The 288,358-nt window shown below is 42.6% G+C and overlaps 1 protein-coding gene across 8 annotated transcripts; it reads left to right on the forward strand.

Annotated features, from left to right (window-relative positions):
- Positions 1-3,408: 3,408 nt before the first annotated feature.
- LOC118641699 (synuclein alpha interacting protein) lies at positions 3,409-153,056 on the forward strand. Of its 8 annotated transcripts, XM_036279152.1 has the most exons (13): positions 83,267-83,475; positions 84,877-84,980; positions 95,845-95,985; positions 98,923-98,995; positions 117,938-118,806; positions 120,452-120,631; positions 125,942-126,055; positions 134,174-134,299; positions 138,460-138,629; positions 141,021-141,113; positions 141,966-143,031; positions 144,308-144,378; positions 152,362-152,892. In XM_036279152.1, the coding sequence occupies exons 2-13, from the start codon at positions 84,924-84,926 to the stop codon at positions 152,444-152,446; spliced, it is 3,045 nt and encodes a 1,014-aa protein (XP_036135045.1). In that variant the 5' UTR covers positions 83,267-83,475; positions 84,877-84,923; the 3' UTR covers positions 152,447-152,892. The 8 variants fall into 8 exon arrangements, with proteins under 8 accessions (XP_036135051.1, XP_036135045.1, XP_036135052.1 ...); XM_036279153.1 differs by lacking the exons at positions 83,267-83,475; positions 95,845-95,985 and having other exon boundaries at positions 84,879-84,980; positions 152,362-152,919; XM_036279158.1 differs by lacking the exons at positions 83,267-83,475; positions 95,845-95,985; positions 117,938-118,806; positions 120,452-120,631 and adding an exon at positions 3,409-3,568.
- The last annotated feature ends 135,302 nt before the right edge of the window (positions 153,057-288,358 follow it).

Consider the following 288,358-nt stretch of genomic DNA (forward strand, 5'->3'; position numbering starts at 1 on the left):
GAACTATACAGTTCCCAACCAGAAATCAGAATGTCAATGAGAATTAACAATCCCAAACTTTAATATTGAGTGAGATATTTTCTTAAGCAAAAATCTATACTTAAAGAATAGGATAAAAAGCTCTATCTGAACACAGGCAGTTTTATAGCAGGTTTATCTAATTTTTGTAGCACAATAAAGATAGATTGTGGAAACTTGGTAAGCACATAGAGGCAGATGTTTAATTGTAATAATTGAACCAACAGTTCCACGGCAGCTCTTTGGCAGATGATATACAGTGAAATCCATGTACTAATTATTTTCAGTAGTTAACTCTTGAGTTTTAAAGTGTGCTCAGTGTTGAAAATCTAAATATAAGTACTATGAACGCCCTTGGCGTCTCGATGGGAACTTGCAGTTGAATAGTAGGGGATAAGAAATGGAGGGGAAGCAGAAGTGTGGCCAGGGCTCTAAGAGGTGCACACTCCTGATGTGGTAGACATGAGCGGGGGATATTCTGAAAGGGGGTAAACGGTCCAGCAGCTGTGGCTGCTAAACCATTCCGCTGTTACTAACTAAGCTATAGAGGCAGTTGCTTGATTAGAAAAGTGATTATCTCAGACTGGTTGGTAGTAAGAAGCCCCTGGACTAGTCAGAGCAGGATTTTTGGCTTACTGAAAAGCCAGGAAGCTGGCTGTCTTGCCATCCAATCTAAAATCTAGCAGCTCTGTTTCAACCCAAGTACTGGAATATCAATTTGTAGTTTATGATTTGGCAGGAGTTTGCACAGGAGAAGTAAACCAACAAAGTGTCCAAGCAAAAGCAAACTCCCAGCCTGTGTAGAAGAGTGGATATATGCATTTAAATCACAGTGTAAAAATACTCATAGAAACCATGATTAAATATGTAATCAAAAACATATTAGAAACAGAATAAACCATAAAAAAAGAACTATAGAAAAATGAGAGAATATCTGAAATGACATCTCAGAGATTGCTTTTTAATTCCATGGCATGCCATTCTTTTGGTTATACAAAAACTGACAACTTTCTTTTCAGGGACAACCCATTTTCTGTACATGCAATATAATTGGGTCCCTTCTTGTTGAACCATTTAAATTAAGTTAACACCTGGCTCATTGTTACAGCTTGTAGATGTTTGGGGCAGTTGGAAGAAGATACCCATTTATAGTTCTTCAATAAGTTACTCCTTCAATAAATTAAAATTTGATTTTTAAAAAGCAGGCTATCAAAATATTTAAGAAGATGACAATGAAAGTATGTTGCCTATACAACATGCTACGGGTGACACCAATTCTATGCATATCTATTGGATGGAAGCAAGATGTGCTTTTCTCAGAGTTTACGTTAGGCAAAAAAAAAAAAAAAGGCATTTTTATTTTAACCAGATGTGAACAAATTAAACCCAATATTTTCAAGTATTTTTAGTGCCATATGATGTCATCTGATTTTATATTTTCTACTGAGGGATAATGTGTATTTTTAAAATTGTGAAGCCACTTTCCATGTATGTACTTAAAATCTTATATATGATAAATTACAATAAACAAATTACAACACTGCAGAACATGCTCTTGGCTGTTTATTCAAAAAAGCAAAGAGAGAAATTCAGTTTCTCAATAGGAAATGGAATTAAAAGCATGTGAATGTGCCTGGCCAGTGTGGATCTGCAGTTGAGCATCGATCCATGCACCAAGAGGTCGCCGGATCATTCCTAGTCAGGGCACATGCCCAGGTTGTGGGTCAAATCCCCAGTGGGGGGCATGTAGGAGGCTGCCAGTCAATGTTCCCTCTCATCTATGTTTCTCTCTCTCTCTCTCTCTCTCTCTCTCTCTCTCTCTCTCTCTCTCTCACTTCCTCTCTAAAATCAATAAAGAAACAAAAAAAGTTTTTTAAAAGCATGTGAATGTCTTCTGCTGGCCTCCTAGGTAGTCCTTATTTCAGTGACTGTAGGTAACACGCACTGGCTCCCCATTTTCTTGTCCAAATAGGTCCAGGACAAGGATAGCCCTGCCACGCCCTCCTAATAGTACAGCTGCCTCTTTCCTGAAATACAAAAGAGCAGCCAGTGGACTCCAGAGGCCCTGCGTGCAATAGTACACTACTCATCCAGGGAACCCCAGACTTTAAACCACCAGGTCCCTCCTTTTTTATGGGTAACAGTTTCAGTGACAGGCTCCCACATGACACTCATCCCCATTTCACTAATCCAGACAGTGCTGAGGTTTTCAGGGTCCTGGTGCCACCCTGTCCTCTGGAATGGGCTAGGAAAGGAGGTGTCCCTAAACAGAAGGACCAGAACTTGCTTCCTCACATTTTTCTCGGGGTCAGCCTCAGGCAAGCTGCCACACCCTGGAGCAAAGGTGTCACCCTCAATGGCTTTCCTGAGTGAACTTCCCGGAGCCATCTCTCCTGGGAAAGAGATTTCTTAAAAACCATTTAAAGCTTTCCAAAGGGCGAAAGCGAGATGGTCGTGAGCCAACGTTACCATAAATGATTCCACTCTCCCTACACTCATTTCAGAAGTAAGGAAGGAAAGAGACAGTCATCACTGCTGGCTTGCCATCGCCTCACCCAGCGCGCCCCCGCTCCCCGCCCTAATTAAGAAAGACGCTAAAAGTTAATAAAGTGGTGTCTTAAGCGTTGCTGAATTAAAAAGCCATTACTTCAGACCAAATTCTCCTCCAGCCACCACGCACACTTGAGCACAAAACCTGGGCAGGACCCCCTTGCCCTTCACTCCGTGGTGAGGTCTGGGGCAGGCTGGCAGGGCAGGGGCGGCAGGACCGGGGCTGGAGACCCCACGCCAACGCAGGATGCTCGGCCAGAGCCCGAGGCACAGCAGTTCCCCAGGACCGTGCCCACGCGCCGTCCCCCTGCCCAGTCTCTCTCCCCGGTTTCGGCTGGAGCCCTGGAGAGGTCGGAGGACCAATGAGGTGGCAGCGGTTGGCGCACGGATCCCCGTGAAGGGCGATTTCATTTCTAGGGGGAGAGGCCGCTAAGTGAGCAGGGTGGGGGCGGAGGAGGGCGAGGAAGCGGGGGAAGTAGGAGGGGAGGGGACGCCGAGCCAGGAGAAGCACAGGCAGCGGGTACCCGCGCGGAAGGTGAGGAGAAAGAGCAGGTTGGCGGCAGGCGCCGGCGGGCCGGCGGGTCGCGGGGAGGGAGCGGGAGGGAGGGGCGTGTGCGGCCGGGGGGCCGCGCGGAGGCGGGAGGGGCGCTGTCAGTCAGGCCAGCGGGGCTCCCGGCCGGGGGGCGGGCGCCGGGCGCGCGGCGGCTCCAGCAGCCTGGGCAGTGGCGGCCGCGCCCCCGTTCCCGGGGTGCGCTCAGCGTCCCTCCGCGCCGGCTCGGGGCTCGGGCGCCCCGGGACTGCCCCCGCCCGCGCGCGCTCTTTGGGGGGCCCGGGGAGCGGCGCCGGCGGCCGGCCGCATTGTGACGTAGCGGGGCCGCGGCAGCGCCTCCACCGCCCGCCCGCTCCTGCGGCGGCTGTTCCTGCTCCCGCCGCCGCCGTCCGTCCGTCTGTCCGTCAGTCCGTCCGCGCTCGGGAGCCGCCGACGCGCCGGGCGTCCCCTGTGAGTGCAGGTCCAGGGCGGGTGCCGCAGGGGGGCAGGGGCGGCGCGGGCGGCCAGCCTTTCCAAGTTTGCAGCGGGCGACTCCGGCGGGTGTCGCCCCTGCTTCCCCAGCCCTCGGGCCCCCTTTGTGCCGCGGGTCCGGGCTGCGCCGGTAGCGGCGGCGACTCTGCGGAACGGGTTTGGGGGAAGGTCTCTATAGTAACGGCGGCCGCAGCTGCTTTACTCGCGGGAAGGGGGAAATAGCCCCCGCCTCGGGTCCCCGGGATTGTTCTATTCATTGCCCGTTTCCTGTGCTCATTTTTCTCGCTGCCACCACGGACCGTATCGGAGGCAGGGATGGGCATTGCGGCTCCTGAGAACAGAGATAACGAAGGGTGAAGTAATAGCAGTAACAACAGAACCTTCAGTAGTAACAGGCGCCGAAGGGGGACCCCCGGGGTCGCTGCCGCCCAGGGGTAGCCCCTCGCTCATCAGCACCGCGGGGCCGGTCTGCCCCGTCCAGCCCGGCTCCGAACGCATCCCTCCACCACTGTCCTGCGTCCTGGGCCAGCCCGTGTCCATTTCAGCCGGGCACGGTTCTCTCTTGGCCTTCCCTTGGGATGACTTTTCATCTGCAGGTGGTAAGTGAGGTGAACTGGTATTTGGGCTGTTGTCAAATGCCATGTTTTGTTTATTTCATTTTTATGAAAAGAGGGAAAATTATGAGCCATTACTGGCAGCCATACAGTTTCCACAGGAAATACTAGCATTCTTTGAGGAACACGCTACTGCTTGCAGAGAAGAAAGTCTTTAGGAAACAAAAAGGCAACAGCATTGTTGCTCATTTTCAATGGACCGCTAGGAGAAGGGAAACCGTGGTTGTTTTTTCCTGTGGGAAATGTTGCTTTCCTTGGGAAAGTTAATTAAGGGAGCTTACTGTCGGTATCCGTTTTCGCCTGCTGGTAGCTGGGCTGCACTCCTCTTGGCTGTTACTGACAAGTGTCCATCAAAGAGCCCGGAGGAAGAGAGAACCACTGCAGGACAGTCTCACCACACACCACGTGTTGTGGAGCCCGGCCAGGGTGCAGTTTGCAAAATGAAATAAGGGCTGTCTGGGGAGGTTTATGAGGATTACATGTGTGCAGAGTCTGTCAATTCTCCAAGGTGTCACTCTAAACACGTCATTTCCAAGCACCACTTTCCTTGCTGAATCTGCAGGAAGGCAAAAACCTAGTTCTCTCATTATAGAGCAGACATCCCATTTGGGAATGGGTTGAAATCTGTATTTCATTGGTAAATATTGAAATTTTAAAAGGCAAAAAGAGCAAGATGTAGGAAAGCAGTATGCTAAATGTGTTCACATCTGGGAGAGAATGTCCATTGGGTATTTCTGAAACATCTCAGTGTTAAATTACAGGCAGCATGGTTAGAGTGCAGGGAGACACCTTAAAGGTGTCCTTAAAGCTATTTGAAAAAGATGTCACATTTTGGTACCAATCACAGAAGTCTCTCTGGAAGGCCATACTAACTGAAGATTACTCATAACCCAACATGTAGGAATTCCCAGGTCTAGAATCAGAGAGAAAAAGATGTTGCTTCTCTTAAGAATCTTTGGATATCTCAGTTAGAAATAAAATATTTAAGCCCTGGCCGGTTTGGCTCAGCGGTTGGAGCGTCGGCCTGCGGTCTGGAGAGACCCGGGTTTGGTTCCCACTAAGGGCGCGTACCTCGGTTGCAGTTTGTCCCCAGCCCTGGTCGGTTGTGTGAGTGGCAGCCACTCGATGTGTCCCTTCACATCGATGTTTCTCTCTCTCTCTCTCTGTTCCTCTTTCTCCCTCCCACTCTACCTGAACAAAAAATGGAAAAATGTCCTCGGGTGAGGATAAAAAAAAAAAGAAATAAAATATTTAAAAAGGATATACTTTTGAATATAAACTTCATTTTTACCATAGCAAGATTTCATGCAAAAAGATAAGATAGTAGATTTGAAATGATGATGCCTTTGTTTTGTCGTTTACCATGTGTTGATGTCCAAAAGGTAGTGAGAAAAGCAAATGAATTTCTCTGTCTACTGTGTCACAGCTTAGCTAATTCCAGGCGGTTGTTCTGGTGCAGGTGTGCAGTGGAAATACAGAACAGAGGCCAAGAAACGCGTGTGCTGTTGTTTTGGAAGGAATCGTAGCAGTACTTACTGCTCTTAAGAGGAGGGAAACCCACACAAACATCTAACACAAACAAATGTCTTTGATATTATCAGAGAAAGCCTAGAGCTGTGTTTTCTTGCCAGATTTAAAGCATTTCTTGTCAAAAGAGGAAATCTCTCAAGGAGCAGGTGCATCATTATAAGAAACACAAGGGAATTTCACTTTTAAATGCAAAATCTAATTGAACAGCAAGGAGAAAGTCAATGACATTCTTAGAGTAGAAGCCTTGTTTTTGGCAGTCTGTCAGATCAGGGTTGTGAACCACATAGGAGAAATATGTGTCTTGGGAGAAAAATAATATCCTGGTGAAAATCAAACAGTTGCTTCTGTGAAACTTTTACCCTTATATATTTGTTTCTTTGTGCCCCTTTTCATTGGTACGCAGGTTCACGTGCAAGAATTGTCTGAAAATGAATCAATAATAACGGTTTAGTATAATATTTGCTATGTATGACTTTGCACTTTATAGGTTAGATAACTAGATTTTATAGTTTATGATTTACATTCTTATTAGATCTTTTTTAAGCTTTAAAATAAATGATAAAAGTATGCATTGAAATGATGAATGTTAATTGATAATGGTTGACGACTGGGCCCTGAAAAAGTACTAGTTGATTCCTAAATAGTCATTGTGGATTCATTTTATGCCTCGGTGAGATATAAAAATATAAAATGCACAGTGTCCTCAGAAGGAACTTACAAAGAGGGAAATAGGACACATTAACATTTAAATAATGGTACAAAACATGAAGAAGATTATCTTATGATGGAGTGCCCAAGACACTAAATAGTAATTGAAAGAAATTCCTAGGAGAAAGTGACAAAATTAGCTTAGATGTTTTTTCAGTTATCCTTTGCTGCATAACAAATTACCCAAAAGTTCTTGCTTAAAATCACAACTATGGCCAATGATTCTGTGGTCAGCAGTTTCGGGCTGGCTTCAGCTAGGTGATTCTTCCGCTGCTCTTGGTTGGATTCCCTCAGGCATCTTCAGTCAGCTAGTGGGTTCACTGGTGACAGGATGATCCCGAATGGCCTCACCTATGTCTGGCAGTTACTATGTGTTGGCCAGGTTAACAGGTGACTGGGACATGTGCCTCCCATTCTCTAGCCTACTAGCCTGGGCTTCTTTACATGGCAATCAAGTGGTGGTCTAAGGGCACCAAGAGAGCAAACCCCAATTTAAAAGTGATTTTTAAGCCTCTGTATCACACTTGCTACTCTCCTATTGACCAGGTCAAGTCACATGGTCACCCCAGATTTAAGGGGTGTCCAAAGACCCCACTTACAATGAGAGAAAGCTGCAAAAAATTGTAGCCTCCCCGCCCCCCGCATCTACTATGTGTTTGAGAACACTTGTTCCAGCAATGTTTTCTGAGGAATAGTGTACTGTGAGACAGAGATGGGCGGAGCCTGCTTGTAGATCGCCCAGAACTGAGGTTAGGGAATTGCTCTGTAATCATTATCCTGTCATCTGTGTTCTGTAAACTGTGGGGAGAAGAGGCATGACATGGGGATAATAACACTTTAGCCATATCCTTCTGCTGGTGGCACTGGGATCGTCTGGAGACAGTTGACTGGTGGCAGCGTCAGCAGACCATTGTTGGGAGGTGAAAAGGCTCTGACAGAGTTGGAGGCAGAGAGAATGGGAAGGAAGGGATCTATCCAGGAGATCCCATATTTAGGAATAGGTGACTGATAATAGGAGGTTAGTGAAAGCCTAGAGTCAAAATCATTCTGAGACTTAAAAAAGCTTGAGTGACTGAAAGAATGGTTGTGCTGTTGTGAGAAAGAGAAATCAGTAAGTGATTTATTTGGGGGTGGAGGGGAGGAGAAAAATTCAGTTCCAGAAAGGTCAATTAAAAGAGATAAATTGAATGTGAAAGTACTTTGTAAGCTGCAGAGTATGCTATGAATGTTAGCTATTGCTTAGTGTTTAAATCACAGTGGATGGTATATAGTCAGATTCCTCTCGTTGTAAAGCAGCAGAAGATAAAATGAATCATGGAGGATATCCTAAGAGTCAGAGGAAGTCAGATAAGAACCATTCTCAGGATGGAAACGGAACCACTCTTGGGCAGCTGGGGAATAGGAACTGATGTTCTTTTTCCTGAGGCACAGCTGGAGGTCTGCCCTTGGAGTACTCTGCCCTTGGACTTAACACAGAAGGAAAGAAAACGCTTTTGGCATAGTGTCAGTGGCATGCACACTGCTGAGCCCGAGGCATTGATTGACAGCCTCACTGAGACAGCACACAATAGGGAATAGGCAGTAGGTAGGTGCTTCCGCAAAGGACATGGGAACACTGCTGTCAGAAGTGAGAATGGACAAAAGGTGACAAAACCGCCCTGGCTGGTTTGGCTCAGCGGTTAGAGTGTCGGCCTGCAGTCCAGAGAGACCTGGGTTTGGTTCCCGCTAAGGGCGTGTACCTCGGTTGTAGTTTGTCCCCGGCCCTGGTTGGTCGTGTGGGTGGCAGCCACTCGATGTGTCCCTTTCCCATCGATGTTTCTCTCTCTCTCTTCCTCTCTCTCCCTCCTACTCTGTCTGAACAAAAAATGGAGAAATGTCCTTGGGTGAGGACAAAAAAAAAAGACAAAACCTGCACCCACCTACCAGGGATGGACACTTGAAGATTTATTTGGGCCTTGCTACTGGGAAGCAGACAGGGCAGGAGGTAACAATTTAAACATATTTATTTAGAGGAGTAGGTGCATTAATAAAGGTTAAACCCATGCGAGGGGTGGGTTTTTCTCGTAGAGGGAGAGTAAAGAAAGAACAGAGGGCCCAGCACAATGTGTCGTCCAGGCCTCTCCATAAATGTCAGTAGATATTTTATTGGACGAGAGAGAAATGCAAAACATGTTCTGCTTTTTCACCTAAGGGCTCAGTTGAAGTGCTGCTTCACTGGCTTTGTTTTATAGAAGGCCAGTCATTCAGGTGGTGTCTTTAACGTCAAGTACAGCTGTTGGGCCAGACAGAAACACCTGGGCTCTCTAACATGGTACAATTAGTCTGAACAGCATACACAGCTGTTCTTTATGGAAGGGCTTTGGATGGACCAGCTCAAACCAAACATAGAGTTTTATAATTTCTATTGTTTGAGTCAAAGAACCCTGAAGATACTCAGTAACTGTTAACTTAATGAGTGAATGTGCCGTCGCTGGTGCAGTAACGTTTTCTAAGGCAGTCTGGCTTGGCTTTTCATTATTCACGGTAGAATTTGCTATAAAGTCCCTAAATGCCTTGTGCAGATTTAAATATTTTAAGATACTATTATCACAGTAATGTAGATTTTTATAATCCACCACTCACAAAAGTACCTTTTTTGAAACTCAGTTGTCTTCACTTTTTGTATTTGTCAGGACTCTTGGCAGCAAGTCGCAGAAACCCAGTCTGTACTTGCTCAAGTAGGAAGGGCCGTATCCTGGCTCCTGTATTGAAAAAGTTCAGGAAGGATCCACTTCTGAGTTTCCTCTCGGTGTCTTGGTGGTAAAGTGATCAGCAGCAGCTTCGGGCTTAAACCGTGCAGGGAAAGGGAATAATTCAGGATTAACTTTAATTAGACCACTTTGATCCTGTGCCCATGTCTGAACCAGTTTTAAGGCCAGAGATTGGGGCCTTTGGGAATGGGAGGGTGTCTGTGTGAGGAGTGGGGGGCGGGGGTGGAGGAGGTGCAAGGGAGTGTGGTCAACAACCCTCTTAAACCAAATGACCTGAGTGCATGGAAGGCATGGTTTCTTAAAAAAGGAAATATTGAAAACGAAGAGTGGATTCTGTGCAAGCAGAAACAGCAGGTTCTATGTTATCTTTATTCCCTGGAGGATAGTTCATCCTCTCACTGGGCTGCCAGGCCATAGACCTGGGAATGGTCCTGATCTCACCCCCACCCCTCCCTCCATCTGATCAATCTGCTGATCTCTCAGTCTTCCTCTTGCTCTTCCTCCTTTAGTTTAGACCTGCCCTGTCTCACTCTTTACAAGTCATCTCTAAAATGCTACCTCTGGCCGGTTTGGCTCAGCAGTTAGAGCATCCGCCTGCAGACCGGAGAGTCCCGGGTTTGGTGTCCGCTAAGGGCACGTGCCTCGGTTGCAGCTTAGTTTGTCCCCACCTCGGTTGGGGTTGTGTGGGTGGCAACCAATTGATGTGTCTCTCTCACATCAATGTTTCTCTCTCTCTCTTCCCCCCTCTCTGCCTCCCGCTCGATCTGAAGATAAATGCAAAAAATGTCCTCGGGTGAGGATACAAAAATAAAAATAAATAAAATAAAATGCTACCTCCAATGTCTCCACTTCCAGGCCATCCTCCTCACCACTGCCTGAGTGGAGTGGTCTTTCTAAAGAACAGATACAAATGAATCTTGAATCCATGGTCAAAAGGTACAGACTTCCATTTATGAATAAATAAGTCATTGAATGTGACATACAGCATGGCAACTATAGTTAATAATACTGTGTCACATATTAGAAAGTTGCTAAGAAAGTGTATCATGGACGTTCTCATCACAAGAAACACATTCAAACTATGTATGGTAATAGATTGACCTAGAGAGAACCTCATAGGTAAATAGAACCATTCAAAACCTCAGAGCCCTGGGTAGGGGGATGCCCAGGCTCCTGACCATGAGTTCCAAGGACGCCCATGATGTATGCCCTGCCTCCTTCCGTGGACTCAGCAGATGGAGAGGAGGGAGGATGTCCAGCAAAGGCTTCTTCTGGCTGCCCACACTATCCCCATGCTATACTGACCTGTATAACATCAGGATCCCCAAATGCTCCATTTTCCCTTTCATTTTCATGTGTTTGCATGTGCTGTTGTCTCTGTGGAGTATTGTTTCTCATTTTCTGACCTAATGAACATCTACTCCTCCTTCCAAACTCAGCTCAAGTGTTGCTTTTGCAAGAAGCCTTTGCTGAGCACTGCTCCTCCCCAGCCCGGCGCCAGACTGGATGGACCCTGTGCGCAGTGGAGGCGGTCCTTGTCTGTCTCTCCCGCTGCCCTGCGCTCTCGTCTCCCAGGGCCCGTGCCCCTCACACCGTATATGCGCAGTCACTTCTAAGTGAATGAATGAGAAAATGTGTACTGAGTTATTCATCTTTAGGTTTTTAAGGTGATTTCTTTTTAGGTTTATTCTGTTTCTTTAAACTTGATTCTCACATATGCGTTTCAGTATTAGACTGGTGGTGGGTTCTCTTTGAAGATGCTGCTCAGACACTCTCAACAGTGTTCACAGCTGTGTGTGCTCCTTTCCTGGGTCACTGAGAGACACCCGAGGAAAGAAACTGAAAACTATTAGTGGCCCAGAGTCAACCTCCAGGCTAGACCCTGCAGCTCAGAAATCAGGCGAGGAATACTTTTTCTTCCTACCAGAAAGAAGATATTTGATAGTTAATATTTATGAGGGGCTTACTCTGTTTTGGGTGCTTAGCAGATGCCTTACAATTATTTTCTTATTTAATTTTCACAGCAGCCTCAGGAAAGCGGTATTATCACTATCATTCTTCTTCTCCATGCGAGGAGACTGTGATTTAGAGTTGAAGTAGCTCACCTCCTTCCGTTGCCTCCACGCTTCCCCTTGGCAGAGATTGTGGAGCCACGAGGCACTGACCCAGGTTGGTAAGGGGGGTCAGTCTTTGATGGAGCGCTGTCATTTCATTCATTGTGATGTCTTTGTTCCTGTCCTGGAATGAAGTGACCACCTCCTAAATATAAAACATTCCAGCTGCCTCCCTTGGCCATCGATTATGTCAAAAAGACTATGAAAAAGATGCATGTAAAGACGTAAGAGTTGCAGTACTGTCGTTGGAATTAAGACGAATTTCTGCTTTGGAAAGTCGAGTCCTATTCCTTTGATTCTGCTGTTGCCAGATATAAAGGCTTCTCACGGAGGTTGTGCTGTGGTGTAGGACAGGTAGGCCTCTTGAATGGGTATAGAAAGAAAAGGTTTCATTCTGAGAATGACCCAGAAAGTTATTCTGTAGATACATAAAATGAGCCAAACACTTTGGAAGGCACAGAAGCTCGATGCTTCCTAACCTGCTTTCAGTCTGAGAGCCTTCTGGGGTTCTGATGAAAGCTATGGATTCTTTCCTTAGAGGAAAAAAAAGGTGTACACACACACACACACACACACACACACGCGCGCGCGCATACCACTTTGAATGAGTTCAGGGTATTTCTAGGATCTGTGGAAGCCCATCTGTGGATTTCCTAGGGTTCCATAGACTCCAGGTTAAAAACTCCAATCCAAAAGAAATATAGGCGTTGTTTACTATGTATCACATGTAACCTTACTGAGTGTTTACCATGTACCGGTCCTTTCTGGAAAGTACATTACAGCTAACCAACCTTCTAAGACCTGCATTGTGAGCCCATTTTAAGCTGTGGAGACTGAGGCTCAGAGAAGGAACGCAGTCTCCCCGCTGAACCCAGAACCCCGATCTGCAGCACTGCTACTTCTCGCGGCGCCATGCCAGGTCCCCTGACCAAGCTGGCGTGAGACCTGTGCCAGGGAAATCTGAGCTTTTGTTAGTCCTGACTTCCCTCAGCCACGACGTCCTTGTCTAAAGTCAGTCAAGGGTCTGCTTCTGCCCAAAGAGCTCCCTGGAAGGCTTCCAGCTCTGTCCTCCCTCACCTGTCGCAACTCATCACACACAGACAGTGTCACTCGAGCCATCCAGCACTTCCTGGCCGTTCCTAGGTGGGTTCCTAGCTCATTCCTGAGAGCACTGTACACATCTGGAAACTTTAACTCAACAGATCGATTCTCAGCAACAAAAATGACTGCAGAGTCTCCACGGGAACCTCTCCAGAGACATTTATGTGGGACCCGCTGTGTTTCGGGCTCCACACTCGGATCTGTGGTCGCCGCGGTGAGCACACGGGGGTGGTTCCCGAGCTCACGGTGCCTCCATCTAGCTCCCACCCTGCAGGCCGGGGGCTAACACACTAAGTCAAGTGCGATGAGTTGTATGAGAAAGGAAATATGAAGGATGTGTGAGTGTCCTTGTGCAGCATCAACATTCTAGTGACAAATGTGTCCACTTCTCTATCCCTTCTCTCGCTCCCTTGGGCTGTTTAGAGCATGTCAGGTTTCCAGAAACCTGGCTGCCAGAGGAAGGGGGACACACCAGCAGAGCCATCATCTTAGTCCCCCTTTTGCAGACGAGAAGGCAGAGTGACCAAGTGACTGGCTGCAGGTTGGGTGACGTCAGAGCTAGTTAGGTAGTTTGGTCTCAGGCAGAGTATGGCTCACTGTACACCGCCGGCTGCTTCTGATATATCTGCGATGTGATTATTGTCATTGTTTTTGGCCTTTATGTTGTGGTCTGTCTGCTGCAGATTAATTGGCAGGCAAGCCCTCTCAGGAACCAAGTGCATGCCAGCCTCTGCTCCTCCACAGACCACAAGAGGCTCCCCTGGGCATTGTCTCCTCTCTCATTCTGTCCCTTCTCCCCTCGCCCACCTGCCCCAGGCAACCTCCCAGGTGTCCTCCCTGAGTCGTGTCCTGTGACTGCTCAGACCAAAGTGGGCTGGTAGAAATAATAGGATCTGTGAAAGCGAGCCACATAGGTAATTTCAAATTTCTAAGTAGACATATTAAGAAAAGTAAAAGGAAACAGGTGACATTTTAATAATGTATTTTACTTAACCCAATTTTATCCAAAATGTTAGCATTTCCCCATATAATTTATATCATTAACTAGATTCTTTGGTGTTTTTTTCAAACTTTTTGAAATTTGGACTCTATTCTTAACTCAGACCAGTCACACTTGCTACGCTCAATAAACCATGTTAGGCTAGTGGCTTTCACAGTGGTGGACTGCAGGCTTGGGCTCTGAGGGGGACCTGGGAGTCCCAGGGGCCAACAGTGGCCCTGGCCTCCATCTCCCTCGGCTCCTAGCTTGTACCTCCCTGTTGCTTGTGCAGGAGGTGTTGTACGTGGCTGTCTGTGCTCTTGAGGGTAGGGCATGTGTCTGTCATCTTTCTGTCTGCATTGTAGAGCGCAGTGTTCAGTAGGCCCTCACCTGGCATTAAGAACATTGGAAAAGCATTAATAAGTGAGGGAGGATTCACCGGTAACCCCAGCTTCTGAAGGGATTGGCTTCTGCACTGCAAAGGAATACTCCAGCCTAGAACTGTGCTGACCTCTGAGGGTCTTGATCAGCTCTAGGTTTCACCTCTTCTGATACTGAATACTAGAGAAATGTGTCTGCATTCTAGGAGGTTAAATTGTAGTGGTCTTATTCAACAGGATGACAGAAAAGAAGGCAGACCAAATTAAACTCACCCATTGAACAAGCCCTCTACTGAGATTACATAAAAGGCCAACCGGCCTCTAGAACATTAAATATACAGGAAGGAAGGGCCTGCACCAGGGAGCTGTTGGAGTCTCCATGAGTTGCTTTCTCTGTGTCAGAGGTTTTAGATCATCACTGATGTCCCCCACCCCCAGAATGGGAGATGTATATCCCACGTAAATGTGCCTTTGCACATACAGTGTCTAAACTTTGCAAGTGCTTCTAACCAGCTAATGCCCATGTGCTTGCTTGTCTACTTGACTCCTAATGATGTCACTTAAAATAATTCCTACATCCAAGTCTCAAAGACTGGTACTCCCATCAAACCATATGCACCACATATTCAAAGAAGTTCAGAGTTTGAAAATGGAAGAAAATATGAGTGTTTGATCTATTAAGTCATATAAACATTTTTAGAAGGGGTTCTTGTCTCAGAAAAGAGTATGGTTACCTCAGACCCACTTAAAGAGTGCATTAAAACAGAAAATGGAATTAGGCCGAGCCTCCATTTGACCATTGTTTACCAGTTTCAACTTGGAATGCTCATTGAGCTGCTTGGGTTTTTGTTTCTCAGAGAGCATACAGGGGGAAGTAACTGGTGCTGTCACACACTCTGTAGGAGGACGATGAATGAAGTCTAGAAAATGTTTTGAACAATTCCTCCAAAAACTCTTTGGAACAGTCCGAGGGCAAGGTAGCTTGCCAATATTTTTGCAAAGTCTAAAAAGTTAGAAAAGTCATAGCAGACATCATACGGTAGATCACTAAACACTATCCATGTATAAGCAGCGTGTAGATCTTTTCTTCAGTAAGTCAAGGACGGTGCAAGACAGACAAAGCTTTGCATCTGTTGGCTCCAGTTTGGAGAATGCTGTTTTCATTTTTGAGTCTCTTAAAAAAGAACTTGTGCTTCTCTGTAACTGTAATATACTTCTTCCAACATGACGGCTCTGCGGTGCTGTGTTGGTGTAATTGAAAACCTATAAAAAGGCTGAGAGCTACTTTTGAATTGGCTCAGTGAACTTGGACTGGATTTGTCAAAGTGGTGAAAGGTTTAAAGGAATTTTCATAAATGAGGTCTCCAAGCTGTGTTTTAACCAGAGAATTCCAATGAACTCCAAGGCCTGTGAACTTGGAGAATAGCGCCTCAGAGGAGAGCAGTCATATCAAGATGGAAATAAATGATTCATTTTCATTCCCCGAGTTTTGCAGGCACACGAACACTCAGCCGCGGATCATCATCATTGAGCAGCACTGTTGTGCACTAAAAATACAATTTAAAAGTCTAATCTTTAATTAAGTTGAGTACTCGCAGATTAACATGGTTACAAATCTTGGGCACTGGATGTAGCACAATGTTTACTCCTGTTGCTAGGAAATAGCAGAGCTCTTAGCAAGGTACAGATTGATTGGGTAAGAGGAGGGATGCGAGCTTTTCCCAGTAACGTACTGGATCGTTTCTTCTTTGTTTGTTGCAGGACATACGTAAATGCATTTCATGCAGCAAGGGTTTCGCACATGCGGAGCTTTTGTTGGCAACACAAAGCACAGGTGTGGGCATCTAAGTAAATATTTGGAAGGTATTTGAAATAGTGACTTTTACCTACAGCTCTTGGATAAAATGAGCCTTATGAAATATTTGAGTTTTCAAGGAAATGAATGTTTCCTTGTGTTAGAAGTATCAAGAAAATAGATGATTCTTTAAAATGTAATTGTAAGGAGGCTAATAGATGGTTTTACATCCTTGCCATTCGTGGGAAACTGCCGAATTAGTATAGAGATTTGATCCAGATGGATGGTTTTCCAAAATTATTTAAACTTGCATGTAGGAAATCAACACTGCTATTCTTTTTCCCTTTGCCTCCCTTTGGCAAACCTCGCTGCGTGACACATTGTACAATAGTTTTTAAAATGCAGAGCTAATGCTTGCGCAGCGTGAAAGGCAGTCGCGATGCTAGCTCGCTTGCCTTGTCCCTGAAAAAGATGAAAGATTTCCATGTGCTATTTCAGTCAGGATCAGGCATGAAAGAGTGGCCTTTCCAAGCTCAAAAAAAGAACTGAGCAAAAACCGACAGGGACAAATTGCTATTTGATCTATTTGAGGCCAGCCCTCAGACACGGGGCTGGTATTTCCCAGCAGAGGCCCCTCCTAAGAGATGGAAAAATCAAAACACTTGATTGTCTTGAGGGGCAACATCAGGGTTGGGAAGGCTTCTGCTTATTACAGGATTTTACCCTGTGTTCGAGCTCAGAACAACCTGGGGAGAAGTCGGGGAGGGTGCTCCTGCGGGGCAGCACCCAGGATACATGCTCATGACCTTGGTAACTGGCACACTTTTTAAGAAAGAGAGTGAGGGAGAGAGAGAAACATCAATCGACTGCCTCCTGCACACCCCCTCCTGGGGACTGAGCCCGAAACTCAGGCATGTGCCCTGACCTGGCATCAGATCTTGGCCTCTTGGTGCCCAGGACCACGCCCAACCACCTGAGCCACAGGTAACTATCGCTCCTTCCTGTAGAAAGCCAGTTGTTGATTTTGGTAAGGATTGTTTTTCATTCTTCCCCAGCACTGCTCCAGGAATAGACTGTATGATCAATATTTGTTAATTGAATAAATGAATTCTTCAGCAGGTCTTGCAAGTAAATCTGTTAATAATATAAGACCCAAGGCTCACTCCACTGAATCAAATAGAGGCTAGAAGCCTGGCTCGTCTTCTCAAAAGATATCATCATGTTACCTGTGTTATTTATATTCAGAACAGGATGCTGCCAAACAAGTGGGCACAGCGCCATGTGACGGAAGGTTTCCCTGCTCAGCTGCTAGATGGACTTGAAAGAGGCCTAAGACCTGCTTTCATAGAACTTTTGATGCTAGAAAGGAATTGGAGATTTGACCATAAGGAGGTGGAAAAGTAAGATAACAAAACTGGCACACAGACTATAAGCTTCTTGGGGGCGGTAATTATTTCCTATCATTTTCACTGTCTCCCGAGACACCCAACAGCATGTTTATAAATGGTGTGGTGTGATGTTGGTGGGTGGGGGCAGAATACCATACGGGTTATGAGTGTGGACTTGAACCTCAGAACAAGGCCTAGCTCAGGCTGTTTCCATGTTTGTGACCTTGGGCAGCTTATCGAACCTCTTGATGTTTTGATTTACTTCTTTTGCTAACAGATATTTAGTGATTATCTCATGTAGATGTTTGGGATAAAGTGGGAATTGTGGATGTCGGGTCCACCCTCCTCCTTTCTCCACCTGCTCTGTGTGCTGAGATGATTGGACTGAATCAGCAGGATCCTCTGTTCTTTGGCTTCTGGTTGGGTTTAGCCAATGGGAAGCATTAGTGGGAGGTGTGGGAAGAGAGTTTGAGCTGTTGAATTCCCTCGGTTCCCTACTTACTAGGCCCCTCCTGCTACTGTAGGCCACAGCCCCTGGCATACAGCCAGCTCTGTAAGACCTTATGAATTCTGGTCATTGTGCCTTCCTCTGCATTCTTCACACTGGTAACTCTTCCCTTTAGTCTTACTAGCTCACTGTAGCATCTCTTGCCGTTTCTCCAAACCTTGCCCACACCTTTGCAAATGTCTCTTAAACTACCCTGAGATTGCATTTGGATGTGTCTCCTGTTGGGAACCCGACACAAGGGATTACCTGTCTGAGGTCGTGGTAAGAAGGACATGATTCAGGCAGAATTTAATACAGTGATTGGCTCATCGTAAGTATTCAACAAAGTTAACTGTTATTATCATGAGGTTTTCTTTTTAAACAGAGTATTAGGTTTGCCATATTAATTGTCACATTTCTTTTAAATTTTAAAAAGAGAAGAAACCTATTATCTAGCAAATGTTCAAAATGGAAAAAGTGAAACATATACTCAAGGACTAAAGTTACAGTGCTTCAGTTGCAAAACTGAAAAGTGAATTAAAGATGTTTGACCTTGTTTCTTTGCACAGGGTACACAGTCACATGTTTGCAAAAGAAACTTGCAACATTGAAGTATGTAGTAAATTAAAACATAACCTACTTGGTATAATTGGGTGTATCTAATGTTATAAACCCTATTTATGACCACTAAATAATAATTGTTTTGAATCATGGACAATTCAGCATCTTCATTTTGTTACTGGAAGGGTAAGGGCTAAGCATTTTCACCTTTATACCCTCTTGGTAGTTTCAAGGCAGATGATTCTTAGGACTGAATTTGTTGTGGGCTCTTAAGGTGTATTTGTTTGTTTATAATCAAAGCTGAATAAGATACAGTGCTATGGTGCTTGTACAGTAGATTTTCTGCATATAAGGCACTTTTCTAACTTCTGTTTTAAAGTTCTTATCCTTCAGCACACAAAATAGGTCACTGTTATATTTAGAGTCATCTCGTCTGCATCTTATAATCCACTCAGGAAACCGTCAAGCATGAACACTAACAAATTCCTGAAGAAGTGGTGGTCGGTGTGAAAAAGAAAACGTCCAACAACTTCTTTCCAGTTTCTAATACATTTTTCATAGTTGTTGAAATTTCAGACCATATCAATGTGTCCTTCAATGTCTTGGAAAGTTGTAGAAATATTTCTAACCAGAAAGAATATGAATTTCAGAAATGTCTTCTTTTTACAATTTAAGTAGTGTCAGGGGAGGAATAGCACTTTGAAAGTCCTTTTGATATCAGTCCAAATAAGGATTTATAGATGTCCCTTCTGTTCAAGGAGCTGAGTAGGCAAAACATATCCTGCCGTGAGAAGAGCTGATGCTTCTGGAAGGAATGTCATTTGAACACATGGATCTCTCTTTATTCTTTAGTGTTTTCTTTAAAGTCAACCCAGGTATGGCTCCTGTCTTCTTTTATTGTAAAGACGGTGCTTTTCATACATTGAGCACTTAAATAAAAACTTTCTTGACGATCTGTCTATCTGTCTATCTATCTATCTATCTATCTGGCATCTAGCATCTTTGAATTCTCCTTTCTGGAGGAGATACTACACCAAAGTGCCATAATGAGTTCCCAGTTGATCCTAGTGAACCCTCCTGTTGCTTCATTCCAGCCTCTACTTCTGTTTAGATTTCATCTCCTCCCTTTTTTTTTTTTCCTTGAGTGAAATACAGTGGCATTTTCACTGAGAGGAACTAGTGTATTCATAGTAATTACTATTCTAAATGATTACACTGTTTTCACCACATAGGTTGTGTCAACATGAGTTCTGATCTCATGGGAATAGAAAAAAGTCTTGGTAGAGCATGCTGAAAATATCGTATTGTATACCCAAGAACCTTCTTTGGCTGCCACCAAATAGAAGTCATCGTAGGTTCTTTAAAGCAGAGTGATTGATGATGTTTGCATTCTATAAACATGCCTTGATACCTTTTCCTGTGTAGACGCAGTCTTTCCCTTCTAGGAAGGAAAATGTTTCCCTCCAGTGGAGGAGGAAAAGTTGTATATCGATAGTACAGGCATGGATCCGGTGCAGTAGTAGGAAGGAGGAGGGAGGTATGAACTTCACCTGGACTTAAGAAGAAGGTGGTCAGATGATCAGGGGCTTCCCAGGAAAAGTGACATTGGATTTAGAGTGAATGTTCTAAACTGGGTGTGCACCAGGCAGAAAATTTAGGGGAGGGCACTGAGTTCTGACAGACTTGGAAAATTACATTTTGAGGTGACTTCGCAGTAAGATATATGGTGTGATGTCGCAGGAGATAATGTTAAAAGGGTGACTAGAGCCAAATCTTGATCCATTTCCCACTACAGAAAAAGGGAGCTCATAAATCTTTTTCAGTGAGTGATATTGATAAATAACCCTGCATAGATTCTTGTGTCATCCATTCTCAAGGCTTATGCTATCACCTGCCTTGGTGACTTCTAAATGTTCATCTCTAGCCCTGGCTAGCAAGCCTCTCTGTCTTCTGGGTGTCTGCATTTTGACATTTCATTAGCTCTCACAAAGTCTATACCCCAGAAAGTAAATTTATCACCTCTCCCTCAAAATCTTGGCTCTGTCCAAATTTCTTAGTTTAGTGAATGGCCCCAATTTTCAAGGATATCACCCATTACACTTCCTTAAGTCCCTCCTCCCCAATATCTCCCAACATTCAGATACTCAACAAATTGCCTTATTTATTTGGTTACACTGAACATTATTGTTTTCTTTCCCTTTTTAGTATTATTGCAGCAACCTATTAACCCAGCACTGCTCATTTTTTATCAATTCCCCCACTGCTACCAAGTTGATCTTGGTAAAATCGATTTCATCAGTGACTGTGCTAGTAAATTTTCAGTGGGTTTTCATTGCCTATGGATAAAATCCAAAATCCTGAGCATGACATAAAGCCTTTATGATTTCGGTCCTGTTCACCTGTCCAGCCCCCTGGGTCCCCTGGCTTAGCCTCTTCCCTTCTCCAGACTTATTAAGTGACTTAAAGTTCCCTGAAATTTCCAGTGTATTAGTGTCCTGGGAATGTTCCTGTTCCTGTTCCCAGCCTTCTTCTCATGTCACTTCACTCCTCCTGACCTCTGCCTCCACCCAAGTGAAGGTAAGGTGTTCCCACAACTGTGTGGTGATAGATTGTTTACTTTTCTCTGTCTCCACTAGACTTCAGGCTCCTCAATGCCAGGTGCCATGTCTTACCATGTCTGCCATATTCCCAGTACTTAGCTTCATGTCTGGCACTAGTTATAGCAAAAATAAGTTTTTACAAAGCAGTTGTTATACACCAGGCAAAGTGCTAATTTATTTATACATGCATTATCTCCTTTAAAGGTGAGAAAATCAAGCTATGCTTTGGAAAGGAAATGTGTCAGAAAAGTGAAGATTGGGCGAGAGAATGGAGTTCAGTCAGAACAATATTTTAGCAGAGCAAGTGGAGATTTAAGAGATCTATACTAAGGTAGAGACAGTAGAAATCAAGTGAGAATTTATTACAGTGATTTCTAGGGATACTGGATGGATGGATGGATGGATGGATGGATGGATGGATGGATAGATGGATGGAAGGAAGGAAGGAAGAAAGGAAGGAAGACTAGAAAGCGCAGCATGTGTTTTTTAAGAACTTGCTGTGGAACTCACTTGATTTAACTTACAAATCTTAATAACTTAAGTGCAACAAGTTGATTAGGATGAGAGGAGCAACTACCTAGGTGAAATGAACCTTTGGCCGGAATCTTGGGCATTGTCTGTAGAGAGTAACGGTTAAAAAGTGTGGACTCTGATATCACTAGTTTGAATTCTTGCTCAGCTATTTAGTAGCTATGGGACTTGGGATCCATTACTTAACCTTTAAAATGGAGGTGCCTTCATTGTTGGGATGTGTTAATGATTAACTGAAAAAAGAAAAGCACGTGCTACTGTAGCACAGTGGGATGTAGCAAGCACTCAGTGAACTGTGGGTTTACCTCCTTGTACAACCTCCTTCCTTGGCAGTAGTGTTTTTGTAGCTGTGTTATAGCAGAAGAAATGGTGCCCTGTTTTCTTTCTACTCAAAGTGACAATTGTGTATACTAAAAACTACTCCAAGGAAATCAGTCAGGATTAGCCTGAGGACATTGAGTTTTCCCCATACAATTCCTGAAAAAGTTAGTGAGGAAAACAGATGAATGTTAGAGGCAAACATTCACTTAGTGCACACCATACATTAAAATATGGTACCTAGTCAATTCCTGTTTGGTGGGGATTCTCAAGTTCATTGGTTTTGAATGTTCATTAAGGAGTACCTTTTACTAGTCATTATTTTAGCTATTTATGCAAACATCTTAACAGGAAGAACCCTTATAATATGCTGTTTGCCAAATGTTCAGAAGATATCATTAGTCCTTATATATTTCAAGGTAAAAGTATCATGCCCTTAAGGAGAATTTCCAAGAAATCTGAAAATTACTTGTTGGTTCAATGACTGCCTAACTGATAATGAACACTGAATGCGTAAGAACCTGCAGTATTAATCTAGTGAGGCTCTTCTGCTCCTAGCTTCTTTGACTCCCTGTTGTGTGTCCTTTTCGATGGATACAGACTCAAGACATTTGGTGTCTCCTCTCAATCCCCTGTCTTCTGTGCCTTTACCTCGTGTTATTTTCTCTGCCATAGCCCTTCCCCCAGCTTAGCATAACCTATGTTTATTTGTTTGTTTATTGTCTGTGTCCCCCACCTGCATGTAAGTTGATATGTGGATGACTTTTCTTTATTGATGTTAGAGACAGAAAGGAAGGGAGAGGGAGAGAGAGATAGTAACATCGATGAGAGAGAACATCGATTGGCCGCCTCTTGCATGTCCCTGACGGGGGATTTGGCCCACAACTTGGGCATGTGCCCTGACCAGAAATTGAACCGATGATTTCTTGGTGCATGGATTGATGCTCAACCACTGAGCCACACCAGCCAGGCGTGGATGACTTATCTTGGTTCACTACTATATTCTCCAAACTTAGAATAATGCCTGGCCCACTGCAGAAATTGAGTAAATATTTGTTGGATGAATAACTGTACATTTACAAGCCTGTGCTTAGTAGAGAGTCCTAAACAGGCTGTGCTTCCAAAAGAGTGTGTTTTTGTAAACATTGCTTGCTGAGTATAAAGTAACATTTATCTAAAAACAAAACAAAACTTGGAAACTACAAAGAAGTATCAATAGAAAAACTTGAAATCACTCTTTAACTCTAAGACAATGATTTAGCATTTGGTTGTATTATTCCCTTCATGTATTTAATATCATAATTATGTGTCAACCTAGATATATTATTTTGTAGCCTGCATTTTTTCACTTAGTATTGTATCATCAGCATCTTTCTATATTTTTATGGAAGTACTTATGCAGAGTTATAGTTCTAAATGGAATAAAAATACATTTTCCCCACCTTCTAAATAACAAAATAATGAAAAGCAGGGAAGAAAATCCACCTGTAATGAAGCAAGTCATTAGCAACCGCCTAGAGCATAAACCTTGAAGTACACCTGCCAAGTCTGCAATGTTCAGACACAGGAGAAGGAAGGAACCTCTACTTGTCTCATCATCTTGGACCTTGAACAAGACACAGATTTCCTTCTGTCAACTGCAAATAATGGTCTTTGGCACCTATTCAATGCCAACAGGAATTCCTAATTTGGGGTGTGAAGAGGGAAGCTGTATTCAATGCAAAACGGCTCCATTGTGAAAGAGAAAGGCTGTGAGAAGGGCACAGCTGTGAGGCAGCTCTGGGGCCAGGCCCCTCTCTGGCCAGACATCTCTGCTCTGCTCCTTTCCAGTCTGCTTTGTACTTAGCTCTTGTGCTCTGCCATGCTGCTGCAAGGTGTCTTCCATGTTTCAGCTCCAGCCAGGGAAATGCAGCCTTCATTAGAAAGGGAGAGTGCACTGTTAGAGCCAGAGGGGAGCTGGCTTGTATGGACAGAAGTCCCCACCCCTGGTTTCTGATTGGTTTGTCCTAATGCAAATGAGGACTCCAAATCATCAAAGTTCGACTAGTTCAAAAAGCACCACTACTCTGATTGGTCAGAATAGAGCCACTCTGGTTAGGTGGAGCCATGTAGCGCCAATTAGATGAGGAGAGCCTTCGTCCTATTGGTAGAAATAGGATTCCAGGAATTTATAAGGGCTGGCTCAGATGGCAGAAATACAGTGCAGGTTGGCAGTTTAGCACAAAGGGGCAGTTCAGTGCAGGTTTCTCCCTGAAGTACAGTTTGCTTGAGAGGCCCGTGTGTAGATAAGGCTCTATTTAAAAAAAAAAAATGAGCCCAATTAGCCACCAGGAACACTTTATAGTAGGTGTCTTCATTATCAGGGTTCACACTTCAAATTAAGAGCATTGCCATAAAAGACATCGCCAGTGTTCCCTGAATTATGTGACAAGACCTAGAGCTGTCGATAGACTGTGGGAGACGTTGGGAGTTACTCTGTAAACATCCAAGTGTTGCCACTGAAAGGCAGGCAAAATAGAACTGGAGGAGAAACCATTCATCTGTGCCATTTTAATTTTGTTCTGCCTAGCCTACTGGCGGAGGGAGCCTGGCGAAAGTGAGTGTGTAAAGGGGGGAGAGCAGGCAGCCATCGAAGGCTCTGCTGTGAGGCACACTAGAACGAGCAGTGGGAGGGGCAGGCACGGAAGAGAAAGGCTTTTTGGAAGAGCTAGACAGGGAAATGCATTACTTATTTCAAACTCTGAGAACATACTAAGACACTGACTTGTAGTTGGTGAATTGAAAGTGTGAATAATTTCCCCCTAACCTATCTGGTAGAGAGACATGGTCACTAGGGATAAAATAACCCATTAAGATTAGAAATAAGAATGAAATAGCTGAGCTTGTACAAACCTTGTATAGTTTACAGAAAGAGGTTAGCACAAAGATAGGAGCCATAAATCAAAGATTAAGCAACATGGCACAAAAGGGCATGTGTTTCTGTAATTGTAAAATGAGCTTTGCAGCAAAAGGTGAAGCCAAGCAGTTCAGATTGCTGGAGTGTCACTGTTTATTTATGAACCAAGATAAAACTCATTTTTAGATAAATGACTAAATTGAAATACTATAATGCGTACCATTCAAGTGCTGTTATGGTTTAAAAATGTGACCATAAAAATGTCACATTATTATGGAATCTATTTGTGGATTAGGTGTTTTCCAAGTACGATCTACTCAGTTTATTGAGTCCCATTAGGCTTTACTACAGCCTGCCTTGCGTGGCCAATACACAGGAGTTACTGTAAAAGTAAGATCTAGTTCTTTCTGCCTCACAGCCTAAACAATCGCTGGAATGCTTAAAACCACAACTATTATTGTCAATGATAACATTAGATGAAGTAAAAATAAGGCACTTTGTTGACAGAGGCCATACCTGATTGCCAGAAAAACAGTGAGCTCTTCAAAATTCAAGTGCATATTTAATTTGCATCTTTACACCCTACATTGTAGGTGTTCTACATTCTACATTCTTGAGCACACAAACTGTGGTTATCTCTCTGCAAAATTTAACCAAAGCAGTGCTTTTATTATACAGGGTGGAGCAAAAGCAGATTTACAGTTGTTTTTATGGAAAACAATACAATAATTAATAAATAATAATACAAGAAGAAACTATTTTGCCCTGGCCGGTTTTGCTCAGTGGTTAGAGTGTTGGCCTGCAGTCCAGAGAGACCTGGATTTGGTTACCACTAAGGGCACGTACCTCGGTTGCAGCTTGTCCCCGGCCCTGGTTGGTCGTGCGGGTAGCAGCCACTCTATGTGTTCCTTTCACGTCGATGTTTCTCTCTCTCTCTCTCTCTCTCTCTCTCTCTCTCTCTCTCTCTCTCTCTCTCACTCTCTCTCCCTCCCACTCTATCTGAACAAAAATATGTCCTTAGGTGAGGATTAAAAAAAAAAAAGAATAAACTATTTCACATACAACTGTAAGCCTACTTTTGTCCCACCCTGTATAACTCATTAAAAAACAGTGCAAGGGTAAGAGCCAAGATAGCAGCAATTTAGGTGGAAGCTACATTCACCTCCTCACAGGATCAAACTGGAATTACAGTTGAATTACAGAAAAATCATCCTGAATAACCAACTGAAAACAAGCTGGAGAGAAACCCTATAGCCAAGGACTTAACGGAAAAAGCCACATAGAGTCTGGTGAGAAGTGCATAGTTGTGAGAGGGCTGGTTGGGCTCCTATGGGTGGTAGCTGAAGTTCTGGAGGGTTATCTTAGCTGCATGGGGGATTCCCTCTAAGAATTTTGGGGTCTAAACCCCAAGCTGGGCTCCCCAGCCTAGAGCACCAGAACTGGGAAATGCGCCCACATAACATCTGTCTGTGAAAAGCAGTGGGATTTCTGTCCACAAGGAAGAGATGGCTAGAGATGCAGGCACCCCCTTAAAGGGCCAACATACAAAATTTCATTTGTAACCACTCATTCTGAGCTACAGCCAAGGGAGGGCAGAGCGGACTGGAGCTGCGGGAGGAGAGTCTAGGGTTGATGACTCTGGAGATAGAGCTGAGGGTCAGCCATCAGGATCCCTGCGCTGAGCCATTTCCCCATACTGCAGAAACCATCTTTCTCAGGCAGAGCATTCCATTCTGTGTAGCATCAGCCTCAGGTGGGGGTGGGGGGAGGGGAAGCAGTAGCCCCACCCTATGGAATGCCTCTCTCCCCACCCTGTGGAGCTTAAGCCCTGTTGAAGAGTACAACTTGAGGCTCTATTCGTGATTAAGCCTAACAGAGCCTGCAGGTAGAGACAGATCTCAGGGTGCTTTGTGACTTTTGCTGATTTGCCCTTGGCCCGGTGCTGGTAAAAGCTGACCCTGATGTACAGCTTGTCCTTTCTGCATGCACCCAGGCACAAGCTGTGGATCGCTGATAGCTCCAAACAGGTTACCCAGGGCCAGTCACAGGCAGCATCTGACATAGGCCTGCACCAGAATTCCTCCAAAAAGGCTCAGAACCAATACACTCAGTGGCTAGCTTCAGACAACAACAGAGCAGGATCCAATAAGCTTCGGAAGCTGATATCCACAGAGAAATCTCAGCAGGTGAGATGAATTCTGCTTCATGTGATCAGCACCTGCACAGCAGCTTGCACATTGTGTTGGTGGTTGAGTTTCACAATGAGCCAGCCTGAAGGTGGATCCCATGCACAAATGGGCCAATAGAAATCAAGACTTAATTATAATAAGTGGGTCCACAAAACATGCACAAGTGACATTCCTAGAGCACCCAGATGAGGTGCACAGAGAGACTGCGCCACTGGGTCCCACAGGACACTTACTCATAAGGCCACCCTACCAAGACTGGCAGGCATATCATATCTGTCTAATAAATAGAAACAAACACAAAGAGGCAGCCAAAATTGGGAGACAAAGAAACGGGTCCCAAAGGAAAGAACAAGAAGATTCTCCAGAAGAGCTAAATGAAGTGGAGGTAAGCAATTTATCAGATACAGAGTTCAGAGTGATGATTATATGGATGCTCAACAGCATGAAAAAAAGGACATAGAAACCATAAAAAAGAACCAGTCACCAGTCAGAAGTAAAGAATGCCATGTCTGAAATAAAGAATTCACTGGCAGGAATAAATAGTAGGTTGGATAAACAGATTACCAAATCAGCAATTTGGAAGACAAAGTAGGAAAAAACACCTAATCAGGGCAGCAAAAAGAGAAAAGAATTTTTTAAAATGAGATATTTTAAGGGACCTTTGAAACAATATAAAGTGTAACAACATCCACATCATAGGGGTAACAGAAGGAGAAGAGAAAGAACAAGGAATTGAGAACCTATTTGAAGAAATAATGACTGAAAATTTTCCTAACCAATGAATGAAAAAGACACACAAGTCCAGGAAGCTCAGAGAGTTCCAAATAAGATAGACCCAAAGAGGCCCACACCAAGACACATCATAATTAAAATGGCAAAGTTTAAAGACAAAGAGAGAATCTTAAAGGCTGCAAGAGAAAGGCAGTTATTTACCTACAAGTGAGTACCCATAAGACTGTCAGCTGATTTCTTTCAGGCTAGAAGGGATTGGCATGAAGTATTCAAAGTGACGAAAAGCAAGTACCTATTTTAACCAGCAAAGCTATCATTTAATATTGAAGTAGAAATAAAGAGCTTCCCAGACTAGAAAAAGCTAAAGGACTTTGTTACCACCAAACTAGTATTACAAGAAATGTTAAAGGGCTTGCTTGAAGAAGGAGGCGGAGGAGGAGAAGGAGAAGGAGAAGGAGAAGAGGAGGAGGAACATAGTTATAGGAATGAAATGGCAATGCCTGGCCAGTGTGGCTTAGTTGTTTGGAGTGTCTTCCTGCACACCTAAAGGTCTTGGGTTTGATTCCCAGTCAGGACATATACTCAGGTTGCTAGTTCAGTCTCTGGTCAGGGTGCAAAAGGGGGGCAACTGATCAATGTTTCTCCCATTGATGTTTCTCTCTCTCCCCCTCTCCTCTGTCTCTAAAATCAATAAAATAAATAAGTACTTTTTAAAATGTCAATAAATATATACCCAGCAGTAATCACTTTAAATGTAAGTGGCTTAAATGTTCCACTCAAAAGATATATGGTAGTTGAATGGATAAAAAAATAAGACCTATATATATGTTGTCTTCAAGAGACCCAACTCAGAATGAAAGATATGCACAGACTAAAAGTTCAGGATTAGAAAAAGTATTTCATGTGAATGGAAAGGAAAGATAGCTTGGGTAGCAATACTTATATCTGACAAAATAGACTTTAAAACCAGGCTACAGTAGGAGAAAAAGAAGGACACTACATAGTGATAAAGGGAACAAGAAGATATAACCCTTGTAAACATTTATGCTAAGCAAATCTTGATGGACATAAAGGGAGAGATTGAGAGCAATATAGCCATAGTAGCGATTTGAACAACCCATTGACATCAATGGATAGATATTCTAGACAGAAAACCCACAAGAAGATGGTGACTTTAAATGAAACACTAGATCAAATTAATTTAATTGATATCTTCAAATATACATTCTTTAGAAGTGCACATGGAATGCTTTCTAGGAAAAACCACATGTTAGGACACAGTACTAGTCTCTATACATTTAACACATTTTTGACTGCTCACGAGTTAACAACAAAGAGAGGAAATTATAGGTCAATATCTCTGATGACTGTAGATGCTAAAATGCTCAACACCGTAGTAGCAAACTGAATCCAGCAATACATTAAAACAATAATACACCATGATCAAGTGGGATTTATTCTAGGAATGCTGCAAGGTTGATATAATATCTGCAAATCAATAAATATGATATATCACATAAACAAAGTGAATAATAAAAACCATAGGCTCATACTAATAGATGCAGAAAAAGCATTTGATAAAATCCAGCACCCATTTATGATAAAAACTCTTAGCAAAGTGGGAATGGAGGGAATATACCTAAATGTAATAAATACCACTTGTGACAAACCCACAGCCAACATCATACTCAATGGGCAAAAACTACAAGCATTTTCCTTAAGATCAGAATTAAGACAGTGATGTCTGCTTTCATCACTCTTATTCAACATAGTACTGGAAGTCATAGCCACAGCAATGAGACAAGAAGGAAATATAAAAGGCATCCAAATTAGAAAGGAAGAAGTAAAACTGTCATTATTTGCAGATGACATGCTACTGCATATAGAGCATCCTAAAGATTCTACCAGAAAACTACTAGAACTGATAAGTGAATTCAGTAAAGTAGCAGGATACAAAATAAATATCCAGAAATCAGTTACATTTTTATACACCAATAATGAACTATCAGAAAGGGAAACTAAGAGAACAATCCTATTCATAGTTGCTTCAAAAATAATAAAATAGTTTGGCTGGTGTGACTCAGTGGTTGAATGTCGACCCATGCACCAAGAGGTCACCAGTTTTATTCTCAGTCAGGACACATGCCCAGGTTGTGGGCCCGATCCCCAATGCAGGGCATGCAGGAGGTGGCCACTCGACGTTCTCTCTCATTGCTGTTTCTGTCTCTCTCTCCTGCTCCCTTTCTCTCTAAAATCAATACAGGAAAATAATGATAATAATAAAATACTTAGAAATAAATTTAACCATGGATGTAAAAGACCTGTGCTTGGAAAATTGCAAGACACTGAAGAAAGAATCTGGAGAAGATACAAATAAGTGGAAGCACATACTTTGTTTATGGATAGGAAGAATTAACATCATTAAAATGTCCATACTACCCAAAGCAATCTACAGATTCAACACAGTTCCTATCAAGGTACTAATGGCAGCCCTGGCTGGTTTGGCTCAGCAGTTAGAGCATCAGCCTGCAGTCCCGAGAGACCCGGGTTCAGTTCCTGCTAAGGGCATGTACCTCAGTTGCAGTTTGTCCCCGGCCCTGGTAGGGTCATGCGGGTGGCAACTACTCGATGTGTCCCTTTCATGTCGATGTTTCTCTCTCTCTCTTCCTCCCACTCTATCTGAACAAAATATCAAAAAATGTCCTTGGGTGAGGATTAAAAAAACAAAAAAACAAAAACACTAATGGCATATTTCACAGAACTAGAACAAATATTCTGAAAATTAATGGAATCACAAAAGACCCCAAATAGAAACAGCACTCTTGAGAAAGAAGAACAAAATTGAAGAAATCATGCTACCTAAGATAAAAATATACTACAAGGCTATAGTAATCAAACAGCTTGGTACTAGTTTAAAAACAGACTTATAGATCGGTAGAACCGAACAGAAAACCCAGAAATAAACCCACACCTTTATAATTAATTAATATTTGACAAAGGAGGCAAAAATATACAATATGCTAAAGATAATCTATTCAATAAAGTGTGTTGAGGAAATTGGACAGATACACGCAAAAAATTGAAACTAGACCAACTTCTTATACCACACACAAGAATAAACTTAAATGAAAGGTTTAAATGTTAGACTCAAAACCATAAAAACCCTAGAGGAAAACATAGTAAAATCTCAGGTATTTCTCATAGCAATATTTTTTCTGATATATCTCCTCAGGCAAGGGAAGCAAAAGAAAACAAACAAATAGGACTACCTCAAACTAAAAGGTTGTTTTGCATAGCAAAAGAAACCATCAACAAAATGAAAAGACAACCTACTAAGTGGGAGAACATATTTGCCAATACATCTGATAAGGGGTTAATATCAAATTTGTAAAGAACTTATCAAACTCAACACCAAAAAAACAAACTATACAATTAAATTGGACAAAGGACCTGAATAGACACTTCTCTAAAGAGGACGTACAGATGGCCAATAAACATGTGAAATTATGCTCAACATCACTAATCATCAGAGAAATTCAAATTAAAACCACAATGAGTTATCACCTCACACCTGTCAGAATGGCTGTCATCAAATCAACAAACAAGTGTTGGTGAGGATGTGGACAAAGGGGAACCCTTGTGCACTGTTGGTGGGAATGCAGGTTGGTATAGCCAGTGTGGAAAGCAGTACGGAGATACCTCAAAAAATTAAAAATGGAACTGCCTTATGATCCATTGGTTCCTCTTTTGGGAATTCAAAGAAATCCAAAACATTAATTTGAAAGAATACATGCATCCCTATGTTCACTGCAGTGTTATTTACAATAGCCGAGATTTGGAAGTAGCCCAAGTGTCCATCAGTAGATAAATGGATAAACAATTATGGTACATTTACACAGTGGAATAGTACTTAGATGTAAAAAAGAAGAAAATTTTACCCTTTGCAACATCATGGATGGACCTGGGGAACATGATGCTAAGTGAAATGAGCCAGTCAGAGAAAGACAGGTGCACCATGTGATTTTACTCATATGCGGAATCTAATGAACAAACTGAACTGCCAGACAAAATAGAGACAGACTCATAGAGAGCAGGCTGAGAGTTCTTGGGGTGGGCTAGAGGTGGGGTGAGGGATTGAGCAGAAATGAAAAATAAGAGAACTCATTTACATGGACAACAGTGTGGTGATTGCAAGGCATAGGGGTATGGGTGGAGGTGGAGGAGGGTAGAAGGGGGATAAATGGTGATGCAAAACAAGCCAGCCAGGAAAAAACAAACAACAACAACAAAAAAAACAATGTAAGACTGCACAACAGCCGTCCTGTATTTTGTGTGTGCCTTGCAGGTTATGAATGGAAATCTATCCATGTTAGTAAGTCCCACTTTACATTTTATCATAGGCCACAGTGGGCTGATATATTTAGAGACGGATGATGATAGTTCAGAAATAATGGGGCAGTGGAATGTATACTATGGAGGAGGCAGTGGCCACAAGAGAAAGTAGATCCATATGGAAACTGCCTTTGTAAAGAAGGGAGAAATTAATCAAGAGGATGGGTCAGGTAGCAGTGTGAGAGGATGCCTAGCAGGCTAGCATTCCCCAATGAGGTTTAAGAAGGGAACTCAAGGAAAATGAAAACAGAATGGCAAACTAATTACAACCAACACAAACTCACCATGTGCAGGCATTGTCTGAGGTCCCGGTTCAATTCCAGGTCAGGGCACATGCCCGGGTTGCGGGTTCCATCCCCAGTATGGGGCATGCAGGAGGCAGCTGATTGATGTTTCTATCTCTCCCTTCCTCTCTCTCTAAAAATAAATTAATAAAAACATTAAAAATAATAATACATACATATTTCCAAGAATTTTCTGTTTCCTTTTTATTGACAATGAAGACTAGGTATAATCTTACTTGAAATAGAAACAAACCTAATGTTCAGCAATCATCTTTAGTGGAATGTAGTTGTTAAGGGGGAAAACAGTTTTTAGCGAAGTTTGAGTTGAACAATTGCCAAGGGCCCAAAAGCCAGGCTTCTTCATTTGCCATATCTGAGGTATTGTCTCTACAGTGTCAAAATAACTGCTTAGTTCGATTAACCATTCAATTCCTTGATCAAATAGGCAAAACTAATCACTTGGCTAAATTTACCTGTTTTTATTTTTTTCTCTCATCTTCCTCAATCAAAAATAAGAATTTGTAATTGTAGAGAAAGCAGATACCCTGGAGGAAGTTTGTTAGAGAGTTTTGTTGGGGGCAACACCTGTGGAAGGAGAGGAAGGAAGCAGGTACAGGCAGGAGAAGTTAGGCTCGCTGCGGTCTCCCCAAGGCCTCGGCTGACCTATCGAGAGCTCTGACGTTAGGGATGCTCTTCAGCAGTGCACCGAGTTGGGGCAAGGGGGCCTGGCCTGTGAAAGGCCCTGCCAGCTAGTACTGGGTACAGTCAGCATCTGGAGGCCCTCGAGCCAAGGGCAATCCCAGAGAAAGCCGACAGCTGACGACTTTCCTTCCCCGCAGCGGGGGGAGTAAGTCCTTCGCTCTTGAAAGGGAATCTGGGCAACACACAGTAGTACCTGCTATAGTAACTGACTAACATGTTCTGAAATTTTAAGGGAAAAAAAATGGGAATAATAAAAATCTGCATTTTATTGCGGATATGTAACTTATACTACATGGAGTTGTCGCAGTGGTCTCATTTGTACAAATAAGACTAAAAGAAGTTTTGTTACTTGAACAAGCCTTTTTTTGTAAAGAAAAGAGGAAGAGGTCATATATTTAGTTATGTACTGGTTATCAAGAGAATAGATGTATATATATAATAGATAAAGTGAGTCAACTAATAATAAATAAAGTGAGCCACTTTTTGTTTAATGCACTCGGTTAGTCTTAATGTTAGGAATTTAACATATTATTTAGACTTTGTAACTCCTCCATTGTGAGGAAGGTACTGCTGTCCTGATTCTACTGATAAACAGACTTAGAGAGGTTAGGTGACTTGTCCAAGATCACACAGCTACTTGGTGTAGTCATGACTCTAAGCCAAGTCTGCCCAAATCAAAGGTCTTTTTCTTGGTCCTGTACTGTATTGTTGGTTCTAATCCTTGAACCTCAGCCAGAAGTTTTCTGTTTCAATAGAAAACGTTTCACCCTAGTTTTAATGATGTTTCCTTATCCAGCTTTTCGTCCTTAAAAAACTCGGAAATTTGTCTTTAAATTGAATATGTATTGCATTTGACCCTCACTGCAATTTCTATAGGTAAAAGGCAAGTCTTTTTATCCCCACGTTAGCAGGATTGCAGTGCTGATGACAGTGACCCAGTATCCTATGAAAGCAGGTCCATTCTGGGATGAATTCTGCCCCCATTTAACAAATGATTTAGCAGATAACAGAAACTCATGATGCTAAAATGTGGGGGAAGTCAACGGTGAAGCTGATTCCAAACCCCATGCTTGATTACCCCTTCGGTGGGATTAACATGCGGGAAGAAAAAATGTATGTATATATGTGTGTATTAAGTACAGAAACAAACTAGCCTTTGAATGACCCTCCATTATAATCATTTTATTTATTATGAGCAGATTGAGCAGATTCTGGAACCAGTAGAAAGAAATCATTTGCCTGGCTATTAGGGAAAACATAAGTATATACACTTGAAGTCTGTGACATCTGAAACGAATGTATACCTCATTTAGAATAGAATAACTTCCTGTGGACTTCTCACTTGATTGAAATGCCTGCTCTCGACTGTGTTCTGTATTCTGAGGGAAGATGGTTGACCGATCCCCACAGCTGTTGACAGCACAACTGAAGTAGACAAGGTTCTCTTGTTCCTTTGCTTATTTTAATAGGGTACTGCTTGTGTCACATAATCCAGGAGAATTTTAAGGTATTTCTCAGATTTTCATATATAATATTTTATCTTCTATAGTAAAATAAATAAATAAATAAGGAGAGTCATTGTAGTATTTGTAGTCACATATATTCTTTGATATAATGAAGTCAGTGACGAATCATCTCAATCTGAAGTATTTTATGCCTTTTCTCAAGCAACTATTACTATTTGAATAAATGCATATGTCTTTGGTTTTAGCTCAATATTCATTTAATGGAGGATTTTGAGAACAGTTGGGTGGAGCAGATATTTCTGCATGATTGATTCAGTGTCCCATATATATTGTATAACTGCATTATAAATTATTTGGAACTTTAGTATTAAAAACAGATGACAGTATGTTTGCTTTTTGAAATGTAGAAGTAAGGATATCTTTATATAAACATATAAAGATTTTAATACATCATGAACACATATACACACATGTGTGTTCATTAGCAAGTCAGTCAGCTTAAAAATATACATTCATGATTTATCAGTATTAATTTAATTGTCTATAAGCTGGATTATACTATTTGTGTTATAGTCAAGACCAACTAAGAATTTGTTATTTTTATTGTTCTGGGTATTAAAGTGGTCACAGGACGAGAGTGGTACCATTTCATACCTACACCTACATATATTAAGTTATATAACTGATAGTATAACGGTTTCTGAATGAGAACCAAATTAAAGATGCCTCAGAGCTCTCTTTTTTTGCCTACAGTGAAGTCAGAAATCAAGTACTAATATCATATCTTGAGAATTCATAAATGTGCAACGATTTCATCAAGAGTTGCCGGTTTCAGCGTTATTTTAGATCCCCGTATTTGAATGAGGTTTTGTGTGTTATTTGAGTCTTTGGCCCAAGTCTTCAAGGGAAGGCTCATCTCCTAAAACCTCTTTATGGGCTAAACATGAGCGTGTACAGCGGGGTTCACACGCACCTCTGCTTCGAGGGCAGGGCCTGCAGCCGCAGCACGGAGGCAGGGTGCTCTGGGGAGCAGCGGGGACTGGTGTTACCCCGTGGGGAGTGGTGGACGCTGGCGAATGGAAAGGGTAGGCCGGGTCGGAAGCAAACAGCTGGGTTTGTGATCATCTGGGAAGGTAGTGCCACTTTCTCCACATCTGATTTTCCAGAGAAGACAAAAATATGGATGTTTCCGTAAAATTCCTTATTTTTAGAACACCAAGTGGGCCAAATGAATCCCTTCTGTGCGCTCCATGTGGCCCGGGCCTCCGGCGTTCGCATTCCCAGCTAAGCCATGGGAAGCTGGGGTCCGGGTTCTCTTCCACTTTCCATACTTGGGTTGTCAGTATAGTTTGAGTAGGAAACTAATGATCTTAATGGGATCTTCAAAATAAAATCAAAGCCAACCTTGGGTAAGTTTAGATTTCCTTCTTCACGTGTGAAAAATACAGTGACCCTCCAGTTTTCTAGTTTCAACCATGTATATGTACTTTTGGCCAAAAGGGGGTAGGGGAGTTGGAATCCTCTTTCCTTTGGAATATTATGTTTTATTATTGATTGGTCTAAAATTGGATACCGAATTTCCTCTTTCCCACTTATAGCTCACTATGAGATTTCCTGTCTTGATTCAAGCCTTTGTGGCCAGTTTTTATCTGATCATCTGTCTGTCTGATATCCTTGATATGTTTTTATAACATTTTTAACAGAAAGTGTAAGTGCTATTTATGGAACGCAAGCCGGTTGGCGGTGAAGGGTCTCTTGTGATTTCTCAAGTTGTTTTCACGTTTGACTGATCCTGGCTTCTAGAACAGAAGTCTGGGAACTAACAATGAATGTTAGACCACTGAACATAGGTTTCTTTCCTTTCCAAGTCTGTCTTCAGGGGCAGAGAGAAAAGATGAATGAGAATGGAAAATAGATGCTTGTAGCTGAGCAGGAGGTTAATTATATTAATTTCAGATTCAACCCAGCTTGAAGACAATATAATAATCTATAAAAAATGGAATGCCAACAAGGAGCCAAACTACTATTACCTTTTTTCTTTTTAAGAGCACAATATGTTATAGCAATCAGGAGCTCATAAATTGCCCTTTCAGGCAGTTTAGGAAAAGACATGGTATAAAGCCTGCTTAGAATTGGAAACTGTGGGGAGATTCTTTTCCCGGTTGCACCTGAGGTATTTTTTTCCATGTGTTGAGTTCTCAGTGGAGAACATGGGAATTCTGCTGTGCTGCTCAAACATGTGATGGATGAGGAGGGGTCAGGATGCAATTGGGTTATTTTAAATACCGGGGAGCCAAATGTAAATAGTACTCTATAGTCCTGTTCCCTTATTGTATATGTGACTACAGAGAACCATCTTGTTTCTCTTCATTTATTCTAAGATACCTGGTATTAAGAATTAAGTGGGGATGAGGATGGGGATAAATAGAAGGGAGCGATGAAACATTCCAGTTTCCCCAACACCAGTCTCTCCCTACCCTCACCAGCTTCGGTTCCTCTCTCATCACAAATACTAAGAATTGCCAGGTAAAAGACCAACGAGAACTGTTGACACCTTGAAACAAAGGAGGATTTTTCAAAATAGTCACAGCAGCCATGAAAATAATTTAGAACGCTGATCTGCCCTTACTGTATTCAACTTAGTCAAAAATTGTGCAAAATATCCTTACTGTTGAGTATTATTTTGTCCTATAAATATACACAATAATGTCAATGACTCCTTTTATTAAATTATGTGAACACTTATGTTTCATTACTGCAAAGAAGCACATGACCCTACAATTCCGTGGAAATTTTAAGGTAAATTTTACTACCTCTTCACCTGGGTCTAGACAAATTTATTAGGTACTTGCTGATGGTGAGTAATACCTGTTTATTAAGCTGATTTTCAGGCTGCTTACATGAGAGCTTTCATAAATTAGCTTTAGTACCTTAGGATTTAAGCTTAAACAGAGATTAGGCATTCATAAATTGAATCAAGTGATCATGGACTAAGAGGGAAGAAAAATGTATTTTAATGCATTTTTGGCTGCCACCCCTCCCTCAGTTTTAACCCCAGGAGTCTACTTTACCATAAGGAAGCACATATTTAAAGTTAGAATCTGTAGTGCCAGAAATTTCCACTTCATGGCTTGGCTAACCAGTGAGGATAATCAGCACCTTGTCTCTCTTAAAACTGGCAGGGCACATTTTTAAAGCGTCGAAAGAGAAGCATACAGAGTTTACAGGTTGAGAAGTCTCAGTTCCCTGGCCTTGTGAAGACTTTGAAACCAACGTTTTCAGGTGTCAGGGTAATGCACTGCAGTCAGTTAAGAGAAGAGCTACTGTAGTCATCGATATTTTCTAACTGATACATAAGAATCGGAAGTGCATGCTCTGAAACATGAACATCGACATTATAGCAGTGTTCATTTTGTATCGTTTTATGGTGCCTTTGCTAAAGGAAAAAACCTCTTTCTCAGTTCGATAAGCCTATCAGCTGTTCAGTATATTAAAAAGGCAAGCCACCCTGGCCAGTGTGGCTCAGTTGGTTGGGCGTCATCCCAGGCACCAAGAAGTTGCTGGTTCGATTCCTGGTTGGGCACATGCCCAGGATTATGGGCTTAATCTCTGGTAGGGGGCAAACAGGAGGCAGCCGATTAATGTTTCACTTTCATATCAATGTTTCTCTCTCTCCCTCACCCTTCATCTCACTCTAAAAATCAATAAACTATTTTTTAAAATTTCTTTTATTGATTTTTAGAGAGAGAGGAAGTGAGAGAGAGAAACATCAATGAGAGAGAACATTGACTGGCCGCCTCCTGCATGCCCCTCACTGGGGATTGGGCCCACAACCTGGGCATGTATCCTGACCGGTTATCGAACTGGCAACCTCTTGGTGCATGGGTTGACGCTCAACCACTGAGCCACACTGGCTGGACTAAATTATTTTTTTTAAAAGGAAATAGCTAAGGTTTACTTTTTCTTAAAAAAAGGTGAGCCATTTAAAGACTCAGATTTAATCTTTTGGAAATAAACCCAACCCCAGGTTTTAAATTAACTGCCTAAATTCAGACAACTGCAGTGAACGTCCAGTTTATTTTGTCCTTTTATTTGGAAAATAATAGGATTGTTTATGCCTTATGTCACTTTTTAAAACTGTGGTCCCTCCAGTACCTCCTCAGACCAGTAAGAATCTTCATTTCTTCGGGTCTGTAGGAAACTCCATCGTCCTTGGACAGGCTCCACAATTTGAAATCCATCCTTAGTATCTTGGAAATGCTCAACAGGAGGAGATACTTTGGGGTACTGTGGGAATAGCCAGCACTTAGTAAACAATACCCCATCCTGAATTTAGCTGCCTCCAAAGTCCTGTGTTTCTCATAAATTCACTTCTTGACTATGTCATATGATCAAAAGTTAAAGGCATGTAAAATACACTTTAAGACAGTTTCTCTAGTGAACTTAAATAAAAAATAAGTTTTTTTGCCTTCAAGCCACCTCTCTCTAGGAGAGCGTCATTAACAGTTCTATGGATGGTACACATGGCATGCTTGGCGCTTTATCTGTGACTGCCCATTAGCTGCGTGTCCTCACACTGGTCAGGCTGTAGATCACCAGCCATCAATATTAATACACCCAACATTATAACTTTTTTGGTGTTTCCTTTCTTCTACCTCTCTTCCCCTCAGTGGTGGGTGATCCACTGTTCTCTTGTCACCCAAGTACTTAGGTCAAAGGGTAGAGAAGATTGACAGGTTGATTTGGGGAAGGGAAGACCGGAACCAGCACTGATCTGTTCCCTCCCGGTGGGAGTCACGGCTCCCAGTCAGTGCACAGGTCCTCAGGTAACGTCCACAGGGGTGACAACTGTAGGCTTTCAGGGGCCTTAGGCAAGCAAAGATCCGAGATCTCTTTACCATGATTCAGATGGTCGGATATAGATTTTGATGCTGAAGAAAAGGCAGAATCATTTCCATACACATGCAGCTAATTGCATCACTAATTGCTGTCAGTCTTTATTGGATCCTTATGGAGTGGCCAGTTAAGTGCGAGTTCTCTCAGATGTTGCCTTGTGTAGTCCTTATGACAGTCCTAGGGGAACACTGGTGGTCGTTATCCGCAATTGACAGATGAAGAAACGAGCTCAAGGAATGTGCCCATGGTTATCCTTCAGGTAATTGGTGATAAAAGGCCTCAACCTTGGCTCCAAAGCTCCTGCCCTTAACTTGGCCACGTGTCCTTTGGTCTAACTCAGCAGTATGTGCAGTGCACTCCACAGTGTTGGCTTCCACATCATGTCCCTGGTTTTCATGGTGGCAGTGTGCTAGGCAGGCATTGCTCTTTTCCCAAAGGCAGAATGTTTGAGGTCTATTGCGCTTAGATGGTGTATAAGAGACTTTTGCAGCTGGTATGTGAAACTTGATCTCCATATTTGCCTTAAGTAAGAAACACAATTGGATGTCTTTTTCTTTCTTTCTTTCCTCTTAAACTTGTGATTACACTTGTATTGGAAGAGATATAATGACAGATGGTATCTTAAAATAGTTTTCACTAATCTGTTCGTGAGTTAAGATTATAGAAGTCCTTAATACCAACCAGACTTTTCAGTGACACAATAAAAATGGAAGATTTTAATGTTGAAAACTACTTAGGCGCTTAACTCTCAATCTAAATTGACCAAGTGTTGTTTTCTGCTTGCTTCTTGGTTGTGTATAGCTAAATATTTGCACAGGGAACTCAACTCTTGCCGGTGAAGTAGTTTTCTCACATTCTCCCTTCTCACCACCTTCTAACAGTCATCATTGTCTGAAATCTTTCATTTGAGTACAAACTCCTCATTAGAGTAGGAACACATTTTAAAAATTCAGCAATTTGGCCCTGGCCGGTTTGGCTCAGCGGTTAGAGCGTCCGCCTGCGGTCCGGAGAGACCTGGGTTCGGTTCCCGCTAAAGGCATGTACCTCGGTTGCAGTTTGTCCCCGGCCCTGGTTGGTCGTGTGGGTGGCAGCCACTCGATGTGTCCCTTTCACATCGATGTTTCTCTCTCTCTCTCTTCCTCTCTCTCTCTCCCACTCTGTCTGTACAAAAAATGGAAAAATGTCCTCGAATGAGGATTAAAAAAAAAAAAAAAAAAATTCAGCAATTTGAACTGGAAGCTGTTGAAATTAATGCAAATTTTAATTACAGAATATTTAAAGAACAATGATATGGCCTTGATATGTAAGAATTTATTTCAACTGAAGTGATAAAATGTTAGTGAATATATCTTGCTTTAATGAATCACTAAGATTTAAAAATAAATAAATAAATAAATAAACTCTGCATAGATATTCTATCTATTGATTGATTGATTGATTTTTATCCTCACCTGAGGGACATTTTTTTGTGTTTGTTGTTGTTGTTGTTGTTGTTGTTCAGATAGAGTGGGAGGGAGAGAGAGGAAGAGAGAGAGAGAGAGAAACATCGACGTGAAAGGACACATCAAGTGGTTGCCACCCACACGACCCAACCAGGACTGGGAACAAACTGCAACCAAGGTACGTGCCCTTTAGTGGGAACGGAACCCGGGTCTCTCTGGACCACAGACCGACGCTCTAACCGCTGAGCCAAACTGGCCAGGGCTACATAGATATTCTTAAGGATGGCATGCTGTTGTTTGTTTTCTCTTAGGTAGGTATTGAGGGTTTGGGAGAGGCCAGGCATGCCTTGTCCTCTGTGGCAGGGTTTCTTTCTGAACCTTGTCCTACTGACATTTTGGGCCAGATAATTTGCTGTTGTGGGGCTGTCCCTGTGCATTGTAGGATGTTTAGCAACACAAGAGTAGCAACCTCTTCCCAGCTGTGGCAGTCTCAGAGGGGCTGGGGCTGGGGAGGGGCCAGAAGAAACTAACCAAGAACATGTATGCATATATGTATACCCCATGGACACAGACAGTGTCCACAGTAGTGTGGTGAAGGCCTGGGGTGGGGCAGGAACCAGGTGGAGGGGGACAGAAGGGAAAAAATGGGGGACATCTGTATTACTGTCAACAAGGAAAAAAAAGAAATGTCCAGACATTGCCCATTATCTCCTAGGGGCAAAAGCACTCGAGGGTGAGAACCACAGCTCTCTGGTTCTCCAGATGCGAAACCATGGTTAGAGAGGGATGGAAACATTAGCTCTGCTGATGGTGAAGCTCAGGTGGGGAATGTGACTAAGGTCTAAGGCCAACACGGGTTCGTTTTTTCTTTTCTTTTCAGGCACATCTGCCCAGGTGTTATCCCACCAGGTCTTCCATAACCACTCTTCAAAAATAGCATAACCCTGTGCCTGTCACTCTCACCCTGCTCTGCTCACCTTCCCAGCCCCCTTCCCAGCCTGAAGGCAGGTATTTCACTGTGTACTGTTCCCCATCAAAACGCAAGCTAAGTGAGAGCAGGAACTTTGTGTAGTAGTCAACACTATAAACCCAGAGCACAGATCAATACCTGGCACATAATTTGTAATTCATGAATAATTGTTGACTAAAGGAGTCAATTGGTTAGAGACACTTGCTATAAAGAGGTAAAGAGTGAGGATATTAAAGATCACAAATAGAGCTTAAAATAAATTGTTGAATGAAGAAGCACAGCTTCAAGTATGATCATTCTACCTAATGGTTTTAGAATTAATGATTCTATAATTGAGATTTAGGTTTTTCCCTCAGCTAATGTGATTAGTTGTACTGGAGTCTATTTTTCATGTCAAACAAACAATGGCTTCAGATAAGAAAAATCTTTGAGCTGTAAAAAGATGAGGGAAAGCCCAGATGATGCATGAAGGGAGAAAACAATAGGAAAATACCAACACATCATATAAGAGCAATATGAAAGTGTGTCAGTAAGCACAAGGTCATCATTAGCTGGTTTGACTGGAAGGTTTGGCAGGACAAGCACCATAATCCTTTGGATGCTTGTTTTGTAGTTTCAGAACTTACAACTGAAGTTTGGACTCTTAAGCAAATAATTTATTCACTAAGGGTTTACAATTTTTATTTTTATTTTCAGAAATTTACTTGTTTTGTATCTGTTTTATCAGCTCCCCAAATTTAATCAATTTCAAATGTTTTTAAGTAATATCACACTTCTGAATTGAAGTAGTCGTCTTTAATAGGAAATGTACATTTCATTATAAAGATGGAACACAGAATCCTTGGCTTAGTTATAAAGCCCAGAAATGAATGGGCTAATATACTGTAAGCTTAGCAGATATACATTACACCAAATGCATTTTGGTCTTGAAAAAGTATGGACATATTCCCTGGCCAGTTTGGCTCAGTGGTTAGAGCATCGGCCTGTGGTCCAGAGAGACCCGGCTTCAGTCCCCGCTAAGGGCACGTGCCTCGGTTGCAGTTTGTCCCTGGCCCTGGATGGGTCGTGCAGGTGGCAACCACTGAATGTGTCCTTTTCACATTGATATTTCTTTCTCTCTCTTCCTCTCTCTCCCTCCCACTCTATCTGAACAAAAAATGGAAAAGTGTCCTCGCGTGAAAATTAAAAAAAAAAAAAAGAAAAGAGAAAGTATGGACATATGTAGTGGCAAGGTAAGAAAGCAGTCCTTGCGGGCTGTGTACTGAACACATCAAAATTTTAAATGACAGGAATTACCAACCTGGCCATGGGCAGTTGCAGAAGTCACAGATGTCATCAATAAAAAGGGCCATGACAATTTACCTTCCAAAAAATGTTCGTGTCAAATTCATTGTTGCTGGTTGATTAGAGTGCCCTCCTGTGTTTCTTAATTATAATTCCTGTATAGCTATCTCAAAGAGCATTATGTTTCTGATTTTCAAACGTGGGGTCAATATAATTAATAAGGATACCGGGTTTGTTTTTGTTTGTTGTTTTTTTTCCTCCTTTCTTCAAACCTGCTCCCTGAGATATACATAAAATATATCTGAAAAGTGCAAAGCAGACCCAGGCTGTGGGTTGGCACCTGTTTGTTATAGATTTTTTACAAAATGGAAGAACCAAAGTGCACATCCTGTCATTCCTTTATCTGCTGTGGCTTGGAGGGCAGATGACTCACACGGCACGGTGGTGATAGATCCTTGACTGAGACCTAGCTCCCGTGGTCTATGCTCAGTGTTATTCGGATCTCTGTTTATGGTGTAACATGACCACGTTACTCTTTGTGGATCATAGCATTGGTCAACACCTGGACTCAGGGTTCTTTTTATAGTTTTATAATGATAATGGGAGGAGTGGAGGTGACAGGGAACAAGAAAGAGAGAAAAGAGTAGAGGGCTGCCATTGCCGGAAATGCTGTCTTACTGCAGAACATTCTGGAAATATGTTCAATCAGTAGACATGTTAAGTTTCTGTTAGGTGCAAACATCATAAAAGGTGATACGGGGGATACAAAGATGAGTGTGATCTAGCCCTGGCCTCTGGGAAGATGTACCCTCTAATGATTTTCTTCCTTGAGACGATCCTGTGCAGCCCACAGCCACAGATCTTTCTGGGATGCTAGAGATTGAAGAAAACCATGCTCCTGTGACTTTTGAACACTCCACAGGATGGCTTACATTGTGTGGTTTGGCTCGCAGTGTCTTCGTCATTCTTTAGAATTCATTCTCTGAGAGACCTTTTAAAAAACCCAAACGTGTATTTCATTTATTCCATGATTTGTTCTATGTGGCTTTATTATTTTCTAAGTACATTAACATCACTAAAAGAGGTTGAAATTAGGATTCCAGTGTTAGAGATGAGGGAATAGAGCTTGCGCTCAAGTAGCTGATGAGTTTTCCAAAGTTGAAATAAAACTTCCTCTTTTCATTTGAGTAGAAGGCAATTTGATCAGTAAATTCAATTATAGCCAATCTTCTGCAAAGCATAGATTCATGGACTAATAGAGTTTTGGAGCTATAAAATTATTAGAGACACTCTGTTGGAGACCTGAATTAGTAGACAGCTAAATACACAATCTTCCTTCTAGTCATTGAATAATAGGACTTTCACAATATTTCCTAATAACTTATTGGAATTTGGGTAAATGAAAGCAGGGTTGAAATTACTTATTTGATCTGTTTTAACATGTCTAGTTCATATGAGTATAAAGCTGAGATATCAATTTTAAAACCTTTTAGTAGCCGTATACAAAGTAATAATTTTATTGACTACTGAGATATTTGAACTGTGGACTTACAATGGAACCTAATGATATGATATAATTATAGATTTAATGAAAGCAGTTGTCAATGGATTGTGTAGGGTTTTTTCAATCGTATTAACTATAGTGCCACATAATTAGAGCAGAGCTAGAGGCAAGTTTACCAGGAATGATTCCCAGATGCGAGTGAGCTCATTTTTATGATGAGATTAGAGATAACTCAATGTTTTAATGTGCTGGAGCACAAAAAAAAGCATGTCCTTCAGTAGAACCTTCAAGAAGCCAGTGTTATTTAACTTTCTTCATTTTATCTGCAAATTATTTGAAGAGGTAGACTATGAATTTTTTGTTACCCATAATATAGTATAGCTTTCTGGAAGGCCTGTGTGAAAAATGCTTTTCAAAGCTTGCTGGGGTAAAGCCGCCAGCACAGCATCTTTACCGCAAAGAACATCTGTTTACCAGCTCTGCTTTCTTTGACCACTTGTAGGAGCACTTTAGGGAATGATTTCTCTTTTTCTGTCTCTTGACAGGATTCTGTGCCTGAGGCCAGACGGCAAAGATAACAATAGCGTGTGTGCAAGTGCATGTGTGTGCATATGTGTGTGTGTGTGTGCTTGCATGCGTGTGCGCTCACACATGTGTTGACCATACTCAAATCATAAGCATAGCTGCGTACATGTATGTTCTGTTTCTGCAGATACTTTGAAAAGTTCTTGGTACTTTCACATATGTGTAGAGACTGTCAATTTGAAAAAAATTAAATATTGATTTTCCTTTGTCTCCCTTGTAATTTCTTAATTTCTAGAAATGCTTTACATTTTTTAATTGATTTAGAAAGAGAGAGGAGGGGAGAGGGAGAGAAACACTGATGTGAGAGTGAAACATGGATCGGCTGCCTCCTGCATGGATCAAGCCCACAACCTGGGCGTGTGCCCAACGGGGAATTGAACCAGCAAATTTTTTGTGCATAGGACAACACTCAACCAACTGAGCCACACCAGTCAGGGCTAGAAATGTTTTACATTTTTAACTAAAATAGTGTTTTCACGTGGCACCTTGGAACAATGAGCACCCCTGTGTGTATTTTAACAGTTCTATCTGTGTCTTACCTGTAGAATATTGTTAAAAGAAGTATCTTATGCTTTTTCACCTAAAATAGAACTGTGAGGTTCTTTAAGAAAAGAAAAGTTGAATTTGGAGAACAGTCATCCTGAAATTTGCTCTAATGCTATTTTCTATTAAAACAATAATAAAAGTATTTCCCTTCCTATTTCCCATTTTTTCTCAGCCTTTGAATATTCAGAATGATCAATTATGTTATGAGCAAACAAAGTTATATATTTTGTTTTTACCTCTTAAATTAAAATTGATTTGCAGTATATAAAAATGCTACAATTAGCCCTAGCCAGTTTGGCTCAGCGGTCAGCCTGTGGTCCAAGGAGACCCGGGTTCGGTTCCTGCTAAGGGCGCGTACCTTCATTGCAGTTTGTTCCCAGCCCTGGTTGGTTATGCAGGTGGCAGCCACTCGATGTGTCCCTTTCATGTCGATATTTCTCTCTCACTCTCTCTCTCTCCCTCCCACTCTGCCTGAACAAAAAATGGAAAAATGTCCTCGGGTGAGATTAAATAAATAAAAATATGCTACAATTATTAATTATATTTACATTTTTCTCAAATTTCCCTTCATTATTTCAGATTCTAAAGAACATATAGCTTTCATTGAAAATATTTTAATAATTGAAATACCATTAGAAAAATTTTAAATTTCCAAGTATTTTATATGTTGCTTAAAGAAATGTGAAACATAGAAACAAGATATAAAGTTTATTCCTTCACATTTGTTAAGATATCTTTGTTCATTAAAGAAAAAAAAAGGTATAGAAAACTGGCTTTCACTTTCTGGACATTGTGGTCTGGGAATTAATATTGTTCACTGGCTGATATTCTTTTTTTTTTCTTATCCTCACCCGAGGATATTTTTCCATTTTTTGTACAGATAGAGTGGGAGGGAGAGAGAGGAAGGGAGAGAGAGAGAGAAACATCGACGTGAAGGGACACATCGAGTGGCTGCCACGCGCACGACCAACCAGGGCTGGGGACAAACTGCAACCGAGGTATGTGTCCTTAGCGGGAACTGAACCTGGGTCTCTCCGGACCACAGGCCGACGCTCTAACCGCTGAGCCAAACTGGCCAGGGCCTGATATTCTTGAATAGGTAGTATGGTGACGAGAACCTCATCATCTGAGTCCTCACAGTTCAGTTACATGGTGAGCTATCCTAGGAGGATAATATTCACTGATGAAATGACTCGTTATAAGTAGCCTTCTAAAACCACATCAAGTTAATGTTTCTATTCATCAGTTTTGGGCTGATTATAAGATGCTTACAACAACTTCATGTGAAAAAAAAAAACAAAAAACCCAATGCTGAAATATAATGCACATACAATTCATATAACAAAGCAAATTGACTGCAGGAAATCTTTAATTCAAAGACATTGATGATGGAAAACTGTCTGAATCAAGTATAAAACCATTGATAAATGAGGATGCAGCAGCATTAGATCAATGAACAGTTTAAAATGAGAGAATGAAATGGATAAGGACATTAGTAGATGTTTCAGATGAGAATTATTTCAGAATCAAAGGACGGGAGAAACTCTTGGGGTAAATGATGATTTTCAGTATTTTTTGCAATAATAGCTCTAATGTTGTATGATTTTGTCAGAAAATAAAAATTGTGCACCCCCCCCAAATCAACCCTTGATTCAGTCAAAATCATAGTTGTTTCTTTTACAATTTTTAATGAACCTGTTTAAGATGATAACCCAGCATGATGTTTTTCACTACTTCTATTAAAATATGGATTGGGCCCGGCTAGTGTGGCTCAGTGGATTGAGCGTCAGTCCCATGGACTGAGGTCCCATTTTGATTCCTGGTCAGGGCACATGCCCGGGTTGCAGGCTCGATCCCCAGTAGGGGGCGAGCAGGGGGCAGCCAATGGAGGTATCTATCTCACATCGGCATTTCTCTCTCTGTCTCTAAAAAAATTGATAAAAACATATTAAAAAAATAAATAAATAAAATATGATTGGCCTTTTCCTCTTACTAACTTTTCTGTGATAATGAAAACCTCCTAAAGCACCACTCTGAATTATCCATCACCAGTAATTATGAATAGAATGTGCCTCACTTGTTCTTCCATTTATTTATTTTAATCCTCACCCAAGGATACTTTTTCTTCTTACTGATTTTTAGAGAAAGAGGAAGAGAGAGAGAGAAACATCAGTGTAAGAGAGAAACATTGGTTGGTTGCCTTCCATAAGTGCTCCAACTGGGGAACAAACCCACAACCTAAGTATGTGCCCTGACTGGGAATTGAACCTACAACCTTTTGTTGTATGGCATGATGCTCCAACCAACTGAGCCACCCAGCCAGGGATTGTTCTTCCATTTAAAACTGAAATTATAAATTTGTGTCTTCTCAGAATATTAATTGAGCACAGTAATTCTCAATTCTGGTCACATTTAAAAAATACCTAGGAGTCTTTAAAAATACTGATGCCTGTGTTCCACTCCCAGAACAATTGAAATTGGAATCTCTGAGGGGTAGAGGTTGAACTATTTTTGAAGCTTCCCATGAGAGTGCAGTGAACACTACTGATAGTACACCAAAAAGGTATTAAAGCTTCCAACAATTAGTTTTACAACCAAAGAAATGAATGTAAATATGATTTTTCTCCTACTCACATGTATTGAAAACATCTAAGGTTTTCCTTTCTATTAGACAAATTTGAAAAATGATGCTAGCATAGACAAGAAAGGGAATAATCTTAAGCAAGTCAGCTCATTTCTCTATTTCTTTTTTTCCCTTCTCTATCCTGTTATTTCTTCATATTTCTCTATGATAGAGAAAACATCATAGTACTTTTAATTCACCTGGCAGGCAGAACCTCATCACACCCCACTCTTCTGATCTCCTTTGCCATCCCATCCCATCATGCATCCTACTCTAGCCACATAATGTACCCTTTATGTCCCAAGCCTATGGTGCTTCACTGGCCGTAGTGCTTTGGATGGAGCATTGCCCTGCCTGTGGCTGCGCTGCTGGACTACTTATCACAGCCCCTTCCTGCCAGTAAACCACCCGCCAACTTCCACAGCCCTTTGCTCCCACGTCAACTGAGTTTCCTTTAGGAAGAACAACGGTGGTGTCTTCCTCCCCTCCTGGATATTATAATTTGTTCATGCTAGATAGACACTCAATATGTTCTTATTAAATTAGGAAATAGTGGAAAAGGAAATAATGGTGGGGAGAATCCCCCAGTTTCATTCAACTGTAATAAAAGTTTACTCTTGATTCATTTCAAGAATTGCATTTTCTGTCCTGGCTGGTGTGGCTTAGTTGGTTGGGCAGCATCCCATGCACCAAAAGGTTGCTGGTTCGATTCTCACTCAGGGCACACGCCCGGGGTCGGGCTCAATTCCCAGTAGGGGTTTGTAGGAGGCAGCCGATCAATGTTCGGCTCTCACATCAGTGTTTCTCTTTCTCTCTTCCTCTCCCTAAAAATCAATAAGAATATTTTTTTAAAAAAATAATTCTATTTTCTTGGTCATGTCACATTTCTACATTTGAAATAAGTTATGTGTGACAATATCTGAAGTTAGGGGTCCTTCCCAGCTGAAAAGACTTGTAGATAAGTTTGCTGATCTGAATGTTTTAGAGGAAAGAGTTATCAGAGGTAGTTAAGTTTCTTTCAAACACAGAAGATAATTTCTTCTTTTTTCTTAATTCAGTTTCCCAGAATTAGTTTGAACTAATGGAATTATTTTTTTAATTGAGATGACAGTTTCTAAATATAATTATTTTATATGTGAACAGTAAATAGCTACTGTAATTTCTTTCATGTACAAAGAATAATGCTTCATAAAGGGTTTACAAGGATCGAGGAGTTTTGCCTACATCATTGTTGATTACTAGGAAAATCTTATAAATTGCCTTTCTGTATTTTAGTTCAGACAGACCCTGACTCATAGTTCATCAGTGACCAACCTTAATTGCAAGGGTTTTGGAGCAACAACTATGTTATTTTAGGTTGTCTTTGTGCTTATGTGTGCAATGAAGTCTGGAAGTCACATAATGTGTATGATGGGGTCCTTAGGTCTCCAAATCACTGTCAGGCTGCTTTCTGACAAAGCCTGATAAAACAATGCCTCCCAGATGGGAGGATGGAATGGAAAGAAGGTACAAGATGAAATCAGTGTTGTTCACAATGAAGTAGGGAGAATAGGTTAAGGTGGTACTAAGGAATTTTTTAAGGCTTAACAAAAGCCAGACACCAAAGACCATGTAATAGCTAAGACTCAGTATTTGTTTTTGTTTACAGCGTTGAGTGTTGTTTACTTTCTCTAATCCTAAAGAACTTTGCTGGAAACATTAACTATGTGTCTAGCACATCAGTTACTATAACCCAGATCTCATTTTATTCTCTCTCTGCTCTATAGCTCTAATATTTTTCTGTTGATTCAGCATATTTACTTTGTGTTCTCTTGGATATGAAAGTGTTACTCTTTTTTAGGCCTTTGTTACACTGTCGATAAATTCTGTTTTGTGGTATCTTCTCTCTTCACTTTACATCTTCTTTTTCCCTGTTAATAGATACACTTTTTGATTCCAGAGAAAAATGAAGAATGTAAACTGATTAAAGACATAGTATTTCATCTGTAGTGGTTGTCTACTTAGCATACCAGTAAGCAGCTTTTTATGTTTTTTTGTTTAATGTCATTAGGACTCAGACAGGCCTGAACAAAGGGCAGTAATCAGCAGCATGCAACATCTCTTTGTGTCTGGACCCAGCTGTGGCTGGGATGTTTGTGCTGACCTCATTGGGAAAGTCTGGCTGCTTAGTGAATTTGGCCAACCCTAACCTGAACCAAAAGAGTTTGTATAAAATATGCCGGCTGTGTACCAGAAGACCAGATGATGGCCTTGCTCAGAAGGAAGGATTGTTAGTGATGATGACCTCTTGCTTCCCCAAAATCAAAGTACTGTGGGACCTCGCCCACTGATATCCTCTAGGAGGCAGGTCGTATCTGATTCATCTGATGGCTGTGTTGGAAGCAACAAGGCTTGTAAACAGTAGGCAAAGTGCAATTTTCAAAATCTTGGATGTTCATTGTTTGTTGATGATGTTTTTACAAATGTAGTGAATTGATAACGTCATATTTTCAGTGTAAGTCACTAATTATCAATTATCTTTTTGTCTCTGTTCCTCTCATTAGATTTCACCCAAACATTCCCAGAAAAATGAGTTCCTTGTGTATCAGTTCTGCATTGTCATCAGAGAAGATTACACCATGGCTTGCATAAAATTCTCAAAGGTCTTTATAGTTTCCAGTGATTCTTTTTAACTATATGTTTTTAATAAACCTTTTTTTAAAAAAGTCCATAGATTTAATAGCTCCTTTTAAATGATTAAGTTTCTATTGTGCTCTCATTAATAGAGTTAAAATCCATTTTTGGGGGGGCTAAGTTGTCTTCTCTGATTACTGCATTTTCTACTTCTTTTGCTGAAAGACAAATTGCAAATATGGGATCCCAGTGATTTTTTTTTTTTTTTTTTTCATTTGCAAGATTCTATGGACCATAAATGTTAGGAATCTTTCTTGATGGTCTATGTAGGGATGGAAAAATAATTCCTCAATATAAAAAGAGGTTCTTGGAAGTTTTTAAAAAATGCCTCTTAACCTCTTAAAATTTTTAGATAGCTTTAAAAAAGTATGTACTGATTTACTATTAATGTATTGCATATTAATATAAACAACATATACTATTATTTTGAGATAAGACTAAACATCATGGACCTCCTGAGTCATTCTAATGAAGGACAAAACTTGGACATTAAATACTATGTGCCCTCGTTTATCATATCTGAATCTGAAAATGAAGTATGAGATTTTTTTAAACCTTGGAAGTTTGTACAATTTGATGGTCTTGTTTCCTTGGTTTGCTAATTAACACATACACAAAATCAAAGATGATTTTTCACTTCTTTGTGATTTTCCTCAACAGCAAAACTTTTTTTGTCTATTATATGTTTGATGAAAAAGCTGTTTCTTAATTTAAGTATTTCTAATTGTTTTACAGTGGTTTCTTATTACTTTGATCAAATAAGAAATCAAATATTGTTTTAAAGTCACCCATGATCCTGTCTTAATGAAGTATCTTCATTTTCCTGAAAACTTTTAGTATGTTACCTTTCCAAATTTAGATCTCAAATACAGAAAAATATAATTTTTTTAAGAGAGAGGGTCACTGGAAATATAACAGAGATGTGTACTTTCATCTTATTAAAAAAAAAAAAAAGAAGAAGAAGAAGAAGAAGCACTAGAAACAGTATATCCATTGGGTATGCATTCTAAAACCTTCAATGGATACCTGAAACCACACATAGTGCCAAACCCTATACATACACTGTTTTTTTCCTGTACACAACTAGGATAAAGTTTAATTTATAAATCGGGCACAGTACAAGATTAACAACAGTAACTAATGATAAAATAGAATAATTAAACATTCTGTAATAAAAGTTATGTGAATGTGGTCTCTTAAAATATGTCGTTATGCTGTACTCACCCTTCTTCCTGTGATGATGTGAGATGCTACAGTGCCTAAGTGATGAGGCTAGTGATGAGGGGCGTGAAGTGAGTAACGCAGGCATCGTGATGCAACATCAGGCTGCTATATGGGTTACTCGAACACAAGTGCTGTGGTACCTCGAAGGTTGCTCTGCTAACTGAAATGGCTAAGTGACTAATTGGCAGGTAGTGTATAGAACATGGATACACTGGGCAAAGGGATGATTCATGTCCTGGTCAAGATGGAGTGGATTGGTTTGAGATATCATCATGATCCTCAGAATTGCACTCAATATAAAACTTATGCGTTGTGGATTTCTGAAATTTTGCATTAAATATTTTCCGACCTCAGGCAACTGAAACCTTGAAAGGTGAAACCTCAGATAAGCGGGAGGGCCACTGTATTGTAAAGTTCTAGGGAAACGTTGTCTGAAAAGAATAATCTCTCAGCCTTTGCTATGCTACCTGTATAAATTGTTTTTAATATAAATATTTCAGAAATTATATGTTTTATGGGAAGTCCCTGGATATTTGTCAATTCCCCACTTTCTGTAATATTTTTAATAGACTTCATTTTATAGAGTAGTTTTAGATTTGCAGTAAATTGGAAAGGAAGGTACTGAGATTTCCCAAGTACCTTTTGCCCAGACACATGCACAGCCTCCCCCACTACCAACCTCCATCAGAGGGGGAAATTTGTTATATTTGGTGAGCCACATTGACACATCATTGCCATCCAGTCCATAGTTTATATTAGGATTCATTCCCGGTGGCGTACAGTTTATGGGTTTTGACAGATGTACAATGATGTGTATCTGTCAGTACAGTATTACACAGAGTGGTTTCACTGCTCTGTACATCCTCTGTGCTCTGCCTATTCCTTCCTCACACTGGATATCTTTTTCTTGCCCACTTGTGAACCTTGTGAAAAGAATCAGGCTTTTTAAAGCTTTACAGTTACAAGCCAAGAAAAGATCATTGTGGGCAACACAACCTTGAATACAACCTTGGAGTCCTTGAAAAGAGGGTATTAGTCCATTCATTCAACAAATATTTCTTTTTATCTTCATGCAAATGAGTTATAGGTTAGTCAAAATCACTTTGCTTTACAGGGAAATATATGGTTAACCATAGTTGATATGCCATGGCTCTAACGAAACAGTTAGAACTGTAGAGTCATGGGAACTTTATCTAGAACAGTTCTGGAATCAGCACCAGCTCCCAGTTACTCATCACCAGTGGATACAGAAGCCCAGCTACATGGGCAATCCTTTACGACACATGTAGACAAAGATGACATCATCTAGACTCTATCTACTTATGGTTCTGTTTATTACCATGATCAATTTTATTGTCCTGGATGTTTCAAAATATTTTTTTCTTGTATATTGGGTTGGTAATCAACATCAGTAGAGCTGGAAGGACTCAACAATTACCCACAACACTGTAGATGAGTCTCCCAACATTGTGTTGAGAAAAAGAAGCTAGGCACAAGAGTACATACTGTGTGATTCCATTTCTATAAAATGAACAAGGCCAATCTATTGTGTTGGAATTCAGGATAGTGATTACCTAAAGTTGGAGAGGAGCTGGTTGGTGACTGAAATGGGCCAAGAGTGGGGTGGCTTCAGTTTGTGAAAATTCATTAAGCAGTACAGTTAGGATCTGTGTAGTTTTCAACCAAAAACTCAAAAGAATTGTAACAGTTATGAGCTGTTTAAGGGGAAAGACAACTGTTGTAGTTAAAGCAGGGGTAGTACTGAGAGCCCAAGATGGGGGAACAGTGGGGGAGGCTGTGTGTAAACCACTGCTGTAACCCAGCCACCACACTTATAGCTGAGGAAAGGAGGGCTCCCCAGAGCCCGTGAGTTGACCAAATTACACAGCTACTTGATGATGATATAGATAGAGAGAGAGATAGAGATAGATATAGATATATAGATATAGATATATAGATATATGCCAGAATGTACTTGAGAACCAAAGGGATGCATCTAGACCCTGTTCTTTTCAGGTTTCCCAGCTGACTCATTTGCATGACCACCGCCCTCCCCTACCCCCCACCCCCACCCCTGCCGCAGACGTTTGCACTTCCTTGTTTCACATTAATCTTTCTGTTTCTGAAAACTGGAGATTTCATTTGGTGAAGGCACAGACTGGCTTTTCCTTTCCCTTTCTTGTGGCATATTTCATTGTGTTCAAGGAAGGATGTTTTGAGAATTGAGTGCAGTTTAATATTCCTTTACAAGAGACTTTTCCAGAGAGGCCTGTGATGAGAATCAAGAGAATTCTTGCCCTGTCCTCTTCTGGGCTTGCAGACCGGAGTCCCCATCGTTTCTCTGCGGGTAAACTCATTCACATCATTTGGCTGCCAGGCTTGTCATTTGATCAGGCTCTCATCTACATGTCAATGAGGCTTAAAGCCCATGGAAAGAATTAACTGGTCTGGGCTGTTTATGCAACTTTTCAGCAAAAGCAATTGAAAGGAAAGTTGCTCTGACTGAGCTGATTGTCTTGGAGCAGATATATAGTGAAGTAATCATGTTAATATTATGTGACTCGAGTTATATGATATTTTCAATAATCAGCCTAGTAGGAGTTTAAACATGAGCAAAAACACAAACTAATCAAAAACAGTAAATGCAACATCCCTTTTAAAGCAGATCAACTGGCCTTTTATTTATTTTTATAATTTTATTCAGATTAAAGCATAGGACCAATTCAGCTTTCTTTCAGAGTTTATGAACCATGTTTTCTATTGCATTATCAAACCAACAGTATTAATTTTCAGTTGTATTTCTTTTCCTTTAGGACTAATTAAAGAAAACATATTTGTTTTTTTAGGCATCACTCCCAAATCTGAAAGTGCCAGGATATAAATTCTGGTTTTATGTTCCAAAAGGATGTTTAAGTTTTGAGATCATATGATCTTCTGTAGAAAATAAGTTTGTGTGTGTGTGTGTGGGGGGGGCGGGGGGGGCATATGTTCTTTGTTCAAGAGTTTCGCCTCTTACACATAGACAGTTCTACAGAGGTAAGAAATTCCATGCAAAACGTTTCTCGTACTTCTCTACAGGTTAGATAAATAAACCACAACAAATTCAACTTAGACTTAAAATTATGTTCAGGGGCCATAAATTTAATAGCTGTAGTCCCTCAAAAATGCGTATATTCTCTTTTCTTTGTGTTAATGACCTTCGCATATGGATGGATTCCCCTAGAAAAAACAACAACAAAAAAAAAACACTTGAAGAGAACTTGATTTTCAAGTTCTTTCAAACTGAAAGAGTAATATTAGCTCCTTCTTGATTTTTCTTCTGAGAAACATCCAGGCCACTTTGTGCCAATAATGGTACACAGCAAACCCCACCCTATATGGTGATTAGGTTATAAACTCAGTGCATGAGGCAAAAATTATGTCTCGTCAAAATGACCCTTGAATGCCCGTTAAATTGCCCATAAAATCCACTTTCCCACAAGCCCAGTGCTGCCAGTTTTCCCTCCAGCACTGGAAAAAGCTTTGTCTTTGAGCATCAGATGAGTAGGGCCGTGTTAGAGGAAAAAGTTAACAGTAAAAGGGCACCTGGCTTGGTAGGATCTCTGTGCCACGAAATGAATGGGAACCAAATCAACAGGTAGAACAGCTAATTTCCCGTGGAATCCCATGTTCCGTTTCAGGCCTCTGTACTCATTGAGGGAAATGGTGGGTCTGATTTCCTATGCTCCGTCAATTGCTTTCCATTCTTTCTCCCTGACTCTGTAGTGTTGAATTTAAGTTAAATGCACACATGTAGTGATACCACCTTGTTTAGGAAACCCCTATAGGGCTTTTCTGTGCCTAACACAACAATGGACACAGGAAATATGTTGTCAACTCCAGGGTTAAACACTTGGAAACACCTGTAATGACACATTTAAGTCATTTGTACCCTGACTCTCCTACTACAGAGCATTTGATTATGGGTTAGAATAACTGGTTTTGAAGGTGGGTGGCAAGTGTGCGTGTTTAAATATATGTAGACTGTGTTTAATACTACGCCAAAGCGTATTTTGGCAACAGAAAAATACTACAAGAGTTGGCTTCTTTTTAAAAGGTCATTACACAGTTTACACGCCTGACGTTAAGTAAGTTCTTTCTGATCAGACTGAAATAATTGGGCACATTCTACTTAAAATTTTACACACACGCACGCGTGCGAATGGGCTTCCTAACATATGGATAAGGGCTTTTCTGGTTTGATTACTTCTGGGAATTTGAGCACCTTTTTTTCCTCACACTGTTCAAGGGTTCACAGGTCGTTCCCTCCCCAGAGTCTAATGATGTTGGGATAAGCTCCATAACTAACTCTGGAGTCGTCCTCCTCCATCTCTCCCGGTTCCTGCTCGCATGCAGACACACTCTCACCACATGTCATCCATCACCACGGCCTGCTGGCTCTGCCCTCATTATACATTCCGCGTCTGGCACTGGTGTGGCCCGAGACAAACCCCCGGAGCATCAGGCCTGACGAGGCAGTTCGCTGCGCACTGACCGCTGTTTCCACTCTTGCCGTCTGGTCTCCAACTAGCTGTTTGTCTGATCTCATTAAATATAAATCAACTCATGATGCTCTCCCACTTGAAGCCATTCACTGGCTTCCCTCCACATCAGAGGGAATTCCAAACTCCTTCCCGTGGGCCGCAAGGCCCTGCCTGCTCACATCTCCCCCGCGCTGCTCTCCGACCTGGTCTCCACATCCCTGCCCATCCTCTCCGCCAGCTGGCCTGGCCGTCCCCCTTCTAGGCTCCCGCTCACCTCAGGCCTTTTCAACCTGGCAGTTCACTCTTCCCCCACATTTTATATGGCTGGATGCCCTTTGTGGTGCAGAAAAAGGCCTTTCTTGACCCACCTTAGTTCAAAGAGCCCGGCCTTTCTTCCCCCAGTCAGCCAGCCTCTTCTGTTTCCATTATTGCACTGACCCAAACCTGAAAAGAGTTTATATACTATTGATTACTTTGTTTATCGTTTTGTTAATCCATTGGATTGTGCTGTCCAGTGCAGTAGTCACTAACCACACGTGGCTATTTAAATTTCAGTGGAATAAATTAAAACGGAATAAAATGTAAAATCTAGTTCCTCAATTGTACTAGCTGCTTGCAAGCATTCAATAGCCTTTTGCAGCTAGCTGGTGGCGACGGCATCAGACAGTGTGGAGACAGACCTTTCCCATCATCACAGAAAGTTCTTTCAGATGGCACTCTGTTAGAATAGGAGCTCCCCCAGGTCAGCAAGCCGGCCTCGCCTGTTCACTGCTGAATGGCCAGTGGCCCCGGTGCTCAGTAAGTAAGAGTGAAGGAGGGAAGGAAGGGAGGGAAGACGGGAGGGGCAGGGTGGAAAAGGAGGAGAGAAGGAGGAAGAGCCCTTTATTTTTCAGGAAGAGATATCTTCATCACTTGAAAATGTGTCTCCAATCTTTCCTTACTCCGAAATTGTCTTAAGTTTGAGGATTTAAAAGGTTACAATGTATTTCTTAATATGTAAAAGAGACTTAGGAGAAATACTTAATTAGCATGATGGAATCCTCTCCAATTCCCCTCTGTCTGCTACCTCTCCTCATCTCTTTAAAGCCTCACTTGAGGGACTCCAGTCTTCAGATGAAGACAGTATGTGACTTCCAGGAGAAAAACGCAGTTTTCCTGGTCTCTGTTTAGCACGATAAACCATCTTCCTCCCTTTATCTCCAGGATGTATGCACAAGTATTTTTTTCTCTCACTAAGGCTCTAGTTCCCAAAAGCTAGACTATGGAATGTGTGTACCTACAGGTTATTTGTGTCATTTTTCTGAGTTTACCTTGTCAGAAACCGTCCTTTTATCAGCACGTCCTGACAGCGTATGACTTGCAGCCCCTCCGAAGCGAGCTGCGGGTCTGCAGCGGGCCAGGGACCGTGGCCGAGTGTTGATTTAACACAGCTCTTTCCCTCTGGCTTGCCTCAGAGCTAAGACCCTTATAAATTGTTGCTCTGAACTTTTGAACTCAGAGAAACTTCTGAATATATGTAATAAGTAAAGTAATCCAGAGCTTAGAATTTGTGTCGTCCTTGTGACAAATCACATCTATTAAGAACAAGTTTGATTCTTGGCTTTTAAATGTTTTCTTACAATTTAGTGTTCTGAAACGTATCTGAAACCTTTATTCATACTTCAGAGAGGGTCTTTAAAAAACAACTCTTTAATATACAGTTGTCTAGATAGGAAATTGTTCCATAGAGTGGATATGAAAAATATTTTCAAATAAGAATTGTTTCAAAAACAATAATTGGTCATTTTTGTTTTAAGACAGAAATTGTTGGGAGCTGAGTACCCCATAGGTTCATTTGACCCTCTCAATTACATTGGGCTGGATACCACAATATTCAGAAGGTTGGTGCATAGAACCCCTTGTTATCAGCCAACCCCTCCCCAAAAGACAGAAATAAATCACTTAAGGCCAGAATAATTTACCAAATCATGTTTTGAAGCCTAGATTCTAGAAATGTGTTGGGTTTGAACTATCAGAAACATGTCAGAACATTTACATTTTTGAGTAGGTTTCATGTCGAATATTCTATTATCCCGCATAACAACATGAGATGTTTAGCTTTTTGTAAAACAAATACAGAGCCGCTATGTCTTTTTTCCAGAAAGCTTAATGAATCAGGGACTATTTTTATTTAATAAGATCTTATGAGAGAGATATAATAGCTATTAGTGGAAAGTCATATTAATTTTATTTTTATTGGAAAACGTAAAGCATACCATGTGTTTAAAAGCTAAATGCTAAGCAGCCCAGGAATCTGTGGGCTTACAGATCAAGATCTTGGCCTGCAACATGTCTTGCTGGCCACAAATAACAATGCCTTCAGCTTCTCAAGAGGAGGATCCCATGCTGCAAGGATCCCTGTGGAATGTGCTAAGGCTGCGAGAACCTCCTGGATTTGAAGAACCTCCTTGTGCAATCAGGGTTGATTATTTGCACTTGTGTGGGGGGGAGCTCTTTTGTGCGGAAGTGCATTGTTCCAGGAGCACCTGTAACCACTTCTTCACAGTTCTTTTTGGATTTTAACATCTTGACGTCAGAATTGCTTTAGACTCATTGAGACCTAAATATTTGGTCACATAGCCAGCCATTCTACCCGAGAGGCTACCCCACAGCAAGCAAGTGCTTCAGATGTCTGTAGCTGCACCAGTTGGACGGAATGCCTGGAGCCCTTTGGAGCTGTGACTCTTTTACCTTCCTGACGGGGTGCCCAGCCAGCCCCAGAAACGACATTTCAGTTTCTTCCTCGTGGAGGCAGGTACTAAATGGGGCTGTTTTAGCAGCTGAAGTGAAAGCTGCTGGTTTCCACCAACTCCGACACCCAGCAGCAGGCGGAATGGTCTGAGGCTCTCATTTGATATTGGAATCCTTTCTCCACCAATGACTTGCTCTGTGAACTAAAAATTACTACTTAACCCATGTCTCAGTTTTCCTGTCTCGAACATGGGGATAACTGTATCAACTTTGCAGAGTTGTAAGTTTTCGAAGTTAGGCGTGGAAAGTGCCTGGCATGTTGGGCTCAGAAAGTGGTACTGTCTTGTTAGCTTCATGAAATTCATTAGCTGGAACTCTACTTGGGGAAGAGAAGTCTTTTTGTTTTTTTGGACTACGTTCAGTTAGCACTTACGTTTTATTTTGTAATGTCTCCAAGAATACTCTGTGGAAACCAAGTATGATTATATGAACCAGAGGTCCTCATTATCTGAGAATAATCAGGAGAGGAACAAAAGACTGCTTAAACACAAAAAACTCACAGACACAGACAAAAAGGATGGTGGTTACTAGAGGGAAAGGGGGTGGGGGAAGTGGTAAAGGGGGTCAAATATGGTGACAGAAATAGATCAGACTTTGGGTAGTGAACACACAATGTAATATACAGATGATATATCATAGAAATATACACTTGAAAGCTATATAATTTTATTAATCAATGTCATCGCAATAAACTTAATTAAAAAAAGTTAAGTCACTACAAACTGCAACATGTTTTCATACTAAGCAGTAAAACAAACAAAAAACTTCACTAATTTGGAATTTGTCTTGAAAATTTAAACTGAAATTACGAAAATGAGTCCATTTATGCCTGTATTTCATGAGACTTACATTAGAGCTTTAGAATGAATTGACAATCATTTCTTTGAACAAAATTATACATTCATATTATATGACATCATTTTGTGTTTGTTGTTGTGGTACATAATTATGGTCTTTTTTGCCTTCCTCCCCCAATGTCCTTGGGCTTAAATTTAGCCAAAACCTCTCTTTATCTTTTTTTTTTTTTTTAATCTTCAGATAGAGCGGGAGGGAGAGAGAGAGGAGAGAGAGAGATAACATTGAGTGGTTGCCACCCACACAACCCAACCGGGGCAGAGACAAACTGCAACTGAGGTACATGCCCTTAGCAGGAATCAAACCCGGGACTCTCTGGTCTGCAGGCCAACACTCTAACCATTGAGCAAATTATCCAGGGCCTCTCCTTATCTTTTGATAGTCAAACCATTCTCTTGTGAAACATCTGTTACACCACCCCCCTTGTTGATGTACTTCTGAAATTACTAACCACTCCAACCTTTCTAGTGACTTGATGTGTATTTCAAGCAGTTACTTGACATCACTGTATTTGCATTAATCCTGCCTCTTTTGCAAGCTTTGCAATTTCACTTCCAGTCCTCTTACATTGTATTCGTTTTGCAGTGGTTTGAAACCTCCCACAACCAGCGTGGGACTAACTTCCAAAAATGTTGATTTAATGAGTACAGAGAGATGCTACTTGTAAGCAGAGAGGGAGGTTTGGGGGCAGGGGGTGTGTGTGTGTGTGCATTTTAAAATAGCCAATTCAAGAGAACTTTTACGTTATGATGACTTTTATATCCCTGTGTGACCTTGAAACTGTGGGCAGTTGGATAACAGGGCCTCCTGGGTAGAATTATTGCCATCCTCTGATGAAGAGCTGTATCATCCCACAAACGTTCCCAGCGTGATCTTTTCCTACACGTTTGCTCATGCCGTCCCTTGGTTTTCCAGAACAGCTTTTGCATCAGTATCATTTGATCTTCTCTTCTACATAATCAGTTACTAATGACAGGCCAGACATAGAAAAGGGGGGGGAAGATCTTTCATGCTTCCTCAGCCCTGAATCAGCACAATCATCTTTTAACTGGCAATGATTTTAAAAGCATGACCCTTATACTTTTCCACTGTTAAAGGATGGAATCTGTTTGGGACTACTGAAAATGGAAGATAATACGTGTAAATGCTTTGAATTCCAGATGCGGGGTCCAGGTTTCCCATTTATCACTGGCCCTGTGCACTGAGTGATTTTGCTTATCACTGGAGATATTGTCATTGATCTAGTAGGAGAATGATAATAAGAACAAATAGCTAACATCTATTGAACACTTAGGACTTTGCCTATGATGTGACCTCATTTAATCTTCACCGTACCTTCAGAGTACCCATTTTACAGATGAGGACACGGGGTGTTCATCACTTAAATGCCTGTGAACATTGGTAGACTGAGATGAATCTGGATGTTGTTGCCTACTCAGGTACCAAGATTACCAGTTTGGATCACTACACTGGGCATGTTGGAAATTCAGGAATCTGGATGTTTTCTGACCCCAGAAATGGAGCAGATGGAAAGAATAGTGGTGGAAAAAACAGGTTTTCCTTTGTTAAGCTCGGAGATATGTAGAGGAACTACAGAATTGATTTGAAGTGAATTGTAGTGGATTAAAATGGGAGCATCTAAGGTTTATCAGTAGAAATGGAATGTTTGAAATCAGAGAACTCATGGGAATGTGTACTGGTTACCAAGTGCAGAATCCGATTAAATGGGGGAGGAGGAAACTGGAGAATGTCTACATTTCTACATTTCACTAGATAACAAGAATGACGTAAGCCGAGAATTCAGTTGGAGTTGGACAAATGAAACAGGTCCATCTAGGCTGAACTGAACATAAACCGTACTCAGTGGCCTTGGCAATGCACCCCCCCACCAAACACACACCTTGATAATGATATAATGATAGCAAACACATTCAAATAAATTAAATAGTGCACAACACCTGCTCCAACTAACTTTACCTGGGGGGAATGGAATTTGAAAAGAGCGTTCAGGGTTTGAGTCCTAGACAAAACATGTGGTCAAGAGGGAAATAATCTATTATTTAGAACATTGAGTTTCCACTCACCATGACTTCTGTTGCTTTCTCAATGACTTGGTTGCACTTAATGCTAACAGTGCAAATAGTTTTCTTGTCTGTTCTACCAGTTGGCATTGCTTCCTGGAAGGGTCTTGCTTTCAAAGTGACCATTTCTTCTCCTGAGACCCTGTGTAAGCTGGCTGTTATTGACCAGGGTTCCGGTGGTTGAGATTGGCTCCCATATGTTGGCTCACCTGGAAGAGTTAGGCCCAGGAAAAGGGAAAACAAGTGTAGCACTGGAAGTAAACGAAAGTGTTGAAATGGAGGATCCAACATGACTTAGGTACAGAGGGAAAAAGGGAGGAAAAACAGAACAAAATAAATACCATTATTTTACATAGCACCTAGAGCAGTACTATAGAAACTGGTAAGGAGTTTAAAAGCATCTCTTGATTGATTTAAAATAGTTTGAAGCTAAAAATTTTCTAAAAGACACACACCCCATATAATGTATCTGAACAAAATAAACATCTATCTTCAACTTCTTATTGTTCAGATATTTGACATAGATGTGAGACTTTTGATGTAGTATTTGTAGCACCATGTCCTTTGCCTGCATGTAAAGAACATGGGACACCTGTGTTTCGAATGTCTTGCTAATGAAGTCACCTGGACTAGGTGCTTTGGTATGAATGTATGGGCAGCAGCCAACTTGATGTCAAGTTGCTTTAATATCAAACATTAAATCTTTATTTTTTACTAATTTCATTTTATTTATTTTTATTACTATTGTTTATTTGTTTTTCAATAAATTTGAAAAGTGTAGCAGGCAGAACAACTCAGGAGACCTGTGTCCTCTTCCCAACCCTGCCTTTAGAAAGCTGTGTGGCCTTTAGCAAGTCACTGGGCCCTTCGAGATCTAAGTTTCTTAATTTGTAAAACTTGTAAGATTGTGTTCAATACTCATTATTTTTAAAAGACTTCACTTTTTTTTTAGAGAAGTTTTAGGTTCACAGCAAAACTGTGAGGAAAGGAAAGAGATTTCCTGTATTTTTCCTGCCCCCACAAATATATATAGCCTCCCCATTATCAGTCTCCCCAGCCAGGGTGGAACATTTGCTAGAGTTGATACTACATTGACACATCTCAATCATCCAAAGTTCATAGTTTACCTTGGGGTTTACTCTTGGTGGTGTATAGCTTATGGATTTCGACAAATGAATAATGACATGTACCCAACATTATAGTGTCATACATAGTATTTTCACTGCCCTGTAAATCTTCTGTGCTCTGCCTCCCACCATCACCCCACCCCCGGCCCCTGGCAATCATTGATCTTTTTATTCTCTCCATAGTTTTGTCTTTTCTAGAATGTCCTGGAGTTGGAATCATACAGTATATAGCCTTTTCAGATTGGCTTCTTTCATTTATTAATATGCATTTAAGATTCCTCCTTGTCTTTTAATGCCTTGATAGCTCATCTATTTTTAGTGCTGAATGATATTCAACTATCTGGATATATCCTAGATTATTTATCTATTCACCTACTGAAGGATACCTTCCTGCCTTCCAAGTTTTGGTAATTATGAAAAAAAAAACTGCTGTAACTATCCCAGTGCAGATTTTGCATGGACACAGTTTTCAACTCCTTTGTGTCAATACCAAAGAGTGTGATTGCTGGATTACATGATAAGAATATGTTTAGTTCTGTAAGAAACTGCCAAACTCTCTTCTTACAAAAATATGGCTGTGCCATTTTGCATTCCCTCCAGCAATGAATGAAGATTTCTGTTGCTTCACATCCTTGCCAGCATTTGGTGTTGTCAGTGTTCTGGATTTTTGCAATTCTAATAGGTGTGTAGTGGTATCTCACTATTGTTTGAATGTCTATTTCCCTGATAACGTATGGTATGGAGCAGCTTTTCATATGCTAATTTGCCGTTTTTATATCTCCTTTGGTAAGTTGTATGTTAAGATCTATGGCCCTTTTTTTTTTTTTTTTTATCCTCACCCGAGGACATTTTTGCATTTATCTTCAGATAGAGCAGGAGGGAGAGAAGGAGGAAGAGAGAGAGAGAAACATCAATGTGAGAGAGACACATTGAGTAGTTGCCACCCACACACCCTCAACCGGGGCACCAGGGACAAACTGCAACTGAGGTATGTACCCCTAGTGGGAACCAAACCCAGGACTCTCTGCTCCAAGGGCTGACACTCTAACCACTGAGCCAAACCGGCCAGGACCTGTGGTCTAATTTTAAATCAGTCATCCACTTTCTAATTGTTGAGTTTTAAGAGTTTTTTGTATAGTTTGAATGACAGTCCTTTTTCAGATAATGTCTTTCACAAATATTTTCTCCAAGCCTGTGGCTTATCTTCTTATTCACTTGATACTGTCTTTCACAGAGCAGAACTTTTTAAGTTTGATGTAGTCCAGTTTATCTATTATTTCTTTCATGAATTATGCCTTTGATGTTACAGCTGAAAAGTCATCACCATACCCAAGGTCATCTAGGTTTTCCCCTATATTTTATATTTTGCATTTTAAGTTTAGGTTTGAGTTGCACTTTGAGTTCATTTTTATGATGGGTGTTAAGGTCTTTGTCTTCATTTTTTTGCATATGGATGTCCAGTTGTTTCAAGATCATTTGTTGAGAATGCTTTCTTTGATCCATTGTATTGCCTTTGCTTCTTTGTCAAAGACAACTGACTCTATTTATGTGGGTTTATTGCCAAGTTCCCTATTCTGTTCCACTGATCTTTTTATCTATTCTTTCACCAATACCACACTGTCTTTCTTACTGTAACTTTATAGTAAGTATTGAAGCCAGGTAGTATCAGTCCTCCAACTTTGTTGTTCTCCATTCTGGGTCTTTTGTGTTTTCATTCTGGGTCTTGTGTTGGACATTCTGGGTCTTTTGTGTTTTCATGTAAATTTTAGAATCAGTTTGTCAGTATCCACAAAATTAGTTGTTGAGATTTTGTTCGGGATTGCATCGAATCTCTAGATCAAGCTGGGGAAAACCGGCATCCGGACTCAGTTGAGTTTCCCTATCCTTGAACATGGATTACCTCTCCATTTATTTAGTTCTCTAATTTCATTCATCAGAGTTTTGCAGTTTTCTTCATATAGATATTATGCATATTTTATTAGATTTATACCTAAGTATTTCATTTTGGGGAGTGTTAATACAAATGATGTTGTGTTTCCAATTTCAAATTCCACTTGTTCATTGCTGGCGTACAGGAAAGCAGTGGACTTTTGTATATTGACCTTATGTCCTGCAACCTTTCTATAATTATTAGTTCCAGGAGTTTTTTTGGTCAGATTTTTAAAGTAGATAACATGTCATTTGCAAATGAAGACAGTTTTATTTTTTCCTTCACAGTCCGCATATCTTTTATTTCCCTTTGTCTGATTGCATGAGATCCGGCTTCCAGGAGAGTGTCGAAAGGAAGGTGCGAGGCCTCATTCCTGACCTTAGTGGGAAGGCTTTGAGTTTCTCATCATGAAGTATGACATTAGCTGTAGGATCCTGTAAAGATTCGTTATTAAGTTGAAGGAGTTCCCTTCTAGTTAGTAATTTTTAAAAGTAGTTTTCAATGGCTTTCTCCAACAAAAGGAAACACAGAAGAGAATAGTAGTAAAAACAGGCACATATAAGACATTTGGATAAGGCTGGAACTTGAATATAAAGTGAATCTCAGAGGAAACTGTTTTGGATTGGTGGATTTTTTCCACTTGGAATCCTGCCTGCTTTGTCTCCCTCCTCTGAACCCCTGGTCAGCCTTGTTTGGTGTGTTCCCTGTTGTCAAATATCCACTTTTTTCTTACATTTTACAGTTCTCCATCTGGACTCTTTGGAACCATGAACCCTAAATATTTTTTGGAGTAATGACTTTGATTTTATGACAGTGCCCTTCCCCCAAAATGCAGTATATCCTATATGCATTTTAAAATACAAAATTATGATTTGTGGTAAGACTTGCTACGGCACTGGTGCAGGGAGTTCTGGATACCTTCTACGGCTAAGCTGAAGTTCGCGTCTTATAAAAGGATTCTGCTTTGGTTTACTGACTCATTCAGTGAACTTTTCCACGCATTCAACCAATTCCTGAGTGCCTTCCATATGTCAGAGTCTGTGATGAACACTCTGGATTATGGTGGACAAGACGAAGAATCTCGTGATGGGGAGGCAGATGTATGCGCAGATAATAATATTGTTATGTAAGTATATTGAATGTAATTTGCTCAGGAGTTTTGCACAGAGGAAGAGGCAGATAGATAATCTAAACTTGAAGTCAGGTGTAGCCATGCATGCTTCCTTAGTAGCAACCCCTCAGGCTGAAAGGACAAAGGAAGGGGGTCTATTATGGCCCCCAAGTTAGGGCCTTCAAGAACAATGGAGAATGATGCTAATGATGCTGCTTTATAGGAGATGATAAGTACAGGATACACTGCCTGTAACAGGGCAAGGGTGTGTGAGAGAGAGAGGGAGAGGGAAAGAGAAGGAACATGAGAGAGGGGTGGAGGGGGAGGAGGAAGAGAAGAGAGACTTACCCTTCTCCCTGACCTCTAATCTTTCACCCCAGCCTGCCTTTGGCCAGACCTACCAGGAAGTCAGTCAGCTGGCAACGGAGCTTAGGAAGTAGTTACCTGAGAAAATAGGCAAATGATTACTCCGTTCATTGGCAAATGAAAAGCCAAAGTGGGAGTTTGAGTGGTATGAGGTGGTCATGAGAGAAGGAGGTACGCAGAGATGTCAGCATAAGCCAAAACCGCAGGACGAGGAACAGCGTGGCCTGTGCACAGACTCTCCGTCAGTGTCACTCAGGTCTCCAGCGCGAGTCAGAGGTTGGTGGGCACTGCAGTCAGGCATGGCTCTGGTGGAGGAACTGGCCACCTGCCCTGCAGGCAGCTGGGAGGGCACTGAAGTGTTGTCACTTAGCAAAGTCACAAGGCCATCTTTGTGTTTTAAGTTACTTAGAGAGTTGTGTAGACTCAGCAGCTTTGAAGAAGCAAAAATTTCCTTGCCTTTAGTCTTGTCCTCCTCAAATTCATTCCAGAAAAACAAAAACAAACAACAACCACAAAACAAGGAGAAGCTACAGTAAGAAAATGGTAGGAAGGATGAAAGGAAATAATTTAGCTGACGAATGACAATGTGCAGGTGAGGGACAGGGAGGGGCCGGGGACAATACCCAGGTCTCTGACCTTAGCTGAGTGCAGAACAATGGTGTGGTCAAGTGCGGTTAAGTCTGGGTTGGGCCAGGTTGCAGTATGCAGCAGCAGATGGACATCTGCACATGTAAGGATCAGCAGTGGAGTGAGAAGTGCACCAAGACTTTTGATCTATAGGAAGAAAAAATATTAGAGCCTTAAAAAAAAAAAGAGAAAGAATGTGAGACAGGGCCAGGTGTTATTGGATTTAGTGGTAGGAGCTAATCATGTTCTAAATCATTTTCAGAGGGAAAGAAGTAGAGATGGAACTGGTGGGGTAAGAAGTAAAAGGAGACAAGAAAGCAGCAACCGTGAATGTAGATGCCCCTTTTGAGAAGTTTGCACGAGAGGGGAGAAAAGATGGGGTGGGTTTCACTTGTAGGATCGATGTAGGTTGTCGGTGGTTTGTGGTTCCATACAAAAAGCCAGAGATGGGTTCACTCTTTAAAGGACAGAGTAGGGACAGAGACCAAGGGACTCGGGGATGGACTCGGGCCTGGGGAAGGTGGGGGCACTTTCCATGACTGCTTGCCACGAAACCGAGCTTATGCTGCGGACAGTGTGTTTCGAATTGCAGCCTTCAGCCAAGGGCCCGTGTAGCGCCTTCCAGGAACAAGCATAAAGCACCTCTATGGCTGTCTTTGTGATTTTAGGAAATAAATACAAAAACTAGTGATCGTATAAGACCTTGCAACCTTCAGACTGAGTTTGCAATTTCATTTGAGTCTGGGACCACCTGGTCGCTGTGTGTATAAACAGAAACATATACATGCATATATATGTTTGTACATGTGCACAGACGCACATTTGTATACACTTCCGCGCACGCACACACACACACACACACACACACACACATACATGACTCTATGTTTCATTGTCTGTGGGGAACCTGAGGTCAGAGATGGCTCGACAAACCTTTCACAATCCACATAAGACTTAAGCCAGGTCTTCTGGCTTCGGATTGCTAGGGGCAGACATTACCACCCTCATAGTTGGGCCCAGAGAGTGCCCGTGTAGGCAGTGCCCCTTCACTTTACTTCCTGCTTCACCAGGCCGTTCAGCCTCCGACGTCTGGGGGCCTGGCACCCCTAGTATTGGGAGTGCTCAGTGGCTTCCCTGTGCACCATAAAGCCAGTCCTCTTATGGTGACAGCTCTTCCCCTCCCCTCCCCGCCTCCTGGGTTCTGACACGGAGGCTCCCGTGACTCGATCCTCCAGGCTTCCCGGTCGTAGGCTCTTCCTTACCACGTGCAGCTAGGAAGGGCACCGCTGGGCTACTCATGCCCACGGACTTTTTGTTTAAGGCCTGATTCTCCAATTCTCTCCTCTTTCTCTGCTACCCAGGTTCTGCCAGTTCTTGGATTTATCATTTCTCCCCACCCCTACCCAAGGCCCTGCCTACCCACTGCTCCTTGGAGCCACACAAACCTGGTGAGACTCCTGATCCGGTCACATACCAACTGGAACCAACTGGGCAAGTGACTCAGCCTTAGCGAAACTAGTAACGCCTCGCAGGTGACCGTGAGGATCTCCGAAGAGCAGGGACGGGAAGGGCCCAGCTCAGCACCAGGCTCAACAGGCTTAGCTCCCTGTGCCCCACCAGAGCGGCCTGGAGCTCTTCTGCAGGGTCCCAGCCCGAGCACGCTAATGTGACGAGCGGCGTTAGTGTATGGAAAAGGCAGTTACCATTTAATTGCTCGGGCCCCAGCCAGCCTGGCGTTCCTCTTCATTCACTTCTAATTTGCAGCTAGGGGTTTTTAGTCCTACCCTGGCCAGTCACAAAACCACTGCCTGAGAGAGAATTGAAAATAACTTCAGGCAGCCATTGACTACAAGATAAAAGATTTGGCGGGTCCCTCCGTTTTGTCTTATGTAAAAATGCAAACATCAGTTTGCTCCTGGCCTGGGAACAAATCAGACAATGTTAAGCAGCATCTTTTCAGTGAATTATTCCTCGTAAATGATCCAGCTTGGTTAGAAGGCGTGCCCTCCTCCATATGTGCTGTGCTGATCCTCATTAAAATAAATTAGTGCCTTGTATAGATTCAGCCTCAGAGTCAAGTTTCAGGCATCTCTTCCTAAAAGACATTTATTTATATTACATACTCAATTTAAAGGAGTAAATGCCCTTCCCTCAGGCTGCAGAGTTTGTTTATCTTTGTGCTACTGTGAGAACCGAATGCCGGAACAAAGGCGGGGTGCTTTACTTCTCCTCCTCTGACCTGAGGTCACATAAAGTAACAGCAGCCCCTAATCAAGAGGAACCCCAAGCCCTTTGCGATTCTGAATCCGCAGCACGTGGAAACCTAGATTGCCTTAGGCCACGCATTTACATCTGAACCACTTTACGTGTGCTTGGGAGTTAAAGTAAGTTCTGAATAACTTCAGCAGTTTGCGATTTGGAAAACAGCCTGGGCCATATACATTCCCCCTCAGTTCTTTTTCTGTTAAATCTGATGCCAAAGTAAATGGGAGCTGTGCAGACCCTTTGAACTTGCCAGTTCTCAAATGACCTCAGTGAGGTTGGATTGGCAGAGCCTGTGTTTAGTGTCCCAAGGAGGATATTTCCTCCTCTTTGCAGTGTGCACATGAGCACTGCCTTCCTGGGCGGAGGAGGCAGCAGTGGGCCCGGCTCTGAGAAATGGGCTTTCTGCCGCCAGGAGCTCATCAGTGCAGCCCTTGGGGATCCTTGGGGTTGCACCCAGGTTTCTTGGCTCCTCTGCTTCACAATTCAGTCAGCTTTGCTTCCGCCTGTCCCTTTCCGTTTCAGAAGAGCTGTGGAGAGCCAGAGGTCTGCAGGGTTCAGTCCCCTCTTCCCGCTGGTTAGGGCGAGTGGTTTAACTTCTCCAGGCTTCAGTGGCCTTTTCTGTGAACTGAAGATTACAAATAGCCCTACCCATATGAGTCCCTCTCTTGTCTGTTTTATTTTTGTACTCATGACCAGTTTATTTCACTATATTATTCATTACTTATTGATTTTTAATAAATAACTATTTAAATATATCTTCTAATCAATGACATAATCTGTGCGTGTATGTATCCATACACATAATATAATGTAACATAGGTGACGTGTGCATTGTACAGCATTGTGTCCTTTCGACTAGACCGTATGCCTCTCAGAGGCAGGGACAGTGGTTTCCACTCCAGTGTGTCATTCTTAGAGTCCAGTGTCATGCTGGGCACACGATAGGTTCTCAGTAGACAACCAGTTGAGCAGTCTTGCAAAGGTACCGCTATAGCCCTGCTTTGTCAGAGTGAACAAAGAAAAGTATGATTCATCAATCAAGCCAGTATTCACAAAAATTAATTTTTCCTCCCTTATATTTTAATGTATGCTATTCGTTTAGTATAAAAATAACCCTGTAGCAGGGAAAAATGACATATATTTTACACTTTTGCCCTAATGCAAAGGAATATATTACATGTTTGCTGACCTTTAAAACAGATGTTTTATGTAAGCCTTTGGGGGGAGAAGCACGTGGAGGATTTGCGAAACATATTTTTACCCTTTTAGCACTGAGAAATCAGTATTACTTGCCATAATTTGTTACTATTTGGGCATATCTGAGCAATAGCATCACATAAATAATTTCTTAGTTCATTGTCCTAAAATTAGATCTCAGATTAGCATGGGCTATTTGATGTCTGCTGTTGAGGATTGTTCTTCACTGCTCTCCAGTGAATTCACTGCGAGCAGTCATTGTGCCTCCGCTTAAACACGGTCAGGAACCCGGGGATGGGAGTGGGGCTCACAACTGCTGGAAACAGCCCCTTTCTGTTTCAAGTAAGGCGTCTTGAACTGGTGTGCAGAATGTTTAAAGATCTTTCTGGGACGCAGAAGTGTCAACACCCATCATGTGTGTTGTTATCATTGGAGGAGAAGGAAGATGACTAATTGCTATCCAGAAACATGCATGACTTGTGTATTATACACCGGAGGACACTCTTCTCAAAAGGAGTTTATTATGGCCTCTGTATGTTGAGTGTACCAATCGTAAGTCATTAGGAGAAGATCAAGAATAGTCAACAGAAAATCCACTGTCTGACAGCATGTGTGGAGAGGCCGTGACAAAGAACTGGTAGTTTGGGGATCGGTTGTACCTGGCTTTGATTCCTGTCTCCATTACTCAGTAGCTTTGAGCAGTTTATTTTTTCTCTGGTCTTCTGTTTCCTCATCAGTGAAATGAGAATCGTATTAAAGATTAGATGAGGTTAACTTTATAAAGGCAAATATCAACATAGTGTCTGCCTCAAATTGGTGTTAAATAAATGGTAGACAAAATAAGCATTATTATTGTCTTGATACTTTTTGACTGACTGCAATTGACACCAAGATAATGGATACTTCCTTTGAAAGAACAATGTGGTATGGGGGGTGTCCCTGAAACAGTTTCCTGTCTTAGTAGCCAATTAGAGGTAAAGGGCTTAGTAGGAAGTATCAGCCCCCCAGGTTCATCCCCTCCACCCCCAGTGGACTTGTGGGCCCAGCTCTTTTACCTGCAAACACTGCCATAAACCTCTTGCACATGCTCTTACTTAAAGTATTGGTGGATGCCAAATACCGATCTTATCCTTATGTAGATGAAATATCCGCTAACTTTTTATCACTCTAATCTTTTTATTCAGGTGAATGTCCTAGAAAAACAACTATCCTTTCCCCCCAAAGCCCTGATTTGGAGCATTTTCCCATTTACACGGTGTAAATCCTCTGAGCACACCCAATTTCAAGCTCCTAGCATGAAGTCACTGACCACAAGGTTGGAAAGAGATGTGCGCAATCCCTCAAGCCAGTGCAGGCTGGCTCCAGGACACCACAGGGCAGACTGACGCCTGTGTGGTGACAGCATGGGATAGGCTGATTGACAGCCACAGTTACAAGCAAATAGAGCAGAGTGAAAGTACCTTTTCCCCAGAATGGACCATTATGACATGGTTGGCCAACAGAATTCATACAAAAAGTGAGTTAATGCCAGATTCCTTAGCAACGTGTTTCAATGCCATTTATCTGTCCTTGCTGTGTGCTCTCGGGGGGTGAGGTGGGGAGTCTCCCTAATCACTTTCTTCCTCCCTTCTTTATTTCCTTCTCTACTGCCTTCACAGGTTATTTTCTATCATCTCTTTTGGAATATTCATTATCACTTGAGATCACCAGAACAGGTAAGAGTATGCCTGCTTTCCAAATAAGGAGAAAACTACTGCACTTCACAACCCTCTGTCATGTTATTGCTGTCATGGGTAATTTGTCATTTTTTGTTCTTTGGAAATCTTCATTGTTATTCAGAAACACCCACTTTTACACTTTTTTTTCCCCATGAGTGAAGAGGGGTTACTTCAGCCACTGGACACCTTTCCTTTGCTGTCTCAAACTGTATTTTATTCTCTCCCTCATGGTTGGTGAAAACCCTATGACGTTGTGTCTAGGAAATTGCATCGCAGTGCTATCTATATACTTCTGAGAACTTGTAATTAAGTGATGACACCTAGAACTCGCTCATCATAGTTAAGTCCCCAGAGATGATAAAACAGAATGCTCTTGGGAAGCTGTTCTGTTGCCAGCAGCTCATCACAGGAGAACGCGGAATTCTGTTACAGATTGTCTTTGAACTGTCAGGGTGACACCAGTTGATGATTTTGTCAACACACAGTGGGTTTAGAAAAGTGCAGTTCTTCTTCCTGAAGACCTCTTAAAGGTTATCTGGGGGCCTCATGAGAAGACCTTTGAGATAACCGATTGGCCGTTTACCATGAAGCCAACTGCAGACGCGCCTGAGATCACCTCTTGTGTCATCCTCATCCTGGTGACCTCACTTGGAAACGTGTGTTTATTTTATTCTACCAGGAAATGCATCACAGGGCATTTACAGACATCCCTTCTTCTGAGTCTCAGTCTTCTATTTGTCCGCCTCAAACACTTAGTGGTGTATGCCATGAACGTTGTTTATTCTTCTGGTTTCACGCTGGACTCAGCTGGCTGTGAAGTCATGCATTTCTCTGCAGCCCTGACGACCTCACGGCCACGTGGTTCATGTCACACTTTGCCTTGCTCTGCCTGCAGTGGCTTTGCCGAACTGCCCGCCTCTCGAGTGAGGCTCAAAACCTGCACCGTCAGAAGCAGTCCTGGAAGGTGGCTGCCGTACTTTGGGTGGCTGGTGTGGCCGTGTGCATCCCAGTTTTAATTTATACTGGAAAATCCGAACACCTGAATGCAGGGAAGGGTACACACCCCTCGTCCACTGACAGCATGTATGTGGATTGCCTGACTGCCCTTGGAAGCAAGCAGGTAGAGTTTGACTGTGGGAAAATATTTTCAGTTTTGATTGATATTCTTTCTTTAGCCATCTTAGTCTTTGTCTGTTTCTGGATGTCATGTCTCCTCTCGGAAAGAAAGAAGATGACATATGGCAACATGTGGATTGGAGACGGTGACTCAGAAATTCTTCGAGGGGCCAAGTTCAGTATTTTATTAATGTGGCTGATGGCTCCACTTTGGACTTCTCACTTTATCTACGTCTGTTTCTTAAAAGACTTGGCAGCCTGGGTCTTTTTTCCAGCTGTTCTCACAGCCCTCTCTTCAGGCTTCTCTGCTTTCCGTCCTTTCCTGCTTATGCTGGTGAATTACAGAATGAAGCCGGTGTCCTTCTGGGGCGCGTAAGAGGAAAAGCCTACGACACGGCCTGCAAATGCGCTTCTTTCTCCATATGCTTAGTGCCAAAAAAAACCCCAACTCGGTTTCAATCAATGGGAAATGAGCCCCGTCGTTGGAAGGGGTAGCTGAAGTTTCCGTGGCTTGCAGAAATAGACCCTGTTTGAAAGGGGGACTAGATGATGATTGATCCCCCCCCCCCCCAAATGACTTCTAAGGAAAACTGTGCAAGAAGATACATGAACACTAAGTTGTTAGGAGCTGAACACAAATAGTCACCACAGCATTTGTTGTTTAGGACACTATTAATATTCATGTAGAACTTAGAAAATGACTCAACAATGATCACAGTCTGGATAAGAAGTCAACATGATATGTTAATTATTCACTCTGTGTGAGATGTTGTGTTAAAATCAGCACATTTGAACTGTAGGTCACACTGTCTAGCTGGATTCCTAAAGGTACTTCACAGTAACCTTATATTTTCACCTATGTTGTTCTTGAAATGCTCTGCCACATTGGAAATGCATCACCTAAGCATGCAATGTTCAGTTTTTGTGCTTTTAATCATGTAGCTCATCCAAGATAGAAGCATAGTTTGTTCATTTTCCTCCCTTTAAGTATCTGTAGTAAATTGGGGCTAGATAAAAACACTGGACTAAAGCAGTAGTGTTTGCTAAATGACACTCTGTGTGTGTGCATAGAGGTGCCAGTATTTGGTTACTACAGACATTTAGCCCACTGTGCTTGCTTAATCACCTAAATATCAAACCATACTCCTCTGCCGAAAAAAGGGACCTTTATTTTGTAGAGACTTTATTTCCTCTTTTGGTTATTAAATTGGAACATTTTAATTGGAAGTATTGATAAAATCTTCATAAAAATCTGTTTTATGAACTTGGATTCAATGAAAATAAGCACATTATAGTTATAATTTAAAATATATGGGCAGGATTTTATTTTTTATAGTTAGTCAGTGTAGCCATTTGGACTGCTTTAGATTCAATGAGTAATTATTTTAAATACCTTATGATGCATACATGCTGTGCAAGCATTGAATTTTAAGCTAATTAGTATTCGAGTCCTGCATTTTTCCATTTTCTTTCTTTATTATTGGACATGAGATTTATTATATTGTAGCTCTGGTGAGTGGATATTCCTACATTGAGATTCTTGCTCTGAAAAGGCTGCATCCAAAATTATAAACCTGGATCTCATCAGCAGGAGAAACTTAGAACATCTTTGCTGCCATGAAGTGTTGTGAAGGAAGATTTTAAAGTAACGCAGGCCCAGATTTTGTAGGGTTTTGTGGGCCAGTGTCTGTCCCTTGCATAGCACTGGGAATTACACACACACACACACACACACACACACACACACTCACAAAGACTTAAGACCTGAGGTTTCTGGGTGGTCTTCATGGGAAATGCTTAGTTGAGTCCACTGAGGTAGTTTATTCTGAAGGGCACTAGCCATGGATCCTTGTAATGAAGTGACCATCTGTGGAGATGGGGGATGTGGGAAAGAGGTCACCATCTTTTAATTAAGTGCAGATGTAGCCAGGGCTGGGACAAGTCCTTGATTTTAGGTAGTAGTTCTCAAATGTGGTTCTGGGACCAACAGAACCAGCACCACCTGGGAACTTCTTAGAAATGTACATTCTCAGGCCCCAACCTGGACCTATAGAATCAGAAACTCTTGGTATTGGACCCCGCAATCGATTTTAATATGCCTTCTGGGTGATTCTCATGCATACTGAGCTTTGAGCACTACTGGTCTAGTGTTCTCAGAAGTTCAGTCCTCACAAGCATTGAGAGGTACGTGAACAAAGCCAAGACAACTGACACATGATAGTCTTAATGCTCCCCGTGCATGTTGCTGTTATGTCTACTCCCCTCTAAAATGCGAATCAGGATTGTCATCTGCACTCCATACATTCTCATTAATAATTGCCAAACAAATCCACTGTAGAAATCAAGCAATCTTTGCAAAATCAGGACTAAAGCATGACCACTTCAGGTGTGCCAAAAAATTTGGAACTTGGATTTGGATAGTTTCCTGTACATAACTGAGTAAGGGATCCAGTTCCCGAATTATTCCATAGTTCCTTTCCAGAAGCCAGTGCAAGACGCAGTTGGCTTAAGCCCAGGCTCAACTTCCTAGTGCTAGAAATGTTTCCTTTTTCTTCCCAGATATTTTCTTTTTCTTTGGACCTCATTAGGTCATAGTTTTGTCTTTGTGGAATTGACAAGTTTTCATCTACAACAGAGAGTAAATCATATTCTCATCGAATGAGCAACATTTCAGTTGTCTTTGAAAAACTATTTTCTCTCTTCCCCTCCCCTCCCTTAACCTCCATATGTCATTCACATTCCTGGTGGCATCAGGATGGCTGATGAAATAGGATAAAGGGAGTTCAACAGAGTGTCTTCAGAGTGCCCTTTGGCACTTTGAAGTGGGTTGGGACTGTCCTGAGGTCCTGATTTTGCTTCAGGGGTGTTTCCACTGCCATCTCAGACCGCACAGAATCTTTGGATTCGAAGGTTATCTATCTGTTCCTCCTTCCCAATGCATGATCCTCACCCCCCTCCTCAGAGCATCCCTCCAGACCTCTTTATGAACAGTTTCGTACTGGGTGTTGTGATCTCCAGAGACGCCCACTCCACCTCAGCCTATTCCAGGTGTCATCAGCAGGAGACCTTGCTGAGATCAGCATCCCTGAAATTTCCTCTAAGGTGTACCTTAAAGTCAGATTCTCCTGTTACCTGCTGGCTCTTTAGATTCTTAGGGTGAGATAAGAATGCTTCTGTCTCTCCAAGTGAGATATTTCCTTAGCTACTTGAGATGGTTTTCTAACCATGGGCTGTCTTGACCTCCTTACTCTGCCTTGGTACCTTCCAATTTACCTGTGGCATCCAGAACTGAACACAATACAACTTTTCTTGTGTATGTGTATGTTTATCAATTCTTCTCTATTGTACCTTCTTTTTACTTCTCTTGTGCAGCTGTGGTCAGTGTGATTTTTTCCTCCTTTCCAAAATAATTTAAAATATTAAACTCACTTTATATTATACACACACACTTAAAAGTACCTCTGCCTCTAGGCTTAAAAACTAAAGGTGTTTTTAAGCTCTGAGCATCTAGTATAAGTTGCATCATGCTCAGTATTTAGATTTTAGAAATAATTAAATACCCTCCCCCAATCATTTGCAAGAATTTTAAACTACAAGCTAGGGCTACAAACTACTAAAAGGACAACCTGTGTAGGGATTTGTCAGAGCAGTCCTGATCTCTAGAGTGAATTTTCTAGTACACTGTTACTTGCCTTTTTAATAAGGTACAAGGAAAATGGTCATAATCCGATTTTCTTGGAAGACGAACTTTAAGTATTAAACCAACTGGCTGTGGATTATAATGTTTCACGGATTAGTTCAGGGATATCTGTGGGCAAGGTATGTTAGAGACACAGAGATCTGTAGACATTTCTTTTATGATGATGGTCATGTCTACCATTTCTATTTAGACTCTGCCGAAGAGAGGATAGAGCAATTCGTTTGGAGTTTCAGTTGGTGAACACCAAAAGCATGACAGTTCAGGGCTGAGGATGTCTATGGAATTCTGACCTATATGGTTCAAAGACATGCCCATGTTTCAGAGAAATCTGGTGGGGAGGGTAAATCAGAAGAGCCCTGGACTTGTTATTGGGCAGTGGATTATCTGAGCTGGTGTTGCCCCTACTTGGGAGTACGTAACCTTTGCCAAAACATTTCTGACTTTTGCCATCTGTAAAATAGAATACGGTTGCAAATCACAATACATTCCCTCTGCCTCCCTTACAGAGTTATAATAAAATCAGATTACAAATATAGTGAAGGGATTTAAATGAAAACAAAATGTTTGACATAAATAAGGTGTTACCTTACCATTGCAGTTTTGGCCAACTGAAACAGGAGAAAAGCAAATTTAACATCAGAAGTCTTGGCTGTGTGTCTGTGAGGCAATTACAGAATCTCTCTGAGCCATGGGTTCCTTGTCCCTATGAAAGATATACAAATATTTGTCTCCCAGGGTCTGTGTGAAACATAAATAAGAGTATATGCACCCAGATCAAGACCCTGGTGCAGAGTTTCGCTTCATCAATGTTTCTGTGGATGTTCAAACAGGAAAATAACACCCCTTCTTCAAGAGTTGATACAGGCTCAATAATTACATTGAAGCCTCCTGTTTGATAGCAAACATTCACTTGTGTTTTCTCAAACATGCCAGAAAATTTGATATTCCAAGAAGATGTTCTCTGTTTACACTCTGGTTTTGGAAGTACGCCCCCAACCACCCTGCTTATCATCCAGCTTGGCCCTCACACTTCAAGACCCCCTTTTTTTTATAGATAGAAAAGAGCAGTAGTGTTAAATCAGTGTTACTCATCTTCCTAGAAATTCTATTTCAAAATTCTTACCTCCAGGCCTTTGCTCATGCTGTAACCATTACCAAACTCAAGGGATTCATTGTTTGGAATGTTCTATTCAAGAACCTGACGTGGTTGTCATTAGGTAGTTTTATTTACTTGCAGCAAGAAAGCTCCGTCTCCCTGTAGGGAGGCTTAGTCATTGCTTATATACACTATTTGGTTAATTATATGTTGATTTCTTCTTGGCAGGGGGCTAAACTTACCAGGTTGTGTTCTGGTGAAGCTCATCGGGTTACAGCTACGTCTGCAGAATACTGTGCTGCATTTGGACACAGCAAGAGTAGCATTTAGTAAGAACCACCCGACCTTGAGACGCTTGTCCTTTCTAACACTACTACCTGGAACATTTCCTTCTGCCCCTACAACTCCCTCACCATCCATACCCTCATCCTCCAGCTTTCGGCTTACACCTCGTGGCTGCTAGGCAGACGTTCTTCATGTCCAAGGTCTCGGTTAGGTGTCTCAGACTCCTGTGCATGTATGTGTCTAAGCCAGGCCCGCATTCTGTTGTAATGGCTTGTTTTCTTGTCTGTGCCCTCGTATAGCGTGCCCCGTAGAGGTGTGGAGAGCAGTGTGCGTTCCATCCGGCATACAGAATAGTCCGTAGGTGAAGAAGTGGATGAAATCTACACAGCGTGTGCTTTCCCCTCAATCCTCCTGTGTGCGTCTTGGCTCTCCCTTACTTGTGCCTTTCCAGGAGAAGTTTCTTGCCTCTATCATTTTTCTGCTTCAGAACTAGAAATTTAGCGACTGCCATGCTTCTGGCCACTGTTGAATCAGGGAGTGAGAGAAACTGAATCCAACATTTGGAATGAGTTGCTTCCTTGCCAGCCAAGCTACTGAGCCAACTGGGGACGACATTTCATATATTACACTTTTTCCACCCAAGCAGTCCAGTTCTTAGTGATTTTTTTTGTAAAAAAGCTCATGTTCTATTAAAGAAAGTCCAGTGTCTATGTGTAGGATTTCAAAAGGAAAATTTATCCCAATAAAAATTTGGTGCTGTGTGTATGTGTGTGTGAGTGTGATGGGGGGGGGGGGTGTTTGTGTCTGTCTGTGTGTAGGGGTCTTGGGAACTGTACTGTTTTCCCAAGTATTGGCAAATTAGAGAGCAGAGAGGGTTATAATACAAATCAATTGAAGTTACCTCATCACTGAATGTATGCTGCTCATTTATTCTGACAAGCCTTAACTTACTTTTAATTACCGGGCCTCATAGCTGACTGGTAAACGTAGCAACAGTGACTTTGGCAGCAAAGGAGAAATCTGTGTAACACGAGCCTGCGCTGACTCCCTGTGAAACGGGGTGAGGCGATTCATTCTAAGAAGAATTTCAGTAGAGCCATTTATGTGATCTGTGACTGCAGTCACAAATCAGTAAGCCCCTCCCCCCCTTTTTTTTACAAGCCAAGAGCACCAAAATGTGTATGTTAGAGGAGTGTAGTTTCTCAAAGAAATTTTGTTGGCCACTCCAAGCTTTTTCCAGTGATGCTGCCATTACCCAACAGATTCTTGGAAGTCTCTATTTGGAGTTATTCTCAGAGTCAGTTTTCCAGTCCCAACCAAAAAAATAAGTTAAAAATATCACCTGAAAATCAGACTATGAGAGGGGGAGGCTATTTTTTAAAATTGCTTGTCTGATTTTTATTATCCAGTAGGACTTGTAGTTACTTTGGACTCTTTCCCAAATTGAATCTTCCCTTAAAGGAAGCTTTTGGGCCATCACTGAGGCCACTCATGAGAAGGTGACATGGTGTTGATAGACCCATTAGGGCTATGAGCCCCTCCCACGTACTTTAACAGGCACTGGAGGGACTTCTGTTCTTGGCAGTTTATCAAAACTCAGTGAGAGTAGGAAAAACCCTGCAGACATTGCGTATCGTTGATGCTGATTATTTTGTTCTTTGTTTCCTTGAGGTGAGCATTCGTTTGGAGTTTGAGTAAAATCTCTCCCAGTAGATATGCTTTGGGCCCATCAAAAGAAGGGGGACAATCTGTTGCCAGCAGACTCTGCACAGCATACAGGCCCCACCGCCTAGCCCCGTGTCTGCACACCCCTACACACTTCCTACCCAGATATTTTCCCCTTTACTTTTCTGTTCTCACCTCCTGCCCAATCTCCACCTTCTTCTCTATCCCCTATAAATTTTTTCAACACACAGCATATCTGCCTAAGTGAATAACAACTTAAATGTTGACAACATCAGTGAAGAGAAATTAAAAGCACAACCGAGATGAAATGCAGTCATTTCGGTGGGTTGACAGCACTGAAGGTAGGCTGACCGTAGGCTGGCCACGTGAGAGGTGTGTTGGGTGGTAGGGACAGCAATGCAACAGAAAGCCTTTGGGACCCCTGAGAACCTGGGAGGAGGAACTGCAGCTGGTAGGGCCAGGGCTGAGAGGGTGGGGTGCAGCGTACATGTATAAATGACTGGGTCCTGAGATCCCAGGCCGCCCCTGGCCAACTATGATGCACAGCAATAAAAGCTCATGTAAAGGATTTTAAGCTGCACTGCCCTTTCTGGGGAGGCTGAGAAATAGTTTCTCTTAGGCGTAAACACGCTGTCATTGGCCTTGAGGAAGGTTGGTCCTCTGGCGTCCGAGCTGCTGGCCTGACCAGATGAAGGAAGGCCTTGGTCCTTTTCTGGGCTTACACTTGGCAACAGCTTCCACTCTCCCCTCTGTTCACAGCAGGGAAGTGGCACCCTGTAAGCCCACAGTGCCAATCCCAAGGCACAAACCCTTCCTTCCTCTAGTCACACAGGGAGGGAGACATAATCTCCACCTCGTAACATTTTATTGTGTTCCGCAGGGTATTTCTCGTACTGTGAGAGAGAATGAAGGCCCTGTAAAAGCACAAATTGTAACATGCTGGTAGTTAATTTGTAAGAAATTTTATTTTGTTGCTCTTGCAGTACGAGAATTTACAACAACGTAGACTACAAATGAAGTAAACATGATTTGGCAGGAGGCACCCATAAGAAAAAAAGTGGGGGGCGGGTGGTACTTATTGTTTAATACTGAATTCCTTCGGAGGATCCAACATTCAGATGCCCCGAGGACCGGGCAGGCCTGCCAGTGAGGAAGGGAGATGGGAGGTGGCAGGTGAGCAGGGGAGCAGGCCTCCTGGACAGGTCGGGGCAGCTGCAGCTCAGCTGAAGCCAACTCTTGTCATGGGGAATGCAGACCCGTGCTGCCACAGCTTCAGATACTTTTAAAGTGAAGCCAGAAATCCAGAATTTAATGTGAAATCACCCAAGGTCTACATGTTGGCAACTGATCTGATTATTTTTAAAACACTGTTAGGGCCAAACACATCACATCTGTGGGCCAGACTCGGCTCACGGGCCTGTGGTGTGTGCCCTCTTTAGCTGCACGTTCCATCAGCCCATGTCCTTGGGGAGACGGGGGGCTTGCCGGTTTCCACTGCGGGCGGGTGTGCGGGGTGGCACGGCGCTAGCGGAGCGGGGGGGAGGAAAGCGCCCCCAGCCTGGCTCAGTGTCCTCATCAGCTGCTCTAACCTGACCTCAGCCCTTCCCACCATGTCCCCGTGGGACCCACCCGAGGCTGCCAGGTGCTCAGTGGACAGGCAGATGAGGAAGGAGGAGGCAATGACCATGGGACAACTGTGGACTCACCCTCAACTGAAAAACAGCAATTAGTGTTGGGAATGTGGCTGAGACTGGTGAACCACGGGGATTTTTGCACATTGTAAATGAGGACGTGGTACTTTCAGAGTGGTACCTTGCAAGAGAGAAGCATTAAAACCAGACCAACTGGGTCATAAAATAAGGATCTTAAAGGAGATGGCTGCACATGGAGGCCCATCAGGAAGTAAAGGAGGATCCTGGCTGCCTTGGACCCTTTAGTCTGAGGCTGGACCATCCCACCCACTGAGATATTTATGAGCAGCGGCCAGGAACTGTTGTAACTCTTGTGTTCTGGACTGTAGAATAAAGAATCTCACTACCCTCTGCCTTTTAATATCATGATTTATACTCTTCACTAGGTATGTTTCATGAGAGTGGCTACACTTGAGTGTGGGTTGCTCTTTATATTGTGAGAATATCTCAAACAGGCTCTCTGATTATTTGTTAATTTGCTTGGTTAAGACATGTTCATTTGCCCTGGCCAGTTTGGCTCAGCGGTTAGAGCGTCGGCCTGCGGTCCGGAGAGACCCGGGTTTGGTTCCCGCTAAGGGCACGTACTTTGGTTGCAGTTTGTCCCCGGCCCTGGTTGGTCGTGCGGGTGGCAGCCACTCGATGTGTCCCTTCACGTCGATGTTTCTCTCTCTCTCTCCCTTCCTCTCTCTCCCTCCCACTCTATCTGTACAAAAAATGGAAAAATATCCTCGGGTGAGGATAAAAAAAAAAAAAAAAGACATGTTCATTTGCATTTTGCATTTAGTTTTGTATTTTCATATATGTGAAGATCCTCAAAGTCCCCACTTTGATGCGTGTTTCTCGGCTTCATCTTCCCGTGTCTCCATGTTTCTGGTATATTTTGTTTGCACCCCATCCTGCACTCAGCATCATCTTTGTGTTCACCAAAGCCCTGGGAATAATGTGTAATTCAACAATTCATTGTGGAGAAGAAATTGGATTGGAAGAAGGTTGGTTTGTTGACAAGCTTGAATCCACAGAGCCTGGATTGTCTCAGAATCCACCAGAATGGAAGAGAACATTATGAGTCATTTGCAAGTATAAGTGTGTGTGTTTTGCTCTGAAAGCTTTGTAAGGATTAGAGGAAAAGTGATATATTTTTTATAAGAAGCAATTTGCTTAAGAACCTATTTTTAGATGTCTATAAATAATAAAATTTTCATATATATATATACACACACACACACACACACACACACACACACACACAAACTTGCTTTCATTTTAAACCTTACTGTGATTTCTGAAGAACTTTCAATATTTATTCTAAATGGATGACTTCATTTGAACATGGTAGTAGAATTCCTAATCCTTCCTTGGACCAATTCTGCATCTGCTGTAATTGAAAAAATATAAAAATGGTCATGCTTGTGAGAAAGGAAGGAGAGGAATCACTGAAAATTCAGTGATGGGTTTGAGGTATGAGATGGCAAGTGATTTTTTCCCCCTTTATTGTAATTCTGTTTGTATAGCTTAAAATAAGAAAGCAATGTCTTCAGAGTAAGAGTTTCCGTTTACAGAATAGGTATTGCCCTGGCCAAGGTGTCTCAGTTGGTTTAGCATCATCTTGTGCTCCAGGGGGTTACTGGTTTGATTCTCAGCTAGGGCGCATGCCCAGGTTTCGGGTTCTGTCCCCAGTCTGGGTGGGTGCAGGAGGCAACCAATCAATGTTTCTTTTTCACATAGCTGTTTCTCTCTCTCTCTTTCTCTCCCTTCCTCTCTCTCTAAAATCAATTTTTAAAAGACCATATTTAAAAAATAGTTATGTTTACATGCTTGCTCTTATATTGCTGGGCTCATTTTCATTGGCCTGGATTTGTTTTCACTTCCCAGTAATGTATTCCTGACTCATCTGCAAGGTACCCCTGATTAGAGGAAAACAAATTACTCCTCACGTCTGCGTACATGAGGCAGATTCTGTAATCAGAAGGACCAGGTGTGGGAAACGCAGTCCGTTGGCCGAGCGTTGGCTCTGGGGGAGATAACTGCTCTCCGAGGCACTGTCGGGAGGTCTCTTCTTTCTGTCCTTGACGTCTGTAGGTGTCACTGCCGCCCGCATGGTGATGATGATGAGTGATGAGAAAATGGACTGGGAGGTGCTGCATCTTCCCGGCAGATGTAAAGAATTGCCACAGGCAGCCCCGGGGCAGGTGCTGACTGAGGACGTTCTGGCGCCGGCTCGGGTCACTCGGGCACCGTCAGGCGGAGCTGAGAGAAGCAAGCGCAGCGCAGTAATAACTCTGCGGATTCAGTCTGTCCCTGGAGCCTCTTGTCAAATGTGATTTGGAGGGACGAGCTGGAGGTTGTGCTACGGATTCTGAAATATCCGTGACTGTTGGTTAGTTGGTGTCTGGCTTGTACTTGTGTTGTTGCTGTGGACATGCAGTGTGCATTGCTCCGTGCAGACATCCAGGGGTGTGGCCACAGGGACATTGGAAGGTGGCTTTCCTGAGATTTCAGGGCACCCCATTCCCGAAGTCCTACTTCCGCCCAAGGCATCGTATGTGCAGGTATGGGCTGGCTCATTCCTCATGCGGACCACAGGGGATGAGTTTGACCTGAGCTAGTGCTCAAGGAAAGACAAGAAGGCGCACCTGAAGTGAAGCAAAGGGCCACAGGCTCTCACTGGGGAGCCCCCCGGGGCCTGCCGGAGCTGTGCCTAACATTGCTGGAAGGCCAGGCGCGGCCTGGAAGGAAGGACATGTGCTCAGAGGCAGCGCTAGCCGCGGTTACCTTCTTCATTTTGTTTGTTGAAACATAGGTACGATTTTTGTTCATTAAACAACTAACCTTTTTGCCTTTCTTTTCTGACTTGTCCAGGAATCTGTAAGTATTTTGACCTTGCTCAAAATGTGCAAAGAAGAATAATGGAAGCCCCTGAATACCTTGATTTGGATGAAATTGACTTCAGCGATGACATATCTGTAAGTATTACCACTTGAAAGTAATGCTTTCAGGAGATTCTGCCTTCACTTACGTGGGCTACTTTCTCTGTCATAGTCTGAGTGTCCTAAACTCTCCCAGCCACATTAGAACTTGTCAGCAGACATCCCGTGGGGCAAAGTGTGGTTTTGGGGGTTCTCCTGGATGAAGAAGTGAATCCCACTTAACTGTGTGTGAGCTTGGGTGAGATTTAACCTTACTGCGCCTCCCATTCCTAATCTCTTTATTGCCTGCACCATTATTCATTCACTGAGGACATTTATAAAGTGCCTGCAGATAGTAAGCATTTCCAAAGAGTTACTTATGCACGTAATTAACCCTATTCATGCCAGTGCCCTTTGTATGCTGGGTTGTGGCACAGCCAGCCTCCTCTGGAGTTCACATGCACAAGGACTGAGGGACTCCAAGTTAGTATCTGATGAACAATAAGAGGGATTTTTCCAATCACTGGAGGCTTCAAAGCACAGGTTGGATGCTTGTTGGAAATATAGAGTCCTGTGTTAATAAGGGCTGGACCAGCTGACTGCTGAGGCCCTGCTTAATCCTGTAATGCTGTAGGCCTTCGAACATCTCAGAACTCACGACTGCTCTGAATGGGTCCTGTACATGCGCCCAGCTTAGAGCTGGCTGTGACCTGCCCTGGGCCACACTCGGTTCTGCCACATGTTGGCCTCTCGTGCCCTCCCAGCCAAATGGGGCTGTCAAAGTATGTGGTAAGAAAGTTTCTGGCCCTGGCCAGTTTGGCTCAGCGGTTAGAGCATCGGCCTGCGGTCCAGAGAGACCTGAGTTCGGTTCCTGCCAAGGGCATGTACCTCAGTTGCAGTTTGTCCCCGGCCCTGGTTGGTCATGCGGGTGGCAGCTACTCAATGTGTCCCTTTCATGTCGATGTTTCTCTCTCTCTCTCTCCCACTCTATCTGAACAGAAAATGGGAAAATGTCCTTGGGTGAGGATAAAAAATAATAATAATATAAAAGAAAGTTTCTGAACTAGTCATATGACTTTTCTTCTCAGAACCTCCAAGGTCACAATTTCTTTTTCGTCTTTTAAGTATGTTTTTACTGCTTTTTTAAGAGAGAAGAAGGGAGAGAGAGATAGAAACGCTGATGTGAGAGAGAAGCATGGCTTGGCTGCCTCCTGCACGCCCCCCACTGGGGATTGAGCCCACTACCTGGGCATGTGCTCTGACTGGGAATCGAACTGGGACTTCTCAGTCCATGGTATAATGCTCAATCCACTGAGCCACACCAGCCGGACTCTTTTTCTTTTTAAGAGAAGTAAGCCTTTATTTCCTTGTTTCACAAATAAAGCTGGCTGAGCTGGTTGCTTTTTGGTAATTGTCAGAGACCAAATCCCGTATCTTCCTCTGACCCCTCCTTTGCTTCAACCTTGGCTGGGGCTGCAGCAGCAGTGGGAGCTGCAGTGGCGGCCACAGTGCAGATGGACCCGCTCTGTCTGACCTTACTTTTCCTCGATCTCCCATAGCATAGAGCTTTGGGTCACTGCTGGAAATGGTCTCAAAAAGTTAAGCTTACTTGAACATGCCTCGGGCAACAGCATTAGTCCTCTCCTTTACTCCTCATTTTGAAGTAAAATCTGCATCCTGAATGCAAGAACTGAGTTACTGGGATGAGTTTGGTGGATGCCTGCTTTAACCTTGGCTGTCTCTGTATCAGGGAAAGGTGACTTCAGCCTTCCCACACTTCCGCTTCCAGACAGTTGTACTCATCCTTGTGAAGACCATGGTGACGTGAGTGTCTTCCCTTCTGTCTGTCTTTTTCTCTTCCTTGAAGTTACAAGGCTTGACTTAAAAAGTGTTCAGATCATTGTTCTTTTGTAACCACTCTCATCAAGGTATTTTGAGCTGAGTGGGGAAGAGCAAAAGAGAGTGAATGATACTGTGGGGAGGTCTGGGGAGGGCAGAAGGTGTTTTAGAAAGGCAGACTTGTGTTATGATTAGGAGTTTGGGAGTATAGCTCTCTGAGGTTTGCACAAGTGCAGTTGCATTTTATTTTTTATTTTTTTTATCCTCACTTGAGGACATTTTTTTTTTTTTTTTGCATTTATCTTCAGATAGAGCGGGAGGGAGAGAGAGAAACATCGATGTGAAAGAGACACATTGAGTGGTTGACACCCAAACGACCCCAACCAGGGCCAGGGACAAACTGCAACGGAGGTACATGCCCTTAGTGGGAACCGAACCCGGGACTCTCTGGTCCGCAGGCCGATGCTCTAACCACTGAGCAAAACCGGCCAGGGCTGCAGTTGCATTTTAAAAGCATAGGCTTTGGCCCTGGCCGGTTTGGTTCAGCGGTTAGAGCATCAGCCTGCGGTCCAGAGAGACCCGGGTTTGGTTCCCGCTAAGGGCATGTGCCTCGGTTGCAGTTTGTCCCTGGCCCTGGTTGGTCGTGCGGGTGGTGGCCGCTCGATGTGTCCCTTTCATGTCAATGTTTCTCTCTCTCTCTCTCTCTTCCTCTTTCTTTCTCCCACTCTATCTGAACAAAAAATGGATGAGAATGTCCTCGGGTGAGGATAAAGAAAGAAAAAGTATAGGCTTTGAAGGCACCAGTCTGGGCCAGACTTGTTCTGACCTATGCTGGCTGGAGCACGTTAACTTCACCTCTCTGAGATACCCACCTAACTTTTAAGGGTGTGTGTGTGTGTGTGTGTGTGTGTGTGTGTGTTTGAGGATTGAGTGAAATAATATATGTGAAGCACTTAGCTTGGCACACAGTTAGTTGCTCTTAAAAATGGTAGCTTTTGTTATTATTTTAATGAATAATACAATAATATTTACATGACCAATGGTGAAGAAAGAACTCGAGGGAAAAGACCAGGCACCATGTCAAGACTTTTTTTTTTTAACACTGCAATAGAGCAGTTGTGTTTACAGAAGAATCATCTGGCAGCAGCCCATAATTTTGATGAATTAGGAATCTCCACTTAAAAGATAATAAAATATGTTAAGCAATAACTAGAGCTGTTTAGCAACTTGGGATGCAGGATTACGCAATAGCCGTGTTTCTATAACTTTGACCACTCTGAAATATAAATAAGGATATCCATCTGTAATTGTGTAACTGTACTCAGACCACCCCCCTTTAATTATGTATCTATTGTTTGGATCTTTGACCTACACTTAAACTTGTATCAGAAGGGAAAAAGTGAAGGTACAGTAATAATGGCTGCCATTCATTGAGCACTAGCTATGGGGTAAGCATTCTCTTTTTAAATTCTCACAACCACCCTCTTTCTTCACCATTGGTCACATAAATATTATTGTATTATTCATTAAAATAATAACAAAAGCTACCATTTTTAAGAGCAACTTACTGTGTGCCAAGCTAAGTGCTTCACATATATTATTTCACTCAATCCTCAAACACACACACACACACACACACACACATTTTACAGATGAGGAAGCATGAAACAAATCCCATAATGTGTCCACAGTAACCCACTAGTTAGTAATACTTTGTCTCAAGAATATATACTTTTGACTGTTTCCCCAGGATGAACATCATCTATTGCAGTGACCCTCATAAGGACGGCGTTACTCACCATCTGGTGCTACCCACCCTCCGGGGAAACATTTGGCAGTACCTGGAGACATTTTTGGTTGTCATAACTAGGGATATGCTACTGGCATTTAGTGGGTAGAGGCCACGAATGCTTCTAAACAACCTAAAATGCACAGGAAAATGCCCTAAACAAAGAATTATCTGGCCTGAACTTAGTACTGAGGATGAGCAATCCTGGCCTCTATATATCCACATGAAACTGAAGAAGCTCGAATTTGGTGGGCAACCTCTGTGCCATGGTAGATCATTTTATTATAGTCCAATCCATTCCAGTGCAATACCTTCAATGTGCTGGAATCACATTGCTCATACATAGTGATTTCACAGGGAATGTGGTAGAGATAACCTCTTAAATATTGAAACAATTGTTTTCAGCCTATTTGGGTAAGCTAGGGGCAATAAATGTGACAACTATTTTAGGGACAAAATGGAGACTATTCAGAGGCTAACATTGAAAAGCGGAGATGTGTTCAACTTGCTCATTTACTGGCATAAAGAGAAACACAGTCTCCCACAAACATGCTTTATTTTTAGGGTTTTGTAAGCCTCCCTCTCTCATAGCCCTAAGCCCCTTTCCTGGTAAAGTGGCAGGAGCGGGGAGGGTAATGTGCAATCCATTTGAAAAAGATGTTTACCAAAAAGATGCCCGAGTTTCAAACTGCTCTTCTTCCTCTCCAGCCGCAGCTCTAGACTTTTTGTTTTATGATTTCCCCCCTCTAGTCATGAGCCTGGTTCTTGTTTTAATTAAAGCACAAGCTGTATAAATGGTACAAAAAAACAACTAGAACTTTTTTGCCTTTACCTAATGAGACAAAACACAGAAGGCACTCACATTATTTTGAAGTTTCCCAGACTCGAAAATAATGCTCATCCTTTGCAAAATGCATGGTTTAAACTATACATTCTTGTAATCCTGCCATCGAAAAGGGCAGAGTGTTGTGCAATGACTGCAGATGTGTGAGGGAGAGATGACGACACACATAAACACAGAGGGTCAAAGGAGGGCCTTTCTGTCACTGCAAATGGGTTTGCAGATTTCTGTATTCCTATGGAAGCCAGAGCCCCATGTCTGAAAAGTGAGAAATGCTCTGGAATACTAATTTACTGCGGGGTTCTTAGTAGCTATGGTGTATTTTATAAAGAGAGACCACTTTGCTATTCTCAGAAGCATATGCACAGAACTGAATAAAGCAGAGGCCATACCATGGACCCGCTGAGAAGCCTGGATCATCGCCATCAAATGTGGCTGTGCTACACACTGCTCTGACCTCTTTAAGTCCATTACCTGGCTTACGCCTCACATCAACTGTGCAAAGCAGGCCCTATTTTAATTCCCTGTTTGGCCAATGAAGACAGTGAGACATAGAGATGTCGGATGACTTTCACAAGGTTATAGATAGGTACGTGGCAGGGTCAGGATTTTAATGCAGAGCTCCTGGACCACATTTATATTCCCCTTCTGAGTAACTTCATTGAGTAGAATGGACCAGTCATGTCACTCATTATTTTCCCCAAATAGGTACTGAAGCGATTGCAAATAGCTTTTTGGAATTAATGCAGTAGGTATATATTATAAATAAATAAAACAAGCTAAAGAGAACTTAGGCAAATCTCGTAATTTTACTATACCTCAACTTTCCCACCTATAAAATGGTAATAATCATTATCTACCTGTTGCCCTGGTTTTATGGAGAAAAATTGAAATTTTATATAAAAATGCATGTACAGAAACACATACCCCCGTATTTATATGCATACACACATACACATATGTATACACCCACATACATGTACATATACATGTAAATACACACATGCTTATGTACACACAAATACAATGAAGGACAATATCCTATTCCCCTGCATAGGAATTTTTGTTGCTTTTCTGTATTAGTATAACTGCAACTTTGATGAAAGTTGACTTTTTTTTTTGGTAATTGCATAACCTAGTTTTTGTGCAAGTCAAATGCGATCAAGATAAGTAAGTGTCCTACCATCCTACCATTGTACTATCCCCTTTGACCCAAACCCTTGAAACCTAGAGCAGTAAGCACAGAATTAGGTGGATTTCTTTTCCTAAGGAACCGCTGTGGTAGAGAAATACATTCTTTGGCGAACAAACCTCATTTGCAATGAGTTTTCACATTTTTCCATCCTACAGATTAGGCATCAGTTGCACTGAAATACCTGCCCACCTTTTGCTCAACTCAATCCACTGATACTTCCCAGATTTCATTTCGTTTTGATGAAGAGCATTTCACAGCACTGGGAGACCTTGAGAAAGAACATGTATTGCTTACCAAGTGGACTCAGGCAAAGGGTTGGGCAGGTAAAGAATACAGCTTTTGTCCTGATTTTAGGTGCGATAAAGATTACAAAGATATTAAAGGTATAAAGAACCTCGCTTGTCCCACCTCTCTAGCAAGGAGTGTACCTGAGTCAGATCTCATTATACTTTCTTTTGTGCTTCCTAAAAGGTGACCAACACTCTAACCTGGCATCTGGCTGCCTCAGTCCCTTCTCATCTCATCTGTCAGCCCTGCCCTTCCTAGCAGCCATCCTGCTCTTATCTATATTAAAATGTTTCTTAATGCTTCTCAGTATGACCTAGTTTCATCAACTCTTCACCTATTCTTTTTGCAATGTCCTATATGCAAGTCTGAATTACCTCTCATTCCTTCCTTCTCCAGCCTTCTCTGCCCTGGTTATCAGAAACCTCACGCCTTGTTCTAATTTCATGTGTCGTATGTCTTGTCTGCTTTTCTTAACCCCTGCCAGGAAAGGAAATAGGAGTAATCAAATCCAGACATGATGAATAATATGTTCATGTCCTATAGCTAGAGTTAGAGCCCAGGACTAGAATCCAGGTCCCTGACTCCATATCTTGAACTGGACATCCCTTCCTGAGAAGGTAAAAAGCAACTTTATGGATAGGGTGTTTTCCAAGACGAATGGGCAACGGTCAGATTTTTATATTTGTTCTTCTCTTACTCTGCTGACAGCGCTGAACGTTCTTATCTTGCCTGATAGTCATAGCACGTGTTAGACTGATGATGCAGATTAGTTACACAAACTATTTACCTCTTATGCGTCATTGATTTTACACCAATCAACAAATATTTATTAAGCATTTACAGCGCACTAAGCATGGTTCTGGGCTTGGGACAAATGACGTGGACTTGTAAATACCCTATAATAACACACGAGCAGATTATGAAATGGCAGCTTAACTTCATGGTGGGTCACATTTAATTACAATATCAAACTCTATCCTTGACTGGCAGTCTTTATATTTTGATGGTGATTGATTATTGGTTCACAATTAAAATTAGACCATCATTGAAGATGAACTTCAAGGTACATTTCTTTTCTAATTTGTAATTTCTGCGTCAGTAGTTACCACCACTTCGGCTTCATTTTTAAATGCTCATTTTTGATACTTTTTAACTGAATGATGGTAATAGTTAACACTTACTGAACACTGACTATGCATCCGATACTGCTCCCCGTGTTTTACAGTATCAGCACCTGATCTTCACAGCCACGTTCTGTTGTAGATACCGTTCCTACCTGCTTCACAGATTGAAAGACTGATATACAGAGGTCAAGTAACTAAGCTTAATTAGGCAGGAAATGAAGCCAGCATATAGTATGTGCAGTCTAGCTCTAGAATCCACCTGTAACCAGTGCATTGAAAATGACATGTGCTGGGTCCCTCGGTCACCTCTGACCGTCCCTGTTCACCCAGGTCCCTTCTCATTCATGAACACTTCTCTCAGTAGAAGGGGGTCATTCGATACTGTGATCTCACCACCTTAACCAATGCAAACTCTTTTGCCTGACTGTCTATACATGCTAGCATGGCAGTAGAGGAGTTCCTGCATACTCTCTCTATGGTCCAAAAGAGTTAACTGAGTTTTCCCAAATACCAACCACAAGCAATGTCTTAGCACAAAGAATAGATTTTGTTAATTTAAAAACGACAACAACAACAACAAAATAACACTTGGAAAATAGGATAAAAACAAGGAACAGGAGCAAAAAATCAAATGTATTTGAGAAAAGAGTATTTGTAAGAATTGTCTTCAGTGGAGCCCGGATGGCGGGAAGAACTGTGTTTAAGGCAGAGGGGGAGGGTGTAAGGAAATGCAGGCCGCCAGCGTCTGCACCGTGTGAAGGCGGTGGTTGAAATCGTGGGAGCCAGTGCGGTCACCTGTGGAACAAGCAATGTGGAAAGAGAAGAATGTTCCAAGGAAGGACTGTGCAGACATGTCTCGTGTGGCGGGGGAGAAGGCTCTTCTCCCAGGAGTCTGAGAAGTTTCATAGGTATAGGAGGACAAGTAAGGGAGCTAAAGGGGGTGAGGGGTTTAAAGACTTTAAAGAAGGAAGTGGTCAATAGTGGGAACTGGGTTGTTATAAAGAAAAAGGTTGAAAAGTGCCCTGCATTGTCTGGTGAAGACTCACTGGTGGCCATAATAAGAGGAGTGTCTGTATGTGGTGGGACAGTAAATGCAGAGGCGAGGACGTAGAGACAAAAACCAAGGCGATTCTTTTTAAAAAGATGGCTCTGAACACAAGAGCAGGGCGGTCCATGTCACCTGGAGAGGCTGCTTGTTTATTGTTATGGGCTCAGCGCAGAGAGCTGATGTCGAGAGGGGGGCTGAAGAGGAGACCCCTGCACAAGCAGAGAGCTGGCGGTGAGGGCTGGGCTGTTAGCACCGCACCATCAGAGGGAGCAGGGAAGCGGGGTCTGTTGTGGATGGTGTGGAGTCAGGTCGCCCTTCCTGAGCTGGACGGGCGAGCCATTGGAGAGGAGGTCAAAATTTTAGACAAATATTATGTTTCTGAACTTCTCATTTCAGCTGCATATCTCTGCTTTCATTACCAGCCTTTGCTGTACGCAGTTTTGTCATTTTATTGTGTGCCTGTTGAGATGTCTGCTTGAAGTTTGGAAAGCGGTGTGAAAAGTCATGAACTTCAGGATCGTTGTTTGGCTGACTGGCTTTAATGTTTCTTTTGGAAACTTCATGGGACCGTAGTTGTTTAAAAGTCTCTAGCTTGAAAAGGTGCTTGGGCTTTGAGTTCTTTCATTTTCTGTGGCTCATTACCGTTTGAGTAATGTCTGCTCATTCGCCCAACTGGCTGCAGCTTTCGGGAGTAAGGGCCAAAGCTTTTCAGGCCTGAGCAATATCTAGGGTGGTCAGAGATCCCCGTAGTCCAGTGTAGAAATCACACACTGTTGTTATGAATCCCATGTATGTTCAAACTATTTTGCATGGCAGAGTGACAACATTAACCGGTGCAGTCTGGGACGTGTCGGGTTGTCTGTGCAGTTTGCAACGCTGAGTTTCAGTGTCAGCCCTTGGCCATGGATTCGCTTGGATGAGGAAAGACCAACCAGAAGCCAAATAACGTGCTGGGACAGGCCGAGCTCTTCTCCCTTCTTTCCGGCCCCCTCTTCCTGCCTCATTAGTTCTCACGTCTTGATCTACTGAGCTTAGAAACATGAGTGGAATGAAGATGAGAGGGTAGGGCTGTGGGACACACATGGAAAACAGGTTGGAGAGAAGAGACAAAAACATCCAACACCACTTTACAGCTTGCGGTTGACTTCGCTTGCATTATCCTATATGCTCATTGTTTTATAGGTAAGGAGCCCTAGAGATCTGAAATGACTTGTTTGTCCTGAACCACAGAGTTAATAAATGTCAGAACTGAGACTTGAATCTAGATCTCCCTCCAGATTCATTGTCCTTTATACAAAAGGCTAAGGTGTCAGCCAGCACAGATAATATATTGGAAGTGTTTTTCCTTTTACGTATACCCTGATTACATCGCAAGATTTGTAAATAAGGAGTTTTCGAAGAAGATTAGTGCTATGTAAATATTAACTACTATCATTATTAATATTATTATTGCCACTAACCTCATGGGCTGCATAGGAGAATTCGTTTTATTCAGTTCGATAACCTAGTATCTTTGGTAAATCAAAGACTGCCCACACCCTCAGGAAGCAGAGAAAGCAGTTATGTAGACATGCAGATGAGACATTGTGTGATGAGCTCTGTGATGGAAATAGGCCTAAGAGAAGAAAATAATATAGAGCAGTGGTTCTTGAACCTCAGCAAACACCCACATCACCTGGATGGCTTGTAAAAACATGGATTGCTAGGCCTTGCCCTCAAGTCTCTGTAATGGGGCCAAAAATGTGAGTTTCTCACACACTCTTAGATGGGTGATGCCACTGGTCAGGAGACCGCAGTTTGAAAACTGTCATTACTTCCCTCTCGGAGGATCAGAGAAGATATTATGGAAGTGATGTCCAGGTAAAGCTTAACAAACTAAAAAGAGTTTGCCTAAGGAAATGGGGGAGATGACATTCTATGCAGAAAGGTTGAGACAGGTAAAACCGTAGGTAAGAGAGCCACGAGACATCTCGTGTGGCCACAATCAGAAGAGAAGTGGACGATGATGAGAGAGGAGTCCGAACTCACGGAGGCTCCGTGTGCCATGCTCAGGTGCATGGTGTTTGCCCTGTAGGCTGTGCAGAGCCAGTGGACGGTGTGAAAGAGAGAAGCACCTTAGTCAAGTTTGCATTTTAAAAGCCAATTAATTCTAGTGCAAGTATGGAAACATGGAGGAAATTCCCACTTACTACCTAACTATGAAATATGTCCTTTGAACATTTCTAATAATGCCCAGAGATCAATCAGATGTGTGTATATTTTAGTGTTTCGGTCAAATAGCGAATACATCCCTGTGTGCCATGCATGTAACATATAAGTCCAAGTTACTATCCTTTCCCCCAGCACTGTGGGGCCAACACTAACACATAGGAAACAGCAGCGTAAGGCAAGGCAGTATTTCACCAAGGGCAGAACAGAGTAAGGTCATGAAGGGACGAAGCAGTCAGCCAGGGTTGCATGGAGAAGGCAGACCCGAGCTGGCCTTGCAGAACAGCTCCATTCGTCTGGCCAGAGGAAGGCATGCCAGGCAAGGGGGACCCCAGAATATAGGAACAGAAGGGGAACTCAACTTTGAATGCACAGGGACATTGACGAAGCAGAGGCAGCTGGTCAACCTTTGGCAGGAGCTTTTACAACCCGATAGAGGACTTGAAAATAAGTTTGCATCAAAAGGGCCTTTTCTACAGGTAACCTCTGGAAGTTTTTTAGAAAAAGAATAAATTAGAGCAACATAGAGGCGGGAAATATAATGCATCTCAACCATGCGCAAGCCTTCTCTCCTCTCTCATCACCCGAGGATAATAGGAATCCAGGGAACAGAATGCAAAGGCTTGGACTCGGGTCAGGAGAAAAGGGAGATACACTGGGCTTTGGTTCTGATAGGGCCAAAATGACAATAGTCGTTGCCCTGGGAGCTGGCCATTGTCTTGAGAATCAGGTGGTGGCAGTCTGGCAGCTTCTTCTGAAAGGCCATCTGTCCCGTGTGCTGGGATGAAGGCCTTGGATGCCTTCCCGTTCGGCTCCAGATGGTAGCACAATACGTTCACGCAAGTGCGACTTCCTGGGTCATTTGCTTAATCCCGTGTTTGCACGTAGGAAAATGGCTTTGCGTGAGGGTTGTGTGAATTGTGTGTTTCCTCTTCATCTCTGCACGTCACGACTTGATCATCTTTGCAGCATCCCTTTAAGGACTTAGCTGAAACAAGTCTACACACTGGTTTCTTCTTGTGTTTTATAAAGAATGGTGGACCTGCCCACAGTGAATTGGAAGTCATTGCTGAATTTGCCGTTCCATCTACCCTCACAGTTACCCAAAACTTTGATTTTTCTGGCCAACACATCGTCCTTTCCTTAGATTGCTGTACTTTTTATTTCCATTACCAGGAGGAGCACATGACTTTTTCTTCAAGGTCATGTTCTCCAGAGAATTAAGATGTGTGCCTTCACAGAAGTGACGTCCTTGTGACCGGGGGTGGACAGGCAGAGCCGCCATGTGCAGCGTAGGTTGAGGCAGGGGATGGGCACCAGCTCGGCTTGTCTCTGCCTGCAGCTCAGTCCCCTCACCAACCCAGCAGCTGTGCTCTTCACATCTAAACCTCAAGTTAAAAGTCACTGCGCGCCCTGGCCGGTTTGGCTCAGCGGTTAGAGCATCGGCCTGTGGTCCTGAGAGACCCGGGTTCGGTTCCCGCTAAGGGCACGTACCTCGGTTGCAGTTTGTCCCCGGCCCTGGTCGGTTGTGCGGGTGGCGGCCACTCGATGTGTTCCTTTCACGTCAATGTTTCTCTGTCTCTCTCTCTATCTGTTCCTCTCTCTCCCTCCCACTCTACCTGAACAAAAAAAAAAAAAAAAAGGAAAAATGTCCTCCGGTGAGGATAAAAAAAAAAAAAAAAAAGTCACTGCGCACTGTGGACCTTTGAGGTCACATAGGAAGAGTTGAAGGTACAGCTAATGAATCAGGGGGTCTGACACGCTTGCCTTTGGTGGCGGAGGCGGGGCGTGGCAGTCAGGATATGTGTGGCTGGACATACAGGAAATACAGATAGCAGCGCCAGCTTCATCACATGCATCTTCCGAAGCCCGGCGAGCAACCGTATTGAATTTATCATTAACTATAGTTAGACACAATCAATCTTAAATTTCCTCTTCCTAAAATTGTGCTTTGGAAGAAAAGCAAAGAGAGAGAGGAAGAGGGAGAGAGAGAAAGAGAGAGGTTTTCTTTGCCAGAGGGTTCTTTCATGGGGCAGCACCTGACAGCCAACACAAGAGGCCCACTTTTAATTGAATTATAGACTGTGTAATTATTTAACCTGTACCAGCTGGTCTCAGGAAGCTACCAGATTCCTTAGAGACCTTGTTCTCAGCTAGAAACATAAGGTACCTTATTAGTAACAACAACAAATGCCTCTGTACCTGTGTTACCCCCAAGCCCCAGAGAGCATGATGTGGGAGGAAGAGACCTTGAAGTTCATTTTCGGTGTAAGAAGCAGCCCTCCCTCTCCCGGAGTTGTGAGTGGATTTGCTAAGGCACCTGTACTGTCTGAGGAGTGGCCAACACAAACAACACAAATGACTAAGTAAGAGTAACTTCTCTAGTTAGTCATTTGGGCTTTAATTTTTCACTTGGAAGTACTGGATATTTAATTTGTTTGTAATATGAACTTGGCAAGTTGACAATAGCTACAACTGCGCCTCCCTCTGCCTTGCTGTCCTGATACCCCGTGGGAAGCATTGGGGGGGGGTCTCCATGTAGATGCTATGTTTCATCTATCAGCATCAAGCTAACTGAAGTACCTTCTTATTGACAAATGTGTCCTAATTACACATTCTTCACTTGTAATGCCAGAATAATCCTAATGAGTTTCCTATGATCATTTTTCTTTTAGATTAAATGCTTTTTCTCAATCCCCCCAAATGTTGAGACAGTGAAGTAATTCATAATACGTTCTCATTTACATAAGAACGTGCTTCCTAAAGGTGCAGAGCAAAATCTCTCTAGGAAGCTGTATTTTATTAATTAAAATGTGATTGAAGACAGCCCCTTGATTAAAGAAAGAGTGCTTCCTTTTATTTTGCTTTAAAACGCCCTTCTCTAAAGAAAGATTGATTGGCACCAAGCATAGTTCCCATAAATCATAGCTATTGATTTCACATTTGTTTTAGCTCTTCTGATTTTATGCCCCCTTATGTCATAATTTGTTATCCTGATAGCCAGCCCCTGAGTTGGTGCCGGAACTGAACATGCAAGGTGGTTTCTGTCCATTCAGTCTAATCTATATGTGAAATGGATGAGCTTTCAGACACAGAACCATGCTCTGCTCGCTTTTTATCACATTGCCCTGGTATTTCTTTCACATAGTGATTACAGATTTTACAGCCGAGTCCGTGGCAAGTGGCAGCATTAGGGATGTGTGTAGTGCAATCGGCACTGGCACAGATGTGGCCCCTGGCTGCCCTGGGTGCCCCAGGAGGCTGGATGCTTCTCCCCCTGGCTTTTCACACCGAGAGTCACTCTTGAGCTTCAGAATGCAAATACATGGCCATCTTCTGGAAATTCTCAATGTCAGAGCCTTCTTGCATCTTCCGTTAGTAGTGGAAATGATGGGAGAGAGAGTGTCTTCTGGAGACACTGCACCTTGTTTGCTAAAGAAGGGCCACCCAGCCCTCTTCAATCTGCATCTGCTTAGATGCTTGGGATGCGCCCAGATTGCCAAGCGGCCCATTTAGGGTAAAATTAGCTGGACTTTCTGGATATACATGTTGTCCTCAAGTGTTACTTCTTGTGTTTTGATTTTTTTTTCTGGCCAATTTGAATGAATGTTCTGCTCCCACTTTAAGGTGTTATTTTACACTCTTTCTCCTCTGGCTTCCCATTTAGTACTCAGTCACATCACTCAAGACCATCCCAGAACTGTGCCGAAGATGTGATTCGCAAAACGAAGACAGATCAGGTAGGTTTTGCTGCTCCGCTCTCCTCCCTCTCTTGGCTTTCAGAGCGTGGAAACGGTTTCCCCTCGCATTGTTTGCTCCTGCTTTCTGTTTTCTTTTTCTTTTATGGCTTCTCCCCTCACCCCCACCCTGAACAAACAGATGTGAGGTCATCCTCCAAAGGCTAACGGGACAGGGAGGCCCTGATGAGGACACAGTTGTATACAAATACATGTAGGCGATCATCTCGACAGCCCAAACCACAGTAGACACAGCAATTTCCTACAAACCCGAGAAACCATTGGTGACAAAACATAATGATGCAGGCGCCAATGCAAAAATGTTGGATGCATTTGCTACCCATATGGCAAGGCCAGCTTGGGGGATGGTGCTTGTCCAAAGTCTGAAACCCTATCAGAGATGCGACATGATAGAATCTGCAATAAGGCATACTGTAACAGTTAAGATTAAAGCAAAGCTTTGGAGTTTAATAGTGTAAACTAAACAGAGAATTATGGCATATAGATGAAAACCAGCTGGTTGACCTTTTCTCCTTGCATACCCCAGCACCCCCGACAGAAAAAGTACATTCAAGCTTATTTTTCCCTCTGTAAATCAAATTAAACCTCCTCCTTTTCTCTCTGAGTTGGGCAAAAATTAAGATAAAAAAAGGATATTGATGGGAATGATACCATGGCATCAGACTCTGAAATGATGTTTATTATTTTTCTAAGTCATGACTCTAAGGCATCACCATTAACCTTGCCAAAGCTGGACCTCCTCGGGTAGTAACTAGAATCCTGAGAACCATGGGTGATGGGAGGCTTGAGATAATCCTTGAATTATGTGTATCGAGTTTAAAAATAAATAGATGCTTCTTACCTCTGCAGCTACTAGACTTCTAGGACTTTCTGTCTGAACAGACTTATACAAAGTTAATTTACTTTTCTCCTGGTCTGTTTGTTTTCTTTCGACATTTCGCTTAGATGAGACGGGGAAAATAATTAGTCTTTCTAGGTTTGTTTATGTGTGTGTGTATGTGTGTGTGTGTAAGGAATGCTTCAATGTTTGGGTCAGAAACATCATAGAACATGGTTTTAAAGTTCAAATAACAGTTTTCATTTACCTTCAAGTTTAAAAATATATTGTTTTATTTCAAACATACTCAAGTTTCTATCGGTTTTAACAAAGCCTTTGGCCATAAGGGTTATCAGGATGTGTCTTCTTACAAGACGTCACTGGGGGCCCGGCCGGTGTGGCTCACTGGTTCAGCATCCACCCATGCACCAATAGGTTGCCAGTTCGATTCCCGGTCAGGGTACATACCCAGGTTGTGGGCCAAATCCCCAGTTGGGGGCATGCAGGAGGCAGGCATCAGTGTTCTCTCTCATCGATGTTTCTACCTCTTTCTCCCTTTTCCTTCCTCTCTCTAAAATCACTAAAGAAAAAAAAAGCACAAGGTTTCACTGGGTTCTGAGTTGAACCTCTGACTGCCGTGGACAGGCCACCAGCCTCAAGAGTCGAGAGACCTGGGTTCAAGTTAGCATCCAACCATGTATCAGCTATATAATCCTGAGCCTGTGACCACCTTATCTATAAATTGAAAAGGAGACTTGTTCTGCCAGTGTTACCAGACTACCTAATTAGGTAATATATCTAAAGGTACTTTGTTGATACTATATATATATATATATATATATATATATATATATGTTTTTGTTAATTAGGGTTGGGAAGTAAATGAGAAAAAATAATGGCAAAACACTTCAGTATTGATTTATGTGTGTGCTATATATGGTGGTTAGTACTTTAGTAAGATTAGCTCAATTAATCATAAAATCCCTGGGAGCTAAGGACTAAGATGTTTAATTATATAGATGGGCAAACTGAGACTCAGAACAGAGAAGTTAAATATCTTGCCCAGAGTCACACAGCAATTAAGTTACAGAGCTGGCATTCAAACCCCAGGAAGTCTGCCCCTAGATTCTGTCTGTTCTCTTGTCTGTTCTGTATACTACCTCTCACATAGCTGGACTTAGTGGCATTCGTTTAATTTTAGGATATTATTCTTTTAAAATCAGCATTTTCCCTCATCAATTAAGTGGTGAATTGCTTTTCTCTGTTCAATAGCTGCTCTTGCTTACCCAGTGCAGTGACTTAACCTAAGCTTTTAAAAATAATTTTTCCTGGGACTTGTTAATTCCATTTTCTCCAGGTCACATGATTTCTAGCCACCTCCACAGTAGGTGATGTTAGACATTTCTTTTCTGGTTGAGAAAGAGGCCAGTTTCAAGTTCAGAAGCTTTAAACCATCACCCAGAGCAAAGACCCAGTGTTCAAGGTAATCAGCAATAATTAGACCTGACAGGAAAGCGATATACAAGGGGAGAACTCTCAATGTGATCATATGTACAACTCCAGTTTGATAGACGATTTTGAGGCTGGTCAACCTCTTTCTAGTAGAGAATGGTCCTAGGAAAAGAAACACATGAAACTATCCATCTCTCTGTAGCATTGTGTAGAATGACCTGTGGGCTTGTTTGAAAGAAATTTCAACATAGTGAAGTTTTCACAGCCAGTTTTAGAAAGAACTGGGGCATTCTTGATGAGTTCTATGGGCATCGAAATGTAGGAGCACCACCTCCTGCAGCCCTCCAGGCTTTCTTGTGTCAGACACTGAGGAGGAGCCTGCTCCAGGTAGGGGTGCTTGAAATTCCCATCTTTATGGTGGTTTTCCCAGCAGATGGCAGCAGAAAGCTCATTGGCTTCTCAGAAGAGTTCACATCTTTCTTCTGGGTGGGGCACCTTCTGGGGAAACTTTTCCCCAAACCTCCTGTCACTTAGACTCCGCCCAATTAAAAAATGTTCCTTTCCCTTTCTAAAGTTTGTTAAGTAACCTGTTTATAGGTTATCAAATGTTAACGTCCATTCCTGTGTTAACAGGTTCTGACAAGATGTTCTTGGATCCATTTGTTCTTTTATCGATTCATTCAGCAAATACCTGTTGTACAGTCTCTGTCCTCAGCACTGAGGACACAATAACAACAAGACACAGACAAGGCCCCCGTTCTCAAGGCGCTTACATTCTAAGGGGCGACAGGCAAAAGGCAAGCAAACGAATCACTAAACCAGGTCATTCAGAGCGTGATAGAGATGACTGAAGCCACGTGAGAGAGTCACTTGCAGGAGTTGGGGAGGGAGGGAGCTTGGGGGTCAGGCAGTATTAGAAGGACACAGCCACATGAAAACCAGTGAACAATGCTGAAGGTAGAAGAACTAGCAGGTGCAAAGTCCCTGAGGCAGCGATGGGCTTCACATGGGTGAGGAAGGAAAATCCAGGGTAGCTGCAGCACGGTGATCAAAGTGAGGATGAGGTCAGGGTCAGGCTCTGTACAGCTCGGTGCATCACGTACGCGGAGTTCAGATTTATGCCAAGTGCTGTGAAAGCACCGTCATCCGGAGTCCAGTTTTTCTAAAATCCTATTAACCTGGAAAGAGGCCTCAGCATGTAGGATCATAACTCTCGAGAGAAGAAGGGACCCTAAGAATCAGCTAGTCTGAGAGAGAGAGCAAGTGAGACAAATGGGTGAAATATTGACAATTGATGAATGTAGATAAAAGGTATACAGTGTTCTTTGTACTGTTTTTATTTTTTCAACTCTTCTATAAATTTATCTACAAATGAAAATTTCAATTATTTACAAATAAAAAGTACTTTGAAAGGCAAAAAATAAATTAAAAATTCATAGAGTCCATCAGATCTTTAAAGGCGATCCTGGCCTCTTGAGGCTGCCCATCCATACAGTTTAATATTTTTACTGCAGGTAATAATTTATTGGGGTGACATTGGTTAATAAAATTATGTAGATTTCAAGTGTACAGTTCTGTAATACATCATCTGGATATTTCATTGTGTGTTTACCACCCAAAGATAAAGGGAGTCAAATATATGGTGACAGGAAGTTAATATTTTAGTTCAGCCCAAATCAGTGTCTCTCAGATTTTCATCCCTTAATGCTGGTTCTTGCTGTGGAATGCTGGGTAAGGACAGTCCCCCCTGGGCGAAGATGCCTGAGTGCTTGGAGAGGGCAGTCATTCTCAGCTCTGCCTTCTCCAGGTGGAAAGGTTTTCGTTGCATCCTGTGCGTTCCTCTTGCACTCTCCCGGACAGTCCCGGAGTATCGGCCTCCCCTTAAAGGTGGAGCGCCCAGAACCTGTGGCGTCTTCACGTGTGGTCCAATCACAGCCTGCCAGCCCTGCATTCGGCCCTGGACTTGCCACCCACCTCTTCTGCCTTCCCAGGTGGGCTGCAAGGGCCAGGTGCGTGCCTGTCCTTCCCATCTGCTTCTCAAGTGTTCTGAGAGAAGCGGGGTGTCAGCTGAGCCCTGTGGGTGGCCCTTGCAAGCTCCTCTGTGAGACCTGTACCCCAGGACTCAGTCCACTTCACCCCTGGACCTTGGGCCAGATCCACGGTGGGGTTTGAGAAAGGCAAGCGGCGGAGTGTTGTGGGAGGCCTGGCGGTGTCTGCACCTTTCGGTAGCTCACCGGTGCCCACGAGTCTGCCCTGGAAGGGCCCGTCCTCTAACCAAAGGCTTCGACTCCTATAGAAATCGGTATTTTCCCTTGACAGCAATATTTTAAGTTCTCCATCGACTACACTACCCCATCACTAGATTTCAAATTGTGTGTGAAATGGAGTTTTGAAAAGTGAAGGCAGTGGAGATACCATGAGACGGTGGGAGGGAGGGGAGGAGCTTGAGAACACGTTCTGCCTGTCCTTGGAGCTGCCCTGGTGCTTTCGAGTCTCACTTGTTTCTGGGTGTAGTAAACCAGGCATTACACCAGGTCCTCTACAAAGAGTTTATTTGTCCTCAAAGTAATTCTCTGAGGGAGGACCATTATTATGCCCATTTTGTTGACGTGGAAACTAAGGCTCAGAGAGGGTAACTAATTTGGCCCTAGTTCTAGAGCTAGCACATGCAGTTAAAACCCCCGTCTGCTGCCTCCAGAGCCACTCTCAAGTTGAGCCAATTGAAGAATTCTAGTCTAAGGAACCTGGTATGGCTAGTGTTGTGGGGCAAGGATTAGCAGCACGTGAAAAAAGTGTACACCCCTAAAAGAAAGTTACTTGTGAAATGTTTGCATGTGTTCTCTGCCTAATCGCTGCTACTCACTTGGGAAAAGGACAACACGAGACAGTGGGTGTTAATCTGCCGTGCGGCTTTCCCCAATGAGCACTGAACCGCGTTATGTTGACATATGGTACTCAAATCAAGCAGATTCAATTACATTGACTTTGACTTTTCAGAATTAATTAGACACTCAAGTGCACATTCGCTTCCATTCATGTTGCTTTAAATGTCTCATGATTCTTCAAACTATGTATCTGCTGAGTTCACCGTATCATTTTCTTATGAGAGAAGGAAGATGAATGTCCGTGGCTTTGCATCTGAGAACTTAGATGCACTGAGTTGGGTTATGTAACAGTAACAAATGGCCTTGGGGTTTGTTTGAGAAAAGATTCAGAAAGAAGATACCTGCATTATACATCACTTCCTGACAGTGAGTCAAGGCACACAATACTTTTTAAACTTGGTATCTGGTAAAAGTCATTTTGGATGTACATTTAAAAGCATTACAAACTCACAGTGTTGGTCGTCCCTGTGCATGTAAGTTTAGCGACAAACCCTTAACTTTTGAAAAGGTAGAGTATTCTAAAATCTCCAAGGATTTCAGCCAGCACTAAAAACAATAAGTTGACATGAAATGTATCCTTTCAGTGCTGCTGTGACGCAGCTGATGATTCTAAGTATATAAACCTCCTGCTTTCCATTTTATTAAGGTTTAATGCCAAAAGCATGAAAGGGGAGGTTGGCATGACAGCTTAAATGGAAAATCCTGCTGATCAATCCATTTCACGTGATGTAATATAAAATAGACTCCAAAGACGAGGGAAACACATTTCCTCAGATCTCAATCAAGAAAACGAACACTGCAGCCTAATGCAGTGAAGAATCTAACGTTCATGACAAAACTCTCATACGATGAAACACCTAGATGAGGATGTTCGTCAAATAAAGCAATTTTCATTTTTCTTGAATGAAATTATTGTTACACAAGTAATATAATTCATTATAAGAAATGGAAAGTAAACACTGCAGTTAACCCTGCCACCAAAACCAAATTACTGTATTTCTTTCCAGTATCTTTTTTTCTGGACGCATATTTCAGGGGGCTGGTTGTAATTCTAATTGAAGGGCAGTTTTATCTGTTGCCTTTTCCTGTTGTTGAGAATGTGCGTGGCCATGATTTTGAATGAACCACAGAACTGACTCCTGAGGGAAGAGATGCCCTTTCTGGTCACCGGGAGAGACCATAGCTGCCTTTCAATCATTAATATTCTGTTTGTGTTTCTGCGGGAAAGAGTAGACATCCTTATGGAGAAAGAGGGGAGCAAGGGGTGATGGGAAAGTTAAAGTTAAACTCCGGTAACATCAAAAGGAACGCAAGGGGCTGGAGGTAGCAGAGCTTACGTACGTTGCATCTTTGCCCCTTTCCCGCTTTGCTTGAACATGTCTTCTCTTTATGTGACCATCCTTGTGAGCACCACAGCTCCCTGGTTTTCTAAAAGGCGAACAGCACTGCGAAATTAGAAAGTCAGCAATGAACCAGACAGTGTTAGAGGGAGAGGAAATTTAGGGGAAGGGACTCACCATCTCCTCTCCCATGTTATGGTTTATTTTTATTGGACTCTAAGAGGCATGTATCCCACCCTGAAAACAGACAGAGTCTCCTCTTGGTAGAGGGGAGTTCGAGGAAACCTGCAGTGCAGAAGGATGAGAAACCCAGGTACCGAGACAAACATTTAGACAGGGAGGGAAAGAACCCGAAGCACAGAGGACAGGGAAAAGTGTCTTTTACCTGCTGGGGCCTCGAAGTGACTTACTTCTCAGAAGTCTCAGGCCTGTCCTTCAGGAGAAGTGGTTTCCCATCCCATCTGCCCAGGCTAAGTGTGAGTGGGTGGTGGGGTGGGGAGGGGTGGTCTCTAGTGGGGAGCTTTCTGGCATCTCTGACAGCACCTCCCTTGTTGCTGAGAGCATCTCCTTTTCCTTTTGTTTCCCACTGTTAAATGGGCTCTGTCTTCCCATTTTAATAACCCCAGTTTGGCCTACCCATGTCCTTCGCTCTGACTCTTAAGAAAGAAAAAGTCACAAAAGAAACCGAAGCAATAGAAACCGAATCCTAGAATCTCGTAGGGGAAGAGAACGCAGAGGAAGTCGAGAGCCTTGACTCACAGAGCCAGACCCTGCTATGGCAGTGGATCCTGCGCCCCCGTCGCGCCTGCGCCAGCGCCTGGGAGCTTGCCGGCGGCAGTGCGGACTCTCGGAAGCCTGACTGAGGCCACCTTGCCGCTGTCTGTTGTGCATGGTCAGGCACGGCAGTCTTTCCTAAAATGCCCATCTGGTCATGTCCCTCGAGGCTCAGAACCAGGCAAGGTTTCCCAAGACAGACGGCGGGAAACCCTCTTAAGTAGCCTTCAAGGCCCTGAGTGATCTCCTGGATCAACGAGCCTCCTCCAGTGCCACCCTGCCTGCCGCTCACATCGAGGAGCCTCTCCCGTTCTCCAGCTGCGCCGTGTGCTCGCACGGGGGGCCCCTCGTTTCTCCTCTCACCTCCACGTTCACCTCCGTGGGGCCCCTTTACTCCCTGCGCCACCCCTGCCCACTGGGAATATAATGCAGACATGTATGTAATTTAGGACTTTTCTAGTAGCCACCTTATAAAAGAAAAACCGAGGTTAATTTAATGATATCTATTATCCAACCAAAACTATTATCATTTCAACGTGTACCACTAGCCACAGTGCTTAAAGGCACAGGTGTCTGATGGCTTCTGTTGTGGGCAGTGCCAGCCTAGATTTTATCAGTACCCCCACCCAACCTAAGTGACTTCCTAGCTCTCTATACTTTTCCCATTTAAATATCTGTTTTAAAAATTATTAATAATGTTGATTTACTATCAGTGTTCTCTGGTAGGCAAGATAAAATCTCTTTGGGGTACTTTTGTTCATTGTAGTATCTCTAGTGCCTGGTACTGCTGCTAAATACAGGGGTGGGCAAAAGTAGGTTTACAGTTATGAAACCGAGTATATTCATCTCTTATTACTTCTCAGTGGTTGTGTTATGTCTTTTTCCATACGCACAACTGTAAACCTTTTGCAGTATGGCTGGCTGGAGGACTGTATGAAGAGGAGAAAGGAAGCCTTGCTCCTTTGGGCTTTGTGTTATAATTGAGGTACAGGGCACACCTCCTTTTCATTTGGTGTGACACCTGGAGCCTTCAGCTGTCTCCCCTTGTCGCTACAGCATCAGCGTGTGTTTCTCTCTACTCGGTCATTGCCCTCAACATACGGACACTCTCTGATTATCCCCTATCTTAAAAACCAAGCTAACAGTACCCCTTCCAACAGCCCCCACGCTGGTTCTCTGCTGCTGCCTCTCCTCTGTCCCCTGGCCTACAGCCAACCTGCTTTAAAAAGACGAGGGAACCTCATCTCGAGTCTTCCACCGCCCGATCCCCATGGGTGTCTGCAGCAGGACTCCACCTCCCGGCATCAGTCGCAGCTCCCAAGCTGTCCAGTCCGTTGGCATTGACATCCTCCTCTTTCTCGGCTCTACGCCTTTCGGAAACATTCTCCTCTCTCGGTTTTGTGCCACCACCTCTCTCCTCCTCATTCTCCTACTTCTCTAGCATTTTCTTAGTCTCCTTTGCAATTCCTTCTCTACTTGACCTTTACTACCGAAGTGGGATGCACATATTCAACAGGGCTCTGATACCTCGTCGGTACATCCCACTTAGTCCTACAGTCCAATACCAACGCACTCCGCTCGCCTCAGCGCTCTGAGCCTCCTGTTTCCTGGCCACTCAGGATCGTTGGTCTCGTCTCTCAACATGGCCCCCTCTTCCTCCCGCTCAGTGAAGGCACTCGATTTACTTAAATTCCTACTCAGTGGCTGATGCCAGCATTCTCCCTCCAATCAACTTCAGTCTGTGCGCCAGGTCCTGAGTTGTCTGTGCTCATCATAACCCCCCCACCGCCCACTTTCTTCATCTGAACAGCCACAGCTGGCCCAGGCCACCTTTCTGTTTCCTCTGGGTTAACGGCCATGAACTAGTCTCCCTTCTTCATTTACCACCAGCCCTTGCCCAGCCCCGATTTCCCACAGAGTAGGCAGGAGGATATATTTTATAATGTAAAGCAGATCATTTTACTTCTCTGTGAAATCCCCCCAGGCATACCACATTACAGTTAAAATAGAAAGCAGGCTCTTTGTTGTGGTCAATAAAACGCCCAAATGAGCAGGCCCCTGACAACCTCCCCCAACTTCATCTTCAATCTCCTTCGGCCTGGCTCACTCTGCTCTAGATAGAAGAACTTGGAACCAGCTCGGTTCTCTCTTGCTTTAGCCATTTGAAAATGTGCTTCCTTTCACCCAGAGCATCACAGAATTATCTTTCCTCTTGTATTGTTCCCAGGCTCCTCACATAATCAGCTTCTCAGTCCGTTGATCCCAGCTTAAATGTCGCCTCCATAATGAGACTTCTTGCCTGTCCTCTGATCCAATACCCTGCAGTGTCAGAGCTCTGTGCGTTTCATTTCTTGTTCCTCTGTATTCTTGCTTTGCAGTTTTGGTTTTGCCTTTAGGGCAGGGATTGTCTACTTCATTCACCTCTGCACCCCTAGAACCATGTGCACAGAAGGCATTCAACAAATGTTTGCTGAACGAATAAACCCTGTAAGAGTATTTTAGCATTCTGCCAATTGCTTGAACGCTCTGAACAAGCTTTATTATATTCTTGTACCTCTAGTGTACATTAGATAGAAACTGCCACCTTTAGCCAGTTGAAGGAATTGGCAGCTGAAAGAACAAATTTTCAGTGATGAAGTGACTCTAAATTTAGAGTGATGCACTAAAGATAAAGCAGGGAGTCCAGCCAGTGTGGCTCAGTGATTGAGCGTTGATCCATGCACCAAGAGGTTGCCGGTTCAATTCCTGGTCAGGACACATGCCCAGGTTGTGGGTCTGATCCCCAGTGGAGGGCATGCAGGAGGCGGCCAGTCGATGTTCTCTCTCATCCATGTTTCTGTCTCTCTCTCCTTCTCACTTCCGCTCTCTCTAAAATCAATAAAGGGAAAAAAAAATAAAAAATAAATAAAACGGAAATTTTTCTAGCCAGTCATTTCTAAGAAACATTGTTATTAAAAACCATTTTTCTGTCCTGGCCGGTTTGGCTCAGTGGTTAGAGTGTTGCCCTGCGGTCCAGAGAGACCCGGGTTCGGTTCCCACTGAGGGCATGTACCTCGGTTGCGGTTTGTCCCCGGCTCTGGTTGGGTCGTGCGGGTGGCAACTGCTCAATGTGTCCCTTTCACGTTGATGTTTCTCTCCCTCCCACTCTATCTGAACAAAAAATGGAAAAATGTCCTCGGGTGAGGATAAAAAAAAAAATTTTTTTTTCTAACTTTGCTTTCACACAGAAGCTTCGTAGTCAGTGGTTGCCAAAATCTAGGCAGAGAACACAGTTTGGGATTTAGGTAAAAAATGAATCTGAAATGAGTTCAACCAGCTTTTGCCACTGGTTTCTGGAATCTAATTGCCTGCACCCACATAGAGAACATGTGAATTGGGTGTTTAGGAAATCATTTTCATTCAGGCGGTGTAGTGTTATGGAAAGAAGTTGGAGTCAGGGAGCCTCGGTCCTGGTTGAGAAGTCAGCATGCTATGTAACTGTCCATACAACACTTAAAATTTCCGGGGTGCTCATCAATCTTCAAGTGAGAAATACATGAGAACTGCTCATCCATCCTCCAGAGTTCTTGTGAAAACCTCTAAGAAACATAGATACAGAAATACACTGTATTAGCAATTCTAACGTGTTTAAAGGAGGACATTTTATAATTCCAATTAAGAAATATCATTTTGAGGAAGTCTTAAAAGACACATTAGTCTTTTTTCATACTAGCGCCTGAGAGGTACACGCTGACCTGCACCAGGAGACAGGCCAGTGGCTCCACCACGCACTTATCCTGGGACCAGCCTCTGTCTGCACTTGGCTTTGCTCAGCTGCACCTGCCTGTTCTCTGCAGCCTTGTAACTGAGAACTCCGGCCCAGGCAGGAGCTCCTGGGGCCTGCCAAGAGGAAGCGTGGGCTGCCGGCCAGGCCAGTGCTGGTTCTTCCTCCCGTTTCTCCTCCCCTCGAGCCCTTACAGTGCATCTATCTCAAGATGGGACCAGGTTTCGCAGACTGACCTCTTTGTTTCTCATTAAAAAATAAGAATTCAATTAATTTTTATTTTAAAAAATAGTAGGAAAACACTCTTGTACCCTGAAGATGCTTCAGTAAACCCTTTTCTCTCCTTGCTATCTAAAGCTGTATTTCTGATGTGGATATATAACTCTGTATTTAGAAGTAAAAGGAGCAGCAGGTTGGGAGCCATCAGTTGGGGAGGGGAGAAGAGGGTAGAGGGCAGGGGCCCTCCAACAGTCTCCCCGCCCCATCATTCCGCCCAACACACACTCCTCTGCGTTGCCTCTTGCTGTCTTTCGCAAAGGAGCAGTGACCGGCTGGCTGTTCTTTGTCTTTGACATCAGAGCAACACTGTAAAACACCGCCACCTTCAGTTAAAACTGGTGAGTGTGTTTCTGCTCTTTCCGGAAACCAGTTGAGCTTGGTAACACTGTGCAGAAAACACACTGAGCAGGTTCTCCCGTTTCTGCCCTTCTCTGCTTGATGTCTCTTGATGTGTATCTCTTTCTCCAATTCAGCACAAAGAAGGGAAGGCGGGAAGGAGGGAGGGAAGAAACCTGGAATGAATATAAGGCTTAATCCATTTAAGAGGTTTTGCTAATGTCAGAGTGAAGGTCAGCATACTTTTTAGATGACAGAATAACGCTGAGACCACGTGCTTTCTTCACACCCACCGATTGTTATTCTATGTGATCTGCACTTTTGAAGTCCAAAGGTTTAAAGTTGTCAAAATATTGAGCCTGATTTCCTGATCGAACATGCCTTTTTGGTGAAGAAGTATTATGTCTATGATATTCCTAGAAATGAGCATAGTAGGGGCTTTAGTGTGTGAGGGCAGTAGAGGCTTGAGTATGTCTGTGAACATCCACAGAGCAAAGAAATGGGTGCAGATGGGGTAAGAAGTGAGCAGGTCTCATCAACTCTGGGCAGAACTGGGAAAAGTGAACCGTGAATCTGATACTTGCAACAGCTGCTTGGTCTCAGTAGCCACTTAAAGTCAGAAAGTTTAGAACCAAATCATGAATCTTTTCCAGTGGTATGCTAATGTCTGATTGTGAATAAACTATTGATTCGTATTTTTATAAATACAATAGTAAAGTCCTCTGTACTTCCCCTGAAGCCTCACAGTACTCTCAGTGAAGGTTCTGCGCTATCAGGGAAGGGATGAGCCAGAAACCCTGTGGGAATGTTCCAGAAACATGCATTCCTGGCACGTATCTGTTATTGCCAGCATTATGGCCTGAACACACAATTCTCCAAATCCAGAGTGAACTCAACCCCCTCTTGGATCAGGTTACGGTCTCGGACGACACAGAAGGGCATCCAGCGAGCAGTCCTCACTCAGGCTCCACACCCTCCTTTCCATCATCATGAGATGGTACAAGTCACCTGCCACCACTCTGAGCCTGAGGCATTTGCAGTAAGGGGGCCCACTAGAGGTTTCTGTGTACACTGGGTCAAGGAAACTCATGGCTCTAGCATCGGCACCCCTCATCTTTCAGAATGTCCCTCCCTTAGGTGTAAAAATAGAAGGACAGGAAATGTTAGAGAATTAAAAGGTATGTTCTGGAAGGTGCCTGGGTTTCTAGTAGCTGCAGATGTGGACCGTATGGTTATGTACATTTTAGGCAATTACAGTTCAAACTGACCATTTTGTTTCATGAAATATAGAATTCACTTAATTTTTAACCATAAACAGTAGGGAAACACTATTTTATCCTAGAGGTATACCCCCCTTTTCTTTCTCTTCTTGGTATCCAAGCTTCGTATTTTCTAACATGAACATATAATTCCATATTTAGAAGTCAAGTAAATAGGCCTTTTGGGAGCCAGCATTGACGTTCCGTCTTGAAAATTGGATCCACCATTGCAACAGCAAACTGTACATTATCTTCCTAAGAAAATACTAATTTATCAGTCCCAAGAGCCAAGGAATTGTTCTGTGTCAGCAATCAGGTTAGCCTCATAATTATAAATTTGTAAGGATCTGTTGAAAGACACGGATCCAGAAGAATTATAGTGTTTCATAGTGAATCACTCAGAATAAAGAGCCCTGTTATTTATAGACATTCCATCCAGTCGCAGAAATTTCGAGGTGGGTCAGGTCTTAGCAATCATGTTGTCTAACCCTTGATTTTACAGACGAAGAAGTCGAGACTTAGAACTTGTAGGAAATACATGGCAATGTGTCCATATGCAGTGCACCTTCTAGATGTCTGCACATCTTCAGTACCATACACAGCTCTCTTTGAAATGCCCAACACAGTTGTTGTGGCCAAAATGTGGCAAGAGCGCCTCATCATGACAAGACTCCTGTTTATTCGCTATACTTTGCATCTTTAGTCTTATGTCTTTCTTTCTCCTTCCTCCCTCTCTGCCTTCCCTCCTTCTTTCCTTCTTCCCTCTCCTCCCTTTATTCATTTATTCATTAAAAGATTTAGCCACTAAGCCCCAGTATCTGTGAGGTGCTGTGCTAGCCAGAGGGCTGGTTTTAAATATAAGGAGGTTTACAAGCAATCTTTGCCTGAGGAACTCTCAAGAGAGAAGATGAGAGCAAATCGTTGCAACAGAACTTCAGACGTGCCCAACGCTGTGTATGGCCACATGTTATCAGGGCACTGAGCAGCAAGAAGCAACAGGTCCCTGGGGGAGTCAGAGGGGGTGCACCGAGGAGGAGAGACCTGCGGGGAATCTGGTCAGAGGAGCCTGCATGTCAGGCAGGAAAGGCAGCCAGGGACGCTGGGCGAGGGGGAATTTGCCCAAACACCGGAGCAATGAAGACAGGGCATAGTTTATCCAGAAAGGGTGAGGTTAGCAGTGGAAGGGCAGGGACAAATGAGTGATGTGGGAATGATGGGTGCTGGGAAGAGAAGATAAATTAGAAAATAAATAAAAGATCTACTACATACCATGTCAAAGAATTTAGCTACTATCCTGAAAACCAGGGTTTCTCAAACCTCAGTAATTGGAGTCTTATTTCCGCAATGTGTGTAATGCCCCATGTCTGCCTCTGCTATTTTTTGCTTTACTTGTATACTACTTGTACTATTATTGATTTAACATCTTTTTCCTAAAGTAACTTACTTTTAAACACTTGTCTTTAAAAGAAACTCTATGTCAGTGTTGTAAATAGAAAACCAGGGCCACTCACGATAGTTTTAAGGTCTTCATTAAAGTGGATGTGATGAAAATAAAATGTTCCTGTTAACTCTTTACCTCTGAAAACTTCTGAACCTGTGGTCTGCAGTCTCATTATTCCAAAGGGAGATTATAAAGTTTGGAGAGGAGTTCAATTCATTGTACCACCAAATTGAGACTCTGTAAATCAACGAGGAGGAAGAAAGAGAGTTGAAAAGTGCATGGCTTCCTCACTCTCTGTCAGGTATCTCTAGCCATGTGCCACCTTAGATACGGCTTGGATATCATCCCCCATGGGAGGAAATACTGTTCTAGGCAGCACAGGGCCACCTGAGGTTTCTGAGCTAAGAAGTAACAAAATCAGACATATCTGGAAAGAAGGACTGGAAAGGAAGACCAAAATCGTGGGTAGAATCTTACAGAGGCTCGGTGAGGGTCCCAGTACAACAGGATGAAAGAAAGAGGTTGCAGAAGGATTTAGGATCAGGCCACAGCAAGACTTGGTTGCTGAGGGATGAGGGGCAGGGGTCACAGGAAAAGAAGGGCGAGCCATGCGTTGGAGATGGATGGCCTGTGAGACTGTGGAAGCCGTCGTGTGATCCGGGCCAGGTTAGCGGGAATGAGGGGTGTGGTTAGGGAAGACAGAGGGGAGAGAGAGGTGGATCAGGAGGGGAGGGGACGAAGCAAGGCGGGAGAGGGATAAGACCCCTAAATCCGAACATGCGGCCTGCCACAAACATTTGCAGTTCCCAGGCTCACAGGAAATGCTCGTTGAATAAATGGCAAAGTGTGGATGGTCAGCAGGCAGTTGGAAGCATCCTGCTGGTGATCAGAGCCGTTCCAACCAGTTAGGTTGGAAAAGATCATTGTGGCCTATGATACATTTCCATTTACCTATTGACCGTTTTAGAAAATTTGTGACATCATCAGCAGACAGGATTAAAAGTAAATTAGACATGTTCACTTTCGTACGATGTTAAAAATCAATCCGTCCAACCAAAAGTCATTAAGACCCTACTTATGTAAGGTAGTTTCTGGGTGCTTTGAGGGATAGAGAGATTAATTAGACACAGACTCTGTTCTCACAGCGCTTGTAAAGATCTAATAAGATAACAGATAAAATGTTCAGGGATTTAAAGTTTGTTAACATGAATATTTATTCATGATTCTCAGAAAACAAATTTGGCCTCAAAATCTTCCTAGTAACCAGTCAGTCCGAACTTTGTTTCCATGTGTTATATGGAATTTATTATGGTGTTGGGCCAGAACAACAGAGTAAATGACATTTTTGGTAGACTTACGGAATTAGAAGTGAAAATCTTGCCAGTTATTAATAGCTCTTTTCCTTATGTTGTGCTTAAAATACCCATTTGCCCAGCTTAGGAGAAATAAACACAGTGAATTTTTTTTCTTTTGCACATATATACAATTGCCCTTCTCCAATGAGTATATGATATAGTAATAAATTAGAGTATTTTTAAGAAGACCTGTTAAATAATCCATTTCCCAGGGCTGGGATTTTTTCCCCCGGTAATCAAGACACAGACTGGAAAGCATAGATTTCACTTTCGGCCTAAAAAAGAGTCATACGTTTGAAAAAGGGAAGGACAACAAGCCTAATGTTGACACCCGTTCTTCAGTTTCTAGACCCTTGTGTGGAAAGAAGTGTTTTCATAAGACTCAGACAGAATTCATTTCCATAGAACGTTCTTAATGGCTCCTGTCAGAACAAAACAGCTGGGAAACATATGGTATCCATTTCCCTGTATCACTTGGAAAAAATTTCACATGTAAATAAAGCCAACATAAAAGAGTAGCCCTTTGAACCCACGACCTTATGCAATACATAAATATACTGGTACAATGCACTCGTTGTATTGGCCCACTAAGTTATGTGCCTTTAAAAATTCTTTATTACATCCTGAGAGGCACATCTTCAAGAAGTTTCAAAGAAACGAAGATAATAGGCAAAAATGTTAGCAAACAACACCATCCCATAAGTATGTTTGTCAGAAATGTGAATTTAAAGCTTTTCAGAAAATTGACGGATAAAATTAAAGGCATATCCACACATTATAAATCCTGTGCCCATCATCTCTCTACCCCTTTAAATAAGAAAGTAACCGTGTGTTCTTGAAAGAAGAGAGAGGCTTGGCAAAAATTTCTGGCAGGCATTCATTTTTTCATAGCTTTACGTTTTTTTCGGGAGAAAAGGACATATAAAAGATAGAAAAACTTTTAAATTTAGAATGGACCAACTGGAATTAGTCTTTGCCTTTTGTGTATTTACATTTCATACATAACTTTAGAAAGTCCAGCTCTCACTGGTAATTACCACTCCTCGGAGTTTATAAACAGAACTTCTTTCCCTTGTGAAATCAAACTGTAAATCCCTCTGAAGGATGCACGCTGGGCATTTAAAAAGAAGTTTAATGTGTTGTACAAAGTGAGATTCAAATTCAAATGCTAGCATTTGTTAATTGTCTGCTCTGTGCCAAGTACTGTGTACAACTAAGAACCAGAGCCAACGAAAGGGAAGAAGAGATGCAGCAACATAAGAGCGTCTAGATACCTTCCTTCCCACAGGAACATTCCCTGTTAGTACCTGTTCCTTCCCAGACAGGACCCAGGCCTCCCCTTACAGCGTATCATACTCTATTAGATTCTAAAATGCTAGAGCTAGAAGGCCTCAGAGGGGGACCTCTTAGTGCAGAGCCTCTGAAAGGCCCTGCAAAATCGAGGCCCGTTTTGGCGAAGGAGCCCACCGACAGGAGGCATTCAGGCTCAGGACCTGCCCCCTCACCTCCTCAGCTGGGTCGAGAACATCTCTGAAGCTTTTAGAACGCATCCTTGCAGGAGAAAGAATGACCAATGGTCTAAATCTGGGGACCTTTTAGTAACTTGTGTTCTGTGTTCACCCCCAAAATCAGTGGCAGCCAGGGACTCTTGCTGAAGTTATCGACCCAGGTACACCCCCGTCTCTTTCGTTGTGCCCAATAGCAAAGAACAGACACAAACACATGCCCTGGGGTTACTCTTCCCACCTGCTGCTGTTCCGGGAAAGGATAGCTAGATGAGGTCCTGGTTGGGGGGCACGTCCTGAAACCTCACCCGTGGTGGGGGATGGGTGAACTAAGGGGAAGGGGAGTGGGAATCACCTGTCGCTGGCCTGCATGTTTCCAGAGCCGCTGGGTCTTCTGTCCTCCGGTCGGGAGTGTCCAGCAGGAGGCAGTGTCACCGTGGCTGAGGAGGCTGGTGCTGCTCCAGTGTCCTGCTGGAGGGGCGGGCGGCAGCCTTTCCACTGAGGCCAACTGGGAGAGAGGGCGGACTTACCTGTCACCTCCAGATGGGTTGCTGCTTTGCTTTGTGCTCCCTCTCAACCAGACACTTGCTCAAATGCAAACCAGGCAGTGTTTATCTAAGCTTTGAACAGAAATGAGAAAAGACAAACAAAACAAAATGAAAAACTAGCCTGCCTGCCCCACCCTCCCCTCGCAACGCCGTTCTCCTCCTGCGTGTTTCCAGCTTCCCAGACAATGGAGGGCAGCACTGAATCTGAATCTTTATTTCTTTTAATCCTTACCCAAGGATATTTTCCCATTTATTCTTTCAGGTAGAGAAGGAGGGAGGGAGAGAGAGAGAGAGAAAAAAAAATATCGATGTGAATGAGACACATCAATTGGTAGCCTCCCCCACGACTCCGACCGGAGCCGAGATTGAACCCACGACTCTTTGGGCAGTGGGCCGAGGCTCTAACCACTGAGCCAGACCCGCCAGGGCAGCACTGAATTTTAAAGTGCTTGTTCCGCTGTGAGGTGTCCGTGCATTATGTTGCTGTGTCATATGCCGGAAAGTGGGTTGACTGGGATGCTCCATCTAGGGTGGGGTGAACTTGACCACGGCTTATCTCCCAGCGTCCTCTCAGCTCCTGACCACTGCATTCCTCTCTGTTCTTTCCCTGATCCATCTGACAAGTCACCTAGTGAATCACCCAATATGTCATCATTTGTTTTGCTGAATATTAAACAAGCTATCCCTTCTTTATACAGGACTTACTAAGCTTCAGGGGTGTACATCGCATGTGTGTAAGCGTGTGTGCATGTGTGAGTGTGTGCTCATGTATCCCTTCTCTCCCTAAATTAGGCTGGAAGTTCATTTAACACCTGTCCTCCAATTCTGCTTCTCAGGATGGTGACAAGTATCCAAATACTTGCCAGGCAGGTGTAACGATCCAGGGAATAAACCTAAACATCTGTCTGGGTTTGTTTTCTTTAGCTGTCTGCCTTTACCATTACCACTACTTTAATCAATTCTGAGCCAATATATCATAACTTCCTTTTACCTTTCGCTGTTTTCCAGTGTTGACTACGCACTGTCTGTTTCATGAGACACGTTCCAAGTGGCCCCCTTCCACAGGGACTTACCTTCAACATAACTCGAGTGGACCATGTCTGCCTGCATGGCCAGGATGTTTTTAGTGTTTCAATTTAATAGTCTTTCTTTTAATTTATTTTAAAACAGTTTCTAGCTCTAGCTGGAATTGCAGTGTCTCAACTCTTATTACAAACACGCAAAAGCCCACAGGAATCGCTGACGTGTACAGTAAGTTCCGCCCCGTGAAGCGAGTTTCCCCACTGAAACATCAGCCAGAGACGCTGGACAACAATGAGAGTGATGACCAAAAGAACCAGAAGGCAGAGTGCCAGAAAGGGGGTGATACGGACGCAGACCCCCAGCCTGAAGAGCTCAGCCCCAGAGATAGAGAGGGCGGCCCCCAGAGTAAGACCACGGAGCCCAGTGCGCTGCTGGGCGAACTGGAGCATTATGACCTCGACATGGATGAGATTCTGGATGTGCCTTACATTAAATCCAGCCAGCAGCTTGCCCCTTTTACCAAGGTGACTTCGGAAAAAAGAATTTTGGGTCTATGCACAACCATCAATGGCCTTTCTGGCAAAGTCTGCTCCACAGGAAGTGCCGAGAACTCACCGTCCAACATGACACCGTTCTGTGTGCTTTCTCCCGTGAGAAGCCCTCACTTGAGAAAAGCGGCCTCCGTCCTCCGAGACCAGCAGAAGCTCTCCACCGAAGACGCCGAGAGCTCACCTCCACTGGGTAAATGTGGCTCCGCCTATGAGCCCGAAAACCCCACTAAGGAATTCCTAAACAAGACCTTTAGTGATGCTCATAGTCGAAAAGTGGAGAAGCCCCCGGCAGACCGCCAGCTCAGGGCCTTCCCCCTGCCGTCCTCAGCAACAGAGCCCAAACTAGAAGAGCAGATCAGTGGCCTGAACTGGACCAGCTCCCAAGGCCCAGAAGAAAGGAGTGAGTATCTGAAAAAAGTAAAAAGCATCTTGAACATCGTTAAAGAAGGACAGATATCTCTCCTGGTAAGTATTGATCTGATTCAGCATACATATGAGTAATTTAGAGAGCTCTGCTTATCAGCTTCGTTCGTTAGGAACAGAATGAAGGTGCTCGGTTCCCCTTCCGGTTCAGTCTTTATTTACTTGTGGCTTTAGTTAGGTGATTCGACTTTAGAGTTTTAAAATACGGTAAAAAAAAAAAAAAATTAGAAGGTTAAGACAGGGAAAAACAAATGACTGTGGTGGGAGTGTTATTTCACTTTAACTTTGCAAGGATTCAGCTGGAATCAGGACACTTAACCTAAAACAAAAATAAAACAGAAAAGCCCAGCACTTTCTTTAACTCGAATCTTTCTCTTTGCTTTTCGAATGGTTTCCAAGGGCTCTCACTCCCTTATTCGTGGGGCTGTATGTTTCTTGCTGAAGGTGGACCTGCCAGATACATGAACAGAGGGTCTTCTGTTTCATCCTGATCATTATTCCGAAGCGTTGGACCAGGATGTTTGAAAGCATTTGCAGATAGAAGCTTACCCTAGAGCTTGACTGCCCTCTGACCCACGTGGAGTCGCTAGTGCCAGCTCTGCCTGTCTAGGGAACATGAAGAAGCTTTTCCAAAGACTCTAGACGCAGAGTCACATGATGTCAGAAAAGTCTGTTCTGCTTAGGCTCAGCGAGCTGGGCTGAAATCACACTCCATCTGCCTGCATTGTTCTTTTCTGGCTTCCAGACTTGGGTGAAACAGTCGCAAGCCTGGGCTAATACTAGGATGTTAATTAAAGTCTCATTCAGGAAAATCATCACATCTTGGCAGTGTGATTCTACTTAGGGCAAAGCCAGGCACAGATAAGTACAATGTACTTGCTGTTTGATCACAACTCTTATGTAATAGGATAGGATTGGATAATTTCACAAAATAAAGTAATAATTTTTTTTTTTCCTCCTGAAAATGTCTTTTCCATTTCTCTTGGCTCTTCTCTGTTTCTCTTTGGTTCATTTCTTTCTTTTGCCCTTCCCATGTTTTCGTGTTTCCCAAATGATAACTCCTCTCAATTCACCAAACAGTCTGTATCAACCAGTTTATTCTCGGGGGTGAACTTCACTAGAGGTGAGAAAACCAAAGGCAGGTGGCCTCCCGACACCCCCAGGAGCTTGTCTGGGGGTGCAAGTGTCGAGAAGAGCGCCGGCTGCAGTAGCCACCATGTAGCCCGCAGGCTAAGCCAGTTCTTCCTGGTTCATGGCAAAGCCAGGGGTTGAGACAAATAGTTCGTTCTTTCAACAAACCAGGAACATAGCACAGCCTGGCCCTCAGGTCTTAGCAGCAGAGTGGAGGAGACAGACAGGGAACCTGCCAGTTGCTATACATGTTATCACCGTTGTTTACAAGCCTGCTCGGCACCTCCGCAAGCGTGCTGACCTATCCCAGCCACCATGTCGCACATGAAAATAAGTATCTTGAGTTTTTGTATTTTAAAGAATAATATAACAACAACAACAAACAGTAGAAAATCATTAGAATGAATAGCAAGGAATTCTGACTGATTAGACCCTGACAGCTTCCCCCAGAGCTCCCAGAAGCTCATCCGTTCTTGCCAGCGCCCAGAGCAAAACCCCTCGAGCATCTTGTTCTGATTTATTGACGTGAGTTTTTCTCATCTTGCTATTGGTACAGCCACACCTAGCTGCCGACAACCTAGACAAAATTCACGACGAAGGTGGAAACAATCTCCTGCACATCGCCGCCTCGCAGGGCCACGCGGAGTGTCTGCAGCACCTCACCTCCCTGATGGGGGAGGATTGCCTCAGCGAGCGGAATGCTGAGAAGCTGACCCCCGCGGGCCTGGCCATCAAGGTGCGTGGTTCGGGCTGGGCCCTCTGCAGCGAAGAGTCGGATTTCTGTTTATTAAGATACCCAGTGAGCTACAGTGTCGGGATGGAGAGGGAGAGAAGAGTGACATATTTTTAAAAGTAATCATTGCAGCCGCTAACAGCCTTGAGATTTTTGAGCCGGCGGCCCAACGCGTTGGGCAATGAGGGTAAGCTTTACATCAGCGAACAAAGAGAAAAGAAAATGGTCTGTTGTGATGCTGAGAATTTGTGTTATTCGTGGAGACTGCAGTTTCGATTCTTAACCACACCCGGATCTGTTGGAGCCTGTTTTGTGTTTTTCCTAATGGGAGTACAGTGAGCAAGACAAATGAGGACAAGGTGTATTTTAAGGGATGAGAGCTCTCAGGAGTAGTTCAGACAATGAAGTGGGCCCCTCAGGGATCACATCTGATGTGTCAGTGTCTTCGGGACCAGGAGTCGGAGAGTGTCAGTGCCCAGCATGCGTCTCGTTCTTGCAGAGCACAGTGTGCTGTCTTTCAAAAACCACGCGGGTTAATTAATACCCACGGCAATAGAGTTAGACCCCAGAAACCGATGCAGGAAGACATGGTCTTGTATAGCAGTGCAGTGAGTGCCTCTGTACAACCTGTAACATCACGAGAAGGGTAGCTGTTAAACTAAAATTACTTTTAAGGACTTTGGCAAATAAATGTGGAATTCAGTCATATTTATGAAGAAGCTAGAAATGAATTTTAGGGAAATATAATACATCTTGTGCTTCTGCATATGTACTTTATATAATAATGTCTTCTAAAAGCTGAAAAATCGTAATTTTTATTAATGGAATTATATTTAAATGTATTAAGGGAACTTGCTAGTTAAAGAAATCTACTTGTGAATTCACTAAAGGACATAGAACGTTTAAAAGCAAGCAATTGCTACCTCACCCCTAATAAATCTTTTATGCAAATCTGACTTTTTATATAGTTACCACTCAGTACAGTTTTATATGTTAAAAGTTGTTTTCTATTTTATTTATTTTTTCTCAATGATAAAGTATTATTTCAAAGGTAGTGCAAAAAATAACGTTTTGGTACAATAAATCTACAAGCCTGGTGGATATTATTTTTTTTCCGTTGTGAATGATATTATATCAAATTAAGAGCTGATCTCAGGCAGCCACCATGAAGAAAGAGATCAAAATGTGAATCAAGGTTCAGCATAGTTGAGTTCACCAATATATACCAAGTTAGGTGATAGTAGTAAAAATTTGAATAAGACATAATCCCTTTTCTTAAGGTCCTTATAGCCTGGTGGATAAGGCAGGTGAGCTATCAGTAACTCTCATGCAGGTGGCAAATTCAAGATCGAGTCTTATGTCTGAGCCATGTGGGAAGAGAGGGACTGGGTTTGGTTATCAATGGCCATGTGCCAGTGATGAATAAAATATTCTTGCAATGCCAATGAATGTTGATATTCAAACACTAAATGTTTTAGTGTTCATGAAATACTTATAACATGATTTATAGTTTTCCTGACTCAAGGTAGATTATTGAATATATATTCGAACATAGTTGGATAAAGAATTTTTTTCTTAATTTCTATGCCCTAGTCCTGTTTTGATAGGTTAAGAATCTTTAGAGTAGGAAGGTACATAAGAAACTTAGTGGTCATGAAGTCAGCCCTGGGTATGAACTCCCTCTATGGTGTCCACATTAAATGTTATTTGTTTTTGAACTCCTCCAGTCAGCGTGGTGTTGCCATCACACAATCAGCATGCCCAACTTAGCATTTTATGTGTTTGTTTTAATGAAGAACACATACAAACCCAGAAGACTCAGAAGTTTTTATAGATTTGGAGTCCCAGGCTTTTCATGCTTTACTTCTGGACAGAGATTTGAGACATGGAATTGTTCTTCTATACCTTCATGTAACATAGGTTTCACAAAAGCAGTAAATACAAACATTTATAACCAGTGCCACCCCCTTTAAAAATCTACCCTGAAACATGTCTTACTTTGGTCTCTTCAGTGTAGTCAGATGGACATTGATGTAGAGAGTCCTAAGAAGTCATTTTCTGTTTTAGGACCTTGTTTTGAGCACCAGCACCTGGCTGACAGTGTTTCACCTCATTAAGCCCGATTCTGACAGCCCTGTTGTCATTAAAGACAAACAAATTTGGTAAAATGGGCAGAAGTTGCTCAGATAATGTGACTTGGCTGACAGAAAGCAGAGTCAGAGATAGGGTATTAAATAAAAAGATTACCTGAGAAAAAGGAGCTTTGAAGTTATACCAAGGCTTAAGAACATCTCTCTCCCACTCGTAAACTCCTTAAATGGAACATAATAAATTCTTGCCAGTGACATGCAGAATTTATTGAATGTTTTCTGGGAGACCCAACACTAGATACTGTAGGAGTTCAGAGCATTATTGAGTGCCCTTTGGAAAGAAAGATTTCTATAAGGTGAACACCCTGTGCTTTCTAAAATGGGGATAGAACAAGAAATTATTTTAGGAGCCAAACAGTCTGGAAATGAATAGCCTTAATTCTTTTTTTCTCATTCAGTCCTTCTGATTAAGCTCAAAGAGAAAATGTTGGTCTGGTGAGAAAAATGACTTCAAACACAACCTACTGACGTTCGTTTTTAACATACAGTGAGTGACCCAGCCTTAGAGATTTCAGCAGGCAAAAATCTCCCACGAGAATTTAATAACTTTTTTTGTTGTTGTTGGTATTTCTATTCATGGCAAGTGATACTGCTTTCAAACTCATAGTAGTGATATATTTCTTTTTGTCTTTTTAGCAGCATTTTATTTATTTAAATGTTGCTTTCTTGAATAACTAGACCTAATAGACATGTAGCAAAACATTCTACCCAATAACAGCAGAATTCTTCTCAAGTGCACATGGAACATTTTTCAGAATAGACTATATGTTAGGCCATAAAATAGGTCTCAATAAATTTAAAATGATTGAAATCATACAAAGTATGTTCTTCAACTATAATGGAATGCAATTAGGAATCAGTAACAGAAGGAAATTTGGGATATTCACAAGTATATAGAATCAACTCTGTCTAAAATAATCATTGTGTCAAAGCAGAAATCAAAAGGGAAGTTGAAAATATTTGGAGATGAATGAAAAAGCAACATCACCAACATTTCAGGATTCAACTAAACCAGTGCTTAAATGGGAAATGTTTAGGTATAAATGTCTGCGTTAAAGAAAGAAGAATAAAGATCTCAAATCAAGAGCCTAAGCTTCTACCTTTAGGAAACTAGAGGGGGAAAAAAAGGCAAACTAAACTCAAAGCAAGCAGAAGAAAGGAAATAAAAAAAAATGTAAGGGAAAATAAATGAAATAGAGAATAGAAAGGCAATAGAGAAAATCTACAAAACAAAATTTAGTTCTTCGAAAAGATCAAAAAAATTAATAAACCTTCAGTTAGACCAAGAAAAAAGACCCAACTTATTAAAATCAGAAACGCTGCCTTCTATGTTCTGCGTAAATACCAGTTTATGTAATGTCTTGCCCAGGGGGTGCTCAGGATGGTTCCCATTCCTTTCTTCACCCAGAGGGAATAAACACATGATATTAGTGTTTGTTTTTTTTAAATCCTGGTAGGAAACACTTGGCATGTTCAAATTGTGTAATTTAGGGAAAGTCTGTAATGAAGGATTTATATCCAAGAGAAGGGTAGGTGGAGTATAGGAGCCCACAGAGGAAAGTGCAGTATCTGGGGGTAACCACAGTTACCACCCTAGAGCCTGAGGGACTGGGGAAGGACCTCAGATAGAGAGGGCTGGAGAGAAGACTGGCCGGCTTTGACCTTTGACTGGTAGAGGGACTCAGCCAGCCAATGGCAACCCCACAGAGGGATAGTGGGAGCCAGGAGTGGAGGGGACCTCACTCACTCTTCTTTCCTGGTCTCTTGCCATCACCTTTGGTCAGTTAGACCTGGCCAGAAGCCAGGGGCAAGGGAGCCAGCCCATCCAGATCAGCCTCCCCTGGCAGCAGGCAGGCAGAGGAGGGAGGCAGTCGATCTGAATGAGGCACCGGGAAGTTGCCCACCAAACATCGGCTATGCTGGATATTCCAGATGGAGAGCATGGACGCTGTGTGTGTGGTGGTGGTGAGCTGACTGCCGAAACTCCATCAGGGTAAATGAAGAATGAGCAGATACCTCCTCTGTCTTGTTTTTAGAATAGATGTCTGACTTCACGTCCACGGCAGCTCTTTTCTCCTGAGCTAAGGTCCCACACTATGCAAACCAGGAGGCAGTGGAAAGTCTCATTTGTCCTGCAGAGTGTGAGTGTCTAAGAGAGCACTCTGACAGTATAAGGCAACAAGTGTCGTGTGCTTGGTCTCATTTGCTTTCCACAGTAAGTTTATGAGGTAGTTACTGCTCACCCTGCTGTTTCACAGAGGAGAAAATTGAGTATCCGAGAGGTGAAGTAGCTTGATCGAGGTCTTGTGACTAAGTGGTGGGTTAAGGATTTAAATCCATTCCAAGTCTGGGTCTTAATCACCTGGTTACATAGGTCACAGCAGCCTTCCCGGGTTGCAGTGTGGCTGGCTGCACAGGAGACGAGAGCCACTGTGCTAGTGTGGGCACGAGTCAGGGAAGGCAGCCCCGGGGCCCGCATAACGGGATGATTTTCTTTCTTTATTGTGGAATCCTAACGTTTTAACTTTCCAAGGGAAAAGGCCTATTCTTAAAGTTAATGGATGAACAAATTGTGATGTATTTATGCAATGGAATACTTCTCAGCAAGAAAAAGGAGTAAACTATTAAAATAAGCAGTGGCTTGGGTGAATCTCAGAGACATTATGCTAAATGAAAGAAGCCAGATGCAAAAGGGTGATAGAAACTTTATGGGATCAGAAACTATCAGGGGTTGCCCAAGGCCACGGTGAGTGATGGGGATGAGAGCAAAGACTGGCAGAAGCTTTTTTTGGTGATGGAAATGCTCTATGTCTTGATTGGGGTTGTAGTTATAAGTGAGTACTTGTCAAGACTCATCAAACTGAATACTTTAAAAGGGCATATTTTATAGTATGTAGATTATATCTCAACATAGTGATTTTAAAATAACTGATGAAAATTATGAAAATGTGCTTCGGTAAATCCTACATTGATGTAGAGCCAGGACCACGTGTCAGGAAATATACTAGGTGATTATACCCGTGTTGTAAATAAATTAAGCCTGATACAAAAGGTAAAATTCGTGTGATGTCTTCCCTTGGTAAAATTATCATCGGTGAGCTGTTTTCTAAGCCTGAACTACCTTGGATTTCTTTTCTTTTTTCTCTTTTTTTCTGAAATCTAGAACGGCCAGTTGGAGTGTGTGCGCTGGATGGTGAGCGAGACGGAAGCCATTGCAGAGCTGAGTTGTTCTAAGGATTCTCCGAGCCTGATCCATTACGCGGGTGGCTTCGGCCAGGTATGCAGGGTTGTTAATGATCAGATTGATAAGCATTCATACTCATTGTGGTATTGAATGAAAAAATGTTAAAACAACCTCAGTGTTCCATAATAGAATATTAGATAAAGAATGAAGCTATATCCATATGATGACATTTTATAGGAAAATGTCCATTATATAATATTTAATAAAATGTATGCTGCAATTTGGTACCAAGTTTGAACTTTGGAGAGAGAGAAAAAGAGAAACAGGTAATGAGACTAGGAAAAAACCATGTCGCTGCTGTTTATAGTAGTTATCAATCAGAGTGGAATTACATGTGGCTTTTCTTTCCTTTTTTTTTAATATTTTTCAGTATTTTCCAAATTTTCTACAATAAACAAATTTAACTTCTGTCAAAAAAGAAAAGTGGTAAATATACTTTTTAAAAACGATTGGCGAGAGAGAGATCGGTGTGTTGTTTCACCCGTCCACGCGCTCGTTGGTCACCTCTGGTGTGCTCCCTGACCGCAGATCAGACCCGCAGTCTTGGTATATTGGGACAACACTTAACCAACTGAGCTACCCAGCCAGGGCTAGAAAAAAATGATATTCTTGAACATGAAATTAAGAAGAAAGTATTTAGTAACACATTAATCAAAGAAGTGTCCCTCTATTAAAGATGAACAAGCACAATAACCAGATAAGTCTCAGTTACAACCACTTTCTACAGTAGGAAATCCCAGTGTGAGTAATTGACATACACAGATTACAGCCCAGTGCAAAAATCATCGCTGACTCTCTTGGAGGGAATGAATATATATTACCTTTTTTTAAAAGTTGGAACCACAAAATGCCAATCTCAGTCTTGAAAAATAAATAAAGTCAGCACTGTATTAAAATAGATTCAATCATATTTGTTTGTGGCAAAGAAAAGTGCTTCTCATGCACATAACCGTATCCCCTTTGGCTTCATAAACTTTCCCCAGTGGCAGTAAATTGTGGTATTGTCAACAAGAGATTGTGCTTTTTCAAGTACGACAATCTCAAGTTCAAAAATTGACTTGGAGACTATGACTGGTCTCTTTAGTGAAAGTCTTTGTGACTTCAATTAAAATGTATATTAGTGTGTCCTGTTTCCTATATCCTGGGCATCATGCCATTGGGATTTGTGTACATTATCTATTTATTTCTTAAAACAACCCTGTTAGGTCATGTTGTTTTTACCCCATTCTGTAGGTAAGGAGACTGAAGAAAGACAGGTGAGTGATTTGCACATAGTCTAATGGCCAGTAAGAACAAGTCCTCTGACTTTGGGGCTAGATCCTGTTTGTCTCTCTAATTTGTGTACCTTGCTCATAGTGACCTTGATATAGAGGTAGAAGTCTTTTGTACTGTTTTATCTAACGACACGTTGTGCTGTATGGAGTGCCCTACACAGCTCATTGAAGAAGTGAGTACCTGCACTAAATTTAGGAAATGAAGAACAGGGCAAGAAGAACACTTAACATTTGTGAAAGCCTCTGTCTCTGAAATGATGACTGCATTTCGTGTGTGTGTCATACAGCCATGGTGTCCTACTAACAAGCATAATAGTTAATGAGCATTTGTAAGGATGCCCCCCCCTTTTTGATTATATTTGGCAAAGGGTAGAATATAATTTCCAAATGCCCAAAAGAATTTAATCACTACTACTCTTTATAAGTAGTTTTCCGTATAAGACAGAATTTAATTTATTCTCAAATTGTCAGAATAATTGTTTCATGTCCCTGATCTGCTTTGCTTATATAAAGTCCAACAAAGAATTTGGATCTCAGTGGAAAGGCGGCCTGCCCTTCGGGCCGAGTTTGCCAAAGAAAAGGAGGAAAGGATCGCATCGCTGTTCTGAGACGCTAAGTAAATAGTGGGGCATCCGGCATTCTCGGTCTTGGGAAATGTTGCTTATATATGCCAGTTTCTCTGTTCAGCTCTCACAGCAGGTTTCTCATAATGTGGAAGCTGTTGGGACAGAACAAAAGAGAGTGGCCTTTCTGGGTCTGGCCGGGCGGTGTGGCCTGCGTGGCTGAACTAGAGGGAAAACGAAAGCGGTGACCTCTGTGAAGAGCTGTCAGACATTTGCTTCATGCTAGTATCACTCTTCAGGTTGTGATTTGGAGCTGATAAGTGTTTCTAATGACCCAAAGTGCAGCCCTGAGCAGAGCCGTCCAGCAGTGCCCTCGGGAGAGCATTCCTGCCCGAGCGGAACACGTAGAAACCCATTAGAACGGTGAACTCTGTCCAGCAGGCTGCATCCGCCACCGCCACTTATGTAACAGATAACCTGCGGAGATGCTGAACTTGGAACCGTTACAAGCCTAATATTTTCACAAGGAAGACTGTTATTGAACAGTTTTCTAATGGATTCAGCACTTGCAAGTTTTCCTACATCAAGCAGGCACTTGAGCATGTTCTGGTTTTGTTTCCTCAGTAAATACCTCTGAAAAGGATAGTACAGAGGAAAATCCCCCTCTTGGTTTATTTCCATTGCCCTCTGCCCCTCACATAGATTCTTAAGGATTGGGCTCCATTTGACTCCCAATGTGTGTCCTTTTTGCTTGTAAAATTTACCTTTCAAGACTCTGGGACCGCAGGGTAGCCAGCAGTTTTCAGTGGTCTCCTGGTGTGATAGCTCTTTGGGCGACAGGGATTGATTTTCATCGTCTTGACACACGAAGTCTCCGAGGGTGCATTTACTTCACTGCCTGATTGTACTTAGCAGAGCCAGCCCAGGGGTGTGAGGGGAGAGCCTTGGGGAGACTGGGGAACAAGTGGGGGTGTCCTCGGAGAGGCCTGCCCCGCTGTCCCTTGAGAGAAATGTTGCTAGCGAAACAATTGAGACGGAACTGTGTCAAGTCAAGACGACGGCCTGTGTAACTTGGTCTGCTTGATTCGAACATGGAGGTTCCGATGGGCTCGTCCAGGCTCCCCAGCTGCTGGGGAGCTTCAGCCTGTCTTGCATCGGTCACTGCCTCAGTGGGTTCTGTTACACGGTCAACTTCAAAGCATTTTGTTTCTGAAGCATTCACATGGCTTTTCGTCAGGAGGTTCTGCTACCAAAACAGCCTTCGTCGTAGCAATGAGCGTTGACCCGGACTGCCTTTGCCCACACTGTGGTGTTCGTTCTCCGTGTGGAACGTTTGCCCCGACACAGATTTGAGGAAAAGGAAAGCTCAGCAGTTCCTAGGGCCGGGCACGGGCAGCGACAGGCGTGCCGGGGAAGGCTTGCTTCCGCGGGCTGTGTTATTGTTTTCCCACAGTTTACTTTAAAAGGGGGAAGTATTCCTTTGACTTTATTGTTTCACCATCATGGGGTAGAAATAAGTAAACAGCACTGTGAGTGTAGATGAAACAAAACAGAAAAATCTTTGATTCGCGTGAGCCTCCATCTGCTCTCCAAGGGCCGATCTTTGGAAAAGCATCAGCGCCACAGAGCCCCACAGACCCGCAGACTGACGGGCAGTGAGTCATGATTTCTGTGGCCCGAAGGGTGCAAGGCAGTGTGTCCTTCACGGAGCCAGGGGTCACGGGCACTGAGCAGGGGTGGATCTTCATGCCCAGAAGACAGAGAACAGAGTCATGGAGAACATTGGCTCCTGGTTCAAGTGTCTGCATTTAAAGCTAAGCCACTTACTAACTCAGTGGCCTTGATATGGTTATTATTTTTAAAAGAAAAAGTGGCCCTGGACCTCAGTTTCTTCATCTTTAAAATGGAGATAGTGGGCCCTGGCCAGTTTGGCTCAGCGGTTAGAGTGTTGGCGTGCAGTCCGGAGAGACCCGGGTTCGGTTCCCGCTAAGGGCACGTACTTCGGTTGCAGTTTGTCCCCGGCCCTGGTTGGTTGTGTGGGTGGCAGCCACTCAATGTGTCCCTTCACGTCGATGTTTTTCTCTCTCTCTCCCTTCCTCTCTCTCCCTCCCACTTTATCTGTACAAAAAATGGAAAAATATCCTCGGGTGAGGATAAAAAAATAAATAAATAAAATAAAATGGAGATAGTGGGACCTTCCTCACAGGGGTGCTGGGGACTGTATGAGAAAAGCTACTTGAAGCGTTGCCTGTTGTGGGTGCATCGTAGGCACTAGATACATGGTGGCCATGCGGTTATTGGGTTTATTCCAATTTACTACTTTTATGGCTGTCAGTATTATTTAGTTTATTTCACCCTAGTTAAAATACAAGAGAAACTTACCAAACAATTATTTAGTCTTTAACCTGTTTAATCAATTCGTAGATGTACTCTCCCCACCCCCCATTTTATAATCTCGGGATTCTACATTTATCTCACAATAAATGACATTATGAAATTATCGCTAGCCATTCCTTTTACATTTTAACATCTCAAAACCAGAACGAATCTTGTAATTGATGGCGTATTAGATTTGATGATCAATGGCCACCGACACGGCTGCCTCCTTCAGAACTTATGGTTGCATTAAAAACTGCAGAGATTTTATTCATACCAGTGATAAACCTGTAGCACATTTTTTATTACATTTTTAATAGACTTTCTTCTGCAAGTCTCATAAATTACATGTATTAATTAATTGCCTCTCTAAACAATTGCAACGCCTTTGGGAACACACAAAACACAACATTATAACAGGCTACCAGAAGCGTAGAACGTCCCCAGAAGATGAAACAGGTCGATGAAGGAAGTTTTCAGTCAACAGTGAACGTCGAATGGTGTACGGGTGGGTGGGTGGATGGAAGGTGGAGGGGCATTCTGTAAACCAGATAACACAGAACAGCCTCTCCTTCCACATGACTGCACTGGATGCTCTCTGGAAGCAGTACTTTTGGGAGAATGAAGATCTGAAGTTGCTTTCTGCCCATGACATCTTCCTCTGAGGGGCAGAGGGTGGGCTAGGCAGGTGTGTGTTGGAGCGCTAATGATCTAAGGGAAGAGGTGGATGCTGTTGCATATATGCATATATAATACACAGATGCATTCCTGAGGGCCTTCTTCGTTGGGAAAAATAGCTGTATTTGTTCTGTTCTCCTGGCTAGATATTTGTTAAGTTTAAATCACGGGACAGTGGATCTCTGCAGCGAACTCGGAGCAGAAAGCAACTTCTCTCTGAAAGTGGACGCTAAATGCTGTTGCCAAAACCAGGGGCTTCTAGCCACCTCCATGTCCATCTCAGAAATCCAAAATGTTGGTTATTAGAGCTGGTGTGTAGTCATCTAGACCTTTCTGGTAGTCACAGAAGAGACTCTTGTTTCTATAGAATATCTCAGTGGACAAGCCAACGACATATCTTTTTATTAGAGTCAGTTGTCCAGTGCAGAACACAAAGCTGAACTTGAGGTGCTGGGCAAAGGCCTGTCTTATGGTGGGCAATAAAGTAATGGTTCTTCCTTTATGTGAGTCTCGTGAATCAGATCGGGTAAGATCTTTCATTGTGAGCAGGAAAGAGTTATCACATCGTATGAAAAGACGGCAGGTTATTGTAACAGCAGGGACGGAGAGCTATCAGGGGCTACGGCAACTCTGGCCTCACACAGACCTTGTCTTGTTCTCCTAGACCATCCACCCTTACAAAGTCCAGGTGTCGAGATCCCTTCCCAGATTCCTGCAAGGGGGGAATTCTCGGTCACAAGGAGTGCAGTGTTGCATCTCCTACAACCCCTTGACTGACATGCAAACACTGTGCAAGGGCGTTTTCTTGCGTGTGGAGTAGACACAGCCGCAATATTTCCTTGAGTCTGAAAATACGCCTGACCAGAAGGTGCCTATAAAACATTTCTCACTCTCATGAACTCCTCTGAGCTTAACTTACTAAAGAAGAAAGCTTCTAGAACATCAGAAAACACACAGCTATCTTTTTTGGTTATTTGATTAGTAAAATAAAGGTGTTTGAGTTGGGTGAGTCACTAAAATGTCTCGCACTCCGCAATATGATGATTCCATGATTTGATATCGGGGAGTGAGCCAAGTCCCCACAGGCTTCAGAATGACCCACTGAAGACGGAGGCCGCCCTGGCCCTGTTCACCTGTGGAGTTGCAGCAGCCTGCCCTCCTGATGTTTCTGTGTCTCATCCCTCGACTTCAAGCCGGTGGATGTCCGTCATCCTGAGATATGGCCACTCATCAGCATCTTTCATGGAGTTAAGATCAGTCACATGGTGCCAACTGTCTCCAAATGAAAAGAATCTGTTTTCTTTTCCTACCAAATTAGGAAAAATAAAGCAAGTCTTTCTACCTTATGTGTGAGAGACATCACCTGCTCTGGCTCAAGTTTCAGCTCCCACTTCCCCTGTTTGCCTCTGAAGAAGAGGGTTAAGCCTATCTATCGGCAGATCCTTATCCAGATTGTAAGCCCCAGCCTGGCCCCCGGCTCTGTTCCACCTCATCCTCTAGGGACGCCGTGGGTTTCACGTTCTACAAGGTCTGTCTGTTTTTGCAGCTAACACTCACTCTGCTTTCCCTGGGTGCACTCTCGGCAGGTTGTAGGCACTGATTACATTTCTCTCTTCTTGCTCTGTCGGGGTCTGACTGCCTGCTTGCTCATGTGGAAAAAGTGTGGTGCAAATGTTCAGCCTGTGCCTGATGCCCCAGATACCTCCATAAACAGTGCCCTGTTCCCCACATGGCGGGTGAAACATTAAAGGACTTGGCTGTTTTCATCCAACATTCCTTTAGCAGATTAGTTGGCGTGTTCAGAAGGTGAAGGCAAATTTAATCCAGAAAAGTATAAAAGTTCATGACCAGTCCGAGCAAATAACTGGGGGGGAAAAAAAACCCTTTAAAAGGCGAAGGGGAGGTTCAAGGCTATTTCAAAAACATGGTCATTTTTTTAAATGTCAAATTCCACTCACTAAACTTCATGCTGTTGTTTTTACCACTCTTGTATTTTTTTAACATTTTATTTAATTTTTCTATTTTAAAACAGTGAAACCCCATCCCCCTGCTTTCTGCCTGGGCCAAACGTAACATGAAAATACCACAAAGACTCAGTGGTAAAATGCAGACGGATCATGGTAACACACACGGACTGCCCTGTGTCTTTGCTTTAGAAAGCTTGTGTTCAGAGTTTTAGGTGCCTTCCCTTGAACGTGGAAGGAGAAAGCTTTGCGTTTAAAACATGACCAGTGCCTGGTCAGTGTGGCTCACTGGTTGAGCGTTGACCCATGCGCCAAGAGGTTGCCAGTTCGATTCCCAGTCAGGGCACCTGCCCAGGTTGTGGGCCGATCCCCAGTGGGGAGCATGCAGGAAGCCGCCAATCAGTGTTTTGTCTCATTGATGTTTCTCTTTCTCTCTCCTCCCTTCCTCTCTCTAAAATCAATAAAGAACAATAAAAAAGCATGACCAGTACTTGGTCAGAAAAATCAAGAGGGTCCCAGTTTTATTTTGGTGAGGTTATCTTACACTCGGCAACTCACGGTGCTGCCTCCTTTTGGAAAACTGCTGATTGCTGGAGCTTTGGGATTAGGAAGGCATGGTTGAAGCATTATAAGCTTAAAAGTGGAAGCTTAGCTGTCTTAATAGTTCAAGGATATATAATGATATTCTTGAAGCCTACAGACAGTGTAGCAAAGTAGCAAAAGCATTGCCTTGGAACCAAACGACCTGGATTCTGGTTTCCACTTTGGATCTATCTAGCTGTGCGACTGGGAGGAAGTCTTCACACTTTCTGCAAATCAACTTTCCTATCTATAGAACAAGTAAAACAAGAGCAGTTCTGAGATAACTTCCTGCTCCTAAAATTCTCTGCACATTCCTCTTACATTGACTTCAGGCAGTCTGTACTGCATGGCAGTTTTCTCTTGATTTGGTAAGTGTGATTATATCTTTTCTTTTCATTATGTTTTTATTGATTGCAGAGAGAGAGGAAGGGAGAGAGTGATAGAAACATTAATGAGCGAGAGAGACATCATTTGGCTGCTTCCTGCATGTCCCCCAAGGGGAATCAAGCCCACAACTTGGGCCTGTGCCCTGACCAGGAATCAAACCTGTGACCTCTTGGTGCATGGGATGACACTCAACCAACTGAGCCTCTATGGCGGGGCCAAGCATGGTTACATCGTATCTTCACAATTTGGAGTTTCGTTTTCCTTTCACTTTATATTAGATTTCTCCCCATGATATTCCATTAATTCCAACCCTCTTTGTGTTTATAGGAAAAGATTCTGCTGTGGCTTCTTCAGTTTATGCAAGAACAGGGCATCTCGCTGGACGAAGTGGACCAGGATGGCAACAGTGCGGTTCACGTGGCCTCACAGCACGGCTACCTTGGGTGCATACAGGTACGGGCCCTGCTGCTCGGGGAGTGTATCAAGTAATGAAACAAAAACAAAAATTGGGAGTTTTGTCCACTGGGAGAATGGATTAAATCAGCTTTTCCTATTGTAGTAGATAATAAGGAATTGTATCGATATGTTTAGATTTCCAGCAATCCACACACAGAGAGGCAGGATAGCCCTAGGAGAGTCTCCTTGAGTGTCCCAGGATGCTGAGGACAATAGACATGAAGCACCCCCATGTTCTCACACAGCAGGAAATCACTACCAGACTGACATCTCTCGGTCTCTCAGGGGCTGGCCGTTCTTGCCTCCGTTAGCACCCTCCTTCTCCAGTGTGTGGAAAACAGCACAGATGTCAGAATGGATTAGAGGAATTCTTTGGAGAAAATATGCTGTCGTGTTCCCCTTCCCCTGTGGCCAGACCAAGCTTCTCGAAGGCATTAAAGAAGGCCCAGAACTGATTGCAGGAAGGACTGGGGTGCTGATTCCCTCAGCTGTGGGCCACACTCACCGTGGCGTTGGCCAACCAGCCACTCCACCCACCAGCCTCGGGCGGCATCCTCGTTTTAGCCAGCAGGCCTTGAAGTATCACTGTAATCTATGTGTGCGGTGATATAAAGAGGTTGGGGAGCAGAGCCACAGGGGAGGGGAGGGAGGCCCTTCCCTCTGCCTCAACCACATGAGGGGCGTCTGAGAGAGCTGCTTAGAGAGGGTGGGGTGCCTTGAGGGGTCAGCATCTCACCCCTCGGCCGAATGCAGAGCTGCCCGATGCTGAGCTGAACCTGGGGCCGCCGTCATAACAGCACGTGGTAGGGGAGCCCCTAGAGTTTCAGAGGCTTGGGCCTCGTGGGATCGCAATGCCCCAACAGACCTTTCACCCGGGAAGAGGTGTCACGGGCCTGAGTGACGAAGCCGAGGGAGAGCTGAGGAGTGGGGAAGAGCAGGCAGAAGACAGTGGCATTGTGAGCAGAAGAAGGGCTTTGGGTTGGAAAGGGTTTGACGTGGCTTGGAGTGTATCCCATGAACAGGAATCATGGTGACCAGACAGACCAGTCACACCATTCTTACTGTTGAGAACGACCCTCACCTACGACTCTGTGCCCACACCTCGGGCAGAGCCGTGGACGGCAGGTGGCCCATGGCCACGATGGGAGGAGACAGCCTACTTCACGGGTTCGTCCGGTTCAGATCCGTTCTCTGTATGCACAACCCCAAGAAAGCAACGCCCTCTTTTGCCTTGTTGTGTGTTGTTTCTTTTATTGTGAACTTCATGTGCTCGTTTATTTAACAAGTACTTTATTGCGACCCCACTGAGGGCAAAGGAGCCGGTCTCTGGGAGAGAGCTGGGCCCGAAAGCCGGCGCAGGAGGGAGCGGGGCTCGGGAAGTGACGCGAGGAGATGCCGAACACTGGCGGGTCAAAGGCGAGAGAGAAGGGTCCCTATGAAAGCAGAGTTCTCATACAGCTGCTCTTTGCTGAGCTGAAACGATCGAAAATCCTCCCAGTGTTCAGAAGTTTCCCCACTATTGCTGGCAAAGGATAAAACCTCTCCTTGAAGGCACCGAGTTGTAAAAGGAGTGATGAGAAATTGGAGAGTTCAGAAAAGAGAGAAATTTAAATTATTACCAGGATCTGCAGCAAGATGAAAGGAGGAGCCTCATTTTTTGTGGAAGAAAAATAATTGAATAAAAATGGAAAACCTTGTTTTTCCATTTAACAAAACACTCGAGTATTTAAGGGTCTTGAAGTAAACGTTTTAATCAGCTAATAAATGACAAAAGCCAGAGAAAACCAGCTGATATCACCGGTGCTGCTGGAGACCGGGTTATTTTCCTTTGTGATGTGTGCGGGGAGGCCGTGGGCCCTTTCAGAGGGTTCGTCACTCCACTTAACACGAATGATATTTCTGGCACTCGGTGCCGTGGATGTGGAAACTTGGATCATCTTGGAAGCGTGTCTGTCCACTGGGTGTTAGATTGAAAAAAAAGAAGAATACAAAGAGACAGAGTAGAAGAGGGGTGAGCAGGGTTTCTTACGAGGTGAGAGGGGGGCTGGGTCTGAAACACATTGGAGAGAAAGCTGCCGTGGCCGGAGGCCAGGAGCCAGCCCAGGGCGTGTGCCGCACGGAGCGCTCGGGGCCGAGAGCCGGCCGAGGTGGGCCACGCTGGGAGGCGGGTGGGAATGACTTTCTGGCAGGTTGACCTTTCGAGTGAGTGATCATAAACCAAAAGGGAAATGAAGCTCCTTAATGACCTCTGAGTCTAAGTAGTCCAGGAATTTAAAAATTGCAAGTGTTCGTTGTGGAAAAGACATTACCTATGACTAAAATAAATCCAGAGGTCAACAGTCTCATGTGGATAGTGTCAAAGCATATGTCCGACTGTGGCAGTGGATTCGTATTGGTGTAGCAGCATTCTGTGGAATCTAATATCATCACAATCTTATGTCATCACAGGATAACAGAAAAAATTTTTTTAATTTATTTTTTAACCCTCACCCAAGAACATGTTCATTTATTTTTAGAGAGAGAGAGAGAGAGAAAGAGAAACATTGGTGTGCGAGAGAAACACTGATCGGTTGCCTCCTGTACGCAGCCCCAACTGGGGATTGAACCTGCAACCTAGATACATGCCCTGACCAGGAATCGAATCGGCAGTCTTTCCGTGTGCAGGACAATGCTCCATCCAACTGAGCCACCCGGCCAGAGCTTTTAGTTTTATTCTTTTTTTTTTTTTTTCCATCCTCACCCAAGGATATTTTTCCATTTATCTTCAGATAGAGTGGGAGGAAGGGAGAAAGAAAGAGAGAGAAACATCGATGTGAGAGAGACACATCAATTGGTTGCCTCCTGAACGACCCTGACAAGGGCTGGGGATGAACTGAAACCAAGGTACATATACCCTTGGCCGGAATCGAACCCGGGACTCTTTGATCTGTGGGCCGATGCTTTAAGCCAAACTGGCCAGGGCAGGGCTTTTATTTTTCACTGATGATGTCAACCATGCTCCATCAACTCTCTCTCCTCTACTAATGATCCATTGGCCAGAGTCCATAACTTTTTGCTTCCTTTTAACTATTAACATTTATTCCAAACCATTTTAAAGTCTTATTTCTGATTCAAAGCATTTCATCCCCAAGCCAGGCAGACTCAGGGTTCAAGAGACTTGTCGTGGCGAGTGAGGCATGATCAGCCCCTGTTCCCCTCTCTCCTCTGGGCTCCAGTGTTGGGACAAAGAGGTGGTGTGGAGAGAAGAAGTCCACTGTCTCTTTGCCTAACTGGGGAAGGTCATGGCACACTCCCTGAAAGTTGTCGTGCTTCTTGGGCTCAGTGGGTTCTCCGGTGATGCCCTCTGTGGGCAGCCTTCAGGTGCTGACTTTGGCGGGACACAGTGGGCGCGGTCCTTAGGGGGCCTGTGGGCCTCCCCACGGATATGATACGGGACAGGGGGATCTGGCCCCAGCTTCACACCCTCCTTCCTCATTCAGTTCCCTCCGCCTGTTTCATCCTGCTGCCTCTCGCTGCTGGAGAACCCCCCCCATTTTTAGTGGGGTGGTAACAGGCTCACTCACACCAAGCTCCCTTCCGCCACAGCTGCTCAGTCTGCGGGACGTGTCCTTGCCGTGGCACGCGGTGGGAGTGTGGGCTGCTGCCCAGCCTCTGCCGGGTCCTTTCACTCGTCCCTTGGGTTCTGGATCGGCTAGGCTCAGCCACGGATCGAGTGTGCTGCCCAGTAAACAGGAACAGGTACACAAAAGTCCACTCTCTCCTCCCGACAGGCATCCCCAACTTTGTGAGTCCCCCATTGAAAGGGACAGAGCCTCTCACCACAGACACTGCCCTGCACTCCTCACAAAGGACAAGACCCTAAGGAGACCCTCTTCCCTTCCCCGTGCCCTGACACTGGGCTGGGGTTGGTGGTAGCAGGGCTGGTCTTCTGCATCTCTGTAGGCTGTGAAGGGAGGTGTCTGATGGCTGAAAGCTTGCCAGAGGCCGGCTTTTGTATGTGATGGTACCTCGTGCCCCTACCCTGTCCGGTTACAGGCTCTGGTCACTGATGTTGGAATAACAGGAAAGTTTCCATTCAACCTTCTATGGCAGTCATTTAAAAACAATGTTTAGAAGGACGTCCTAATACGACCATATGTCTCTGCACTTTCTGACAGACCTTGGTTGAATATGGAGCGAATGTCACCATGCAGAACCACGCAGGGGACAAGCCCTCCCAGAGCGCCGAGCGCCATGGGCACACCCTGTGCTCCCGGTACCTGGTGGTGGTGGAGACCTGCATGTCCCTGGCCTCTCAGGTGGTGAAGTTAACCAAGCAGCTGAAGGAGTAAGTGCCTCCTCACTCCCACCATCCTTGTCGTAGGTCTCAGCAGGTGCTCTGGTACGCTCCCCACGCGGGCTGCACGGGACTTCCTTACGCTCTCGCTCCCACCCAGATCCTCACACCCAGAGCTCCTGCTGAAGATGCCGTCTCTGCAGAGACAAAACGCTATTTCCACAAGTAAGGGAAATGCACAGCCCGCTTCCTCTGCAGAGGATTTAAGCCATGTTGGACAAAGAGAGAGATGCTCTTTGTATTCCCCCTCAGGGCCAGGTTGCGTGGCGGGTGGAGAACACACACACCACATTGTTCCCAAACTTCTGTCCTTCATATCCCAGGGACTTATAAAGAGAGAAAAGTCTAGAGCTGGGCCAGTTTCTCAGTTTTCTCAAAGATCAAAGTATATAGTGGGGGAATTATAGTTAACCTGATAACCATCCCCAGTAAATGATAATAAAAGTTAATGGACCGTTCATGAACCCCCAGAACATAAAATCTTATTCAGTCTGCATGATGGTTCTTAAAACACTCTGTCTAGCCTCGGTCAGTTCTTTGCTCTGAGCGCTTATTAAACTGGCACACATTACATTGTGCACCTAGATGGCAGGGAACCACACTGGGAGGTTGTCATGATTGGCCTGAAGACAGGGGGCACCGGAGGAGAGGGTCTCCTGCGGGTTGAAGGGTTAAGGAGCTCACCCCCACCTGAGACCAAGATCAGCCCTTGAAAACACAGCAGTCAAGTTAGAGTTGCCATAGTGGGGAGAGAATCACTAAAAATTAGAATCAGTATTTGAAGTAATAATGACAGAATGGATGATAAATTTTAAAAATTAAAATTTAAAGGAAATGTATGAAGTCTTTAAAAAAAGACTACGTGTGTGTGTGTGTGTGTGTGTGTGTGTAGATAGATTATATATATATATAACATATATATTATATATTGAAAAAAATGACTATACTGGGTGGAATGCCTTAACTGATTACAAGTGTAATTCACAAAACCACATGACAAGGCCTTGGGCCCTCTGGCTCCTATGTGCTTGGGGAAACCTTGATTTCTCTACTTCTGCTGTCTTGCCTTAGAGGTAGAAGTCTCTGCATCCATTTTACCACCCTCTGCTAGTACATAGAGTACTCTATTTAATGAGATTAGGCTTTTAATAGAGAAAATATAAAATAATATTTTAAAATAATACAGTTCCCTTCAAGCATTCTTCACCCAGTTCCACAAAACTCCCCTGCGGCAGGTAAGCTAAGTGAACTTGAAGGGCTGGATGTAATTGAAGGGAAAATGCACACAAATTTGTAACTCAGTAAGTTATCTTCCCACAGCGAATATACTCGTACACGTCTCTATGTACACGTGTAGGTATTTCTAACACTAAGTTCCTAGAAAGGGAATTACTAGAACCTAAGGGCATACATATTCAAAATGGAGACAGATGTTGCCTAATGTCCTTCCAAAAATGTTGTACCAATGTTCACTCCTCCCAGTAGTGTATGGACACATCCCTCAAGAGGAGATTTAAAATGCCCTGACAGAATGTTTCCTTCTAAAGGGTCATATTGGGAGACAGAACCCCCCCCCCTTTGTACCACAGAGTCTGAGAGGCTTTCATGAGCTGTGATGCTGCTTTATCGGTGAGCGTTTGAAGGTCGGGCCTTGCTGTTCTCTCTGTTGACCCTGGAAGAAAACACGGGTGTACTGCTAGCAGACAACAGTTCTTCCGCGGAGGCTGAAGCCCAGAGCTGTGGACAGTTGCAGTTAGGCCAGTGACAAGATGAAATATGACAGGTTCCATGTAGACACTAGTCCTTCACTTACCAGGTGCCCCAGTGAGGTTGGCGACACTCGAAATGAGCAGAGAAATGCGCTTTGTGTGGTCACCGCACGCTGTACCGGGCCCAGGGCAGCAGCGGGACGGAAAGCGCTGGTTCTGGTCCAAAACTCTGAGGGGGAGCCTCTCTGGAATGCTTTGGACTATCAGAATACTTTTACCACTTCTAGGTAATAAACACAGTTACTGTCTAGAAATGACAACCTTAACCTGCGACTCTGTTAGGAACCCTAATCTATAAGCCTAGGTACGATGGTTTGAATTGCAACCCCCTCAAAAAAATAATATCTTGGAGTGGATTCCTAACACCTCGTACCTCAGAGAGTGACCTGATTCGGAGAGCGAGTGAGAGGTTTTTTCTTAAAAATGAAATTGTACTACACACAGTACTTTGTAACTTCCATTTTTACTTAAAGTGCACTTTACAAAGTATTGTGTGTGTGTGTGGGGGGGGGTATTGCAACTTATTGTAAATTATCAGGGAAACATTTACACCTACTAACTTATAGTAGGAGCTGTGCACCAGAGAGCTTAGGTCTTGGTTTGTTTTCCCCAGACAGACAGTAGAACGCGTCACACTACAGAACCAGCTGCAACAACTCCTAGAAGCCCAGAAATCAGAGGGCAAGTCACTCCTGTCTTCACCCAGGTAACGCCAGGAACACTGGGGATTAGAGTTCTCAAGTCTCTTGAATCTCTGGGCCTTCTTTTGAACTTTCCTTTCTGTCGTCGTTGTTGTTGTTAATCCTCACCTGAGGATATGTTCCCATTGATTTTTAGCTGGAGTGGAATGGGGGAGGGAGAGAGAGAGAGAGAAACAATCTGAGAGAGACACTTCGATTGGTTGCCTCCCAGACAACCCCAACCAGGGCCAGGAATTGAACCTGCAGCCCAGGTACATGCTCTTGACTGGGAATCAAACCTGTGACCCCTCCATCTGAGGGCCAATGCTCTAACCACTGAGCAGACTTTCTTTTAACATCTTTTAAGAAGATGACAACAACACACATTTTATTTTTATAAAGAGGAATAAAAATGAGATATTGCAGGGAAGAGGTGCTGGACCTAGGGTAGGATGACCCGGATTGATCTCTGGCTCTGCCATTTCTTCATTCATGACTATGAACAGGTCACTTACTCTTTCAGAGTCTTTCATTTCTTCACCTATAAAATGGGAATAAGGATATGTAGGTCCATATCCTTCAATAAGGTTGTTGAAGATGGAATCCATTGAGAAAATTTTTGCAAAATCGATGTGTAAATAGTAAAATAGTAGACAAATTCAGTCATAGTGTAAGGTATGAGCCATACTGTACTTTGGTTATGGTTGCCACTATTGCGTGTCTGCAAATTGCTTTGAACAGACATTAAGTGATTTTTCTTATTCCAATCTTACGGACTTGTCATTTATTCGTGGCAGTAGTGGCCATGCCTTGACCTGGGGCTGAGTCATTTTAAGCGGATAGGAAGTCATCTCATGTGTCCTTGATGTTCTTTCCAGTTCGCCGTGCTCCCCGGCTTCCAGGAAGTCCCAGTGGAAATCCCCAGACGCGGACGAAGAGTCTGTAGCCAGAAGCAGAGCGGGAACCCAAGACGGGATGCAGGTCCTGGGAAGCCTGTCAGCATCTGGCCGGGCCAGGGCTAAAGCAAAAGATGAAGATTCTGATAGAATCCTTCGCCAGTTGTTGGGGAAGGATATCTCCGAGAACGTCTGCACCCAGGAAAAGCTGTCCTTGGAGTTCCAGGATCCTCAGGCATCCTCTAGAAAGTCCAAGACCCCTCCGGAGAAGAGGGAGCTGAAGCTCGCCCGGCTGAGGCAGCTGATGCAGCGGTCACTGAGCGAGTCCGACACGGACTCCAACCCCTCTGAGGACCCCAAGAGCACCCCCGTGAGGAAGGCTGAGCGGCCCAGGCCGCAGCCCATCGTGGAAACGGCGGAGACCATGGACAGTGCAGAAAGCTTACACTTGATGATCAAGAAACACACCTTGGCATCAGGACGTAGGTTTCCTTTCGGTATCAAGGCCTCCAAATCTCTGGATGGCCATAGCCCCTCTCCCTCCTCAGAGAGCAGCGAGCCAGACTTGGAATCCCAGAGTCCAGGCTCAGGGACTACTCCCCCAAACCAGCCCTCTGGAGACCCCACTCAGCCCAGCCCTGACAGCACGGCTGCCCAGAAAGTGGCCACAAGTCCCAAGAGTGCCCTCAAGTCTCCATCTTCCAAGCGCCGGACATCTCAGAACTTGAAACTCAGAGTTACCTTTGAGGAGCCTGTGGTGCAGATGGAGCAATCGGGCCTTGAACTCGATGGAGAGAAGGACAGAGATAAGGGCAGGGCCCTCCAGCGGACCTCCGCGAGTAGCGAGTCAGGGGATCAACTAAAAAGGCCTTTCGGGACTTTCCGATCCATCATGGAGACACTCAGTGGCAACCAGAACAATAACAATAACTATCAGGCGGTCAGCCAGCTGAAGACCTCCACACTGCCCTTAACCTCACTCGGAAGGAGGACGACAGACACCAAGGGAAATCCCATGAGCTCTGCTAGCAAAGGAAAGAATAAGGTGGTGAGTGCGATTTGGAGGACGTCTCTTTTTTTGCCTTTGAATTATGTCATTCTTGACACTACAGATTGTTGACCTTTGCCACCTTCAGGTAATCCCCAGAAAAATTCCAAAGGGGTGCACAGAAAGCCCAATCTGTGTGTTTCTAATGTGATATGTCCTTTGCTGTGCGTCTGGAAAATACTCTGAGAGAACGATTAAATAAATCACAGGAAATTGCATTCTGGCCCTAAATTTCCCTAAGTAGGTTTGATCCTTGAGTATTAGGAGCCCTAGACCACCAATCCATGTGAAACCAGGTCCTTCTTTGGCGTGGATTCTGCCTCAGGAAGAGTTTCGTTTCCCTCGCATGACTGGATAGTTTATTCCCAAGCCCGGTTAAAGAGCACACAAATAGAAATTTCATTTCTAAAGACGTAACTATTCAACTCTGGAATGATCTTTGAAATAAACCCACCACAGGGACCGCCACATTGGCATTGTAGGATGCAGGCCGCTTGGTGCTGGTCAGGAGGCGAGAGCAGTCTGACGTGCTTGGTGGTACACAGGGCCTGGCAGGGTGCCATGAACCACAGTACACGGGGCACGGCAGGGTGTGCCACAAACCATAGTACACGGGGCACAGCAGGGTGTGCCACGAACTACATTTTATAATTGCATTTATTGGAAAACTATGCACTATAATCTGTGATTTACATCCAGTGAATATGAAATATGAACATCTTTTTAGGCAATGTTCTCTGTGTGCTCTGTGCATGCTGGGCCATTGAAAATGGTATCGCAGCCCAAATGCAGAACTCTGAGGAATGGAAGGACCCAGAATTATCCATCATGAGATAGAGAGTCACACCCGCATAACTTATTATTTGGTACAAGATAAAATCCCAGGGAGGTCTAAGAACTGTCTTTTTGCAATACCAAAATCAAGTTTTAGTTCATATTTCTCTAATTAAATGAACCCCTGTTGATTTCCACTGTGACTTGTCTTTGTTATAAAGGACTTTAGCTATATTTGTTTCAGCAAGAAAAGTCACACCAGGCCCTTGGGGTTAAATATGTCCAAACTTACATTGCTCAGATAAAACTTTTCCAAGTGACTTAATGGGTTCTCTTGCTGAGGAGTGCAGAAATTCTCTCCGCAGTTCCCCGTGCTCCTTAAAGCACGTGCAAAGCTTCTGTCCCAGCCCGCTCTGTCTCCTGCATGCCTCCTGTTAATTGAGACTTGTGCATGTGCTAAGCTTGCTGCATGTGTTCAGATGATTTTTAATTGCACCTCTAGGAGATGTCCAGCAGCTGCATCAACCTTCCCTCTAACCCGCTGACTGAAGAGCCTCTGCGTAGCCGTGCACGGTACGTGGTGTAGGGGACGCGCAGCGCAGAGTGCCGTGCCTTCGCTTTGAGTTGCATGACCTTTCAAACCGTGGTCCTGGAGCACCTTGAGCAGGGCCGACACCAAGAAAGAAGAAACTTGCAACTCTTCCCCCAGACAGAAGCAGGCAGGCTTGTAACTGGACCTTAGAAAGGGAGCACGTGCCCTGGAGGAGGGGCTTCATTCCAGCAGCAGAGGGCTGAGGAGTCTACTCAGCTCACAAACATGCTGTGCTTCCCAGTTGACTTTGGCTTTCAGTCTTTGTTTTAATGGAGTCAAGTACCCAGTAAGTATAGAGATTAGATTTCCTGTCACGGGTGGAATGAGTCAACCTCCAATCAGAGTCAGAACTTTGAAGTAGAGCTGAGGTTTCCTTTCATTGTGGATCGGCGACGGAAAGCTCGTGTCATCGCCACTCTGCTGTCCTTGGCCCTGCCCTTCTGAAATTGCTCCAGCTTAGCAGTGAACCACATGCCAGTCAGTAAGCCAGTCACTTTCCCAAGCAAAATGTTTACAATTCAAAGTGCATGGACTGTGTGCATAGAAGAATCCTGGTGGGGGTCATGGATGGCTCGGACACCGGACACGGCCTTGGGCAAAGTCTTCCTGTAGGGTAGCTTTGCTTTGTCTCCCCAGGGGAGCACGCACCACCCCCTGACAAGGCAGGAGAGGGAGGAAGGAGAGCGGGGGCAGGGAGCTAACGCAGGCAGTGTCTCTCACTGTTTATCTCAGAAGAGTTAAACCCAAACCTATTTTAATAGGAGACTATCATTTTTATTTATTTATTTTTTAAGTTTTTTTTATCGATTTTTTAGAGAGGAAGGGAGAGGGAGAGAGAAAGAGAAACATTGATGAGAGAGAGAGAAGCATCAACATCCATCGGCTGCCTCCAGCACACCACCTACCTTGGATTGAGCCCAAAACCCAGGCATGTGCCCTGACCAGGAATCAAACCAGTGCCTTCTTGGTGCATAGATCGATGCTCAAACACTAAGCCACACCGGCCAGGCAGAGACTATCACTTTTAAATCATTTAAATTGGCCCTGTCCAGTTTGGCTCAGGGGTTAGATTGTCAGCCCACGGACTATAGAGTCGAGGGTTCGATTCCGATCAAGGGCATGTACTTGCCCCGGCCCTGGTCAGGGTTATGCCCTGTTGGTTGTGCGGAGGGGCAACCAGTCAATGTGTCTCTCTCACTTCGATGTTTCTATCTTCTGCTCCCTCCCACTCTATCTGAAGATAAATGGAAAAATATCCTCGGGTGAGGATTTAAAAAAAAAATCATTTAAATTGAATTAAATTTAAACAAATCATTTAAGTTAAATTTAACTTTAAATTTAAATGAGTGATTTAAATTAAAATTATGATACGCCTTTTAGCCTTCTTCCAAATCTTCCAAAATATTTGTGTGAATATGTATATGTGTGTATATATACATAGTTGTACATACAAATCTGGGTGTATGTGTTATGGGCATGAATTTTAGTTCAGAATACTAAGGAGCAACAAAGGTCACTCTCCTTCCCTCCCCGCCCCCCAAATCGAATTTAATCTGCTCCAGGTCTCTGTTCAGGCTAGAGGAAAAGTAAATGGCAGTCATTTTAGGGGGTGCCTCTTGGGGTCTCATTAATTCAGTAGATTGAAGGAAGTGCATTGGATGGTTCGGTATTTACTGGTCACCAGGGTTCTGCTTAGGTCGGCTCACATGTTGCCGAAGTCTGGGCTGCACTGGCCACACGGGGACGGGGATCTCGGCCAGTGCTGACAGCCCGGTGCCTGCCTGGGGAGGGAATAGGAAAAAGACCCGTTCCTCCCAGATGCTGGCATTGGCCCACTTCTGTGTCTCCCAACCCCCTTCCCCACCCACACCCCTTCTCTGTCCCCTCTTACGGCGAGTGTGTCTTCTGGTGCCTAGTACAGTCTGCTTCTGTCCTTAAACAGAAGTCCCCAACGATGCCCTGAGGGAGTGAAGTGTAAAGACTGGCCAGCCCCTGGGAGAAAGGGTGGGGAGGACCTCTCATTTCTCCAGCCTTCTACACCACCTGGAAAACAGACAGTATCACCGCAGATTCTCCTGCCAGAAGTATTTCATCCCGTCTTTTATAAACAGGGGAACCAAGCTGAACCATCTACTCTAAGACTACAAACATCAGAGCACAGCATGAGGTTATGGGGCTACTTGGACAGCTGATGCGAGGTTGACACTTTCCTACTCGGTTTAAGAAACAAGCCTTCTGAAGGTTCCGCTTGGAATCTATCAGATTCCCAGGCTTTTTGTATGAACAGAGTTTGACGTCAGTGATAAATAGAAACCCCCAAATAAAAATATCGAGTGTATTTAAATAAGCATCCTGGCCACTTCCCCTCCCTAGCTTATAAATTTACTTTATTGTGTTTTTAGTTTGGCATGTATTCCATGAAATGGGAAAACCACTGCCTTGTTCCTGCCAGAGGGGAGGTTTCCCTGGTTCACTCACAAGCACCCAGAGGCACAGAGAACCAGCGCAGCTCACTCTTTAGATAAAGGAAGGATGGGTATCTCGAGTTGAAATCATGATTCCGCAGAGAAACGAAGATCAGCATGGAAACATGGGCAAGAAAAACACCTGACTCTAGTGCCGGCCCTATTTTGCCCATGGGACCCGTAGATAAAGCTCCCACGGAAAGATGCAAGAAGGAAGGGAACCTCGGTGTTCCTCTATCAGTGATGGCTTCCGATCTTGATCCAAAAATTTGCTTGAAGGCCAAATGGCTCCTCTCTGGTATCAGGGTTTGCCTGTTTGCCTAGGAGCGTATAACTTTGGAAACCAATGGCAGTTGCTAGGTCAGAGTTGGCCTCAAGCGTCATGCCCTCCGGGTGACCGTATCCACGCAGCCCTGGGGGAAAGAGCGAGGCATGGACCCTAGCTCCAGGCATACACTGAAATTGCATTTCAGTTCCCAAGAAATTTTTATTTTTCCCAGTAAATGAAAAACGGGGGCAATAAATACAACATTTTAAAGAATGTCAGCTCTGTGAGGGGGTTCTGTTTGCTATTTACTTTTCTAAATTGGTCACAGCTTGATAGAAAGAAATCTAAATTTCTTTTTAATGCCTTTTAAAATTAGATTCAACTCTATTACTTTGAACAGCTTTCCCAGGGTGTTTCCACTGCTGAGGATGACTTGGTTTATAACAATCAGATTTATCTTTACTTTTTCTTATAAAGGACAAATTGGTTTTGAATTATTACAACTCCAAGGGAATGTTTGCAATTACTTGTCTTAAAACGCCAATAAAACATTCATTTCCCAGAGTTTAAGTCTGTCTGAGATCTGTAGCAAAGGAAATGAACACAGGTCCCAGTTACGGATGGGCAGAGAGCATTAACCCTTGGCCACCACCAGTCACACCCTCTCTGACCACAGGGGCACTGTGGCCCGAGGGGTTAGCATCAGGAACCCCTAATCCAAGGACCACCATGAGAATAGACTCCTTAAAAACACATTAAGCGCCCTGGCCGGTTTGGCTCAGCAGTTAGAGTGTCGGCCTGTAGACCAGAGTGTCCCGGATTCAGTTCCTGCTAAGGGCATGTACCTCGGTTGCGATACGTCCCTGGTCCAGTTGGGGTTGTGCGGGTGGCAGTCAATATGTCTCTTCTCACATAGATGTTTTTCTCTCTCTCTTTCTCCCTCTCTCCCTCCCACTCTATCTGAGGATAAATGCAAAGATGTCCTTGGGTGAGGATAAAAACAACAAAACAAAACCAAAAAACACATAGCAATAAAGACTATCAATGTGGGTTTGACTGTGAAGGAAGTAGCCATACTCAGAATTATACACCTGGAGCCAAGAGCTAGAATCAGATATTTTACATGGATATCAGGGTTCTTCAACAACCACTTCAAAGAGAGTGATGTGTTGGGCCTGAGATCATATAAGCATGTGGCAATGGTCCTCTGCTGTACCCAATGAGAAATCAGCTCAGGGTGCCTCCACCCCCAGCAGTTGACAAGCATGTGCAAGCACACACACACACACACACACACACACACACACACACCACATTTCTCTCTTTGTTGCTTTATTGTCAAAATATCATTCTAAACAGAAAAATAAGCAAAGGTATGGAAGACGCTGGGAAAGTAGAGGGGAGGCCCTGGCTGAAACCTGACCCAAACAGAGTGTCCCCTCCACCCCACTGAACAGCATTTCCAGAATCATGATGGAAAAATGCAGTCAGTACAGAAAGGAATCCCTGATTCTACTGAGCAAATGCGTCTTTGTCATAATTTCTCTGGATATAATAAAATAACCACATTTTAATCTTTCCTTAAATTTTTGACCTGGAAGTATTTATTCGTAACCCATATGCTTTTTAAGGATGCTTGAAGGGGATGACTCTGTACTTTGTCATAGGTATGTCTCCAAGCTACCTGAGTGTGTATTGGTTGCATAGTTAGGGACCACTGGGTAAAGCAGGCTAATCTTCCCAATGCAACAGTTCGGAAAAGTGTGTTCAAGTGCTACTTCTAAAAGGGTATTTTGTAACACTATAGACTTCAGACTTTTGCCTCAAAACTAGAGTTTCAAATTCTAAGCTCTAATTTGAAGTATTTGGGTGTGTGTGTTTTCATTTCTAATATGCTAGCTCTGGGGTCCGGAGCCCGTCAGTCAGGAGGAGTTGGTTCCTAACTTGAGGTGATTGCCTTTGCTCCAGACCCCCCCCACTAGAGCCTCTCCGGTCTCCTTCCTCTCACACCTCCCCATGTTCCTCCGTGTTCTGTGCCCCCTGCACAGCTCTTATCCCTCCACCCTCACTTCTGCTCCCTAGGGTTCAAACTAGTTTCCGAGAGAAACCTGTAGTTCTTAGTGAAGGTTTGTCCGTATGACTTGGAGGAAGGGAGGAGACCCCATCTTGAACCACTGCTCCAGGTTTCGTTAATTGACAGGATCACCTTTGAAATGGGCCCATTGTGCATTACCATTGGCTGTGGCACGGTAGAATCTTCTGTGTGGAGAAAAATGTCCATGTTATGGGGAATAGTTAAAATGACGAGCTCTTTCCAGCATCTAAGCACAATTTACAAACTCTCTGAAAGCTGCCAGGGCTCTCAAGATCCACGAGAGCGCGACTCACTGGTGCATTTTCTTAGCATAGGCTCCCGGCACCCTCTGGGAGAGGAGCAAGCATATCCTGACACCAGACAGTGAGCTCCGCATCCAAGGAGAATGAGTTGAGACATAGAAGAAGTTATTACATCTAAGATCCCATGTTCTGTCTTACAGCACTGTCTTTGGAAGGCAAGAAATGAACATGTGGAATGCCCCTGAATAAGGCAGGTATGGGGGAGACCTGCTTTGGAAACTAAAAACATCCCACTAGAAATACATTCTTTCAGCGTGCTCACCCTGCTTTAAGGGAGGCCACAACACTCAAGAACCAGCAGCGCCCTTCCCCCAGCTCCACTTTCCTTTCCTTGCTTCCCCCAGGTCCGGTTTTGAGCTGTGTCACTCCAAGGGGGACACACGTTCTGTTATGTGTCTGCCACAACCAGGACGTCTTCGTCCACTAAAAGAGCAGGACCTGTCTGTAACCTCTCCAAAGGCTGGAGTTTTGAAGAATCAGCAAGTGGCTTGAGGTTGAAAACTACCAGACAGAGACTTTACCCAGACACCTCCCAGTACCTTCCCCAGGCATCCTGCCCCAACCACAGTGCTGGGATTTTCCTTCCCACGCTGAGAACAGTGCAGATGTGTTACTTCCCTGGACCCGCATCCCTGGATTGGCAGCACTCTCATTTCAGCAGCATCTTCAGCCCAGAGCCACACGTTGCTGGGCCAGAATACGGCAGGGTCCTTATTTCGGTGAGATCATAATCAAGAGAGTTAAAAGAGGGCAGTTAGAACATGGTAAATCCCTGAAAGGTGTCCGAACCTCCTGAGAGCAGTACCCTTGCTTGTACTCTCATACCCCCACGTGTACCCTGAGTCTAGCCTGGCAGCTGGCGCATGGTAGGAACTCCCTCAATATCTGGAGAGAGGAGAGCTAGAGAGAAGAAATGGAAGAAGAGGGGGAAGCGAAATCAAACAGAGGACTGAGGCGGCCGTCCCACAGAAAGAGTGGTGTGCTCTGGCTAAATCTAGGCCTTCTGGTGACAAGTCCGCCTACTAACAGGGAGTGTCGTTTGGGTACTCTGAGTGCAGGTTTTCATTCTTTGAACCAGAACCCCATGTTTTAATAGGTGGGATTTATAGATGTGCTCTCGGTAAAGCTCAGAAGGAGACCCCCAAAGTGGCCAGGCCCCTGCTAGGGTTATCAGTGGACGTGTAGTGCATGCTGTGGACCAGGTTAGACTAGCCCTCGAAGTCGCTGGCTGGGCTGTGGAAATATGAGGTCCATGCCGAGATGAGTCAGCAAATTAGAGTATTTGAAAAACTGTCATTTAAATTCAAGCCTTTTCTTCTTTCCAATTTTGGTCACTGAGAATGTCATTTGATATCCAAAAATGAAATCAAGGACCAGCAAATTATCTGAATAATTCATGCCGGAATTACCCAAATCCTTTTGTTCTTCTGAATAACGGTAATTAAGGACGAGGTAATTGAAGGGTTTAGGGATGCTTGAATTAGCCTGATGTTATTCGGATAAATGTCTGAAATTAACATTTTACTTGGTATACATTCAGCTCTAATCACTCTGCATTTGTCCTGCAGAAAGTGTTCTTTCTAGAGTTTTTGGCCAGAGCGTCCCTTATATTAAAGCACAAATACTAACCTGTCCATTCACCTTCCTGTTTCTGAAATGTTAATTGGCATTTTGTCTGTTATAATTTCCTGTACCATTTCCCTTAGTCATTCAGGTTTATGCCTTTTGTATGTCTTTACTTTTTCAATGCCATGCTATGTTGTAAGACGGGAGTGATAAATGTGTGAATTTAATCTACTGTGTTCAATTGTAACTCCTTAGAATGTCTTTTAACCAACTGGGTCTTTCTTTCACCTTCTCCGTCTCTTACCCATGGACATCTCTCCCAAGTTCTATTCAGAGGAATATATGAAATTAAGAATTCTAACTTTCAGATTGTGGCAATAATCTACATTTACTAAAACACTAAGAATAGACGACATGGTCTTTGTAAGCGAGCATGATTTTGAAGCCATAAAACCATACTTTGGGTTCTCCATGTATCTAAATATGCCCTAATGCTAGCAAGGACCTTTATCAGAAAGTTTGTTTTTACCTGTTGTAGAAACAAGAAGGAATTTAGTAATGTGGCAGCTTGCTCCCCCTCGGGAGATACAGCTCCTCTCTGGAAGGGTTTGTACCCAGAATGGGACTCAGCCTGTGAAAATGAATGCATCCACCCAGAGGGAAATTCACTTAAGAAAAACAAAGCTGTTCCGGGGTTTGTGCTTGTACTTCTTTCCACAGACTTACTTAGGTATCGAGCATTGAGGGGAAAACAGCATTATTGTTCCCTAGTTTCTTTTTTTCCCCTATAGATTTACCTACTTGTGGCCTTCTCACATATACTACCCAGTAGCCACACACCCAAAGCAAAAGCACCTTCTTTAAACTATTAATCACTATTAAGCTTATTGGAGAATGAAAGGTGTCACCGGCGAATCCATGGAAATAAAGTATAAATCTTTCATGCGTCCGCTAGGCCAGTAGTGCTGCACTTTCTGTTTTGTTTGTGATCAAATTCACCGGACTGTAGAAAGTTGCCTGGATTCCGATCAGCAGCTGGACTTGAGAATTAAAAAGTGTTCACTCCATGTGTGTTGTGACATGGCTCTTTTATTTTTCCAAGAGTGGTTTATGTGAAAAGAGAATAATTTGCCTACTGGAATGAAGTGTTCTTCAGTGTGGTCTGTGTGAGGATAATTTCCATTTTTGGTGAACGGTTTAGTGGTATTGTCTTGTAACTTGACCATAGTTTTATCTAATTTTGGCCTTGTGGTCTCTCTTCTGCTTAGGCATAATGACATCAATAGAAAAATGAAGAAATCCTACAGCATAAAGCACATGGCTGAGCCAGAGTCAAAAGAACTCTTCTTGTAAATCACTTTTTTACTCTCTCTTATTGCTGCCCTTTGGACACCATTGGAAACTGGACTCCTTGGAAATAGAACCCTGGGAACAATGCCTCACCAGCAGAACGGAATATCAGGATGCCTTAAATTTATAGTAGTAAACTATCTAAGACACATTTGGGGGTGATATTTGTATATATAACTTGTGTTTAAAGAAATGCTGTTTAAAAGCGTGACGGAGCAAATGTATGTTTTGAAGATTGGATTGATCCGACCTACCCACAGACACTCACCAAGCCTTTGACACTGTTCTGTACATCAGTTGCATGAGTGTTTGCCAATGTGGATTGAACTCCTCTTTCCCCATAATATGAGCAGTTTGGGCTTGGCATCTCCATGAGACCAGGCCAGTGGTATCGCTTTTCTGTCATTTCTACTTTTTGTATAAAGGAAATAAAACAATGTTAACAGCCACCTATAAGCTTGGGACACCTACTTCCTAATAAATCTGTGATGTTCTGATTTCTAAGGGACTTTGAGAGTATTTTGATGGCTGCTCTTTTATTTCAGGAACAAACTGCCCAGCTGAGCTGTTTTCCCACAGGGATCAAATAAAACATTCTAGTTTTCATTAAGTACTAAAGGATCAGACAAGTATATAAAATAAGTCAATTCCTCTGTCTTCCCAAATGGCAGCGTTGACGTGAGAAAATACTAATGACAGCTGAGGATTTAGCCCCTTCTTGGGTCACTTTGTTCTGCCTGTAGCACGTTATGAGGACCGTCTAATCCCTTTAGGAGACAGTGCGGAGCCTGGGCTTATAACAGCCCTATTGATGGAGCTTTTTCAATTCATGTAAGCAGTAAGTTCCATGAGGTTTCATCCTAATCATGTCAAAATCGATTCTGTTGAAACTTCAAGAGTTTTACTTTCAAAGTGTTGGCAGAGCCTGCCGATAGGAGGCCCGTCAAATTTTAGTATGAAAGCACACTACACTCTTACCAGCGAGAAAGAGCTCTGCGTGCTGTGGACACTTGCTAGCAGTGTTACTGCTGTCAAACGTGGGCCATTCTGTATCCTGGTCCACCACGGCAGCCAAGGGACCAAATTAGGAGGTCGTTTGCCTATGTGAGTCATCTGACAAACTAGGGCTTGATGAGATGCAGTGAGGTATAGAAGAAAGAGCTAATATTTAAGTGTCTTTTGTGTACCAGCCTCACTTACATGCAGCTATTACTCTCATTTTATAGATTAGAAAACTAAACCAGAACGTTTAAGTCCTGTGTCCAAGGTAAATGAAGACTCATCTCCATTACACTTCATCCGCGTGTCCCGCACTAGCTATCTCCTTAGAACATGGCCCGCGGACTGGCATCAGGAAGCAGGAGTTGTGGTGGTGGCTGTCCTTGTGGACAACTCTTTGGTCTTGGGCAAAAGACACTGCCTCCTTGATAAACCTGGGAGAGGGCCAGACTGGCCTACATACGCCTCTGGAAGGTAGGTTCCTTCCAACTTAGAGAGCCACATGTCTAGAAATTTCAGCCAGTGTGCTCTGTCCTCGTTCTGTGTGTTTCTGTGGTTGGAACCTGGTTCCGTGTGTGGTTCTGCATTTCTCACCGTCTCTTTTCCTCAGATGAGATGCCCTGTTCTGATCTGGGCCCCTTGGCCTCATGTGCCCCCTTTTATCGTTCCCTCCCATTCCACTGCTCTATTCTAGAGCTGGAGCTTCTGTTGGAGAATGTGGCAGGCACCCAGGAGATAGGACCACTGCATGTTCTGCTTGGTGCAGAGCAGGTGCCACCGCAGTCACACAAGAGCCAACCTTTGGGACTTAGCCCTAGAAGGGGACCCACGAAGAAAGGAGACCTGGGAGTGCTCTTTCCCCCGGAGGACCCAGTTTTGTTTTTAGGCTGTGTTTTTAAACTTGAAAGTTGAAGTTGAGCTGAGTATTCTGTAGATTTTATAAGCCAGACCCAGAGTTTCCCATTAAACACAGCAAAGAAAATCTCTCGAGTTTGAAAGAAAGAGTTGCTACCTGGACATAGAAAACTCTGGCAATTTGATTATGAACATTAGCACTTTAAACACCACAGTGCTAAGCAAAGCAAAGCATTTTTTTAAAGGTAAAATAGAAAAGTGGAGCAGATTCAGACGAGCCAGACTGCAAGACGATGCGTTAAATGTTCAGTGATGTTGCTGGGACACTAGGAATGCCGGTCCTTAAATGGTACATGGGTAATATCTTCACCACCCAAGTTCCTTATGAAATGGCTAAATTGCTTGCTTGCAATTCACAGAAGTGATGTTTTCCTAACCCTAAACCAAGTTTTATGCAGACTTTTAAAAAAATGAAAACACAAACTCTTAATTCTTTATAGAAATCAAGACATTCACATGTGAAAGAGTGTTTCCTCCCGGTAAGCAGAGCTGGAGGCCCTGCCCAGCTCCATCCCACTGGGCCAGGAGAGCTGGAAAGCGCCATCTGCATGGCTAATTACAGGCTGCAGAGCCCAAGCAGCTCCGCTGTAAAAAACTATCACAACATCTGTCAGCATCTTTTCAAGACTGGCTTCTTTTATGTCACTAAAGGGACTTGCATTGCCCAAGTTCAACACATCAAATTAAGAATGTTTCTTAGAAACGATAACAAGATACCAAACCTTCACCCCTTTGAATGGATTGAATTTCAATGATTTATTCTCAGAAAGTGCTATTAAGACCTCAGTCCTTATAAGAAAGTTCTAGATGTACGTCCCAGAGAAGGGAGTGGGGATAAGAAGGTCAGAGGGTGACTTTAAGTAAATTTTGAGAATGTTTTTCCCCCCTCAAAGTGAATATCCATAAGCAACATCCTAGATGGTCCAGGCTACAGGAAATAACTATAAAATAAATATTTAAACAATTCCTTGAAAAACTCCATGATACAAAATAGGTTAAATGTCATTTCTTCAGATGCTGCCTTTATGCTTACTGTTAAGTTGATAAAGCAAAGTAAGGATAAGGAATTCATTACAACAGGTTAGTACCATTTCTTCCATTAGAAACAATGTTCATTCTGTCTATCGCCCATAAGTCTCTTTGTTGATGGGTCTGTCTACGCGTCCTGTGTTCTCTCTGGTATTATTTTCCTTTATTCCTTTCCTATGGTACAGTTTTCTATAACTTTTCAAGCACTTGATTCCTGGCTCCTCTGAGACCGTGAGTTTGTGGATCTTTGTGTCACCTCTTGCAGAGGATGGTTAGTAATTGCCTAACATTTTTTTTCAATACCTTTACATCCATCTTTTTTTCCTTCTCGTTTCTTCCCCATTCTTCTTCTTCCAACACTTTCTCCGCCCTTTTCTCTCTTTCCCTCTCCCCTGCCTTCCCTTACTCTCTCTCCCCTTCCTCTTTGCTATCGTCTCCCCCTCCCTTTTGTCCCCTCTTCTCTGCCCTCGGTTCCCAAGATTTCTAAACCCTTTATATAGGATCATCCTTGGAAGAAGCTGGCAAAGGAACCGCAGTAAATAGAAATGTGCTGGACCCATGTTTACGATGAAAAGTGCCTCACCTCTCTCTTCTTGCCAGAGTGTGCAAGTAGAACAAGCGTCTTTCTATGTGCTGATGTAGTCAACGAACTCTGACTGAGCCCATGCCAAAAATTCGGTGCTCTCCTTGGATGAAAAAGCTCCAGAGATGGGGAGCAACCACAGCGGGCATACAAGGGTAGACTGGTCTGCCAATCTGTGTATTTGGAGGGGTGGGGGAGGGAGTATTCTAATTGGTGTTTAGCAGGGGTTCTCAAACTTTGCTACACACTGGAGTCACCTAGGGGAGCTTTGAAAAATCGGATGCCCAAACTGAACCCCATAACAAATAAATCCTGCTCTCTAAGGTGGAACCCAAGTATCAGCACTTACAAAGCACTACCCCAGGATTCCAACATGCAACCAAGCTTTAAATCCAGTGTCTTGCTACTCAAAGTGAGCTCCGGTGCCATGGGCATTGGCATCAGCTGGGAGCATATCGGAAGTGCAGAATCTTCCAGCATGCATCTTGATCTTTTTTTTTTTAATTCTTTGATGCTGTGAACCGTCTATTGAGAAGACAGTTTGAGAAAGATAGTTCTCGAATACTTGAGAAGACAGTTTGAGAAAAAAAAGACCCTTCCTGCTCTGGCTGGTCTGGCTCAGAGGTTAGAGCGTCGGCCCACGGACCAGGGAGACTGGGGCTCAGTTCCCACTAAGGGCACATACCTCGGTTGCAATTTGTCCCCGGCCCTGGTTGGGGTCGTGTGAGTGGCAACCACTCGACGTGTCTCTCTCACATTGATGTTTTTCTCTCTCTCTTCCTCCCTCTCTCCCTCCTGCTTTATTGAAAATAAATGCAAAATGTCCTCAGGTGAGGATAAAAAAAAAAAAAGACCTTTCCTCCAGGAGAGGAAGAACGGTGTGCCCCTAAACCTGGGATAGGGTGTGGAGGAGAGACTATTGGGTGTTTTGGGGAAGTGTCATTGGACATATGACACTCATGTTTATTTAATGTGTCTATAGAGTGAAAATCATATTCAATACTATGACTCCATATGTAGGACATTTGAAAGTCATAATTATAGAAAGTGAGACATTTTCTGGATGAGATAGGTAGAAGGCAGAGCAATAATTTTTTAAATAAAGGATGGGGTCATTGCACTTCTATGGTTAATCATAATGGGGCTCACTTTTCATTCATTATTGCTCTAAATTTCCTAAAAACTATGTCTATAGAATTCAAATCATCAGAAAGCTACCCATCTGACAGTGGCATAACCAAGACAAAAGCACATCAAGCAAAAACTAAAACCCACCCCCCAGCCTCCACTGCAGGGGCTCCATACAATATGCCAGCAAGATGCATGATATAGTTCACGAGCTCATTACACAGTACAGTGCTGTATTGTACACCAATACATCCCTTTGTGCGCGCGCACACACACACACACTGAATCCCTACCATGCGCTCAGCTCTGTCCCAAATGGTAGAAATGCAACCATTATTCTATGGTAATAAACGTATAGAGATTTTGATAAAATGGGGAAAGTCCGTGTTAAATGGGATAAATTTGCAAGTGGAACAATCTGTTGTGATGGTTTGCTTATATTTACATTTATATTTTATAACTGTATCTTTCTTTTCTTTCTGTGGAATTTGTTCTTGCAATTATTTAGTCAATTAGGGCCAAAGAGGGAAGGATTTACATTCTATTCCTTGTGGTAGGCAGTGCTAGTCACCTTCTCAAAATCCTTTCTCCCTTTCTTCCTGATCGGCGTCAGCTCAATGTTCTCAGGTACAATTACTTTCCCAGATGCCCTTGGTTAGGCATGGTCCTGGGACTCAGCTCTGGCTAATGAAAATCAGTAGAAATCAGAGTGCAGCTTTTGAAAAGTTTGTGAGGAGGAAGCTTCCCAGGCCCTTGGTCACCCTGGCACTGCACCCTTCCTCCCCCCGGGGTAGAGCAGCGCCCCCTGCAGCCAGGAGAACAAAAGCAACCATGCCAAAATCGGGAGGAGAAGGAAGGAGAAAGAACTTGTCTTCCAGAGCAGCTCCATGAGCCCTGAACTGTCCTGCTCATTATTTCAGTGAGTAAAATGAGCTCTTTTCATTGACTGAGTCACTGACATCTGGCTTCTGGCAGGAGTAGCCAAATATAAAATCTAATTGATGTTTTCATCATACAGAAGAAGGAGTATACATCCAGGTCATCAGAATAAAGCAACATTTCACAAATTGTATCCTATCTACCACTCAGTCTAGGAGATGTTTGGCTGTTCTCCAGGATTAAAGTACGTTTTGCTAGTTAAGTAAACAGTGCATCCAAACTCTATAACACATTGTGATGCACGCACCCTTCAGAAACAAGGGACTTACCCCCCAGAGGCCGGCATTGCTGCTGCCCAGTGCTCTCAGGTGCCGGCCCTTGGGGAGTGCCCCTGGTCAGAGACAGCCACCTTGCCCAAGAGCACACCCTTCCCCGGGCGCCTGTATCCAATGACTGGTCAGCGTGGGGCCATGCAGGCCCTGCCCTTCACCCAACTTGAGACAACTCCAAAACCCATCCCAGTGCCAGAGTTTCCCATGGGTGTAGCCAGACTTCTTCCAACGCCTTATTCCGCTCCCGCCCCTTCCCTTCGACAGGTGTTGATTCCAAAAGCCAGCTGTAATCCGTTCCCGAGTACTCTCTCCAGGTCAGAGCCTGCTTCCCAGGAACTCAACCTGTGACGGCACATCAGCGTGTTCAAGCCTTGAGGAATCTCAGAGTACAGAAGAAACTTGTTTACTTGCTTTTAGTGCTTAAACTGATTTGCAAGTGGGAGGAACCCTTTTCACATCCCCCAGTGTGGTTTCTGGTGTGAGTGTGGGACCTACTGGAATCAATTTTGGATCATTGTACATATATGGAATTAGATTGTTCTGTTACAAGGAAGAAGGCCCAATGTCGAATCAAAACGTATGTGCCAGGGCAAAACTATTTAGCCAGATTTCAAGGAAACGCAGCTAAAATTATATTCTATTTGAAGACAACTTCATTTGTTTGCTAATGTCAAATTGGGACTTACTGTAGTAGCCTGTGGTCATTATTACTGTAACATACCATTCCCAGGATCCTTGCACAGGCCCAGATGTAATCCATCAGCCTCATTTCACTGCTGATGGTTGAACAGCATGTAAGTCCCCGAAGAAATGTCATCTCTGAGCTATGGCATTTATCAAAAATCAATATAAGAAATAGCCGCATAGAAAAAAGTCTCTCTATTTTTTTTTTTATAAAACTTATTGAAACCATCATATGTTTAAGAAGCCAATGGCTCTATAAGGGGCCATAAAATAAATTCTTCTTAGACTTAGTGCTAGGGGAAAAAATCTGCTCCTATAGAAAAACTGGCATGTTTCTTTTTATTAGCTAATAAGAACCTTATATAACCGTGTTTTCCTTCTTGTCTCGCCTGCCAGGAAAAGGTCAGAAGCAGAGTTTGCATCGACTCTCAGTAGCAATCTGTAGCTTCGCTTTTTTCTAGTAGGACCACTCACTCAAATCCACCCCTTCCTTTGTTCTTTCTTCTTTATCCCTTTTTAACGGTTGTAACACCTCTGTGCCTTCTATTACAAGCCACCCCTCAACCTTCTGAAAACAAGTAGACTGAAGTGAATATGAATGTCCCCAACACATTTTCCCACCTGATCCTGCTACCCGCTCAGTCCTGCCCATTCTATTTACCTGAGGCTGAACCGCGCACCAATGTGTGTACGAGGTGATGCTGACTGAAGCGTGATACACCTGTTACCGTCCAGTCACCTGTCTTTTGAAGACGGGTGAAATCACACGCACACATGCGAGGTGCCAGGCAGGGAACACTGCGCGAGGTGGGGGCTCGAGGGCGGGGAATGTCGTGGAGAGGAGGGAGACGGCACATTGGGTTTGGCTGAGGCCAGTCAACCTTGTCAGGTCCGAATTTAATCGAGGCAGACAAACACAGTCCTTAGATATGGTGATTGGCTGCCTGTGTCCCCGTGGAATGTGATTAAGTGTCAAAATGAGAATCACAGATCAGAGGGCCACACGGGTAGCTTGTCAAACTCAAAGCATATCCTGGAAAAGGCTGAATCCGCCCTTAACTGGATCAAGCAGTATTTTCCAAACCACAGACAAGTGGGCAGAGATTCCAAAGTGAGTTCTCCGTTTACTCACCGTGCGTTCTGCTCTCACCCAGATCCAGCACAGACTCAGAGCCCCCAGCTCCTGTGCCGGCACCAGGTCCTGCAGGCCGAAGTGCGCCTGCGCGCTCTCTCCCAGCACCTGCTGTGAGCAGCCCTTCAGCTCTGCGTGGCAGTCACCCCACAGCCGCACTCCCCTCGAAGTTTCTTAGCCAGGTCCTGGGCCCAGCAGAGGCATTACAGCCAGGGAATATCTTCCTCCCAGGGGACCCTTCTAAGGGACAACTGTGGCCTGGGACTCTCCTTAATCTGGCCAAACTTTCTCCAACGTGTGGTCTGAGGCACGTCCCACCCCATCCTCCTCCCCCTCTCCTTTCAGAGGCCGCAGCCCTGCATCTGTCTGAGGGTGCCCCCAGCCTCCCCTGCCCCTCCCCCGTATCCTTCATAGGCGTAAACCCCTGGCACAACTAATCCCATTTTTTACCCTCACTCACGGACATTTTTTGCATTTATCTTCAGATAGAGCAGGAGGGAGAGAGGGGGGAAGAGAGAGAGCGAAACATCGATGTGAGAGAGATACATCCACTGGCTGCCACCCGCCCAACCCCAACCGGGCCGGGGACAAACTGCAACCGAGATACATGCCCCTAGCGGAACCGAACGCAGGACTCTCCGGTCCTTGGGCCAACGCTCTAGCAGCTGAGCCAAACCGCCCAGGGCTCCAATCTCATTTTGATGGCTGCTTTTTCGATGGCCTGAACTGACACAGCCCTGGACCTTCCTCCCCGTGCCCTCCTGCTTTTATTCTCCCACCCTATTCCAGGTTCCCCCAGCTCTTGACTTAAGCATTCGGCATGGTCTGTCCTTTTCTCTCCCCTTTCTCTCCTCCCTGCTACGTCTGGCGGCGGCGTGGAGGGAGGAGGGTGCTTAGGATCCCATCCATGGAGGTGACAGGTCTTCTCTCCTCTTGGCAAAGATGAACTTAGTGCTAGTGTGTATGTTACGCTGAAAGAGTCTTTATTTCCTTCCCCAACTTGAGTTATAGCACAAAAAGCCACGTTCTGTTCCCTTATGCCCAGTAAGTTCCAGACTTAAGGACCAGCTCTTGACTTGGTGGGAAAAGAGAGGGGCTGCCCAGGAGAGATGGTGTGTGATGGAGGAAATCCGCCCTACAGCACGGGTAGATGGTATCTGAGTTCAAAGCAAAGAATGACCCACAAGCGATGGAAGAGAGCTTCCGTTTTACATTAGGCTTTCCCAGTTTTTCTTCGCACTGGCTGTTCACACAGGTACATAACTCACCTTCCGCGCCTTAGATTCTCCTTCACACCGTTCTACTCCATGTTTACGTTAATTCAGCACAAAGAACATGTAGGCAAATTACTAAAGTCATCTGTCATCTGTAGCATTTATTTCCCTTACGTTCATCTATGTTGAAAGAGATGGATTTTTAAAAACAAACATATTCAAAATTTTCTTAATATTTACATTAAAAATAAAATCCACTCATCTTTATTCATGCCCATTAAAATTTATTTTTCACACACTTGCTACAGGCAGTAGATAGCAGGGACTAGGGAGTAAATGTGAAGTTAGGTTGAGAAGTGACGAGTCGTTATGCTATTGACGGTGGTGCCTTTTTCGGCCCACGTCCAGGGTTCATTGTTCACAGCCAATTTCCAAAACCTATGAAGGCTTCAAGGAGAAGGGAACCACCCTCTTTGTCGCTCATCTGAATGAATTCCTGGCATGGCGGAGAGCCTCCAGGTTAACTGGATCTGTGCAGGCATCTGCCAGAAACATCCTGTGATGTCACATTCCCAGTAATGGCTGGATTGTAATAATACATCTCCAGCAGGAAGCATCCATCCTTACACTTCCGAGTGGTCAGGAGAGAAAGTCCTTCTTTCTGCTTGTAGGTACAGAGCAGCAGTCCCAGTGAATTCCTAGCTATTGTTCCTCCCCAGACTTCAACTCTGACAACTAGGAAAAACCACTTCTCAGACTCCAGGACCCTTTGCTAGAATTTACCTTGGCCCAGTGGACACATAAAAGTAGTTACTTCATTGGAATACACTTCAGCCCCGTCCTGGGCATGTTTCAAAGGCGGAGCGTCCTCCCCCACCCCGCTGTGTTTCCCACCAAACCATAAGGAGCACGCAGCCTGCACTATACAAAATGTTCAGAACAAGGTTTCTTGATTGGCGACCTAATTACATAAATCTCCTCGCCTGGAGGAAACTAAGTTAAAATAACATTGAGGTCCATCCCTAAGCCCGCAGAAGTAAAGAAAATTAGAAACCAGGGATGAAAATTTTCTCCGTTGTGCAATGAGGATTGGAGTTGTCAGATGGAGTTTCAAATGCGTACAAACATTTTCCTAAGCACAGGTTCGGACCCCACCATCTCCGGAAGGTTGCTGTTTGGCTGACGTTAGTTTCTGGAGGATTTCCTTGTTGGAAACCATCAGCAATGAAGTGGCTCTAGCAACTCTGCTTATTGTAAAGTAAGAGGGCTCTTTCTTCTGCTTTTCAGTGATAAACACATGGAACAGGAAAACACGGTGTGCTGGCTGGAGGCCTGGAGATCAGCTGCCTCCCAACACTCCTGCACGTGCGCACCCTGCCGGACAGAGGGAAGCTCCCGAGAATGAGACCCCCTCCTCCCTCTTGGTGTTTTCCTTTAGGCTGGTATAGCCATTGATGCCAGGCATTTCCTCCTCGGCCTGCTGTTCCTGTGGCCCTGTCTTTCCAGGAGCACCCCTGTTCAGACAGCCCCAGTTGACTCTGACCAGTAGTCAATCCAGTGCAAATACAGACCGACTGGGGGGAGAGCCAGCTCTGGAAGGAGGTGACAGAAAGCGAGGAATTGGACAGCACTTTGAATGTAAGAACTGGCACTTCATTTTTTTTAACCATAATAGTACTAAAATATACCCCCCTTCACATGGACATTTTTATTGGTACGTATGTGGTTCAATAAGATGAGAACCATATGATGGAAAAAAATAAAAATAAAATAAAAAATATGATGAGGGTAATATATAATTTTGCTGTTCATTCTGATATTTTTAATTTGATCATATGTATTTAATCTTTCTTATATTAGTCAATCTTATAACAAACAAGAATAAAATATAACTTTCGCCAGATATGTTTTGTTTAGCAGAATTTGTGTGAATTTATATTATATATGCCACAACAACTGTAATTTGTAAAAAATCAGCTGTATAGTACCATAAACTTTTGGGAAGGAGAAAAAACAAACAAACATTAGAACCACTTTAAAGCTAATAAATTTCTTATATTTCCCTTGACCTGTGGAATAATCACAAAGAACAGACTTCTTGGGGTTATACATCATCTTGTTGATGTATTTGTAAAAATTCAATGTTTAATGCATTATACCAACAGCTGGCACTACCAGACCACTAGTGAGAGGGATCCCTGAGTGAATTCAGTGCATCTCAAATCTAGTTTAGGTATGCCTCCCCTCCCGCAGCCCCACAAAAACCTATTGCATTGGAGTTATCTGGTTTATTTCCATATTAGTGTGTGATATCTAATACGACTAGTTTACATGGCTTACCATATTTTCTGGGCATAAGTGTTTATAGGAAAAACTTCAGATTTATACAAGGTTTTAGACATGTGACTCATATAAACTAGAATAAGGGCATTGTTGCTAAAACCTGAGGCTTGCTTTGAAGCCTCGTCATACTGTTCTTGGGAAACCATTAAGCAAAATGCCCTGAAGGGTAGGAAAAACTGCATTGAGCAATAAAATGTCAACAAACTGCAGAATTTGAACATCAGGCACTTTCATCTAAACATGCCCTTCTCTCCTTTCACTTGGCAGGGCTTTGGTTTTTAAAAAGTAATAAACTCTAGCACTCCAGTTGACCTGGGTTGTGTTTAAGAAATCAAATCCTAGAGCCAGAAGCATTATGACCTTTAATGTGGGCTCCTCAACTCAGAAAAACCATAGAATGAGAAATATAAACAGAAAAGGAGAACAGAAATACATGTCTCAATTGTCTAGGTCTTAGTTTTTTGTTTTTTTTAAAGAAAGGTGCACAACAAAACTCTTGGCCAGAAGGAACAACTTGAAGTCTGTTTAAACAGGTGTCCAGTACACACTGTCTCATGAACAGCCAGTGGATATAAGCATAGCACAATATAAGAAGGGTATGAACAAGGAAAACCTCTTCGTAAACCTGTGGAACCTTTATTAACCTGGACCAGACAGTTTGGACTCAGAGCAGGGTTGCAGTCAGTCAAGAAATAGCATCTCACAGCCAAAAGTGATTTAAAAAAAACTCAAAACCTTTACTTGAAAACACCAGTTTTTTACTTGAAAAAACTCAAAACCTTTACTTGGGTTTCTTGAAAACAATGAAGGGGATCCAAATTCAAAGACCATAACAGTATTTATTAAAACCTCCAACCTCCTTGTGTCTGCTACCTCCCTCCGCATGCTGTCTGCCTGCCAATCCAGAGCATTTCAATTCACAGTCCCCACAGCTTCTTTCAACACAGCGTTCTCCTTTTTCACCATCTCTTTTCCGATCACTTTAGTATGTAGATTGACCTTACCTCTCTCCTAGCAGAAAAGAATCCCTATTTGTAGGAAGAAAAAGAATCAGGAAATCGATCTGCTAACGAGAGCATTCTCTTTGGCTGGGAAGGGTGGGGGAATAGATAGCAAACATCCCGCATTAATTATTTGATCCCAACATAACTGTGTCATGAATTAAAAATGGATGGGTGAGACCTATACCTTCGGTATACTCTTAAAACTGAGACCTGAAAAATCAGAGAGACATTATGTTTGCATAGTTCTAGAGGCAATGTTTGCCTAGAAAAACAGGTTTGTTAAAGCTTTGAGATGATCTCTTCTTCGTCTCGAAAGAATGGAGTTTCCTTTTGGATGTATAAATCTGACAGGTTGCCTAATGGGGTCTAGAATTTCTTGGAGGAGGAAGCAGGAGACAGAATACCACACATGGACACTGGAAAACGCTCATGACTGCACGTGGAGACCATTCCAAACAACTGTCACATGGCCTGGAATGGTAAATCGAGGTTTGCCTACACATGGCTAACATTAGTTTTCTCAAAGGTTCTAGCCTATCAAAGCAGGGATTGTGAACCCAAATACCCATGTACGTGGACCTGTGTCCTGTTCAGTGGTGGCCGAGTGAGAATACACTGGAATGGAAAGGGTGTGTGTCGAAGGGGATTGCTCCTTACCCACTAAGTCTCATCATGGAGGAATGCGGGCCCAGTGATGCCAGATTCCCAATTTTCTAAGAGCCGAAAAATCCATAAGCTATATATAACACCACCCCCTCGATTTTAGATGTTGGTGGTTGAAATATTTTTCATCGCCGTGAATGCCAAATAGCCATACCTAGGAGCTGATGCAGCCCACAGACCACATCAACACTGGGAACGAAAAAAGAAACATTAACCAAGAAGCATCAAATATATCAATATTTGGTCTCTTCAGTATGAATAGTTAATAAAATTTTCTGCAAAAACCATCTACCCACAAATAAAAAGGCTTAGAGGAAATTAAACAAGCAGCAAGTCTGCCAAGTAAATTAATTCAACCATGTAAAAAATGTAGGCTTAGGCCCAAAAAGTCAGTATGTAAATGGGAAACTCCCTTGAAAAAGGACATCATTACCCCAAAATTCCACTTACAGGAGTTAATACAAAGACAAAAATTCTTAGTTGCACAAAGGTTAATGTATGAGAATATTTATCATGACAATTTGTAATCATGAAAAAATGGAAACAATCAAGTTATCCAACAATAGGGGCTTGGTTTAAATACATTTTGTATAATATACCCATGATGTGCAAAACTCTGCACTCATTAAAAATGATACTGCAGAAAATCATTTAATGGAAAGATGTTCTTGATATTGTTAAGTATAAACATAGGCAACAAATACAAATAAAGTATTATTTTATTTTCTTACATGTTTATATTTTTGTGTATATAACTGGGTCAAAAAAGATATAACAAAGGAAATTAGAAAATAGTTTAAAGTGAACCACAGTGACATCAATATATCAAAATGTGTGGGATGCAGCAAAAGCAGTGCTAAGGGCAAACTTTAGATCACAGTGCTTATGTTAGAAAAGAAAAAAAATATTTTAAACCACTTATGTAATTTCCACATTAAGAAGCTATAGAAAGAAAAGCAATTGAACCCAAGGCAAATAAAATGAAGGAAATAATAAACATGAGCGCAGAAATTAATAAAAAATACACGAGCAATAAAAAAATACATAAAAACAAAAGCTAGTTATTTGAAAAGATCTAAAAAATTGATAAACCTCAGACTAATCAAGAAATAAAATAAAAGACATAAAACATCAATATCAGCAATAAAAGCCATTATCACCATAGAATCTACAGCCATTTTAAAAGATAAGAGAATAACTAAAGACTCCATCAAAAATCTACTAGATTTAATAAACGAATTTGACAAAGTAGCAGGATACAAAATTAACATCAAGAAATCGATGGCATTCTTATACACCAATAATGAACTCACAGAAAGAGAAACTAAAAAAACAATCCTATTTACCATTGCAGCAAAAAAATTAAGATACTTAGAAATAAGCTTGACCAAAGAAGTAAAGGACCTATTTGCAGAAAACTACACAACATTGAAAAAAGAAATAGAGGAAGATATAAAAAAAGTAGAGGCATATAACTTGTTCTTGGATTGGAAGAATTAACATTATTAAAATGTCCATACTACACAAAGCAATCTATAGATTCAATGCAATCCCCATTAAAATACCAACGACATATTTCACAGAATGAGAACAAATACTTGAAAAGTTTATATGGAACCAAAAAAGACCTCAAATAGACACAGCAATCTTGAAAAAAGAAGAACAAAGTAGGAGGATCACAATACCAGATATCAGGTTTATACTACAAAGCCACTGTAATCAAAACAGCCTGGTACTGGCATAAGAACAGGCATATAGACCAGTGGAACAGAATATATAACCCACAAATGGACTCAAAACATTATGCTGAATTAATATTTGACAAAGGTGGCAAGAGCATACATTGGAGTAAAGACAGCCTCTTTAATAAAATGGTGTTGGGAAAATTGGACAGCTACATGCAAAAAACAATGAAACTAGACCACCAACTTACACCATACACAAGAATAAACTCAAAATGGATAAAAAACTTAATGTGACCCATGAATCCATAAAAATCCTAGAAGAAAATGTAGGCAACAAAATTTCGGACATCACATGCAGCAGAATTTTCACTGACACAATACCTAAGGCAAGAGAAACAAAGAAAAAAAATTAATACATAGGATTACATCAAACTAAAAAGCTTCTGCACAGCAAAAGAAACAAGCATCAAAATGGAAAGGGAACTCACTACATGGGAGTGCATTTGCCAATGATACATCAGATAAAGGGTTAATTTCCAAAATATATAGAGTACTCATACAACTCAACAAAAGGAAAAAAACAACAACAACAAAACAAAAACAATTTAAAAATGGGCAGAGACACCCTGGCCGGTTTGTCTCAGTGGTTAGAGCACTGGCCCACGGACCGGAGAGTCCCGGGTTCGGTTCCCACTAAGGGCACATAGTTCAGTTGCAGTCACACTGACCCTGGCTGGGGTCATGTGAGTGGCAGCCACTCAATGTGTCTCTCTCACATTGATGTTTCTCTCTTTCTTCCTTCCTCTCTCCCTCCCACTCTATCTGAAGATAAATGCAAAAAAAAAAAAAATGTTCTCAAATGAGGGTTAAAAAGGGGGGGGGGGGTGCAAACAGGACATACAAAGGGCCGAGGGCCGAGCGACATATGAAAAAATGTTCAACATCATTAATCACCAGAGAGATGCAAATTAAAACACCTATGATGTATCACCTCACACCTGCCAGAATGGCCGCCATCAACAAATCATCAAACAACAAGTGTTGGCAAGGGTGTGGAGAAAAGGGGACTCTAGTACACTGCTGGTGGGAATGCAGACTGGTGCAGCCATTATGGAAAACACTATGGTGTTTCCTCAAAAATTTAAAAATTGAACTGCGATTTGACCCAGTGATCCCACTTCTAGGAATATATCCTAAGAATCCTGAAACTCCAATCAGAAAGAATAGTTCTTAGCAGCACTATTCACAATTGCTAATATCTGAAAACAGCCCAAGTGTCCATAAATATAGATAAGGGGATAAAAAAGCTGTGGTACATATACACAATGGAGTACTATGCAGCTATAAGAAAGAAAGCTCTCTTATCCTTTGAGACAACATGGAGGGACCTGGAAAGTAGTATGCTAAGCAAAATAAGCCAATCAGAGAAAGACAAATACCACATGATCTCACTTATTTGTGGAATATAATGAACAAAACAGACCCAGAGACATAGAAAGGACTGACAATTCAGACTGACAAACCTCAGAAGAGGGGCTGGGGGGCATGGATAAGATAAACCAAAGAACTTACATGCATGTATGTGTAGCCAATGGACACAACAATGCTGGGGTTGGGGGGAAGGATCAGGAGGAGGATGTCTAGGGGGAAATGAGGAGAAACATCTGTAACAAAAATAAATTAATTAGTAAAAAAAGAAAGAGAATAAAATGAATACTTTCTAACAATAAATGTGACAACTTAGGAAAAATAGACAAATTCCTTGGAAGATATACATTACCAAAATTGACACACAAAGAAATGGAAAATATGAATAACCCTGTATATATTTGAGTCCTGTATCAAATAATCTGAATTAATGATTTAAAAAAAAAAGAAAAGAAAAAACTTCCAATCAGGATGGCTTCACTGGTAAACTCTATCCAGCATTTAAGAAATAAATAATACCAATCCTTTCCAATCCTATTGAAAGTCAGAAAATAGCAAAATAAAGCCTATTTTCTAACTTATTTTCCTGATATCAAATATCAGGAAAATATATTTCCAGACAAATGCGTGTTTTTAAAAGCGTGAAAAAGAAGCCAAAAAATTTTAACAAAATTTTGGCAAACTGAACCTGGCAAGACAAGGAAGAAGAGAATACATTACAACCCAGGGGGTTTATTCTAAACGCAAGGTTTATTTTCACCATTTTAAAAGTGTTCAATGTAATGTGTCACACTAAGACAATAAAACAGTGTGTGATCATATTAATGGATATAGTAAAAGCATTTGACAAAACTTAGTATCTATTTGTGAATACAAACTTTTCAGCTAGCAAGAAAAAAAGGAAACATTTTTAACATGGTAAAGGGCATCTTAGAAAAGCTTGCAGCTAATATTCTATATGATGATAAAAGATTTACTGCCTTCCCTAAGATTAGAACAAGACAAGGTGTCCTCTCATCACTGCGGCTCGAACTGTAGTGGCAGTCCTAGACATATAATGAGGCAAGGGCAAGCAATAAAAGGCCTGCAGACTGAAAACAAAGTAGTAAAATTGTCTTACAGATGACATGATTGTGTACATAGAAAACCCTACGGAGCCCACAAAATAAGCTACAAGACCTAATAAGTTAATTGGGTAAAGTCTCAGGATACCAGGTTAATAAATAATAATAAATTGCATTTCTATAGATGAGCAGTGAGTGATTAGGAAGTAAATTTTTAAATAGCCATCAAAACACAGACTACTTAGGAACAAATTTAGCAAAACACATGTAAGATACACTGAAAACTAAAAAAAATAGTGCTGAGAGGAATTAAAGACCTAAAAAAAAAAAAAACCAGAAATAAACCACTTTTAATTGCAAAATTTAATATTGTTAAGATGTCAATTTCCCAATTTGATCTGTAGCTTCAATATAATCCCAATCCAGGTCTTGACAGGATTTTATTCTTTTAAAGAAATTAGCATGCTTATTTTAAAATGCATATAGAAATTCAAAAGACATGGAAAAACCAAAGTAATTTTGGAAAAGAAGAAACAAGTTGGAAGGTTTATAGTCCTTGAGTTCAAGATTTGCTGCAAAACTGCAGAAATCAAGACAGTTGTATTGGTATAAAAATAAATGCATAGATCAATGGGCAGAATAGAATCATAAACAGACCCATACATATATGACCCACTGATTTTTGACAGTTCCCAAAGTAATTCAGTGAGAAATGCATAGTACTTTCAATAAGTGACCCCAGAAGAAATGGATATCTGTGTAGACGTGATGGCTAATTTTATGTGTCTACTCGGCTGGGCCATGGTGCCCCTGAGATCTCGGATTAAGGATAAAAGACTTTAATTGTAAAGTGAGAATGAGGTTCTCTGCTCGGGCTCTGTGTCAGGGCGACTCTAAGGGATCCTTACTGCTTGACTTTTGTTAAATCACAGAGCATGTTTTCCTGTAAAATACAGATTGTAGAGGTTAGGAAATCCCTTTATCTGAAAACCATTACATGCTAGTTTGGTTTGATTAGAAAAGTGTCGAAGTTTATACCTCCAAACCTATGCATATGGGGCTCAGCATGTAGAGGGCCATGATTACTCACTGAGGATTTCTGCCAAAGCAAGGCTTTGTTTGTTGCCTCCTAGCTTACAAGGTAACTTTACAGAGAAATTGTGTGTGTGTGTGTGTGTGTGCGTGTGTGTGTGTGTTTGTGTGTTCCTAATTCCTTGAATTTCCGGAAGACCTGGGAGGACATCAAACCATTTTTCTTTTTCCCAAACTGCAAATTTTCTCTAGGCCTTCTTCACCCTTTGATGTAAATGTTTTTCATGAATTGGGCTACCATGAGAACTCGCGGAGAAAGAAGACAAATCTCTGCAGAGCAGCCTAGGAGTCGGGGGGTGGGGTGGGGGGAAGATTTAGAAGGCAAATGGCAGCGGGAGGAAATTCGGTCACTGGAGTGCATTAAGTGGGGTGGAAGAAAGAGGTGGGCTGGAATGCAGAACACAAGCTTGACCTTCTCTCTGCGTCTTTCCCGGGGCCCTGGTGACAGCTGTTAACTCTCACACCTCCCTGCGTGTTTGCCAGAACGGGCACTTTGGGAGACAGCATACCTTCCACGAGTTAGCCCCGTTTCCACTGCTGCAACGCTACGTGTTCTCTGTGCCTCCTGACTCTCTCCAGTGGAAAAGAAAAAAAAGGGGGACACCAGCTCATTACTTCCCTAAACTCTCCCTCTTGTCGACATGGTATTGACAGAATCCCCCTAATCTAGGGTCTCAGAGGAACTCCAAAGGCCTCCAATTCTACGAAGTTGACACTGCTAGGCTTTTAGACTCGTAAATTTTTAGAACTAAAGAAGACTTTGGAAATTGTCTAGTCCCTCTCTTAATTTGAGACATTTAATCATCTTTTGGAAAAAGGCATACTGTAAAGCCTCTACTGTGAGCCAGCAATTAGAAAGAGACTGGCCCTGCCCTGGCCGGTTTGGCTCAGCAGTTGGAGCGTCGGCCTGCGGTACAGAGAGACCCGGGTTCGGTTCCCACTAAGGGCATGTACCTCGGTTGCAGTTTGTCCCCGGCCCTGGTTAGACGTGCGGGTGGCAGCCACTCAATGTGTCCCTTCACATCGATGTTTCTCTCTCTCTCTCTTCCTGTCTCTCCCTCCCGCTCTATCTGAACAAAAAATGGAAAAAATGTCCTCGGGTGAGGATAAAAAAAAATAAAAAAAAGAAAGAGACTGGCCCTCAAATATCATAATCTCTCTTATTTACCTGCTCTAAACTGGGGGCCAGGAAGTTTTCTCCACGTGGGGCTGTAAGTGTTTTCGGTTAGTTCTTGCATTCAGTCCTTGTATTGTTGCTGTGTTGACCTCTTTGGACTCTAGAGACACAACCCTGGAGATGGAATGAAAGCCCTGCCCCGGGCCAGCTTATATTCTAGAGGCGAAAACAATCAGGAAAAATGAACACACACTAACATCAGATAACGACAATGAACAGAGGAAAGATCAGTAAGGTGATAATGACTGAGAGGCCGGTGACTGGACAGAGTGGTTAGGAAAGGCCTCGGTAAGGTGGTGATACTTGAACACATATGTAAATGAAGTAAAAGAATAAACCAGGGAGAAATCAGTTTTCCAGACCAAAGAGAAGAAAAAAAAAAAAACCCCAAGAAACAAAGGAACACCTCTCAGGTGGAAATGAGTTTTGCATATTTCAGGTACAACAAGAAACCCCCTGCAGCTAATACGGAGTGAATGAGATGGACAGATGATGAGGGTCAGTGATAAAAGGGGGACAAATCATGGAAGTGTCAGGCCTTGAAAAGACTATAACAACCTAAGTGACGTTCCAAGGGCAGAGGTATACTTTGTCCTGTCCCTGCCACACTCCACAGAGGGGCATAAAGGTAAATGAAAATCACCCTTTGTTTCTGAAATGAAAATCGATCTTTATGCCATCACACAGTCCGCGGAAGAGCAGCTTGGGGGCAGGATGAGGAATCCCCAAACGGAATAGAATGACTAATAAAACTTGAAGAGCAAGGTACACATTGAGAGAAGTAACTGGAATTGTTTAAACCATGGAAGATATAATCAGATCAAAAGGAATTATCTTGTCTGGCTGCTGTGGCTCAGTGGTTGAGCGTCGACCTATGCACCAAGAGGTCGCTGGTTCGATTCCTGGTCAGGGCACACGCCCAGGTTGTGGGCTCGATCCCCAGTGGGAAGCATGCAGGAGGCGGCCAATCGATGTCCTCTCTCATCTATATTTCTGTCTCTCTCTCCCTTCTGTTCTCTCTAAAAATCAATAAAGAAAAAAACATTTTTAAATAATGGAATTCTTTCTCATTTGCTAAATATTTTTTTTAATTAAACGTATAGTCGATTTTAGTTTGTTTTTTTTTATCCTCACCCAAAGACATTTTTCCATTTTTTGTTCAGATAGAGTAGAAAGGAGAGAGAGGAAGAGAGAGAGAGAGAAACATCTATGTGAAAGGGACACATCGAGTGGCTGCCACCCACACAACCCAACCAGGGCCAGGGACAAACTGCAACCGAGGTACATGCCTTTAGCAGGAACCAAACCCGGGTCTCTCTGGACCGCAGGCCGATGCTCTAACCACTGAGCCAGACCGGCCAGGGCTAGTCAATTTTAGTTTTACAGATCTGTAAAAAGAAGCTTCTAGAAGGCCAGTCACTGAAGAGCAGTTCTCAAATGGTGAGCCCTCCAGGAGCAGCCTGAGAGGAGCCCAGGGTAACCAGCACGAGGACCGTGGTGGCCCCACTGGTCTGTGCTCCCGAGCTGGGCCCAGGGCAGGCCAACCGCGCAGAATACATTGGAAACATGGCACCTGTTAGCTTGGGTTTCTGACCAGATCACAGGTGACACTGGTAATATAAAGAGATCCTGCTTTCCCCTGGCTGGTTTGGCTCAGCGGTTAGAGCATCAGGTGTGGACCAATGAGTCGCAGGTTCACTCCAGTCAAGGGCGTGTACCTCAGTTGTAGTCTGTCCCCCGCCCTGGTTGGGGTTGTACGGGAGGCAGCCACTCGATGTGTCCCTTTCACATCGATCTCTCTCTCTCTCTCTCTCTCTCCCCCTCTCTTTTCCTTCCACTCTATCTGAACAAAAATGGGAAAATGTCCTCAGGTAAGGATAAAAAAATAAAAATATAAAGATCCTGCTTTCCACAAGGTAGACAATTTCTCACGTGGAACTCTAAAACCCTCCCGCAAGGGGACCGCGGCCCCTCACAACGTCGCCAGAGGCCAGTTTACTGAGAATAAGTGAAATTTAGATAACACGCTTCCCAAGAATTCAGTCCAGAAAGGGGAAATTCCAAGACAATTACAAATAAGTAAAAAGAAAAAAAGTAACTTTATAGTCTTCACATGTAATCATCTTAAATTTGAGCACTAAAAAACAGCTATGTAAATGTTATCAATGAAAAATCAATCTCCTCACCCCTACTGAATGAAAGTTAAACAAATATACAAAGAATGTATAAGATTGAAGGAATTCCAAAGTATTTGCCTTGGACAGGGCCCCACGTTGCTGGTCCAGGCTGGCTGTCCTGTGCTTTCTCACATGTGCTGAGATCTGGGAATTCCCCCACTACCCTCGATGGAAATAAAGACTCCATCTCAGCGGATCCGAAAAACACATTTGGGCAAGAATCAACAGTGCCGGCCAATAAGGAAACGGAAGACTTGGAGTTGCAGACATGGTTTGTTTTGTTTTTGTTTTTGTTTTTGTTTTCATATAGGAACTGTAATATTTAGGGATTCAGATATAAATCTGAGAGTCCAAAAGAGGTACATTAGGAATAATGTATAGAACTACTACGTACATAGCAGGCAGTGACTTAAAGAACGTACAACTCTACATTGAGAGAAGTTCGTGGCCACCAGCTTCGAGTGGGTGACCAAGGACACGTTTCCCTCTTTCTGGTTGCCTTTGGGGAAGACAGCTGTGCCCCTTTGCTAGATGTGCCGTAGTCTCTCCACCAGACGTGGAATACCATGACGTAGGCGAATCTTACGTTCTAAAATTACAGGGTTTAATATACTAAGAGGCAATGGTTTTTATCGACCTACATTAGCTTGATGTTTCAGGGAGCTCAGAGGAAAATCGAGCAATTCAGAAGAATTCATGTTTTGTAGGATGTTGCCTCGTGAGTATTTATCTCTTAGAAATATTTAAGTGATTAGCTAACACGAGGCCTCTGTTTTTACTCACTGCTGGACAGTTCATATGTCTCTCCATGTTTATCTCAAAGAGTTCTCTCCGCATAACCCATGCCCTGGAATCTTCTCTGAATTCCTAAAGGATCCTCTGTGCCTCTAATTTGTCATTTAATGTACACTATTCTATAGGATTGTTCTTTCCTCCCTCCCTCGCTTCCTTCCTCTTGTCCTCTCCTCCTTTTAGCTCCCCTTTCTCTTTCTCCTAAAATCTGTTAGCCGCTTATTCTGTGTGAACACTGCTCTAATCTCTTTTCAGTCAATTTTCCTCATTTAATGTTCACAACAACTCTATTATCTATTCTCTCCCACTTAGAGTCTCTACTTCTTGTGATAGAGATTGCCTTACTCCACTTAGGATGCTAGGTACCTAATATTCATAGGCTCGCAAAGGAGTACCACTTTGACCAACACCTGTATCCAGTTAAAGTGCACACTGATGTTTGACTGTGGATCACTGCAGTATAGTTGAACAACTAATTTACCATTCTTAGTTCAATTAGGATTATTTCCTAGGCTTGTAACCATCTTCATGCATGGCAGGTCATAGAGCAAACAGAAATGTTTGATAGATGATAGATAGCTAGATAGCTAGATAGCTAGATAGCTAGCTAGCTAGCTAGCTAGCTAGCTAGCTAGCTAGATAGATAGATAAAAAGAAAGAGGGAGAGAAGAAAGAGAGAGAAACAGAGAGGGAAAGGGGAGGAGAAAAGAAAGAAGAATTGCAATATTAGCTCATACTTTTTACTAAGCTGCAACTGTGTCTCCTCTTTGCCTCTCCCGCTCCTCTCTTCTTATAAATCAGCCAAGAGAAGAACATCCATTTCTTGAAGAATACTTTTCAAAGGAATGGCATAAAAATGTGCATGTTCTCAGAATGAGGGAGAGAGAAGAGGGTATGTGGTGGGGTGGTGGGGTGGTGGAGGTGGAGGGAGGATATTCCTTAAACCCTGATCAGCAACCCTGAAAAGCCATTTTTCTCAAAATTCTAACTTATTTCAAGAAATGGTTCTCCCTTTACACACCATTTTAAAACTTTACTTCTAAATCCGTTTGTGTCTGACCCGAGCCCTGAATCCCAAATGCTGGGAATTCAAACCTTGGCTTCAGAAACCATCAGTGACCTGCATGCTCGTAATCGGAAGTGAGGGGGGCGGTTCCCAGCCCAGGCCCACAGTAACGAGGCCGAGGTCTCCCCACGCTCCCGGGGCTGCTGATCCCATTCTGCAGTAATGTTGCAGACAGCAGCTTCCCTGCAGAGAGACTCCAAACTACTCTTTTAGGTAACGCAATCCAAGCCAAGTTTCCTTGCGTGGCCAGGGAGAGAGCCAAGGAAATCTCTGTCAGTTCTACAGTTCTTCTTGAACGCCTTCGTCACCAGAAATCAAGAATTACAACAACAATAAAAATATCTAGAAAAATGCACAGGGCACTGAAATCGTGATAACAGTCGCCCTTTGAAGACGTGCCACATGCCAGCAATTAACCAACTTGACACTTTTCTAATTCTTGTAACAACCATAAATAATATTAAACGGACAAGGATATCAGGACTCAGAGAAGCCAAATAACTTCATGAGTGGCAGAATCAGGATTGGAGCCCAGGTCTATTTCAGTGTTTTCTCAACAAAGGGCAATTTTGCCCCCTAGGGAACATTAACTAATGTCCAGAGGTGCGTTTGGTCGCCATGACTAGAAGGCGTGTTCCTGGCATCTAGTGGGTAGAGGTTAGGGCCACTGCTGAAAATCCTGCAAGTCACAAGACAGCCCCACCACACAGAATCATCACTCAAAATGTCAGTGGTGCCCAAGCTGAGAGTCCTCAGTCTGTCTAAGTCTGAGGCTCACCTGCTTTGCAAAGCATCCAGCATCTAGATAGACATGGAGACACAGATGAGACCGTGAAGGTGTGGCTGGGGGCAACAGAGGCTGAAGGCAAGGTGTTGGCCTGAGGTGGAGATTTTCATTTATTTGTAATGGAGAGATGGGGAGTGAGCAGGGGACAGAATTCAAGCCAATAATTTCCCATCATTTAAATGAACTGTTTCCTTTGTCGGCTGGTGAACATCACCCAGCATGATAGGAGAATCAGAAGACCCTGCCAGTGGATCTGGATAAAGCCAAGTACTCCAGTCCAGGGACCTTTTCACTCTGGCTGCCTTCTGACCATCGTCTCCCTGCCTTGAGACTGGGAGGGAGGCAACCAAGGCAGCCATCAGGCCCACTTATCTCAGCACCTCTTGGCTGGCTGGGAATGGGCTCTGCCAAGCTCTCCTTCATCATGGGACCAGCCTCTGGCTGTCAGCACCTGGAGCTGGGCCAGTAGGGGAGGAATGGCTGGTACCAAACGCCCAGGCCTGTTCTTGTCCTCCCCCTACTAATAAATGGCTTTCCAGGCACTGCCAGCACATGGATCATGGATCCCTGTCAGCAGGACAGCCATTTTTCTATGCCTGATTGGAGCAGAAGAAACAGAAGCTTTCTTGGATTGTAGTATAATGTAAATACGCTCTCACACATTTCCCCGTCATTAACCAGTCATAAATCAATCTACTAAGCAACCTCTTTACCCCTCGGTGAAGGTTTCTGCAGCCCTGCCGGAGCCTGGGCAGCGCTGGGGAATGACACAGGAATGCAGCCTTGAGGCCTTCCCAGCACGCCTTCCCCTTTGCTCCCGTGGAAGATACAGCTCTGTGCAGCCACCTCCTGCTCTCCCACGTGGCCCCACAGGTCCCTGTCCTTCCCCAGCAGGGCACCCTCCTCAGCTATCCAGTTGCTCCCCGCTGGCCTGTGAGCTGGTGTGGGACTCCCTTCCCCACAGGTGCACTCTCAACACTCAACAGGGTACCTGGTACCGATAAGTGGATCTGATTAGGTTAGTTACAGAAACGGGAGTGATGTCCGTACAGATGTCCGCACAGCAGCTCTCTTTCCGCATCGTCCCTTGCAGGCGTCTGGCTCCTCTACAGAACAGGAAGCTCCTGGAAGGCGGGGGCCGTTTCTGCGCCCCTCTGTGGCCCCAATGCCGGGTACATGCAGGAGCTGGAAGGGATGAAGGAGTGAACAGAACAAAGGGAAGCAATGAATGAATCTAGTTTGTATCTAGTCTTTGTATTTGACTTCCAACATCAAAATGAAGCACTAGACATTACCCAAACTATATGTTTGTCAAAAGTCATAGAAACTGTATGCAAAGGAGGGCGAACTTTACTATATAAACTGACTTTTTAGAAATTAAAAAGCATCTAATATGTAATTGCGGCCATTAAAAAAATGTAAAGGCAATTTTTTCCTTTAAAAATGCTATATTAAAAAAGATGTATGTTGTCATAGAGGCCACACTTCACTGTCATATAAAAAAGAACATTTCATCACTGTCTTTGGAATGTCAATGGAATCTTGTTTCATACACGAGATCTTAGTAAAACTGAAGCATTTCCAGTTCCTCAAGGCAAACTTCAGCAGCAGATGTCTTCAGAGAGTAAATGTACTTTTTTTAGCAGAATGTCACTCTATTAGATTTTTTAAAATGATATGTGTTAGGATTCCTGATTTTTAAAAATTGTTTTTTGCCTGGGGGATTTATTTACCTCTATCTCAACATATTACATCATAAAATAGCATGCATGAACTGGCAGGAACCGTGTTCCAGGGACATACAGACTTAACTGGCATTATGTTAACAGAATATTTTCAAAATTAAAATATTTCATAGCTCTGACTGATTTGGCTCAGTTAGAACCTCAGCCCATGGACCCAAGAGTCTCAGATTCACTTCCCAGTCAAGGGCACCTACCTTGGTTGCAGGTTCGATCCCTGGCCTTGGTCAGGGTTTTGTGGGAGGCAAGCAATTGATGTGTCTCTCACATCAATGTTTCTCTCTCTCTCTCTCCCTCCCTCCTTCCCTTCCACTCTAGCTTTAAAAAAATCAGTGGAAAAATATCCTCAGGAGAGGATTAAAGAAAATTTCATAATTTTCCAACAATCCCCAATTTTAGAATGGTAAAAAATGCATAGGCAGGGAACCAGAGGTACATCTTTGGTACCACGGAACAGAACTGCCATGGCCCTTCTGGCAGTCATCTATGAGCCTTCCAGCTCCTGCCAGAGTCACCCATCTGCCACCTCTACTGGTAGGTTCTGTTGACTTTTCTCTGCTAAGACTGGGATCATCAGCCTAAGGCACATTTTATCTAGGCCTCTTGTAGAATGGATATAGTACAAGTCTCTGTGTGTGTGTGTATGTGTGTGTGTGTTATTTTGTTTGACTTGCAGCTTTTTAATTTTTTAACATTTCCCAAATTGACACATTTCCTGTATCAATGCAGTGTTCTCATTTCTCCCGAGAAATCAGAAAGGTCTGGCAATGATCAGTTCACGTGTGGCTGGGGCCAAGCAGTGGCTGCTTTCTGGAGAAGGAGCCTGTGCCCTCAGGTTTGTGGCAGCCCTCTGACCTTTGAGGACTTCGAACATGTGACCCAGGCCCTAAGGAATGGCCAGGTCTGTGCCACATTGGTGCAGATCCACTGGAGGTGGGCGAACAGGCCACGGCGATAGCTGAGAGCCTGCTGACAGTGCTGGACTGGAGCCCGGTTGTGAGTGCAGCTAAAGCCACAGAGTGGATGGAAGGCTCACAGGGTTAGAGAATCAGGACATTTCTGTGGAGGTTGCTTATGGCCATAGGACGGTCTGGCTGATAGTGGACACGTCATTCCCCAAGAGGGGGCAATGGCAATTGTTATCAACCATATGCTGGTGTCATCTGGGACCCACAGGTCATGACCTCTGCCAGGCTATGCTGTGGTGCTTTCCTTCTACAAAGGGACCAGGACCAGATGGAAGCAGGGGTCCCATAAGACTCATTACATCAAGTGATACAGGTGCCCATCAAAGTCTTGATGGTGTCACCAGAAGATAGACACTATTTTCTGAGGCTGAGGCGGGGGTTCCAGCTTCAGAAACCTTCACTGAGACCTCATTTTGACAACCACTGGGAATAAGCAAATATTAGCTGAAATTTAGATAATAGGCTTCCCTATCTCATATGCTATCTCCTATTGGCTCTCAGCATCTGTTTTACGTCTTCAATAAGAAAGTGACTTTCTTGTAACTCTTCTAACTACTGTTCGTCAAACAGGATGCTCCTTATCTGTTCTGAACTGAATCAGCAGCTCGTCTGCAGCGTGTAAGCAAGACCTTAAAGACCAAATGGCTGACAGTGATGGTGGGAACTACCCTGGGACATGCCGCTCAGGGCGGCCCCTGCTCTGCTCTCCGTGAGTAGAGCCCGTTTCACAAGGAGAGGAGCCCCTTCCAAATGCACACCTGGAGGCATTCCAAAGCGACTATCCGATAGAAATGAGAGTGCTATGAGGTCTCACCTGATCACACCGGAGAACAGGGATTGCATGAGTACAGTGTCCTCCATGAGATTTTGAGGCTAAAAGATTCAGAGGGAAGGTGTGCTCTCTGAAGATTGTATGGCTGCAAACAACTGCCACCCAACTATCGGAAGAGATTTGTTCCTCCACGCATACAAGTCTCTAATAGAAATAAGCTCCAAGAACCACGAGAAGGAAGAGCCTCCTGTAGGTGTAAACACTGGTCTATCAGCCTTGCCGTCATCCGCACCCATGCTGTCTTCTAATTATGCCCTAATTTGTACTGCGCAAACATCTAACCATTCCTCCACCAACGGCTTTCCTAATTAGTCAGAAACTCGGTGGCAGATGTGAAATTCGTGGGATGCTGACTGTAGCATGTTAATTAATTTTTAAAACTTTGACGCCTACAGAAAAGCCTTTTCTGAGAAAATTCATATGCTGGCCTCATTAAGAGAGACCCCACAACAGCCTTTTCTTTTACTGTGTTACACCACTTCTGGGCTCTTCTCTGGATGGAAGCTATCGGGGGACTTGATTAACTCTGAAATCATTGCTTAAACTGGACCAGGAATGGGTTACTCTCGCACCTTTGACCAAATAGCTAACTGTCCTGACTCTGGTCATCAATGGGGCAGTGTGAGAAAAGCCATAGAGTCTGTGGATTTGTCACAGCAAGTAATGAGGGTCTGGGTCTCTCCTTGGGGGCTTCATCTTATCTCACATTCCAAAAGCTCCCAAGACCCGTGGAGTTGCACTTGAGAATTTGTGCAAAGAGTGGCCCCCTAAGATGCTCCAATGGGAGTCGTCATTCTGCCCCAGGTTTGATAGCCTCCTGCCTCGGGAGCAGCTGGGGACCAGCTGGTCAGTAACTTAGGCCCTACAAGACCTCACAATGACATCGTTGCAGCCCTGCCTGCGTTTCCCCTGCTGTCACTCGGGGGACACCTCTGGCCTTGGCCGCACAGGGCAGCTGGCCCTGGCTGGATTTCAGCGCTGCGTTCTCCCCACACCTTCACCGCCGCCGCTAAAGGAAGGATCTTCACTGCGGGCACAAGAGTCCGCCCAAACAAAACCTAATTACTCTCTTGGCTTTTTTGTGTACCCTCTTTTGTTATAGTCACCTTTGTTTTAATAAAATTTCCCTTTTAAGACCTAAAAACGTTCCTTCTGAGCTGGATGGGAAATGATGCAAATACCATCATGCAGCGTGTCCCCGGGCGCACAGCACCACGCAGCGTGTCCCCGGGCGCACAGCTCCAAGCAGCGTGTCCCCGGGCGCACAGCACCACGCAGCGTGTCCCCGGGCGCACAGCACCACGCAGCGTGTCCCTGGGCACACCCTTACTGTGTGGCCGCGCGTGTGGACTAGTCTGCTGGAGCGTCTCAACCACGGCGAGGGGGTGCTCCTGCCCTCGTCCTTCACGGGTGGGAAGGCCACGGCACCGAGAGGCTGGGGTCACAGAGTAAGCGGCGCAGCTGGGATACAAACCCAGTTAAGCTGGCTCCTGAGTCCATGCTCCGGGCTGAAAAACGAGACAAGTGACACTCCCTGGTTGTCCCTGAAAGCTCCCTTTATCTAAGTGCTGCTTGCTGTCCCTGGACTCATTAGACACGTCTCTCCTCGCTCCCCTCACAGCGGCGTCTTTCTGTGTGCTGACACCTCCGCTGGAAAGGGAGCCCTTGCTTTCTGTACTCCCCTCTCCACCCCAAACCCCAACTCACCCGCAAAGCTCCTCCCTGAGGGCATCTGACAGCCGCCACCTGACCCTGAGTTCCTCCCCTGCGGGCTCTGGGCTCGGACAAGTAGAACTCCACTGGCTTCCCTCTGGAGTCCTTGGCTACACAAGCAGAGGTGGATTCTCCCTGGTGACCCTGAGTTCCTTCCTGCCTTTCCACAAAGACTCTTCCCCGGTAAAGCTTCCCTTGACACTGGCTGTCGACTTGGTACACAGGCTTCATGTGTACACCGGCTTTGGATATCGAGGGATGGCAGAGAACCGGGACAGGCTAACAGCCCCAAGGAGCATCACAATGTACAGAAATACTTGGTGGGACGCGGATGTCCATTCTCACTGTTGGTCTGATGGCTGACAGCAGCCAAGCTGCTCTTATTGCAGAAATATTCCTGACTGACATTGCGTTTTAGCTTGTACACCTTAGTAGATTTTGCACAAAGGAATGGAAAAAAAACCTCTAACATCATGCAGGTGTGTAGAAAGGTACTTTTTTTCTTTATTGATTTTTTTAGAGAGAAAGAGAGGAAGGGGGAGATAGAAACATCGATGAGAGAGAACATCGATTGGCTGCCTCCTGCATGCCCCTCACTGGGGATTGGGCCTACAACCTGGGCATGTGCCCTGACCGGGAATCGAACCAGTGACGTCTTGGTGCATGGGTCAATGCTGAAGCACTGGGCCACACGGGCCAGGTGAAGGTACTCTTAAGACAGGTAAGTCTCAGTGTCAGGCCACACCCCAGACCAATCATATTAGAGCCTCAGAGACTGGAGCCCAGGTTTTGGCATTTTTATGAAGCTCTCCAGGCAGTGCCAATATGCAGCTCATTCTGAAGATCCCCTTTGAGAAGAAAAGCAAACTTCCTTCTTGCTAACCCCATCGCTTCAGAATTCACTGTATGGTTCTCCCCCTTGGTACTGGTTTCAACCTTCCTCAGAGAGTGAAGAGCTCAGCGTGGCCTGCAGGGGACACTGTATAACCCAGGAGGAGGGCTCCCTCTGCACAGCATTTCCCAGGTGTTGCCCTCACTCCGTGGTCCCAAGAACACTGCTGAGATGAGGCTGGAGCTCACTTCCGTTTTACAAAGGAGGCGATTATGGCTCAGAAAAGCCAAATCATTTACATAAAGTCAAACAGCTGAAAAGTGGTGGAATCCGGATTTGACCCAAAGAATCAGACCCCAGAATCTCCCTGAGACAGAAATTTCTAAATTCTGCTGGTGAGCAGGATCTGGGGGATTTTTCATATGCTTTTTGCACCTGCTCTGTACCCTCAAGGATCTGATTTGAATATATGAGCTGTGCACTTCTACAGGGAAACGGACTCCTAACATAGGGTACACTCCATCCTGTCATAGCTAGCGACTCCTTTGCAGATACTTTGGCTGGCTGGACAAGCTGTGCTCCCTGAGGACAAGTGTCTTCCTGAGTCCCAGCACGCAGCAGCCTGTGCTCTCCCCACCAGTGCTCCTCACGACCCCCTCTGCTTCACCTGTGGTCCCCATGGCTCACACCCTCATTTCACAGGTGAGGGAAGAGGTACAGAGTTTCAATAATGCGCTGGCTGCTTCCCAGGCAGTGGGCCAGGGCACGTGCCATTCATTGCTGCTGTGACCCGCCCCCACACTGAAGCTCCCATCTAATCATCGGAAGGAAAGAATGAGCATATTTATCAAGGGAGGCTGCACCTGCTCGGAAAAGCAGGGCTGGCCACAGGCTGTGCAGGAGGCCGGAGGGATGAGAGTGGTCACCAGAGGGAGACAGAGCTTGAGGTATCACAGGCTCTTCAGTTTCAGCAAGGAACTCAGCAAGGCTCACAGGCCGGAGGGAAGCGAACTCGGAGGGAACCTTTTGTTTTGGTTTAATTTCCTCCGCCTCCTCCTCCTCCTCTTTCCCCTCTTCTCCTTCTTTGCCTTGGTGTTTCTGCGTGGTAAGGAGCAGCTTTACAGTGTGTACAATCCAAGGAGGGTGTTATGAGGGCCTCCTCCCTCTGCCCAAAGCTCAGCACCTGAAGTCTGGGGACACACTGCTTTCTGAGTTAAAGGCACCGATTCAGCTTCCACAGCTCCTGTGTCAGATCCTGGGATTCTTGACAGAAACACAAAAGCAACACTACATTTTTATTTCTTAGGGAAGAAATTGCGCACAGCCCAGGCAAAGGAGAGTTTGATGTAGAATTAACCTGTAGGATTTTTTGTTTTTGCCACAAAACTTTACATTGGATTTTTAAGTATCAAAACATTTTATATAAATAACAGATAGGTGCAACTATACTCATACCATCAGACATCTTTTTCTTTCTTTTTTTTTTTTTTTTTAAAGAACCTGATTATCTCATTTCTGGATTCTAAACTTTCTTAAGGCTTCTCATTAGAATATGTACTACACAATGGGAAGGAAAAGTCTCCTTAAAAATTGATAGAATTAAATGTTCTCTTGATTCACAGATCTGCTTAAAGAAGATGCTTAGCCTGTTGACACTGAGCTCCTAAAGGGAGACTTGACTTCATGAATCTAGACATCTGCACTGCCTCTCATTGTGTTAGCATGGGAAAGGGCTCTCTAAATGTTTATCCCATTGATCAATGAAGGACAGATTTGTGATCACCTGGGTTCCTCAGCTCAGAGCCCACACCCAAAGAGAAAGGCGGAGCCCTGGCATGCCACAGGGTAGCCCACTGAGAAGACAGGTTTTCGAGAGCAGGACTCATTCAAACAAATGATCCAATAAAGGACCAAGGCAGTAGCAGCTTCGCCACATCTTCTCCTCACCAGGTTCTTCATACCCACGTGTCCTAGTCAGGATTACTTGGTTAAAAATAATAAAATCCTGCCCTGGCCAGTTTGGCTCAGCGGTTAGAGCATCGGCCCGTGGACCAGAGAGTCCCAGGTTTGGTTGCCGCTAAGGGCATGTACCTCAGTTGCAGTTTGTCCCCGCCCCGGTTGGAGTCGTGTTGGTGGCAACCACTCGATGTGTCTTTCTCACATTGCTGATTCTCTCTATTGCCCTCTCTCCCTCCTGCTCTATCTTAAGATAAATGCAAAAAAAAAAAAAGTCCTCGGGTGAGGATAAAAAATAAATTAATTAAATAAAATAAAAGCCCCCTCAAACAAGGCTAAGGGACAGGGAAGAGACCCTACTGGAAGGACTCAAGGATCGCTCACAGAATTCAAGGGCAGGGAGCGTCATCTGCCTTCTAGAAGGGCCTGGAAATGAAGTGAGAAAAGCAACCTCAGTCTCTCCCACCAACCCCCGCTTTTCGCTGTCTTCTGTAGATCAGATTTCTCTGTTTTCACTGGGTATGTAAGAAATTGACTGCCCCAGACAATCTACCTGTGCTCTGAACTCAAGGTCCTGACTGTCACAGTTGCAACGCCAATGTCTCCGAACGGAGAATCCGGCCCATGTTGGGTCAAGTGTTCCTCTCTGACCTGAAAGCTCTGGTTGGAGGAGTGAGATCACTTCCCCTCCTACTCATTCAGCAGGCACCACCCCACCTTCTCAGGGACACCCGCCCTGTAAGTGAGCCTCTCAGTGATGGACATTGCTGGTCGATGCATGAAACAGTTACCATGAGGGTCTCCCATTGGAGCCCTGTATTTCAAATGACAAGCGTGATTCAAGAACTCTTTCCTATAAACAGATGATTTGGTTGATGCTTATTTTGCCATGTGGAATTCCAATAGCACATGAACGCGTTTGGCAACATCTTGAGGTGTGTTTCAAATTGCCTGTGACTATATATCTTTGTGCATATTTTATTTCTGCAACACCCAAAATGTGTGATCACAAAATCACGATTTCAAAATATGTGCTTTTCTTCGGGGGGTGGAGGGTGTCTCCAGTGAGAAAGTAACAGATACTTATGTGAAGTGGAAGGCAAAGGTGCGGATGAAGCCAAGCAAAATGGGTCTTTGGCAGTGGCTCATCCAGATGGCTTCAGGTGCAAGGTGAGGGTATACATCTGATGCACACTGGAGGGTTTCTACACTTCCACCTCTTCTACGCAGTTGTGCTTCAGACGTCACAATGAATCCCAAAGAACTAGAGCACATACGAGTCCTCAAGCATTGTCACCCAATTCGATGAACATACATACATACAAATCTAATAACAATGACCTGGATTGCTGAAAATTTGACCCAGGTGAACATTCAGGAATTGAATAAAGGCCAAACTTCTGTAGTCCACCTTGTAGCACAAACCTTATGAATCTTATATTGTCTACGGCCACATTGTCGTGTGGATGGTGTTCCAGGCCGGGTTTCGCAGTCCTTCACCACCCAACCCAAGGATAGGGCACTGCCACCATTTAAAGTGCCTGCAGCAAAGTGGCTCATAATCGTCCAAATGATGGGCTGTAATTTGCATAGAATCTTTCTTCCTTGTTGTTTTATTTATCATACAATAAGCCATGATTTTATGAAAAACAGCTTTAGCAACACCTCATTAATATAATTTTTATTTTATGTAAGAACTATATTTCTAAGCATTTTAAAAACACTAACTTAATCCTCACAACAACCTTATTAGACGGGGATTATTATTATTACCATTTAGCAGATGAAGAAACTGAGGCCCAGAGAGGTTTACTAACATGTCCAAAATTATAAGCTAGTGAGTAGTCCAATATAACAAAGTAGAACATGTTTTATCAATATCTTTTGAAGGTTCCCCTTCCCAAATAGTCTTCTTTAATATCACGTTACAAATTCTAAAGTCCTTTCCTTGTGCCCTATTTGAGTCTCCACATTCCATGAGGTTGGCCTCATCTCCTGTTTACAGACAAGAGACGGGATCCCAGATGTTAAGTGACTTCCCAAGGCTCTGAGAGCTAGTAAGGGATGTAGTTAGGACTCCAACTAGGCGTCCAACTCCTCCTGGTTCAATGCTCTTGCTACTAATCCACCAATCTAATATGACCTTCCCCTTGTCAGGTTGCTAAAATGACAGGACCCTCCTTAGCCTGAAGTAAAACTCAGTTAATATAAATAACAGTAGGTCTTACTACATAGAAAACACTTATTTGGTGTCTTGGGCTAATCCCCCTGGGAGAGGGGGCTCTGTCTATAATTTAATTATTTTTCTGGCAGAGACAATGCTCCGCATTAAAACAACAACTCATTTCCTTTGATGGTCTGAGATGCCAGCTGAATGCTGATGCCCTTCCCTTTCACCAGCCCTGCCCACCAGTGGACCACCAAACCCCAGAGCAGGCCCATCCCCCTGATGAGGTCTATGACTGCCCTAAGCAAGGAGGCACTAAGCCAGGGCTCAGTTAGGTGACAAGACAAAAGTGGTGGGAGCTCTTTGGTTTGGGTTTTGTTGTTGTTTTTGCTTGTTTTGCTGTTTTCTTCAGTTTGGTGTTGGGAATTTTGTCCAGCCTCATGGAATGAGGTGAGACGCTTCCCATTTCCTTTGTTCTGGAATTGTTTTTGAAATGCATGTCCAGTAAGATCTCTCGTCCAACCACTCGGGCTCTGGCCATGTTTTCAACGATTCCAAAATTCTTTGTAGGTTCATGCTTACTTCTTAATCTTAATCTTTAATATGTTTTGGATCTATCCTGTAAGAGCTTAGAGCTTCATATAAAAGGCTTCATGGTGAAAATACTTCTGCAGATTCTAGTTCAGAAAACAGAGAAGAGCAGATGCCAAGAGCGAGGGATGGTACATATGAGACTGTGAATGTCGAGCTCCAGGCAGCAAGGAGTCTGGACGACAGGTAATGGCTGTCTAACTATCATTCAGCAAAAAGGTTAGGAAAGGAGAGTTTATAGTCAGGAAAAACACTGAAGTTTTAGCTCTACTCATCTGTCCCAAATGTTTCTCTTAGGAAGATGAAACACAGTATCGAAGTGGAAAGGAAAGCCACCCAATCCTGTTGAAGGCTTTCCCGTTAGACATTCCCTATTCAGGTTGTACTCTGCCTTCCATTCTCCACATGACCTTGGTCAATTGACAGTGTCACTGAGTTTCAGGACACTCATCTGAAAACGTTTATGCCCCAGTTGCAAAAATACCTACAGAACAATTTCTCCATGGCCACAGTAGCGTTTGCCCTGTGTCCTTGGATGGTAGGTACATACCCTCACATCCAATTGGTGTAGCTATGCTTAGCTGCATCAGAAAGGATTCTGGGTCATGCCCAGGACTAACAGAACTGAGCTCCATGATTGAGTAACAACTGTCTGTCATGAAGGAGTCATTCATTTGTCACCTTGGTCTCAAATAAAAAAAAAAAAAAACCACTTATGGCAGTTCAGTTTCCCATTTGTAAAGCGATGGCTTCATCCTTCACAGATCCCATGGGAAAATCTATATATATGCTTTAACACTTTCAATGGAATGGTCGTAAGATAGCTCCATCATGGCCTGGCATTGTGCTTTGAGCCAATGTTGGACAATACCCATGTGTCTATTACTCCGTAGATATGTATAGACCATCCTTTTTATTGTTTATTTGTTTGTTTTAATCCTCACCCATTTTTATTGATTTTGGATATGTTTTTATTGATTTTATAGAAAGAGAATGGGAGAGAGAGAGGAAAAAAATCATCAATGTGATTGGTTGCCTCCCATACGTGCCCTGACCAGGGATCAAACTTGCAACCTAGTTATGTGCCCTGACCAGGAATTGAAGCTGCATCTTTTGTTGTATAGGATGATGTCCAACCAACTGACCCACCAGGTCAGGGCTGGGTCAACCTTTCTGAAGGATCCCATAGTAAATCTTTTCCTTCTCAGTCAGGACATCCCTCCTCACGACAACATTACAAAAGTTCTTTAACAATGAAGACTTCCTGAACACGCTAGGTTGACTAAGATAAGTTAAACATGTATCTCTTGTTGAGTGTATTTGTCTGATTCATTTTTCTCAAGTCACGAAACAAGATAAAACAGGCCTCTGGCTAACAGTTGGCCCTCGGTGATTGGCGGATGGGCCTCTATCTCTCTGCTGTCTGCTCACCTGGTCATGGCCACGCTCTGTTGGGAGGCCCCACCCCAGCACAGAAGTCGTAGGTAGAAGACGTGAATAAAGGAGCGAGGGTAGAAACAGCAACCCAAGATTCACAATGATGGGAGCAGCTGAAGAGTCGAGTCCCCAGCCCAGGGGAACCCCCTGTGGTTCACACTGCGGTTGGTGGTTCCTCGGGGGCTGGGGGAAGGCCCAGTGCGACAGTCCTCTCGTGAAGGGTGATGGTATTGAGGCCTCACAGAAGTTCTCCTTCAGCTCTTGCACTTTACCATTTATGTGTTCAGTTGGTAGACTTTGATCTACTATGTGCCAGGAATTGGGCTAGCTGGGGATTTAAAGAATGATCTAAACCCACTCAGGGGCTCAGAGTTTAGAGAGGGAGAACACATACAGAGGAGGAAATTCTATGGGGAAGTGATGGTCTCTTAAGGAAAAAATCCTCAATGCTGAGACTACTTAGTGTATGTCTAACATATATCACAGACTAGGAGCTGGAATGAGATTAAAAAAATATTTATTATGCGCTTTGGTGTTCCATACAATTTGGATCCCAAACAATTTTTATGACTTGGAAAGCAAGTTTTAAAGGCACTCCAGCCAGCGTATCTAGTTTAATTCTGGTCTCATTTGCTTCCTGACTCTTTAGATAAGCCTTAGCAGTATTGCATTCACATTTAGCTAAGTAAATATAATTTGCAGAACTCCAGGTTGCTTTATGTGAGACGTGCTCATGATTTTGTTGGTGCTTCTTATTTTTGCTTTATTTATATGTTTATCGGAGGCCCCTTTCCCTCCATAAACAGAGCTATTTGGTCTGCTGCCATTTCAGTGTTTCTGGGGGTGTTTTTTGTTTTACTGCAGCTGTTTATCAGCGGGCAGGTGCGTGCCTGGAGTAAACCATTCTGTACAGCCCCACATAGCTACTTAGCTCTAAAATCTTAAAACAACATTTATAATTCCTCTCTACTTGGTGGAATTTTTCACGTAAATGGAAGGGATAATGTCTCAGTCCTTATTTTGTTTCAGATCCATATTTTAGACCCGATGAGTGGCTTTTCTGATTTTTTATAAGAGCAAATGTCAATAACCAGAATTGATAAAGTTATACTCCAAACCACGGACACCTGCTTAGAGGAAATCAGGGCTTTTCTCCACACCTGTAAGGTGTTGTTGTCAACACTATGAAGCTACCTGGCATGATAACTGTGACCCTGACCGCGGCTGCCGGAGAGGGGGCTGTGCACCCTCGGCCCCTCGCCGCACAGCAGGCTGGTGATACAGACGCCACCGGGTGCTGACTTGGACATCCTCTCTAATTCTGTTTCAATGTGTTTCCGGGCAGTGAAAAATAGTGGAAAGAATTTTAAAGCATTTGTTTTATTATTTCAGCTCAAAATACTTTGACTATTTACTTGTTTTTGGTCTCTATAGTAAGACAAGCGAGACCTCTAGTCTGAGCTCACATTTCTGGAGCCGTCTTAGAATGAGATCATTAGTGCTTTTCGTAAGCATTGTATTCCTGTAGCATTTCTTTGAACCAGAATGTCAAGGAAAAGCTAGAAGAAAATATATATACATCTATGAGCTACTTATTAGTTCTCTATTCCTGAATAACAAATTATCCCAAAGCTCAGTGACTTAAAACAACAACTATTACCTAGAAGATTGTGTGGGTCAGGGCACCAGGCACAGCTCATTCTGGTGCCTCCGGCTCATGGCATATTTCTGGCTGAAATCACACCGTCCGCTGAGGCGTTAGCCACCTCAAGGCACGACTGGAGAAGGATCTGCTTCCAGACTCACCCAGGTGGGCCTCAGGTCCTCACTGGCTGTTGGTGAAACACATCAGTTCCTTACCAAGTGGGCCTCTCCACGGGTCAGCTGGCTTCCCCCAGGGCAACAAGTAAGAGAGTGAGAAAGTGCACAAGACAGAAGCGGCAGTCCTTTTGTAAGCTAATCTTCGTGACATTTCCTCACTTTTCTATTTGTTACAATTAATATATATGCATATAGCTCTGGCCGGTTTGGCTCAGCAGTTAGAGTGTCAGCCCATGGACCAAAGAGTCACAGGTTCAATTCCAGTCAAGGGCATGTACTTCAGTTGTGGTTCGATCCCCAGCCCTGGTTGGGGTCATGTAAGAGGCAGCCAATCAACATGTCTCTCTCACATCGATGTTTCTCTCTCTCTCTCCCTCCCACGCTATCTGAAAATCAATGGAAAAATATCCTTGGATGAAGATTAAATAAAATATACATATATATTATATATAAACATATGCATATATATAATGTGCACATAAATATGCCTACACACACACACACACATACACACCACATACATACCACACATAGGGGTTAAATTTAAATATCTTCCAAAACAAGATGCCATCTCTGATAAGGAAAGATGATTCCTGTAGCTTCATTGGTCTGTTTTATATCTTCGAACACACTCTTGATAGACTGGTTCACGTTTTCAGAAAGATTATCTGTTTTGTGATATTTCTTGAGTTAAAAAACACAATATTTACTTCTGTGTACTGAAGAAAACAGGCAATTGATAACTTGAGTTTTTTGTTCCTGGGAAAGCTAAATGCAACCCTTGTGTTTATTGGATAGCAAACAATCTGGGTGAATTTTCTCAAAGCCTAATTAGTGGGTGTTTCAAATGTATGATTAAACCTTCCTGGGCAGTAAACAAAATAAGTTATTCTGAGAAAGTACTTAATATGAATAACAATAATATAAATCACAGTACTAAATAGAGAAGGTGGAATGAATGCTGGGGTGGAGTGTATTCGAACACCTTCTCTGAAGCAGATATCCCGAGTTCCATTTCTCAGGAATCTTGGAGTTCTCCAGAACCAAGGAGATGTCAAAGGGTTAAGAAATGGAATGATTTGCAAGGTTGCTATTGGACACAGATATCCACCTATGACTATCCAGGTACAAGGAAGGGCAAATGAGAAGCCAAGAATGAAAAAAAAAAAAAAAAAAAACCAGTGGCCTAGAGTGATTCTTTGGCCTGCCCACCTTTGCCATTCATCTACTGGTCCCTCCCATGGCCTCGAAGTTCCCTCCACTCCAGCGGGCTCAGCCTCCTCTCTGACCCTCTGCTGAGCCCCCCAGCCACGCCCCTCCGGCCACGCCCCTCCGGCCACGCCCACCTGCTGCTGCTCCAAGGTCCAAGTGCTTCAGAGCCTGGTGTTCACTGATCCTTCTCTTTGGAACTCGCTTCCCGTGGGTATCCCCAAGGCTCCTATACTTCACTCAGTTCTCTTCCCAAAAGCCGTTTCTCCGCGAAGCCTGTCTAGCTCTTATTCTGCTGTCTGTTTCTTCATAGCATACCTCGCCAGATATATTATCTTACAAGTTTACCATCTCTCTCCCCAACTAGATTGTGGGCCTTCTGAGAGTAGGGAGTTTGCTGTTTCGTTCACTGCTCTATCCCCATAGCATGGATCAGTGCCTGGCGTAGAGTAGCCACTCACTCAATTTTTATTGAATAAAGGAGTGCACTGGATGCTCACTCTGTGCCAGACACAGAGACCAGCATTTTCTATACATTATCCTCTATGACCCTCGCAAGAGCTGCCAGGAGAGATTCTATTCTCATGATCCCCATTTCAGGGTGCAAGAGCTCAAAGAAGTGAATGCATTACCCAAGACGGCCAGTGAGTGGGCGGCTGATGTGGTTATGAGCCCAGGACTGTCTGAGTCTGTGCTTTTGACCAACTGACCCCTTCAAATGAAATGATTATACAAGTACAGTCCGCCTTGAGGTAGTAACAGAAACTCCTGTTGAACTGTATACATCACTAGGACTTTGCCTCATCACCATGGGTGAAAACGCCACCTAAATAAGACAGAAAACCACGTGCAGGCCAGTATTGGCAGATTCTGTCAGAGCCGTAATTGACATCCTTTCCTCCCAGGAGCCCCATCTTCTATTTTGTTCAGGAAGAGAGCTATCAAGAAAAAGTTTGGGTGAATTTTCTCTAATTTGAAAATAAAGGGCAGGAAAGCAAACTCTCTTGGTAATTGCAGGAGGGTTGAAGGGGAGGCTATTTAAAATAACAAGTTAGTTTCAGACGCCAGGAGAAGGCTGATGAATTCCAGCATCGTGCAGGGCAGGTGACTGGCGCTGGGAATGGAATGCCTGGCAATCAGGTTCTCATCCCAAAAGCCTGACAGTGCCTAATCTCTAGAAGGGATTTGGGAGATTAGAGAGTTTGTGCTGGTTCTGGGAATGTAATGGCTTTGTTTTGTTTCTTGTTGTAGCAATTCTTCATTACGGCTTTGAGTGGCAGGCGCCAGACCATGTACATTACACGTTGTGTCTCCTCAAACCCTCAGGGAGAGCAGGAACTTTATATCAATGTGTTCATCCTTTAGAAACACCGACGTTTGCTCAAATTATGAGTAACTGAGTATGCACTGGTCACTGAGCACCATTTGACCCCCGGAGTGAGATGCCTGGAGATTCTGGGTTCTCTGTAGAATGTATTCCCAGCCATTCTACGAATGGAGAAGCACGAAGCCGAGATCGGAGTGACAGGTGTGTGAGCTCAAGCTGGTTCTCCCATCGGACAGCAGCAGCGTTGGGACGACGGGGACTTCACTGTAACGATGTGTCTTTGCACACCCATGAGCCTTTCATTTGCATTCACTAGCACACCCCAAGTGCGTGGCACGGGGTCCAGTAATCATCCCGATAATAAGTCTTAGGGAGGAATGGGGGACGAGGAGAGCTTGTTAGAATCTTAGAGGAGGGCTCCTGGAACATCAGAGGAACCCTCCACGACTGGGTGCAGCCCACTCTGGGCAGGCACACACAGTTTTTAAAGACCAAGGAACACTTTCTAGTAAAAGATAAATGAAAGACACAAGGACACAAGAGTGCCCATTTATAAAAAATAAAAAAATAAAAAAAGAGGTGGGGGGAGAGATGTTAATAATCAAGGGGTGCTGAGGTAGTCTAATGGTGAAGAAACCTTTAGCAATCAGTAAGCTGCCCAGTGGCCCCTCTCAGTTCTCTTAGGAGCCAGCAGAGAGCGCTGTTGTCATGCACATGTGATTGTTCATGGCCCACCTCCCTAAACTTTAGTCTTTCCAGAAAGGGATTGATGCAGGGAGGCCAAGGCCAGTTCAGGCTAAGCTAAAAAGCGCTAGACTCAGAACCAGGAGACTGAAATTTCAACCTCAGCCCTGTTCCTTGGCAAGTCACTCTCTGGGAATCAGTTTGGGGTCCACCAAGTGAAGGGGTGAGCTGGACTAGTTAAAAATAACATTCTCTGCCAGTCATACCCTGTGCTAGGCCCTCCCATCAGCAGAGGGACTTGGGGTAAATTACACACTTAATCTACTTAAATCTCAGTTTCCTTATCTACAAATTAGAGATAACAAATCCTTATGGGTTTATTCTGAGGATTAAATTGAGTAAATGTACATAGACCACTTAGCACAGCATCCAGCTCATTCACATCCATACATGGCAGCTCTCATCATTTACTAACTTTAACTTATCTTCACAGCAGTCCTACAAGGTAGTTAGTACATTCTTTTCTATGGCATAAGTAAGGAAACTGAGGCTCAGAGAGGTTCGGAATGTAGCTGTGGTGGCCCAGCTCAAGGGTCGCATGCCCTGTCTCTAGATGCAGCCGTGAGCTTTCTACACTACGCCGAGGCTCCTTGGACATCACACGCTGTGCTGAGAGCTCCATCTCTCGGACTGCAACTCAGCATTGGAAATACCCCGGGTGAGGCGGAGACAGACTGGCATTCACCAGCTGTTTGAAGCTGAGCGAGGCTCCCCCAGATCAGAACAAGCTTCCAATGTCAGTACCAGCTGCTGTAAACCAAGCTCTTAGGAGTTTTCTCTTGTTCTGGCCCACTTCCTCTCACCCTTCAAAGTGTGTGTTGAAACCAAGTCTCTAAGAGGATATTAGCCACACTGTATCTAAAGATCTTCAAAGGGGCAGTGTTCAATCAAGGGCTGTTGATTGGAGTCTGACAAAGTGCCATTCCGGAAGTTTCTTCTCCACCAATGCATTTGCCAGTCTTACTGTTCATCTAAGGAAGGTGGGACCTCCCGTCTGGGCAGGGGCCTTCCCACCACTGGACTGTCAGGCCTCTCTTGCTACCTTGGGAGAACAAGAAAAGCCACCGTCTGTGTCCGCCTGCGTCTTCCAATCTCTGTGCTCAGCGCCCAACACATACTGTTTTTATTCTCCCAACAACCCTGCAATGTTTATATTTCCCTGAGTAAGGGATGGAACTGGAGATTTTGAACTCAGGGTTGTTGGGCTCCAAAACCCACTGCCTTTCCACCCCTCAATCTTCCTGGCCTGACTTTAGAGGTGGATTCCATTCTGCACCTCAGACAACCCCATTTCTTTGGAAAGTCCTGGGGCTGTATTTTGGTTCCGTTTGGTTTGGCGCTTGTAACCAGCTTTCATTCTCTGTCCCCTTCCTGCTTTCTGCTAGGAGAAGCCTGGCGTATGCTTCTTTCCATCCCTTTGCTCCCAGGATCTGGACAAGATGTGCACCCTGGACGCGGTGAGATGCATTGCACTGGCTTTGGAAAGGGGCAGCAGAGCGTGAGCTGCACAGGAGAAGGTTTTTGCAGCAGCCTCCACGTCCCCCTACCATCGTCACCTCACTGCTAAGGTGTATTCGAGGCTGCAGACGGCTTTCTGCAGGTCCCTGTCCTCTGGGTGGCGGCAGCAGCTCTGACTGTACCACAGCCATGGCAGGGAACCTGGAAGCTAAGCAGATGCCTAGGCTTTTCAATAATTGTGTGGGCATCTAAATCTCTGCTTGAAGTTCTTCAAGTTATTACTACTTTCCTGTCTGATCCCTGACCCATGATGTTCTTAGCTTCGTCTGCATGCTTCTTTCCTTCCAAATGCTCCTTAAATGTATGTACATTCTTAGATTTCATATTCACCCTTCTTTTCTTCTGGCGGGAAACAACCATTTTCTTACACAGATGCTGTGGGTCAGGATTTGAAAGACGTCACAACAGGGATGACTGATCTGTAACGCACTATGTCAGGGACCTCCACTGGGAAGATTCGAGGTTGCGTCAACTTGATCGTTGGGACCCGGAGTCACCTGGATATGCCTTCACTCACATGGCTGGTGGTTGGCATTCCTGACGGGGGACCTCGGCTGGGCTGTTGGACGGGAAAGCCTTGCAGGGCCCCTGTGCGTGGTTTGTCCATGCGGTGCCATCTGGACTTCCTCACAATATGTCACTGAGTTCTGAGAGTAAGCATCCCAAAAGAGGAAGGCAGAAGTGCATGAAGGTTTTTTGTTGTTGTTGTTTTTAATTGTGTTTTTTCTTTATTGATTTTAGAGAGAGAGGAAGGGAGAGGAAGAGAGAGAGAGAAACATTGATGAGAGAGAACATCGATTGGCCACCTCCTGCATGCCCCCCACTGGGGATCAGGCCCAGAACCTGGGCATGTGCCCTGACTGGGAATCGAACCAGCGACCTTCTGATGTATGGGTCAACGCTCAACCACTGAGCCACACCAGCCGGGTGGAGTTTTGTTTTTTGTTTTGTTTTATTCTCACCCAAGGACATTATTGCATTTATCTTCAGATAGAGCAGGAGGGAGAGAGGGAGGAAAAGAGAGAGAAAGAAACATCGATGTGGGAGAGACACATGGAGTGGTTGCCACCCACAGGACCCCAACTGGGGCCGGGGACAAACCACAACCAAGGTACGTGCCCTTAGCGGGAGCCGAACCCGGGACTTTCTGGTCTGCGGGCGGACGCTCTAACCGCTGAGCCAAACCAAGCAGGGCACGGGTGGAGTTTTGATGATACAGTCTTAGAAGTCATAGAGCATCAATTCCATCATATTCTAGTGGTCACAGCAGTCACAAAGGTCCGCCAGGTTCGGGGGAAAGGACCACAGAACCGCAGCTCTCCACGGAGGCCCTATCAAAGTCACACTGTCATAGGAGCAGGTGGTGTGGGTGATAAGGTGGGGACCATCTCTGAAAATGCCATCTACCACGCATCTGAAACTCGGCATGTTCAAAACCCCAATCGTCACCTTTTCTGTCCTCTAGATACGCTCTCTCTTTATTCTTCCTCCTAGTGAGTAACATTATTCCTCAGTTGCCTGAGCCAGAGACTTGGGAGCCCATCTAGAACCCTACTCTACCCCATTACACAACACCTGCATCTAAGCCCACTCTGTTTGTTTCCAGTTGCTCCAGTTTTGCCTTCTATGTATATCTGGAACCCACCCCCTCCTTTTATCCCCACACCCAGTTCAGGCCATCAAACCAGGCCCCCGTCTCTCTTCTTGTTCTGGTTTCTCCTTCTCCACCAACTTGCAGCCTCCAACCTATTGCCAGTCATTTTCTAAAATTCAAATCTGATCAAGCTACCCCTTTGCTAAAACCCGTCACTGGCTCCCCAGATTCCCTGGTTTGCGGTGTCCTCTACATCAGCCCCCTCTCCAGCCCCCTCTCAGGCTGTCCCGCCAGCAGACCCAGCTGAGCTGGATCGAGACGCCTCCAGGTCCCAAGCCTTCCGAGGACCCTTCCACGGCAGCAGGGCCCTGAACACAGCGCTCCTGCTCCCCTTCGTCTGCCCACCCCTCCTTGTCCCGCAAGAATCAGCTCAGTGACCCCTCCCGGGGACGTCTTCCCACGGTCTCTACCTCCAGGCTGAGTAGGTGGTTTTTTCTTTGTAGTTGTTTTGGTTTTGGGTGTTTTTTGTTTTGTTTTTTTGCTCATTTAAAAAATATCTATATCTATATCTATCTATCTATCTATCTATCTATCTATCTATCTATCTATGGCTAAACCAATAGCTTGCTTTGATTTTAGTTTCTCTCCGGTTCTGCCTGCTCTGAAGAAATTATGCCGTAAGGAACTTTAAAACTGGAAGGAACTTAACAATGATGCCATCCGCCTCTCTGACCCGCCTACTCCTCCCACAAATGAAGCATCTCACAGTTTATATCCCTGGTACCTCGGCGCCTGGTAGGTGTGTAGAATGTTACATATTTAATTGAATAAATGTCTAAACTTGTACAGCCAAGACTGGATGTTAGCATTTTGGGAACCATAACAACGGTTAATCTGGTGTGAGCGGAGAATCAGAAGTAGGCAGGTTGAGAACTTTTTCTCCGGGCCCCTAGGAAGACATACCCTCCCCCACCAGGGTGAGGGAGAGCAGCTTATTTTTGGCCTTAGATCTTCGTTGTTGCTTTACTGATTTCTCTAATGAAAACATCATTCATGAATGGCTCGGACATTTTATGAATCCAGCGTTGTCTTATTTTATGTCATCTGCCTAAAGCGAGGGAAAAACACCATCACAGGATTCATGGTATCGAATAAGTAACTTCAAACATCCAAACCAAATAAGGTCTTATTTTCTCTCATCTCTTCTCAAGAGTATTTAATTTCTTCTTATGATGTTGCTGAAGGTGGTCGTTTATAAGGGCCAAGAAAACCGCAGCATATCTTCAAGGTAAGTGTAGATGTTTCATAGTTTATGCACTAGCCATCCACATCCCTGGTAAATAAAACGTCTATAAGCCTTTAAATTCCACATCTAGCTTTTTAATCTAAAAGCTTTCTTGAAAAAGCCAAAGTGTTTTAATTTATTTATGTTTTTACTTACTTCATATTTTTTAATTTATTTTTTAGAGAGAGAGAGGAGTAGAAACATTGATGTGAGATAGAAACCTCCATCAGCTGCCTCTTGCACGCCCCCTACTGGGGATCAAGCCCGAAGCCCAGGCATGTGCCCTGACCCCGAAGCAAACGGGGACCTCTCAGTCCCTGGGACGACACTCAATCCACTGAGCCACACCAGCAGGGCGAAAAAGGCAAAGTGTTCTGATAGCAAAGTGATGTGTTTGCTCCCCAGAATGAACAAGAGGTTACATGTTAAAAATAGAAGGAAGAAAGTAGTAACAGGGTAGCTGCTGCCTCCTTCCCTCTCAGTCTAGAGGGGGAGAGCCCAGGTCATCTCTGTTGTGACCACCAGCATTTATCAGGTCTGCCTGTTGTCACTACAGTGATGTATAGGTTCTGAAAAGGAGAATCCCAGGAAACTGCTTAGATCACTTTGTCCAATAGAATGAAGTAGGGGTGACATCTTTTCCTCTGACAAGTTCCAGCGATGCTTGAAATATAATGTGTAGAAAAATATTTAATTCTGTGAGAAGGGAAGGGAAAACCAGGAAGTGTAACTGTGATTTCTAAGACAGTGCTAAGTACTTAGCCTTTGCAATGCAAAACAACAGTAACTCATCGTAGAAAATCTAAGAAATATTAATAGCAAACAGAATAAACTCTCCCACAATCCCACCACTCAGATATAAATAGTGTTGCTATGTTAGTGCTTATCCAATCAGTTTCTCTTTCTCCTCCCTCCACCCCCCCAATATGTGTACACAAGTGTGTATAAACATAGACCCAAATACGTGTTAACAAAACAAGATCATACTCCGTATACAGTTTTGTAACCTGAGTTTTAACCCATTTTATAATTTTTACACATTATATTTCATGAAAGCCTAGTACATCAGTATGAAAAGGTGGAGAATTTAACCAGTGTTTTGTCTTTGGGTATCAATGGCTTTTTAATGATAGAACTTTTGGCATCGAGACTAAACAGGGAGGAAGCTACTCTGGATGAGGGTGGGGGAGAGACTGCACAGCGTGGCAGGAGCCCACCCGTGTCTGCCCACGGTGGGCACCTCCAGAGCACTCTGTGCAGAGCTCCTGCTGAGGGTGGAGACTGTCAGCTCAGCATCACTACTGCCGGCTCCCTGTCCAGTCCCTTCCTCCCTTTCCTTTCATGGTCTCACTGTAAATAAACCTCTGCCCTCCTAACTCTGCCTCACCATCTGCTTCTTTGAGAACCCACTGACACATTCCCTCTGTTCAATCCCCAAAGAGCTCTTATTATTAGTCGGCTTATGAGCAGCATTATCAAATAAAACACAAGAAGCCCAGTTCAACTTGAATTTCAGATCAACAAGAAAAGATTTTTAATCTATGTTCCATGTGACATTTGGGATATACTAAAGAAAACCATTCATTATTGATCTGAAATTCAAATTTAATTGAAAATCCTGTATTTTTATTTGCTAAATCAAGGAACCTACTTCTGGAGTCATCTTTGTGCCTCTGTAACTTTTCTCATCAACTAGATCATAAGCGTTCTGAGAATATAAGTCCCAGATCTTAGAATTCTTTGTTTCTGCAAAGACCCACAGAATATGCTCTCTAACTAGGCCTCTCCTTGAAGTTTCCACAGACCCAGAAACCTCTCGGAAAACAAAGGCAACGATATAAAAATTCACATGTGTACAGTTGTTTACAACTATCTAAATATTCCTTGGTCCTCTCAAAACTCTGTGAAGTAAGCCTCCCTCAAAAAAAAAAAACACAATAAATAAATAAAATAAAACACACACACATATATATATAATTGCTCCTCCTACTTTACAGGTTAAAATTATGCAGATTACACACAAGGTCATACATAGGTGAACCAAGTACTTAAGTCATGTTCTTAACATTAAAATCCTGCTGTCCTTCCTTTCTATAGAAATATATAATTTTACATATAATTATAATTTATATAATTATAAATATATAAAATATAATTTCTCAGTTGAAAGATACCCTCAAGTTAGCTTTTGTTTAGAAACAACCCTGTTGCTAAAGTAAAATAACAGACAACAGTGGGATGTCCCATGGGCACTTGTAAACTGAACGGGAAAAACGGTGTTAGGGACTCAATGTGTGTTCTTCGAAGCCCCAATCCCCAGTGCGGTGGCATTAAGAGACAGGGCCTTTGGGAGACAATTAGGTGGAAATGAGGTCACGAGGGCAGAGCCCATGATGGGATTAGCGTCCTTGTAAAAAGAGGAAGAGACAACAGATTTCTGTCTCCCACCATGAGAAGACAGGGAGCTGAGGGCTGTCTGCAGGCCAGGAAACGGGCCTCGGCAAGAGCCAGCTCTGCCAGCACCGGACCCGGGACTTCAGGTTCCAGAACTGTGAGGACCAATGCCTGTCACTGAAGCCACTCATTCTGTAGCATTTCGTCAGAGCAGCCTGAGCTGATTGAAGCAGTGAGTTTCTGCCCTGGCCAGTTTGGCTCAGCGGTTGGAGCGTCGGCCCATGGACCAAAGGGTTGCGGGTTCAATTCTGGTCAAGGGCATGTGCCTCAGTTGCAGTTCATCCTGGCCCCAATTGGGGGTGGTCGGGGGAGGCAACCAGTCTATGCGTCTCTTTCACATCTATGTTTCTCTCTCTCTCTCTCTCTCTCTCTCTCCCTCCCTCCTTCCCTCCCTCCCTCCCTCCCTCTCTTCCTCAATCTGAAGATAAACGGGAAAAAAAATATCCTCAGGTGAGGATTTTAAAAAGCAGTGAGTTTCTGATTGTCTCTGAGTCTTGACCATCACACACAACCTTGTGGGAAATAAAATAGAAATGAAATTAACCTTGGGGTAAGGTTTTTTGAAGTCTAGACACGTGCTGATTGGTCTATTTGCCACAAGTCCGTTGTAGGCCGGCTCCGTGCCGGCATCACGGGGTTTTCTACCATTTACATGGCGTTTTCCAAATAATGCAAAGAAGTCCGGAGGAGCAGCCCTGCTGGCCGCCCAGCTGGCCACCCTGCGGAGTCTCTGTCTGCACCCTAGGACTTGGGCATAGTCTAATCTGAGCAGATTATCTAACTCTGTTGTCAGCATTATTACACAAAAAGATAATGTCCTCCCTCCGTACAGGTACAAATTGCCCTATTTAAAAATAAATTCAATAATCAAAAGCATAAACTCATAAAACATAAAGTGGGAGATAATTATTATATTACAAAGGATTTTTGTTCAAATCACTCCCTTCTGAAAAGTCTTCCAAACACCCCTTGTTCTTGATACAAAACCTTTGCATATGGCAGGGCACCCAGACGCCTCTCCCATCTTCCAGCGCCCAGCACCCTTTATTCAAATTGTAGTCAATTACTAGCTGCTGCTTTATGTATTTATTTTTTATTTAAAATATGTTCTTATTGATTGTTTGAGAGAGAGAGGAAGGGAGAGAAAGAAACATTGATGTGAGAGAGAAACATCGATCAGCTGCCTCCTGCATACCCCCTACTGGCGATCGAACCCGCAACCTGGGCATGTACCCTGACCAGGAATTGAACCAGGACTTCTCAGTCCATGGGATGAAGCTCAATGCACTGAGCCACACTGGCCAGGCATTAGCTGCTTCTTTAGAAATGCCACAAATATCTGTGCCGGTGCTCACGATGTTTCTGTCCTGAATGCCTTTTTCTCCTTTTCCTTTGCTCCAGTGGGAACCATCTCACTCACCCTTAAACCTGGTGTACATGTGGTAAAGAGTCTAGCCTTGCCCAAAAAGAAGTCTGGCCTCTGCCTTTGGTTTCTGGGAGGCAATCTCCGGGCTCTGGGGCCATGCCTGGTAGGAGTGTCTTTATTAACCTGGACAGAGTGGGGGTGGGGAGCCTCAGGTCACGCTGAGTAGTCTAAGATTGTGATTCAGAGTGGGGGCTGGCCACACCAGAGAGTATTTAGAGCGAGGACTGACCAGAAAGCCCAACAACTGAAGGCTTCCGGTAATACAGTAGCAGTTGACTGAGGCACTGCGATCAATCCATCATGCCTACATGACGGAGCCCCAGTAACGCTCAAGGTTCAGGCGAACATCCCTGCTAGGCAAGACTCCATGCCACACATCAACATTATCTATCAGTGCCAGGAAAGTGAGGCTGCCCACATCTCAACAGGGAGAGAACAATGGGCTACTACGTTTGGTACTTCCCTAGGTGTGTCGTCCCTCGGCTGATTTTAATCTCTGTCTTTCCCCCATAGTAAATGGAAACTCTGAGTGTAACAGCTCTCAGTGAGTTCTGTGAGTCCTTTTGGAGAACTGTCAAAACTGAGGATGGTTTGGGGAACCAATGAACTTAGGAATGGGTGTTGCCAGTTCAGGGATGGCGTGCCCTTTGACCTCACAGCTGGATAGCCCACAGAGTGGCCTCCTCCACAGAGGCTCCCCTGACTCCTCCAGGGCTCGGCACTGGGCTCCACATTTTTTATACCATATAATAATACACTTTATATCAAGAGCCACACTTGTATTAGTCCCTATTGCTGCTGTAACAAATGATCACAAATTTAGTAGCTTAAAGCAACGCACATCTACTATCTTACAGTTCCGGAGACCAGAATTCCAAAACGCGTTTCACTGGGCTGAAATCAAAGCGTCAGTCAGCAGGGCTATTTTTCTTCCGGAGACGCTAGGAGAGAATCTGCTCTTTGGGTTTTTCAAGCTTCTAGAGATTACCTGCCTTCCATAGCTCGCGACCCCTTCTTCCATCTCCAAAGCCACAGCATGGCGTGTTCCAGTCCCCTGCTCCGACAGCCTTGCCACCCTCTTAGAAGGACTCTGGTGGTTGGGGGCAACTCGCCCAGATAATTCGATTCAACCTTCCTATCTCGAGATCCTTAACTTAATCGCATCTGTAAAGCCTCTTTTGCCATGTGGAGATCAGGTTTGGGGAATTAGGATGTGGATGTCTTGGGTGGGGGGCCATTATTCTGCCTCCCACAATGTTGATTTATTTTATCAAAATCCATCTCAGAGTTTTAAAAAAATATCAAAAGTCCCCTATTTGCATTAAGGTAACTAACAAGAATGATAATGATTTACTTAGAAATTATTGATAATCTATTGATAATGGCAGATATATTTATTGGTGGTAATAACTATAGGGTCACCATGAAGATTGGTTGAGACAATTCACGTAAATCACTTAGAGCAGTGCCTTGTGCATAGGAACTACACAATAATATTATTTTATTGTTACTGTTATCGCTATTACTATTATACATATTTGATATGTAATGATGAGACAAAATATGGTGAAGGTCAAAATATCTTTCTGCAAGAGAAAAAATATTTGTTTATAAGAGGATTCAAGAAGCAATAAGGGGCTATGAAAAGGGGGGAAATGACAATAAGTTACCAGCATTTATTCAGTTGAGAATCTCACCTTTTGAGGTTCTGCCAGGTAGTTCAGTTGGTTCGAGTGTCATCCCGATACACCAAGGTTGTGGGGTCGATCTCCCATCAGGGCATGTATAGGAATCAACCAGTAAATGCATAAATTAGTGGAACAACAAATCTTTTTCTCTCTCCCCTCTCTCTCTCTCCGTTTCCTTCTCCCTTCCTCTCTCTCTTTAAAAATCAATAAAATTTTTTTTAAAAGAATCTCACTTTTGAATATATTGTATACGGATTATTCAGAGAGGTCTGAAACCATTTCTTAAGGAAACAGAAAGTGGAGGGATAGAGAACACCCTTCTCTGGTCCTGGGTGGGCCTCGGGCTGAGGAAGGGAGGAGCACCCCCCCACCCCCCACCCCCCACCCCCGTGAGCGCTGGTAACGAATACAATTCCCACAGAGCTACTTCAGAAGCTCAGCCAGACCGCCAGTTTCTGTCTACCTCGCTGGCTGTTCAAAGTCTAGGGGCAAAGTGAATAAGGATAATGATGTAAAAGTAAATACAACATGCTGGCAATTACTTCTAGATTCTGCCCTTTCATAAAACCTAATAAAATTGACTTTAAATGTCCATCTTCATAATGCAGCTGTGATATGTTTGTTCTGGTACTACTTTTTTGTCTGTCTTGAATTAAAAAAAAAAAAAAGGTACATTTCATTGAAAAACAGTACATTTTTTATTTTAAGTGGAATAGAAAAAAATTGATTTTTTTTCCTAAGCCCTAATTGCAAACATGTCAAATAACGTGTCACATTTAAAGGCTGTCATGGGAGCCAAACAGTGTAATTGTATATGGACAGTGCTATCTAATTTAGCTGGGTTAGTATGATTTACTAGGCTATTTTGCTATTGGTTGCATTATTTAGATCTTTGATAATCTCCTTCTTTTCCCCAGTAATCTAAATCTGGAAATTTTTCACTTCTTTTGCATCAGGAGGTCATTTTTGTTGATCAAATTATCAGGATGCAACAGGAATTGAGGTCCCCCCCCCCAAAAAAAGAAAAAGGTAAAGAAAGGAGATCCTATGCCCGTTAACAGTTTACAAAGTAGGGCCTGGTGTTATGGGCACAGGGCCAGTGGGCTAGTCCGGGCTTTCAGGGGGTGTTCGCATATGTTTTGTGGAACTCTGTTGGAAAAAGTCATGGCCAAAATTTTCTTCTTCATAAAGCTCTTTGATGTTGTAATACTTCTTAATATAATATAAATTCAGGTCAATGCATTCATGTGCCCAACTTAGATTGGATTGTGGCATTCTGGGTGTTTTGTTTTGTTTTGAGCACGATTTGTTTTCAGTAAGAACTGAGAGTAAGCTATTTCCAAGTCACTTCCATGTGGGAAAAAAGAGAAGTTTTGAAATCTTTGAACTTCATTAGTGTGATGGGCCACTGTGTTTAGTGGGTCTATTGCCCTGATAGGAGACCTCAAAGCCTATGACAGGAAAGTGCTCATGTAATGCTGGGGACTTTCACATGAGGCCATGCACATCCCCTTTAATCAATTCCAGGTTTCCAATCACATGAGGACAGGTGCGAGCCTCCATACCGACTGTCAGAGGAAGGGCAGCAGCTGGTGCTTCATGAAAAGCTCTGGGAAAACATCTCATAAATAACTGGATTGTAAGACCTACTGTAGCTACTAAGCCCCTTTCTTTCTTCTTAATTTATAGTGGACTTTTTTTTTTTTAAATGTATCTTTATTGTTGAAAGTATTACAGATGTCCTCCCTTTATTCCCCGTTGACTCCCTGTTCCCCACTCCCGTTCCCCTACCCCCCCTTCCCCACACAATTGTCTGCGTCCATTGGTTAGGCACATAGTGGATTTTCTCTCTGAAAATTGTCATGATATCAACAAATATCCCCAAGAGTAAATCATAAACTTGAAACTCACTCTTTAGGTAGCTAGGTGTGTCATCACCTGCAACAATCTGAAAGGGGGCTTCTTTCTTTCCCCTGAGAGATAAGAATTAGGTAATGTGGCTCTAGACATCATGTAGCTACCATACTGTTTGCTGAGGCACATGCTTTGGAAAACAGGGAGACTCTAGTTCTGTCCCACTAGTGAGGCTATCAATGGGCATCCTTTGTTGATAAACAGCTCTTGAAAAGGAAGAAAAGTAGCCCTGGCCAGTTTGGCTCAGCAGTTAGAGCGTCAGTCAGCCTGCAGTCCAAAGAGACCTGGGTTTGGTTGCCACTAAGGGCACGTACCTCGGTTGCAGTTTGTCCCCAGCCTTGATTGGGTCATGCGGGTGGCAACCACTTGATGTGTCCCTTTCATGTCAATGTTTCTTTCTCTCTCTCTTTCCCTCCCACTCTATCTGAACAAAATATGGACAAGTGTCCTTGGATGAGGATTTAAAAAAAAAAGGAAGAAAAGTACAATGGTTGGAACTACAACTATTTGAAAGAGTGGGTTAAAGCACTGAGTCAGAAACATTTATGCATACCTTCCTTAAACATGTTTTTAATTGAAGACCTATAAATGTGCCTTCTTTCCACTAAATGCCATTCATTTACTTTGAATGTGAATGTACTAATTGTAGTTCTTTGTTAACTTCATTTCTTTCATTTCTCAACCCATTTGCAATTTCTATTTTCAATTTCTTTCAAATGAAGTGACTGCCTGGCCAGTGTGGCTCACTGGATTGAGCATCATCCCATGGACTGAGAGGTTCCAGTTTGATTCTCAATCAGGGCACATGCTCAGGTTGGGGGCATGATCCTCAGTAGTGGGTGTGCAGGAGGCAGCTCTCTCACTTTGATGTTTCTCTCTCTCCCTTCCTCTCTAAATTAATTAACTAATTAATTAATTAATTTTTTAAAATGCAATGAAAACTTTAGTAATTTGTGAGGAAATCTTAGCACAAGATCCATCTAAATTGTTATGAACTACTTGTGAATATTTTAGAACTATCTTGCCTGTACTATATTTTAAAACAACAACAACTTTGTGTGCCAGGACCTTGACTTCTCATTTATTTAGGTGATTACTCATGGTTGTTTATTCAGCAACTTTGGGAGAGAAGGCAACATCTCTTGCTGAACAAAGAGTAGGCTTGCTTACTGCTTGCTATAAATAGGTCGATTCCCCAAGTCCAGTGTTCCTCAGCTGAAATGCAAACTGACTACATGTATAGCACCCATCCGGGCCTATCACACTGGAAGTTTCATTTGGAAGAATGGGAAACTAATGCAAATATGCTAATGCTCATATTACTTACTATACTATAAGCAATAATGTTCTTAGTCTTTGACCCAGGAGGCTTGGGTTTTCTGCCAGTAACCATAAAACAATAAAAGGGTTATTTATTAGATTGTAAGTAGAGTAAAAATCAGATCTCAGACCCAACAACTTTTGGTAGGCATACAGCTCAACTGGTGGTTCTGTAAATGCACAAAAGTATTGGAATATAACCTGTTACCTACATGTAAGTATTCAATGTACAATAGACTTCAATTAGAATGTTGGTTTTTCAGTAGAAAGAAGTACATGGTTATTCTGGCTAAGATGGTTATGTACAAGACAGTTAAGTCAGAATATACTAGGTGAATAAAGGGCAATATTTCTAGTTTTAATAAAGCTAAATGAGTAAAAGTTGGTTACATATATAAATAATGACCATAATAAAAAGAGTTAATAGCCACATAGTTGATAACTAAAATAAAAGTTAGTGAATGGAAAAGTGGATATGCTCTTCTGTCCTTAAACTGGTCACCCAATAATAGATGATTCTTTATATTTTCCAGGGCAATTAGGCAGCCATGCGATATGGCTTTTAGCATTATTAAGAATTTAGCTATGCCATGGTTATTTGCTTGGTCAAGTCTCAATTTCTATTTGATTCTCATTAGATATTACACACACACACACACTTTTTATTTTAATCCTCACCTCAGGATATGTTTTATATTGATTTCAGAGAGAGAGTCAAAACATTGATGTGAGCGAGAAGCATTGATTGGTTGCCTCCCATATGTGCCCCAAAAAAGGATCAAACCTACAACCTAGTTATGTGCCCTGACCAGGAATTGAACCCCCAACCTTCTGGTGTATGAGATGATACTCCATCCAACCAAACCAGGGCCACAGACACAGACTTTTAACAATGTGTAACCAATAACAGTCATTTCACTTTAAATCACCAATTTTCCACTGGATACAATCAAACTAAACTGTGATGAAAGAAGAGATTCTTTTCTCTTCCCAACCACTTACACATTTTATGAGTATAAAAAGTATCCATCTCTATGCCATCAAACTATACACATTTAACTTTATAATATCAAATTAAAAATTTTATGTATTAATTGCAAACATTATATGTATATATTATAGAAAGTGCAGACTATCCAGAATAAATTAAGGAAGAAAATTAGAATTTTCAATGATCTCCATCAAATAGACTAGTCACTGCAACTTTGCTAGGTATTTAGGTTACTTCCAATTTTTTTTTTGCTATTATAATAAATATAGTATATTGAGGTAACACTATAGCAGATAAACCCTGGAAATCTCAACAAATTGTTTACAATAGACTTACTTATTGCTCATGCACAGTCTAAACCAATATTCCTGATCATCAGGTAGCTTTCTTTCACATGGTGATTCAGGGATACAAGATCCTTTTATATGATGGCTCCACCATCTTTAACACGGCGTTTCCAAGGTCACTGTGGAAAGAAAAAACATAAACAATTATCAGGGACACTGGAAGTGACACACATCACCTATCACTTCCACTTACATTCCATTGGATGTAACTTAATCAGATGGCCACCTCTAAATACAAGGGAGGCTGGGAAACATGTATTAGCTATGTGACCTGGCAGATGAGGAAATGAGTTTTGTATTAGTTAATAGTTTCTGCTGCATATGTATTGTTGGTAGTCCCTATGTGGGTAAATCTTCTCACATTCATGATTATTTCTTTAAGAGAAATTTCCAGACATGGAGAATAATTTTGTTATTTTATAAGTATTTTGAACACATCAGATTTCTAACTTTTCATCACATCCCTAAGAGATAGATCAAATATATTAGTGTTTTTATCAAGAACCCTGGTTTACATGAACTTGTTAGAATAAACCATGGAACCACCATGTCTCTGCCCTGTGAGCATTTCCTTAATGATATACCATTCATGAAAATCCAGACTTCTTCATACAAATGTGTGTGCACATCCATATGTACATATATGCCAGAGTATAGCTAAATATAATGTGCAAATATATTTCAGTTATTTTTAGAGACATATCCATGTTTCTATACACAAAAAGACAACTTACAAAACTGTGGATATCAGAGAGTCATTTTCTTAAATAAAAATTTCTTTTTAAAACCAAAGTTTTGATTTAGTGTCTTAGATAACCTAAAAAATCAAGTAACATATTTTTTAATTTTATTGTTTCTTATTTATACAGACCAAAAGTTACCCCCAAATTATTTTCTATTCACTACTTATTTCTCTACCATTCATAATCAACAAAAACCCAGTATAGAAGGAAACTTCTAACAAGGGAGAATATAATTCCCTGGAATCTAAAATATAAATCAATGTTAGCAGTGCTTAATATGTATTTACTTGCTTGTTTCCTCTAATATATCATAGAATAAATTTATTCTCCATGGAATTTTCCATTTACCATTTTCTAAAGGTAATTTGTATTGGTTCCTCCATACCTTCCCAATTGTTCACACATTTAATTATTGCATTTACTTCTTTTTGACAGTTTCTTTTCTGGCTTCTCTTTGAATAATCATGTATTCACTTAAATTATTTATAAAATGGATACTGCTCACATATTTACTATATACTTTTTGTATTTACACTCAGTACTAACTATGGCATTAACTTCCCTTCTGTATTTCCTCTTTAAAGTGGCGGTTCACACTTAACAATAATCCTGTCTTGAAACAGAAAATATGGTTCAGAGACTTGAACCAAATGAAATATCGATTCAGGTTGGAGAATTATTTTGATGTTTTAGTTTTGTTACAGTTCAGTTGTTTTAGAAAATATGTAAGTTTGGCTTTAGTTCAGACTGGCTCACCCAGTTTTTTGTTTTTAATGGACTTGATTTATAGTTCTGCAAAAAGTTTAGTATTGGGTTGAAGTCAGAGAGGACACATTCAGCAAAATAGTTGTTTGTTTCCAAGTGTGGTTCATGGGTCATTACAAGACCTTGGTGTTGCAGCTATTTCCGGAGTCAGAGCACGAAGCGTGCATCTCACCGTGGAGTCTTCCTCCACGACAATAGATGCCCGTCACTCCCAGCAGGGTTGTAACCACACAGAGGACCTGACGCAATCACCTACATCCTGTTCGAAATATGGTGATATCAAATAGTTGCATGTCAGGGGGTTATTGGAGTTTAAACTAGGACAGATTTTTATTTTTATTTTTCTACATATGGACAGGAGGTTTCCTATCATTTCAAATTTTAAACCTTTCCAGCCTCAATGTTTAATTGACTTCTTGTTTTAGATTTATTTAACCATGCCGGTGAGTGGGTTCGCTTTCAGAACGATTGCACCTTTCCGGGAGACTCGACTGAAAGGCTGTTGTTCTAATCAATTCTGTCTTTTACTCTTATTTTAATGCGAAACATGGTGAAGGATTATCAAGTTATTGAGTGTCGTTTTGGTCCTATTTTTCCAGCCTAGGAATGTTTTATACAAAACTACACTTAAAATATCGGTGGTGTTGTCATTGGGTATAACAATACTTACAATGAAGAAAGGGGGCAAAATCCTTTCACGAGAAAAACTCTTTAAAGGCCGGATAAATAGTAAGGAGTGTGTTTAATACAACTAATTTATAGATAAATGTGGTGCCAAGCTAGAATACATTAACCAAGGCTTCAGGGTCTGTAGGTAAGATAATATATTGCTTTCATTAAAAAGCAATCTGCATGGACGATATCCACCACGACTGGAAACTCTGCAGCTGTCGCCTTTATCAGGGGAAGGAGAACAAGCCACTACATTTTAATCACTGGGGTTTGTCAGGAACGAAAAACAGCCAGCTTCCCACAAATCAACAGACATGTATCCTGATAAGGGAAGTGCACTGGGAAAGGACAGCTACATACCACATGACACCACCTATTCTAGGGTGATCAAAGCCCAGTAATTGTTGAAGATAAATCTACTGAATTGGACTTTAGGATGAATCAGTTGTCTTTAAACAAAGCAGACACACACTTACACGAATTATCCACGACTTAGAACATGTTCGGATCAGAGCGTATTTTGCAACGTGGGGAGGGATGGTACAATCCTCCATCGAACGGCAAAGCCGGAGACGCAAGCATCCTCACACTACCCTTGTTCTGATGACTGGTTTCTGGCATTGTTATACTTCGATTACATTGAGAAGCCATCAGGAAAAATTGGGATAAGAGGTAGTCAAGATAAGTATATCTGAGTAGATGCAACCTGGACAAATGAAACAGGAATGGGGACTGCACCCTCCTGCTCATACCTCTTACACTTGTTATTTCAGGAAACAGAGAGACATGAGCCCAGGCCTCCCTGCTGCCATTCCAGCCTGGTCCAGTCCAACGGAACCGGGGGTCCTCACGATAGACCTCCTTGCTCAAGATGTCTTGAGAGAGTCTCTGTGCTTTTAACATAAGAACATTAAAAAAAAAAATTTTTAGAAAGATTACAAACAAAAGAGTGGATATGTATTAATACTACATTTTTTTTAAAGATTGAGGCATCATAATGAAAACACTGACTATGACATAGGACTATGGAGCCAATCAAACAGGGGTGAGATTTCAAAATCAGGATGCCTTGAAATCAATGACATCTTAAAGGTCAGTGAAACGCAGGAAGATGAGACACACGAGGATAGACTTTATGGCAAACAGGAGACCGTTTACTCACAGGGGGAGGAAAATGAGGGGAAACTGAACTTCATCTTTGGAAGTCATTGAGGCTCACAACCAAGGGGATTGTGATCTATTTTCAAAACCCAAACTGGATTATAGTCTCTGGTTTAAATTACAGTTGTTGAATGCTGGCTCCCCAAATATTATTAGAACTACCTGTTAATAACACTAAATCTTTTATTTTTTTTATCAAGGTAAGAGAGAATACATCTCCATAGACTTAATTTTTTAAATTGAGGTGAAATGCACATACCATAAAGCTAACCATTTTAGAGTATACAATCCAGTAGTATTTAGTAAATTCACAGTGTTGTGCAACCACCATCTCTGTCTGATTCCAAAGCATTTTCCTAATCCCCAAAGGAAATCCTGTAACTACTAAGCAGTCAGTCCCCATCCCCTTACTACCACCCCAAATCCCTGGCAACCTCTAATCTGCTTTCTGTATCCATGGATTTACCTATTCTGAATATTTCACATAAATTGAACCATACAAAAGTGACCTTTTGTGTCTTGCTTCATAATGCTTTTTAGATGTATCCCCATTGTAGCTTACATCAGTACTTTGATATTTTTTATGGCTGCATAGTATTTCATTATATGGATATACCACACTTCATCCATTGTTTTATTGATGAACATTTGAGTGTTTGTTGTTGATTCATATTTTGACTATTTTAAATACCACAGACTTGAGGGAAAAGCAATGTCTGATTTACTGGAATTTTGAAGTCTGGGTTCAAGGATGGTCTTTCAAAGTCGGGACTTGAGTAGAACTTGGTAAAGGATTATTATATAATAGTTTAGGGTTGGAAGAACTGGCAAGCATTTGAGGCAAAGGCTCAGAGAATCTTGGGATGTGAACTACCTGATGATGCTTTTTTTTTTTCTTTTATTCTCACCCGAGGACATTTTTCGATATTTTGCTCAGATAGAGTGGGAGGAAGAGAGAGAGAGAGAAACATCGACGTGAAAGGGACACATTGAGTGGCTGCTACCCACACGACCCAAACAGGGCCAGGGACAAACTGCAACCAAGGTACGTGCCCTTAGCCGGAACTGAACCCAGGTCTCTCCAGACCGCAGGCTGACGCTCTAACCACCGAGCCAAACCGGCCAGGGCCCTGTTGATGCTTTTAACTGAAGAATTGATGGATCTTTCAGGAAAGTTCTGCAATAAACTATCCAGTTATTTACTTGGGCAACAGATTCTTGAAATAGTAAATTTTTGCTATTGATGACAATGGAGTAGTAAAGGCATGCTAATATAGACAGCAAGCTGTGTGGTGTGCTTCTTATACCACAAGAGATGAAGATATATAAAAAAGGATGCATTTTTTTTTTTTTTGCAACATTAGGGGCAGAACTGCTTCTGAACCATTTCAATCACTATATTCTATAAAGTAAGTTAACCAAAAATCTATCCATATGGCACCTCTAATAAAGGGTAAAGTCCCCTAGGGCAAGGATCCTACCTATCAGCCCTCTGTGTCACACAGCAGCATAGTAAATGGTATAACACACAGTTACAGCTTCCCAAAATCTCTAAGAGTAATAATATCATATTCTTGCAGTAATGATCAAGCAAACATTCATCTCAATATTTTATATATTTGGCCAATAAGAGAGAGCACCACTTTAAATATCTTAAATTAGTTGCTTCATATTATCTAGGCCCTTGGAAAGCTATTCTATAATTTAATAAGCAATGGTCCTTCGCAGGTTGGCCACTACACAATTTCTAAAAGGATATAGGAGAAGCTGGAATGTCCTTGCAAGGTAGGAGTTGTAAAGATTACAATAAATTTGGCAGCCAGGCTAAGTATTCAATAGTTGATGCTGCCTGATGACACAGAGCATATTTATAATGAGAGTTTCCTGTAATTAAAGAAAAACTAACTGTAAAAGACTAGAGGGAAAAAAAATATTTTATTCCCGCTGCCTTTGGATCGATCAGAAGGAGTATTGCAAAAATAAAGACTTGTCTATTTATTTTCAAGGAGAAATAATCAAAGCAAATATTGCACTGCACAAGGAAAAAAATATTTTGGCTTCATAGAGTTTATACTTCTGAAATCCTCAATACCTTGTCTAAGCTGGAGAGAGAGTTCTAGCTTCCCTGTCTCTAACAATGGCCCTGGGGAAAGAAAGTGGAATTGGCCCAGACCATTTGTCTTTGAAGAACAGTTTCTTGTTTTAGAAGCAAAACAAATTACCTTTGCTGCAAGTAATGAATATTACTTCAGAGAGATTTTTTTAAGGGAATACTGAAGTATGAGGGCCATTTGCATTTTTGCCTTTCACAATTTTTTAAAACTGTGGTAAGATATACATAACAAAATTTACCATGGTAACCATTTTTAAGTGTTCATTTCTGGGGCATTAACACATTCACACTGTTGTGCAACCATCACCACCATCATCTTCAGAACTTCTCATCTTTCCCAGCTGAAACTCTGCCCATTAAACAACTTCCCATTATCCCCTTCCCCGAGCTCCTGGCAACCTCTATTCATGGTCTGTCTCTATGAATCTGACTACCCTAAGTACCTTCTATACATGAAATCACATAATATTTGTCTTTTTTGTGACTGGCTTATTTCATTCAGCATAATGTCTTCAAGGTTCACTCATATTGCAGCATGTGTCAGAATTTCCTTCTTTTATAAGACTGAATAATATTCCATTTTGTGTGTGTGTGTGTGTGTGTATAATTTGTATATTATATATATAATTTGTTTTACCTATTCATTCATTGATGAACACTTGAGTTGCCTCCAGGTTTTGGCTATTGTGAATAATGATACTATGGAAATAGGTGTGCACATATCTTTTCAAGTCCCTAATTTCATTATTCTTAGGTGTATGTCCAGCAGTGGATGCCACACTGTTTTTACATTCCCACCTAGAGTGCATAGGGTTCCCCCATTTCTCCACATCTTTGCCAACACTTATTAATTCCTGTGCGCATATATATATATATATATATATATATATATATATAGCCATCCTAATGGATGTGAAGTGGTCCCTCAGTACTCTTAACTTAAACATCTTGCTACCTTCTGTCCTCCTCTTTCCCCATTTTACTTCTTTTCTTATTTGGTTATCTCAACACTTCTTTCCCATTTCTCCTGCTTACTTTAGTCAAATAAGAAAGTAATCTTTTCAGATACAATGGGTACATTTTGTTTTATATATAGAGAAAAAAGGTACTCAGCATTTAATAAGACTCTTGGGTTTCTACTAAGGGAAATGACAATAACCAACATCGACTATCCAGAATATTTATACATATAATGGGAAATAATTTTAAGTTTAACGTAATCTCTCTGGACAAGATTAAGTTTGTATCTCTTTAAGAGAGAAGGAAAAGAATACTCCAATCTCTAACAGGGCTCACAGGGGTCTCTAAGGAACACAGTACAACACCCTGTTTCTTGTTTCTCCTGATTTTGATGTTACCAACAGAATAAGGGGGACGTCACTCGCATTTTACCAGGTGTCTGTCACCAGGTGTCTCCTACCACAATCTTTCTCATTGGTCTTGGGCAAGTACTTTCAAAGCCTCATTTTCTTGATATCTGAAATGAGGGTATTAGAGTTTATTACCTCTGAGGTCACTTCCAGTTCTGGGATCCTTTTTAATATGCAATAATCCTCAGTAGTTTTCTACAGTGATAACATTTTAGAAGTCAAAGAGTTAGGCTGCAATCTTGTAAGTAAAAGCAATGTAGAAAGTAAAACCAGTTGAGGCCATTCATTTAAAAAAGAGTTTTCTATTTTATATGGCTTACTGTGGATTGAAAGAGAGATTACATAAAACACACATCAGAACAGAGCCTATATGATTTGCTGTGGTATAAAACCATAGAACTGTTTCATGATGATGTTGATGGTCATGGAAAAATCTGAATTTTATCATCTTTAATCTAGCTCTCTGTCATCCAAAGCCCCATTTGTCAGCAGAGGTGATGGAGTCTGAGTGGTTGCTGGGTTATCTAGAATTCTTGGTTAATGAACATACCAAGCATCCTGGATAATTATAGGAAAGTTATGGGAATTTTAAGTCAGAGGTGAATTTTATTTCCCAAGTGTCTTGGCATTGATTTTTCTTTGACTGTGAGTACAAGACTGCTAACAGTTAGAGTCCCTTGAGCCATAATTCTGATCTGATATGGTTGAAATCTATGGTTGAAATAGTTCAGAAACATTTAAATCACCAATTAATTTGGAGGATTTTTCACTAATTGTCATTTTAATTCACAAAAACATGAAATTCAGTATCCTTTTATTTGTGTTATTTTCATGATGGACTAAAACATATTGTTTATACACTAGGATTTTGGAGTGAGTTGGAAAACCACAACCCTTGGACAAGCCATTCTAAACTTGTCTCAATGTCTGGACTGAAATAGACAATGAATATTTATGGAATGAATGCATGTTTTGTTCCCATTAGACACTCCATATTCTCCTTGTGGTCATCATCGATAAATGGTTCTGGGCAGTAGTTGGTCTCCTTTGGGCCATTTTTGCTTTGCAGAACAGCACTTGCACACATAGTATGTAGCCTCTTTCTACGCTTCTCTGTTTTCCACTCAGAAGGCCCTTCTAAAAGCACATATCTTGAGGATAGGAACATTGCTCTTAGCAGCAGACCTTAGGTTGCAGCCTTATTTTTTAAATGGCTCAACCAAATTTTGACTGAAGTTTTTATGGTTAAAGGAAAAAGAAGCCCCATCCAAACCCCATGCTAGTTAAGGATTCACTTCTCATGCTTATGCCCACTAAAAACACACTGAGCTCTTGTTGGTCCCATGCACTCAATCTAAATCCTTTCCTTGATATTACAAACTCAGGATGTTTTCTAGGATATGAAGAAATACTTTTTGCTAAAGTCTAGGAAAGTCAATGAAGGAAAATTGTGTATTACAAACCTATATTTAAGAGTAGTGTTATACTCTGATATCCTGAATAGAACAAGAATTAAGTGGTTTTCTTTGACTATCATTTTCTCTTGGAGTAAAAATCTCTGTAATCCATCATCCAGAAAACTACTTAAATGATATCACCAGTCCTCTGTTGGCCCAGGGAAGAAGCCACATTGTCTTTTCCTTTTCCTTGTACTTTTCAAGAGAGAATCTGAGTATTTCATGTTGATTGCTTGATTGGCTGCAGAGGGACCCTTTAAAAATACTAAAAAAGAAAGAATCAGGAATCCAGTACAAATCAAACATAAGCTACTATCCATCATGTGCTCAGGGCATTATGTGAGGTTTTTACTCAGAAAGATGTCATTAAAAGTTGCAGAAATTAATTGGTGCCATTGAATGTAATGGCCTTTCCTGCCATAGTTTCTCAAATGTAAAGAAAAATTATGGATAACGTAAATTCCTCGTGGGATTCTTATAGATGCCCGCTTTGTTCTGTTATTGTTTATTGCAAATGTTATTACTGTGATCTATGGCCCTATCATGCTTTGTCTGTACTGGGCTGCTCCTCTGCCGCCCACAACAACCGAGGGCTTTAGTCATAAGCGAAGCCCGTGTTTATCTGGAAATTCTTTGCTTTTATATATTCCAAAAGTGTCTCAAGGTGTTCATTTTGTGTGTTTAAATTTTTATACGAAAACAGATTTGTTCTGATTGATTAAATATTGACTTACACCATTTTTAGAACAACTCTGAATCTTATTTAAGTTCAGGGTTTGTGTTCTGCTTTCCCAGAAGGTTTGGATTCAGTGTAATAATGGCTATTACTTTGTGTGAATCGATGGATCAAGATCTGCATCGATAACAGCATTGGCTTAATTAGTCGTGGTTTAAAAATTTGACTCTTAATTAAGGAGCAATTTTGTATCTCTGAAAAGTTTAAGGAAAAGGAACTTCTTTTTTGCATATTAAATGCTCTCTTATACTGCACAACCTGTAACTCCCTAGCTAAGTTATATAAAATTTTTATCTACCATCACCAAAGGTTAACTTTTTGCTTCTAAATATCTTGAAAACATGTGTGGATGCTTCACTATTCTTTTCTGATTCTATGATATAAGATTCTAGAAATTCATGTAAAGAGACAGGATGCCCCTTGGAACATGTAATGAATAAAACTTACAATTCTAGTTTGCTCATCTTTTTTGTTGTTGTTGTTCAGGTAGAGTGGGAGGGAGAGAGAGGAACAGAGAGAGAGAGAGAGACATCGATGTGAAAGGAACACATCGAGTGGCTGCCACCGCACAACCGACCAGGGCCGGGGACAAACTGCAGCCGAGGTACATGCCCTTAGCGGGAACCGAACCCGGGTCTCTCAGGAACACAGGCCGACGCTCTAACCACTGAGCCAAACCGGCCAGGGCTAGTTTGCTCATCTTTTGATTGTGTTTGGTGAAACTATCGAGTTTTCTGTATTAAACTGTCTAAGACATATGTTCAGAATTTTAATTAGTTGAGATCATTTCAAATGTTGAAAAATCTGTAATAAAAATACACTGCATAAGGGGTTGATATTCATAATATATAGACTACTTATACAACTCAACAAAAGGAAGACAAAAAAATCCAATTAAAAAATGAGCAGAGGGCGCTGGCTGGTTTGGCTCAGCAGTTAGAGCATCAGCCTGTGGACCAATGAATCGCGGGTTCGATTCTGGTCAAGGACACATACCTCAGTTGCAGTTCGTCCCTGGCCCTGGTCAGTTCGTGTGGGAGGCAACCAATCGATGCGGCTCTCTCACATCGATGTTTCTCTCTCTCTCCCTCTTCCTTCATCCCACTCTGATGATAAATGGAAAAATATTCTTCAGTGAGGATTTAAAAAAAAAAAATGGGCAGAGGACCTGAATAAACACTTCTCCAAACAGGACATACAAATGCTCAAGAGATATATGAAAAAATGCTCAACATCTCTAATTACCAGAGAGATGCAAATTAAAATGACTACGTGGTATCTCACACCTGCCAGAATGGCTGCCATCAACCAATCATCAAATAACAAATGCTCACGAGGGTGTGGAGAAAAGGGGGCTCTAGTACACTGCTGGTGGGGATGCAGACTGGTGCAGCCAGTCAGTTTGCCAAAGAAGATGTACAAATGGCAAATAAGGTCATGAAACAGTCATTGGTCGACATGATTAATTATCAGAAAAATACAAATTAGAACCATAAAGAAATATCACTATATATGTGTTAAAATGATAAATGTTTAAAAAAGAAAATAGTAAAATTCTTACCACATGCCAGGCACTAGTCTAAGTACTTTGCAGGTATTATCTTCCTTAATCTTTAAAAAAAAAAAACCTATGAGATGGATGCTATAATTTTTCTCATTTTACACCCGGGATAAGAAGTGGTAGAGCTGGGACTTCCGGTCAAGATGGCGGGTAGGTAAACGCGGCATCTGTCCTCCCACAACCACATCAAAGTTACAACTAAACTACAGAACAACCATCATTCAAAACCGCCTGAAATCAAGCTGAATGGAAGTCGTACAACTATGGAACTAAGGAAAAATAAGCAGCTACATCCAGACTGGTAGGTGGGGCGGAGGTGGTGAGACGGGCTGGTCCCACACCCACGTGTGGCGGATAAAAATCAGGAGGCTCCCGTGGCTGGGAAGGTCCTTCCTGAGGACTGAGGGGTCCCCGTCCCACACCAGGTGCCCCGCTCAGGGTTCCAGTGCCAGGAAGAGAATCCCCATCACTTTTGGCTGGAAAAACCAGCGGAACCGAGGCTCAGGGAGGCTGAAGTGGCTGGAGCCCCAGGCAGCTCCTTAAAGGGCCCGCGCATGGACTTATCGGACTCTCTCCCTCTAAGCTCGGAGGGGAGGCAGCTCGAGGGGCGCCAGAGACATACAGGGAAGAACTGAGCTGTTTGGCACTGGAGCAAGTGCTGGATAAGGGGCTTCCTCGGGGACAAACGTGCTGTCAGAGGCCTTTGTTCCTTTGGTGAGCCCTTCCCAGGGGCGGCAGACAGAAGCCATATCTGGGACTCCAGCAACCTGGCTCACACTGGTAGCCCCGCCCTGGTGTCTCCCTGAGGCCCCGCCCCGCCCCACACAACTTTCAAGCCCACCCAAGCTGTTGCCACTTGCTTAACCATAGGATTGGCCTGTCTTGGATCCTCCTTCAGGTTTTTCCTAAATTCTTTCAAATGAGCAGCACCGGGTCTCAGCGAGCCCCATACCTCTCATTAAGTAATACACAGAAACAAACACAGGGAGGCAGCCAAAATGAGGATACAAAGGGAGATAAGCAACCTAACAGATACTGAGTTCAAAATACTGCTTATAAGGATGCTCAATGAACTTAGTGAGAACCTCAGTGAACTTAGGGAGGGCCTCAAGAGCATGAAAAAGGACAAGTTAGAAATCATGGATACATTGCCCTGGCCGGTTTGGTTCAGCGGTTAGATCGTCGGCCTGCGGTCCTGAGAGACCCGGGTTTGGTTCCCGCTAAGGGTGCGTACCTCGGTTGCAGTTTGTCCCCGGCCCTGGTTGGTTGTCTGGGTGGCAGCCACTCGATGTGTTCCTTTCACATCGATGTTTCTCTCTCTCTCTCTGTTTCTCTCTCTCCCTCCCACTCTACCTGAACAAAAAATGGAAAAATGTCCTCGGGTGAGGATAAAAAAAATAAAAAATAAATTAAAAAAAAAAGAAATCATGGATACACAGTTAGAATTAAAGGAGGCATTAACTGAAATAAAGAATAATTTACACAGCTTCAATAATAGAGTATGTAAATCCAAGGAGCAAACCATCGATTTGGAATATAAGGAAGCAAAAAATCCCCAATCAGAACAGCAAAAAAGAAAAAAGAATCCAAAAAAATGAGGATAGTGTAAGGAACCTCTGGGACAACTTCAAGCGTGCCAACATTCGCATCTTGGGGGTGCCCGAAGGAGAAGAGAGAGAACAAGAAATCGAAAATCTGTTTGAAACAATAATGGCAGAAAACTTTCCTAACTTGGTGAAGGAAACAGACATACAAGTCCAGGAAGCATAGAGAGTCCCAAACAAGATGAACCCCAAGAGGCACACACCAAGACACATCATCATCAAAATGCAAAAGATTCAAGACAATATTAAAAGCAGCAAGAGAAAGGCAGCTAGTTACCTACAAGGGAGTTCCCATTAGGCTGTCAGCTGATTTCTCAAAAGAAACTTTGCAGGCCAGAAGGGAGTGGCAAGAAATATTCAGAGTGATGAAAACCAAGAACCTACAACCAAAATTACTCTATCCTGCAAAGCTGTCATTTAGAATTGATGGACATATAAAAACTTTCCCACACAAGAAAAAGTTAAAGGAGTTCATCACTACCAAACCGTTATTATATGAAATGATGAAGGGTCTTTTTGAAGAAAAAGATAAAATGTATGAACAAAAAAAATGGCAATGAATACATATCTATCAACAATGGAATCTACAAACAAAATGAACAGGAAGAACAGAAACATTCTCATAGATACAGAGAACATTTTGTTGGTTGCCAGTTGGGAAGGGGGTTGTGGGAATGGGTGAAAAAGGTGAAGGGATTAAGAAGCACAAATTCATTGCTAGACTGACAAACCTCAAAGGGAAAGGGGTGGGGGGGGTGGGAAGAAATAAACCAAAGAACTTATATGCATAACCAATGGACACAGACAATAGTGTGGGAAAAGGTGGGAGGGATGCGGGAGTAGGGAGGAGGGGGTCAATGGGGGAAAAATGTGGAACATCTGTAATACATTTTACATCCAACAATAAAGATTTGGAAAAAAAAAAAAAAAAAGAAGTGGTAGAGCTGGGCTTAGAATCAGGCCGTCTGACTTCTGATTTCCCTGCTTTTAACTGTTCTACCTAAGACTCTTCCTTTTAGACTTCTCTCTCACACTACAGGTCTTCTTTCCACAATATTATACATATAACCATACAAAAGATACTTCAAAACTCAGGGTAGTTTTCCAATTTTTGAAGAAAGTTTAATATTAATAATTACGAGCAAATTTTTAATGGTTTCTTTTACTTTCTACAAATAAATTACTTTCCTTTAAAATTTTCTTAGAATTAATCAACGTCCATTCGATAAAAAATGGTCTTCATATTTCAAAGTTCAATGAAATGTTCTGGGATAATTCAGAAATATACTACATTCAGAGGTCTAAAAAAAATCTTATTTTAAATAAACCAAAGAACTTATATGCATATATGCATAACCAACAGACACAGACAACAGTGTGGTGGAGGCTTGGGGGTGGGGGGGGGAGCGGAGCTGGGAGGAAAAAAGGAAGGGGCATCTGTGATACTTTCAACAATAAAAATAAATAAATAAAAATCTTATTTTTCTAGAGAATGATTCTCTTAAATGGTAATAAAGAGTGAGGAAACTCTCTTAATTTTAGGTTGATAAGAAATAAACATTCTCAACTATTTTCTTGTTATATGGGCACAAAATAAATGACTTTTTATTGTTCTACTAACTTGAGACTACTAAGAAGGTACAAATTTTAAGAAAGCAGTTATCGGGGATAAAATAAAATATGAATCTTTCTGACTCTTAGATTTTGTCTCGATATCACATCCTGATTTGGGCAGAAAGAAAGGTGTGAAAACTTAAAGCCAAGATTGAAGTTTGAAATTATAACACCTAAATAAACTAATAAACCCTGGCAGTTTGGCTCAGCAGTTAGAGCGTTGGCCCACAGACCAAGGAGTCATGGGTTCGATTCTGGTCAAGGGCACTTACCTCTGTTGCAGTTTAATCCCCAGCCCTGGTTGGGGTCATGTGGGAGGCAACCAATTAATGTGTCTCTCTCACACTGATGTCTCTCTTTCTCTCTCTCTCTCTCTTCCCTCTCCCTCCCATGCTATCTGAAAATCAATGGAAAACGATCCTCGGGTAAGGATTAAAAAAGAGAGAGAGAGAGAAAATAAACTAATATGGTTGTCTATATTTTAGGTTAGTTCTTCTTGTTAGCAGCTAAATTCAATGGTGCTGAGCTTTTAAATAAGCTCTTCAAATGAATGCATCAGTTATTTCATAGTAGCCCATAGTAATTGTAAAGACTACTGTTCTCTTAGGTATGGCCCTCACAATGGACACCTAAGAGTTTCCTTAATAATAGAAACCTACACATATAAAATAATGCTATATTTCCCTTCATAAAGAGGAGTCTTTTAGAACACACTAAGCACACTTTGACTCTTCTGGCTGAAACTAAATTGAAGGGATTACAAGTTAGCCAACTGTGAAATCAACACTTTTTGCAAGCATTGAATTTCTGCAAGAACTGAATGCAAACCTCATATGATCCTTTGGGCTCTCCTCCAACATATCCTATTAGCTACTGGGCTTGGGAGAGTACATGTCTCCTGGGTGTGGCTGAGTTGGTCTAGTATATCTGAGACTCTCGAAGCTTGGTGTGTGTCCCAGGACAAACTAGAAACTCAACCCTCATGTTTAGTAGCGGCATTTCTCTTGCCAAAATAAGCACCACCATGCTTTCCTACTCACCAGGTCAGGAGCCCTCTACGCCTGCCTGCTGCTGCTCTGACTCCTGATACCCCGCTCTTCCCATCCCGGGAGAGGAGGAACAGACCTGCAGCATGAGCTCTATACACTTTCATTTCCCTTCTTGTCCCTTCTTTACTACCCCGTTTCTCTAGCCATATGCAGTAAAATTTCCTTTCTAATATACTATCAGCCACTCTTCAGAATTAGTAACATCACGAATGTTATCTGTCCACTGCAGACAATGTGGGTCAAGCTAACATCTGCACCGACACCTGAAGGGATGCTTGTCTTGGGCGTCTTCCAGGGGCCATTCCGTATCATGTGGATAATACCGTCAACTATACCTCCAAAGAGGAAAGAGCTTCTGGCTGCCTACCTACTCACATATTATCATTTTGCGTTAAAACATTTTTAGAGTTTTACACATTTTAGAAAAGTTTTAAAAGCATTTAATCCCAGATAGCTAAAACTTAGATTTGTAGCTCATGCATCAAATAAAAATCCATGTCTTGCCTGGCTGGTGTGGCTCAGTGGATTGAGCATTGGACTCATGGCTGGAGAGGTCCTGGTTCAATTTCCAGTCAGGGTACATGCCCAAGTTGTGGGCTCAATCCCCAGTAGGGGGCGTGCAGGAGGCAGCTGAATAATGTTTCTCTCTCTCTCTCTCATATTGATGTTTCTATTTATTCCTCTTTCTAAAACATCAATAAAAACATATATTTTTTAAAAAGATCCATATGTCTTAATAGTGCTTTTTCTGGATATTCTTAATTTATCAGAAATTTTTGTAAAAAATTCAGATCTTTCAATTGTCTTGGAAATCTGGGAGCTCTGACAACATTGTCCGTGCATTCCATCACGATAACTGTCCACGGGGGCTGAGCCATGCTGCCCCCCACATGCTCCCACAGTTCCTCATAGTCTCCCAAGAGAAGAAGTGAGTTTTTGCTGCCTTTTGTCATTTTATGGCTTAACCTTCTGCAAGTTGCCTGGCTTCTGTAGGCGTCTGAGTTTGCAACCTTTGGCTGTAATTATTCATATTCAGATATGAATAATTAGGTCAGTTCAGTAAGGGGGTTCTTATCTGGCTTTGTCCACATTCAGAATCAAACTGTTGGTGCCCATAACCGGGTGGTATCTGCCCTGTTTCACACAGGGATGTGGAAAAATTAGAAGAGTCTGTGAATTCCAGAGTATAAAATTTAAGAAGCCCTAGCTGGTTTGCTCAGTGGTAGAGCATCAGCCCACGGACCAAAGAGTCGTGGGTTCAATTCCAGCCAAGGGCATGTACCTCGGTTGCAGTTCAGTCCCCGGCCCTGGTTGGGGTCCTGGGGGAGGCAACCGGTCAATCTCTTTCTCTCTCTCTCTCTCTCTCTCTCTCTCTCTCTCTCTCACACACACACACACACACACACACACACACACACACACACACACTATATGAAGATAAATGGAAACCAGTATCCTCTGGTGAGGATTAAAAAAAAAAAAGAAAATTAAAAAAATAAAAGATGTGTGAAGAATGACTTATTGAGTACGGCACTGTACATTGCATAAGAGCAATGTACTTACCTATGAATACAATAAGTATTAAAACCTTTTTTGGGTTCTGGACACATTTGAAAGTGTTTCCTGGGGGGGGGGGTGCACATTTATATAATAACATCACATAACTTTCTAACAATTTTAAAGGTTCCTGAGGCCATTGAGGAAAACTCGAGGTTCACAGGTCTCAGGTATGAACCCCATGCTCTAAAACACGGTACAGAGGAGCTGATGTCAGATTATCTTTCCTTTCCACTAAAGAGGCTGCAAATGAACCTTCACCCAGTGTGACTAGTAGTCTGATTCAGTCCACATCCTCCTTTGTGTCCAAGATTTGGTCTCTCTGCCTTTTGTTTCATATTATCGAACTTGCTTGTGCACTTAGTCAAGACGTAGCCTCGGCTCCCCGGGGACCATCCACAGAAGGCTACGCTGCTTCCAGTGTTCGCTGCAAGGCCGTGCCACCACCCCTCACTGCACGATGAGCCCCTCCACAGGCCAGCATGGAGAGAGATTTTATCATCTCAGCTTGGAGCCGAAGCTAAGGATAGCTCTGTGGACATCATGCACTTCCTGAGAGATGCTGTGTAGCATCCCCTTAGTAGCAACAGCTCTAATTTGGCTGCTGAATTACACTCCACTTAGCATCCATCTGGATTACACACAGGTAGCCTTGGATAGGTGCTTCCTGAAACAGCGACTGAGAAGCACAGCTACTTCGTCTGTCAGTTTCTGTGAAATGCAGCGACCCTCGCACTGGTTTGTGGCTTTGCAATTGTGTCATGATGTATCCAGTGGTGCCACACTGAATCCTCAGTCCACAGCTTTCCTACTGACCAATGCCCTGGTCTCTTCTCATCCTGGTATCTGAATTTTAGCACTGTAGCTAGGCAAATGGGCTCTGAGAGCCTAGAAAAAAATTACACAAATAAATAATTCTTTAAATTTTCGACAACATATTTTCCCTTAAGCTCTTGTTCCTTTAGAAGACTGCTGCCTAGCAATTCTGTATGAAGTAAATTACAGAGAAAAATCATGAAAAGGTCTTAGAAAAAAAATTTTTAATTTTTAATGTAGTTATATTTTCCCTGAAACATCAAGCCGTTGCTCCAGCACTGTAACCTCTTGCTCTGTGAGAGAGCTGACGTAGCTTCTGTTCGAAGATGATGCCTTTTGAAAGGTCATGGCCAATATCGAGGTTTCTTCATGGACTCAAGAATGCCTGTGTTTTTGATGTTTAGCAGGCCTGATAAGCAGACAGAGGAGCGTGATAAATGGGTATCATGGGAAAGTGATAAGAATCCAGAGGTTTGGCATGAGTCATGTCCTCATCCATACAAAAGTGAAGATTCTCTTATCTTCCCTCTTTAATTTCTTAATTACAAAAGAAAAGTTCCTGTCTAAACAGAGAGAGTTAGCAAAACATTTTGTGACTGTTGTCTGATATCAAATATTTTGCTCTAAGGTCTTTTTCTTGTTCAAGTTTTGTTGCTGTTGTGTTGTTGTGGTGGTGGATAGGGGTTTTAATAAAAGATAACATTCCCTATTAAATATTGACATTGTTTTCCTTTCATAGAAACACTTCATTACGGAAGTAGCAATAAGCAAAAATTGCCATTGAATGCAGGCATCGGGAACACACTGTGTATGTAAAGATCCAGGCTCCTCCCTCCCTCCCTCCCCTCTCCCTCTAACCCAGCCCCATTGCATAGTATGCTCATTACCCCTCTGCCACAATTCTCAGCTTGCACACAAATGTGCATTCTAATGCACACCTGCCCCCTCATGCTTCCCTCCTGCTCGTGTTGCAGAAGGAAAGGGTTTGAATCCACTGTTACTGACCATTATTCTCAGGTAGCAAATGCTTCCCTGGCACAAGGGTCTTGGCAGAGAAATGTAGAAAGCATCGTCGGTCCTGCACGGTATCTGTGCCTCTGAGCCTCACACGGTTCCCTCATCCCTTCTCTCTTCTGGCCACTGGCTGTCTAAATCACACTCCCTGCTGTTCCCTCCTTTGTGAAAAGTCCTCCCTTCTCTTTGGCTGAAATTGTTCATGTCCTTCTCTGTTCTCCAAGGCACCATCGTTCTTTAGCAATAGATGAAGGAGAAGAGCATGGATTCCAGGGTCTTCGGATCTGTTAAAATTCTGGCTCTGCTATTAATTAGCTATGTGGTCTTGGGCACATTACTTTACCTCTCCAAACATCTAATTTTCTCATCTGTAAAATGGAGATGGTAACAATTATTTATAGGACTGCCGTGTTAAGTACACGAGATAAAATACATGAAAATGCCTGTGACAATGTCTGGCACAAAGTAGTACTTGATCAATGTTAGCTCCTCCATAAACATTTCACTAGTAGGGACATGCATCTCCCTGCAACCAAGTCCCACAAGGTGACTTATGATAACGCTATTACATGGATATTAAATTGGCCATTTAAATTATAGAATATAAGAAAACAATGGGTCTGTTTGTTTCTTGTCTGTACAGACTGTACACGCTTCTGTCTTTGTAGTTAGAAAAATGGAGAGAGGCAAGCACGTGTACGGCTTGGCCACCCGTCACGTGAACTCCCTCCCACGACCTGGGTGTGTTCCTCACCAACACATAAGCCGTTAATGTTTTTCCTGGCACAATTTAGATCCACTGATGAAGAGAGATCTTATATCCAAGTTATCTATTCTCTCACAATATTTAGCTACCAACAGCCTGTGGTTATCCTCTGGACTGCTTTGAGATTGCACTGTAGCTGGTCATTTGCACATCCATTTCATCCTCTAGTATGTGAGCTTGTGAGGTCATGTCATGGTCTTCTCTGTTTTCTCCGCAGCTTCTAGCACGGCGGTCTGTACACAGTGGCTGACAAATTGCTCTACCACTCCTCTAAAGGAAAAGACTCAAAGCAAGTGTGTTAGTTGTTCAAGTCCAAGTATGTTGGCATAGAAGAGACTCTTCTAAACAGGGAAGAGTCAAGTTTGCTTAAAGATGTCAAGCTTTCTCTTTTTAAGTGTACTTCTCTGGTTTGCTCTATATTTATTCCATTAAAAGGTGGGTCTAGCAAGTCTAGAGTTAGTCCTCCTGATCTTTTAGGACCCAAGTCCCCATCCAAGCTCTCTACTTATTTTTCATGTGACTTTAAGAAAGCCCCTTACCTTTTCTAAACGACCACATCTCCATTATAGCCAACTCTCTCCTTTTAGCGATGGTTTCTAAGATCTCTTCATTCTACACTTGGTGGCAAGCATGGAAATCCACCTCATGGGTTTGAGGGATGCTGCCGAGCATGGCTTGACAAGGGCCCCTCACCTGAAGCTGCTAGGGAGTCACACCAGATGTTTCTGTGGTGGGCAGCCAGTGAGTGCGTGACTTCCACAGACCCGCAGGGGCCTTAGGGACCTTCTCCTCCTACAAGCAAGAGTGACAGAGGCTGCTGCCCCACTGTGGTTGACAAGCCCACCCAGCTTGTCTGGTGGATCCTTAACTAAACTCAGATTCAGAATCTTCTCTGATGGGTCCAGAGAGAAATCAGAGAAGTCAGGCTTGTTCTGTAGTATGAGAAAACAATAATTAAAAGACTTGCTCTGGCTGGTGTGACTCAGGTGTCTGGGCATCATGCTGTGCACGGAAAGGTCGCCATTTCAACTCCAGGTCAGGGCACGTGCCCAGGCTGCAGGCTCAGTCCCTGGCAGGGGCATGCAGGAGGCAGCTGATTGATTTTTTGCTCTCCCATTGATGTTTCCTTCTCTCTCCCTCTCCCTTCCTTTCTCTTTTTCAACAACAACAAAAAAGACTTAATCATAATTACCCTGGTTCGGTGTATTTTCTAATGTGGTGATAACATTCTGTGACTTGTCAATAAAAACACAGAGACTTAATACAAGCTAGTTTTCCCGGATCATCTAGTCCCCCTAAATGAAAAGTATTATAGCCAAAACCGAGCCAGTTTTTGGCACATTATAAGCATATTATAAAGTTTTACTGTTGAAACAAAGAACACACACTCTTAACCCTGTTTTTATCACCTAAAAGTTTACATGCTTCAAATTCTTCTTCATGTGGCTTCATGTGGTTTTATCTTCATTTTAAACTGGGACCTCTTTATTTTCCCTATAAAAGTCACTTCTCGACATACTCTTTCTTTAGGGTAGAATGGTGCTGGGTTTCTTTCTTAAAACATTTATACCGTTTACTTTTATATTGCATAGGTCCTTAACTGGGTGAATAAAAATATTGCATGCAATTCTTGGTTCTAATTTGAAAACAGAACACATTTTCTAAGGTAGTAAAAAAAAGAAGTATGGAGGTGAGTGTAGAGAGATGAGCAACCTGTATATAAATGGTCACTTTGGAGACGCAGAAAGAGAGCACTTTGCACCGTAATTATTCAGATTTCTTTAGTCTCCTTTCAAACCAAGATTTGTTTACTAGAGGCATTACGATTTAGTGAGACAAATTAGACTAAACTTTTTTTATCTCGGGTGGTTTGCACATGCACTGATTGAACTAGTATTTCTTCCAAAGATTTCCTGGGAAGATAAATGAACAGAAGGAGCAATTAGGGTAAGGAAAAACTAAAGATTGGCTGACATGATTTAAGTTTACCACTAAGGCAGTTTGTCATTTTGTCTCTATAATCTCTATCAGAATTGACTAAAACAGTAAACATAAATCATTATCCTAATTTATTTCACTACACTGTGGTCTGGAAAAAGAAGATTTCAATTTTTTTTTTTTTTTTCTGGGAGGCTGGGGATTCAGGCAACCACTTTAAACTAATTTTCATTTATATATTAGGGAGAAATGAGAGAAGCACAGATGAGCACCTCAGTTCCTTAAAACAGTATTTTCAGTGGCGAGTCAAGTTCTTTTTACAAACATGGCAAAATAACTATGGATCAGGCATTAAAAGCAGCTCAACATTGATTTTATATATATATATATTTTTTAAGCAAAAATTAATTCTTAAGGTAGAGATGTCATCAAATATGCTGCCAACAGTGATTTCTCAAATAGCAGTTAATAAGCCTTTAAGCTTTTATCTCTGAAGAAGTCTCTGTGACCAGAGTCAAAACTTCATAAACTGAGAGTTTTTTGTTTTTTTTATCTTCACCCGAGGACATTTTTTTGTTTTTTGTTCAGATACAATGGGAGGGAGAGAGAGGAAGAGAGAGAAAGAGAGAAACATCAACGTGAAAGAGACACATCAAGTGGTTGCCACCCGCATGACCCAACCAGGGCCGGGGACAAACTGCAACCTAGGTACATGCCCTTAGTGGGAACCAAACCCTGGTCTCTCTGGATCACAGGCCGATGCTCTAACCACTGAACCAAACCAGCAAGGGCATAAATTGAGAGTTTTTATGAGATCAACACTCTTAATAATTAGGACTGGATATAGAACGCAGCATTGCTGACTCACCTAAACAAAAGCATCATCAACATGCCCTGAGACATATGATTCATTTGGCTACTTGAACAAAAATGGGGCCATTGGTTAACTTACGGAAGTAGGGTATTGTTTTTGTGTTATTATATTTTTAGGTTAAATTTTTTCTTTTGACGATAAGTGTAACTGTAAACCTATTACAGATAAATAATTACTTCTGAAGTTTTCATATAGTTTCTAATATTTTTCATGTGTCTGTATATATACTTATGAATATATATGTATAGGTACATATATATACATACATGTATATTTTCTGCTATAATAAATATGAAGTTAAGGTTATTATTAGAAGTATGATTATCACAATTTTCTTCAGAGTGTCAAGAAATTTTGAAGCTGTAAGCAATACACACAACTCACTCTTCTAAGTGTTTTATTGAGTATCCTCTCCATCAAACCCTTCTTGTGTTCAAGGGAATTACAACCATGGATATAAAGTAAGATGTAAACATAAATGACTATAGTATAAGGCAGAGTCTTGAGTGCTCTTAGGCTGGTAACGGGTGGAGATCACATTTGACTGCAGTCATTGGGGGAAAGCCGACCAGTGGGATGTCAGCTGGGGCAGGTCTCATGGGGTTGATATAATTTCAGAAATTCTTCCAAGGCCAAACCAAAAGTAGGAGCAATAGCACAGGGGATGAAGTTTGAGACACTTCTCAGGAACGAAGGGGAACATTGGCTATGCCAGGACTCAAAGGTTTGTCACTCCTGGGAGTTACCAGGAGCATGAAGGTAAGATTGGTTAATATTGGATAAAAATTCCTACCTAATTTAACCAGTTTGTATGGGAAGGGGTGGGGATAAACATGATCTCAGGTTTAGCTTGGAAAAAGTGGGACTCCTGCTGAAATACAACACACACACACACACACACACACAAATACGTAAATAAGTTTTTTAGCCATCGAGTAAAACATTGGAGAGTATTAACTCTGAAAACAATGTTGGACCACACTTGTCAAGAGCCTTGAATGCCAAGCTAAAAGGAGTTCTGAACTTTATTTAGGGGAGGGAAGGGAGCGACTGAAGATTTTTACATAAGGGAGTGAGAGTTTTAAACTGGGCTTCAGGAAGATTAATCTGGCAACAGGGCTTGATATTAAAGTAGCTAAGAATCTATTTTCAGTAGCTTTGAAAAAAGACTATAAACTTTTTAACTAGGATGGTGATTGTAAGACATAAAAGAGTAAATGGTTGCAAGATATATTGTGGGTATAGAATCAGGACCGAATTATGCAATAGGTCCAAGGCAAATCACAGACCAGAAGAAGGCTGCCATGATTACTCAAAATACAACTTCAGGTAAAGACGAAGATTTGGGGAGGATAATAAATTCACTTTGGAACACTGAACTTGAGTCAATGTTACTGCACATAGATAGAGATGTCTAACAAGTAATAAAAATTACTAGATAGAGATAGGGTATATGAAATATGGGGCTGGTCATTTTTATGTTTATTGAATTTACTTAAGATCTGCCTCTTTCTAAAAGGAAAAGCAAAAAAAAAATGAACTAATATTGTGAGCTCTGATTCAGTGCCTACATCATGCTGAACACTTTACATGTTATCTCATTTAATTATGGCAACAATCCACCAGGAGATATTATTAGCCACATTTTACAGTGAGAAAATTCTCAGTGGCTTAGGTAAGCTCTATCTGGTTTCAAACCCGTAAGACAACTTGTTATCTCTGAAGAGTTAGCTTACAAAGAAAAATTTTAGGTCATCTGTTTAGTTATCTAAGCTTTAATAGACTCTTCAGCACCAAGGTGGTTATTTCACTATATCTTCACTAATTTCCTATAAATCTACCAGTATGTATGTGACACAAACTTATTGTCTTTATTTTTTTCATTACAGATTCATTTTAAAGAATCACATAAAATTTTGTGACTCAAATAAATTCATTTTTTGAAACGACACAAAACCTGTTTCTTTAAGAAAAGTCAGCATCTTCTTTATTCATGTGTAAATACTGAGGGCCTCCTGTGCCTCCGAGAGAAATGAAGATGGAAGGCAGGATGCCTCTCACCGGGCAGGAGTGACCCCAGCCAAGGCCAGGAAAACAAGTGCTTTGCAGAATATTTTGGAGATAAAACATTCAGTTTGTTTATTGTTCTATACCTATAGCTCTCGAATATGCTTAGTAAAAATATATCACATATTATAAGTTTTATAAAGCACACATTTGGCTAACTACTATTTATTAATCTTGCCTTTATGGTAATTAATGAACAAAAAAATCCTTCAGAAAGGCTATCATTAAAACTATAAAAGAGCCCTGGCCGGTTTGGCTCAGCAGTTAGAGCGTCGGCCTGCGGTCCAGAGAGACCCGGGTTCGGTTCCCACTAGGGGAACGTACCTCGGTTGCAGTTTGTCCCCGACCCTGGTCGGTCGTGCGGGTGGCAGCCACTCGATGTGTCCCTTTCACATCGATGTTCCTCTCTCTCTCTCTCTGTTCCTCTCTCTCCCTCCCACTCTACCTGAACAAAAAAATGGAAAAATGTCCTCGGGTGAGGAAAAAAAAAAAAACTATAAAAGAAAAATGTGTTCAGAAAAATTAAAATTTGACTCTAATATCAATGAAAGATACTAATTTAAAAAGTTATATACGTATATGTTATACTTTTTTTGTTAATCCTCACCCAAGGATATTTTTTCCATTGGTTTTCAGAGAGAGTTGATGGGAGGGAAGGAGAGGGTGAGAGAGAGAGAGAGAGAGAGAAAGAGAGAGAGAGAGAGAGAGATTGGTGTGAGCAAGATACATCAATTGGTTGTCTACCACACATGCCCAGACTGGGGCCTGGGATCAAACTGGCAACTCAGGTACATGCCATTGACCGGGAATCAAACCCGAGACCTGTGGATGCATGGACCAACTCTGTAACCACTGTGCCACCCGGGGCCAAAGCTGTACTTATTCTTATTTTCAAAGCTGCACAATTCACACACAGGTTATACAGATATATACAAGTGCTATTTTTTCCCCTTCTTTTTTTCTTTAAGTCACATTTTCCTTTTTTTTATTATCCTCACCCGAGGACATTTTTGCACTTATCCTCAGATAGAGTGGGAGGGAAAGAGGGAGGAAGAGAGAGAGAAACATCGATGTGAGAGAGACACATTGAGTGGCTCCCACCCACGTGACCCCTGCCAGGGCCGGGGACAAACTGCAACCGAGGTACGTGCCCTTAGCGGGAACTGAACCTGGGCCTCTCTGGTCCGTGGGCTGACGCTCTAACCGCTGAGCTAAACAGGCCAGAGCTTAAGTCACATTTTCCATGGCAGTTCTCGGTCTCTTTTGTTTTCTTAGATGGTCTACTTCTCACTCCCTAAAGAGGAAGTCCTAGAGGGTAAGGGTAAGGGAGGTGTAACAAGTCAGATTTCTATGAGCTAGAAAAAAATCTCCATCAGGAAAACTGATTTGACTCCTAATTAATGTAGTGTCAGAATGCCCCACAAATTGCAGTGTGGATGCTTGGCCCCATCCCATCAGCCCCCGGATGATCATTTGACCCTGCCTTTCTTCACTAAGAACTGTAACACATCAACCTCTTCGGAACCCCTTGCATCTATGAGCAGGAACACGGTGACTACGAGGATGAGTAACCAGTACAAGGGCCAACACATGGAATTCTAGTTTCAACTCTGCCCCTATCTCATCATGGAATTAGATCACCAGTACATATGGCCTAAATCACACTTAGCTCCTAATAATACTGCTTATCCTTAAGATGAACACAGGTTGGGTACATGAATCTATGGATCAAAGATGTTTTTAATCCATATTCTAGTCCTAATTCCTATGGCACCAAATTCCTATTGCTTATTTCAACAGCAAGACCAAATCTTGCATGCTGAGAACAGTCTAAGAGAGGGACTTATGGAAACATTAGGCCTGGTATATGGTACCTGAATTAGAAATCAATAAATGTTTTCAGATTTTGAGTTCTAAATAATTTTAAATGAGTCCCTCAAACAGGTAATAATTTGACAGGTTCTGATTTTCCTAATACCAACCCAGAATCCAAGAAGGGTGCGTGCAAATTCAAATCTAAACAAGAGTAATTAATGCTAAACATTGTCATGAACTAAAACTTTCCAAACAAGAAACCCTGGTATATGGTCAATATGTCGTAACCAGCTGATCCCTACAACTCTTCACTTTGAATCATAGAAATCCTGCAACTAGTTCTCATTCATTTCTTGCTTTGGCTTAATAAAATTGTTACCAGGGACTTCTTGTTACATTTCATTTTCTAAGTCTGTGCTGAACTTTCTTTTTTACACAATAAACATCTCACTCTTACTAGCAAGCTAAGCCTCTGAATTTTAATTATATTTGTCCTCATCTTACCCTATCAACCCTGTGGGCAGTAAAACAGTAAATCTTAACTTTTTGGAAGTTACAAACCCTGCGAGACTCTGACAAAAGCGAAGACCCTAGTTCTAGGGAAACGTGAACACACATACCTGTATTTATGATAGCCATACAACAGGCTTTGCAGTTTCCAACTCTATCCCTTGCAAGCTGCAATGTCATCATTTGTTCAGACAGCATATTCAACCTGTAAAAAGCTATCTGGGCCCGTGAGTTGGTTGTAAATAAGAACTTTTGCATTACATTTTCCCTGAGTTAAGAGTATTTTTTAATGTCAAAAAATCCTCATAAAGGACCTAATCCTGGAGTGAGGTAGGTGGAAAGAGATATTTTACATGTAAGCTGGCTATGAATATTTTACTAAATAATTTCTTCATGATTTTTTTATAATTCCAGTATAGTTTTTTTTTTTTTTCAACATGATTCTAGCCAAACTTTTAGAAACAGCTATCAATCTGGTATCTAGACACTGATTATCTCTAATGAGGGATGGAATCATCTGATGCCTAATTGAATGCAACCCCTGAACGTTATGAAAACTGTTATCCATCCTTGGCGATGGAAGTTAGCAATATGTCACCTTCTCTACAACATACTATTATGTTTTTTTAATATGTTCATGCCATAGAATTGCCTTTCTTTTGCGTAGATGTGTTTTTGGTCTGTATATATACCGTTGCAACACTCAGTATCTTAAAATTTGGAGCAATGTGAATTTTTGGTAATTCTCTTTTCAAACATAGTTTGGATCACAATCAAATAAGTATGGTTCTAATGACAAACTCACTAAAACAAAAACACTATCAAGTCCCAGCTAACAGCCAAATTAAGATGACTTCATTATTTAAAATTTCAGTCTTGACCCAAATATTGTTTTCTATGGCAGTGACTTTCAACCTAGTAGTTGCAACCTCAACACTTGAGATGTATGCCCCTTGCCCAGGTCACAGCGGGAAATCTCATCTAGCTTGGTGATGGTGAAGGGCGGAGGAGGGACCACAGCTGAGAATCACTACTCTGTAGTAAAATATTTTCTTTTTTTTTTTTTTTTTTTTTTTTTTTTTTTTTTTTTTTTTATCCTCACCCGAGGATATTTTTCCATTTTTTGTACAGATAGAGTGGGAGGGAGAGAGAGGAAGGGAGAGAGAGAGAGAAACATCGACGTGAAGGGACACATCGAGTGGCTGCCACCCGCACGACCAACCAGGGCCGGGGACAAACTGCAACCGAAGTACGTGCCCTTAGCGGGAACCGAACCCGGGTCTCTCCGGACCGCAGGCCGACGCTCTAACCGCTGAGCCAAACTGGCCAGGGCGAGTAGTAAAATATTTTCTTTTGGTCCATATCATGTTGTAACGTATTGGCTGATCATGAAAGGAATTTCACTCTTTCACTATGACCAAAAGAGAAATGAGGTAGGGTATCGCTTCAATTATAGTAGGCCATAATATATTTGTGGTAGGGGGATAAAAGTGTTTCCACAAAAAAAAAAAAAAAAATGTGGTTTATGTATCAAGAAATGTAGTGGATCATTCTTAACTTACGACTATATATACTATGTCTTTATAATTATTTGTAAGTGATCTATTGGAGTCCATACACAGATCTGTTTCCAAGTAGGACATACCTTACAGAGTTTGGAAATAAGCTGAAAAAACAAACACCCTCTGAACAGAAGTCAGGATTAAGTCATCCATGTACAGAAATACCTCCCTGGGAGATGATATGTAAATCTGTACCTGGGAAAACTAGGTAGTCTTTCAATCCAGTTCAGTCTCTGAGACCAGGATGTAACTTAATCACTCAGTTATTTGGTAACATGTCAGGCATGAGGAGATGATAAATGGGAACTGGAAAGGAAGAATTGATCAGTTTTTTTTCCCCTCCGTCCTGGCTACTGGAAAGCTCAGGTTCAAATTTACAAAGAACCTCTGCCAAGCATACAGGATTTCATAGACTAGTATTTTTCATGCAAACATCAAGTTATCAAAACCCCCCAAACACACACACACACACACACACACACACACACACACACTCTTTTTTCCTTCTTGGATCCCATTTTCTTATTTAAAATTTAAAAATCATATAATAATTTATTGTGTGTATTATTATAAACACTTTAAAATTACATATTAAGATGATAAACATTTGTGCTTATCTGACTTTGTACAGGAAGGAGGGTTCTCTAAAGAGCAGATGTGAGGGTTTCTGTAAGGTGACTCTCCAAGTATCTGACACTATCACATCCCTGGAGGACCTGAGCATTTAAGACTCTCAAGCTTGATTCCAATGACATTATCATCTTGCAGCTTCCTACCTGGCCTCTATTCCTGAGCAGCCTTTGGACACTGATCCACATGTCCCCATAAGACAAATTGCGCTGAGCGGAAGACACGAGGATTCCGGTATGCTTGGGCTAATTTTCTTTGTAGATGTTCAAGTTCACATTCCAGTCTATTTGTTGGTCTCTTCTGAGTTTGATTCACATAGACAGTCCTCTAAAACCTTACCAGTTTAGTGATCTGGTGGACTTCGGTTGATTATCATATGCAGGTAATGAATGGTCCCTGAAGCCTTTGGTATGCACCCTACAGCCCTGCCCTCCAGGGCTCCAGAGCAGCCAGACACTCAAAAACACCACTGCACCTTTATATTCATGATTCATTATCAATACATTTTGAAATGCCCTTCAACTTGAATGTTTCTCAGCACAAAATCTACTACTATGCCATTGATGAGGAAAATGGTGTGACTTACCCCAGACACCAAAAGTACAAAGCACTTGTGTTTAGGTCTGAACTCTACCAACGTAGCTCAGTCTCTGGCCTTTTCCTTTCTTTGCAAAAACCTTATTTATTTTGGGCTCTTTTGAAATAATCCATCAGATGCTTTTGACTAGTAGGCTTGTCTGTTTATTTATTCCCTCATCTAATAAGCATGTATTGAGCACCTACTATATGTTAAATGTGGTGCTGAGCATTAGATCCTGCCTTATGGAACAAAAAGTCTAGTGAGGAATACAGATGTTTTTAAAGCACACAGATAAGTGTGTTTTTACACATTGTGATAAGAGACATGGGGGAGGGGGGTGGATGCTAGCCCTGGCCGGTTTGGCTCAGTGGTTAGAGCATTGGCCCTCAGACCAGAGAGACCCGGTTTGGTTCCCACAAAGGGCATGGACCTCGGTTGCAGTGTGTCTCCGGCCCTGTTTGGGATCATGTGGGTGGCAGCCAGTCGATGTGTCTCTCTCTCTCTTCCCCCCCTCTCCCTCCAGCTCTATCTGAAGATAAATGCAAAAATGTTGTCAGGTGAGGATTTTAAAAAAAGGATGCTAAAGTAGAAACTAAGGGAGAGTACTGGTGTCGGGTTGTACAGCCAGAGCACACCCTCTGCCACACCAATAAATCACCTCTCAACTGGGGGACACAGGTGCCCTTTTTATTGGGATAGAACAAGTTAATGCCAGTTGTCCCAGCATAGTTATTAATAGAGCCTCCTTGCCACTAAAAATATCTTGGTAGAGATAATAAATTATAGGGTTACACTAATTTTAAACAAAGTGGAAACTTAGTAAACTGCTAGGTCCTCTGAGGGATAATGACTCTTAAGTACTTTGGAAAACATCCTGAGGTGAAGAGAAGCATTAGTAGTGTAATGGGCTGAGATTAACTTCGTTCCTGGCTCGATTTCAGGGGGAAAAAAATCACAGCTTCAAACATAATGCATTTAAGAGCATGAAATCAATGTTGAGTGAAGAGAAATGAAGAAAGGACTCTTCAGTAAATAAAACTTGAACTCTTTCAAGACTGTGAAGACAGAATTAGCATAAGAGAAAAACCCTAAGCCTTCAGCATAATGGAAACCTAGAAACTTTTCGTGTGAAAGCAGACAACAGCATGTAGTCATAAAACATCTCAAGTGAAGGGACCTTGGAAACAGTTCATACAGCTCCCCCATCTTACAGTAAATGATGCCATGGGACATACATGTGAATGGCGCACTTGGAGGCTGAGAATCACATGATGCGAAAAACAAAGACTGTGGACACAGGCCACCTGGGCTACAGGTGCAGTTCCTCGGGCACGTCAGTTATTTTCTCTGCACCACAGTTCCTTCTCACTGAATCCCAGAATCAAAACACCCTGCCTACACTCTCCCAGGGTTGTTGTGAAGATTATAAATAAAGTCATATACACTCTGAAGGGCTGTGCAGATTTAGTTGTTAGTAACATAGTCACTAGCCTAGCCCATGTTCTAAGCAAAAGGTCTAATGCCACCATGAAGTTGTGGCAAGAATTTTCCATTTCCATTCCAGTTGAATAAAAGGAGTCCTGATTTGGATTTTGTAGCTCTCATATTTCGCCCTTCTCTGATCCCTCAAAAATCCATCAAATCAAATACAAATACAAGGTGGTAACTAGGCAATTAACAAAAAATAGGGCTACACACACACACTGGTTTAGGCTGAAGAGGCCATGTCTATAAAAGATAACACATACCATGGATACACAAATGTCTTCCCTTTTAGGATTGGATTACAACAAACCTAAGCAGGTTCAGCAACAGTTGTTTGGAAACAACTTAACACATTTGAAATGAGGAATAGAAAACTGAGAGTGAAATCTGAGCTTGTAAAACGAGCATGGTTATTATTCAGAATAAATAATCCAGCATGAGTTCTGTGAATGGTAGCACTAAAATGGCAAAAACTGGAGTCTTGAAAAGTTCTACACAGATGGCTAGAGTTTTCTTTTTCCCAAGCTGGACAAAAATATTCTTGAATAAATACAGATCTTTCAAAACCTTCACAACAATAAAGTGAATCTGGTAGATATATAGAATGAGTTCAGGTAAGCTAGGCCACACATACAAAAATGTGTACAAATACAGAAGTTTATCTCTTGCTCATGGAAGTATCCAAGCAGGTGCTCCTGGTTGTGGATGGTCCTTCTGCACACAGTGGCTCAGAGTCTCCCTTCTGTGGCTCTGCCTTCCCCTCGGGCCTCACCATCAGTTGCATTCAACTCATTCAGCCAATGAATGGGGAAAAGACTGGAGGAAACACGGGCTCTTTAAAAGCCATGGCCCAGAAGAAACAACACAGCGTGTCCTTTAATTTACTGTCTAGAACTCAAGCTCATGGCCACACGCAACTAACTCCAAAAGCGTCTGGCAAAGGGGTTCTAGTTGGGAAGTAAAGAAGAGCATGAATTTTGATAAACAGTTAGCATTCTCTCCAACAAATCAGATTTCTAGCTGCATAATATTATGCCAGGACCAACAATAGACTGCAAATAAGAGTAAGAAGGAAAATAGGGGCCCTGGCCAGGTGGCTTAGTTGTGGGGAGCATTGTCCCCAATGTTTCTCTGTCACATTGATGTCTCTCTCTCTCTTTTTCTTCCTCTCTCTAAAGTCAATAAAAATTAAAAAAAAAAAAAAAAAACAAGGAAAATAGGCTATGAAATGACCCACCTTCCATTTACAGCTTTCCCTCCCTGCATAGTGCCTAACAGAGCCTGCACAGTTCCTTACAAAGCTGACAAAGCATGAACAATGGGCAGACAGTTACTCCTCTGTGGCAAATTCCTTATGCCTAATGCTTTGCTAACAAGTAAAAGGGATCAGTTTAAGGCATTTTTGGCCATGTGATAGCGTTAGAGAAACGTCTTTGGCCAGATGTGGGCAGATCCATTCCCAGTAACCTCTATAGTACCCTGGAATCCATGAGCTTTCTAGAATTTTTCACTTGAAAAGTTTTTATACACCTTGGCAATGATCTGCAATGAGCGTAATTTTCAACCACAGAGTTTTAGGAACTCTAGACACTGAGACCTTTGGGCCCAAAACCAATTTAAGTTGTGCTCCTACTTCTCTCATCATTCTGGAAGGTGATCCCTGACTAGCCACAAACTACTTTGAAAGTGGAGAAGCCACTGGGAAAGAAGAAAGCCAGGCTTGGCTGCAGGCTCGGTGTTTAACTGAAAGGCAATACCTCAGGAAATTGTGAAACCACCCGCAGTTAAGTAGATGGTGTGAAGATGGAGAATATTATCTAAAAATACAAGACTCTGGCAGAAAAAGTTACTTTTCAGCTATCATTTGTGTCTCTGAGTGTCTGTCTGCTTATTTTTCTCTTTCTCCAAATAAGAAAGAAATTGAATTCCTAGATTTAATCTTTCCTTAACTAGGGTAATAACAGATTTATCATTTTGATCAAATTATACATTTAATGCAAGGGACAGGGTATTTTCAAGAGAATGAATGAAATCATATATCATGGGCTTTAAGCAGAGAAAGAAGGGAAGGAAGTCTGACGGGGTTTTCGGATAAAACATGGCGGGAGTTGAAGGGATGTCAATGGACTGGCCATTTTTGTTGGAGTCAGTGAGGTGCCAGCTTGAACTTTCTCTTAAGTGGGAGTTAGACCCAGATATAGACCTCAAATAGTAGAATATTTTCTGATAAAGCTGGATTGGGAAACACAACTTGGATCTATAACCAGAGTAAGGTTCTTTAAGATTACATACAGCCTGGTTCTGCCTGCCTTGCCCATCCACTTGGAAGGTGGCTGACCTGAGAAGGGTTCCCTAGAGTATCCTGGGAGGGTGTGGAGGGGACAGGAACAGAGGAATGTGGGTATATGAAAAGGAAGGTCAGACATGTGAGAGTTTGGGTAATGACAGGTGACTTGAGAGACTTGCAGTCAACTGTGGAAACAGAGATCAGAGGCAGAATGGATTTGGTCCTGATTTTGACAAGAATTAGGCCTTTATACACAGACTTGAGAGGGTTCAGCTGAGGGCAGGCTGGAGGCACATTAGTCCTGTCTGGTTTTGAGTCCGACGTTGAGGAGGGTAAGTAATAGTCAACAGCAGGGAACAATTAACCAGAAGCATGTGATTTTCACTGGGGGCCATGAGATTGGCAGCAGCAGCTGGCCTTCTTCATAGTTAGCGGTGTTAAAGGAAAATCGTTCGTGACACTTTGTTAAAGACCAGAAAAGCGGCCCTGGCTGGTTTGGCTCAGTGGTTAGAGCATCAACCTGTGGTCCAGAGTAGACCCGGGTTCAGTTCCCACTAAGGGCACGTACCTCGGTTGCAGCTTGTCCCTGTGCGGGTGGCAACCACTCGATGGGTCCCTTTCACATCGATGTTTCTCTCTCTCTCTGTCTCCCTTTCACTCCCTCCCACTCTATCTGAACAAAAAAAAAAAAAAAAAAAAAATTGTCCTCTGGTGAGGATAAAAAAAAAAGAACAGAAAAGCGGACTTAATTCTGAGGAACTATCGTGATAAGTGTAGTGACCATTGCAACGAACTGTTGCAGTAGGGTAGAGTTTGGGCTCAATTCCTAATACAAGGAGAAATGGGAATTTATAATCCACGAGAAGGATGGGAGTCAGTGGGTGTTAGAACACTTTCCTGGTGTGATTAATTCAGTGACCTAGTCAGATTTTTAAAGCCTGAAATAAGAACCCAGACTCCAGCTGCCTCACTCTTAGTAAATAACCTCACCACCTATATCTCAGAGAACAGAGGCTATCAGGTAAGAATTTCCTCAAACTCTCACCAAACACTATGTATTTGTCCGCAGCTAAATTTAGAAAGATTATCTGGATATCTTTGAGTATACTGCTGAAGAATCAACTTGGCTCTGGCCAGTTTGGCTCAGCAGTTAGAGCTTCGGCGCATGGACCAGCGTCGTGGGTTTGATTCCAGTCAAGGACATGGTTGTGGTTTGTCCCCTGGAGGTAACCAGTTGATGTGTCCCTCTCACATTGATGTTTTGCTCTCTATCCCTCTCTATCCCTTCCTCCCACTCTTTCTGAAGATAAATAGAAAAATATCCTCAGGTGAGGATTAAAAAAATAAAAAGAATCAACTTGAAAACTTTCATTCTTATTATATTGTATTGAGCCCCAATACAAATGCACAGCAACTCACAAATAATAATTGGTAGGCTCATGTACCAGAGACCGAAGTCATCACTCACACTGTTACCAGTGTGAGTTTACTAAAATACAAATCTTAACATGTCACTTTTGTGATTTAAAGGCATCAAGTACCTTGGCTGGGTTCAGGAAACCCACTGCTGAAGGACCCCACTGCCCCCTACTTCTCCAGCGTTACCCCCACACGCAGCCTTCCCTCTGCTGTGTTCAATTAGCTTGCTTCCCGAAATGCATCGTGCATTTCATGCTTCTGGGTTTTTCATATGCCAATTCTTCAGCCTGTAAGTTTTCTTCCTGTCAGGACTTTGCTGGGTTTACGTTTTCTCCCCTCTAAGCAATATTTGAGTAAGATGCCCCTTCTCAATGTTCCCATATCCTCTTGCACATACCTCTTTCCTTGCTTTTATCTTACTATATACTTAGTCTTCACTTACTAACCTATCTCTTCCAGAGGTAATAATCCAGTATTAGTTGTACACAATGCATTTTGAGTAGGATCTACATGAAATAACACATGCTCAAAATATGTGTTAATGAATAATTATCTATACAAATTTACAACTCAGCTCCCTAAATCCTAAACATTTAAGAACATATCTAATTGTTGCATAGTTATACTTTATAATACTGAGAAAATTCACCATTTAAATTACTCTTGCTAATTATTTTTGTGCATTGAAGCAATCCTTTTAAATAGCTTTGATAATAGCTAACAATTTCTGAGTACCTATTCTGAGATGGGCACCACACTAAGGGCTATATATACCTTGCTTAATCCTTAAAACTACCCTTACAGTTCTCATTTTAAAGATGAAAAACCAGAGTAGGTTTTCTTCAATTTATTTGGTTGATAAATATGGATTTTTACATATCCTGTTTGTTTTAAATAGTTCCCACCTGAATTCCAACTAAAAAAATAAAATGTAATATCTGAAACACATCACATCTTTGGATAAAAATATAAATATCTTGATCTTCTAGTAATTCAACTTCTGTTTCCTATTACTACTATTTCTATTTGCTTCAAAAAGCCACTGGTGACATTTCTCCTAATTCTCCAGTCTCTCTTTGGATCATTCTCTTCCTTCAGTTTTATTAAGAGTCTCAAAGCTTAGACTCACTAAACAGCAATTGGACCTTTGGTGCTACCCAGATCACTCAAAAGGTATATCCCTGCCTGGTAGATTTTCGATAGAAATAAAATAAGATGACATGAAAGGAGAGAGAAGATGAATGGCTTGAGCTGATGGGCAGCATTTGGAATTGGGTTTTGTTTTCTTCAAGAACTACGGTGTCATTTTTCTTCTTCTTATCCTGTCTCTGCTGATTCTGTCTCGGGGATGTCTTTTAATGTGAAAAATTGAGTAATAGCTTCATAAGAAGAAGTCCTGAGAAAATGCCTGCTGGATCCCGACTTAGACTTAATTCACATAACCTGCTCCCACAGAGTAATTTGCTTTTTTTTTTTTTTTTCCAAATTCAATTAGGCCTCAACTATGACCCGGGAAATCAGTCTCTGGACTAAATGGGAGTAAGGAGCAGGCAAGACACACAAGACACATCATGCTTTGGCCTTGGACATCTTTGGGTCAGTTGTTTCTTCTTTAAAGAGTGCCGATGAGGTAAGTTCCAAGTTTTCATAATATTCACTTAAGCTATAAATCAGAAGCGTCCAGTGTCTTTTTGCTAGGACTTGAAATTGGTCACAGGTGAGGCTACAGTGTACACACACATCAACCAAGAGCTAAAAGAAACTAAAACAGATACTGATTCTTAAAACCCAAAGTAAGTAAATGCTATCATACCTACTTTGAAGGCATTAAACGACCATGTGCACAAAGTACAATCTCAGTGAACTCTGCTCGCCAAGCTTCCCTCTCATGCCCACCCTTCTTTCCCAGCACAGTGGCCAAGGGTCAGCGCCAGCTGCCTCCTCTCAGGTGCGGCTTAGCTGGTGCAACCTGGCTGGTAATTGAAGTTATATGTGGAGCTATATAAATATGACTATTCACTCCCACATATTCTGATTCTTGGTCTAGGAGACTCTATATTTTTGAAAAGCCCCACACATGGTAGCCCCTATTGGCCCAAAATAGAAAGAATCTGTAGAAAGTTATCTCTTGCACTAACCCCTACCCTACTCTCAACATCAGAAAAGATTCCTAGATCCCAAGCACGTCTAGAACTGGCATGAGTCTGTTTTACTGAGGATTCTTAGCACTTTCTGATGCTTTTGAATACTCAATTTGCCTTGTGGATTAAGTCAATTTTTGTAAATCACATCTCCCCAACTTGCAGCATAGGGTCTATCTTCTTGTCCTTCCAAGGGGCCACGGCAGCACCTACCACATCAGCATCTTGTTAGAAAGACAGCATCTCAGAAAGTTGGAAAACGCTACAATTCAAGGTTTTCCTTTCCCCATGAAACATCTACCAGCACACCACTGAAAACAAGTGATGGGCAAGCAAAAGAACCTGGGAGACCCGTCAGAAAGTGTTTGTAGTTTCCTGGGAAAGAGATGATGGCAGCTTGAGCCAGGGAGTTTCCCAGGGAAACATACTATGTGTGCTGATTGGTTGTGTTCATAAGATGTGATACCAGGAGAGGTGAAGGAATGATCAAACGTGGGGATTAAGGAGAGACAGCAGAAATGACGAACATTGGTACTTACCAAGAAGAGGAATTGGGGATGAGGAGCAGGGTACTTTGGTGATGATGGTGGTGGAGAGATGCCTGGAGTAAGGGTTTGTGTCTAGTTTGTGATGCTCATTAAATATGTAAGTTGGTAATTATAGTAAAAGCAAGGTAGGGGTTGTTTTATAGGGGAGAGAAGAGGATGTGATTACAAAGAAAAGCAGGGAAGGTTCTGGGGAGCTGGCGATATTCAAAGTGACCTGTATGTAGTTACAAGTAATGTTTATTTCATGATAATTCATTAAACTGTACACTTATGTTGAAAAATAATAATAATCTCGGCTATCAATAAATTAACAAGCTAGAAATCCAGGGCTACCATAGATAAAGAAGAAGAACCAAGCCCCGGACTCTATGGTGTTGACTGTTAGAAGCGAGAGGAAGTTGGGGACAGTGGGCAGTAGTAGGAATTCTCACAGTCTGAAGCAACCAGAGATGTCTACATGGCAGGTGTGGGACTGAAGTTGGGAAGTGAGGACAGCATGAGAAAACTAAATCTCGAGACAGCTAAATCCCTCCAGCTGGCCATGCTGCCCCCGCTGGTTTAATGTGTGTGTCTGCGCCCCTCTACCCTCCTGGTAACACCCTCTTACCTCAGACACCTCCCACTCTCCTGGCCAAACAATGGGGAGGGAAACTCAGCTTCCTCTCTTTTCTTTTTCTCCTCGTTTCTTTTGAGAGAGAGAGAGAGAGAGAGAGAGAAACCGTCCCTTGTCTTCCGTGTCTACTACCACGGAGATAGGAATCTTCTCTCAGCCCTCCCTCTGTGAGTGGCTCCTCCTGGTTTTGGGTATGCCAAAGGAGAAAATGAAGGGCTCTGTGAGACCCATCCCAAGCCTGCTCTGCATAGTTATTCTTCCGGCTGTGAAATTCCATTGTGCTTGTCAGGAGCCGGCCTTTCTGCTGGCTTTCTTCTTGTAACCAAATCTAATCCTCCTCTAGGCAGATGGATTCCTCAGGTAGATTAGGGCAAAATTAATGTGCTCAAAGAGACAAGAGGGAAAGCATACTAATAATAAAATATTGCCCCCAGTATAGCATGTGTGCTGTCTTTTGAGATCATGGAAAAAAGTTGAGATGCCAAAAAAACAGAAATGTATTTACAAATGTGATTTTTATCCAGATTCCAGTGACTTCTTTCCTGAGACAGAGCTGCCAATTTAGGAATCTTCCCATTAAAATGAAAGCATCCCCACAGTCACCACATACTCAGTCACACTTCCTTGCTGTAATACATGGTACTGCCCATGCAACTCAGCTCAAATTTCAGTTAGGATAGCCTAACTGCAAATAAACCCCTATTTGTGTGTGTGTGTGTGTGTGTGTGTGTGTGTGTGTGTGTGTATCTCAAGAAATACTTCTTATCTATCTTTCTCATTGTTCTGATCCTAAGATTAATTTTGAGTAATTCTAATGTTGTTAGTATATTTGAGTTTTAAATTATAGTGTTTGTTTGTTTCATTGATGGATTTAAATGACTTTCACTCATGAGCTGTTAATTAAAATTTTTGGCCCATTTGTTTGTAAAACTCTCTACTTAAACAGTCCTTTTGCCAAATCTGTGCCTGTTTAATTTATTTAGGAACAGGGGCCTATACGTTCATTTCCTGTTCTGCTGCCAAAGTTAGCCTCCTGGAGTGTTTAAAAATGTGAGTCTCTACATGGGGACAGCACAAAGGCAGGACATAAAAAAGAGAAGGGTTCGCCTTCTTCTAGTTCGTTGTTGAAACTGCCGGCGCGAAAGACAGTCCAGACTTGGGTTTTGTGTTGGGGGTTTTGCATGTGCGTGTGTGCAAGGTGACAAGGGCAAAAACGTACCAAGTTGGAAAGCTCACGTTGAAAGAGAAAAATATATATATATATTCACCCAACAAAATGTGAGTTGTCAGGCGGCGCCCGTCACCCTCACGGCCGGCTGCGGTGGGGTCTCAATGGCTGGGTAAGGAGCACCCAGCACTGTGAAGCATTAGGTTTTTAGAAGTGAAGTTAAACTGATAAATTAGACCTCATTTATTGAACAGCAGTTAGAGCCGATTGCCTAGGGAGTCGTTTGACACCTTTGAAGACCCTGCTAACTTAATTGGTGATAGTTTGGGGGCTGAAGGAAACATTTAAGCCGAGAGCAGCAGGACACCGTGCGGCATGAAAATGGAGAAGACAAGCATTCTCTCTGACAAGGGGAGTCATATATAGATTTTTGTGTCCATTGTTTTCGCTTATTTGTGTGTGTGCTTTACTCAGTCAATCAAATATAATTGACACCACTGGGTTCTGTTGTTTTGTAGATGACAGGAGCTAATGCAAGGGAAAAATGCTGGAAGTAAACTTCCCCCTGAAAGGCTGTGAAAAGGTTTTTCCACTGGGCCTGTGACATTTTTTGCTCAATTGTATTAATTGATGTAGTGACAAGGCACTTGGAAAGATGATGGATACTGATCACTACACCCTTTTTAAGGTTGGGTTATATCTCGTGATTAGCATGAGCACTGTTTGTGCACGGAGCGGACAGCAGCCCGGAGAACAAAAGAAGAGAGAAGCAGCGGCTCACTGCAGTGTGCACCTGGCAGGGGACGGTGGGGGCTGCGTGAGGGCGCCCAGGCCGCATCGGAGACGGGCCTTGGTCCAAGGCAAGCTCCCAGCTTTGAACTTCACATCTACTCCCGTAGACCCTTGGTCTTTGAGGAGGTTCTGCCCCAGTTCTTCAGTCATTGGCTCAGACCTGCAAATGATTCTGAGTTTTTCTAAAGTCCTGATGCTCAAGTGGCAGGACAGAGGACGGCAGAGGGTGGAGGGAACCCTCCCAGCATAGGGCACCCTGTGACTAGTGCTGCCAAAGTGCTCAGGCTAAGGGAGCAATGGTTAGTGACAGTGTCAATGATGCGTTAGAGTAAGCCACATGGCTTAGCAAGACAGTGCCAGGGCTGAAATGACTTTGACTTCTCATGGGTAGAGCTCATCAAAGGGAACCTTGAATACTTAAAAGGAGAGGATGCAGAAGAAAGAGTTCTTTTTTTTTGTCTGCAGAAATCTGCCTGAGGGTGGCAAGATTTTATTTGAGGTACTGGGAATTGTGCAGTGTCATCTCGAGTCTTCCCTTGGGTCATCTCTGGTGTGTAAAGCACCTTGAGTTGTTCGAATTTATCCTGAATTCACAGTGCAAGAGTGTTTTCAGTCATACTAGAAAGATTCCTTTAATTAAAACATTTCATTGTATATTAGTTTATAGAGTGCATTCATCAAGTGCTTTCCATAATTTCTATTGTTTGGCATTTAAATTTTGAATGGCATCACTCAATATTATGAAATTTAGAGACAGGGCTGGGATGCGGATCAAAGGACAATGTCCATTATTCAAGTCCTCCAGGGAACGGTCTGCAGCTGAATGCACGGGAAAGTGGAAGCCCAGGCTTCACTTTTGTTCCCCAAGTATTTCAAGAAAGCATGTTATAAACCTCATCACATAAGATTTTCCAACAATACATCCTGAGCAAAAAGTGAAACTCAATTATCCAGAACAAATTCAGTTACCCTTACTGTTTTTCAGGCATCAGTAGACAGTCATGGCAAGAGTACAGGAGAAATCTTTGGAAGGTGTAGTCCCAGTTGAGTATCTCATGCTCTTCTTCAGAGAAAATCCTTGATTCACTCATTCATATATCCATTCACTCATTAATTCAACACATATTTAGGGAGCACTTGCTATGTGCCAGGTACTGTGGATGTAGCAATAAGGGGGAATAAGATCATCTCTGACCTCCTGGATCATTCAGTCTAATATGAGAGATAGGCATTAATCAGATGATAAAGCCAAATAAGTCTAAAATGGAGTAAGTACTCTGAAGGACAGAGAAATGGTACTATAATGGTTTATAAGTCAGCCCAGCTGGTTCGATTCCTGGTCAGGACACATGCCCAGGTTGCGGGCTCACTTCCCAGTGCGGGGCGTGAAGGAGGCAGCACATCAATATGTCTCTCTCGTCAATGTTTCTATCTCTCTCTATCTCTCTTCCTCTCTCTCTAAAAAAAATAATAAAAACTTTTTTTAAAAAAAAAAGAGTTTGTAACTCAGCATTCAGGAAAGGCTTCACTAAGGAAACAATGCTGAGCTGAGATCTGAAAACAGCTACTTACACATGAAGGGAGGGCAGGGCAGGGAGGAAGGAACATTTCATTCCTACGCACATGGCAAGAGGGACGAATGCCCTTCTAGGAACTCATATAAGCCCGAGTGCCTGGCACGCAGGCAGTGTAGGGCTGAATGAGGGTAGACCAAACGGGGGCAACAGCTTTACAATCTGGACACCCTGTAGGTATATTGTCCCCCTCCACCAAACTCACCTCCTTATTGACCTTTCGCTACTTTTGTTTTTGTGATCTCAGACTAGTAGAAATAGGTTATCAAAATAATGCTGAAAGCCTGGAGGCTGCCTTTTGCAGAGCTGCTGTAAGAGTCAGAGCAAGAGGAAAAAGGTAAAGGGGTGCCTGAAGCCATCTGTGTCCAGACAAACCCTAGATAGCACTGTATCAGCTCTCCCTATTTACATCTGGAGTAAAATGAACTCTTACTATTGGACACTATGAGCTCTCTGCATTAACGTCAATTGGAAAAAGTTTCAGACTATTTGACAATGAGAAATTTTGCCAGAATGGTGGGAATATGCTGCAGTAACATGGAGCCATCTTGGTTTATATTCTTAATATTATTAGATAATAAAACACTCTTTTAAAAAATGTAAGGAAGTGTCCGGCAGGTGTGGCTCAGTGGTTGAGCATCAACCCAGGCACCAAGAGGTCACCAGTTTGATTCCCAGTCAGAACACAAGCCCAGGTTGTGGGCCAAATCCCCAGTGGGGGGCATGCAGGAGGCGGCCAATCGATGTTCTCTCTCATCGACGTTTCTTTCTCTCTCTTCCTCTCATTTCCTCTCTCTCTGAAATCAGTAAAGGAAAAAAAATTTAATTGAAAAAATATGTAAAGATGTATATTTTCCTGGAATCTTTGCTACCAAGATGCTACTAGAGAGAGGCTACAGGCAGAGGAACAGGCTTGGCCGTCAGTGATTGCCAGCACCTTGGTCGTGGCAGCAGTGGTGACAGAGAAGCAGAGGAGTGTGAGTCTCCGCACCTCACAGACAAGCTGCTTGGTAGCACCAGTGGCCCTTGGCCCACTTTCATCTCTGAATTCCTACCGAGAAGCAAAATGGAAAGGCATGAAAGTCATCTGACTTCCAATGAGGTTCTGAAAAATACCGAACAGAAACAAAATCCTCACGGGGGAGATGCTTCTGGCACAAAGAGCCACACCCTCCTTGGAGAGAGTGCCACATGGCCCGAGCCCCGACACGGCCTCCAGCCGGAGAGTCCAGAGCTGACAGCCTATACACGCATCCACTGGATAAGACATTCCAGAAAAAGAATGATCAGAAAACTATCAATAGAGATTAACTCGACGAGACACCTTCAGTAAAAGACACATGGTTTCATGTATGATTGGTCAAAGTTCAGTTGTTCCCCTTCACACACGCGCACCCCCCACACACACACACACTCACAGTCCACTGGGGCATTCTCCTGAAGCCTCTCATCCTGGGTGCCTACGTCATCACTGTCCACCACCCACACTGCGCTCTCATTCCCATCCACACATTCATATGTTTCTACCAGGAATGGCTTACGCCCACCCATCCTCCTGCTTTGTTAGAATCTGCATGGACTTTAAGGTCCACCACAAACCCTGTTCTCCTGGTCTGTCTTTTTACTACCTCAGCCCACTCCAATTACTTTCTCGCGTCTAATCAGAATTACTGTTTAGTGTGTTCATTTGACCTACTCAACAAGATGGGCTGTATAACAGCGTACACATGAATAGCGATTAGTTATCTGTTTCTGCAAACAAACTACCACCGTCGGACTTGGTAGCTTAAACAATCACCCCGACCACTGTTCAGAAGTCTGTGTGCAGGTCAGGAGTATGGTTCCACTGATCCGAGCCAGGCTTGCGTGATCTGGTCAACAAATCTAATGACCTTGGCTGGGCTCATTCATATCCCTGTGGCCTTGGGACAACCGGCTGACTGGACCCTGGCTCACGAGGGCCCTCAACCTCTAACCAGGCTGGATGGCTGGTTTACCTGCTGAAGGCAGGGGTCCTAAGAGAGCAAGGCCTAGGTGTGGCTTGGGTAATGTCACTTCCACTTCATTGTATTGGCCATATGTGTCCACAACACATGTACAAAATGAACACACATAATGAATAGCTAGAACAACAAGGCAGTTATATTCATTCCAAATTTCCCTCATGTATGGCTAAGGGAAATGTTGTGAGCACCCTTCTGTCTCAAAATTCTTTTTACTTTTTATTTATTGATTTGAGAGAGAGAAGAGAGAAAGAGAGAAACATTGATTTGCTGCTCCACTTATTTATGCATTCATTGGTTGCTCCTTACATGTGCCCTGACCTGAAACCTTGGCATTGTCGGGATGATGCTCCAACCAGCTGAGCTGCCCGACCAGGGCCAGTCTCAAACATTTATGCTGATCACCTGCCATCTCCTTCTGTTTCGGGCCAGCTCACGGCACACTGATTTACATTGAGCCCCATCAAAATGATCGCTTTCTTATAACAACCAAGAATACACCTCTCTGTAATTAATCAAAGTTCCGAGCCCTTTATGAGGTCTTCATCTAGTCAGCTATGACTCTTTACTACTGCTACAGAAACCTGTGCTAACGCCAGAAGAAGAAAAAATCAGAAGTGTGACTCCTCTCAGGTTCTGCGGATATGAGTGCCCCAGGTTCCTGCACGTGCCCCAAAAAACCATCCACTTACCTGCTTTCCTCATAGTTTTTTGTTTATTTTATTTTATTTTATTTTATTTTATTTTAATTGATTTTTGAGAGAGAGAGATCCATCAGCTGCCTCCTGTGCGCCCCGTACTAGGGATCGAACTCACAACCCGGACTTGCGCCCTGACTGGGAATCGAACCAGGACCTCCCAGTCCATGGGACAACACCCAGTCCACTGAACCACATCGGCTGGGTCCTCGTAGCTTTTTGACAAGAAAATAAATACTTCTGGCCTGGGAGCTGCCCAAGGCCCTCTTCCATCAGGGGTTACTGTTTTACTTGACATGTACTTTGTCCTTCAAATACCCTCTTTGCACTTCCCTTCCCAGCACCATAGCTAACACTGCCTGCTTACTGTTTCGCTGGGGATTTTTGCGCATAACTTCTTAATTCTTACATATGTTTTGGGGGAAAAAAATGTGTTTTATATATCCCTTTTGTCCAGTGCTGTAAAACAGTTTGGGCTCTAAGTATAAAATTCATTTATAACCAAATCTAAATCTTTGGTAAATAAACAGACTGACAATCTCCTCAAAGCCAGGGAGAACCAAGCAGTTCACAACCATTATTTCATGACAAATTCTGTAGAAGAAAGGGTGAAGCCAGAGTTTTGGAGTCTGGTTTCTTCCCATAATTTCAGGCACTGTGGTAGACACCAGAGATACAATGTTGAACAAGACACGCAAGCTTCTATCTTGTAAAGATCTCATTCTAAAGGAGGGAAACAGATACACCCCCCAAAAAAATCAGCAAAAATGCTGTGAAGAAAATTAAAGTGAAGAATGTGATGAACACTGCCTGGAGGTGGTTTTAAGCTGCTTGTCAGAACACACTTTCTTACAGCCTTCACATTTAATCTGGACCCTGGTGATGGAACCAACCACGCAAAGAGCAGAGAAGAGCACATTCCACAAAGAAGAAATCGTTCTTGCAAAGGATCTACTGTACAGACAATTTCAGAATGTTTGGGGAACAGCAAGAAAGCAGGATTGCATGGATGTAATAGAACCGCTGCTTCAGGTCAGGCAAGCCGGGACATAGACCCAAGACCAAATTAGAAATGCAGGAAATTTATTGGGGAAAATACCTGTGAAATATAGAGGGAAGAAGCAGCAGGGGAAGGCTGCAAGATCCCCATCAGGACGCAGGTGTGGCCCCTGTGAAAGAGGGGGGAAGGGTTAGGGTTAGGTAGAAAGAGACCTAGACGACAGTGCAGCTCTGAGGAAGTCTCAGCCAGGCCATGGGAGGGAGCCTGCGTGAACATGGCCCATTTGAGGGGTCCTGTGTTGGGCAGAAGTGGTCCGGCTCCAGTGCCCCGGCTGTGCTGAGTCAGTAGCTGGGAACCGCCTGGGAAGAGCATGGCCTCAGTCTCCCCCCCCCCCACCCCCCATGACAACTGGAGAGCCACCCAGCAGGCTGTCTCCGGAGGGGAGAGCTAAGTGGCACTCCTCCTGGGCTGACACGGTGGCAGTAACTCAGAACGCCAATCTTCTGGGAAGAGGAAATTTTAAGAGTATGTCATATATGACTCGACCTCAGTGTTCACCGGTCGGGGCTAACTTTGCCCCCCAGGGCATATTTGGCAATGTCTGGAGATATTTTTGCTGAGGGTTGGAGGTGGCCTCTAGCAAGTGGAAGGCAGATGTTGCTGCTAAAATCCTACAGTGCGCAGGATAGTCGTCCGCAGCAGAGAGCCGTCTGGCTTCGATGGCAGTGATGCTCCGGCTGAGGAAAACTGCTCTGTATCAAATCGAAAAAAGATCAACCATACTTATGAAAGAATGCAAGATGGTGAGCATGGGAAAACCGGTAACACGTACGGCACATCACTGCACCTCTGGAAAGCGCTGTAAACCCGAAATTCATTTCCCATTTCAGTGTGCACAGACTGTGGAATAAACAGGCCCACGGGGAGAAGGTGGCATGAAGGCAGATGACACAGACACCCAGGCACCCTCTTCTGCAAGCTGTCGGCGTGTAAGTCCCATTATGCTCACTGACTGGAGGGTTGAGGAAGGGGGATCTTTTTTGTCAGAAGAGAAGAAAATGGCCCAAAACTTTACCTTTCTGTGCAGTGTTCTTCACAGAGTTACCATTCTAATTTAAAACATAATTGTTTAACAACATTTAGTGATAGGTGGGAATAACAAAATCCCCATTTTCCTTCCCCATAAAGGATGCCGAACAGTGCCTTCGTTATCACTAGGGTGAAACTGTCACTGTGAAAGTGCACTGTGACCATCCCCTGACGGAACACTCTCATGGCCAAGACTGGAATTTCTCAGAGCAGATAATGAGCATAAGAGTCTTGGAAATAATTTATTTGAAAGTATGAAAGTAGCCCAGAACATGAGATCACTCTTGGCAGCCTAAGAAAAGAAACAGAATTGACTGTTGTGCTCATAATGCTCAAACCCGTGATCTGCCTTCCAAGAGCTCAGCGGAAGGTTGCAGGAAGAAACCAGACGCAGAGACATTTGAAAAAGAAAAGAAACCTGTTCGATTCCCCAGCCTGTGGCTTGCGCTGATGCCCACGGGAGAAGGAACAGATTATAATGAAGCGAAGTAATTTCACTTCTGGCAAATAAATCCGGGGAAAGATGAGTTGGAACAGATCGGCCGAATTGAGGGGCAGAGGTTATCTGTGGATTTCAAGAGTCTGTTCTACTCTTGTTCTCTTTTATCATAAATAATTATTAAGTGACAGAAAAGTTTTGTAAAAGTCTCTAAAAGAATGAATAAGGAGAGTTGGCAGAGCTGTAAGATGACTTTTCTTGGTTTACAAAATTGTTTGAAAACCAGGTATGGTCTTGTACTTAACAGTGTGAATGTCCAACCCAGCTATTACAACTTATAATAAAATCATAGATGGTCTCTCACCTGTATAACTAATGTAGGCTTTACCAAAAAAAAAAAAAAAAAGCAACCAGTATCGGTTTTTTTGGGAACCTGGCTCCCATTCTTGGCAGTGACCCAGGGAACAGAGCCTCTGGCTTTGAGCGCCTTCTCTTATGTAAGGAAATTCACAGAAGAACATGTCTGGTGGTCGAGACCAAAGTAAGGGTTTTTTAACTTACTTGTGGTGTTTAAATCTTTCTAAGATTCAGGGAAAGAATTAGCTTTCTCTCTTTTAAGTCCATGGGACAAAGAGACCAATTTGGAAGTTGGAAAGTGTAGACCCCATGGTGCTGCTGACATCATGATCTTGCCAAGGAAATACCACGTTGCTGAACCTGTTGTGCACCTGCCTGTCCTGCCTCCCTTAAAAGGAAATAAATTCAGTACAAATCCTTTGGCTCTTTGAAGAGCAAGGTGCCCTTGAAGACTTTTTAGATAATTTCTTCTACTGGGATGACTTAGGTCTGGGAGAAAGAGGCAAGACTGGGTTCGCTCACATTCTCCACCTAAGGCTTCCCATGGTGCCTGTTCCCCTTGGTCAGAAAGTGTGGGGTGCAAACGTGTGCTCTCAGATGCAGAAAAAATAAACACCCACAAGCTTCAGAAACACACACGAGGAGCCTTCAAGTAATAGCCCACGATGTTTACATGATTCACTACAGCTTCTGACACTCTTCACAAATCAAGTCTGATTGGGTTTCTCATTGAAGCGATCTGACAGCCTAACCAAGATCCCTCCTGGGGCTGTTCCTTTGTTTTCTCCTTAGGAACAGACAAAAACGAGCCCAGAAAACAGTCGGCTTGGAAGTGGTGGTATCCAAACTTAGTTTTCTTTTTTATTTATTGGCATGCAATTGCTTCTTTAACCCACTCTATTGATTCTGAGTGGGAGGCAGAGGGGGTTGGATGGAAGAGGAGCATTGCTCAGTCAGGCATTTGTGGTTTAGTCCTGAGGGAAGGAAATAAATAGTCCCAACCTAGAAGAAGCGGGTGGAGGGGAAGGGGGACCCAGAAGATTGACTGGTTTGCAGCTGATCCCAGTGGATTCCCGCTTACACCAGAGCATCATTTAAGCCTATGTTCTTCCATCTACCTTGTTTGCAGTAAATAGCTGCCCATTATATCAGGTCAGGCAAGTGCTGGGGCGTCACAGCTCAGTGGCCGTGATCGGCCCGCAGAGCAGCAAGCAAGGTCCCCCAGAGAGCCACTGCGTGTGTCAAGTTCTGGAACCGTCAAGGTTCTAAGCGACAGCTTATCTTGAGGGTTTAAAACATGCAAGCCGTCCCTGCTTGCTTCTCTCTCCTCCCCACCCACCACCTCTCGCTCCTCTCCCCTCCCCTCCCCCATTATCCCTCTCCCCCACACCCTAGTCTTTTTTCCTCTTGACAATCTGCTTGAAAGAAGACAGATGCTGGAACAGTTTTCTTTAAGTCGGCTCTAACTCCGTAAGGTGCAATCCACCAAACGCAACTCTGTCCATCTTTTGAAAAGGCTAAGATCCTGAGGCAGCCCATTTAGCATTTGTCTTGACACTAACACAAATATTTTCAGGTGGGTTAGAGCCTGCCACTTTACTCCCCTTATGTTCTTTGCCCTCCATAAATAAGACGCATTAAAGTTCTTAAAGGCAAACAAAGAACTGTATCCTGGGTACCATCTGTCCTGCGGTTGCCATGTTTAATTGAACATTTTATAGCACTCTAATGCCATGTCAGGTTCCTAATGTGACATGTGTTTCACTCTTACATGATCAGGGGCTGCGAACATTACAGAATCTTCCTCAGATTCATGTGTATGAGAAATAAGATTTATCCTGTGCACTTCGCTGAATCATTTATGAGTTGCCTTATCTCACACAGGCAATTTTATAACTCGTAAATGGCCCCTCTGGTCTGCTGTCTGGACTTTGTTTACTGTAAAGTCCCAAAATAGTAGGACTATTTTCAAGATAGCAAGCTAAATTTTGCTGCAGCGTAGAATTACCATGTGTTTGTCCTTTACTTTGCCATTTATTGGTCCCAGCTGGGGGGCATGGAACTAATGGGAAACCTCATAAAGCAATTACAGCGTTAAGCAGTTATGTCTGAGAACATGCCCTGGTCAGAGCTGAACGTAAATGGTAAAGGTGGGTAATAAAAGGAGAATTGTGGGCAGTTGTGTTTTGTTGTGTCATTTTCAATGAGGGAACACTTCATGAAGTAGGCAGATAGGCAATGAGTTCTTAAATCTGCTCCCTGGGTTACTAAGTCCCTGCAGTGGACCAAGTACTTGTCGGTGAGTGGTCAGCCAGACAGCAAAATTTCATGCCAGCATAGAATGGACAAAATAACATAAACACACTTCAGAGATGGCTTATACAGGCACAGTGGTTTTTACCAGCACACCTTTGTGTAACATTTCCCCGCTGAGGATTCTGAGTTTTTCTCTGTATTTCTGGCAATAACTGCAACTTCATATTTATTGCTGATGTCTATTTAAACTTTCAAAAGCCCCGTGTAATATAGAAAATATATGAGATAGTCTTTGCTTTGAATCAAAGGCATATATTTAATTTCTCAAAATTACCTTTAAAATGTAATCCTAAAGCAAACATTGGAAAGAATTTCAAGTGTTTTCCGTGGGAGGCAGTGTAGCACAGTGAGTGGATCTGGACCTCAGAGCTGGCTCTGCCGTTTTCCCCTCAAGCCTCAGTTTACTCATCGCTAAAATGGAAATTATGAGATTCATATTCTAATCCAGTTACAGAGATTAAATATGAAGTGTCTAACCCATATCTAGAACACTCACAGACACTAAATAAGTGCCTCCTACTATGTTGTGGTTTTCATAATTATCAGATTCATGTAAGTTTGATCTGTGAAACCCTAGAAAAGACTGTGTCTAAAATGTGTCATTTAATCACTATCTTTTTCTTTAACTTTGCATCAAGATCATGGTAGTGGCAAGATAAGGGTGAGTCAGTTGAGTACATACAGTTTTTACTTCCACAAATATGTATTTAGTGCCTACCATGTACGAGCTTTATGAAAGATAAGAGAAGGCAAACACGCCAGCTAAGCAATTGTCAGAGTTAAGTTTCATGAAAATTCTAGTCCTCTGGTTCATACAAAACCTCCTGATAGGTTTTTAGGTTGGGGTGGGGAAGTTTTGGATCCTATTCATCTATAGTGCACCCCTCATGGGAATCCACTAAATCTACTCATTCAAACTTTTTGGTCCAGAAGCACACTCCATTTCTATAGATATCTTTAAACTTCCACCAATACCATCTTAATGTTAAAAACAAGGCTGTATCTTCCATTAACTGAATTCATCATAAAGGAAGGCTGACAGACCCATTCTTGTCTCTCCATCCTTTCAAATCATTGTAGAAACTTCTGTTATTAAAACATTTCTACAGATGGGCAATTCATATCATGCCTATAATAAATCTTCCTATTTTTCTCGGGATGCAAATGTGAGAAACATCAAAGAGATTCAATTATGAAAACCTATTTTCATTCAGTTAAGGACAGGAAAATTTATTATGGGTTGCTGTTTGCCATGTTTCATGTGGGTATAAATGAATTCAATTTCAATCAATGTATCAACTCTGTCCTAATAGGTTTTGACTGAACTAAGCTCAGGCCTCATGGCGTGAGAAGATGCACTTTTACAAACATGCTTAAGGAATGAAGATTTTATAAAAACAATGTAAATACCTAGATACACTTAAGATTTGGTTCTGGACATATTATTTAAGCAGGGTACATAGGAGGTAAAACAATTAGGGTTTTGATGAGTGACTCTTGTCCCACTTTGACAACCTAGTCTTACCTGAGAAAGAAGAGGAAGGAGGTGCCCACCACCCCCCTCCTGGGCACCCCCTTGTTTCTCCAAGACTTCTGCATGGTCTCGGTGCTTCATGCTGCCGTACAAAGGATCTTGAGGTTGCACAAGCATCGAGATATCTAGGGGTCTCGCCTTCTGTGTAATTTGCTGGATTATATATGGGCCAGTGGTATAGCCTTTCTCTAAAAGGCTTCCTTGTTCTGCTCACTTATTATGGGAAGCAGCATGATAGAGAAGTTTTACCTTTTCTTTTAGCCATAGGATCTGAGTGACGTATAAAAGTGGAGTTATTGCAAATGAAGTACAAAGCAGGTTACCACAGCACCCCCATTTCCCAGGTGGCAAAGTGGGTGGTACAACCTGTTGTAAACATAATCTGGTGTTATTTTATATCATTCAAATGCTGCATGTCTCAGGTACACACCCAGCTCCGTTCCTGGATGTATACCACAGAGATATTGTTGCTTGAGTTCACCCAAAGAACTGTGCAAGGACCATCTTAGCAACACTGCTTGTAATAACAAACACTGAAAGTGCTCCACAGGTCTACCAAGAGAAGAATTGATAAATACATTGAAATATTTTCACACAATGGTTTATTACAAAGCAGTGAAACTGAATACGTGATATCTTTATGCAATAACAATATTAAAACATAACGGGATATAAAGCTTAAAATCATGCAAAAACAAAATCTAAGATAGTATTTACCTCCAGGAGTTGGTGTGGGTACAGGATTATTTATTTTCATGGTCTGCAGTTGAATATCAAGTGTATTAGGGGTTATTTTATTACTATGCCTCATGATTTACATGTATTCTTTTGTTTTAAAATCTTACCTAAAACAAAATGTCAGTGGACTTCAAACCAAACCACATATGCATAGACCTCATCCTGACAGACAATTTCTGAGCACCCGACAGTGGAGAGACACACAAGTAGATGTAATTAGGATCCAACACACTACTATTTCAGAGTTTATCAGCAAGTCTTGCTTTACATTTGCCAATGTTATTTATAGACATTTCTCCCGTCTATCACAGCTCAGGAATGTACTTCTAAGGGTCACATTTACTTGATACAGTTTCTAAGAACTCTCTAAAATTGTCATGCTGAACATACCAAATGCAATCGTACAATTCCCATTTGGAATCTCAGTAGTATGTCCTTCTCCCTAAGGGATTTCACAGAGCCTTGCATGCAGACTCCCAGAGTAAGAAGGTGTTAAAATAACAATCCTACAGTATTAAATTCCTATTTGTTACTTTTCAAACCCAGGAGAAAGTTGGTATTCAAAGTCATGAGGATCTGTAATAATGAACACATCGCTATTCCTCATGTGCACAGTTGAAATATATAAACACTAAAAAGTAAAACACATGGAAAAAGAAATATGGGTTAGCAATTCTTTGCAGCTGATAGCATAGTAAAAAACATCTCATCTCTTTAGTCTGAAATATCAGGAATTGTTTTCATTACATCCCAAAATGCCAAAATGGAAAGAAAATGTTAAGGTCAAAGTCCTGAAAAAAAGATCGGAGAGCTCCTGGTGGAGGCCTATTATTGCAACTGTGGTTATTTTCACCCAGTGATTAGGAGATGCCATTATGAGAGGAATTATTGGTTGTAAAACCATGACAAAATGTGTTGACCTAATGGCTATTCCTCAAAGGTAAGTCACGTTGTTCCACAAGCTTCTCTTATTGATTGTTGTTCCCACGTGCACCTCTGGGGACAGAACAGCAAAGAAATGTTTTGATCGGAGAGAGTGACCTTTTCTATGGAAGCATTTTAATGCTGTGATATGTTGAGATAACTAACTAAAAGGATAACAAAGGAGAAAAAAATATTAACCTTATTATTTTTGTAACCCATGGGAAAATGGGCATTTACAGTTTTCTACAAAATTAGGGCTCTGGTAAAATTCTGAAGCTAGCTCAGCAATGCGGTGTTCTTGATTGGAGTAAGGTTTAGTGGCATTACATAACCAATGAAGGAGCACACACGAACACTCAAGGGCCCACAGATGTGCCTCTGTACGCATGCAGAGAAGAGGAACGTGCATAGCGACAGTAACGACAGCTGCCGTCCCAGATGCCGCCATTGTACTCTGTTCTTGTATGTATATTATCTCTCTCATCATATCTCCAAGTGTTTGTTCTTATCCTTGTTTTACAGCTGAGAACTCTAAGGTCCAGAACACTAAGTAATGTATCTGAGGACACACAATGAGTGTACGGCCACATCTGATTCTATGCCATAGCAGTTTCCCACAGTTAGAACTACAGGTAAGTGATCAAAAGACCTGTTGTTTATCTTATGAAAAAATTGCAAAATGTTATGTGTATCTAATATGAATAATTACTGAGTAGCTCCTTACAAAAATAAGAACTAGTTTCTCCATTAAGCCATTTGCAATGATAAAAACAAAAGACTTGGACTCAAGGTTATTCTGTATTTTTCTGCTTGCATTCAGCATTTTGGTCCAAACCTTGCTTGCTTTTTCCTTGTGTAAGAATTTTATCTTCTCTTAGGATAAGAAGCATTTCTTGACATAAGCAGTTGGCTCTATTTATCAACAATTTCATTCAACAGATCATATTTAGATTGGAGGACAAACCTATGACAAATAGCTCCAGAAAAACAAAATATTTAATTTATAATGAACAAACCCATGTTGCCTATTGGAGCCTGCCCTCCTCATGAGCGATTTGCTGGTACTGTTTGGTGTTGGCCGTCAGCATGGATCTTGAGAGAGCAATATAATCAAAGACATGCTGTTCTAATCTTCCCAGTTAAAGAACATCTAAGGTTATCATTCTTGAGAAAACAATTTAAAATGTATGGACATTAAAAAATTGTTTGGTAACTCAAATAGCTGATTAGACCTATAGAAATGAATTAGAAAAAAGATGTTATGTACCCAAGGGGTAGTAAATGTTTCCCAGAGTTCCTCAAATATAAGTCCAATCAAAGAACCAAATAGTATATCACGGGGGTAAAGAGCATGGATTCTGGAGCCACACCCCCTGAGTTCAAATCTTAGCTCTGCTGTTTCTAATCTACTTGACCTTGGGTAATAGATGGAACTTTTATGCCTCAGTTTTCTCATCTATGAAATGGGAAAACAATACTCCCTACCGTATAGGCTTATTGGGAAGATACATAATTTAATCCATATATAGCCCTTATGTGAGCGCTGGGCACATAGTAAGTGCTGCAGACATGTTTTATTAATCATGCATTCAAACCTGCTATATTTACAGAAAGAGAACCATAACACTGAGTTTTTCAGCCAAGTGGCAACTGCAAAGATAGCTAGACACAAAGCTCCTATTGCATCATGATCTGATAAAGGGATATAGGCTCAATATTTAAACAAAGCATAAAACAAAGTTTGCCTTTAGCATTTCAGTTTTAGGGTCTTCTACTTCTTTTTCTATGCCCCTATCTTATTTTAGAGGCTGATATTTTCTAAAACCTCATAATAATATGTTCATTCATCGATTCAACAAATGTCTATTGAGTACTATGTGGAAGGCATGCTATACCTACCAGAGACAATAGTGACTAAGATAATAAAATCTTTGCTGTTCTGGGAACTAATTCTAAATGTGTACGGTGCGGGGAGGGGAGGAGAAATATGTAAATAAATAAGATGATCATCGATTGGGACACGTTTTAGGATGGGAATGGCGGAATGAAGAGCAAGGGAGGGCAGGATAGACTACTGTAGTCGGGATACACAAGTCTCTCTGAGTAATAAAGGTAAACTGAAATCTGAAGGAGGACACAGCCATGTAAACACCTGGGGGAGGCTCAGGTGCCGAGGCTCTGGGGCAAGAAGCAGAGGCGCACTGCGCAGGAACTGGTGCAGATGAGGCTGGATAGAGGGGCAAGGACATTTCTCACAGGTCCGCATAGTCCAAGGTCAACAGTTTGATTATGAAACTACTTTAAATGCAGTGAGAAGCCATTGGCAGGCTTAATTGGAGATGATGCAATCTGAGTTATATTTTTAAAACATTAGTTTTACTGATCTATGAAGACCGAGTGAACAACGAAATTTAAATCTGAATGAGTTTCAGTAGAAACATTACCTCTTCTAGGCATTTACATTTGTCTTAGCCCAAGCTCATCGGGGTGGAATTTCTGGCCTCAGAAAGCAACCGCAGGCAGAGTCTTGCTCCTGAAATCACTAGTTGGAAACAAAGAAAACTGAACTCTCTTTGGGTTCCTTGATGTATTCAGTTTTCCTCCCTTGGAAGGGCCGTCTCCCAGTTCTGGCTTCTTAGGCCCCTTCCAGCGCTGGGGGTGCTGGAACATGTGCTAGAACATTCTATTCTTCAGCTGCAGGCCTCAAAGGGTAGGTCGCAATGACCCACCCCTTGCTTTAACCCAGACACCTCCGAACCTTCTCCTCTTCCTACTTCTGCACCAGCCCTTCCAGATGCTGAGGGCGTGAGTCCACTTTCGACCTTCTCCCACCTGTCCCCACGCCCTGCTCTGAAAGGTACAGCGGTTATCGCCCCAGCACCCAGCTAGCAGGCCATTTTTAGCCCTTTGGCTCATGCTGCAAAAGAATAAGAATATGCTGCTCTCGGATCTTTCAAACTGAGGTATGGGTGACACCCATCACCAGCACTTCATGCTTTGTAGCACATTTGTTCTGTGTCATTTAAAGGGGGTGAATGTTGTGAATGCTAATATAGTTGTGCCTAAAATGTAATTCTTTTCTGAGTGAGTAGATGGTCTCTTTAAATTGAACTTCAGGAGAAAACATGAAGGGCAGTGAGAAGAGGAGGGGACATGGTGGCCTGGGCAGCCCACAGTGAAAATAACAGTGATGGCCGAAGTCATTCCGAGCACCTATTCGCCGGCAAGCACAGTTACATATGGGCATACATTATTGCATTGAATACTCACAAAAACCTGTGACGTCAACACTATTGCTCCTATTTTATAAATAAAGACATGAAGGCTAAGAGATGTTAAGTAAGTTGGCCAAGGTCACACAGCATTTAACAAGGGACAAAGGTCATGCCCAAGCAGTCTGTCCTCAAAGGCTGTATTTTTACTCATTTCAACTCCTTTAAAAAGTTACGAAGCATTACACCTAATTACATGACATGAAAATTAAAAAATGATGTTGAGTGCTTTGTAGAAAACTTAGAGGAAGTATAAAAAGATTGAATAGTTTTAACTATAAATGACACCTTATTCAAATTTGCATCATCCTTTCCTACTGTAGTACCTGTTGACTTTATTGCCCATGCACTACATTTATGACACACCAAAGTGCTTATCTCGAAGACAGTCAAAGATGATTTTCTAGAGGCAGCAATACCGAAACTGAGTTGTGTTTTTATTTTATTTTTTTCTTTATTGATTTTAGAGAGAGACGAAGAGAGAGGGAGAGAGAGATAGAAACACTGATGAGAGAAAACATCGATTGGCTGTCTCTTGTGTGCCCCCCTCCCACTGGGGATTTGGCCCACAACCTGGGCATGTGCCCTGACCTGGAATCGAACCAGCGACCTCTTGGTGCATGGGTCGACACTCAACCACTGAGCCGCACCAGCTGGGCCCGAAACTGAGTTTAAGTGAGATTTAGCCAAAGCCCTTACAAATTTAAGCATTAGTGTTCAGGGTTAGTGCAAAATAGTATTCTTTACAAAATGAAAACTTAAAAAGTGAACGGAACAGGGCTGTGGTACATCACAATGACAAGGATCTTGGGGTCTTCATGTATAGAAGTAAGTATGGTTTGGGGGGTCTTCCCATTCTTTGAGCAAGTTGACTTTAGTTCAGTCTGAAAAAATAAACCTGTGCTAGCCAATGTCAGCCAGTCTCATGGTCTCGATGAGTTCTGGTCCACGTGGGCCCTGGTGGAAGGAGCCTGCCTCGGCAGAATGGAGTCTCTCCAGGTGATGGGCCGCTATTTTGTAAAGTCTCAGCGCATATGAATATAATAAATCTAGCTCCCCTAGCAGATAAGATTGCATGCTGGAAAGATTCTTTGTTGTTGTTATAATTGTAATTATTTGCCAAAATGGCAGGATTTTTTTTTAAAGGTTTCTGTTTTTGTAGCCCTTTGGAGACATAAGACTATGGACCAGTATGCTTAAAGAAATGCCATTTTTTTCTGCCCTCAATAAACAAGTGTGGACTATGTTGGTGATAGATCTTTATTAAAGCTCATGTACACGGAATTAGTCCTTTGGCTGTTGCGTTGCTCGGAAGCTCATCGCATCTGGGTTTCTCGAGTGGCCGCATAGAGCGAGTACGTGGGAAAGTAAGTTTTGAAAAATTATAAAGGTCTACGAGTTGCATTTTGAAGTGCCAAAATCAAGGTGCCAAAAATACTCACTAAAACAATTACTGTGCCAAAAATGCACACAAATTAAATTTCAGTTGCAGAGTAACTCAGCAAGACACTTAAAGTAGAGTTTCCAGTGGCTCATGGGTCTCGGATAACATGCAGACAGTAATGTGAGATCAGACACATTTGCTTTTGTACTTTTCTGTTCAACGTGGCTCTTTTATGAGTCCAGTTATATGTATCTGGGGCTATAAAGATGTGGTGAGCCCAGCCAGTGTGGCTCGGTGGATTGAGCATCATCCCATGGACAGAGATCCAGGTTTGGTTTCCGGTCAGGGCACATGCCCAGGTTGCAGGCTCGATCCCCGGTAGGGGGCGTGCAGAAGGCAGCCAATCAATGTTTCTCTCTCCCATTGATGTTTCTATCTCTCTGTCCTTCCTCTCTCTCTAAAAAATCAATAAAAATAAAATAAAATGTGGTAATAATGAAATAGTAAAGTAAAGTGTGTGGGAACTGCATTGGCTTTTCTGCAAAGATGGTCCACAAGGCCCCATTGGTAGAAGATGGATAAGAAAAACCCTTGAGAACTCCACATCATTCAGCTATCATGACTACCATTGCCACCTCAGCTACAGAAGACGACCTTTCCCTGGAGCACATGTCCAGCATTCACAGCCTTTGCTTGAAAGCTCTCAATCTGGCTCAGGGCACCCCTATGGCTGTGTACTCAAAGTAGCAGCAAGACAGTGAAGTAGGTAATATTGACATCTGTAAAGTTGATGGCAGTTGACGAAAATCTCCCAGACGTAAAGCCCTGCCATTATTCTCAGCTCTGAATTATAAAGAGATTTATAATAAACTGTAAAATCTTCTAGATGAAGTAAGAAATGTAACCCTTTTAAGCTTGATCACCAACTCAAGATTTTTAACCTCCAGTTTATTAAGTGGCTTTAGAGCAGGACCCTGTACCTGAGGTCCATAGTCCCTAGGAGATCACTCAATAATATTAAGTGGGTCTATGAACCCTGAGAACATAAGAAAAGTTGTGTGTGCACACACACACATGCACACACCCACACAAGCACACACACACAGTCCATGCTTTTTTCAGGGGATTCTCACATGAATCTATACTCAAAAAAAATTAAAAACCTATGGATCTCTAGTGACTAGTATAATTCATGTTATTTGAGAATCCTGGGAGATCTTTGAGCAATCATCTAGCACACCATGCGTAGGGAGCTAACCACATTCAGATCATTTCCAAAAGTTGGGGTAAAAAGCTGGATCAACTCCGGAAGGAGCATGGCGACCTAAACCTCAGATACAGCAGAATATCAGGAATTGCTTGAGCTAGTTTCTGTGACACATCCACTGCTATTAGGAATGAGATCGGGGGAAAATGAACCCTCTGAATTTTACGTCTGACTTCCACCTAAAATCAGTAAAACATTGATGCGAAGTAGCCATCCCCCAAACCATCCTTCTCAGGGCCACCGTGGCCGTCTTCCTAAAACTACTGTGTGATAAGATAATGCACCCTTTTTGAAAGCCTGTAATCATGGCTTTCTAACAACTATGGCAAGAAGTTCAAGCATGGTTCCAGGTGCTCTGTGATCTTCTGCCATATTTTCAGCCTCATCTACCATTTTTACTCTGGTACCCAGTGTTCCAGCCAGATCAAAATATTTCATGCCTCGATGGTTCAATGCTCTGTGATCATATACACAGCAGCCCTTCTTGAAAGTCCCTAAACCACACAAACTCCCTTTCATCCTTTGAGACACAGTTTAGAAGGGCTTACTTGAACTTTCCTCAGAGAGTGACTCATTTTATCCCTTGTCCCCACCTTTTGTTTGTCCCTATTAGCTCTTATCACATGACTCTGTATATAAATCTGCCTCCCCTATAGGACTGTAAGCTCCTTGAATTCAAAAACTGTGTTATTCATCTGTTGGTCCCCATTGTCTATTACATGGTGAACAACCAATACATATTTGGTGAATTCCCTTGGCCAGTTTTGCTCAGCAGTGAGAGCATCGGTCCATGGACAGAAGGTTCATGGGTTTGATTCTGGTTAAGGGCACATACCTGGGTTGCAGGTTCAATCCCAACCCTGGTCAGAATTGTGCAGGAGGCAAGTGATTAATGTGTCTCTCATATCGATCTCTCTCTCTATCTCTCCCTCCCTTCCACTCTCTCTAAAAACCAATGAAAACATATCCTTGGGTGAGGATTAATTATATATATTTGGTGGATTGAGTATTCTGTGGGTCTATCAGAAAATCAAACAAGTAAGGGACCCAGGTCAAGGGGTCAAGTAGCATAGGAATGAACAAGTGGTTCAAGTGAGTGCCATAGATCAGAATTTCAACCTCTGATTCTTGAAGAGAATGTTTGCTTTCCACCCCAACTGTATGAGCGCCAAGCATAGGATGATGAGCATGGGACAGACAGGAGGCAGGTGGGGGTGTTGGCACTGTGAAGAAATGATATCTTCCTGATGATCTGCATGTACAAACTTGAACTTTGGAAAACTTCCTTAAGTGTACTTGTCAAAGTCATGATCCTATTCTTATTCTGTGACTTACCTATACTGGTTTTGACTCCGACATACTTTGAGTACTGGAAGGAGAGATAGGAAAGGAGGCTTCATGTTGTCTGAAAATCTGCCTAGCACACATTTAAAGATGCCTGTGCTCTCTTGGGCACTTTCATGTCTTCTTCTGAAGTCACCATGGAGAGCATGCTACTGTATTGCTGTGCTGCAGGGACTGTGTTTTCCTCCTGCTGCTGGTCTGCTTCAGTTTCTGATTTTCCAGCATTTTATTCCCTGCAGACCACTGGGATCCCATTGATTTTCTAGGCCATCTTCTTAGACAAGATATACAGGAACTTCCATCCAGCTTTCTCTCCATCTAGCCCACATCTGATCCATTAGAAAGGTCAGGCATCCCCGCTGCCCACCATTGGTGGGGCTGCCTAGTTCTCCCTCTCTCAAGCCTGTGGAAGGCAACATTCCATTGTGCCCTCCCAACTCCTAGGGAAACATACTGAGCTCTCCAGAAGCTTCCTTAAGCCCCTCTCACCAGACTGAAGGTGAGGGGCAATTTCTACTCTTCCTCTTTGAAGTGAAACTAGGAATCATAGCAAAGGTCTTCCCCATTCTCAATCTCCCTCTTCTTCTTTTAAAAAATATGTTTTTATTTTATTTTTTTAGAGAGAGAGAGGGAGGGAGAGAGAAATAGAAACATCGATGTGAGAGACAAACATCTACCGGCTGCCTCCTACACGCCCCCTACTGGGGATCGAGCCTGCAACCTGGGAATGTGCCCTGACCAGGAATCGAACTGGGACCTCTCAGTCCATGGGACAACACTCAATCCTCTGAGCCACACTGGCCGGGCTCCCTTTACTTTTTATACCCTCCTCTGGAAGGTAGCACCTACTATATCTTAATATTTCAGTTATAGTTTCCCATTTAACATCTTATTACAGTAAGGACCTTAGGGTTGATGTGAGAAATGAATAAAATAATCCAGGTAAAACCCCTTAGCACAGTACGTATTAAGCCCTTTGGGAGTAACCATGTTATTATCACTGCTGAAATGAAGACTATCACTTTGAAATATAGATCTGTTTAAGCACCTGTCCTTTTTAGCTTTCTCTGTTACATATTTTCATTTCCTTTGGGGACGTATACCTTTCTGGTATATATTAAAGAAGAACATTTGTTAACTTAAAAGGAACACAGTTCCATTTCAAACTTTCAGCTGTCAATTTAGGAATGTGTTGACGTTAAGGATCCTTTTGCATTTGCCTCCCATTCACTGAGGGGAAATGAATCAAATTCCCATTTCCAATCCAAGTTCCCATTGTTGATGGTGGTTCTTTATGTCATATTTAGCTACCTCATGAAGGGTCCAAAGCTCTTCTTTTGATGAGAAAATTCTTTCTGATTAGTGTCTATCATCTATTTTTAAATGCTAATGTTAACATCTGCTAGCATCTAAGCAATTTAGAGGAGGTTGCATTCATTTCATTTACATGCACAGTGAGACCCCCAAAATTCAGAATTCAGCCTAAATCAATATTTGCATACGAGACAATATGATTTAGTGGAGGGGAAGAGGTAGAGCTTGCGGCAATATAGCAGAGAACCTTACCCACAAAAAGAACATAGAAGTTCCACACAGAGTAGAACAGAAAACATTTTTATAAATATCCGAGGGTGCATAAAAAAGGAAATCTGGTGTACTAGGAATGAAAAGGAAACACAGTGATTTTAGCTGACACTGTAGAGGACTAGGGAGAATATCAAACTGAAAGAGGATTCTAGTGGGGCCTATGGCTTAGGAGCTCAGGAAAGAGGCTAGAGTTTTAATAACCACAAAAAGCCAGCAGGAATGGTATACAGTCCATGTAAAGCAGATAGCTGGTAATGAGATCCCCATTCTTGGCAAATGTACATGGAACCGTTACTGATATTGACCATATGCTAGCCCGCTAAACAACTCTCAATGGATTTCAAAGCATTTAAATTACACAGAGTATGTTCTGTGAATACAACAGAACTGAGGTATAAATCTATAAGCAAAAACAAACCATGGTATCGCCATATTTTTCAAAAATAAGAAAAATAACATCTAAATTACCACTGGGTCAAAAAGAAAACCACAAGGGGAATTAGCTGACATTTTTAATGAATGGTAATGAAATACTACATAGCAAAATGTGTAGATACAGCTTAGACATTGAAGCCTTTTTTTAAAAACTTATCTTTATTGTTGAATGTATTACAGATGTCCCTCTTTTCCCCCCCTTGAACTCTTCCTCCCCAATCCCGCCCCCCTCCTGCTTTCTCCACACTATTGTCTGTGTGTATTGGTTTTATACACACACACACACACACACACACACACACACACGTAAATATTTTGATTTCTCTCTTCCCACCTTACCTCTCCACTTCCCTTTAAGGTTCATCAGTCTAACAACCAATTTGTACTTCCTAATCCCTTCATCTTTTTCACTCAACTCTCCTCCCATCTGGCAACCAACAAAAAGTTCTCTATATGTAGGAGTCTGTTTCTGTTCTGCTTTCTCATTTTGTTTGTAGATTCAGTCATTGACAATATGTATTTATTGCCTTATTGTTCATATTTTGTAATCTTCTTCTTCAAGAAGGTCCATCAACATTTCATATAATACTGGTTTGGTGGTGATGAACTCCTTTAGCTTTTTCTTGTCTGGGAAACTCTTTATATGGCCATAGATTCTAAATGATACCTTTGCAGAATAGAGTAATCTTGGTTGTAGGTCCTTGCTTTTCATCACTTTAAATATTTCTTACCAGTCCCTCTTGACCTACAAAGTTTCTTTTGAGAAATCAGCTGACAGCCTTATGGGAACTGCGTTGTAGGTAATAAACCACTTTTCTCTTGTTGCTTTTAAGATTCTCTCTTTGTCTTTAACCTTTGGCATTTTGATGATGTATCCTGGTGTGGACCTCTTTGGGTTCATCTTGTTTGGGACTCTCTGTGCTACCTGGACTTGTAGGTCTGTTTTCTTCACCAAGTTAGAAAAGTTTTCCGTCATTATTTTTTCAATTAGGTTTTCAATTTCTTGCTCTCTCTCTTCTCCTTCTGGCACCCCCATGTTGGCATGCTTGAAGTTGTCCCACAGGCTCCTTATACTGTCCTCATTTTTTTGGATTCTTTTTTCTTTATGCTGTTCTGATTGGGTGTTTTTTGCTTTTTCATATCCCAAATTAATGGTTTGCTTTTTGACTTCACCTACTCTTACTACTGATTCTCTGTAAATTATTCTTTTTTTTTTTTTTTTTTTTTGGTATGTGCCCCTAGCAGAAACGAAACCCAAGACTCTGGTCCGCAGGCCGACACTCCAACCACTGAGCCAAACTGGCCAGGGCTGTAAATTATTCTTTATTTCAGTTAGTGCATCCTTCATTTCTCACTGGTCCTTTATTGGGCTCTTGAGGCCCTTACTAAGTTCATTGAGCATCCTTATAAGCAGTGTTGTAAACTCTGCATCTGTTAGATTGCTTATGTCCATTTCATTTTGTTCTTTTCCTGGAGTTTTGTTCTGTTCTTTCATTTGGGACATGTTTCTTTGTCTCCTCATTTTGGCTGCCTTCCTGTGTTTGTTTTTATGTATTTGGTAGAGTTGCTATGTCTCCTTGGCTTCCTAGGGCAGCTTATTGTAGTAGGTGTCCCGTAGGGTCCAGTGGCACAGCCTCCCTGGTCACCCAGCTGGGCCCTCAGGGTGCACCCCTCATGTGGACTTTACATCCTTCTGTTGTAATTGAGAATTGATTGCTGTTGGTGTGTCAATGGGAGGCTGATCAGCTGCAAGAACTGGCTGTGCCCACTGACCACCGACCTCTGCCTACCTTGGAGGATCAGCTGTGTGGGGGCCCACCACACAGAGCAGAACTTACTTCAGCAGTGCTCTGGTACCCACTGAGTCCACTCATTGAGTGTGTCACTTGTGGATGTGGTTGGGTGGTGGTGCTTCAACGTGGTCTGAAGCTGTCCACTGGGTGTTCTGGCTCTGGGGCAAGGTCAGCCACTGCCTGTGTTCTACCCAGGGCCACTAGGCATAAGCTACAAAGCGATTTGCTGATGGCTGCTTCTTATGCTGGGCTTGGAGGTGCCCAGGCAAAACCAAGCTATGTACCAAAGCTGGCTGCTTCTGGTGCTGGGCCTTGGGCCACTTAGCAAGAGGTATGGGGCTTGCTGTGGCCAGTGCTTCTTGTTTGAGAGAATTTAGAAAAATCTGAAGCAGGAGCCAAAACAGGAAAAATTGTAGCCTTTAATTTAGATTATTAAAATTATCAGAAAAGAAGAAAAACTAAAAATCAAATAGCTAATGATTCATCACAATAAGTTAGAAAAAGAGCAGAAAATTAAACCCAAAAACAGAAAAAGGAAAGAAAAAATAAAGAATAAAACAAATCTATAATATAAGAAATCATCAAAACTAAAAGTCATTTTTTTAAAAAGACATAAAATTGAAAATGTAATTACATCAAAATTATCAAAAATGAGAGAAATAACAAATAATCAATATCAAAGATGAAAAAAAGAGACATTATTACAGATCCTGCATATATTTTTTAAATTATAAGTAGGTAGCATTTCCCTTGATATGATGTGATGAGAATGGTTCTTTACTTCTCTAATCTTCCTCTCCAAAACACAAAACCCCAGTGTGACCATGAGAAAACATTAGAAAACCCAAGTTGAAGGATAGTCTACAAAATATCTGGCCAGTATTCCTCAAAATGGGCAAAGTGATAAAAAACAAGGAAAGTCTTAGAAAGTAGAATATGAAAACTAAATGTAATGTGATACTCTGGAAGAAATCCTGGAACAGATGAAAAGGCATTAGGGAAAACCTAATAAAATCAAAATAAAGTGAGGATTTTAATAACAATGTATCAATATTAGCTCATTAATTGTGATTAATAATGTAACATTAATCATAACTAAGGTTAGGTGTTAGCAATAGGGGAACTGTAGTGTGAGATATCATGGGAATTCTTAGGGCTATCTTTGCCAGCTATTGTACATCTAAAACTACTCTAAAATAAAAATTTTGTTTCAAAAAATATCAGGGGATATAATGAACAACATAATGCCAATAAATTATTAGTTTAGATAAAATGAATAAATTCCTTAAAAAGTAAAACGTATATAAACTGACATAAGGAGAAATAGAATGTATGAATAGTCCTATAATTATTATTTAAATTGACTTTTAATTTAAAATCTTTTTGCAAGAACTTGGGCCAGAGAATTTCATTGGTGAATTGTATCAAATATTTAAGAAATAATTCCATTTTTGCACAAACTCTTCCAAAGAATTATAATAGAGGAAATACTTTTCATTCTATAAAACTGGACAAAAACATTACAAGAAAGCATAATCTTAGGCCCATCTCACTCATAACAGACACAAAAATCCTAAGCAAAATGTGAGCTAACTGAATCCCGCAGTTTAGGAAAGGTTTACACAATCAAGCATAGTCAATTTCAGGAATGCAAAGTTGATTTAAAATTTCAAAATCAATCTGTATAATTTGTCACATTAATAGAGTAAAAAAGACAAATAATACAAGCATCCCAATAGATGTAGAAAACCCCATTTATGATAAAAAGTATTAGAAAACTAGAAGTACAAGAGAGCTTCCTTAACCTAATATAATTGTGAATATAAAAAATAAAAAGAAATCTAGCTCTGGCTAGGTGGCTTAGTTGGCTGGAGTGTCATCTCGTATACCAAAGGTTGTGGGTTCAGTTCCTGGTCAGGGCACATAACTAGGTTGTGGGTTCCATTCCCTGGTGACCCATATAGGAGGCAATGAATCACTCTATCTCTCTATCCCCCTTCCTCTCTCTCTGTAATCAATGAAAAAAAAGTATCCTCAGGTGAGAATTAAAAAATAAATAAATAAAAGTAAAGATTAAAAATAAATCTATAGACAAAATATTAGAACTAATAAATAAATTTACAAGGTCACTGGATATAAGATCAATATGGAAAATGCCATTTTATTCTTATAGGCTAGGAACAAGTAGTTAGAAAATAAGAAAATTTTAAGATACCATGTATAATAACATCTGAAATTTCTAAGTACCTAGAAACAGACATGTTGAAAGATATAAAAATTCTGCACACAGAAAGCTATAATATATAATTGAAAGAAAGTGAAGAGAACTTGAATCCATCTGGAATTAATTTAGCATAGGATGTGAGGTAAAAATTTAACTTTTTTTTTCAATTAGCAAAGCAACTATTTGAGCACATAAACGGAATATTCCTTTACTGATTTGGAATGTCACATTTCTCATACACTAAAATTTTATTTGTTCTTGGGGCTATTTCCGGGCTTATTCTGCTGATTAATCTAATACTGTATTTACATAATTTAACTATGATAGCTTTACAATATTTTATTATCCAGTAAAACAATTCCATCATTGCTGTATTTTATATTCCTTGACCATTTCTGTGGGCTTACTTTTTGAGATGAGCTTTAGAATCTCTTTGTTGGTTCTCTCTTAAAATGCCAATAAGAATTTTTACTGAAATTGCAACAACAACAACAACAAGAACAAACTATTAGTTAAGGAAGAGAGGAGGAACTGAGGCTTGTTGATGATGTTGAATCTTCCCACCCAGTAACACATAGTATAACTCACTATTCCTGGCAGACCTGTGTGAGCCATGGTAAAACATGAACTTGAAATTGATCAGTCTTCCTTTGTAATAAGAATGTTCACTAATTCATACAGGATTTTATTTTAGAGTGTCCTACATTCAAATCACAGTTCCATCTCTTTTTCGCTGTGTAACCATTGAACATAGAATTAATCTCTCTCTCTGAGCTTCAATTTCCTCACAGAAAATCATTTTTATAGGATTTCTCTGAGACTTGAAAGAGACTATGAAACACTTAGCACATTGCCTAGCATAAGGTTCACATTCAGATTATATTAGTTTTTCTTGCTGCTGTTGTTGATATTATTATTCCCTATGGCACCTGATTGAACTTCTTTAACATGAAGATACAATATTTGTTGAATGAATGTATAAGCATGTATTTTGACCAGTGACATTTTAAATATGAAATGAAAATGATCTTTAATCCACTTGTGATTATACTGGAAATAATGCAGGAAGTGAACTGTGTGCTTTCTCGATAACCTAAAAGGAAAACCTACTACCACTCAGCCTAAACTCCTGTCCCAGCTGACACTTCAGTCACCCAACTAAAGTTTGGGGCAGAAAACAACAAATTCCCAACTTAACAAGGAGTGAAAAAAGTCCTCTCACCTTTCTTGTGAGCAAACTTCCATAAAGAAAGCTAGAGGAAAAATACTTCTTATTGGGACTATTTGCCAGGGGGGGGGGGGGGGAGGGGTGGTAAAAATAAAAAACAATTAACAATTCATTCATTTCAAAGAATGACTAACACTTTTCAGGAGAGATTCATTTATTTTTGTTGGTATGCTAACAGGGAAAACATAAACTTGATACCACACCTGCAGAAATCTCAGACACTGAAAAATACGTGAAGCTCTGAAGAGGTTCAACTAACAGAAATGGGATCAGGAAAATGGGGCTTTTGCTCGTCCTGATCCGCAGCTCCTCTGAACAGAGCATCCTTCTTGCCTGTGAGTGAACTGAGAGGATGGTGTCTTCAGATTAGGCTTGAGATGGTAGTAACAACAACAATAACAACAACCATCAGGTTCATTCTGTATTCAAGGTGGGCTGCTGTAGAACAATTTGTTTCACAGCCGAAAGTTGACAGAACAAATCCGAAACATTTCTGTGTATATGTTTACATGGGCAGCAATTGGCATGCACAGTGCGGCTGAAGGTGTGCCTGAAGTCCCTTATGCTTTTTGTAACATTTTCAAATTCATTGCTGTCTTCCAGATGACAGGAAATTCAGGTCTGCCTTCCTCTTGGGAGATCTTTATTCACAGACAAGTCAAAAACCCTTGACAAAAGGCAACCAAGGGAACTTGTTGACCTTTTAGCTGTCTGGCTAACATCAGTGCAAGTATTGTTCCCTGATAAAACAAGAAATTCAATTTAAGGGAAAATTTAGAAGGCATTTGAGGCACTCTCATTTTATTTTGCCTCTTGGGCTGTCTTTCAAACTGAGAACAAATGTAAATAAACAAGATCTGTGCTCTTATTTCATAGATTCAATAACAAATATCTGGTCTCACAGCTGGATATAAATGAGATGTTGTCAGGCTCCCTATGTATCTCTCCCTTCAGCTATTTGTTTAATTTTTTTTCCTCACCCATTCTCACACACACACACACACACACACACACACACACAATTATTAAGGAGTTAAAGCTTCACTTTTCAGCTAGATCATTTGTTTTCTTTTCCCCATATTATTTGTTACATCTTGAAAAGCTATATTCTTTTATAAATAGAAAAAAAAATCATATGCCAACAATGCACTTACCAATACTAATTCCTTACGTGGTATATCCAAAGTGAAGATATTCAAATGAAGAGCTTGCTAATTTTCTAATTATATATTGGCTTATTTAGTATGTAATACTTCTTTTTGTTAATCCTCACCCAAGGATATTTTTCCATTGAATTTTTTTTCTTTTTTTTAATAGAGTGGAAGGGAGGAAGAGAGAAACATTGATGTGAGAGAGACACAACAATTGGTTGCCTTCCGCACAACCAGACCAGGGCTGGGGATTGAACCTGCAACCCAGGTACATGTCCTTCACTGGGAATCAAACCCAATACCCTTGGGTCTTAGGGCCAAAGCTCTAACTACTGAGCCAAACCCGCCAGGGCTATAATAATTTTCTTTTAACAGACATTGTGTAGTAAAAAAATGTTTCCTATGGAGTCAGTGAAACATTAATTCACTGAACAATTATTGTCAGGCATTGTGCTAGGAGTATAAAGTCAAATAAGACAAAGGTGTTGACTTCAGGAAGGAAGAACTTGAAGGAGACCAATACAGGCCAAATCTAGACATTCACCAAAGTACATGAACTGCATTCACAGCTATGAAAGAAAACTCCCCTACACAGAGCACTCACAAGGTATTCTATATCTGCTTAATAGCATCTCATATTCCCATAATTTCTACAGAGTCCTTACATTTTAACTACTCCAGCTAAACTCAGCACTTTTGAGTAATATAATAGTTCATGTGCTGTGGGGGTGCCTTGGAAGACAGTGGAAGAGGAAGAGAAATGAGTTTTTTATATTTATTAAATATCCCTTTATTAAAGCAGGTTGAATATGCTCACATGATGTAGTCAGGAAAGCATAAAAATGGGAGAGAGTCTGAGAGCCCCTTAAAGTCTGTAGAATGATCAGTTGCCAAAAGGTATGTGCTATTGGTGCATGCTTGAAAAGGTTTCTACCTTCTTTATTTTTTATTTTGGAGAGAGAGAGAGGAAGGGAGAGAGAGAGAGAGAAACATTGATGTGGAAGAGAAACATCCATCGGCTGCCTCCTGCACGCCCCCTACTGGGAATGGAGCCCATAACCCAGGCATGTGCCCTGACTGGGAATCGAACCAGGACCTCTCAGTCCATGGGACAATGCTCAATCCACTGAGCCACACCTGCTGGGCCACGTTTCTACCTTCTTAAGAGCAAAAATTGTTTGGGGAGAGGAGGTGGGAGACTTATGTTACATTCTTTCTTTTTCCTTTGTACTCTTCATTCCATCATGTCTTGTCTACCGGGAGGTGATCATTTTTCATAGTTTCTAACTACAAAAAATAAGCCTTAGAAGCACATGGTGATAACAGCTAGACTCGAAAACAAGAAGTTTTTTGGTTTTGGTCTTCCCTGTGAACCCAATTCTTTAAACTTGGGAAAATTCATACGAGGAGTGGCTACATCATTGCCCCGTTTGACAATATTCCAAGTCACCTACTGAGAGCATAACTGCAGTTCAAAGTTTACATCATTAACTCAAAGATACATAGCCTGAGAGAGACTGGGATGGACAGCATCAGCGAGATGGAAAGTTGGTTCTTGTTTAATTTGGCCACTGAGTAACTCCTGAGGACCTCCTGTGCAGCTGGAAGCCAGACTCGCAGAACCAATCACCAGATGGCAAAGGAGAAACTGAAAAAAGTACCCCTGCATTACTATTTATGCATTACTATGTATACAGTTCAGTTCCTTATTAAAATAAGATTTTTAAAAAACCATGGCCACCCTACTCTCACTGCAATATTCTAGAATTTTTAAGCATAATTCTCAAGGGCTCGCAGTGTTATAGTTAGGATGTTTGCACAGTGCCCCAGTCCTGTGGTTTCTAGCTCAGGTTTCCTGTCATGTCATACCAAGCCTACAGGCTGCAGCAGTAAGTGTGGCATGCCTTCGGCACCACCAGACAAGGCCAGACACCTCATGGTAATAGAGCAAAGGCCCAGACCTGCTCTGGAGACTTTACCAGGCGGGTTGACACCAGCAGCTTCCAATTTGTGTTTCCATTGACCCAGTAAGAAATATTTTACATCACAATTTAGTGCACACACATCATGTGCATGCACACATACACACACACTTGACACCCCTAACTTGCTCAGTAGAGTTTTGAGTCTGATGATGGAGACCGAGTGAAGCTGTGCAGTATAAACAATGAAATGCCTACCACTTGTGAAACTTAATGTACCCATTTCGAAGTAGAACAGGATGCTCAGATGGGAGATGTCTGAACAGTAGTGTGAAGGGGACAGGACCTCACTCTCTCACTCTCACTACTGTCAGAGAAGTCATCTGAAATGCTTACTCTGTCTCTGTTTTGCTTCTACCCTTTTTCACATATTATATGTGTGTGCATATGTGTATATATATGACTTAACTACATTTTCTCTTTACAGTAAGGCTCACACCTGAAGTCAAACCTTCCATTGTACATGACACCATTAATTAAGCATCCTGTTGCAGTAGACTTAGCCACCAACCCTTACAGGGTCTGACACTATGTGGGGCAGACTTACTCTGTGCTCTCACAGTAACCTGCAGATTCCTTTCCCACTACCCTCATCACAGGTGATAAAGGATTCAGGAAAATGTGGCACTTTGGGAGGGTAAAAAAGAGTAAGGATCATGTCTCAGAACCTGGGATATAGCAGTTGCTCATTAAATGTTTACTGAGTGGATGGATGGATGGATGGATGGATGGATGGATAACATCAAAAGGCCCTTTCTATATTCTTTGCCTCAACCAAGCTAAAAATCATATGACAGTTTCTCACTGGGGAAAAAATCTGCCTTTTAGGGAAATTATTTTGCTTAGTTTTAATTGTGTGGACTTCTTTATTACTACTCCCTACTTGTAGAGTAGGGCAGGCAGGACTACAGATGTCCATTCATTTGTTTAACAAATATAACTGCCCCCACTATACATGTGCTTAGTCCTGTGTTAGTAAAATACCAGCCCTGAGCCCTCAATATCTACTTGAAATGGATCAAAGCATTAGTCATGTGCAATCCATGTGTGAGATCCACATCCAAGCAGACTGTAGAACAAACACCCTGCAACTGGTTCATCACCCAGACCTACCCACCACCCACAGCAGAAGCTTTCTCGTTGATCCTGTCCATGGACAAGTCAACTTTTTTTTTTTTTATCCTCACCTGAAGACATTTTTCCATTTTTTGTTCAGACAGAGTGGGAGGGAGAGAGAGAGAGAAACATTAACGTGAAAGGGACACACCAACTGGCTGCCACCCACACGACCCAACCAGAGCCGGGGACAAACTGCAATCAAGGTACATGCCCTGAGCGGGAACCAAACCTGGGTCTCTCTGGACCACAGGCTGATGCTCTAACCACTGAGCCAAACCGGCCAGGGTGGACAAGTCAACTTTTGCTTAAAGAAATCAATAACACAATGAGATCTAAGTTTATAAAGATTTCTTCTCCTCACCTTCTCCCATTACTCTTTAAACATGTCCCAGCCTCACACAATTATAAGGTTTAAATTTTAAATAAGGATATATAGTTTATAAAAGGATATATAGATAATCTCAATTAATCCTCATAACAATTCTGTGAGGTAAGAGGGATCCTACATGTTCAGGGTGACCTCGTGCTCCTCTTGCCCTTCGGGTCGTTCATCCCCATCATACATTTGGGTGACGTACAGTTTGTTCCTTTACTGTTCCCGGCGGGTGGGTACTCGTCGATCGCTGTGTAGTCTCAGGGTTGGCCTGCTTCTGACATGTGCCAGAACTTATTCCTGACAGCCTTCTATAAATGACAAGGCTGTTCATTTAATTTCTTTAACACCATATGACCCGATTCTATTTTTTAATCTCACCAATTTGTATTGGTCACCTCGAAAGTGCTGAAATAGGTTCAGGTTTTTATTCTTCCAGGAAAATCCACTAAAGAAAAGGAATAGTCGCACATAGTTTATTCAGCATTTCTTTCATAAGAGAGAGCAAGAGATTAAGAGGTTTATGTAAAAGGGCCCCCGCGGAGGAAGCAGAGGACTCAGGAAGTGTGGCAGAAAGGACTAAAGCATAGGCCTGTCAAATTCCACGGAGCCATCAAGGGAACTGGGTAAAGGCTGGTGAATAGAACTCTTTCTTCCTGCACACGCTGCCCTGGTCCTGACCCCATCCTGACTGTAATGTACTCTATATCTACCAGTTCTGGGGGACACTTTCACCACTTTTGAACTGTGAGTCAACTTTAGCTAAAACTTTTGATATAGTGATTTTGAATTGATCAAGACAGTGTCTGAAGACATCATGCCCTGAACACACTTACCAGCCACTGAGAGATGAACACGTGTGTGGTGCTGAGCCCTCGTGACCCTTGCATGGAGAGGACACTCGTCTTCAGCGGTCACTGGAGCGATTTACAGATATGCTCTCAACATGTAATGACCAAGTTTAACTATCAGCTTCGAACTCAGTTCACTGCCTTGTAGCTAAAAGTGGGAATTGCCCTTTCAGATTGGAGTGGCAGGTTAGTACCCTGGAAAAGAATAAAATACGTGGTCATATGGCTGATTACAAAGGATCCAATGCCCTTTTAGAACTATTTGTTTCTTTGGCTTTACAGCCTGTTTGAAACTCTGCATTTTATAGAGACAGTAGGGGAAGAAATAAAAGTCTAGTCCCCTAGTCATCTCTGATCAGCTGCTCTAGATTTCTTTAAAAGTTGGCTCCATTGACATCAGCCCTCACCCCGATGGTGAAGGAGCCATACTGTCGTCCTGACGCCCTGAGGAGTCTCATGCAGACAACGCTCCGTCCACATGCTCAATAATGCAAACACCTGATCCCACCCACTGCACGGCCTGTCAGAAGTGGATTTGCACATTTGTGTAAGACCCTGAGGTGGATTTTCCATAAAGCAAATGAAGCCCAAGCTATAATACCTCAAGGCCCTAGACTTAATTTTTTCATGTATAGTTCTGTAGCATTTTTGCTTAAAGAAGACCCTAGAATTGTATAAACTTCAGGCTCCACAAAACCTGGATCTGCCTGTGGCAAAAGCAAAGTCACTGGGGCAGAGGGGTGGACACTCCCAATGCCAATAAGGCCTCAGAGCCCATAACTGATGTTCATGTTCAGGGATATGTATTTACAGAGAGGCTGAAAGAGAGACTGGGTACTTAAAGTTTCTGCCACATTTGTGATTCTATGCCCTGAAGAGCCTTCCCCATTAATCCTTCTTAAATGTGGATCAACCCCAATCCAGAGACCCTCTGTGGAAGAGGATAGCTAAAGAAATTAATAGGGAAGATGAAGATTTCTCACATTTTTATGTGAGATCCCAAAAGATACACTTCTTCCATTATGCCTATTCTTTCATTTGCTAACCTCATGGCAAGCACAAAATAAATACTCCAGTTGGCTGATGAGATTCTAAGTGATTTAAGAAAGCTGACCTTGGGTGGGGAGGGGATTTCTTCAAAGGTGGTATCATTTACCTTCTTTTATTTTAGTTGTGAAGTGCCAAAGTACCCAGGTTTTTTGTTTTTGTTTTTGTTTTAGAGAAAGCTGATTATCAATAGTCATTTATTAAATTTGAAAATAGCATAATCACCTGCAGATTTTTTAAAATATGGCTGCAAGTTCCTATGTCCCTTCAGATACACAAGCTAGGCACACAGTGCTTTGGTTTGCAAAGAAGAGTTGTTCGCTCTTAATTAAAAGTCCGTGAAATCCAGGGAGGCTTTCAAATTATGTCAAAGACCCCTTGCGTGAAATTTGCAGTTCACTTTTGACATATGCCTCTGGCACAGCTGCCCTCTGATGAGGCTTGGGTTCCAATCTGTGCCTCTCCAGCAGTCTGTGCAACCATGGATGCCAGGTGGCAGCAGCTCCCTCCTGGCGTCCTCCTCCTGTCTGCCATGAGGGAATAGAGCCGCATCGCCCTGGGGAGCTCCCGCCGGTGGCTCCGGAGAAATCTGTCTGCAGAGACGAGATGGCAAGCGTACTTGGAAGTGTGAATTATTGCTATCATCAGCACACTGCTTCCCCCTGGTATTGAACCTTTGACATTGAGACAGTTTGCTTACCTGTAGTTACCATACTTGTAATTTGCCTTGCTTGTTGAGATAGATTCATAGCTAGTGGTTTGTGGCTGTGTAGGAAGCAAAAGATCGTTCTTTGTAAACTTAATGAAAATGAAATTTGCACACTGATACTCAAGTAGGTTGCCATACCATTTTCGCAATTGCCAATTAATTGTTTATTTTAAGAAAGTACCGTCAGAAATAACTATTCCCCTGGAACAGAGGTGAAAATAAAAATAAAATAAAATAAAAACCTTAACAGACATCTTTGCTGCTTCAAAGAAAAGTAGAGAGTCTTTGGTTCAATGCTGAGCATACCCACAAAGAAGAAAGAATCAGAAGGGGAAGAAAAATGCTGAGGGCATCTGTAAACTTGGGCCTGCATCCTTTGTGCTGATGGCAGGGAATGAATGGATGTAAGTCATTTGTGCCGATATAGCTGTGGGTACAAACTGGTGACTGCAACATCAGCCACTTGCAGGAAAACATTTTTTCACCTTCAGAAGATCCTCAACAGTGTTCCACCAACCTTTCACTATTAACTAATCCATATGGGACCTTTTTCTTCTTGGACCATTGAAAAGACATTGAGGAGAGATCCTTGATCAATTTTTGTTCCAACACTGTACGACATTAAGAAAAACATTTTCAATCACTTCCAAAATTATTTCTTAAGCAAGTAGCCTGCTTATACTATTAGGGTGAGCATTTATAAAACAGATTAAAATAAGTGTGACTTGAAATCAATTTGCTCGCTACCCACAGTCTGCAGCCATTAGGGAAATGCTAACAAAAATAGTTCTTTGTGAGACATTTTAAATAGCTGTATCATAAAGTCATTCTTCTACCATTAGTTCTGCATCAACTCTCCCCAAACAGCATGATTTTATTTTTCTTAAATACTTGATTGATTTAACCTGAAATTTTTACATGGTAGAGAAGAAAATTTAACATAATACAGGATAATATAGAATAATTAATTACAATTTCCTAGGCTATGCTTTGTTTTAGTTTTCAGATCTCTGACATCGTCTTTGACACACACAGTAGACATACTCACGTAACTGATTTTTCCTCTCCAGGGAAGGAGAGGAGACATGAAAGGTTAAGGAGCCAGCAGCTCAGGTCATGGCAATTCCTTCAGCTCTGTGCCCAGGTACTTCTACTTGCCTCACCCTAGTCCAGGCCCTGCCGTTCCCATCGTGACAGCCAATCTGCTAAATTCTCATAAAATAGCGGTCACTTTGTGCTAACTCCCCATGCGGGTGAAAGAGGATGATAATCCATGGCCCTCCTTTCAAATTCTAATTCTAAACTAAAAATGATATAAGTAACTTCGATTTTATATGAACAGGAAATGCATGCAATTCTACTAAGACAAATGTCTTCCTATTTTTGTGTGGAAAATACCTCAGGTGCAAGTTATTGTATGATCCTGTTTTCCTAGTGACTTGGGGAAATAGATTTTTTATGTCAAAAACTGAAACTCTGACCAGAAGATTATCACTCTTTTCCATCACTGATGGAAATTATAAGACCATGGCTTTCCAAGTTGTCCGCAGCCTTGCAGGTTTTTTCATTGATCCACATCCATGCCTTAGTTTTAATGCTGAAACATACTATCTAGACTTGTCTCTCCCACTGAATTACCTCAGACAAGTGACAATTCTTCTGCACTTCATTTGTGTTACCCGAAGAGTGATGAGTTAAGAAAAGATACATATTTTTTGCTCTAAGAATATGTTAAGTAATAATATTGAGAGCATTTAGAAAATATGACAATCAGAAATAGTTTGATTTTAGTAATACATATCGTATTGTGGTTTAAAATGTTGTTGGTAATTTTATTGTAAAGTCCTAGAAAGGACCTCTACCAACTGCTTAAATAGTAGGTCCTCATTGCTTTTCAATCAGCGCATAAGGCATGGTCAGGGACATAAACATAAAGTAGGGTTTCTTATGTTGTATATTTATTAGTAAAAGATCCTGCAGAGAGAAATGTCTGGAAGTTTGTTCCTGAAGCTTTTCAAAAAGACTAAAAAGGGGAGCAATGAGCGATTTTCCCACCAGAACAACTTAGAATTGGACTTCACAAAAGTGGGCCTCACAGTCTCAAGCAAGGGCTGGAGGAACCAGTCTCTCTGGTTTCTGGATATATCTGAGTCTCCATCACCAGCCCTTTTCTGCAGGATCCACCTGGTAACCTTTCCTTGTGCCACATTGTATCTTCCTTGGCACGTTCCGGGAATGCTGCTAAAACACCGGTGCACAGCATTCCTTCTGCATTGAATGGCTTGAGAGGTTCCAGGCTTAAAGAAATTGCCAGAGTTACAGCCAGAATCCCAGGCTAAGGGGTGACACAGAAGAGGCCTCTTTCTGCTCACGGGGTTATCTTAATGCTCCTCGCACCTCCCAGGTTGCAGGGAACCCAGTGGAAGCACCGGCTCCCTTCCTGACTCCCTGCCGTCACCTCTGCCTGGGGTAGAAGCTTCTGGAGGTTCGCCCAGCAGAAGCACAGGCTCTCTGGAGACTGTGGCAGAGCCCTAAATTGCAGAGGGCATTACGAATCAGAGACGAGCAAGCCCTGATCGCAAATCCAGCAGAAACCTCACCACCCTTTTTACTTTTTTTTCCTCTGAAGACCTTTTCAAAGCCTTCTCTGGTCACGGAGTAGAAGCAGTAAACTGGAGCAGCAGGCTCAGGCTCCGAAGGCCCTGGCGGGCAGGCTGAGGGATTGTTTTCTGTAATCCTACCCAGCCCAGGAGTCATACATAATGGAAAGGGGGGTAAATAAGAATTAAATACCTGAAGTCTCTTTTTTTTCTTCTGCCCTTTGATGACACCTCTATTTTATTTATGATTCCCCCAGAGAAGGAAACTTCCCATTCATGCCATTGCTTTTGCAAATTGTTAAAGAATCGCAAAAGTGAAATGCTTCGCAGCGGGCTTTTCTCTGTCGCTGCTTTCCCCTTGTACTGACCCCTTTAAAGTGATGGTTTGCACACCCGTGCTCCCCTCCTCCACAGCCACCCTGTCCCCACCACCCCCAAACAAAACCAGCCTTGGTTTCACTGTATCTTATTTGCCAAAGGAGAGAGAATGCGTCTGAGGTCCGCCGAGCGCGGGGTAGTGCTCGCGGGCACGGGTTTTGCATTGTAGGACCTTGTGTCTCGGGCGGGTTTCAGGTCGTGTTTGCAGAACTGAGTGAGCAGCTACCCAGGGTGGACAGTGAATATAGGAAATGCACACAGCTCAGCTTTGGTTTGCTCGTAAATACGACTCTCAATAGCTTGGGTGGGAGGCGGGAGGAGAAGAAAATGTTTATCTGAATTATCTGTGCAATCGCTCCAGGTTTCACGTTTTCTTGCCCAAATAGACAGAATTTGATATAGGGTTCTCTCGTTCAGAATCTATTTAGAAGTTTCTAGCATTTGGTTGTTTCTTCTAAATGAGCTTCTGGACTATTTATATACATATACCTTACCCTCCACCACCAGGAAGTTTAAGGGATTGAGGATACATGTTTTTCTGTTATGTTATCGTTTACCTGGAGAGAATTCTTTTTAATAGAAAGGATTTGAATTGTGAATAACATTTTAGGTGAGGTCGAGGAAGAGACCAACAAGATACTGAAATGATGAAAGCTTCATGTAATAATTCTTAACAGATTTAAGGGGGAGGGGCACAATGGGAAATAAAATCTGCCACACATGATAGGCAGGATTCTTTTTTGACTCAAGGTTACTGAGTATTCTGACTTTCTACCTTTGAGGTTTTTTTTTTTTGGTTTTTTTTTGTAAACACTACTCCATCGGAGCAGAATAAAGCAAGCTTGAGGAAGAAATAAAGCCCAAGACAGAGGACAAGTTACACTGGAATGGCATTAAGGGGTATGTTATTCATAGGAATGAAACTCTAGGAACTCAAAGTCAGAACTCTCACATTCACTCATTGTATCCCTCAAGCTCTGTAGTCCACCTGCCAGGACCCTGGAATTTGTTGCCCTCTGGTGAGTCTTGACCCCATGGGCCTTCATTGTGTGTGCACTGTTTTTTCCATAGGTAGTCTTTATTTTACACTATATATTACTATGTCTATTATATATTATATTACAATGTGCTACAGTATACTGGATAGCTAACAGATATGTATCTATCACATACATACAGAATTCATGTTCTGTATGGACAGTTTAAGAGATTTCAAGAGTACTTTTGTCTCAACTCAATTTTCACTTTACACACTGACTCTACAAATTAACCCCCATGTGTGATCGCTGCAATAATTATGCTGTTTTGATTAAGTTTAGTGCCTTTGCTTAGGCAAATCACATTTGTGGTAGCTGAAAGACCAGCAGGTGCGTTCATACAAAGTCTGTCACAGAAAATAGGAGAGACACCAGAAGAGTGGGAAATAGAAAAATATACCAATTTTCAAACGAGGATAAAGATATGGTCCAAAAATTTAAAAACCTATAAAACTCATTTGATGCTGATCTCCAGCAACAAAAAACAACTTTAGGATATTTAAATAATTTGGAAGCATTTAGGAAATGATTGCAATTAACCAGCATGGTTGCAATAAGAATAATTTATAAGAAGCAACACTAATTTTTTCAATCACACTATTCACCTGTTTTTAAGGAAAAGCAATAAATATGTCTCAATGTTGTGATATTCTAATAGAAAAAAAAAATGAAGAATAACATTAATGTATGAACTGGCATCAAATTAGAGGGAGATTTTAGTTAGATTCTCCCTAATCTGCACTTAGTTCCATATTGTTCAATTATTCTTTAATATTTTGAATAAAAATTATAGAACAATTATACCTTATTTGTAGATTACAAAAATCGAGACAGGAGAGCAAATTCAGACAATTAGTATTACCAAAAAAAATCCTCAGCAAATTGAATTTGAAGAGCAAAGCTAATAAAACTTTATTTTACAAGAGAAATATGAAGCTCCTCACTAAGGTGAAAAACTCAACTTTGCATGCACAGAATTAGGAAGATCTGTCTTAAACACAAATCTTGTGGAAAGAACTGGACTTTTCATTGACTTAAAGTGTAACATGAACCAATCATATGACATATCTGCTAAGAAAGTCATGCAGCTTTTGGTTACATTTCCAGTCCTCGAGGAAAAGGGAGATTATCTTCCTATTGAGCTTCACACTCATTGACCACACGTTGAGTATTGTATTGACTTCAGGGAGACATTTTAAATCTAATCCATCTTCAACATGACAGGCTTTCAAATATTTGAAGACAGCTTTCAGGCTGCCTTCTCCAAACTAAGTATTCCTCTTCTTAATAGAATGTGTTGTGTCACCAGGACAATTCCTTATTAATAACAATGCTCTGTACACATTTGTCAACAACTTTCTATAAATGCGTTACACAGGACTGGATGGAATGTTTCAAATGTACCCTACCTGCCTCGTGTAAATTGTTCTTATATTTAAAGTCTAATATTACAGCGACTCTATATCATACATGCATTTAACTCACACTAATAGTACTATATATTTCAGCAAAAATAATAAATAGGGATACTGTTCACCCAATGAACATACGCCCCTGAATAAACATGAGATGAGAAATGTGATTCTAGATACTCATGGCTCATAAATTTAGTATTTCTTATGTTGAGGGCTTAAGATGCCTATTTTTTGTGACTTTTGATAACTACATGATACAATTCTCCTGTATATCTTTTTTTTTTTTTTTTTTTAGTTACCTCACATTGTTAGACTTATAGCCAGTTTTACACAGCATCAAATGCTTGGTAAATCAGTTCTACTCTGTCTTATACTCGTACTGTGGTTTTGTTTTATTTTGAATTTCAGTGTAGGATTTTATGCTTATTACTATTATATTTCTTAATATTAAATTTACTCATCATTCCAGACTATTGATTTTGGGGATCAACTTGCCATCATGCTCAGCCTTCTGTCATCTCATTTCCAAGGTAAACCAAGACCTGACCCTCCCTTCTTGGTGCCATTGCTG

This window comes from Molossus molossus, unplaced genomic scaffold, assembly GCF_014108415.1.
Source record: "Molossus molossus isolate mMolMol1 unplaced genomic scaffold, mMolMol1.p scaffold_m16_p_3, whole genome shotgun sequence".
Taxonomy (NCBI): Eukaryota; Metazoa; Chordata; class Mammalia; order Chiroptera; family Molossidae; genus Molossus; species Molossus molossus.

Coding starts and splice junctions, on each gene's coding strand:
- LOC118641699 (XM_036279152.1), top strand. CDS start 84,924: ATGGAAGCCCCTGAATACCTTGATTTGGATGAAATTGACTTCAGCGAT. Junction 143,032..144,307: donor GCAAAGGAAAGAATAAGGTG/GTGAGTGCGATT, acceptor TTGCACCTCTAG/GAGATGTCCAGCAGCTGCAT. Junction 144,379..152,361: donor CCTCTGCGTAGCCGTGCACG/GTACGTGGTGTA, acceptor TCTTCTGCTTAG/GCATAATGACATCAATAGAA.